The following is a 212500-nucleotide window of genomic DNA, read 5'->3' as shown; positions in this document are numbered from 1 at the left end:
GTTACTTTTTTTTCTCTTCCTAGGAAGTGACTTCGTCATGTAGCTTGGTGCGTCAGGAAAAATCGTAGGAATGGCATCATTTGTAAGCAACGGCCGCTCTCGTTCAATTTCCACGAGCTCACCGGTCACTGTTGTTTGGAATTTCCGCTTAATAAATTGGGGTTCAAAGTGCCTCTCACAGACAACGCTGCCTGCGTCTAGTGGCCTGTCAACTCTTTTTATATTCCTGGACCACAATTCACGGCGATCGGGCTCCACGGGCACCCGAAAAAGCGACCTTTTTTCTTTGCATGATCGCAGTCCGCTGTTGCAGAGCGGCACAAAGCAAGAGCTGACCCTCTTATCCCGGCGCCTTTCCGTCATTTCGTGCACAAATCACACTCCTGAGACTTTTCTCACACACTGTGTTGAATCTCCAACGATAAAACGATGCGCGCAACGGCTGTAAGTTTCTTGCACCAGAACGACGAAGCAGATACGCAGCCGCAGACGACAATAGGCCGAGGTGGCAGATCAGTTCGACAAGTATCGTCTGTTACATCGCCTGTGAGGATTTTTATTCATTTATAACACTAAAGAGTCTTATATATCCATTTTATTGCATCAAGTTTCATAAAACATGTCAAATAACGGGAAAGAGCACTCTTCGGAACAATCAAAGTGAAAAGTAGCCCGCGTGTCGTCTGCTACCAACCCGCGGAGCAAGCAGGCACACCAAGCGGCACAGCGCCGGCGGGCCGTCGTCTGGGAACTCCTGTTGCAGCCAGCTCCACCTACAATTTTTCATCGCAAAAGGGACCCTCGCGTTCCATTGGTTTTCTCCCCGGACGACACACCTCTACCTTCTAGTACACCATACCCATGCCTTCATGGCGGCCATGCAGGATGCAGCCTCGGGCCGCGATTGACCTTGGGTTCCCGTGCAATGCGTGTGCGAGTGATTCGATAGTCAGTTGTGCCGCGATAGTGTGGTGGTTAGCGATAGCGTTGGTTACACGAAAAGTCACGATTCCGCTCATGAGTGTGACAACCAAATCTGCAATTCAACCCCAGCCTCCGCGCACACCTATAGTATACGAGCGAGTGCGAGTCGGTCATGGCACAAAGGTTGCAACGTGAGCGCAGTGGTCCGCTTGACAGCAGGAACTACTGCATCATTAGCAAACTGTTGCCCTCTGAACACAAAGTAATACCTCGACGCCAAGTGTACTTGAGTGCAGCACAGTTCGATCTACCTACCGCCAGACGCGTATGAAGTAGCCGCCGCAGATCGGCTGATTGCCAGCCGCCGCGCTCTGACGTCAGACGTGAGTTGTTTTGCTGGGTGTGAAACATTTAGCGCACGAGAAAGCCAGCGCTAAATCTGTGTACGCGTGAACCATTTCTCCAAAGAAAGTATTCGGTTTCTGTACTCAACCACGTATTAGAGGGCACCTACCAGACAAAGTCATGGATGCGGTGCGCGTGCACTTGGGTCGACATCCGCGGCGGCAGCCAAATGCAGCGTCGGACTTATGCCGTTCGCCGCCGCGGTTTCATCCTCCGCGGATTCGAAGTGCTCGAGGGTAGGAAGAGCGCCACCACTTAATGTGAGTGCGAATAATATTATACCTGTTGACGCCACTACCGATAATCGGTCTGAAACGCAGCAGACGACGTGCGCTGGTGTTTCTTTTTTCTTCTTCTTCGAGATGCGGGCGCAAAGAGCATGCGCTGGCACGGTGGCCACCGACATGGCGGTTTTCAGTGTTGCCAGGCGGAGAAATCGCCCGCTAAACTTTTCATTGAATACCGCCTATACGTGTCGCCACTCTGTACGGCGGACGCGTGAATCAAGGGACCCTAGGCTGCAGGGCGGTCTGTGATGTCATTGCGGACCACAAAAACACACGATTTAGAGGGGAAATCAAACTTTTAACTTAAATTGATTAATTTCCCGGTGAACAAACCGTCGTTTGCATTCGGACAAGCGCTGGGGGCACTATAAAACACGAAATCTTTCGAATAACACAAGCCTCACACTGGAAGCTGCTGGAAGTTCATAGTCTGGCAGGGAAAGTTTTTTAAGCGTACACTCACCTGAAGTGTGTCCCAGAAGAATTACAACAAAACATTTTCCCGAAGCCGCGTGTGTCCGAGCTGGGAGCCATAAGTTGCACACCTCTTTCTTGAGACGACGCCACTTCTGCCACCTCGATTAAATTCTGAAGGCGTCATTTCACCAATACACTGTTCACACTAAAATCGCTACAGTGAACGAGAAGCCACCGCTGAGAGCGAAACGAACTTTCCAGTTTTCTTTCACACACACTACCAGCGTTATCGCTGCTGACAGTAAACCTACTGTAGTCGCTGGCACAGCTAACGACAGACGTCGACACGGAAGGATGGTTTCAGCTAAATGTAATACCACAAAAGAGGAAACGGTTTGAAACACAGCTAGAGCGCATTCCCGGTGCAACACGGCTTCCTGGCATGGAGGGTTCCCGGCATTCACTGGCCCCCAGATTTGAAAATTCGAAAATAATCAGTAAGTTGCATCTCAATTTCTTCCACATTTAAATTTAAAAAAGATTAGCAAACTAATTGCAGAATTCATAATAATTTTCTACGGCTTTATTAGCAAAACCTACTCTTTTTGTGTGCGGTCCTAAAAAACACCGCCTTCACGATATTCCCTTCCCCACGCATAAGCTTCGCAAATCGGCCACAGCTTCGCACTTGTTTTGTTGTGTAAAGCAGTCGCCTGTGGCGCTAGTATCTTACCCCCTTTTTGGCGCGGTTGTTTGAATGTGGAATAACGAGCTGCAATGATTGATAGCGGTTCTAATCAGGAAACACTGTTCAGACTGGATTTTGCCCTACCTGATAAGCATCCGTGTAAGTGTGACGCCGGCATTCAACGAAAGATTTATGCCGGTGTGCAGTCAGTTCGTTAGCAGCATAGTGCGAGTATATCAGTGCTTTGCTATAAAACAAAAAAAACTTTGCTATAAAATGTGTCAACATTATACCAACGCTGCCTATTTGAAGATGAAACAAGGGTACATATAGACGTTCAGTTTGTTTTAAGGAATAAAGAGTTTTCGCGCCTGAAAGTGGATCAGCTTGAGAAAGCAGCTTGTCTCGATTAAAACGAACAGCGACTGCTTTCGTACGGGTACGCCGTTGCAGCGCAGCGCGTAAGGTGAAATATACTTTGCAAAATGTTTGTGTGGGCGTGTGTGTAGAGAAGGGGAAGCACTCTGCACTACCTCTGCACCAGGCCAGAATTCTTACGCAATATGCATACGTGTCGAACAATTTCAGAGCTTGCCTATTGGCCACTATTGCAAAACGCATCTAACATGCTCAAAATAGGGCAAAATTATTTTATAGAGCACCGCCCAGGCCTAAGCGACGCGCAGGCGGAGATTTGGAAGAATAATTGTGCGGTAAGTCGGCAAGCTTTACGCCAATTCACTCCGTACGCGTGCGAGCGAGTACATGTGATAGCAATCACTTACCCCCTACCTACATGCAGAGCGCCGATATCGATTATAGGCTACTGTATCGCGATTCCAGTGCTTTGGGGACGTAATGATTTGGAGTAGATGCACCTAGCACTGAAGGTGTCAGCCAAAAGATTGCGTGCAAATGCCTCCTACGTGCAAATCACCGAGATTCTAACTGCGCCAGCGCTGCGCTCCTCTCACGACAAAAGCAAACGTGCAGCGAACTTTCGCAAAGGCGTAGCGACGACTTGAGCAATACGTAGCGGTGCGCGTAGTTTGTCAAAGCACGCACCCTGGGATCCAAAGCAAGCGCAATGCCTGAGAGCCTGAGACGCCACAGCAGGACTGCTTTCAAATGGGCGCCGCCATTTTGGCTACAGCTTCAGTGGAAGTGACGTCGTTGACATCACGATGCTGGGGCGCTATTTAGGGGGGGTCGGCCTGGTTCCTTACGGGGTATGGTTTGGGAATACGCTGCCGGGCGCTTACGGAAGGGGGTGTGGTTTGACCTCTAGCGCGCAAGGGCAAAACTGGTCACCCCGCGAATACTGCTCGAGGTAGCGTAGAGTAAAAACCAAAACCAAAACGCTTAGACGAGCCACGGCATGAGGGAATAAGCGCTTTGTACGACAGATAGTGTCGCCTTGTCGCTGAAACTGACCAAGATCAAGCAGCCGCAACCTTCACTCCCACATGTTCAGCCACACAAGCGTAGATGGCGTCTGTTATTTCTGTGTCAGGGCAATTTAAAACCATCTTGGCTAACCTTCGGTAACTGGAAAGCAGAAATTGTAAACGCAGCAACTCCCTTCTAAAACGCTCATTCGGCGTCAAAGTAACGCTATCGCGTCCAACATGTCACTGCAACTTTTTCTGATGCAAAAATAACTGTCGGACGGTCTTCTTCATCCTGATCGATAGCAACGTGGTGTTGGAATTGCGCCTAACTTCATTAGCTTGGGCAGACGTTAGTGGGACTTCTTCTGTGGAAATAACAATGGGACACGCGGCGTTATCACGCGCATTTGGAGGCTGCTGTGAGCGGCCTCTGATTCTGATGCGCATGCTTCCGTTCCATCACCTATGTGACGCCCGGCCGCCGGTAATGGCCGCGTTTTTCAGTTTAGGTTCCCAAAACACCAATCTTCACGAGCTGTTTGCGTCGCGCGCATTCACGCTTGAAACGCAGTATATTTGCATGTCGCACTCTTTTTATTGGCCCTGTTGGATGGCCTTATTTTTACGCCGTCGAAAATTTGAGTGCAGTTGGCCTTTAGGGAAAAGCTTCAGTATTACAAGCAGCGGGACTGCATGCTTTGTTAGGCAAGCGGATGTTGGATTAGCCGCAACGATGTTGTTTTAGCCCACTCCCTCCTCTGCTTCGTTTTAAGTGGATTGTCTTCGTCGTACGCAATCCCAGTAGGCTACTTCTTCACTAAACGTCCAACGGGTAGACAGCTTCCCGAGCTAGTACTCTTTGTGATGAAAAAAGGAAAAAAACCTGTGGTTGCCGCATAGTGCAACTTGTCACCGACCACCACCGAGTCAAAATGAAGATGCTGGACCAGGGCACTCTGGCGTTTGAAGTAGAACTCCCGTGCGACTGTAACAAATCTGTACTCCTAAGTTTCGACTCCTGCGATGTGCTGAAGAATGAAGAACGCACGCTCATGACGTAGGACCTAAGGGGAAAATTTAGGTATCTTACCTAAAGTATGTGTATGACCTGCAGGAGAACCTGACGGTGAAACCGGTCCGTTATCTACACCGAAAGCCCGTCCATACGAATAATATCGAAAAGATGAACGTGAGAAGTGCCATTCAAGTTCTGCCTCCGGCTGTGACCGCTGCCTTGTAACACCTAAAAGAACAAGCCAGGCACACATGCAGCCCATTGTTCGCAACTGCAGGCCACACCATCACATTCATGAGGAACTTCTATCAGGGGTTCATACTTCTGGACATGAGCAATACAACCCGGCACCTGCGCCAAAAGTTCCCCGATGTCCGGCACTACGGCGATGCTGACTATGACAGGCTTGAGTGGCTGGAGGTTACCATGCCTATGTTCTTGGAAGATGTTAAAAGAAGTTGCGGCGATCCAAGCGAGTTCCTCACGAAGGACACGTATGAGGAATTTTCTATCACCACCTACTCTAGTGTTTCCTGCATAAGGTACCTTCTGAAAACCGATAGCTTCCTGTTCGTGCATATACCGAATAGAGAAACGGAGCGAGAGCCCGTTGTCTTACCAATTGAGCTACGAGCACACGCAGATACAGGGGAGACAGACGGTGTATTCACCGAGCACAGCTGTGGGTTTACCCCCTGCGTTCTCGCTGAATGCCACGTGATAGCGTCACGCGACCTCTCGCGCCTCTGTGCGCTCCGTCCACGGCACGTGTGGCGGCCGTGTGCACCAGTGGTTTGTCCAGGTAGACCTGGAAAAGTTTGGACTCGTGTGCAATACCGATACCAAACAACCGACTACCATACGTGGAATGTGCTTTGAGTTAACTTTCACGAATAATATAACTGCGCTGAAAACGCAAAGTCTGAGTGCGTATCACACCGGTCATCAGTCCGTTCTGAACATTGTGCTGAAGTGAAATAATAAATAACGTGTTACAGGTACAGTGTAACGTGTGAATAACGCAACCGGGCCGTAGGCACCCGTGGTAGGTGGTGTATAAAGCGTCGCTTTCGAAACGCCCTCCACAGGGTGAATTGGCCCGCACTTTTTTGGAACGCAGTGCATAACGCAGAAAAGTCTTGCGAAAAGAAATATGCTCGGTTGTGGAATGCAGGCACAGAATTGTTTACAAAATCCCGCAGTCTTGTCAGGACGTTGCATTGACGATCACCTGCGTGACTACGAGAACTTTCTCAAAGGGTCATGCTGACAGTCAGCTTGCTGTGCATTGGAAAAAAAAAAGAAGAAAGGGCACGCGTGACCCACGAGGCTTTCTGTATCGCACAATGCTGCGACGAGTGTATTCGTATGCCCAGTGTCTCGCGTGAACGGAAAAGGGATCGCATATCTTTCGAGTTGATACGGGTTTCCTACCATCATTGTGTGCTTTAAGAATTCGTACAGCACCGTCGCCTTCTTCTATTTGTTATTTATTGTTGCGTAGATTTGACTCTTTCGTACAAAGGTTGCGCCCTAATGCAATAAAAAAGATGTGGTTGATAGTCAGTGCACATGTTTGTCTCCTCCTTTCTCGTGTCCCGTCTTCGGGCTGTTGTAATCGCTTAGTTCGTTTTTTTTATTTTGCCACCCTCTGATTGGCTAGGTAGCGCACAAAATAGGCGTCGCTGAAGGAACGACGGGCATTGTGTTGCTGGAACTACGTGCATCGCCTCCCTTCTTAGGCAAGCCGGCGGTCGTCCAGGCAGCTGGTGGCAGCGGTGGCGACGGAAGGGAGCGTATACGTCGGCGTTGGTCTTGGCGTCGGATTTGGTGAGAGCACGGTTTTATTATTATTATTATTAGAGTACCCTCAGGGCCTTTACGGCGTTACAGAGGGGGTGGGTACAGTGCATGAAAACAGGTAACAGTGTAGAAGTACAGGCAGTATGTAAACACAAGCATATTTCCGGAAACCAGGTTACTGCATTACATGTACAGAAAATGCATTCTTGAATGATGCCGGATCTTCAATGGACACAATGTGGTGGGGAAGGTGGTTCCATTCCTCAGACATTTCGGGGAGAAATGAATCTGAGAATGCGTTGGTGCGGCCAGATGGAACGTTGTTGCCTTGACCGGATGGTCGATGCGGGATGATATGTACAGGTCCGCGCAGAAGTAAACGGAGCACGGGAGCGGTGGCCGAACTGCATCGCTGCGCCGCGTATGGGCGCCGACGGGAACCATGGAGCGCCGGTCAAAGAGTGTGTTCGCACCGCCCCCGCTGCCCTATCTGATATGTTTAATCGCCGCTCTGCTGGCGTGTCATGCTCGGCGAGACGTTGTTCAAAAGGCAGCGCTAGGCTATAAAGGGGCGTTGGTTGCATTGCCGCTCGCAGGCATCAGCGGCGACCGAATCCGCTGCTCATGAGCTGGACGAAGCTGCGCGCGCCCGGAAACGTGCCTTGTTGCGCGCTGTAAAGGGCGGCATAAAAGTGTAGGCCGCTGCGGTTTGGCATAGCATGTCATTGCGATATAATTAATTGTAAGCCGGCAACAAAATTTCCATGTACAATATAGAAAGCACATTCACAGACATTTTCATTGTTCGTGAAAAAAATCTCGCTTACGAGATTTCTTTTTAATTTTGGGTTTCTCCCAAGGTATTGCTGCCGGTCAGTCCAGGTCTGCACTGAAGAAAGGTAAATACAAAAAAGTCCATGCGGTGGAAATTCCGTATTAGAGAACACCATAAAGAATAGTACAATCGTTTCCTGCTATTACAGCGAGCCTCATAGGGCGCATATTTCGTTGTTTCATTAACCCTTTTGCTCCGGTTGACGAGGATAGCCGCCATAAGATTTTGTACCAAATTAACTGATTAAGAGTATGGTCGCCATCGGTTATGACGACTATACTCGTCATCGGGTATTTTTGGGCCTTGACGGCGCTTTTCTGCAAGACTTTCAAGTCATGCGGTGAAGCCATCTTTCAATTTAATACGGAGTTTAATTTAAATCTGCAACACTTTCTTAACTAATATAACGTGCTCGTTAAAAATAAGAACGTCGGTTTTAATGCCACCACAAAATATGCGCCCTATGAGACCCACTGTAATAGCAGGAAACGATTGTACTTATTCTTTACGGTGTTCTCTAATACGGAATTTCCACCGCATGGACATTTGTTTATTTCCCTTTCTTCAGAGCAGACTTGGACTGACCGGCAGCAATAACTTGGGACAAACCCAAAATTAAAGAAGAAATCTCATAAGCGAGATTTTTTTCCCAAACAACGAAAATTCCTGTGACTGTGCTTTCTATATTGCACATGGAAATTTTATTGCCGGCTTACAATTAATTATATCGCAATGACATGCTATGCCAAACCGCAGCGGCCTACACTTTTATGCCGCCCTTTACAGCGCGCAACAAGGCACGTTTCCGGGCGCGCGCAGCTTCGTCCAGCTCATGAGCAGCGGATTCGGTCGCCGCTGATGCCTGCGACCGGCAATGCAACCAGCGCCCCTGTATAGCCCAGCGCTGCCTTTTGAAGACCGTCTCGCCGAGCATGACACGCCAGCAGAGCGGCGATTAAACATATCAGATAGGGCGGCGGGGGCAGTGCGAACACACTCTTTGACCGGCGCTCCATGGTTCCCGTCGGCGCCCATACGCGGCGCAGCGATGCAGTTCGGCCACCGCTCCCGTGCTCCGTTTACTTCTGCGCGGACCTGTACGTGGGCCGTAAGAAAAGGTCGCGTCTTATAGATGGGTTATGGAAATAGATTTTGTGAAACAGAGAGAGTCGTGAAATTTTTCTGCGATGGTGCAAGCTTGGTAGAACCAGGTTATTTTTCATTAGTGAAACACTGGAGGTACGGGAGTAGTCGGAAAGTATAAATCGAGCTGAGCGGTTTTGTACAGATTCCAGAAGAGAAATTAGGTTTTGTTGTGCAGGGTCCCAGATTGCCGAGGCATACTCTAGTTTAAGGCGAATTAGTGTCCGATAAAGTGTTAACCTGAGGGGGGATGGATCATGAGAGAAATTACGGCGAATATATCCTAAGGAACGGTTTGCGCTGCTGCAGACATAATTAATGTGTGTGTGCCATGTTAAGTCATTGCTGATATGAACACCAAGATACTTGTAGGATGTAACGTATTCGAGAGTGGCTCCAGTAATTTTGTAATTAAAGGGCTGCTGGGAATAACGTTTGCGCGTAATGGTCATGCTTTTGCATTTGTTTGTGTTAAGTATCATGTGCCATTTGCTGCACCATTGAGAGACAGTGTCGAGGTCGGCGTGTAAATTAAAGTTGTCCGTTCAGTCACAAATTTCGCGAAAATACGCAATCATCAGCGAATAATTTTATGGAGGAATTTATACCATTAGGAAGGTCGTTAATAAATATTAAAAATAGCAGAGGACCTAACTCCGAACCCTGTGGTACACCGGATTTAACATCAGTAGGGGGAGAATTGCATTCGTTAGCAGTCACGAATTAGGTGCGATTGGTCAAAAAGCATTCTATCCACTTAAACACATTAGGGTCAATGTTTAGGGTACTGAGCTTAAGAAGTAATAATTGATGAGACACTTTGCCAAACGCTTTTTGAAAATCTACAAAGACGCAGTCTACAGATGAACCGCGATCCAGAGCTGATGCAACGTCGTGTGTGAATGTTAGAAGCTGAGTTTCGCATGAGTAATTTTTCCGAAAGCCATGTTGAAATGGGCTGAAAAAGGAGTTGGATTCCAGGAATGATAGAAGGTTAGAATAAATGACGTGCTCTAAAAGTTTACAGGAAATAGACGTTAACGATATTAGGCAGTTTTAGCATATCGTTACGGTGTTTGCGTTACCGTTTACCGTGTTGCCGGAAGCGCTGACGACGGTGAAGCCTGTGCCGGTAAGTTGCCGTTCGCGGCAACTCTCGCGCTGCGCAGTCTTCTCCCGCAAACACGGTAAACGGTAATGTAAACACGGTAACGATATGCTAAAACTGCCTATTGGCCGGTAATTTAAAGGAGAGCTTTGGATACCGGATTTGAAAACACGGACGACCTTCCCCACCTTCCAATCAATTGGCACAGCACATCACTGAAGGGATTGAAAAAAGATGTGTGGCAGGATTATTGACGAATGAACTTCGGTGTTTTTTAAGAGCTTGGGATTAATTTCGTCTACGCCACAACTGGAAGGTTTAAGGTCATGAATCAGCTTCATAATTCCAACAGGATCTACTACAATAGCATCCATTGGGAAAAAAGTTGTAATCGCATAATTGCAGCACAACATCCGCAGGACAATTCGAAAACGACTTGGCGAATACTTGATTCAGAACGCGACAACATTCGTCACTGCGCATGACCTGGTTGTCAGCATATCTAAGAGATATAAGTTCTTTTTTATTAGGTCTAATTGTCTTCCAAAACATTTTTGGGTTACTTTGGAGAAGCGAGGGGAGAGTGTTTGTAAAAAAGACGTCCTTTGCTTTTTTTATGGCTGCACGATAAGCGTCGGAAATATTTTTGTAAGCAAACCAGCGGGATGTCTCATTTTTGCGTTTGGCTACACGAAATGAGCGTTTCTTTAGGTTTTGCAGTCGTTTTAAATCAGATGTGAACCAAGGTGAGCGTTGCTTGCCAGAAATAACAACTGAAGGAATATATTTGTTAGTCAAAAACGTAACTTTTTCTTTAAACAAGTGCCAACTGTGTTCAACCGTGCGATCAAAAAAGCCTACCATGTAGGCATCGATAAAACATTCGAGTTCTGTATTAATTGAAGCGTAGTCTCCTTTGGCGTAATTTCTTATTGCTTTGCTGTGTGTTAGCCGGCGCGAAACCTCAGCTTCTAAGGTAAAATGAATGAAACAATGAGCGCTTAAACCAGGAAGGAAAATTAGGAGTCGCACAAGATCTGGAACATTTCTCAGGACCAGATCTCGTATGTTAGCGGACGTCGGACCCACTCTGGTGTTTGTCAACTAGCTGAGTCAAATTAAAGTCGAGACACATGTTAAAAAATGTAGTACTATCTCCTGATAGATTACTGTAAGCAGAGCAGGGCACTGACCAGTTTATTTTGGGGAAGTTAAAGTCCCCGAGCAAGAACAACGGCGCATGTGGAAATTTCAAGACCAGGTTGTTAAGAACGTCATGTATTTTGTCACAAAAGTCAGATGTAGCATTGGGCGGACGATAACAGGCGCAAAACAGGGCGTTTTGATTATTTAAGTGTATCGAAACACAGATAATTTCTAAGACTGAATTTGTTATCACCATACTGGAAGTGAGACAATCGGCTGCAGCGATCAATACACCGCCACCAGGTTGATTACAACGATCAGCTCGGTATACAAAGTAATTTTTATCGCAACAAAACAATTCCGAGTTTGCCTACTATGTCTGCAGCGCAGTCATCAAAAAGGGAAAACAAGGCATCGCGCTTGTTAGTGACGCTACGCACATTTGAAAATAAGACTGACAGGTACTTGTCGTTATTTTTTGGGCGCGGGTCAGATGTTAGGATGACACGGTATCTGAACCCCCGGACGTATCATCGATCTGCCTTGGCTTGTTCGTTTCCAGTTCGCATATGCTATCGGTAGCAGGAGAGTAGACATAGCACTTTTAAGTGCGAATGCACTTTATAAGCGACCCCAAACGTTCCACCGCCGGCGGCGGCGGCGGCGTCCGCAGTCCTCCTCTCCCTAGCAACGGCGTGGAGCGGATAGGAGCATCGGTAGCAACGGCGCGGTGACGTCACTTCACCACGGGGTGTGCGACTTACGCCCTGAGCACCCTCCTCTCTTTCCGTCAACTACCCAAGTAGAGCAATAGGAGACGCTGCTGTCCAGGCCCTCTCACTTACCCAGCTTCAGCGAATGGACAGAAAACATGCCGCGCGGACTGCATATGGGCCCCACAGAATAAGGAATCACTCCCCAGGGCTGCACTCTAGGCCGTTCAGAAATCTGAAAAGAAGTATTTCTTCCTCCTGCTCCTCCTCCTTCGTCTCTGCCGCATATCTCGTCGCGTCCGTCCACGGCGCCCAGACGGAGAAGTCAGATCGTCTAACACCGGGTTGGAGCTTAATTTAATTTTATAAAAAAAAGTTTCCACTCTTGTGCTACACCAATACAACTCAACCAAACACCGTTCATGCATCATGCACTGATTTAACCTTACCAAGAATATCTCTTTGAAGTAATAAATGGTGTGCTTAAGTGCATTTCACTTCTTTCTGGTTTTACTATTTGTAGAGCGATGTTAGTGAATTTAGGTGACGTCGCATGGGTAGTCGTTACGGGTGCCGTTTAGTGCTTTGCTTTCCAACCACATTCACGGGGTGAATTGGCGCGATTTTTTTTTTTTTTGAATTCAAGATGCTGTTTCTTCATTTGGATGAGGAGAACTTTACAATAATTGGCCGACATTTACCAGGAATGAACTTGCCTAACCTGTGGGCGCGAGATATTCGGTCGTCGCTAGTAGTCAAGTTTAAGTTCAATACGGAATTCAGAACTGCACAAACCTTTTCTTGTGGTTGTGCCCACGTCTCGGAAGAGATGTCTGCAAGGCAATGAAATATTAAATTCTCCCTTCGTGAACGATCTTAAAAGTCATCTAGCCATTGGTTCAGCGCCATTACTTGTGGTTGATAATTTTGCGTGGGCAGCCCTTCGGGGCAGCTGACATGTTTTTCAACTTCCGAAAGCCTATTATCGAGATCCGTAATCTGTTGCTCAAGGGATGATTGCGCCTCTTTCACTTCATTAATAGACTCCATCAGTTCATCGTGCTTTACATCTATCTTGTTATGCAATGACTTAATAAGGGAAAGCAGCTTGTTGTAGTGTTTGTCAGGAACATCTTTTGGGGGGCCGGGGTTTGATTGAATATCGCCAGACATGATCAGCAGTTTTACAACATGAACACATTCGCTTGTCACAGCAATCATTACACAAGGGCATGGAAGCAGCAGCAAGCAAACATTGTTTCATCTTTTGCTATAAAGGGAAGGAGCAGAACCCACCTGCACAAGAAAAGCGAAAGGGTTGCTGTAGACTCGCATTGTTGCTGCACTTCCATGCCCACTGAAGGCTATCCTCGGGTCCCAGCTGTTTAAGTAGAGCTGCGGTGATGCGTCGGTCATTTTGGATGACGGCGGTGCGCAGAGGGCCGGGGAGTCGTTCCACAAAAACGGTTGCTGCGCTTGGCAGTCCGGAGTGTTTACTGCAGAATGCAACGCCTGGAAGCCTTTGCCGCCGAGTTGCGCAGTTGGCTGCAGTGTCTTAGCCGGGAGCGGAAGAATTTTCCACGAGGCAAGGAAGGTCAAAATCTGCACAACAAAAGCGAAAGGGTCGCTGTAGATGCGCATCGTTGCTGCACTTCCATGCCCACTGATATCGGCTTGTTTGACTTCATGTGAGCACTAACGCAATTTGCTTGGTAGTCGAGGATTTTTGACTTTTCTAGATATAAGCAGTACATCTAAGAGCGGAACTTTTGTTATCTGCAGTCATGATGGAGACGTCGGTAACAAAACCCAACCTAATGTTGCTCACCGAAGGGCTAGGTATCACACGGAGAGAGCCCACGCGGGAGACAGACGGTGCACTCACCGAGCACATCTGCGGGTTTACCCCCTGCGCTCTCGCTGAATGCCATGTGATAGCGTCACGCTACCTTTCGCGCCGCTGTGCGCTCCGCTCACGGCACGTGTGGCGGCCGTGTGCGCTCCTTGTGCATGCGCTAGGATGCGGTTATATCAATCAATCAATCAATCAATCAATCTTTATTTTTGACATTCATGGGTACAAATGCCAGGAGCACAGACAAAAAGCCATTTAGACAGGCTTGACGAGGTCTGTGCCCCCTAATTTGAGAGTACATGATACAGAAAACATTTTTCAAAGCTACAAAAATAAAACTAGAAAAATGTACAAGACGTTTAACAGCAACATCCAACATGATCCGGTTTTCGTCCGTAACAATGAATTACAGTCACAGTCACGCAAGAAAAATACACTTTGTATTCCAAACTAAATACATGAGGCACTCAAAACAATCGTGAAATATGCATTGAATACAGTTTTGCAAAATAAATAGACGCTGACAATAAATGACGGTCACAGTCACACAATCACAGTCATACAAGGAAAATACGCTTTGTATACCACACAAAATAAATAAATGAGGCAGTCAAAACAATCCCAGAATATACATTTAAAACAGTTTTGTAGAAATAAACACTGACAACAAAGAAGTTCAGTCACACGATAGCCTGTTTAGTAATGATGGCAATGAGTACTGAAGCGATTGTTTTCCGTAGTTTGTTCGCGGTAAAGGAATGTGTCATTTTTCAAAATGGCGTGTTGGATAGCTGGGGCAATTCAGAGTCAACTTAGATAGCGAAGCTATGAAGTTGTTATGTTGTTTCATTCCTATCTGATATCGTTTAAGCAAAGTGTCGTTGTACCGATGATGAATTTCGCGGACGCCCAGAGATTTAAAAAGAGGTGGGGTATGTGCGTCATGCGCAACATTTGAAATCGCACGCACCGCTTTCTTCTGTATTCGTTCAAGCCTTGTAATGTTAACAATCGTGGTGTTCCCCCATACTAAGAAGCAGTAGCTAAGGTGTGAAAGAAATAAAGACTTGTAAATGAGTAGTTTAATGGTGGTGGGCAAGACGAATCGCAACCTGACAAGAATTCCGGCAACACGTGCAACCCTGCTTGAAACTAAGTCAGTATGTTCTGTCCAATTAAGGTGCTCTTCAAATATAATTCCCAGGCTTTTTACAGAAGCAACAATCTCTATTTTCGATGCACCAATAAGCAGGTCCCCATCCATACTGTAGTTCTGATTTTTGGCCCTAAACATAACTGCTTTTGTCTTTGTGCTGTTGATAGTCAAGGAATTAAGCATGCTCCACTCGTTAAGGGTCGCTAGAACACTGTTGGCTTTAGTTAGTAGTTCTGTGGCATTACGAGAAATAAAAAACAAAGTAGTGTCGTCGGCGTAGATAACAAACTTTGTAGAGCTGTCAACATTTACTACGTCATTTATATAGATATTAAATAATAACGGCCCAAGAATGCTGCCTTGTGGTACACCCGACGTGATTTGTTTGATTTCGGAAACTGCATTGTCGATAACGACCTTCTGGCGCCGAAACGAAAGGTAACTTTTTATTATGTTTAAGTATACGCCTCTAAATCCATAGTGTTCCAGCTTATTTAAGAGTGTTAAGTGGTTTATGCGGTCGAACGCCTTTGAAAAATCAATAAAAATGCCCAGTGTTAAGAATTTTTCTTCTATGGAACGCAAAATTATTTCCTTTTGGGTTAGCAGTGCCGATTCGCTTGATAAACCTTTGCGAAAACCAAACTGTGAAGGTGTTATTATGCTGTGCTTTTCACAGAACGAGGTCATTCTTTCCTTTATTGCTCTCTCTAATCCTTTTGAAAAAATTGGTAGAACTGATATTGGCCTATAATTGGATAAGTTGTTTTTGTCTCCCCCCTTGAACAGAACAGCCACCTTTGCTGTTTGCATGCGTGCGGGAAAGATACCATGTGAAAAGGCAAGGTTATAAACGTGCTCTAGGGCGGCGCTGATAATATCTATAGTGTACTTTACCGGGCCAATCTGTATGTCGTCAATGTCCCGAGCTTTACTATTTTTAAAAGAAAGATAGGTATGGGTGATTTCGGCACAGTGTGTCGGTAATAAAAATGCGCTGTTACTGTTTGGGGATGGCATATATTTCCCATATTGCGCATTGGATGCGCTGTTATTAAGGGAAACAAAAAAGTTATTGAATGCGTTTGCCAGTGCTGTCCCAGACGTTGGCGTTCCATTTAGTGCAAGTTCTTTGATTTGAATTTGCTCCCGTTCCCGCCCGAGAACGCTGTTAATTCTTTTCCACAAAATATCGCTCCGTTGCATAGTTTCCACACTAAATAAATTACTTATATACCTGCGTTTAGCTTGTCTCAAGACAGCTGTAACATTGTTGCGAAATTTTTCAAATGCGCGCAGGTCGCTTGGGTCTCTCGTTTGCAGGAATCGTCGGTATAGATTGTCTTTTTGTTTAATCAATTGTAATGAGTGACATGTTATCCATGGTTTTCGGCTTTTCTTGGGGCGCAATGTTTTGGTCTCGAAATTTTTATTGTATATTCTAAGGAAAATTGACATGAAGGCGTCATAGGCAGCGTCAGGCTCACTTTTATTGTAAACTGCTTCCCAGTTCACTAGTGACAGCTCGTTGCGGAAAAGTTCTAATGTGATTGGGTTTATATCTTGATAGCTAATTCTGGGGGGGTTTTTTGGAGTGATCACTCACTTCGGCTCCTATAACGCCGGACTGAAGCATTTCTGCGTCCAGATTGGTAATGAACACATCAATTAAGGTTGCCGATGTTTCAGTTATACGAGTTGGGGAGGTAACAGCGTTAATGCAGGCATTTGAATCCAGTAAAGTCGTAAGCTCGCACTGTGACGAAGTTTTGTTTAGCATGTTAATATTTACGTCACCACCCAACACAAGTTTGAAGGAATTATCGTTTACCCATCCCAGGAAGTTATTCAAGAAAGCTAGGAATTTAGGAATATTACCGCAAGGTGGACGATATAAAACAGAGACGACGTATTGTGTGCACATAACTGTTAATACTTCAAAGTCATCATTATTTTGGCAGAATTCCTCAACTAAGTCACATTTCGCATCGTTTCTAGTCATTACCAGAATCCCGCCTCCTTTTTTAGTGGGGCGGTTGAGGTAATGCGTTGTGTAACCTGGTTGTTTCCAAACTTCGTCGTCGTTCTGATACCATGTTTCTGTGAGCATTATTACGTCAAAGGAAAATCTAAAACAGGAAATAAAATTACCGAGATTTTCTTCCTTGTTACGAGCAGACTGTGCGTTTATGTGTAGGAAAGAGGTTGATGGTTTGTTCGTTTCATAAAGTTTAGACACATCATCACTGCAAAATGTTTTTTCTGCCATTTTAGCCGGGTAATGGTGCCACTGGAATTATTCAGCAGAAGCCTACTGCATTTTGTCGAGATCGCGAGTGCAAGTCACACGTAACGAGCGCGTTGTGTCGCTTTTCCGTGCGTAGATTTTCCCTTCTTTGGTCCAGGCGTATTTCCATCCCTTTTCATGCTTCTTTGCAACAACTTGACCAAGCAGCTTTTTCACTGCTGGGCACAAGTGTTCATTGACGTATATTGGAGATACGTCTGAAGCACCGAGCTGGGAGGTGTCAACACGCTTCTTGCGTGCCTTTTCCAGTACGACATTACGTTTTGTGCGTGACGTAAACTGGACAACAACGTTCGGGCATCCTTCATCCCTTCTGGGGAACGATGGCACACGTCTATGTCAGCTGAGGTCATTGGTTCCTCGATGACATTGCCTAGCTTTTTCAGGAGGTCAGGAAGGTTTTCATTTTCATCAAACGGAATGCCTTTGATCTCGATGTTGCGGTTACGTGAATACTGCTCTATATCAATCATGCGTTTCTCTTTGTCAGTTACAGATTGCTGCAGTGCTTGGCATTGCGCTGAAAGAGAGGCATTTTCTTTTTTTAAGCCCACGTTTTCTTTTTCAATTTTCGTACAGCGCGTTGCCATTTTGTCAAATTGTTCACTGAAAAAGTCTATAGAGAGCTTAAGTTCTTTGAAGTCTTTTCGGAGCTCCTTTTCCATGACGCTACGCATCTCTCGCATCTCTTGTCTTAGATCCTTGATGAGCTTTGAGAGCTCTGGCGGCAACTCAAAAGACGGCATGTGGACACTTCACTTGGCACTTCGCTTGGCAGCAGCGGCAACAAGATAGAAAGAAAAAAGCGGTAAAAATAAAGAAAACCAACCTGTGTTGGAAAAATGCGTTGCTTAGAAAGTTGTCGGTTGTGGCCGCTGCTGCCAAATGAGCTCCACGCAGGTCCACCAGGGCTTTTCTAGCCGGCTTGCTCGTCTATCGGCCAGTCGGCGTTGCAGTGGTTGCGACGTCACTGGTCAGTCACGTGCGGTGAAGCAGTTCCCTGGTTGGACGCTGCACCCTTCAACTTATCAGCCAGGCGACGAGACACGTGCACTAATGCAGAGATGGCCCGGCGATGAAATCGCCGAGAGCGGCCAAGCAGCACTTCACAGCTGGACCTGTGTTGGAAAAATGCGTTGCTTAGAAAGCTGTCGGTTGTGGCCGCTGCGGCCAAATGAATATTATTATATATAAATATAAATATAAAAGGAATCTCACAACGCATGGCATCGCACTTCTCTTTCGTCTCTGCCACCGATCCCGTCGCCTCTGTCGGAAGCGATGGAAACAGAAGTGAGATCGTCTAACACCGGGTTTGAGTTTCCTTCATTTTGCAAAAAAAGTGTCCACTCATGTGCTACACCGATACAACTCAACCAACCACCGTTCATAAATCCTGCATTCATTTAACCTTAACAAAGAACATGCAAGAAAGGGTATGGTTAAGTGCATTTCACTTGTCTCTGGTTTCATCTTTTGTAGAGCCACGTGTGTGAATTCAAGTGACGTTGCATGGGTAATCACTGTGGGTGTCGTTTACAGCTTCGTTTTCAAACCACCTTCGTAGGGTGGATTGGCGGGCATTTTTTGCCCGCAGGGATCGTTTTTGCTTACGTCGATGAAACCGTTGGGGGGGGGGGGGGGTGGTAGAGGTATACAGCTTTGCTGTAAAAAAAATTGGCCGCGTATCTGCTTCTTTCGTTGCAAATGTCGTCAAAAGACGATAGTCTTTATCGACTTTTGCCAAGTAAATGCCTCCCTTCGCTTTACCGCTCACCTCTCATGTTGTTCCTCTTGCGTCGCGCTCCTCCCAAGGTAAAGACAGTAAAGACACCAAACGTTTGCTTAAATCATTTTAAATTTCCCGCGTTCCACTGCTCCAAACCGTCAGCGTTTGGAGCAGTGGAGTACGGCGAAGACGCGCGTTAATCGAGGCACCCTACTTCAACGTTTATAGAACCGCGTTTCCCTACTCCACGTGCGTTGCAAGCAGAACGTGGAAACTATCTAGTGGAACCTTGCGTAACTGTTGCCGGTTGATTTCTTAAAATGGCGCCAGAAGCTATAGTGGCGCTGGCGACAGCAGGCGACGGCGGAGTGAATTCTTTTCCTGCAGTTGATGAAGTATTTAATTTGGCAAAAGTCAAAAGCATGTTTGAATTTTTATAAAGGAACACTGCAAATATCACTTCTGTATTGATTTGTTGTCTCATATTTGCGTAATGTCTTGTTCTTCTTCAACAATGTTGAAAAGTCTGAACATTACACCGGACCAAGACGGGTAGATTTAGCTGTGACTATGTAAGACTATTCCGTAGGCATTGTTTTGCTTTGGCCGGGTGGCTGAATCGAGTCACAGACAGACAGACGGACAGACATACAGACAGACCAAAATTTCTGGGTTTAAGTAGCCCAAGAAAGACTATCGTCTTTAAAATGCCTGCAGTATGTGTTGTATTCCACTCCATGCCCATGATTCCACTCCATAGAGCCAGTAATGCGCAACGGCTCCTGGCCTCCCTGGAGGTGGTACCTACATTTATTAATTGGTCCTTTCTACAGTGATGTTTTTTAAAGACGATAGTCTTTCTTGGGCTCCTTAAACCCAGAAATTTTGGTCTGTCTGTATGTCTGTATGTCTGCCCGTCTGTCTGTCTGTGACTCGATTCAGCCACCCGGCCAAAGCAAAACAATGCCTGCCCATTAGTCTTATATAGTCACAGCTAAATCTACCCTTCTATGTCCGGTGTAAGGTTCATACTTGTCAACATTGTTGAAGAAGAACAAGACATTACGCAAATATGAGACAGCAAATCAATACAGAAGTGATATTTGCAGTGTTCCCTTATAAAAAAATCAAGCATGCTTGCTTTTGCGAAATTAAATACTTCATCAACTGCAGAAAAAGAATTCACTTCGCCGTCGCCTACTGCCGCCCGCGCCACTATAGCTTCTTGCGCCATTTGAAGAAATCAACCGGCAACAGTTACGCAAGGTACCACTAGATAGGTTCCACGTTCTGCTTGCAACGCACGTGGAGTAGGGAAACGCGGTTCTATAAACGTTGAAGTAGGGCGCCTCGATTAACGCGCGTCTCCGCCGTACAGCAGCGTTCGCATCGAGACACCCGGTTTGGAGCAGTATAACGCGGGAAATTTAAAATGATTTAAGCAAATCTTTGGCGTCTTTACCTTGGGAGGAGCGCGACGCAAGAGGAACAACATGAGAGGTGAGCGGCAAAGCGAAGGGAGGCATTTACTTCGCAATAGCCGATAAAGACTATCGTCTTTTGACGACATTTGCAACGAAAGGAGCAGATACGCGGCCAATTTTTGTTACTATAATAGTATATCACGGCTGTGATAGTATTGTTTCGCGTGCAGAGTATGTTATCCCAACTACAAATTCAGGCCGACCGATTTCAAGCAACTTCTGAATAGAGTAGTTCCATATGACAAGTCTCAAGCTATGAAAGCTTTGAATATTGGCCGTTTGATTATCCTTGCTCCTGATTTGTTCGTATGCGTGCCAGCACGAATCGCTGCGTAGTTTACGTAACTTTTGCTGTGCTCATTCATACCTGACTTACAGAAGCAATAGGTGCATGCGTCCTCAATTATGGCGCGGCCTTGATAGTTTCCGCGCCACAATACGTTTCCCCATTACATTTAGCACGCGCCTTCTTACAAGTGCAACTCATGGTGCATTAAAGTGAGGCGTCTTAAAGGGACAGACAACCGATTATTGTCGAGTATATATTCTCTATCCCAAATGAAAGGGCATCACTTAAAGCACCTTGACGAGAAACGGTTTTGCTGATAACGCCCTACAACTTTTTAAATCGAAATTTTTAGATCTGCGAATTTTTAAAATGTTTAGAAATACATATACAATTTAAAATTGTACAAATACTTGTGTTGAAAGGTTTTGAATACGTCCATAAACGTTTCAGCAGTTACAGTAGCTGCTAGGTTTGCAGGTCGGCTACCGAGTCGGCTTTCTAAGTAGAAAGCCACAACGCATTCACAAGGCCCACCTTCACCTGGAACCATAAAACACTCTGTCGACGGGGATGCGTACTGAGATCGCATTTTAGGCGTGTGTATTATTCCCATCCAATCCCGAATTTTAATTTTAAAAAATCTGAGAGCTGACACTATAGCTGATTAGCGATCGCAGTGACATAGTTTGTCTCGGGTGTCTGCTAGTTTCTGCATAGTGTGTCTACTAGTTTCTACCTTTAATTTTATGCGTGGTGAATAAACCTTCATGTAAAGGTCATTTCAATAGCCAACACGCCCCTTCACCAAGTGTGTAATCATTTCCTTAGCTGGTGCAGTATTGCATTCTGGGTCAATTTTCCTGCTTGGAACTTCTGATTATGCTAGGTGGCAAGTTGAAGGTGAACTTGAGTGAGTTTGTGTTGTGGGTGCCCAAGAGTTTTTGTGAGGGTGTACAGGTGGGCAGGTGAAGGGCCGTTTTGTAGGCTTTCCATGGAAACACTGGTTCCAGAAACATCTTTTTTTTTTTTTTGCTTTCCAACCAATTCTGATGAAACTTCATAGGCTTGTTCAGTTTTTTTAGCTGATTTCAAATATCTAATTAGTTTTGATGTGAGGCAACTAGTTTCTGTGTTAATTTTTAAAAAATTCCTTGGTTGTTTATGAGAACAGTAGAAAAAAAACTATTCAACAAGATTGCCAGCAAGACATGAATAGATACCAGAAGTTGTGGGGAATGAAACATGGGAAGCAGTTTTTTGTTTTGCAATCACACACAAGTTTACACCAATTCTAACTTCTAGGTTTGAACTACTATTGCTAACCAATTAAAAATAATGCTAATTAAACAAATACTGAAATGCAAGATCTGCTTCCCATATCGCATGGTTTACACATTCAGCTTCACAGTGCGAAAGAAGTGATCATTTCTAGTTGCACTACATGCTGGGATGTACTGTCGGCATCAAATGAAACGCGAACATGAAAATATGGACTAGAACGTGCAGAACTAGAACGGGCTAGGGCAAAGGCCAGTTCTTCGTCTTCCTTCGGGTGTTTGGTTTGGGTGGAGCAGGGGTCAAGAACTTTGCTCGAGCAGTCGGTGGCGGCTGAAACCATAGCTCCACGAGGCTGTGTCAATACAAACAACGTGCAGATTTCCTCGAGTTCCTGGACTCGCAGCTCTCTCCGCAGGGGTGGAGATCTTGTCGAAGGCGGTCTTCTCATGTAAAATGCGGAGGCTGTCTAATAGGTGTCTGCTCGCGGTTATCTTGGTGAGGTGCTCCAGGTGCGCAGTGTGTTGCACGGCTTGCACCTTGATTTGTTCTTCGAAAGTGTTGCGCGCACCCAACGCGTCATATTTTTCGTTTGGAGCGTGCATGGGTATTCCTAGGGCTTAGTAATGCTCATTTCTTGATGAGGCTGCTTGGCTTGCAGTCATTTTAAAATATTTACGGAATTGTGGAGTTGGTAGGGGTTTGTGTGAGGGAGAGGCTGGAAGATGGGTACTTGTTGTTAAGGGGGGATATGGCGATCCACCCGCCCCAGTTGACTGAATATTGCTTCACTACAGTTCGCAAACTGGGGTCACTTCAAATGTAAGCTGAATAATCTTGCGCAAGCGCTGTTGGGTAATGAAATTGTAGGTGTAAAACTATATTATGACCATTGATCTAAATTCCTGCGTAGGCTAAATAAATGGTGGGAAGCGGCAGCGTCCCGTGGTGTCCTACGGCTGCGGGTCGAATATGACAAGCGTTAGGTCGGCGGGGTAGCGGGGGCGATGCTACGATATGAACTAGACATTCTAGCTTCACCGTACTATCAGATCCGTTCGCCCCTAACGAGATCCGCGGCTTGTTTGGTTTTAATAATCAGTATCCTGGAGTAGCTACCTAGCGATGATAAATAAGAGTATCTAAACAAATGGCGTAAACATGCACAAGGAAACCGCGGTATGTACGTGCGTTGCTTAAAATAAGCTGCCGACAGTTTTTACCTACGATTGCCTTTGTGCAGTCGCGCGGGCGCCGGCTGGCAGCTTGTTATGTAGCTTTGTGCTTTACACAAATATTGACGCCCAGGTGCAACATACGACGCGGGGCGCTGCGCGTTTCTCGCGCAAGCACGACCATTGCCCAGGTCAGGTTAGTTTTTCCAGACTGCTCTCGCACTATAGTTCGCGTAAATCCATATCGCGGCCTCTCAACGCCGAAAGTGCACAACAAACGTCTTCGAATCGAGCACGCATTAATAAAAAAAAGTAAAAGCATTGCACGCACGGCATAGGACTCGCCGGCCAATAAGATGGCTCTAGCGGCGCCGGAGTGCGCGGTGTGCCGGAGCACGACCGGCTTTATGAATAGCGACCTGCGCACGCGCCCTTTTCCTACGGGGCTACGCGGTCCTGTTTTTTCCCGCCGTATACATTTTAGGGTTTGGACAATTTATTAGGCTTTGTTGTCATTAACAGAGCGATGACAATGCTGACAACCTGGCAGTTGTCATTAGCATCGCGCCACAAAGGCGGTGCGTTCGGAGAGCTATTTTTCTGCCCTACACTGAAGGTGCGGGGAGTTTCTTTGTGCAGCTGAGCCACCCAGGCTTGGACCACATGGTGGAGCGTGTTTATGCTGCTGACTACTGCGCCGGACGACGGGTCGTCTGCAGCTGGCGAGCCTGCTGAAGCGGAGTGGTGCAGCCTGGCCGAGGGAGTTGGCAGTCTCTACTTTGCGGCCACGGGCCATCACGGATGCACCGCCACCTTAGCAACGCTTGCTTGGGCTGGCTGGTGCGATTCTTCATGGATCTACCTGCCTGCAGACATCAGCGGGTGATGACCGCGCCTGCTGGAACATTGCCAGCGGTGGCATTGGGCAAGCGGAAGCCGGCGTAGGGAACGCTATGCAGTGACTAACGATTTAATCGACGAACGAACTTTCCGTCGCCTCTAGTCCTGTAGTCAGCTCTCGCCGGCGTACGCAAGAAATTTAGGAGGGAGGGATGTGGGGATCGCGACTTTCACGCGAACCCCTTTCTGGCTAGCTTCCCATCGCGGCTGGCGTTGCACAATGCGCCTCACTCGCGCGCCGGGAACCATACGAGAGGGCACCAGCGACCGGAGTCTTCGTTGTCGCCAGGGTGGAGGCGTTAACCCTTTTCCCCTCTGCCTTACCTGAGAACCAGTTCTTCCTCGGCACTAGCGCCACCAAATGGCGAGGTCTGGTGGGTTGTCGCATGACGAGAGGACGCTCTCTTGTCTTGGGGATGCGGTGGCGCGCGGACGTTTCGGCGGCCAGTCCGGACCTGGGAAACGCGCCACAATGGGACGTGTCCGGGCGAGCTGGGAGACTGCAACCGCGCTCGCACGCGCAGCGCTCCGCTGCTCCGGTATGCCAGGTGATTCAAACCATCTCGATCTCTAGCGTTGTTTAATGCCACGCTCCCAGTGTTACCGTTATGGCCTACGAGTAGTCTGTATGCAGTATATTTGATTTGCACTTTGCAATAAATGCTGCCATATGGTGTTTTGCCCTCTCCGCCTCCTGCCTTCGTCTGCCTCCGCAAACAACGGACCCGTACGCAGCCGGCGCTCGCAAGGCATGTTTGCTGAGCGCGGATGGCTGCGGGGTGGAAAATAACTAGTGTGTGAAATGTAGAATCCTACTATATATATGTATATGTGTATATGTATATGTATATGTGTATATGTATATGTATATGTGTATATATGTATATGTATATGCATGTATATATATATATATATATATATATATAACACCACGTCAGATTCTCAAGACGCCATGTTTGTTCTCCCCAGGACGGATTCCCCGCTTCTTCCTTCACTTCCACTCGGCGGCTGTCCTCCTCGGTTTGGTAGTGGATTGGCCGGTGACCTAGGTCTCAGCTTTTTGCTTGATGTTTTACGTCTCTACACTCGGCCACACTGCAAAGAGGTGCACCACCGAGCTGTTTGCGTGGGCCCCTGGCTCTGTCTCGACAGACCCACGAAAGGCTAGAGTCCGTTACAGGTCTCTTCCCGTTGGTTATGTCTCGTGGTTCGGTTCTCTTTCTTTCTGGCCAGTGCTAGAGCAAAGCTTGTTTCCATTGATGAGGAATTCTTCACTGCATATTCCAGAAAGATCCTCTCCGGCGTTTCTAAGCGGCGTGTTCTGCTGTCAATGCTGTCCGTTTGTTTGAAGGTATTCCTCCCTCTCATGGTCATTTGGCTCTCGTTTTCATTTATGCGTAAGTCCATCTTTTGTCCACGTGCTTGCCTTCAAGATTTTTGTTGTCGGTATCGGTAATTGTCGCAAAAGCATCCTTGTCTGTAGCAGGTGTATCCTTATGTTCTTCGTGCTTTTCATCTTTCGTTCGGGCGTTTGATGCTACCTCGCCGCTGGCTTCGGCCTCATCATTTTTAGCTGAAACGATGTCCTGATCCTCAATGGATTCTTCATAAACGTTTGTGGATGAGTTTCCCAAGATGTTGGTATCGGTCGTCTTTTTGCCTTCTGGTCGGCACAAGATTCTCTTCCTGGGGTAGTTCATGTTACCTATCGTGGTAAGCGGAATGTGGTCTTTCACCGGCACCTTGGAGTTGTTGCAGGGCTCCATTCCAAGGCTCACGTTATCTTTGTTCAAGGATGTGGGCGTCGTGATGTCTGAAAAGTGGTAGGACCCGTCCTCACTTCGTTCTCTGGGCGGGGTAGGTGTGAGCGCCACCACATGCGGCTGCTGCTCCGCCAGACGTCTTGATTGCAACCGGGAGAGCGAAGAACGGTGAATGGTGCTCCTCACATTCATGTCGTCGAGCTGCTGAGCCGTGCCCTGGGGATGCTGCGGAAGGACCTCGTCGCCAACGAAGCTGTTGACCGACGGGGGACGGTGGCATTCCTACAACTACAACTACAACTACAACTAGTTGTAGCTGGCACTGCGGCGTAGCTGTCTTACTGTGGGCTTGTTGAAAGACAGCTGCCGCCTTCGTGCCATCCTGCGGCTGGCACTGCGGCGTAGCTGTCTTACTGTGGGCTTGTTGAAAGACAGCTGCCGCCTTCGTGCCATCCTGCGGCTGGCACTGCGGCGTAGCTGTCTTACTGTGGGCTTGTTGAAAGACAGCTGCCGCCTTCGTGCCATCCTGCGGCTGGCACTGCGGCGTAGCTGTCTTACTGTGGGCTTGTTGAAAGACAGCTGCCGCCTTCGTGCCATCCTGCGGCTGGCACTGCGGCGTAGCTGTCTTACTGTGGGCTTGTTGAAAGACAGCTGCCGCCTTCGTGCCATCCTGCGGCTAGCACTGCGGCGTAGCTGTCTTACTGTGGGCTTGTTGAAAGACAGCTGCCGCCTTCGTGCCATCCTGCGGCTGGCACTGCGGCGTAGCTGTCTTACTGTGGGCTTGTTGAAAGACAGCTGCCGCCTTCGTGCCATCCTGCGGCTGGCACTGCGGCGTAGCTGTCTTACTGTGGGCTTGTTGAAAGACAGCTGCCGCCTTCGTGCCATCCTGCGGCTGGCACTGCGGCGTAGCTGTCTTACTGTGGGCTTGTTGAAAGACAGCTGCCGCCTTCGTGCCATCCTGCGGCTGGCACTGCGGCGTAGCTGTCTTACTGTGGGCTTGTTGAAAGACAGCTGCCGCCTTCGTGCCATCCTGCGGCTGGCACTGCGGCGTAGCTGTCTATTTGTAGCGGTGTAGCGGCGTTTGTGTTTCTATTTGCTTTTGTGTTTGTGTTTCTATTCTTGCCACTGTTAAGCCAGGTTTCCCGTTGTAAATTTGATGTGCATAATAAAAACAACTACACAGAGGGACCTGGTGATTTGTTTCTGAATTCTTTTGCAAGTCCCGTAATTGCTTCGCAAAACTGATGCATTTTGTTTATTGTGCCTCGCGGTCCGATTTTTGTTTTATAGATGCATTGTACACGAAATTATTTAACGAGTGCGCGTTAAATAAATGAGTAACGTTAAATAAATTCCTGTTAAAGGGCATGCATAAAGCAGAAATCGGGCAGCGAGGCATCCCATAAAATAGGCATTGGTCATAAAGACTGGCCACAAAGCCAAAAATGTGCATGAGAATTCACGGGGTGCACCCATAGGCATTATCATGGCAACATACTTTCCCAAGATTTGTTCAATATTGGCCTTCCAGAGCTTGGCCATTTGTTGGCTTGTCAACTTTCCCAAGCACCAGCCAATAATGGCGGCCGAAGTTTTGCCAAGCTCGGACATACTATGATTGGCCACTGATGATTTGCCGTGCTTGGGCTTGGCAATTTCTGCTGCTTGGGAACGTCTTGTACACATTGAGGTTCGTACGTCTTCTAGTCATCTTAGTAAAGATGACTTATCAACATCTCACGGAGCTCAAGACGTCGGAGATCTTGCACAATTGTCCTGTAGATATCTCTCTTAAGACATCTTTGAGACGTAAAAAATAGACGTCTTATAGCTAACTCGCATAGTGCAAGATGTCCTTGCAAGACCATGGTGGACATCTATAAGACGTTTTGTGTTCAGTGGGCTTTTAGGCCTCCAAAATTGTGCTGGGCAAGGTAGTGTAATTAAGTTACTGAGTAGTTACTACAACATATTTTACTTATTTCTTGCCTAAATATTTAGCGCGTGGGCAAATTCTATTTTGCAATAGGCAGTTTTAGCATATCGATACCGTGTTTGCGTTACCGTTTACCGTGTTGGTGCACAGCGCGAGAGTTACCGCGAACGGTAACTTACCGGCACAGGCTTCACCGTCACCAGCGGCTTCCGGTAACACGGTAAACGGTAAAGAAAACGTGTCGGAAGGACCCTTTAAACCTAATAGAGTTAGTCAATAGGCAGTTTTAGCATATCGTTATCGCGTTTACGTTACCGTTTACCGTGTTTGCGGGAGTCCACTGCGCAGCGCGAGAGTTACCGCGAACGGTAACTTACCGGCACAGGCTTCACCGTCGCCAGCGGCTTCCGGTAACACAGTAAACGGTAACCCAAACACGGTAACGATATGCTAAAACTGCCTATTGACTCTAACTCTACTAGGTTTAAAGGGTCCTTCCGACACGTTTTCTTTTTAAGCTCTACAGGTGATGGCTATATTGTCAAAGCAACTACAGTTATTGTGAACGCTTCACCCGAAAAGTGAAATATTCCAGCTACTTTAAACAAAAGCAAATAGATATCAGCAAAAAAAAATATGCGTGATTTGCTTTGACCCTAATTCATCAGATGTCGCTACTTGCGCCGCGGCGGCCGAAATACGCAAACCGCAAATGGTGTGCTAAATAAAAGAGTTTTAGCATAGCGTTACCGTGTTTACGTTACCGTTTACCGTGTTTGCGGGAGTCGATTGCGCAGCGCGAGAGTTTCCGCGAACGGTAACTTGCCAGCACATGCTTCACCGTCGCCAGAGGCTTCCGGTAACACGGTAAACGGTAACGCACACACGGTAACGATATGCTAAAACTGCCTAATACATGCCGTTTTCAGCGGCAAACGGAAACTCCCGCTACCGGTAACACGGTAAGCGGTGACGCAAACACGGTAACGCTATTACAGACGGATAACTACCTAAATGTGTGGTTTTGCTTTTCCACGCACTGTGTGCCCGCTTATGTATTACCCGTAAAAAGTACACGCAAGAGAAAACGGCTTGGGGTACGTGTTCTTAACGCCTGGATGAAAAATATGTGCGAACCGTTTCCTCCGAGGAAAAATTTCAGCTTTAGACTTCAATGGCCATTCTTCTACAGACATTTGCATATAAAGTGACCGTTAGCGACGTACACATTAAAATGGATCGTACCACCATGGCTTGGCCCTTTCTCGCTTTCATAAAATAAGTTTTTTTCTGTAGATAGTTCAGATTTGGTAATAATATTTCGCGATATCTTTTTCCTGCAAATAAAACAGTATACCTGTACTACCCCTAATAAATTAATAGTTGCATTTGTTAAAACCCCAACTTCATTCTTGAGAAGAGCTGCGGGCGCTACAGACTGGCACTGCGACCGCGGAAAGGTTCTATTTTGTTAATTCTCGCTCTTTCTTTTTTTGTGTGCGTTGCATATAAGTGCATTCGTTTATGCAACCGTACGGACTGGCACCATCACCGCTGCCGCGGCGTACGCATGCGAGTAACACGTTCCAGACCGCGCTCGACCAACGCAGAAGCAGACGGAAGGTGTTCTGTACCGGGTCGGACGTAACGCAGCAACCTACGTGTTGTTTTTTAATTGGCGCCGCGTATCGTAAAACGGACCATTGCAAAAAGGCTGCAGGTTCATAGGGCGTCTTCATACTTTGGCTCCGCCAGCCGTAACGTTTTTTTACGGTGAAATACGTTTGACGTAACTTCAATTTCATTTTCAGGTTACGGCGGGCGCAAGTTTCTGACTTTCGGTTACGTCGAACGTAACTCAAAACATGAGGTTAAAATACAGTCGGACGCAACTTTAATTTTAAAAATCGCACGCCTCGGTTCGAGTCACCTGAGTCGAAACTGGGTGCGTTATTCCGGGAATGGGCTAAATGGGAAAATACGAAACGGGAAGGGCGTTTTGTACCGGGTTGAAGCGGCAGGGAACAAACGAGAAGGTTCAAATGGGAACGGGTTCAAATGGGAACAGGGGAAATGGGAAAGGCGAAGAGCTCTGATTCTCATCGTTTTTTCGCGTTCGTTGTCATCTGCATGCAATTTTCTGCAGCCAGAGCACCGGACCGGAGCTCGCCGGAACATCAAGAGCGCTCGAATAAAAGGGCTCGTTTTGGGGACGCAGGGTGCGCTGACGCTTCGTCAGCTGTTACATCTCGCTCTATCCCGCTTCCGTGTGCTGCCACAACAGAAACCCTGCCTGACGACGCCCCCGTGGACACGCTACCAGATGGATATTCGGGACAGCCTGGAGCGGTGATCCTTGAAGACAAGCATGATGGAGGTGTTTATGTTGACAGCAGATCGGCGTCAACCTTGTTGACTGCAGAAAAAGTTAAGTGGAAGAGGAAGGAAAGCGACCTCATGAGTCAAATTGTGCGACTAAACCGCTGCAACAGCTGAGAGAGGATTCCTTCAGTGCGCACCTTTCGTACATACGGCAAAAGGCCGCTGAAAACGTGTCTTCCGCATTATTCTTGCTTGACCAAGTAAGGAATTTTAAGAAAGTAAGGCCGACATGGTCCGAAGAAACAACTTGTCGCTGTGTTGTTCTCAGCCCCATATATCTACAAAGGCATATGAACGTATACGAGGTGAAGCACTTCTGAGGCTGCACTGCAGAAGTGCTCAGTCCGGGCTTATCTGCATCCAAAGTGGCGATATGGGCTTCACAAAACTGGTTGCAGCTCGCCTTAAGACTGAGGCAGAAATCCTAAGCAAGCCACAATCAATGGGTGTAGCCCGAAAGAACCCATTCCCGTTTGACCCCTTCCCGTTTGAACCCATTCCTGAAACGCCCTTCCCGCTTGACCCGTCCCGTGTGCGCCAGTTCCCGAAACGACCTTCCCGTTCAGCTGGTTGGCTGCCTAATAGTCTTACTATGATGTTTTCTCGCTGAACGTCTGAAATGCCCTTAGAGGTAGTATTCACGCGACAATTTTAGTTTCTCTAGTAAAGAAAATTTAGGCTAGAGACGACCCTGCGCTGCTTAAGTTTTTGAAGGTTTGCCCTACTATGCAAACTGAGTACGCCAGAGTGACGGGAATAAACAGAATCAATAAAACGCAAAGCTAAGTTTATATTTTTCGCCGCTTCTCATGACTGCGATTTTTTATAGCCAGATGTGGCATATGTATCCAGATACATAGGGTTACTTTATTTTTATACATCTTTTTATCTTTTATAGTTTTCATCTGTTTATTTTCGACATTGATGTACACTTGCGCTATTATAACGATTACATGTGTTAGTCCGCCAAATACGATTTCTTTCAAAGTGAGGGTGTTTTTGCGATTTTTTATTTGTGCTTCCGCGGCGCTTTTCTGGGCTTTTTTATTTTATCATTTTTTGGTTTGTTAGTTTAAAAGACATGTTTGTTAATTTAAAAGATTTGTTTATTAATTTGTTAATTGTTACTTTGTTTGTTAGGCTTTGTTAATTTAAAAGATTTGTTAATTGGTATGACGAATTGTAACCAAATGTCGTCGTCTCTAGATTCAAAAAGTGAAGCCGAGGTTTGAAAAGCAGTCAATTGAGGACTCTGAATGTACTGAGCATGCTATCGCAGCGGCTGTGAACAAACGGAAATAAATGAAAAACAATATGAAAATGTTTTTATAACGTTTCATAAACTGGGTACGTTATTCCGGGAAGGGGCTAAACGGGAAAATGTGAAACGGGAAGGTTCTTTCGCCCCGGGTTGAAATGGGAAGGAACAAACGGGAAGGTTAAAATGGGAACGGGTTCAAACGGGAACGGGCCAAGTGGGAAAGGGCGAAACTGGAAGGTCGTTTTGCGCCGGGTTGAAACGGGACGGAACAAGCGGGAAGGGTGAAATGGGAATGGGTTCAAACGGGAACCTCCCACCAGAATCGGCACGAGCACGGTGAGGGACACCTGCCCCGATCTTACGCTGGCAGCCATTGCTCCGAGAGCCACATGGAATAACAGAGAGGATAATCTCGGAAGTGACCATATGATTATAGAAACTGTGCTTCCGGGACCTCAATATAGGAGAAATCTAGGCGCAGTCAAATTAACCGACTGGAATAGCTTCAGAAAGGCCAGAAGCCAGGCGCAGCAAGAAGAAATCAAGGACATTGACAATGGGCACAAACGCTAGCCGCAGAAGTGAACACCTACACCAAGAATATTCAGACAAGCATCGAAACGCCAGCAATTGACAACCATCTCGCACAGTTATGGGAGGCGAGAAATAGCTTAATGCGGAGGTGGAAACGCCAACGTCATAACAAAAAGCTCAGACGACGTATTGCGCAAATCAACACTGAGGCAGGCAACATATGCAGCAAAGTTATGCCACCAAAACTGGGCCCACATGTGCGATGGCCTCAGTGGCAGACTTAGTACCTCCAAAACGTGGAACCTCCTTCGCTACCTCATAGATCCTGCCCGAAGTAAAACTGAAACTTGCAAGACAATGCAAACGATAATGCATAAATTTCAAGGAAGCGAGCAGACACTCATCACTGCGCTTAGGGACAGATACCTCCCTGAAGTACAACAGGATCAGCTCCCTGATTACACAGGATCCCCGAACTTGGAATTAAACAAGCCCATCACCACGGCAGAGGTACGAGCAGCACTTCTCAAACTCCGCATAAACACCACTCCCGGCAAAGACAAGATCACCAATAAAACACTGATGAACCTCGACGACACTTCTATAGAGCTCCTCACTAACTATATGAACGAGTGTTGGACCGGCAGCAAGCTTCCCAAAGAATGGAAAGAGGCAGAAGTGAGGCTCTTGCCAAAACCGGGGAAAACACCATGTATAGAGAACCTACGCCCAATTTCTTTAACATCTTGCGTGGGGAAACTCATGGAGCACGTCGTTCTACAGAGACTTCAGAACTACCTCGAGGACACCGATCGCATTCCACACACAATGTTTGGATTCCGGCCAAAGCTATCGACGCAGGACATACTACTGCAATTAAAAAAAGAAATTTTTGAGACCGCAAGCAAAAATGCACCCAAGGCAATTCTCGCACTTGACCTAAAGGGAGCATTTGATAATGTAGCCCACACAGCCATACTCAGAAATCTCGGCTCCTTAGACTGCGGAGAACGTACATACGGTTACGTTAGAGATTTTTTAACAGCCAGACAGGCGATCCTGAAAGTAGGCGACCTGCAGTCCAACCCCCACAAATATGGAAGCAGAGGCACGCCGCAAGGCGCTGTATTATCTCCGATGCTGTTCAACATCGCAATGATAAACCTGCCCCAAAAACTTGGAAGCATTCCAGACATAAAACATGGTCTTTATGCAGACGACATCACAATATGGATAGCCAAAGGGTCGGAAGGGGAAATGCAGGAGAGATTGCAACAGGCTGCAGATACTGTTCACACGTAAGCGAAAGAATGCGGACTCGCCTGCACTCCACAAAAATCTGAACTCCTGCTGGTGCAGAAACGTCGTCATGACCTATCTACCTCGTTCTACATAATGATGGACGGTATACGCATAGAACCCACCGATCACATCAAAATTCTCGGCATGACCTATCAAGAAGACTGCAAGAACACCCGCCTACTTCAAAAACTGGACTCATCCACTGCTCAGATAACAAGAATGATCCGCATAGTATCGACTCAAAAGTATGGCATGAAAGAACAAGATACGATAAAGCTCGTTCAAGCATTTATAATTTCACGCCTCGCATACGTAACTCCCTACACGATCCTCCAAACAGCAGACAAACAAAAGCTCAACACCCTTATAAGGAAAGCTTACAAACAAGCCTTGGCCCTCCCACCGACAACATCCACCGAACGTCTTGCAGCACTAGGGATACACAACACCATAGAAGAAATCGTGGAAGCCCATCTCACGGCACAGCAAGTCCGGCTCGGCCTCACGAACACCGGTCGATCAGTTCTGACCTCTTTAAAGCTTAAAGGAGCCATGAAGAGAAAACACAAGTTTGGTTCATTCGAAAGATTGCCTCGTTAGAACCATAACGACACCACTTATAACGCAAACTTCGCTCAAATAAGCTACATAATTAGGAAAAACGGGAATGGTCATGCGACCCACCAGCTCATTTCCCGCAACAGAACCTATGCCGTCACATGGGCTAAGCTCTGCGATTGGCGGAGGCCGGCAAAAGCAAACGCATGTTAGGCAGGGCTTACAGTTTGCATAGCGAGCTAAATGCCCGAGAAACATACTGCACATTCTTTTTATGACAAAGAACGGTGGAGTAAACGGTTGAAGTTCCGAATGAACACGCAAGCGTGTGCGCCAATGCGTACGAAACAACCGCCTGGCCGAGCTCGACATCTCGCCGTCGCGCAGACGAATTTTCGGGTTCGAGGCGCTCTGACCTTGGAGGAAAAATGCCGTAAACACCGCGCATTGACGCTCGTATCTTTCTGGTCGAAGCAGAGAGCTCGCGCGAACGGCTTTCCATACACGACACCGGCCAACTGGCATAAGCGATACTGCTACTGAAGTTGAACTATTATTAACCGTAATAAAAATACGGCACATACGTACCAGTCTGTGTTCGTCCGTGGCGACGGCGCTGACGAGGCAGCGGTGCCGACGGCAGGGCGTTCGTCTGTTGTGGCTATCGCGGAATGGTCGCTTTCCCGTCCACCGCGTATCCCACAACTCTTGCCGCTCGTGCACTTAGAAGCGTTGAGCGTTCAAGTGGTGTGAGGTTGTTAAATGCAAGCCCGAGCTCCTCGGCGAGAGTTTTGTTCTCCGGATCAGGCGGGCTGCGGGTGCACTAGGTTTTACTAGCATTTTTAAAATGGCCGCCGTCTCGGTCGACTCCCGCGTGTGGGTGCTATATGGAGTCGACATACTAAGTATCTGTTTCATGGACCGGCCCGTGTGACACCATTGCTCACGTCACCAAATGTGCAATTTTAGCGGGAGATTTAAAATTTTGGCTTAAATTGCCTTATTTCTCAGTGAATAAAGCATCATTTGCTTCCGGGAAAGCGCTTCAGGTACTATGAAACACCTAATCTTTCGAATAAAACAAACTTTTGTTTTCTCTTCATGGCTCCTTTAACGCTCTCACGGAGACGGAAGATGCGGGCATAGCCCCTCTAGAAATCAGGACAAGACTGAAACTTCACCCCTTGCCGAGGAATATGCATCCCGAACACCATCAAGCACGAAGAGCGGCTAGGGCAGAAGCTCTTCAACGTCAGTACGGAAAATCTGAGGAGGTGGTATACACTGACGCCGCGGACTATGCCCGGTATAAAGTACAAGCTGCGGTAACCGCCACACCCCACTCCCTCCTCAGTAGCTTAACATTACGGAAGGCAACAACGCTGCAAGCAGAAGAGACGGCAATCGCCCTCGCAATCGCCCCAACCCGAGCACCCACCATCATCACGGACTGCCAAGCCGCATACAGAAATTATGCGGCAGGAAGAATTTCCACAATCGCTCTCGGCATCATCCTTCAACACCCACCTCGGAGAAACATCAGAATAATCTGGACCCCAGTCCACTCTTCTCTCTGCGGAAACCAGGCGGCGCACGCCTTCGCTCGAGATTTGGTCAGCCGAGCACCGTTAGAAGAAGAGGAAAGGACAATATACCCCCTTCTCACGTACAAGGACATCACACAGCATTACCGGCTTGGCCGAATGCGATACCCTCCAGTTTCTGAGCAACTAACCAGGCCCCAGCAGGCTGCTCTTCATCAACTCCAGACGAACACGTACCCACACCCTACGAGGCTGCACGCTATACACCCCACCCTCTATGATCCCCTGTGAAGACACTGCGGCGTCCCTGCCAAGCTTTACCACATGGTCTGGGAATGCCAAGTTAACCCCCACATTGACCCCATCCCAAACCCCTCCCGAGAGCCGTGGGAGAGAGAACTCGCTAGCTCTTGCCCCAGCAGACAGCTGCAGCTGATCGAACGGGCGAAGACGGCGGGTTGCTCCAATGGCGCCCTGGACTGAGGGCTCCACCCACAAGGCTTTTCGAAGCAATAAAAGTTGTACTCCTCCTCCTTCACCAGACCTACTCACAGTGCAAGCCTCGTCCACGCCCCACCAGAAACGCAGAGGCGATCGACAACTTGTCATAGGGCACCTGTGCAGCGGAGCGGGCCCCCCTGCTACTGGAGTTGTTCGGAGCAAGGAACAAAAATGAAATGTAGCAATGGGAAGTTCCTTGACTCGGGTGGTGACACGCATCGCACCAAGGACTAGGGTAGAGAAAAAATGGGAGGAACCAAGGAAGACAGCAAGGCGAAAAAAATGCGGTCCAATCCACCCTGTGATGCTGGTTGGAAAGAGAAGCTGTGAACGACACCCACAACGATTACCCATGCGACGTCACTTGAATTAACACACGTGGCTCCACAAAGAGTGTAACCAGAGTCAGGTAAAATGCACTTAACCGCACCCTTTATTACTGCAAAGAAATATTCTTTGCTAATTTTAAATCAATGCATGATCCATGAATGGTGGTTGGTTGAGTTGTATTGGTAAAGCACGTGTGTGGAATCTTTTTTTATAAAATTAAAGGAAGCTAAAACCGGTTGTTAGACGCTCTTACTTCTCTTCCGCCTCTGCCGCCACCGACGGAGGCGACGAGATCGGCGGCAGGAGTGGAGGGGAAGTTATATGTAAGCGCTGGTGTGAGCTTCTTTTAGTTTTTACGAACTCCTAGCGCATGCGCAAGGCGTGTACGTGGTCGTCGGGCCATGGGCGGAGTGCACAGCGGTGCGAGATGTCGCGTGACGCTATCACGTTGCATTCAGCGAGAACGCGGGGGATAAATCTGCATATGTGCTCGGTGGGTGCACTGCCTGTCTCCCCCGTCTCCGCATGGGCTCGTAGCTCAATCGGTAAGACACCGGGCTCTCGCTCCGTTTCCTTATTCGTTCTAGGTTCGATTCCCGGCGGTGCCAGTAAGTTCTTTTCTTTGTTCGCAGGAGTTTTCTGTTGACATCAATGGTCGCGACATAACACCTTGGGGGTAGAGGTAGAAACATTCGCTTTGAAAGAAAAAAACAGCGAATATTAAACACAATTCAGGCAGATGTCAAGTTCGACAGATGCCCACTCCGCAGGGGGGTGTCAACAGGTGAGCAGGCAGCCCTGTGTCTTCGAGGCGGGTTATCAGCAGGCGGTAGGTTTGAACTTGGAAAGGGGGCGCACATTTCGGGGAGAGCCGCGCCGCTGAGTGGAGCACGGTGCTAGTCCGTGTGACACGAAGCCCATCGCCAGGATGGCTCCAGTCTCTGCGTGATGTTGGAACTTACAAAGTCCATGATCGGATGTCTCGGCTGACACAGAAATTCGGAGGTGGTGTAACCTTTCCCGCGCTTCGTGGTACCCTATTCATAGACGAAGGAGCAGAGCGGTGGTGGCGTATCAATGAACTTGCAAGCAGTGGCCGTGGCATATTGCCAGGTGCACAGCCTTTACCACCTACCCCACTTCGCGCTATAGTAATAGTTATGGTAATAGTAACAGTTATTTACTTCCCATCAAGTGCTGTCGGGAACTGTGGGTAAAAGCTGCCGAAAGAAGCAGCTTGACAGAAGCCCACAGCCAACTCGACAGCCAACACAGCCAACTGGCTGGAAGGCGCAGATGCAGATGAGCAGATGTTTGACTCCAAACCACTTAGGGATGTGTTGTTATCTTTGAGGCAACGGTCACGTGCCGAGCAGCTTCCGCTACAAGGTTGAAACGCAAGGCCCGTCCTGCGATGCGTCGCATGCTCGTGTACCTCACGCCTGCCGGAGCACCCCTTCTTCGCGCATGACATCATCTTCTGCTGTTAGGTGAGTGTACATGATTAGGAGTAAATCAACCCTTCGCAATCCCATATCTGTCATCCATCCATATGAGTTACTAATCCACACACTCCAGCAGTACGCACAAAGCTACAAACAAGCCTCCCAAAGGTGTCGTTCTAGCTGGAACACACCGACAAAAAATCAATGTTGTAGCTGTTTTAGCTTAATAAATTCATCATGAATAGAACCAGCGCAGACGAGACAGGACACAGAGAAGAGCACACAGCTCTTCTCTGGGTCCCGTGTCGTCTGCGCTGGTTCCATTCATGATGTATTTCCAACTTGTCCAGCTTGCAACACTTCTGATAAATTCACCGTGAGAAAGCACAACCCTTTGTAGCAATCTAAGCATGACGCACCAAGCACCACTCGATCACTATGGTTTCGATTCTCTGTTCCTTTAAATGTTGGGGCTTTTTTTTATTGCTAAAAAAGCGCAAACGGATACTCGTGAAAGTCTTGTTCTTAGTTTTTGTGGTAGCCACTTCTCTGTAACCATCAAATAACTCCTTTTCTGGCGCTCTTTGCCCTCGTTGGCCTTGCGCCATTAAGCACCAACCATCATCATCATCTGTTCCCAGCTGCTTTGTGCAGTTTAGCCGATACAATTAATTATTTCAATGTTTCAAGAGGAAACACCACTTGCCATTTGCAGACTTCACCATATCGACGTCACACTGCTTCGTAATGAGTATCCAAGCTAACTAAGCCGTTGCAATTTCAACAGCGAAGAAGTTTAAGCTTGAGTTTGGTCGAATGGCGTCAGCACAAAAAACACCAAGACAAAAAAAAACTGCGCCGCCTGTAAAGAGTGCACCAACGCAGACAGGGTATTATAACAGTGAAGCCGGCTTTCGCGCATGCTCGATTGTAAGCACAAGGGGCATGTGAGTATGCGCACCCCTTACTATAAAATTTTAAAGGTGATAGTTTTTCTGGACTACTAAAATGCGCAAAAAAATTGGCGCAGCTTGCACAGGTGGTGCAAGGTTGGAGAAACAGCGAAGCTTGGGGTCGACCTGGCTTTTTCCCCCATAGAATCCGTTGTCAGTGTGGGGGACTGACCGGAAAGGCCTTGTAAAAACCGCCTAAACTTCTCCGCAACCCTCAACACTTAGCCTAGCCTAGCACATCCCAAAGCATAACAAAGCTTAGCAAAGCCTAGCAAAACTTAGCGAAACCGGAAAAAGCTAGAACGACCCCCAGCTCAGCTGTTTCTCCAGGCTTGCGCCACCAGTAGAAGCTGTGCCAATTTTTTTAATGAATAAGCATTTTTGTGTGAGCTCATCGAGGATACGCATCTACATCCACTTGTAACGCTTGATGTGTCACACCCTTACTGCATACGAGGCACTTGGTTCTCCACATCTTCAAATAAGACCGCTTCTATAGCACTACAGTATATTTTCTAACATTTAATTTTGTGCACAAAAGCAAAGGCATATTTAGAGGGGTTTTAAAGGGATACGCGCGGTGCTAAGGAGGGATTTAATAAGTTTCCTGGGCCATAATACTTCGATAATTACACATCTTATAGGGCTCTAAAGATGTCCCAGCAATTTACTTGTAGACAGTAGTGGCGCCGACTCTAAAGGGGCTCGGTGTATGTGGTGCTCTATAGGGATACATGGGAATTTATAGAGGTATTTAACATAAGACCTTCGGGGCTTGATATTTTTATATAGGTAGTACCCCTTATATTTCCTTTATACAGATGTCTTTTTGTCAAAGCACTCATGTGTCAAAGCACTCGTGAAGCCAACTTTAATGGTGACTTGGCTAGAACGGAGATATTTAATAAAATGTCCTAGGGCCTTCCTGCTTTAGCATGACTGCTTATATGGCCCCTAGAAAATGTACTTTTAGCAATACATTTGTGTGTAATAACGTTAAAGGAACTTGGTGTATAGCAAGAAAGTTGAAGCACTTGGCAATTTTCACTTTGACGTTTCTTCGAATTTTGTTTTTAAGTTCTACCCGTTTCATAGGTACTGCTGCCGCTTTAAAAAATTAAGCATAAAAAATCGCTAAATTTGGCCCTGCGTACTTGCAACTAAGTCTCCGTAGCCGTATCAGAGAATCGGCGGGAGGACGGCTACGGCAGCTCAAACGCTTCTTTCACAATAAAAACACCCACCGCGGTGGCTCATGACTCAGTGGCTAAGGCGTTGTGCGGCTGAGCACGAGGACGCGGGTTCGGTTCCCGGCCGCGACGGCCGCTTTTCTGATGGAGGCGAAAAGCAAAAACGCCCGTGTGCTCCAGAATTCGGCGCGCGTTAAAGGCCCCCAGGCGGTCAAAATTAATCCGGATCCGTCCACAATCGCTTGTGCGGCGTGGGCGCGTTAAACCCTACAATAAATAAATAAATAAATAAATAAATAAATAAATAAATAAATAAATAAATAAATAAATAAATAAATAAATAAATAAATAAATAAATAAATAAATAAATAAATAAATAAATAAATAAATAAATAAATAAATAAATAAATAAATAAATAAATAAATAAATAAATAAATAAATAAATAAATAAATAAGTCAATCAATCAATCAAACAAAATAAAAACAAAAACCGAGAGTAAATTAGCCAGTCTAGGCTTCAATTTTACTAGGTTTGCGACCAACTTGAGTGTCCTTTAAACTTTGCATAACGTGAACAGTGATGGCTGACATATAAACCACGTGTCGCCTTTCAGATATACACCGTACCTGTTTATGTAAGCTCCCTTAAACATCTTGTACCGTTCATTAGCTCTACCGACCTTGTACAAGACTCACTACTTATATCGTGCATCCTTTCACAAACAGAACGCCTAAATTAAGGTATTGGGGAATCTGAGAACGTGTTGCTGTTAGTGCGTATAATTTTCCGAGTATTATTTTCTGCCTTAGATTTGACTGCGGTTTTTTCGTCCTCCATGCCTTTGAAAAACAAAACAACTCTATGTAAATGCCAAAATTAAAAGAGCGAACTGCTGGCATTGTCCCCAGGACGAATGATGTATTGTATTCGGGTTGGCGAGGTTCTCTATCATGTTTTCTTTATTTGTTTTGTCTTTTGGCGCGCTGTACTAGATATTAAAAAAAAGCAAGTGCGTCATGTCAACAGCCACCTGGTGGGAGAAAAACATGTCTCCAACGCAAGCTGCCGGTGCGGCATTATGTCTGGCAAGCAAGCTTTAATTCGCGTTTACTCAAGAAACGTAAGTTCTAAGAATACGTATGGATCTGTGTTTGCACGAAAAATTAGGCAAGCGTTCGTTTGCTCTTTTTTGTTTACTTAGGAAGTTAAACAAGAAGCAACCATTTACTCGATTCCGCTGTCTAAATATTAGTGCATGGCGACATGTTGGCGGCGTGTTAGCTATAAAAGGTTCTACGAAAGCTCCGCACGATTAGAGTTAGTCGATGCCTCAAGCTTCGGTTTCGGAGCGTCCTCAACGACGAAAGGGAAAAGAATCTGACATTTATTATTGTGTCATTTTTTATGTGAACTTCATTAGTAGCAATGGCTCGACAACACAACGTGCTCACTCCACTCGATTATAGCCACATGAACAGGCGGAGTGGTGCCAATTTTATTGTCAGGTACACGTAGCCTGAAGATCTTCATTCGCGAGTTATGATGGTAGCAAGTGAACTTACGGCAACTACATGTCGTCAGATGTTGCATGAAAAGAATCCGTCGCGTGATCAACCACAGCCGGTTGCGATGGCGTAATGCTTAATCTTGGCTGCTGCGTATGAGATCGTAAATGAAGCCACCGACGCCAGGGGGAAGGGGGCACAGGCACAATAGTTATATAGTAAAAAAAAAACTATAGTTGAAAAAGATACGAACTCCGGGTGGCACTGATCTAAAACCTTCGGATGACGAGTCCGGCGCTCTACCAATTTCAGATAAAAGAAGCGGCAAATTTAAGAGCAATTTTCCCTTTTTGCACGCATTGACACCCTCTGATCAGCTTTGCCAAGTCTTGCGAAATTTCTCTTCCCGTCGGGAAAAAAACGAACGCACCGGTGAAAAATGAGAAATTATATTTTGGTCAATATAAATTACGCGAATAATTTACAGTAGGTGCCAGGATGGCTGTTGTTAAGTTCGTGAGTAAAACGCCCGCTGGACCCGAAGCGACAACCAAAGGAGAGAGAAAAAAGGTGGGTGGCCTCTTCTCAATCCACAAAGCAGCGAGCTTTCGCCGTTTCTCGGGTCCGTGAGATCAAGCACGTGTTCTCGACCTTCAGGCTGCGATGCGAGCTGGTCAGTTTTCCCTCACACTGCTCCAGGATGGGAAAGAGGTGCGTTAGGAGTATATAGCAGTATATGGCAGTATATGGCGCAGTATATGGCAGTATATGGCGCAGTATATGACAGTATATGACGAAGTATGTGGCAATATATTCCGAAGTATATGGCAATATATGGCAGTATTAGGCGCAGTATATGGCGCAGTATATGACAGTATATAGCGAAGTATATGCCAGTATATGGCAGAATATTGCGCAGTATATGACAGTATATGGTGAAGTATATGGAAGTATATTGCAAGATATGGCGCAGTATATGGCGCAGTATATGACAGTATATGGCGTAGTATATGGAAGTATAGTGTGCAGTATATGCCAGTATATGGCGCACGAGGTGGTGCATGGCGCAGGGAGTCCCGCAAGAGGGGTGGTTGTATGGGTACTGGTTGGGAGAGATGTGGTATCGATTAGGGGTGTGAAAGTACGTTTAAGTTCGGAGACATCGCCAAATGCCGGCGTTGTGGGCGTTGAGAGACGGGGGAGGGGGAGTATAGTGGAGGCGGCTGCGTCGGTAGTGGTTGAGAATTTCGGGGTAGCAAGAGGGAACGGGTTGGGTTAGAGGGAGGTCGGCTGATTTGTCTACCCTACCGTCACCAAATAAGCTACGCTTAAGAGTACCGTCACTTCGTGCACCCGAAATCGCCTGGGGGCTATTCTGTTTCTGGCTTCCAGTGCTGCCATCTCTCCCAACGAAACCACCGCCGGTTGTGACGGGCAGAGTGCGACCGACCACTCTAGCGTCCGCGCAGTAGAGAGAGAGAGAGAGAGAGAGAGAGAGAGAGGCGAGGCGCCCAGAAACAAAATGGCTGCGCCCATATGTAAACAAATATCACGTGGTGCCGACCGACCAATGAAAATCCTGGCGGCACATAACAATGAGAGAAAAGAGTGCCGACACTTTAAAAGACTGTATTTAGTTATGCTAGTCCACCCTAGCTGGGAATTCCCGGAAAATGATGTGGGCAGCGGCGTGTGCCGTCTCATGCCCAAGATGGAGGCGTGCCTCGGGGATGTACGATTTGCATGTTGAGGAGTGCTTGAATTGCTTGAAGAAGCTTGATTGTCGGAGAGGGGCCTTGGCCTGTGAGGTAGTTGCGGCATGCAATTGCTAGGAGTTTGTTATAACCATTACCTAGCCTCCTAGAGGCTATGGTGGCTGCGAGTGCAAAGGCAGTTTGTCCAGCGGTGGTCGTAGTGGCATGTACGAGGGTGGCCGATGTCCCGAGGGGTCCATGGCGGTCAAGGACAACGAGTGCATGGGTTGGACGGTTGGTATAGGCTGCGACATCATTGTATCAGATATCTACGCTGTTGAAGTATTACTTCTGGAGGAGGTACAATTAAGCCTGCTACAAAATAGATGCACTTGCTATGTAAGCGCTTCTTGGTTGCTGTTATTTTTTGGTAAGTTTCTGAGTGTTATTTTGAGCTTGGAGCGTTATTTTCAGTATCACTGCATTTTTTAGTAAGGGATTTTATATCCTCTTGTTTTTTTTTTCTTCACGCATATGTGCTCTCCTGCAGCAACTTATAAAGATCTTCTTGGGACCATTTCTGGTTCTTTGGGCTATTTGGATTCTGCTCTCCTATCCTAGCAAGTTATCTTTGCGACATGGTATGTTGGAACGATTCTTTAAACTTTATTGAAAGCCTTGTAACTGTGAGTGACAAATGAAGTATTTTAAATTCCCTTCTTGACTTCATTCGTGAAGGGAACCTTTTGATGTTCATTTGATCACCTTTCCCCATCATCATCTGATCATAAACCTTCAACTCTGTATGGAGGCAAAACAAATGCTAAAATACGTATTTTAAAACTAGTAACAGCAGGAAATGCGACTTAGAGGCGCAGTAATGTGACTTTCTAAAGTCCACGCAGTGATTTCCTAATTTTTTTATGTCAAACGTCTTACACTAGATCTAGCAAATTACTAGCAATGTATAAATTATTGGGAATTGATTATTTTTGTTTTAGAACTATCCAGCCTACACATGCAGAACATGGCAACCACCGAAAGCTTGTTCCAAGTGCTTAACCTTCAAATGTTTAGGCTCCATTTCTTTTATTATTACCTAAGTCATTCTGTGTCATGCTTGTCCGCGTGGTATAACAAACATGATTAGATAGCGGTGCGGGATACAATATCCTCGATTTGAGGACGTGCACTGATTTCAGCCGATAAGAAACCCTCGGAAGACGCCGACGCAGTATGGAAAAAGATAACAGCTGCTGAACAAGGGGTTTCCAGCAACGTCAGCGTAACTTTACAGCCGAAGAAGCCGGTTGGCTCAAGGTACGTGCATTCCGCTGGCTTAGCCCAACGTACGTACGTAGACTTAGCGCTCACTCAAGCACGACGATTCCGACTCGGCCCAAGGTAGTGCGTCTCAAAATGCTTGTACACAACGTGTATGGCAGACGTACAATATAGTATCTCGGTACTAAGATATGGAACGATATTTCTGTTGGCGTTAAAGAAAGTCGCAATTTTTCTCGAGCCTCAAAAAACACTATCAAAGGTAATAACTTCGAATCGCTAGCCTGACCTGCATATAACTATGCTTACCACCTGCAAAATCTGTATCTTCTCTTTTCAAATACTTGGTCCTGGACAAAATATGTACTACATTCAGTTGCGAGACTAGATTTGCCGTTGCTTCTCTTTCGCGTGAGCATTTGTATATGTATGAGTATGTGGACTAGTATGTATGCGCATGTATGATTGTATATGTGCTATGTTTAAGCACATTGATGCGTATGTGTGTGTTACGGTTCTGACGACCGCTTTCTTTTGTTGTCCGTATTGAATTAGTTTATAGCTGAGTTGCTATAATAGGATGTATTTATTGCATGGGCCCGCCACTACCAAGGCTGCCATGGGCCCAGGTGATGTGTTGCAAATCAAAATGTATTCCCTTCTTGGTAAATAAAGTTGAAATCGAAATTGAATTGAAACATCTGCCTAGTCTCATAAGAGACCGCCATGTAAATTCTGACCTCCCAGCAGCTTAATCATGTAACTGTAGACTTCTTGAAATGCTGCTATATTTACATAGTACTCAAAATTTTTTCTGATCTTATAAGATTATGGCAACAGGGCAAGCACGTGACTGCACGTTACTAGACACAAACAACCATAACTGACGACCTGTTCTTACAAAAAAAGAAAAGACAGTGACCAGTACTTTGGTATCGATCCATAGTGGCAAAGAACGTATAGGACAGAGGTGCATCTGTCCCGTCGTGTTGTCCTCTAGCGCTATAGAAAAGTTTGTAAAACAGCTTATAGCACGCTACCTGTGTCCAGGTTTGCCGCTTTACAAGAGGTCATAGTGCTACAAACAGAGTAAGAGTAAGAAAACGTACAATCTCTCTTACCACTCCAAAAGCAACAGAATGCTTCTAAATTAAATGATGTGGCTTCTGCTGACGGCCCAAATTTGAAGGAGCAGCTGTCAACGAATGTTTGGTGACGTTATCAGTTTGCATATTTTCTGTTCCAAATCATCTCTGCATTTTTTTAAACGACCACTTCTTTGTTTTCAGACGTCCTAAATCATCCAAGCTCCGTAATATTTGTTGGAAACCGCAGTGTATAGCTCTTGGTAAGAACTACCGTTTGTTTTTGTTTTTTTGTTTTTTTTTTTCTTTTTGACGGCGTAAAATGCAAGAATTTAAATTGAAAGGGAGAGAGAGAAACCCCAATTCTTAGACAAAATACACGTTACTATTCTTCTAGAGCACTGCGTTGCTCAATGAACTATATTTAAACTGAGCTTAAAAGAATGCGCTAATATATTCGCTTTCGCTCTCTTACGCAAACTTGTGAAACACGTTATTTGTGGTGGCTCCGCAGCTATAACGTCGTGCTCGTCATAATTACCCCGGAGCCTTCGACTATGTTGCAGATCTTAGCCCAGCTGCGCGTAAAACTGCCAGAAATGCATATTTTAGTTCTCAGTGAAGGTGCGCACTTGCGCCGCTCAAATTGCGAGCTGTGGATAATGGGCTTATTCTTTTGCATCTCGTGTCCTATTAAAACGGTTAGGCTTATGTTTTGCGAAGCATAAAATTTAGGCTCCGAGATATCTTCGCAGTTTAGGTAGTTTGTCTCTCTACGAGCTTAAACAAACAAACAAAAAATACGACAGTGGTTTAGCCAAAAATGCAAACGCTCGCTCTTTCAGAAAACCTGTTTTTTTTAAAGGCTGCGCGACTCAGTATCTTTTCTCAGTCGTTACGTTCAACGTATACGGTCACTTCACCTCAATACGATTGCGTGTACCTTATAAGTCATTCCCAGAATTCATTGCGTTTGCGGTAAGCAAAGTTCTCCTGTGATACCGCTATGCAATTTGTGTAATAATGTGGCGTCTAATGATGCTGATATGTTTAAGTCTATCTCTATTTAAACTGGTTCTTATGTATAGTTTCTCATGTATTAGAACTGAAGTTTTCGGTCTATTTGAATGGGCCTTTTTTTCTTTGTTTTGCGCACGCCCGTTTACGGCCCCGAGGTGTTGGTGGGCACGTAAAAATAAAGATGAATGCATGAATTTTGTCGAGGCAAGCGGTGTATCAACGTTTCTCAAGCTCAATTTGTACCTAAATTATTTTCAGTAAATTTTTCAAAGTATTTGATGGAACAATATCTCAATTCACAGCGGAAATTATCAGCGGAGGTCTGGGAAAGCGGAAACCTTGCCAAGATTTCCACGGCTATGTGTGTGGAGGGAAAGAACACAGCAAAAGGACCACGCCTTCAAACCCAAAGGACTTGGTGATCCGAGCTCTTCAAGGTAAACCACAAATCAAGCACACTTCTTAGTCGCTACAACTCATAGGGAGCGTTCCAATTTCCTCTTTAGACTGCTTCGTTGCCGTTTTCGCGGACAGTTCGCCATGTTAAGCCCTGTTCCAATCCCAACGAAGCAGTCAACGAAGACCGCTTCAAGGAGACGGCATCAAAGTCAGCAACGATGCAGGCTACCTTCCTGTCTAAACTATCAAGTGACACCAGCGCCACCTTTTTACGTATCAATGTTGTAGCAAAAGCACTTGTTCTTTTATTAAAATATTTAGTACAATTTACCAGTCGTAAATATGATTTTGATTAATTTTTGAATCAGGTAGTGTTTGTAATAATAACGGTAACGTTATTTACGAAACCTGCGGCTTGCGTTACTCAACATGTCTGCTGTGAGGTTGTCGTCTGCGTTGGTGTTGCGTTCGGGACTACTGAGCCATTCCAATTCTTATTCCTCTAGGCGTCTAGTTAGACTGCTTCGTATGCTGTCTACTAAGCTGTCCGCAAATTGCAACGCAACCTTAGCACGCTCCATATGAAAAAAAAAACAGGATAACCGGAAGAGCTCGAATGCAGGGATCAATAGTCTATTGCTAACACTGAGCGGGGCATGCTGTTTTTCCCGGCTGCCTTTGTGCTTCCTGTGCGCATTTGTCTCCTCAGCCTGCAGGCGCCTCAAATACATCGTTGTGAGCGAACTAAGGATGATATAAATGCCTATTTAAAATATTGGCCATGTTGATCACTGCTCATATGAGATAAAGTAAAGGCAATTTGACACATTACCTTCTTGTACTTTTGATGGCAGTTGTCAGCTCCCCTTACAATAAAAGAACTCCGTCTCCTCCCCCTCCTCCTGATGGCTGCTTTGTAAAGTAGGACTGCACTTATTGAGCATCGAACTTCTCATTTAATGGCATCTTAAACCATAGTTTTTGATGCAACGAATCAGCAGGCAGAAAAGCATCATCATCAGCAGCAGCCCACTCAGGTCCACTGCAGGGCGAAGGCCTCTCGCCCTGACATCCAACCGCTCCTGTCCTTTGCTGCTTGAGTCCACAGTTTACCCCCGAAGTTTCGTATTTCATCCCTCCATCGTGTTATTGACCTTCCCCTTTTCTATACCCGTCTCTTGGTACCCACTCTGTTGCCCTAATTGTCCACCGGTTGTCGGTTCGTCTCACCACATGGCCAGGCCAAGGCCATTTCTTTTTCTATACCTAGAAACGGCAGAACTGTACCCCAACACCCTTGTGGGCTTCAGAGCAAAGCTAGGCACGCAAGACGCGATGCTACTGCTCAAACACGAGGTAGTCGACTCCCCGACCCTCGACAATCGAGCGGTGCTGGGGTTAGATCTACAAAGCGCCTTCGACAGGGTCCGCCACGCGGTGATACTGACCCAGGTCTCGCGGCTAAACATGGGTTAAAGATCATTTAATTACATCAAAGACTTCCTGTCAAACCGCACCACAACCATCCATGCCGGAGACACCCAACTATCACCTAAGACCTTAGGCAGTGTTGGGACCCCGCAAGGCGCGGTGATCTCCCCCATTTTGTTCAACTTAGTAATGATCGACGTGGCCAACCACCTCGCACGCATCCCGGACCTTGGTCATACCATCTACGCCGACGATATTACGCTCTGGGTAGCGAAGGGAAGCGACGGCCACATCGAAGAAACCCTGCAACGTGCCATCGAAGTAGTGGAGACCCGCCTAGAAGGCACGGGTCTAGTCTGTTCGCCGGCCAAATCAGAGTTCCTAATCCTACCGCATCGAGAACGCAAGCCATGCGCTTCCGCGGCTGACAACATAAGACTACACACAAGAGACGGTACCACCATCCCACGGGTCCAGACCCTGCGCGTCCTAGGCCTCTACCTCGACGCCCATCGACGGAACGGTCTGACGATCCACAAGCTGGAGGCGAAGACCACGGCGGCCATTCGACTCATACGCAAAATCTCCAACCGCCACGCCCATCGACGGAACGGTCTGACGATCCACAAGCTGGAGGCGAAGACCACGGCGGCCATTCGACTCATACGCAAAATCTCCAACCGCCACGCCGGAATGAAAGAAGCAAACCTTCTGCGCCTGGTTCAATCGTTCGTCGTCAGTCACATTGCGTACGTCGCGGCCTTCCACAACTGGCAAGCCGCCGAGCGAAGGAAGATTGCGGCGCTCATCCACAAAGCATACAAGGAAGCCCTGGGGCTATATGCTTGTACTCGCACAGACAAGCTCCTAGAACTAGGGGTACACAACACCCTAGAGGAGATTGCCGAAGCACAGCAAACAGCACAACTCGAGAGGCTGACCACCACCCGGACAGGCCGTTACACCCGGACAGGCCGTTACCACGCAGCCTCCCTGCCTAAGGGCACGCTCGAGAGACTGTACGTGCACCCGCTGCCCAAGCATATGCACTCGGAACACAACAAAGAAAGACGGCTCGCTCGGGCCAGGGCCCTCACATCTACGTACGCCGCAGACACTGGCGCTTCCTACGTGGACGTGGCGGCCTATCCGGGAAGACCCAATACCTACGTTGCCGTGGCGATGGCGGCCACGGACGGTGCAGTAAAGTCAGCTAGCAGCTTCAAGGCGCAGAATGTGAAGCAAGCCGAAGAGATGGCTATAGCCTTGGCCATCGTGGACCCGCAAACAACCACGGTACTAAGTGACTCCAAGTCGGCAATGCTGGCATACGCAACCAACCAAGTGAACCCAAACACTGTGAAAGTGCTGTGCAGTGCGCGTACCAACGGGCTGCCGGTGGCACTCCGATGGTTCCCCGCCCACGTAGGTCCCTTGCGCCTCCGCGGAGGACTGACGAACCGGAACGAGGAGGCCGACTCCGCCGCGCGCGAGCTCACCAGACGCGCGGCGTCCACGAGTGTGGCCTCCTCACCGGACCCGTCCGGCGACGTAGAGATGCCCGACCCCCTCACCACATACGGGGAAATCTTGGAGTGGTACCGGCATACCCGAAGACGACGTCCGCCACCTCACCCAAATCTAAATCGGGAAGAAGCAGTTCTCTACAGACAATTACAGACCGAATCGCTCCTTACCCCAGTGCTTGCAAAACATCTGTGCCCCGGTGTATACGAAAGTGAAATGTGCCGTGTATGTGATAGTGCGCGTGCGACACTCAGCCTTATACTCTGGAACTGCAGGACACAGCCTGCTGAGGCAGCGCAAGGAACTATGCCTTCTCATATCACAGAAGCCATGAACGCTAAAGACTGGTGTGCACAAATCCAGGCCGTCCAGCAGGCGAAGGCTGCCCTGGCACGCCAGCGGCCCGAAAATGCAACCCCACCTTGGAAGCGTGAGTAGGCCCGGGCACCAAGCAGGTCTCCGCGACGTAGCGGCCACGTCCTAGCTGCCGGTGATTTTAATAAAGTTGTTCCTCCTCCTCCTCCTCCTTCTTTACTTGAACTATGATTTCTTCTACTCTAGTTTGTTCTCTGATCCAGGTAGCTTGTTTCCTGTCCCTGAGTGTTATTGCTAACATTATTCGTTCCATGGCCCGTTCAGCCGACCTAAGTTTGCTTTTTAGTTGTTCATATAGTAATGCGCCAAGGTACAGTTCCATATATCATAACCGGCAGTATGCACTGGTTTTAGGTTTTTCTTTTTAGTGATAGAAGTAGCTTACTTTTGATTATTTTTTTAGCGTTTTTTAGCTTTTAGCGTTTCGTTTCCTAAAGTGAAGAAGACGTTCTTGGCATGTTTATTCTTTATTACTTTAGGTTTATTCATATCTATTTCTAGCCCCACGGCCGTACTTTTTGATTCTAGCTCCTCAAGCATTGTTTTCCTGTGTTCTGCAGTCTCACTCAGCAAGACTATGTCGTCCGCAAGCCTCAGATGGCTCAAGTATTCCCCGTTTAACCTTAATATCAAGCTTTCTAAATACACCCTCCAAACATGCTGTGAATTGTTTTGGCGAGATGGTATCTCCCAGTCTTACTCCCTTTCGGATCGGAAATTTATCGCTTTACTTGTGGAGGGCTATCCAGCCTGTGCATTCCTTATATATGCCTTCTAGAAGTCTTACGCAGGTTTCCTCTATTCTCTGGTCTCTTAGTGCTTCTAGAACGGCTACGGTTAGTACGGAATCAAACGCTTTCTCATAGTCAATAAATGCCATGTAAAGAGATTTAGTGTACTCTACGGATTTTTCTATCGCTTGGTTGACCACATGGATGTGATCCACGGTTGAGTACCCTTTTCTAAACCTAGCCTTCTCTTTGGGTTGTTGGGAATCCAGGCTGTCACCTATGCGGCTAACTATAACCTTGGTAAACAGCTCAGTTTATAAGCTATTTACCACAGGCAGAGAATAAGTACATAAAATTTCCCCCGGCCGTATGAAACGCCGCTTGTGCGTCATTCGCTACTCAGAGGGTGTCGATTGTCCGCCAGCAGCTCGATGCATCCCAACAAAAAGGAGGTGATCCATAAACTGCATATCATGCACGACAGCCCATTCGTGTACCGAGAAGTCCGCTGTGACTCAACGACTTTGAAGCCAAGGGTTAATTGTGTTAGACCCTTCTTACGACTTCAGTGCTACTGCATGCTTTCCTGTGACTTCAAAGGCCCGATGGACCCTGAAATTTGATTCTTGAGCCGTACAACGGTGCGATAGGAGTCAGCGCATACCATGCCATTGTATTTTTCCTCCAGGAATCTTGAAGTATGTTCCCCGGCCGAAGCGCCAAAACTTCACCTCGTCAGATAAATTTATTACTGCCTACAAGTCGTGCGCAATTGGAGGTAAGCAATTTTTTCGGGGTAATTATTTACTATAGTGGATGGGGTGCTACTCAGTGTAGGTGAATGGGGAAGAGAAGTCGCTTTTTGACAGGTAACGCGACTAAAATTAATTAATTCATTAAGAATAAACAAATACTTGTCGATTATTACTTTTTTCTACAAATATTCAGAGAGAAACATTGCGTGCAATTCAAAAAACTAATTCAGCAGAAATTCAGAGAACTATATACTAATGCGTAGCATTCTTATGCCGCTTGTCTTGAGTGGGTGTGTTTTACAGCCAATTTTTTTTTTCTTCTAAATATTGTCCGACCAATTATCTCCCTTTACGCTATTATAACGATTACATTTGGAACTTTTGCGAAATCTGCATTATTGTGGAAATGCAGGGCGACCAGTTATCTCTATTTACGCTTTTATAGCGATTACAGGTGGAACTTCCGCGATATCTGCATTTTTGTGGAAATGAAGGGCGTTACACTGTCCTGGCTGTGAGGGTACTGGGCAAAGACTGGTGCCATTAAAAAATACGCGTAGAAGTAATCAGTGGGCCTTTCAAGCCAATTAAATAACACGAGCGACTTTACCTAAGAGATTCTATTCAGCTCAACATTGGTTATCTTACATCCCGTAACTGGGGATGACAAATCACTTCAAAATTTGTACGTTTAGTAATGTTGTACTTCGGTTAGTAGTGTTGTTTGTTTTCTGTCAACCGTACGCTATGCCTTTTTAGCATTGAATACATCACATCTCAAATTAACGCGTGCGAAAAGGCCATATTACCGTTTCTTCCTCCCTTTTTTTTACTTGAACACGCAGGATATGACAAACAGAGATATAGGCTGTCGATAAAAAAAATCCTCGGCGGTTGGGGATTCGAGGATTGGCCAATAATAAAAAAGGAGCCCGTTGGCGAAACGAGCGGGAAGTACCAACGCATTTTCGGACAAAGTGGCCTGCGCCCTTTCTTCGACTACAACGTCAAAGTGAGGCCGAATGGAAAGAATCGAATGTCTACAATAACCGTAAGGCTCTCTTGTTTACTTTCACATCAGTGCGGGCTCGAAAGTTCGGGCGCGAAATATTTGGCTCAAAATCGCAAAAAGGAACCATCAGGGATTTTCCGAAAAATAAAAAACTTCATTTGACGCCCCCCCCCCCCCCCCCCACACACACACACACACAAAAAAATACCAAAAGAGATTAAGCATTAGGAATGTCGGAAACCAAACCTGTAGACAGCATACTTCTGTAAAATATTCTAATCTTCTGGTTGTCCAGGCTATTTTGATTCAAGCTTACAGTTCTACAATGTGACCCCGGTAGCAATATTTCATCGCAAAAGAAAGGATCAGAATCAGCCACGCACTTCCATTTTAATGCAAAACATGTTTAATAGCGTATTTGAATTTACTTGCCGAAAGCCTTCATGCTAGCACAAGCCTTACAAAAAAACATCCACAGATGTTGCAGTACTTCAAAGCCGCACCAAATCCAAAAATCCTGGGCCATCTCCATTAACGTGAAACATGGGGAAGGGCGAACATGCAGTGCATAAGTGTATTTTTGGCGTCTTGGCGTTTTTTCCAACGGAGATGAAGCCGTTGGTGGGTAGAGGTATACAGCTTTGCTGTAAAAGTCTCTTGTCTTTGAAGGACGAAGTTCTCTATCACGAGGCGTAAACGAGTGTCCCGGTGTTTTAGTACCGTGGCTACATGAGACGACGGTTACGACGACGACATCAGTCGCCAACAGCCCGAGCCCCTAAAATGCAGCTTACGCAATTATTTTGAATCCAACTGTGAGCGATGAAATCGAACATTATATCCATCGAGAGAGCAATATACGTCAGGTTTATGACTACAGGAAGCGTGTTAGAGTGTTTTGATAAATAGATTTGAAATTACTGAAGGTTACTTTTGTAATGCAAACTATATTTTGCTCGCTCTCCTTCAGATAACGAAACCAAGAACATCTTCCATCCTGGTTGGCACGCGAAGAGAAAAGACTTCATCTAACGACATTGACAGGACACGAAAGACTTCAGAACCAAAGAATAAGAACGTGCATGCAACGGATCAACAACTAATTCACTACAAGGAGTTCATTGTACAAGCCATAAATCTATTGAATCCCAACGTTACCAGACCTGCTGCTGTGCTGGTGGCCGATGGAATTCTATTGGTTGAAACCGCTTTAGCTAAGGTAAGCGATGCATGGCTTTCAGTACTAAGTTATTCTTTGTACTGTTTGGGCTGCGGTATTTACGCCACATCTTGTTCGTCTAAATGACGCTTAAGCATAGCATGTTATACAGAACTATTTCTTAAAAAATGAAATTATACGTGACAAGCAGTGGCGCAGCTAGAAATATTTTTTCGGGGGTGTCATACACCACCAGCAAAAAAAAAGAAAAAGAAACAAGGAAATATAGCCTGTGCGCAAATATAACTTCATTTTCGTATTCTTTTGTAATTTTGTTATTTTGTTTTTACGTATTAATATACCCGTGCAGAGTGTGAACAGCGTGGACGAAAAAAGGCAGAAAAGAGGAGGGGACAGAGGGATAATGCACAGGTCGGAAAATTTATGGGGTTGTTCTGAGACCGAAACACCCCCACTGGCTACGCCTTTGGTGACAACTTATATCACCGTGGAGATACAGTAAAATCTCGTTAATTCGAACTCCAAGGGGACCATAAAATTGTTCGAATTAAGCGGAGTTTGAATTAGCGGGCGGGCGCTAGAATGAATGGACATCGCGCCACACTGCGCGGGCGGAACACAAAGAAGCTACCTCTGGACTTTTTATCGAGAATTAGGCGCTACTACATGTCAAACCCGACTATAACGAACCCGGATAGTGCGAATTATGCTATATATCGAACAAAAATAAATCAGTTACGGAGATAAACGCGAAACATATTCCTTATAACGAACTTCACATCTGATATAACGAACTCGGCATGCTTAGAATGGCCGCCAAAATGCACGGTCTCGGAGCGGCGATTGAGATGTTGATTGGCCGCGACCGCTGAGCAAAGGCCCGCGACTGAGACATTGCGCCTCGTATGGAGTGACATGACGCCCGACGCTTTCCGTAACTGTTTCTGACGCGCGGAACTCACGACGGAACCCGCCCAGTCAGTGAGTCCGGACCAAGGCGGCAGCTCGCCAACCTTGCCGATGCTGTGCTGAAAGGAGCGTCCTTCTAGGATTTCGTGAGTGTCGACGACGACGTTGCCGTCACTGTAAGCCCCTCGGACGCGGGCACCGTCAGAAGAACCGTCGTAATACTGATGAAAAGCACCGAGGAGGCAGAGGATGTCGCGAGTGAAAGCCTTCCGACGCTTAAGGAAGTGCTTTCGGCAGTCTATGTCCTCCGCCAATATTTTAAGGACACGGACTCGAACTGGTGCAAACAATGACTCGTGTAAAGAATGCTGTGCTAGTTGACGCTGCCAAAACGAAAGGGAAAACAAAAACCACCGCTTTTTTTTTTTTTTGAAGTAGGCAGTTAAGGCGTTAAGGCGGAACGTAGCTTCATTATTTGCTATAAATCGATTGTTTTTAAATGCAGAGCATTTCAGTAACTCACGATGTCACCCGCGTTGACGTCCGTAGTCCGCAACGTCGTTGTCCCTACTATATAAAAAAAAATTCTATCCGCCGCCCGGTTTCGATCCCTCGACCCTGCGGGCGGAACGCAATGTACATGCTGCTCTACCCACTGCTCCACAAAGCCGACACAGAATGGTACGCTACGAACGCGCCTTATATCGTTGACTCATTCAAATTACTGCTGACGAGCGCTCTCTCGTCAGCAGTTGCCACAAGTGCAACAACATTAACGTAACGCAAACTACTTAACGTCGTGCGCCCCCGGAAATGCTCTGCATTTGATCGTGCCCCTCGCGAGGGGGATGTTTATACAGTGCCGTCGAAAGTGGCTTTGCACTACTGGAGTCTTGCTGCTTTCTCGCTCCTGGGATCCTCTGTCAGTCATGGGGAGAAGCTAGATCGACCCCTATCTCTGCTGTTTCTCCAGCCTTGCACCACTGGCGCTAGGTGCGCCAATTTTTTCTCTTTGAAATATTAGGGCGCAATCAAAGCGGTAAAGTAACAGTGATTTAAAGGGACACTGAAGTGAATTTGTCAGCTCCCGTTTTTGCTTGCACTGCGTAGACTGGCTCCAATTAGCACACTTTTCATCGTTTATACGGTTGACAAGTCGGTAATTTTAGCTGATAACCAGACCGATATGCAATGGCTAATAAATATTAGCGGCCAGGAAGCCACCGACCTCGGGTTAAAGTTTAGTGCAGAAAAATCAGGAGTAATGGTTTTCAATGACGCTACCACTGACGCAGTGTCTATCCAGCAAGGCGAATTACCCAGAGTGAAGGAATATAAATATTTGGGACTGTGGATAAACGAAGGGGATAACTACTTAAGAACTCACGAGGAGCAACTTAAGGGTAAGGGAGACCGAAACGCAGCTATAATGAAGCATAGAGCTCTGTGGGGGTATAACAAATATGAAGTAGTGAGAGGAATGTGGAATGGAGTAATGGTTCCAGGTCTCACATTTGCGAATGCTGTACTCTGCTTAAAATCAGACGTTCTATCAGGCCTTTAAGTGAACCAGAGAATGGTAGGACGTTTGGCCTTAGGCGCACATGGAAAAACAACTAACGAAGCAGTACAAGGAGATATGGGCTGGGCGTCGTTTGAAGTTGGAGAAGCACAGAGTAATATGTGTTTTTGTATGGTAATGGCGTACTTTATTTTGTTCGTTTCTGCATGCGGAGATGGCGGGGGGATTCCCGCGTATTGCGAACTCGTAACAAGAAACTCGTTATAGGCGGGTTTGGCTATATCGAACTATTGGATATATCGAACTAATCGTGACGCATGTTGCAGTTAGCTATAACCGGGTTTGACTGTACACGCTTGTGGGGTCCAGAGCAGCGTCCACGTCACAAAGACAACCTGAAACGGCATGCGCCGGAGCACTGGGCCGGCGGCGCGGCGCCCGCTGCGGAAGCGAAATAAGCTGTCTCAGCCGCAGCGTAACGCGCGCTATGGCTGTTGTTTTTTTGTTTAGTTGATTTGCATCTCTAGTAAATTTCGTTTGATTTGGATCTGCAAAACATTGTAATCCCTCTGGGACGACTTCTTTGAGGAGCGATGGAAACCCGGGGATCCCTGTTCTAATTAACCGTTCTGCATACCTCCCCGTTCGAATTATCGGGAGTTTTCCCCCATTGAAATATCCAGGGTGGTACCGGGACCAGGCCGTTAGTTCGAATTAACCGAGTTCTAATTAACGAGCTTTCACTGTAGCAACTTTCTTGATTCTGGTACAGATTGTTGGTAAGCGTCTCTTATTTTCAGCTGTCGGCGCGAGCTCGCTTTCAGGAAATCAACCTCAACGACATTTCCAGCGGCACCTATCTGCTTGCTCGCACTGTAAGTAATATGTTAAAGACTTTTTTGTATATTAAATAAGAGCGAAACCCCGGTATTGCGAGAAGGTGCAGGAAGCCTAAAGGTTGGTTTGAGAGGTGCCGCAATAGTGGTTGTAATGAATAAAATGACAGGGTGGCGTAATATAACGCAGAAACAAGTATGTTAGTGAGAATCTCAAGCAGTTTCAGATGTCTCAAGTAACTTGGACACCATACAGCTGGGCTTTAGCAAAGAATAAAAACGGCACTGCGGAAGAATAAGAGCGTCGAGTTTAACGCGAACTGCATTGGATTTGGCTGGATAATTCAGAAAAAAAAGAAGATATGGTGCCCGAACACCCACAGGAAATTCTCTCACACGCTGACTGTTGTCACTATATTACGTCGAAAGCTGCACTACGCGCGCTGATTAATTCTGTTAAAAGACGCAAGTTGCAGTAACCAAGTCAAGGAGGAGCTAGAGCAGCTCGGTGACCTCCTCAGTACCGGTAGGCGCGTGCTTTTTCTGCCCGGGTAGCCCGTTGGATTCTTCCAGCGGGTCACCCGACTGTTCTATGCCGGATACGCGGCTAGTGCAAAACAAGAAAAAGACGTTCAAAACAGATGGAAGAGCTGACACTATCTTTGTACCGTCTTGTCTGCTAGGTTACAATGCAGGCACTACAAAAGGACCTCGCTGCAGCAGGAATCAGGTTGACTGAGGATGTTCAGGTGACGCTGCAGCACCCGGACTACTACATAGGTGTTCACTACCTGATAAGCAGCGTCAAGGATATGTAAGTTCTCTTTCCTTCAATCCCGTGCCCGTGACTACACGATAGGAGTTATACAGGCCTCCGTCACCTACAACCAATTTCAACTGGATTTTGTTTATTGTAAAATAAAAACATTTGCCCAATTGACAGCTTGTTTGAGTTCGTGAAAGGAGAAAAACGATTCGGGATAATATGTCTCAACATCAGCTTCATGTGCAGCTAAAAGATTTGCCAAAAAGATTGTGCGTGACAGACTAGAGGGTGGAGTAGGATAAGGAAAATAATTATTTCTCCCAATGAGGATATTGACGGTGGCTTTCGAATTTCTTTTGTGTATTTACGGGTGACCTTTATCCCCGCATTGCGCGTTTGTCTTTATACGTTTTTTAGTCTACAAGCTTCGTTATTGTGCGTAGTTTACCGTAACAAGGAGGATGGGCCAGCTGTGTCTATTTTAACGCGAAAGTGTTTTATTCCCAGATACGCCAACATTTCACTGAGGTCATATCCGTCACGGAAGTGATGCCATTATAGCGAAGCAAGCGGCCTGTAAAGGGTGCACCCCTGCACACAGTGTCTTCTTGCGGGAAAGCAACCTTTAGTACTGAAGAGTTCGTTATACTTGGGGTTGTTAGTTCTCGGGTTTTATATTTTAACACAAAAGTGTTTTATGTCGGGATGCACCAAGATTTTACTGACGTCATATCCGCCACGGAAATGACGCCAGTACACCTTTGCCGAAGTCCCCCGCCAGCAGGATGTCGCTCGCCAAGCACACCCACAAGACAGCCGCCGACTCCAAATCATGCTCAGCTGCAGATTTCGCTGCACATTTCACTTTTGTGTTTTACCTATTCCTATGACAGAGTAATCAACCACAGTTTTTTTCTCTTATCAACTGCCAAAGACTCCCTAAAGCAAGCTTCTCTTGCATAACCAAGGAGCGCATAACCACGGCATAACCCAGTATTAACGCATTGCACGTGGTCGATCAAGGCGACGTGTACTAAAAGACGTCTTTTTACAGCGCTATGCAGACGAGCGCGAAGAAAGGGGCACTCGAAGTGGGGGCGGGGCCTTGGCTCTTTGCTTTGCTTTTCCCTCTCCTCTGTCCAGCTCCTAGATACTTTGTTTGAGTTGTACCTTAGAGAAGATTAACCTAAAGGCAGGCACCCACTCCAAGAACGCGCGGCAATAGTTAACAGTTATTTTTATTGTCGTCGTCTTCATAATTACTATTATTGCTCTCAGATAGGGTAGAGCGTGAATACGACGCTCTAAAAGCAGCTGTGTTATTGTATTTTATTTTTTGGGGTGCGACTGCTCTCGCAACGCGGCAGACACCCCTGAGCGCATTCGACGGTTATTGTGCCAACATTATGGCATGAAGGTTTATAAGAAAGCTGCTGATGTTAGCCATTCATTGTATGCACCAGAAACGCCATCAACTCTCTCACAAGACTCAGTAAGATGAGCCGTGGCGGATTTCATGCAACCCCTGGCGCATGGTGCCCATAGAGAGGCCATCCGCACACTGAGGTCCCCTCTCTATGGCGTAGCAGACTCTGATAGGCAAGGCTAGTTGTTTATTCATTCACAAAAAATGAAGTGTTTTTTTCTCAGGGGAGAGGTGGGAGGGGGGACGGTTCGATTCTCAGGCTTCACTAGGCCTGCCCTTGCAACTAATATCAGGTGACACGGCTCTCGATGGAGACGCTTCATTCATAACATTAGGCAGGGCTTTTTAGAAGCTGAAATTTGACTACTATCCTTTTGCAGAACCCCCATTAGGAACTTCGTCGCGTGGACGCTCATTCTGTCCCTGGCAGAAGCTGAGGGGACCCCGCTTCACGACCTCTACTCGCAGTACGCCAAGAGCGCGTTCGGCAAAGCAACACAGACGCAAGGGGACTACGTAGGAGAAGCGTGCCTTCGACAGCTGCTGCATCCACATGTGATGCATAGCGCAGGAGCCAGCACGTTTATCAAGTACAAGTTCGACAAGTACGACCGAGACTATGTAAGATCGCACGTTTCTTCCTCGTAGCTCGTCTTCCTTCAAGAGCCGGCGTAGGGAACGAGGCATTGCGAAATCTAAACTCTATCCCTTATTTCCAGGTTAAGAAAATGCTGACTTTCGTCAAGGCATCAATTGAAAGAATTGTTGCTTTAAATGAATGGATGTCTGATGCGACCAAAAGGAAGGTCACACAGCGAGTAAGTTCTGAAATCAACCTCTTGCTCAGCGCCCCTGCAAACTGTTTCTGCTCAAAACGGGACAGTAGCTGTAAAGGTACGTCTGACCCATTTCAGTTATCCAACATGAAAGCAATCATCGGATATCCAGACTGGATGCTTGACGATGCTGTTGTGAATGAAGAGTACCGATTTGTGAGTCGCTGTACTGTTTTCTGGGTCTTGATTTTGATAAGACCATTTTACGTAAAGAGATTGTGCATACATGTTAAGTTTGGATGGAATTGGAGTGATGGTGTGAAATCTGGCTTTGAGCTATGCAGGCAGGGTATACGCTTGGACACAAGAGAAGCGCGAAAAGAAGCACGAACACGCCCAATGGGCTCTTTTCGTCACTTGTAGTTTTCAACAGTGAGCTTTGTGCACCCTGCTTGAGAACGAACACGCACGGTGATACAAACATTATAGTGGACGCCCATTTAGAAACTTCTGACGCTTTTTCTTGTGCGTGATCGATGCCATATGAAAACTACAGCAGGTGTAAGCCCTCGCATGTCGAAATAGGTGTCATGTTATCTTCTCTGATGAGTGATGATAGCTGTTGATTGGTGCTTTTAAACTTTGTTCTCTATTCGGCCGGCAAGGTCGGCTGGTTCAGGAGCCAGTACAATCCGCTTATAACTGGCATAGTATTTCACCAGTGTTTGATATATAAACTACATAACCTGTATGGCCATATTGCTTATATATCTCCGTGATTTCATTAAAAAAAGGCGCCACCAGTAAGCAGTTTTTCCCAGACATCCTGGATTTAACCACAAAAATTCGGTATTGCATGTTTTTCACCTAGATAGACGGAAAATGATTTAGGGTATGAACTCTCGTAATTTTCGAATTTGCTACCAGGCAATAATTACGTGAAAGCCATGCAGTCCCGCCCCCCCCCCCCCCCCAAGTCAAGAAATCTGACACTAGTTACTGTGTGAGCTCCCTAACTAAATGGAATTTGAGCCATCCTAAGAATAACGGTAGGACGAAAGTACGTCTTTGTGCTGGCTTGGCCAAAGGATGTCCAAAAGATGCAGACCTCTATGGAAAGTGACATGGTTGAAATAAATATTTTTGCCAAAGGAAATACAGCTTCTCACAAATATTCTAAGTACGAATCAATTTTATGGCATATAAGTTCATAAGAAAGCGGTCGTCCTGTTCAGTTCTCTTCTTCGTCTTGCGTTTTTGCGCTTACTTTCCATCACAAAGTTTGTAACAAAACGAACACTTCGCTTTTTTTACAATAGCCATGTTTTCTCTCATTTTTTTCTTTTGAACCTATGATTTTTTTTCTGGCTTAAAAGTGTTGCAGCTCTTTTTTTTTTTGTAATTGACGTTTTAGCATCCCGCTACAGCGGTGTCCTGATTGGTCTTTTTCTTACAATAATAATTAGAAAGGGCCGTTCAAAGTCAGTAGTTGAAAAATGGAAGTTGTGGATTTCTCAGTAAAAATCCGCATCCTATCCCGCATCCCTATCGGTCAATACTATAGTAAAGACACCGTACTAAGCAACAAAGACACAAACAATGGCTGTGTCAAGATATCGCCAATTTCACACACGCGCGCGTAGATTCGCACACATACACCTGCACGCGCGCACACACATGCACCCATGCGCGCACATAAAATGGTTAGTTTTGCGCGAAGAGTCTTCCAAAAAAGAAAGCTGGAGGTGTCGTTCTAAAATAACAGCCGGAAAAGTATGCGTAGTATAAAAACAATAACAGAAGAATTGTAACATGGAACCGCAGCGGATAAATTTGGCTTGTTTCAGATCCCAAACCTGAGTGAAAACGTATCTTATGTTGAACACTACTTTTGGATGAAGCAAAACTACTTTTACCAGACGCTGCAGAAACTGAAGCCGGATTTCGTAGATAAAGAGTAAGCAGAGCTATTTTTTGTCCACAATTCACGCTCAAAAATAGGTGATGACGTGAGAGAATGTAATGAATATTTTTTATCATATCAGTAGGATTTGTTACCATTCCGCCACAAGAAAGTTCAATCTTAGCATCTCCGCAGTCGAACAATGTGATAGCCATCCACTCTTCAACTACTATTTTTCATAGCTAAGACAGTTCAGCTTTAAAAATGTTTAGCAAAAATACATTCCCAGAAAAAAACGGCTTCACTTAAAATTGAAATCAAGGCTTCGGCAGACGCCCGTATTGTCGGGAATGAACATTTATGAAACGCAAATACGCCGACTAAAAGAGAAAAATAAAATGATGTAATGACATTTCAGACACCCGAACGGAAGCGTTGTTCACACTATGAACAAAGTTTTCGTTCAGGCAGCGGGGAAGGGGGTGAGGGGGGGGGGGTATTTTTTTCTCTTGTCGTCGGCACCCCTAGCGCTCATGAAATAAACATTTATAGCGCTGCGAATGTAGTGCTCTTCGTTACATGCCGTGTACTAACATTTAGCAATGCTTAGTTGTCTCTTTTTTTTTTGCATTGTACACTGACAACCGCATCTGTTTGTTTTTCTGAATTAATTTTTACAGGTACTCCTTCTTCGTGCTGTATTCTCATGCATTCTACATTGAACGAATCGACACGCTGGGTACGTTGCCACATCGGCGTTTTATTTTTTCATAATGATCCAGGCATTAATTAGATTACCCTAACAGCTTTGCATCCCTGCATCTCACAGGGAGCTGGGCTAGCGGCATCCCAGTGTGTGTGTGTGTGTGTGTATATATATATATATATATATATATATATATATATATATATATATATATATATATATATATATATCTGTAAACTATTTATCTACTGTTGATCTATCGTTGCACGTTGCAGTGTACCCAGCTGCAGCACTCATCTCTCATTACAAGAGACCGCCCATGCCAAGGTAACCTCTTTGTTACTTGCCCCAAGTATGGTTCAGCTGGCGCTCAAAGTTCTTGTCACTCCTTCACAGGTCCCTGAACTTCGGAACAATCGGGACTTTCCTAGGGCTTCTGATTGCTAACGCCCTTGACAGGTTCGATGGTACGTGCGAGCTTGCGAACTAAACACCGCGTGCGTAACTTGGTGTTCTTCACCTTTCTTGGAAAGCGCTCCGGGGTGACCAAGAGGGCTGGGAACTTGATTATCCTTAAAAAGACCATGACGACTGAATACGTCCTTAGTTCGTTCAAAGATGAATTGATAAATTTATTTCCTGCACCGACGAGTGTTTTTCTTTTACCAATATATCAGAACAAATGTTCAAGAGCGTTAAAATTTCCCGCTAGAGGACAGCAGTGACGTAATTATAGGAAACGCCAAAAACAGAGCCAGCTTAGCCTGGTGTGAAAAGCAATGCTCGCTTGTGCTTTCGTTTGTTGTTAGTTAAACAATTATTATTAGTTAACAAGTAATTATATATTAACGCAGAGCGTAAATAAGGACCCGTGTCGCAGTAAAGCTAGCGGTGGCGTTGACCATGAGCAAAGCATCCACCTTGAGGGACTTACCGATTCCCCCGGGAACGTGAGGAGCTTCCCCAACATGTAGCGTGCGAGTGGGAGAGGAAATTTAGGGGCCTTAAATGGAAAGCTCTCGCCCCTCCCCCTCGGAAAGATTTTATGCGATGCGAACGCGGCTGGATAACATTACCGCGTTTGTAAGCAGAAACGAAGCATAAAAGTCATCTGAATTTTGATTACCAAATAATAGTTCATAAAAGCGAGTGTGCCAAGAAACTTCCCTGTGTTAGAGGTATATTCGTTGGTGGAATACCGCCAGGCTCTGTGCAGAAAGTGCACACATTTGGCGAAATGCAAGAGTGGCGTGTTGTTGTTGGTTGTTCTTTACCAGAAAAAATAGCCTACATCGGGAACAAACCCAGCAACGAGACTGTTGTCGAGGAATTTTGGGATGACCTCACCCGCAAAAATTTCTGCAAGGCTTCAAATTGTTTGAAGAATGAAGAATGCACCGACAAAAACGTAAGTGACCATGATACTTTCCCGGCTTTACTTTCGCGCCTTTGGTTAGAAGTCAAAAATGGTTTTAAGGTTTTGGCTTGAATTCTTTTTTGTTGTAAATTTGCTGGTACATTATTTTCCCTTCAATAATGGTTTTCGATGTCGTCCTGACTGTTGCTGTTGCTGTATTGCTGTTGACTTACACTGTGTTCGTTGCTCACCTGTCTTCAATGAACCCCGTGCATTTAATAGGAACAGCTTTCTGATGGAGAGGCAGCTTTTTAACAAAAAATAAAGATTTAAGCCCTGTTAACAGCACGGCTTGCTACGCCACACGAGGAGAGTGAGATGACAGATTGATGTGAAATATAGGATGATGTCGACTATAGTGAAATGGGGGGATTACGGGAGATGGAAATAACTGCAGTGAGATAACTTATACACATTTCCGGCGTACCTTTGTCTTGTATCGGATATGCCTGGCAGCTTTTTGAAATGTCGTTACCCTCAAAGGCACGTTATAAGCCCTGGCCGTAACGAAGATTCTTTGACCGGGAAAAAAAACTGACCTAGTCTTGAAATTAAAGATCATACTTTATGACGAAGTCAGGGTGCTAAAAAAGGGTAAAATACTCATGGCTTAGACTACCCGGAAATACACACTCTAGCCGTATGCTGGATTCTGACAGCGGTAACCTGGCCATTCACTTGACCTTCCTTGGTGGCATCGCCCAATATGTCGGCCATTATTGTTATTGCCATGTTTCGCATATTCTGGGTACACAAAACCCGCAAAGTAAACCAAACACGTGGTAACCTTGTGGTAGCCCAGCAGCTCTTGCAGATGGGAACGGCGATCACTTACATGGTTCGAACAGCAGGTCGCGCAGTTCGCAGTTCTAGTAAGATGCAGATAGCCTGTAGTTTACTGTGCTAAACTTTTAAAGATTCACTAATCGAAATCGAATTGCTAGTGGGGGTTCGTCTGTCTACGCTGGTTCTCTACACGTAATATTATGACCAAGGTGTGTTTTATTTCCGGGCATAGCAATTTTACACTTAAACATGCATGTACGCAGGTCTATGCGCGTGATGTCTTCATGTAAACGACATCTGAGCCACAAACATGACCGCAGCGTGTTTCCGTCGTAGTGTTGCCGTTCTTGTCATTTTTTTATGTCCGTTGCTCACGTTTCTTTGCAGTGCGCCAGCGGTACTGACTTGTTTGCTGCGATATCTATGATTTGTGGAGGATATTTGCAAATGTCACCAGCTACCACTTTCTTCCGGGTGGCATAGTTTGCTAACCAGACAGCTCTCTCCTGTCTCTCTGCTTGCACCGTGCAGGGTCAATCTTTAGCGTCTTTGCTGCCTAATGTTGCTGTCCTTTGCAGCACACCTTTTTCCAGCTAGAATAAATAATATCACAGAGCAAACATGTCACTGGGCACTGAGAGGCGGCCTTCGGAGGGAGGCAAAAAGAGACTGAATCAAACAGAGAATGAAGTCACGAGTGAGGGTTAAGATATGATTAAGTGCGTTTAAAACAGGATGCAACGTAGACAAAAAAACTTTATTAATGGATGCAGAACGCCTGCGCCATTGCCAGCAGCCTGCATGCAATACACTCGTTACCGTGAACGGTTTTTAGTGGAGATGAAGGCTTGTGCTATGTGAAGCAAAGGCCTTCTGAAATTTTATTGGCAATTAGGCTGTTTTAGGCGTCGAAAGGCCTTATGTTTGCCAAAGTATGTAGGCGTGGCGTGACGGCAGCTTGAGCACATTGTCAGTGGGGGCTTGAGTGCAACTGGCCAATCATTACACATAAGACACCTTAGTGGCCTAAATACAAAATAAAACAATGCCTGAACATGAAATTACAACCTCCTTTTATTCAACATGAGCAGTTTAATCCGGTTGGTGTATCCATACACGACCTTCACTTTGTATTGCAACATTTCTGCTTTTTCCCACTGTCGAAGCCGCCATATTCTTTGTCAGAAGGACTTCTATCAAACTTTGTTGCTTTTCAGAAGGAGTTTAAGAAGACTAAAAGCAGAGCCCTTTTCCGGGACTATGTTGCAATACGGGCGGCGTATATGGTGAGCGTACGCCAGCATACGCTGTTATGTTTTATGTTTTCTTATTTGTATATTTCACCCCATTATCTTTCAAATGCGTAACAATGGAGTGTTTGAGCCAGCCGTAACTTAATTTGGCAGACCGCGGCCGTAGTCTCGTCAGTTTAATTGGAAACTCGCAATCATGTTCGTTCGGTGCCAACAACATACCCCGGCCGCTGGATGAAAAAGCTTTGTTCCTGCTGTGCATTCCTGCGGACGGAACTATGTTATGGGCAACGATATATCTCAACGGAAGACACTATAACGAGCACCGGCTGTTGAAAACAAAAGGTTACGATGAGCGAGCGTGCATTTCAGCGCCGGCTCCTAAATACACAAGTGGAAAATCTGGGCCAGTTGGTTCGGCATCGTTTTCAACTGCGCGAAAGGACGGGGCGAGACCGAGAACACACAGGAACAGCGCTGAACTAACAACTGAATGATTTATTTATTGGCTGCTTCCCTGAATTTTGCCGCCGAACTGTCGAGATTGTACACGTCAAGAAATGCACAAGGGGACTTGCAGAAACCTTCGCTATCTGGAAAAATGGTGACAGTTGCATTAGCACACCGTCAATTGCCTACTTGATTGTGAAGTGGCATTTCTTGATAAAGTGTGGCTTCGATATTTGTTATCATTAATTCTTCTTTTGTTACTTGTGTGCGAATTTTTGTGTCTCATTTCCCTGTCCAAATAAATCATTCAGTAGTTAGTTCAGCGCTGGTCCTGTGTGTTCACCATTTCGTCCCATCCTTTCGCGCTGACGAAAGTGGGGGGTCCTGAATCGCTTATTCTGCACGCAGAATTGACTGTAGAAGCAGGATCGAGCTTTCTAAGGCTTTTTTCCCACCACATACGATATCAAGGTAGTCGCAAAACCACAAATATTACATTTCATGTTTATAAAACTAGCTCCAGTCACCAGGGTTCACAACCTCATATAAAAATCGCGCATACCGGGCGGCATTTTCATCGTGTTTGTCTGCTCTGCTCTGCTCTGTTTTGTTCTGTTTTGTTGTGTGCTGTTCTGTTCTGTTCTGTTTTGTTCTGTTTTATTCTGTTTTGTTCTGTTTTGTTCTGTTATGCTTTGTTTGGTTGTGTTCTGTCATGTTTTGTTCTGTTCTGTTCTGTTCTGTTCTGTTCTGTTCTGTTCTGTTCTGTTTCGTTTCGTTTCGTTCTGTTTTGTTTTGTTCTGTTGTCTTGTTTCGTCCTGTATTGTTCTGTTTTGATCTGTTTTATTTTGTTCTGTTCTCTTGTGTTCTTTTTTGTTAAATAATGTTTGACATAACATAACCACGCACCCTCCACCAGCGTCAAAAAACGAAGCGGCAACTAAACGATGTTCGAACTAAATCAAGCCTTAACTTTAATGAATCATGGTCGCGCTTTTCTTTAAATCAGGAATGGTTTACCTCAAATAATAATATAATCGTTTATATTGTAAACATAGAGTACTCAGCGTGTATACGATGTGCGACTGGCTCTCGCACCATGCCCGATTTTTTTTTTATTGATTGATTGAATATGGGGTTTAACGCGCCGACGCTACACAGGAGATGACCCGCGCCATAGCGGAAGGCTCCAGATTAATTGGGGATCTTTAACGTGCGACGAAATCTCAAACACACGGACGTTTTCGCTTTTTGCCTCCATCAGAAAAGCAACCGCCGCGGCCGCGAATTGAACCCATGAACCTGCGCTGCTTTGTTTTTTCTTGAATTTGCAGAGTGAGCACACACAAAACTGTTAGTTGCAAGCCATACGTTTTATTGCGCTATTTGTTCATTTAATGTTTCCAATTAACTCAATTTTAATTGCTTTATAAGGAAAAAAACGTGCGTCATTATTATGTCCTCTCTGCCATGAAAAATCCGCCACCCCTCGTTGGGTAAACTCATAAAAGCTCATGTTATCTAATCCTCGCTCAGTCACTCACTTAACACCTCTGATAAAAAGGAATACTTGCTTACCATGGGCTTCGGGTGTTTTCTTTTTGTTTTTTCCAGGCATTAAGAGCCAGCGACCGTAATTACACAAGGCCTCGCTTGCTTCCAGGAACAGAATTTGACGCGGAAGAGAAGATCTTCTTTCTCGCATTGGGAAACGTGCGTAATTAGCTTTCCGAAACAAATAACTGTAGTCTGATAAACATAAAAGCGCTGACACAAATCGTTTCTTTTTACAGCTATTCTGTCCTTTCCGTCTTCCTAAAAATTTGGTTGTTGGCCGATCCGACAGTCATTTAGTAAAACAACCAACAGATGGCTACAAGGAAAGGTTCGTGTGCCCATCATAAATTAACTTCTCATTTCTTGCGCCACTAATGTAGGCTTTCTTGTTTTCTTCATTCAGTCAGAGAACACGACAAAGTTTTTATACTGTCGGTATAAAACTGCGCCCATAAATGTACAGTCAGAGACAAAGTTTACGGACTGCCGAGGCAGCCGTCCCAATTAATTTAGTTTTCCCTTTAGGGGCTTAGCGGGATGAACCACAAGTGATGAACTACATCTAACACCACTCCTTTCAGAGAATGGTGTGAGATTACTTGTGAATCAAAATATGTTCTAATCGCAACGGTGAAATATTTCTATTGTCGAAGTTATATAAGCAAACTCTTCAATTGCAATTAAATCTTTATTTTTCAAAAATGATTCCTAGACGGTACCCTGTCTAAAAGCTGGGAGGCAGCTTGACGGAGGCCAGGCAACCGTTTCATAACATACCTTTTGTTCCAGACTGTACGTGATGGATACTTAAATTGTTAGTAGCAGCGCGAGTCTAGGGTGTCACTCTAACTCTTGCAACAGGAAAGCGAGCAGTATTGTTAGAGAGTCACTTAGTAGAATTGCTTCGATCCTTTTCATCTTCCGGCAATTCATTGACATTACTGCCTATAGAAACTCAATAGTGAACACACATGACCAACAGCTTCCTTTGCAATTGTATTTTTTTTTTTTCGCAGATTAAATGACGTTGTCAAAGGCTATAACGGTTTTCGGAGTGCATTCAAATGTGGGAAAATAAAGGAAGAATGCCGGCTCATGCCCCCGGAAATCTATGCAGAGTAAAATGTTTTGGCTCAGTTATGCAAGCAATAAACCTGTTCAACATAAATTTATATGTGTATACGTGTTTCTTCTCCTCACTGCTGCTGACATTTCCGTGCTTTTATGAAAGTTAGTTAGAAAATCTTACAACTCGAACAAGTGTGTAAGAACCACTGTGTTCCTAGAGATGGGGTACCATGGCTTTGTGTGCAACATAGTTTATTCATAAAAATAAGCGTTATACTCTCGGTTCAAATATTGTTACAGTAGTGTACACTCTTTTTATGACATGTAAAGCCCAGTAGTATCCGCAGTAGAGGTATAGGTCGACCAGTACGAATGGTACATGTGAGAGCTTGCTCCCTCCTCGGATAAAAAAAATACCGCTGGATGTGGCGGTTGAGAAAGTGTTAAATCTGACACCGACAAACTATTCACTCCTCCACGTAAAAATTTCCAGGGACACTTAAGTCTGCCTACATGCTTCGAAGGTGAAAGCCTGGTGTACTATTGTGACGGGTGCCTTTTATATACAGGTCTACCCGCCGACACAACAGCCACGCTATTTTACTGTTCTTAATCCATACACTCTACTTTCATCCACCTTAATCCATCTTCCTTCCCCTTAATCCAACCATAATCCATCTTCATCATCATCATCACCAGCCTATCTACGGCCACTGCAGAGCAACGGCCTCTCCCACTAATCTCACTGATTAATCATAAAAGTCATTAGGGTGGATTAAGGTGCATTAATTGAACAATTAAATCAATTAATCCATCTTAATCCGCCCTAATCAATTTTATGAACGACGGTCCAATCCCTGCATGGGTATGCGACACCGTCCTACAACTATCATCACCAGATCCTGACCACGCGTTACGACTCGAGAGCACCGGACGGTTCACCTCGGACTGCTTGTGCTTCAGTCCCTCTTCCGCGGACTCATTTGCCCTGAAATTAAACCACTTTTCAATTTCTGGAGGAACTGGGGTTCTAGGTGAACAGTCAGTCGTACAGCCTAGATCTCGCAGCCGGAAGCTTCCGATGGCCGTGACCCCCGTTGACGCCATCCATCAACCATCGCCATGGATGCCATCAGTCAAAAGGCGTTTTTCAACGGTACCGGCAACCGTGACGTGGGAGACAGGTTTTCTTCTTACGAGCGAGTATACGGCCGAAAAACTGGTATAAACTTACTAAGCTGAACAATGGCATTTTTAACCTCACGGATGTAGCAAACCTCTGATACCCAAAACACGAAGAAGACGTAAGAACCATGATGTAACTTCAAGACCAGCTTCACTAAGGTTGTTGATCGACCTCTAACACCTTATCGTAATGTTCTACGTTCACTCCCAACGCCTTGGTTCAGACAGTATATAAGGGGGGTAAAGAAGAGAAGAGTTGAATGAGTAGAAGCGCCAAGACCGGGCTACGAGGAGACGAAGATGCAAGAAAGTTGACTCAACACCAAAAGGTTATGAACTAGCGGAGCACCCACACTGAAGACGTCATGATGCCTTAAAAATAAATTAATTTCATACCTGGAAATATGCGTACTAGTTGTTCGCTGGCGGTTGTGGCGTTTGTTTAGACGTTTGTTTGTGTAGCCGTTTGTTTGATTTTTGAAAAGCTCGCTGAAGCAAATAAGCGGTGGATATATTAGATGTGACATCAGCAGAATTCATCGTGAGGACAAAGACATGCTAAAGTTCATGGCTATGGACTTTTTTTATTTTCGACAAAATAACAAAGTTTTGATTTTTCGTCTTAATCGCTACCTCTTGCTTAGTAAATTTTTATGTACATCCCGGCTGTTTTCAACTCACCGTTGAATTTTAGCTGCGAGTGTAAAGAACAGCATCATGAGATCACGGTTACCACTGCAATAAAAATACCACTTGATGAATAATAATACCCCCTTAACGTAGTTGCATACCTACTAAGCCCTGTTCGCGTGAAACAGTTATATGTTGCTCTTTGAAGTTTAAGTAGAGATCTCGGCCAAAAAACAGGAGCTAGGTAACTATAAGGACATATTTTTTTTTAAATCATCCAATGGTTTATTGCCCTATGCTCGTTAGAAACTGGTCAGAGGTCTCTAGAGGCGCGAAATTGTCAATTTTCAACCGCTATTTACTTACTTTGTCTACGCTTTCACGAGCCGTGTCACTCTCACCTTTTACTTTAATTTACGCGGTTCACGTGTGGACAGCTATCGTCCTGTCTTTTCCTGGGCTTGCCGGCTAAGAAGCCATTTTCATTCACTGCCGTACACGCTCTGTTCTTTTTTAATTGTTTCCAAGAATATGTCGTGGGCCAATTCCAATTCTGAGTACGGCGGTAAGCTGACTCATCAGAGATACCAAAATACTAGGTTTATCATTTGTGCTTAATTTTTTTTATTTCCATCCTTCTCTCTCTCTCTCTCTCTCTCTCTATATATATATATATATATATATATATATATATATATATATATATATATATATATATATATATATATATATATATATATGCACAGTTCTTAGTTGTATCTACTTGCCTTAAAGTGGCCTCCTGGGCCCTGTCAAGCTCGACGCGTAGCTTTTAGCCCAGGAGACCATCCAGTTCTGTATAGGGTCTGGAAAATAAAATTGTATTATATATATATATATATATATAGCGACTCAGAAAATGGGAAATGAGGGGCTCGGTGAAATAAGACAGAAAATAAGGGTTGGCAGTCAAGAAAACCTCGGAAAGCACAGGGGAGGTTGTGGTGGGTCATACAAACAGATGAAGAATTTTTTGAGTGAGAAAGAAATTGGTGAAAAAATGCCCGCCGGGTGGGATCCGAACCCACGACCTCCAGAATACCGGTCTGGTGCGATAACCCCTACGCTACCGGAGGGGCTGTTTCCCCTTGTTTCTCGGGTATTTATGTTAAGGTATTTTTCGTTTCCTGCACTTGGGGATGGTAGCCAGCGCCACTCGGACTACTCGGGGTGAAGGGGACCTTCATTTTAACCCCCAGGCCATGACTCGAGTGTCTACGACATGTCGAGAGTGGTCGACCAGCGTTGAACCCTCTTAAGCTACGTTTATCACCAAGACTGCCAGAACAGAGGCCCTCGCTATGCATGTAGCGAATAAGAAATGGGAAATGAGGGGCTCGTTGAATTAAGACAAAATAAGGGTTGGCAGTCATAAAAACCTCGGAAAGCAAACGGGAGAATGCGGTAGGTCATAGAAACAGATGAAGAATTTTTTGAGCCAGAAAGAAAATGGTGAAAAAATGAAATATATATATATATATATATATATATATATATATATATATATATATATATATATATATATATATATATATATATTTCCTCTTTGTTTTCTACCTCCTATCATGTAGCGCTTTCAAATGAACTTAAAAGGGGGCCTAGCTTCTACAAAATAGAAAGACCTGCGCCGTAAACAACGGGTGCACCTGCGAGTATTAATTTGTAAAGGCATCCGCGGTTCCAGGAGATGGTGGACATTAAAGTCTGACGTTTTCGTGGTACACCTGCATTGTTTCCAACGAGGGTGTAGCATTGTTTGTGTGAAGATATATAAGGGAGCGAAAACTCGCAAAATGAAACACCTCTGACCTTACGAAACGTGTTTTTGCTCCGCGGTGTAAAACTGATTTTAATGCTCTGCGTGGAACACTAACACCGCCGAATTTGAGGGCGCACGTCACCCTGGAAATTTGGAGCCGAAGGTTTGTCAGTACGTTTTGGTATTTGATGCTTTCGCGCTACGTTCTTCTTGCTAATCGATGGTGGCGGTACTTGGCACCATTCGCTTATATCATATAACGCAGTCAAGGACTACAAAAATGTGTTTGAAGAAAAACATTGAGTGGGGGAAACAAGGCACTGCCTGACAAGTTACAAACTTACTGCTTACATTTGACACCCTTCGACCTTCTTTTATGACTCCTCTGCGATTAAGTGGAAAGGAATAATAGCGCAGTTCATTGCGGTAAACTCGGGAGCACTGTAAGCTTTTCGTAAAGGTTCATGTTAGGGCTGGGGGCAATCGCTGGATTGGTTTTCCGATTAATAGAGTAACGCGTTTATTGCACTTAACTTTTTCTAAACCGTCAATCAGTTCAACTCATGCAGCCAACTCAACCAAAAATTCTGCGTGAGGTCGTCAGATGATTATTTCTTATTTTACGTAATCTGGTTTTCTGCAACAATAGACTCTGGCAACATAAATTGAGAGACATTAATAATAAAACTCCGAGTTAGTGGTTCCGGCCCGCGCACGCGCAATAAAACAATTTAAAATATCGCGCACCTCGCACTAATGGTTCAAGGCTGGAGAAACAGCAGAGCTGGCGCCCCCTCTCCCTTCGTCGGAAACTCGGCTGTTGTGCCTCACAGTTATTTCCGAACTTGCCGCTGAAAGTTCTTCATGACTGGCAGGCCCGGATCGTTTCGTCCGCACGCTTTCACATCTCTCCCAAAGTGGACGGCGTTATCACGCGCTAGAACCCGCGGCAACCGGCTTCGCGAACTGAGCGTCTGTAGTAGTAATCACCATCTGTGCTCCACTTTCAGGCGCGAACGAACGTGAACTGGCGAGGAAAACAGCACTGGACAGATCCGACCACAAACGCTGGGCAGAGCGTTTTAGAAAGTCGAGCAAGCCGACGCCGGGTGCTCCTCCCAAGGCGCACCATTACGTATGCTCGTTTATTAAATGCAGAGCATTTCAGTAACTCACGATGTCACCCGCGTTGTCCCGTCATAGTCCGCACCGTCGTTGTCCGCACCCCTCCCCTACACTATATAAAAGAAAATACTATCCGGCGCCTGGTTTCGATCCTCGACCCTGCGGGCGGAACGCAATGTACATGGTGCTCTACCCACTGCGCCACAAAGCCGACACAGAATAGGACGCTACGAACGCGACTTATATCGTTGACTCATTCAAATTACTGCTGACGAGCGCTCTCTCGTCAGCAGTTGCCACAAGTGCAACAACATTAACGTAACGCAAACTACTTGACGTCGTGCGCCCCCGGAAATGCTCTGCATTTGATCGTGCCCCTCGCGAGGGGGATGTTTCACTGCGTCGCCATGCGAACAGTTTGCCACGCTTTAGTTTCAGTTCTTTCTTTGCTGGGGTGCCGACGAGCGGCGCCACCTCCTCGCACTTCGCCGCGGGAGGATCCGCGGCGGGGGCGAGAGATGGCGCTGGCGTCTCCGCGGCCGCGTCTGCGGCCTCCGCGGGCACCGGCGCCGGCGCGGGGTCATCTTTTTTTTCTTGGTATTTCTTCTGGTAACGCTCGACGGCGGGACTAAAAGCTTAAACAGCTCTGCTGTTAAAAAAAAGTGTACAAGGTGGACGATGTTCCTTTTTTCCCTCGAATACGCGCAATGTCATTTACAACTTCAGGAGAATGCTTGAATGAGCAGTCATAGACGTATTCACTGCGGCATTTTATGGGCTACGCCTGACTGAATAATTAGGATTTCATTCCATTGAACTAGTGGCCAGCAAAAATTGCGGTATGCTTCCCAGTCAGCTCAGCACCATATGATTGTCCTTTTTAAGAATTTTACGCACACAAGCTGGCTTCTTCCAGACAATGGCAACAATATGTTTTTCCCTCCGCCAATAAATTTTTAATAAGGGTCTGAAACGATTTCGGCCTCAATGTGTTAATGTCGGGACGGTAAAGAAGTCTTCAAGCGTGAAATGTGTAATTTTTTTTCTTTTATTTGAAACATAATAAAAATAATAAACTCAAGCAATTAATCGATTAGTTATCGATTAAAAGTCTGCCTAGTAGTTGGGCTATTACTGATTCAACGCCGACCCAAGTTTACATACTGCCTAGAATTCTCAATGCGGTCAGTATGAATAATGCGCTTCAGTTTAGAATTAAGCGGCACGAATCCCTGAGCAATCTTCGTTATTTTAACAGCGTTCCTTCGACATTCCATAAAATAGCGGTAAGTTAACGAACACGTTCGCTATGTTCTTACACAGCTTTCTTGTTGGCTGTGCCCAGGGAACAAATGTTTATTTCTTTCTTCCACATTAAAAAAAGCTGTCCACAAAATGTTTTTTCATGTTAGATTACCTTGTAAGAGTACATTTGTAGGACGCAGACAATTATGTGCAAACATCCCGAAATTGGAACACACACACACACAAAGCATGAGCGAATATTCTCACTGAAAAAATGTACGCGATATAAATTTCGCTAACGCAGAGAACATCTGCTAGCCCAGCCGATAACTGAATGCGGTTACACTCTATATACATTCTCAGTAGAACCCTTAAACACTCGCTTAGTCTCCACGCTCATTTCTGGCGTATATTTTCAATGTTTCCCGCCGCAAACATCAGTTCGAAATAAATTTTCCCACAGCCGACCTTACGCTCTTAATCATTGAAACAAAAATGTTTAATAATCAGGCAATAGCTCCTTTAATAGCTGTATAACATCCTTGCATTCGCTTTTTTTTTAAAGCCCACCTTTATATGGCTATCGTTCCGAGCCCTTTTTACGGGCGCAAGAAAGAATGCCTCACGGAAAAGCCAACTTTATTGCAAATTCTCGGAATAAAACTGGTGTAACTCTATTTTATTAGAACTTTCCCCAAAACAATTGTATACTCAAATGGCCGCTCAATTTTACACTCAATAGGGTCATCAATTTCCTGACAACCTGTGCTTTCGTACCCCTTCTCTTTGTTCTACCTAATGTCTTATCTTTTCTTACTATGCCGCATGGCAAACATGCGAATTAAAAAAAAATTGTACACTTAAATTGGACGCTAGGACAGACGGATCTATCATTATTCCATGTTTCACTTACTTGCCGTAATTAGTTCACAGTGAAATAGTAAACGTTAGGGAATTCCCGTAGCCGTCGATACATGGACACCTGCGAAAGGAGTATGGTTAGAGAAAACGTGTGTAGCTCTTGTTTTATAGACGCCTTCCCAACAAATAAATGAAATGACAATTGGTCGTAAGACGACTCCATCATTACCTAGAGTTTTATTTACTTGTCGTAATTAGTTAGTTCCCAATAAATAAGTTCATACATTTGTTCAAAATTATATGCCACCTCTGTGCTAAAACAGCAGATCAACAGAAGGTCCAACTAGGCGTTCTCCTCCATATGTTTGGAAAGTTTTAAACATTCTCCGTAGTCTTTTTTTGCAGATGTGACCAGTTTGTGTGTTGATAATTTTGTCTATTTGGCCTGTCTATTTATTTGCGTGTGCCTGTCCGAGTGTTCGCGTGCGTGCAAGTATGTGTACGTGTATGAGTGTCATCAAAGCTTTTTTGCGTCGTACCATTATGTGGAGCCCTGATCAAAAACATGACGTAATTTTGTTTATGTTCGCAGCTAAGGAGCATGGAACTTGTGATTGGTTACCCTGACTGGATGCTGGACAGCAACATAATGAACGCCTTGTACCGCTTCGTAAGTTGCTCCGTAGATATAAGTAAAACAGGCTTACTGTGCTCCGCAAAGGAAGAGTCAACGATAACTTTCAATGGAGAGTTCATGTCGTGAAACTACGGTATAACAGAATGGCACAGAAACCAAACACCATGGGATAAAGCGAGGGTGTAGACTTTATCCCTCTTCGTTGGGATTATAATCACTCCGGACCAGTGGGGAATGCCCTCAGTCCACGACCCCCTGGTTGTAGCCGGCCGTCCTCACCCTGTTCACCGGCAAAAAACACAGTGTTTTGTCCCCGTCTTGAGGTTCTGTAGTACGATGAATTCCCTAATTAGTAACCAACTCGCCCAACATAGCGCTTTATTTGTTCAGTACATGGGGTTCCACGGAAGAAGCATGGTTGCAGAAAGCGGCTGCAATTCCTGTTTTAACGGTACTATATCCCGAAACAGTTTATAGGCTGTCAGATTTCTTAAACGACTGCACAACCATGTGGGTTTTATGCCGGCAGGTAACATGGGCAACTACAAGTCGCAATTTTTATATAAATACCACGAAGCCGCCGCTCCCTTACAAGCACTTGCAGCCACATCACAAAGCCACTGTGGATGTAACCCCATGTTTGTCTGCTGGGATAAAATGTAGACCTTACAATTTTCATTACCTTAATTAATTAGAAGAATGCTAAACCGCAAATCAGAAACAATTGCGTTTTGTTTGTTGCACCCGTTGATACTGCAACCATAGATCAACACGCTCGTAAGTAAGGGGTGTCAATATTGCAATTCGAAGTACATTTGTAATTCATTCTATAACAGCATTTCCATTGGTATTTTATCAGCTTCGCTGTCAAATCATGTGAGCAGAGCAGCATGTCAATTATGTGCTTTTTATTATACTCATTTTATTATACTTAATATTGTAACCGTGAAGACGAGCATGAACGTAAGTACAAAATTCCTGCGAAGAGATAGTGTGAATCGATGGATTTTGTATTGGAAAACGTTTATTCAGCGTAAATGTGATTAAATTTCTTAGTCCACGAAGTTTTTTTTTAGCTCTGGCGCAGGCGAGCAATTGCGTTTCGGTATAATTTTATATTGTGCATTTACATGTTAAGTGTTATGCCAATGAAGACGGTGTGCTTTTTGTATTTCGAAATCACTAAACCGTTTGTTATTAAACGTATGCTTTCAATTGTAGATAAATATATTATAAATGCAAGGCCATGTTATTTCTCTGTGGTGACAAACACAGGCTCCAAGAATCAGTGAAAGCTCGTCTTACGTAGAACATTTCCACTGGCTCCATGAGAACAGCCACTTCCAGGAACTTCTGAGGGTGAAGTCTGAATTCTTTGATAAAAAGTGAGTGCACGCTAAAAAAGAAAGCTTTCCGGTCACACAAAGTACCGTGGCCCTGTGGCGACCGTAGATAAATAATTGAGTCTCGCCCCAATAACTCTTTGTACTGTAGTGGTCATAATTAAGATAAAATATTCTGGAATTTTTGTTGCATTGTTTTTGTAGTTTTTTTTTTGTTTTCCTGAAAAACAGCCCAGAACAAATTGTGGAATATTTTATTTTATTTTATGGTGATTTCATGTTGAATTTGAAAAAGCACAGCTGTTTTCTTTTTGTTTTAATTTGTATTTTGAAATAATGTATTGCACAAGTGCACTTTAACCTGCACGCCCTCTCCACTTCGTTGTTTTTGTTATAGTGCTTTTTAATGTTGGGATAGAGGTGTCTGAGTGAGGGGGCATTAAAATGTCTGGCATTACCGATTTCAAAAGCCTTTTATATCATTTCCTTCCGTCCCCCCCCCCCTTCTTATGTGTAGGTACGAAGACATCGCTTTGAAATCTCACGCGTACTACACAGAAACAACTGAAACATTAGGTATGCACTGCTCTTGCGATCACGTGTGAAAAATATCATTGCAAAACAAAGCGGACACCCATTGTGAGGGGGGTTTTCATCACAAAATGTACATACATGTTTGAAAATTTTGTGCATCGGGATCTACACCTTTGATTTAAGTGAGCAAAGTTGGCGGCAGGAGATGCACTCGGTGGAAAAACAATCGTTTTGCCAAAGATATAAACCACTTTTATTCGAAATATCACGGTAGGGCAGTGGTTCTCAAATGGGGGTCCGCGAGGGAATTCTCGAGGCCCGCGAAGCCCTCCCCAAAGCTCTTCTTCTCCGCCATTCTTTTCTCCTTTTTGCCAGGACTTGCTGGCAATGCAAAAGGGTGGCTTTGATGCATGACTTGTATTTTGGTTCGTCCGCGCAGCACATGATTTAACATGATTTCTGCACAGCACGCCAGCTGTGAGAAAAAAATCAGGTACAAAAAGGCAGATACAGGTGTTTGTGAGACATTTAGATGCAAGAGGAAATAGTTCAACAATTCTGGTAGGCATCAGCATTAAAATCGAGGGCAATAATAGGTGGACATTGAATAAGTGTGTGGGCGACATAAGCTGCAAGTGAAAATTGTTTGACATATATAAAACTGATATACCTAGTTCATCGCGGGGTCCCCCATCACTTCTGCAAGCCCGGAAGGGGTCCCTGGCACACTCACGGCTCAGTGAGAACCACTATGGTATTGGGCATCCCCATTTTACGCGACCACACCCCCAAAATCCCGCAGTTCGTAAACCATAACTGGTTTTAATAATACCGAACTAGACGAAATAAGCTTTTCGATAAACCAGGAAAGGACAGTTGATATGCAAGATAAAATCTTTGCATTAATTAAAACAAAAACTTGGTGCATATTTAGTCTTAGTAATTATGCAATCGCTGTCGTGTATACTCCAGGCTCTCATGCAGTTAATAAAAATACGTTTTTTATTTGTTTAATACAGTCAAACCCGGCTATAACAAACCTGTTATAGCGAATTATGCTATATATCGAACAAAAATATTTCAGTTACGGAAATACATGGGAAACATATTCCTTATAACGAAGTTCACATCGGATATATCGAACTCTGTGCGCCTAGAATGGCCGCGAAATGCATGGTCTCGAAGCGGCGATTGAGATGTGGATTGGCCGCGACCACGGGGCAAGAGCCGCGACTGAGACATTGCGCGTCGCACGGAGCGACATGACGCCCGACACTTTCCGTAACTGTTTCCGACGCGCGGGACTCACGACGGAACCCGCCCAGTCACCGAGTCCGGACCAAGACAGCAGCATCGGTGAACTGTGGGAAGAGCTCGCCAATATTCCCGATGATGTCGCGAGTGAGAGCCGTCCGACGCTTATAATGAAGCGCTTTCGGCAGTCGATGGGCTCCGCCAATGCTTCTTCGATTTTGGAGGACGCGAACTCGAACTGGTGCAAACAATGTTTCGTATAGAGAATGCTATGCTAGTTGAAGCCGCCAAAACGAGAGTGAAAACAAAAATCACCACTTTTTTTACAAAGTAGGCAATTGGGGCAGAAAGTAGCTTTATCACTTGCAATAGATGGATTACTTTGGGTGGGGTAATGGTTACTTTGCTGTGTTCGTTTCTGCATGCGGGGATGGTGGAGTTGGGGAGGGGGGAGGGCTCCCGCGGATTGCGAACTCGTAACAATCAGCTCGTTATAGGCAGGTTCGGCTATATCGAACTATTGGATATATCGAACTAATCTAAGTGCATATTGCAGTTCGCTATAAACGGGTTTGACTGTACACTCATCTTCATTTTTTTGTGTTTTGCAGTTTATCCAGCTGCCGCACTCGTAACTCATTACAGAAAACCTCCCATCCCAAGGTAAGCTGAGATTGCGGTAGATTACTACCTACAAAAATCACTCACATTTCTCTTACTATTTCCGCAGGGCCATAAATTTTGGAACCATCGGAACAAACCTGGCACAGTTGCTTACTAATACAATTGATAGGTTTGACTGTGAGTACTTTTGAATCGTCCCATGTCTTGTCCGCTGACGAGAGCTACCGAGCCTTCCGATAAATGAAACTGCTTTATCAATGAAATTGCTTTATCAACGTAGCGGAACCTGTCATTTTTGTTTTGGCAACATTGACTTAACAAACACCAGTGCAATATCAGCACGTGTATCCTGCTTTACCGGCGACGTTATACATGCCAAGGCGGCTGAACACGGAAGGGGCGAAATGTTACGCATTCCTAACGGGCCACCAATGAATATTCCTTTAATTTTATGTTTTATCACGGAATATGATGAATGCCATGACTCCAAGCGAAACTTTTCCATTACGCACGTAACGAAATAAACATTGTTATCGCAGAGTGAAAAACTCGAGAGAATCTTTTTTATCGAAGTACAATACAGACTGATTGAGGAGAAGTTTAAAAGAAAGGAGCTAGGAATGAGGCTACCACTATAAAAGTGGTAGCCTTTTTTTTATAGACAAAAGGTATGGAAGAGTGTTTCGACACTGCGTGCGTATGTACGACAGCCCCAGTTCCCTCTCTCTTTTTTTCAAACTACGAAATAACTCTGAAAGTTTTGTGCATATCGCTGTCCCTTTTATGGTTATATAAACTAAAAATATATATACAACGGTCCGGTCTTTAGATTCTTCTGTCATTCAGCATTTTGAATATCGCTTCTGAGTGTTTACGGCAGCTTCTAATGAAGGTTTCGGAATACGCTTGTGTCAGGGCGCCTGCATGTGAATGTATGTGTGAGTGTGGGCGAGCCTGTGCTCCATATAGTGCTCGCATGGTTCGGATCTAGACATACGAAGAGAGAAATAGACAATATGAATGTTTGCTCACTTTCTAAAGCTTATATAATCGATAGGCTGAATACGAACTAAAAAGTGGCATCCGAATTTGTGGATTATATGCAGTTGCATACAATGGAACTCACAAGATTACCCAAGACTTTTGGGATGAAACGACAAGAAGCAACTTCTGTGACAGATCTCCTTGCCTTAAGAACACTGAAGAATGCGAAGTGGAAACGGTGAGTCCCAGATGATGTTACATTATGCGGTAGTATTCCAGAAAAACACAAAATGTTGACGTTATTCAACGCACATTACCACCCGAGAGTTAAGACCGTATACGGTGGTGGAAGCAGCTAAAGAGCTAAAGCGCTCTCCAATGCCAATGTGCGTAAAGTCCAGTTTTGGCCACTTTGGCTGTTCTTTCCGACTGAAGCTCAAAATAGACACATCCTTGAACATAAACGGCGTCAGCTCTTGTATCAAAACACATACCCGACTGCCACTGATTTTATGTCAGCTGCAGAATCCATTCTCTGTTCCGTATTATACCTCACCCCACCACCCCGTCATCTGCCTCCTTTCCTTCTTTTTCTTCTAGTTCCTTGACAGATATACAGCGTGCCTTCCACCTTCTTCATGAAAAATCGGACCAACGCGAACAAAACGGCACGGAGGAATAGAAACACGCAGGACACAGTTTTTCACGAACATGAACCAACTAACTCGCACCATAGTCCTGCTATCAATCCTTCTGCCTGTCCGAAAAATATAGACCACCTACAAATAGCTAATGTCGAGATGAACGTAGAGGAACGGCTAGTCGCAGCACGACTTTAGTCAAGAGTTCGTACCTTCGTTCAAAATTCTGTCACCTCAGCTTCGCTGATCATCCACCTCCGCACAGTAGAATAGCTCTGGATTTTTTATGTATGCGTGAAACTAAGCATCATGTTCCGGCTGGCCTCTCCAGCAAGGTCATATCTGCTCCATTGGTAAACCAATTAATGTATGCATTGATCGTGTAATACCATTCTTTTCAACGGCATCGATGAGCGACACTCGACTTCTTGGGAGGGCTGTACAAATTCGCCTCGCCCATCGCAAAGTTTTTTTGCATGATTTCTTAATTCGTATTTTTTTAGTGACAGTCGTCTAGGATAATTGAACCCGTTACTTCTATTTGCATTCACCTATGCTAAATGGCTTTTTAATGCTTTGTTGTTAACATTATTGCTGTATGAGCAACTGATAAACACTGTTCGTTTTTGCGATACATGCAGAAAAACGGTGCATAATCGACTTCCCGGAGTAGATTTGTTGTGTTGTCAAGCATAGAAGGAGCTATTTTTTGCGGGCGTAACATCAAAGCCTCGGGCACTCCTAACAACAAAATTTCTTTCGGCCATTCCAAAATGTGCTAACTATTTTGATTTAGTTCCTTAGTCCCTTTGGGAGACTTTAATTCTGTTTTCGAGGTGTTTCCAATACATGTCACACTACCGGACCCTGTCCGTTTATGTAGAACGCTACTTCCTTGCTGTCCATGATTTAGTCTCAGTTATAACTTGCATGATGTCTTGTAAAGAGCTAGCTTGGAAACAGACGCACACTTGTCACAGGTCACAGTAAACTCATAAATAAATGCTAAAGAAAGTACCCACATTGCATTCAGTACTGGTGCGCACATTAAATATAATGTATTCTTTTTTTTTTGTCCTTGTGCAGGAAAAGCTTCAGAAATTGCGTGACTACCTTGGCATACGCGTGGCACACAAGGTTTGTATTTGGGTTCAGAAATCGACTACGATGGCATGCTGCATTTGTGCGGTGTGTGCTGCGGTGTGTGCTGAACCTATATGACATACTAGCACAAGCGCACACAAATGCGCGCACACACACTGCTCGTTCGTCTACAAACTTCCAGTGCGCTAATACTATTGGTACCACGATATTTCGTGATGATCACACCATTGATTTTAGCGACCATTTAAAAAAATTATTAACAACCGGGACACTGATGTGTGTTAGTTTTTTTCAATGGCGGTGGAAGTAAAAAAATTTGTGAACTGTGGTAACCACAAAAATATTTACCGGAAATATGACCATGGGTTTTAGGATGAGTGTTCAAGCTTTAGTCCTTAATAATCTGAAGGTGTTTTTAGACAGATCAAGAGGAAATATAACAATGGTTGTTGCCTCAGCCTTATTATGAGTGCATTCTGACGCCTCAACAAAAAGACCTATCTTCATCAGGGCGGCTGAGTCACCCTAGGCAAGGATAATATATATATTTTTTGTTCAGAAGGAAGATCATTCCATGCCCCATTTCTTCGTAGTTTGTACCCACTTTTTATTCGCACTTGTTCTGGCTGAGGCTGGCTAGTATATGTCACTGCTAGTATATGAGGCTGCTAGTATATGTCCACGTTCCGCTTGGAATGCACGTGGAGCAGGGCTACGTGCTCTAAAACATTGTAGTAGGGTACCTCCAATCGCGCGCGTCTCCGCCGTACGGCAGCGCTGGCATCGAGGCACCCGGCCTGAAGCTGTATAACGCGGTAAATTTAAATTGACTTGAGCAAAACTCTAGCGTGTTACTTTGGGGCGAGACGGGAGAGGAACGGCATGAGAGGTGAGCGGGAAAGAGAAGGGAGGCGTTTACATGACAGGGGCGCCAGTCGACTATCGTCTTTCGTCGGCATTCGCAACGAAAGGAGCAGATACGCGGACATTTTTTTTCCCTCTGGGTCAACACATTATTCTAAAGTGAACAGGTATATCATGTCGCATTACACCATGCCGTAGACACATTTTGCAACCCCTTTCGAAGTGAAAATATAGTAAAATATATGAAAGCATGTACAAGAGAAATTTTTCTAAAGTTCATAGGCCGGTGTTCAGTTGTCGAAAAATGGAATGTATTGGAAGGCCATGCATGACCAATAGACAACAACATTTCCTACACCCTCATTACCACAGGCGCTGAGACGGAGTAAGCAGAGCTATTCCGGCCCATTCCTGCTGCCTGGAAAAAGGTTCAAAACCGAGAGCAAGATATTCTTTATCCTCTTCGGAAGTGTGAGTAACTTGTGCCCCTTGCAAGTTCCTGTATTTTAAACAAGCTTTTTCGGTGGATGTTCAAGGGGCCATGAAGACAAAGCACAACGGTTCAGATTGAAAGAACTTGCCTTTGGTAACTCACGCAGCTCTATTCCAGCCACGAAAGATGTTTCTTTTTACCCCAAAAAACGCAAGAAATTTTAAGAACTTTCAAATTTCCCGCTCCAGTGACATAACAGGTGTGAATTAAGGTCTCTTCGATTTGGCCTGTACTTTCTGCATGAGTTCAGAATGAGTTCAGCCAGTTCAGCGCAGGCGCCGACACTGCAGAACCGGTCCTGCACTTTTGTCGTCTGCTTCTGCACCTCCTCCCTGGGAAGTGCAGGAAAGGCCGTGAACTCATCCTGAACTCTCTGCACCGTGGGTAAATCGAAGAGAAAAGTGCAGGTGCCGCGCGCTGCACTCGAAAATCGAAGAGGCGAGTGTTGCACTACCTGAATGAGTGCACCGAATGCAGCCAAATCGAAGACACCTGTAATATGGCCCAGCACTAAAAACAACTTTTCTTCGGTGCATTAACTGCACGTTAGTATTCCAGTGAGGCGTTCAAACGGGAGTAGGCCGCACTGTATACAATCGCCCAGTCACGTTTCTTGGCGGCGGCTTAGGTCGGCGACCACCAATGGCACAAGCAAGATTCTGTGACGTCATAGAAAAGTCGCCGGAAAGTGACTACAGAGTCGCCACTGCTCCATCTTTTTTTTCTTTTGTATCTCGATTATTTCTTTGAAGGTTGCAATAAAATTGGTATCACTGTTACCGGAACAAATCAGTCTTTTTAATGAATCAAATTTGTATTTTGCTTTCATAACTCATTTAAACTTATCACAAAACTTCTGAAAGCATTACTAACATAGATAAATAAGTTCGTACACTGGCTTTGGTGTCATTTCTCCGTGACTCCGGCCTGAACGAAACTCTGTGAATGTTTGCCTTAACTTCACTTCTGTTTGTGCGCTGTGTGCGTGATCCTGCACTTGTCAGTTTGTGTGCTTATTTGCTTTTGTAGTGTCTGTATGAGTTTTTGTGTCTTCGTTTCCCTTCACTCTCGCACATCTCATGTTCATGTGGAGTAGCAAGCCAAGCTCGCTGCCAGGCTGACTTCTCCTCATTCATTAAAGACATTCCTCCTCCTCCTCCTCCTCCTAAGTTCGTGAAGGACCTGAATCGCTGCGCAGCGAACTACTCTCCCCAGATCCCTCGGCTGTAAGTGATTGCACGCAGCCAATGATCTAATTTAAAAGAAACAATTACTATGCTGGTCTTTGTTCTACATCTATTACATTTGCAAGCTTCTCACATCATTATAGCCTGATTACACGCAGTGTATTTAAGCTGTGCGTAAAAACCAGTTTTTAGCACATATATTCGGAACAAGTCTGATTATTGAGTTTTAAAAATGTTTCTTTTTTCAAAAAACTGTTGGAAACAGTTTTTATGTAGGGTGAATTGGTAATCTAGGAAATGCCACATAAAAGACTAGACGAAAGAAGGAACAAAATACAGTTTGTCTGGTTTCTTCCATCGTCGTACCAATACGAAAAAAACTGCTAAAGCACTGAAAAAAAAATAACCAAAATGAGCCCCTGGTCCCTTTATCCCCCGTAGAAGGCGCAGTGGACAGTATATATTTGTATTATGTGCCTCTAACTGTGTGTATCTTTCCTTTGAACCATTTGGCGACGTCTCCGACTATTTGTATTGGCCAATAGGATTGCTTAAATTTACACCCCGATGTCATACGAGCTTTGGGGGCTTGGGGCCCAAAGCTGACAAGCCAGTAAAACAAGAAAAACAAGACAATGTGTACTTCTTCAGAAGTATACCTCCCTGGAAAATACGAGTCATTTGCGCATATTTAATGGACAATGATCTACGCCCAATTCAAACTGCTATCACCTAATAATTGTCTAATTAATTTTCTGACTGCAGGCAGTCGTGTCCCACTTAGCACATTCAACAGTGCAGGCGCAGCTGCGATGTTATAACTGTAATGGCCAAAAAGACATCGGAAATAGTATTTGCGGCCACGCCAGCTTTATAACTAAGAGGCCCAAAGATGAAGATGAATCTTAAGCGTCCTCCGTCTCTCCCCTTTACGTCTGAGATAGCATAGCATCAGCGAAGAATGTTTGTGCGTGCGCGCAGTTCACGTGGTCCACAACATCAAGTGACATACAAGTACGTCTTACATCACGAGGTTTTGAACGCCAGTCCGCAATGGTTACACAAGGCGCGCTACACCCAGTGAAATGGTATTATAGAGAGTGTGCCTAAGCAAGTGGCCGTTCCTCATGTTATCACCCCATTACGCCCATAGCTGTGCTGTCATTTCGCTGCATGTTTCATGGCTTTCAAATAATTTTAAATCCCCTTTGTTTTCATTATTGCTTGTATAGTCTGACAGACTTCGTGGTGCTGCAAAAAAATAACATTTAAAGAAGAATTCCGTTTACCCTCGGTGGCATCTAATTTGCGTGTGCGTGTGCGTGTGTGCCCATGTGCGTGTGTGCGTGCGTGTGCGTGTGTGCGTGCGTGCGCGCGTGTGTGTGTGTGTGTGTGTGCGAGTGCGTCTGTGCGTGTGTGTGTGTGTGTGTGTGTGTGTGTGTGTGTGTGTGTGTGTGTGTGTGTGTGTGTGTGTGTGTGTGTGTGTGTGTGTGTGTGTGTGTGTGTGTGTGTGTGTGTGTGTAATCAGAATGGGCAATGAGGGGCTCATTGAATAAAGAATGAAGACATCAATAAAGGGAGGCAGTCAGGAAAGCCAAGGTAAGCAAAGAGGCATATGTGGTAGGTGTGAAGGGTGAAGGGGACTTTCTTTTTAACCCCAGAGCCGGGGGTTAAAAGGAAGGGGTTAGGTTGCAGCTTACATCCCCAAGCACAGGAAACAAATAAGTTAATATAAATACCCAAGAAAGTGGAGAGGAGCCCAGCCCTGCCGGTGGCGTCGTGGTCATCGCACCAGACGCGTATTCTGGAGGTCGTCGGTTCGGATCCCACCTGGCGGGCATTTTTTCTCCATTTTCTTGCTTTCTTTCAAACAACTGTATCTGTTTCGAGGATAATTAAACGACCGACCACATTTTCCTCTTAACTACTATTTTGACTGCCTACCCACTTATATATATATATATATATATATATATATATATATATATATATATATATATGACTCTGACGAAGACCGGACCCCGGTCGAAACGTTAGTTCGATCATCGTTTTCATACGTGTGTCTACCCTCTCGTGTATTTTTGAAACCGAATCCCGGAACTTATTCATCGCTATATATATATATATATATATATATATATATATATCTATATATATATATATATATAGCACAGAAATAAGGGTTGGCAGTCGAGAAAACCTCGGAAAGCAAAGGGGAGGATGTGGTAGATCATTGAAACAGATTAAGAATTTGGAAAGAAAGAAAGAAAGTGAAGAAAAAATGCCCGCCAGGTGGGATCCGAACCCACGACCTCCAGAATACCGGTCTGCTGCGATAACCACTACGCTACCGGCGGGGCGATTTTCCCATTCACTTTCTGGGGTATTTATGTTAGGTATGTTTGTTTCCTATGCTTGGGGGTGGTAGCCAGCGCCATTCGGACTAATCGGGGTGAAGGGGACCTTCTTTTTAACCCCCGGGTCGTGACTCGAGTGTCTACGACATGTCCAGAGTGGTCGACCAGCTTTGAACCCTCTTAAGCTCCCTTTGGCAACAAGACTGCCAGAACAGAGGCCCTCGCTATGCATGTAGCGAATCAGAATAGGAAATGAGGGGCTCGTTGAAAATAGCACAGAAATAAGGGTTGGCAGTCGAGAAAACCTCGGAAAGCAAAGGGGAGGATGTGGTAGATCATTGAAACAGATTAAGAATTTGGAAAGAAAGAAAGAAAGTGAAGAAAAAATGCCCGCCAGGTGGGATCCGAACCCACGACCTCCAGAATACCGGTCTGGTGCGATAACCACTACGCTACCGGCGGGGCGATTTTCCCATTCACTTTCTGGGGTATTTATGTTAGGTATGTTTGTTTCCTATGCTTGGGGGTGGTAGCCAGCGCCATTCGGACTAATCGGGGTGAAGGGGACCTTCTTTTTAACCCCCGGGTCGTGACTCGAGTGTCTACGACATGTCCAGAGTGGTCGACCAGCTTTGAACCCTCTTAAGCTCCCTTTGGAAAATCGCCCCGCCCTCTTAAATCGCCCGGAAAATCGCCCCGCCGGTAGCGTAGTGGTTATCGCACCAGACCGGTATTCTGGAGGTCGTGGGTTCGGATCCCACCTGGCGGGCATTTTTTCTTCACTTTCTTTCTTTCTTTCCAAATTCTTAATCTGTTTCAATGATCTACCACATCCTCCCCTTTGCTTTCCGAGGTTTTCTCGACTGCCAACCCTTATTTCTGTGCTATTTTCAACGAGCCCCTCATTTCCTATTCTGATTCGCTACATGCATAGCGAGGGCCTCTGTTCTGGCAGTCTTGTTGCCAAAGGGAGCTTAAGAGGGTTCAAAGCTGGTCGACCACTCTGGACATGTCGTAGACACTCGAGTCACGACCCGGGGGTTAAAAAGAAGGTCCCCTTCACCCCGATTAGTCCGAATGGCGCTGGCTACCACCCCCAAGCATAGGAAACAAACATACCTAACATAAATACCCCAGAAAGTGAATGGGAAAATCGCCCCGCCGGTAGCGTAGTGGTTATCGCACCAGACCGGTATTCTGGAGGTCGTGGGTTCGGATCCCACCTGGCGGGCATTTTTTCTTCACTTTCTTTCTTTCTTTCCAAATTCTTAATCTGTTTCAATGATCTACCACATCCTCCCCTTTGCTTTCCGAGGTTTTCTCGACTGCCAACCCTTATTTCTGTGCTATTTTCAACGAGCCCCTCATTTCCTATTCTGATTCGCTACATATATATATATATATATATATATATATATATATATATATATATATATATATATATATATATATATATATATATATATATATATATATATATATATATACACCCTGTGCAAGTGGTCACCATAATTCATTGGAAGCGATTCTTAAAGGAGGTGCCCTTCGTTTACATCAAGTCACTGAGAGGTGTTTGGTTCAAAGTGTCTAAAGAAACTGGAGGAACAATTTAACTATACAAGAATTAACTTTTTTTCTGTCGCAGCTCTACTGCCCGTTCAGCGTTAACGAGCGAGTGGTTGAGAGCAGAAAGGACAGCGTGGATGAAGCATTCAGAAAAAGGTGTGTTTGGACTCGGCTTTTTAAGTGCGAATGCACTTTATAAGCGACCCCAAACCATCCACCGCCGGCGGCGGCGTCGGCGGCGGCGTCGGCGGCGTCCGCAGTGCTCCTCTATATTTGAAAAAGAAACAGCATCCGGCGCCAGGTTTCGATCCGAGGACTTTGCGGCCGCAGCGCGACGCGCTACCGACTAAGCCACGGAAGCCACGCTGATATCAGTGTGAGTAACGCGCCTTATATCTTTAACGCATTCAAACTACGTCGTCAGCGGCGTGCGTTGGCGACTCAGCGGCGTTATAGCGGCTTGATAACTGCGTGGTGTACACGTGATACTACAAACCCGATGGAAGAGATGGAAGAGAAGGCGGCGAGGCGGTGGGCTGCGGGGGCCGAGCGCAAGCGCCGCAAGCGGGCCGACAACCGTGCATTCGCACTTTCACATTCTCCCCCTCGGGGAAATGCGGGGGAATTTTTCTGTTGTTAGGTGACATACTTCTGAACGATGACCTAGCCTATTTTAAAAAGGACAGCATGCGCTTGCAGTGTTATTATACCGGTCATTTTCTTTGTTTGTTTCGGAAATGTTCCAAAAATGGAACTTAGGAACCCTAGTTTACTAAATTAAGCTTGCAACGTCCATAATCGCTAAGCTATCGATTTCGCGTTGCGAGATATTACAGTACTCACTATTTTGTGATGTACGGAAGTAAACTTCCCCACTTACAGTCATGGCACAAACGTGCGCGACGTCTTATTAGTATTCTGCATAGAAATGCATGTGATAATGCTAGTCTTCCTAAAGTATAAGGTAGATGTATAATTCATCAATTATAAGTACACATTGTTAATCTATTTCAGCTTGAGCGAGATTGTGTACCATTACGAGGATTTCAACAAAACCTTCCACTGCAATGCGACTGCGAATGTTGACACATGTCGACTGATGCCAACCAATTAACACCGGGAAGCCTCATTAGTGAATTATATGCATTTTTTGTTTTTTTGGCATTTTATAAATAACAAATAAATACTACACTTCTCAGTTTTGTTCGTTCCTTGCATATTAATCCACAGGAGTCGCGGACGCAGCAGCCCGTCCGAACTTTGACTGATATCGTTGTGTACGTACCACGTGCCATGCAAACTATCTAACTGCGTTTCTTAACTAACGTCGTGATTGATGCTAAAAACCAGAAGATCTCTTCGCTAACTTAGTTATCTGTTCTCTCTCGACAACGAAATGTCAGCTATAGTATTTCCTCGGTAACTTCATTTTGGCCCAAGTACGTGGGGGAGTAATGAAGGCGAAAGAGTTCTGAAAGCGTGTAACTTGTGTTCTGCTGTATACTTGCAACTTCCCTCAAGGAACAACAGGTTGCACCGCGGAACAAACGCACCCTATTTCTAGCTGTGCCAGGTTATGTGCCGCCAGCATCTAACTCTGAGAAAGAGTGCTCCTTGAGCGTGCAATCACAAAAATAATACAGAGGGTTCTACTGCCGTTACAAAAACTTACCAAGTGCTGACAGTGCTATTGGCTGATATATGTTAGTGTAATTAACAAACGCAGTCCCGGAACCCGACACGCAACAAGGAGCACAAAGTGCGGCAAAAAAATGTTGCTATTACCGTAACCCGTTTGCCGCAGCTAATGTGCTATTATTCATTTCCCATGAGCGGAATATACGCTAGCTGTTTCCATTCATGGGAAAATGGCGGTTTAATAGTAAGCTTACCAGCAATCTTGGTTCCATGCTGATCCATCCGTCGAGCCAGCCGGTGGCACATAACTTCATCAGGAAACTCTTTGTATCATCATCATCACCACCACCAACATCATCATCATCATTAGTAACACAGGATCCCCAGAAGATATCCTCTAAGTTGCTCCTCACGTTCCGTGTCCTCCATCACCACTGAGACTGGCACAAGAACAGACGTTACGCGCACTGCAGCCCCGACGTGGGAAATCTTTGATGTGGCCAACTTGCCCACCAACATCTGTTTTGGAGGCTCCCAGATGTTTTGAAGGCTCCCAGCTGCAGGAAAATTGTTTTCACCAGAGTTCAGAAGGCAGGGAAGACGGACGGAAACTGCGCAGCGCCACCGACGGATATCAGTCGTCTAGTCCACGGGGAACGGCCTGAACCACGTCTCTGTCACTGCTACACATCTCAACACCACTCGAACACCCAGCAAGAAGGCTACAATAAACGCGACTTTTCACGCAGGCAACTACGCAAGACGGCCCGAGATTCGGGAACAAGGCTACCCGAGCGTCCCAGAGGCACTGAAGCTGAAGCATCGTCTGCGAGCGAAGGCAACGGGCTGTGTGTTTTTTTTTTTTTTTATGTAGAAGGAGTGACAGATGGGCAAGAGACAGCTCAGCCTGCGCCACATCGTACCGCAGGGATGACTGTCCAGGCAGACGTGACGAGGCACCTTCGCGCGGCTGGCGGCACCCTAGCACGGGCGTCGCGCAGAAAACGCAACTTCGAACACCACGCCATGGTATCGCCGGCGTTGTCGCAGGCAGCTTGCGAGCGCTTGCATCTTAAGAAGTCATTACGTGGTCATTACATTTACCGACCATGGCAACCATATTTTCGCCGGGACGAAGAACAAATGGAGGGACAGCTCTTGGCCCGCGTATGGGAAAACCCGAATGCAGTGATGGAGCACGACGGAACAAAAAAGAAAAAGAAACGGCATCGCTGCTTGCCGATGCAAGCCGTCGGTCACGATGGTTACCGATAGAGAAGCAGCCCTAAACAACTTCCGAGGCTGAAGAATAATTTTAATTGAACGGTGTTGATTAGGTTTAGTGGTTGACCGGCAGTAGCTTATTGACTTATATAGGCGTTACGCTGCTGGTCTCAAGGACGCCGGTTTGATCCATTTGATCCCGATCGCTGCAGCTGTTGTCTGAAGGCGGCAAAAAACGAGAACGCCTATGTGTCGATATTCGTGGATATTTCGCTTTTCCTCAAAGCGTATTCTGCTCAACAATCCTGCTGACGGACAACGACAAGAAAACTCTGGTTGATTCCTCTGTGATGGGAATCAACCTACGCCAAAGTAAAATGTGCAGCACTGCAGATGAGCATGATGTGCGCGTCGGCGGCTGTGGGAGTACTTGGCGATCGCGACGTCCTGATTGCGGGTCAGCTCGGCAGAGGTTTACTGCCATCATTTCCGAGACGGATATGACGTCAGTAAAATCTTGGTGTATCCCGGCATGAAACACTTTTGTGTTAAAATATAAAACCCGAAAATGAACAACCCTAATTATAACACGTACTCTCTAGTGTGATCAGCGTCAGCCGCTACCACGTCTCACAAGTGGCCGGTACCAGAGCCTTCTATTTACAATAGAAGGCTCAGGCCGGTACCATTGCCGAGCGCCACCATGCATCACTCCCGAGTGGTGAGTAACGTACGTAGGTACGCGCATACTGGTGAGTGGTGAGTCAACTTGCAACTGGTGGTGTTCACACTCGTGAGTGGTGGCGCTCGCACTCGTCAGTGGTGAGCGGGCCTCACCGCGAGTGGCGCCCACGCTCGCAAGTGGCGAGTGCACTGACACTGGCGAGTGGTGAGCGGGGCTCACTGCAAGTGGCGCTCATGCACTCGCGAGTGGTGAGTGGCGCTCGCACTTGCCAGCCCAAAACGATGGTGAGGCTGAGGGTGTGCGAGTGCGCTCGTGAGTGAGCCTGCGTGGGCAGTCGAAAAACAATGGGAGGACCATTTGGACCTGCCGAGGGCACAACAATTGGTTCAATTGGAACCATTTGAAAATGCAAATGGTTCCATTAATTGGCCAAATTGTGTTTTCGGCTGGTCCAATTGGGCCTCCAATTGTTTTTTTTTTTTTTTGCATGCACCAAACAAGCCATTCGTATACCCCTGCTATTTTCAACGCGCTGCTTCTTCAGTTTGTGATACCTGTATTTACTGGTAGCACAATTCACAGGTGTGAGAAAATATTTCAAGCTTGTGCAAATGCACACCTTGCGCTGTTCCTGCTCAGATTTTCTTTTTACCCCAATCCCACGTAGGGCCACATCATTTGCCAAGTTCACACATTTGGTCAAGCTATTGGTAGCTCGGGAGCGCTGTGGTGAAGGCGGCTATTTCTTAGAGTGCAAGCAGTCTTTATTTGCAACAGCTAGCAGCACATGTGCAGCACCTTGTAACAAGTGCATTTCTGAAACATGACTAAAAAGTAGTAATAAGGTGAGCAGCAAACCTTTGAGGGCTTTTCTTTTTATTTAATACTGCTGGTACATTATATTCCTTTTCAATATAAGCAAACTGCTTAAAAACGAGAACCAAATTCACTGACAGAGGTAATGTATAATAGCGTGCCTGGTATGCACACAGAATACGCAATGGTTAAAAATAGAACTTTATGAAAAAATCAATTACAGTATAAATCATACAATGAACTAGGCCAACAGAATGCTCCAGCAAAGTGCAACACTGCACATTTGACAGCCTACAACAGCAAGAGCAACCACTTTGGGTTTCACATATAACAAAGTACAAGGTATCCAATTTTCGAAGAGCATTCCATCTTTCAGCGTTAGTAGCATAAGCAAACATCATCCATGCATGATTTTGAAGAGTATTTTAAAGTTCGTTTACCTACTAAATGAAGGCAATGCGGGACAAAAAGTATACCTCACAAAATAACAGATGCAGCATGAGCGCAAGTGCATCAACTGCAAGTCAAACACCATAAATGTGGTGCGGCTGGCATGCTTAGGCTACCAAAGAGTGAGAGGAGGCTGGTCTAATGAGAACGTGTTCAAAGCCTACCATTTTGTGCTCATTACATCTTAGGCTGCAACTCACGCAACTGAACAAAAAAGGGGAGCAGACAATGCTTTATTCCCCCTAAATACAACTGGCAAAGTAAGCGCAAGCAGCGCTTCTTTATACTGTATCCTGTGCCTGTGCAAGGGTTAAACCAATTATAGCCCACTCAGTGCGACTGAATCAGATGCTTTCTACGCCTCGACATTTCAGTAATGACACCAAATTTGCAATTTTCAGCTTCAACTTCAGCTACTGAGCCCAAGAGCAGGTGCGAGGGCTGTACAGCCCACTCCGAACCTGTTCTTTTTTTTTCTGACCAAGCAAGAGCATCTAACACCAGCTATTACGACAACCTAGAGCAAAGTTTAAACCAGCCCAATTAAAGATTTAGTCCTGTCGTAGATAGCAGGTTCTAAAGTGACCATGTGGAGGTAGAGGAGACAAAAGATGCCCCAAGACCAACCAAAATAGGTCTGCTCCTTCCCTTTCGAAAACATGTGTTAATTAATCAGAAACAAAACTAGTTTGGCAGTTTCATTTGTGACTAATATTAATCCACATATTGCTGAGAGAGAAGGCGCAGACTTCTTTCAGTTTAATCGGCCGGAGCCTTCTCCATCCCACACCTCCATTTGAGTAGCGTCTGGCATATTGACACCTCAAAGCAGCTGGGCCAACAATCAATCAATAAATCAGTACGAATCAGTATCAATTTAAATTTGCTTCCAAGCAACCCTTGATGCCCGTAACTATAGAAAAGCATCTCGGCATATCGATGAAGTGTACAACATCGGTTTTTATAAATCAAACCTTCCTTCTTTTAAAGATATTGAAGCTTCAAACCAGCTTTACAAATATTTGCAGAATAATTTTTTACACAATGGACCCAATAAAATCTTTTTTATTCCACTTTTAGCTCATTGTACTGCATTGCACATAAAGCTCAAGAAGCTCAGCAATACCACAACATGTCACCGCCAAAGAACAAAAAAGCGCACACAAAGTTCTCAGCAGTCACCACACAAAATTTGCTCAATCACACAACATATAGACAAATAATTTTTGACAAATCAAATTTTTGGAGTAGGCAGGGTGACTACAGGTTGGCATTGTTGCTGCAAGAATTCTAGAAAATACGAAAACACAAAAAGATGGAACGCTAGTATAAAAGTCTGTGGAGAGCAGTAACATTTATATAGCAGCTATACACATTAACAGCACCAAGCACAGCTACCATAAAGTGCAACAAAATCAACAGATGGGATGACCATTCAAAAGAGCATTTAGGAGTTTAAAATAAAACAACCAGCTGATTTGGGTAGCAATAATGCTATAGTTGGTGTGTGGCAGACAGGACCTGGCTATTGAAGGGAGTGTTTTCTGTAGCGTCTCCACAATACGTTTAAACCAAGATAAACTAAAAGCTTGGCTCCTTCAAGGATTGCCACGTCAGAGTAACCATAATGGCAATTTCAACACTCAAACAACTAAGCCGGATCAAAAATTTGGAGGCACTTCAGAGCTCTTACTTGTGTTGATAGCCTTGCTGAGCAATTAAGTGTGGGTAGGTTGACACCACAGCCACTGAGAATTGGTTGAGAGCTTTTGGCAGCAGCTTTCATTGTTACTGGCCCTCCCTTTGAGTAGATACGCGAGAATTGTGGGTAATTTGCATTGCAGTCAAATTGTTAAATCGATAAATCGATTTGAAGCATCAGACAGCAGCTGTCATCATTCCTGGCCAATCCACCCGAATGGGTACGCTGTTTGGCTTACATTTAGTCGATGTTACATTATCTGTACATTTGAGTCCCACGACTTGCCGCAAACGTAAACGTCATTGTACGTTGAGCTGTGGGTTGTGGTTGCCAACATCATAAAATGGCTGCATTGAGCCTCCGCATACCTTAAGCAGCCTAATACCCCATGGCATATTACAGCCAATAAGGCTGTAACACGCCAGTGCATACGCACGTTTGCAACTTAATGAGATGACAATTTGTGGGCGGACATGTTGACATCTCAGGCAGTGGGACCTTCCGGAGCCATTGTAGCCGCACCAACACCACGTTCGCGCAGAACAGGCTATGCAAAAATATCGCCTCAAGAACAATTACACACTGAACAGCGTGCCTAGCCAAACTTTCTCACATGGCACCTATGGTACCCCCATCCAATAATCCCAGCTAATGGTGCATAGTTGGAAAGTTGAAAGTTTTGATATTTTAGGTTTTTTTGGCAAAAACATTTTTGAAGCTTGGAGTCATCAAGGTTAGTTTTCTCAAATGTAACTAGGATACACATTTCATGGCCACTTAAACCAAGCATATCTTGTCTACATACATCATTACTAGCATTTCTCCTGTGGCGCTTACATGGTGTGAGGGCAATAAGCTTGAGACCTCCTGGCCTAGATGAAATGCTTCTTGGGATAACAAAATACGCCTCAAGCCCCCCAAATTTTTTATTGCATATTTTTTTTTCTGTGAAAACTTTTTCACACATCTCAAAGTTCTGAGAATGCACATACTGCCACTTTGCGTGACAAATACACAAAACAGTTTACATGAAGTAACCAGACAAGATAAAAAGTCACGATGTGTTTATAGTACCTTTGTTGCATTCAGCGCTGTATACAGAAAAGCCCTTTGAAAAATCAGGCAATGCCTATAATGGCGAGCCTATATAGCTCACACACCATGCCCCCTTTGTAACGATAGTAGTCCTTGTTGCTGCTACAACAACAGATCCACAATGTATGTGGGCTCTCGGCACTGCAGTGCTTCACATGCATTGTTAACAAACATTGCTCTCGCCACATGCAAATACATTCTGTATACCTCCTCACAAAAGGCTCTAGTGATGTAAGGGCTTCATAGTACCCAGATATAACATTGACGACCACTCAATAGAAGAAGCATAAAACGAATGCGTAATCAAAAATATAAGCCTGAAAATCGGTTGCTATGTAATCATGTAACCTATGTGCCTACACAAGGGTACTTGTATACCAGGCTTACTACAACTACAATTTATATGCCTGTACTTGTAACTGTTGCTGCCACGAGGAAATGCCTGCCTGCGAGTAGACATGGTTTGCGTTTAGCGACCTGTCACATAGCTTCACAAAAGTTAAAATTTCCCCAACAGAATTGATAAAAACGGAGAAAACTCAAAGCTAGTTCCATAACGCGCATTTATTATCAATAACCGTGCAAGCTTACACCTTCAGGGTAAGTGCCAATTGGGCAACAGCAGGAAAACGAAGAGTGGAAGCGAAATTTATAACGTAAAACTCAAACTCCGACACTGTACAACACAAGAGGTGCATCACTTTTCACGCCTCAGATAGCACAATCTGCTGCGTTGACAGGCACAGAATCTGTGTTGTCAAGGCATCCACGCAATCACAACAGACATGCAGCTCGCTCATTTACTCAGGCTTGAAACGCAGCCACCACATGAGCAATTTTGAACGGGCGTGAGACGTCGCAAGCAGTAGTCGAGGGGGCCTCGTTGGTGGTCGTTCACACCCAGGCGAATCGACTTGCAGAACCCAGCGTAGTTGACGAGGAAGGCAGCTTGATTTGCAGGTTGAAAGGAAGCAAAAGTCAACTCGAGCCTCAGTTGGTGACCAGTTCGCTCCCTGATCCAGAAAGCACACCCCCGTAGGAACCCAGACAGTCGGGTGCTCAGGCCCTGTAGACGCGGATGACGTTGAGGATGCGCTGTCGGCAAACGGGGCACTGGGGATTGCGGCTGTTCAGGAGCTTCAGGCCACACTCGTGGCACGTCAGCGAGTGGCCGCAGTTGCACAGCACGCTCTCGATAGACTTCTCGAAGCAGATGCGGCAGTCCGTGTCGGCTTGTTCTGGAAAGGGGGTAGAGAGTGCCAGGAGCATTTAGAAGCTAACTTCAGAGGCCCCTCAATATGTGCAGCAGCATTTGGTGATGGTAACTGGTGCTGACAGAGAGACTACCAGTGTGCACTGCAAGAACAGAGCTTATCACAGAGCATGCTTTAGAACAGGGTAAGTAGAAACTGAAAATCATTCTTGCCACAAGTGATGGCCAATGACAGCCACTGTTCTCATGATTTCACTACGGGCACAGCTGTAATAGAAGATGTGGGAACTGCACCGGACAACTACCCCTCCCCCCCGGGCCTTAAAACGAAATTACATTAGCAAAAACAATGTACAATGCTCTCTCTCTCCGTGTGCGTGTGTGTGGGTGAGTGAGTGAAAGAGAGGGAACACTCGCAAGCATTAAAAAATATGGTCGCACCTACAGATCTCTGAAAATTTCGCCAAAGTGCAGCGTGCACCTGAACCTTCGTGCCTGTTTGGATCTCATTTTTCTTTCTTCGTTTCTCGGAACATCAAACTGTTTTACAGGCAAATTTGTCAATACAACCACCCAGCCCATAAAACACAGAGCTCATTTCACTTCGCTGTTGCAATAAAAGAGATTTAAGTGCAATGCTGGACAAATATTTCCCATTTTTTGTTATCAAATCATTTTTCCTACATTTACTCAGAGGTTAGCTGGTATCCAATCGTGAACATCAGTAAGCTGTAAAATCGATTACAAAGCTCCGATATAATGTGTCAACACAGGCTCATTTTTGTTTGTAAATAGAATCTACAGAAAGAAAAAAAAAAGAGAAAAATGAATCTGGCGCCGCTGCTTTCGCCCAAAGTTTAAATGTGCAGCCCTTTTGGCAAGTTTATCTCCTGGAATGTGAGGAGCAGAAACGATCGTTTTGCCAGTGGCGCTCACCGTCCAGTGGAGTCTTCTCAGGTGACTTGTCCGGCACGGGTTCCGGCGCCTGCTCGCTCGGGTCAACAGGAGGGCCGCGCTTGCTCCCTGCAAGTTGGTCGTCCGAATCTTTACCTCCCCCACGCCAGGCATGCCCCCATGGCAGCCCCCCAACCATTTCCACCCCTGCCATCGAAAACCCAGCCGCAGTAACACCGACGGCTCCATTTGACAGAAATGCACTGCCACAGCGAAATTTTGTCATCCTACAGGCAGTTGTAAGGGGGCAGACTTGTCTTAGGGGCACAGGGTAAGCCCTATACTTCCCATGCATTTTTGGCCATTTTGAGGTACATTTTTCTCGGCATCTAATAAAGGTATCTACATAACGTATATATCATTTTCTTTCAAATTTTGTGCTCTTTTAGCTGAACTAGAATTATCAACATCCTTAAATAATTAAGTTTTTATAATTTTTTGTCCGTTAGTACCTAAGTACCGAGATATCTGAGGGCAAAATGCTAGCTTAGCGTTGCAAGGAAAGTGCCGTTTCACCGTCAAATTCTGCTTGAACTGAACTGTAGAGTGCACTTTAGAATGCTAATTACAGTAAAATATAGTGCCTTACGATGAGGAAATCTGCAGACTGATAGGAAAATGGCCCTGGACGCCGCAAATGCCATTTTCTGGAAAACAAATTTTTGACCGTTTTTTGGCCCCCAGAAACCCACCTGCCCTCAACTGTGCCGCAATCGCACCACCCACTTTGGAAGGACGTCATGCTCGATTTCATACAGGCAAACGACAGTGTATACCTCATCTTCGTTCCCTTTCCCTTTCCTCTTTGGTCACATTGAGATGGTGCACCCTTTATAACGACCTCAACACAGGAACATAAGGACCCACTTTCACTGCCCCACTGAAATAATCGGCACCACTGTGGCAAAACACGGGGAGGGGGGAATGTACAAAACAGTGGAAGCAACAGACCGGTTCTACAGATGACAGGCAGCTTGACCATGAAGCTAGAGGGCAGCTATTTATGCCTCAAGCACAGGTTGACACTCAGCATGCTGTGCCTGGGGCAATCTATAAGATGCAGCATTGAGCTGCACTGGCATAATTGTAAGTGAGCAGCGAGTTCCTTGCTGCCTATGCAATGAGCGCACTCGTTATGCGAGTAAGCACTGTACGAAATTCGAGCCTATTAATGCAAACGGTTTGCGCCAAAATTAATCAGAGTTGTGCCAGGCAACAACCCACCCAATTCCAGAGTGCACTTTAAGCAAAACTTTTCCTGATAAATTTTTATTCCCCTAGTCAACTCCTGTTTGTTAACTTCCCCGACTACAGTGAGACTCCCCCAATCCACCCACGTGCCTAGCCTCCTGTGTTCTGTGCCCAATGACCTGAACTGTTGTTGGCAATAGCAGTAAGCGAAAAGGAACAGCTGCCTGCTGTATGAAAACACTAAGATTGCACAGCATAGCAACCTCAGCTGTGGTGACTGCTCATGCATTTAAGCTACACCCTGCGCTACAAGAGGGGCGATGCAGAAATAAAGAAAAGAAGAGGCACGTACCAACCAGCTTGATCTTCGTCACACGGCCGGCAATGTCAAAGAAAGCATAAAACTTCTGCGTGCCATCCACGTACATGATGGTCTTGAAAGGACCATTGTTCTGAGAGTACTGAACTTTTCCTGAAAGTGGAAACAAACGGCCACGTAAATTGCAGCTCAAAAACACAAGGCACTGCGAATTGTACCGGTGGTTGCAGTTTTAACAGCTCTTCCCATATGCTTGATGAGGAGCACTGCTACGAGTTTCTTCAAGACAGCAGAACAAAAGGAAAAGTGGGAAAATACCGTATGTACTCTATTCTAAGCACTCCCTTTTTTTCCCCATGATTGCGATGCCCAAAATGCGGGGCGGGTGCTCAGATTCAAATAACATAAATTAACCCCCGCCCCCACACACACTTTTTTGTGGCTGTATCGCGACGAGACGGGCGCAAGGAATGATGTTTCATTAGGCAAACGTTCAAGAGGAAAATTTGTACAGAGTGAACCCACTGCTTATGTCTGATACTCAGCCACTCACTACACCTCGAGTCCGCTGCACCACTTGAGCCACCACTCTCTCTATCCCACAGCAGGTCGTCACCTGTTCTGTCGGAATGGTTCGTAATTAAAGACTTTACAGATGACCTGGTCACAACATCAACTTGTGCCCGCTAACACGTGTCCAAAATCCGTTTTGCCATGGTTGCTTAGAAAAAGGGGTGCTAAGATTCGCACACAGACTCTTTTTCCTCCAAAAATCTCTAAGTGAAGAAAGTGAATTCACTTTCTTCAAATAACTTCACTTTAACGTGAAGTTATTTCGAGGGCTTAATGCGCGGAAGCTACACCAGGGCTATGGGCGCACTGTAGTGTACGGCTGTGGATAAATCTTGACCACCTGCAGGGGATCTTCATGTGTACCAAAATCTCGACACACGGACAGGCGTTTGAAGTGCAGAGCACTTAGCGCAGAGCCTTGTTATCGTGCAGAGCCAAGTGCAAAGCTTTGTCATTGTAGCTCTCTCGCTGGACCCAAGTAGAGCCACACGGCGTTCCATCATAGTGGCTGTCGTCGAGGTGTTACTCAGAGGCTAAGAAAGCCAAGTGGTTTATATAGTCGTAAGCGTTTGAAACTCGTGAACCGCTGGCGCTTGTCATGCATCTCCCCGCTGTTTAGCGCAAAGAAAACTGTAGGTACATTTGAGGCAAAATATACGTAATTAACCGGCAGCGCCCGCGTTCATTTAGTTAGGAACACTCGTTGGGTTGGTTTTTACGATAGTAAGCGAGAAAAAGTGGCAGTGCGATGCCGGCACGTGCGGGAGGAAAAGCGAGCACAAAAAGAACGGAACTCCCGCTGGCGCAGTTTCAGGCAGGGGGCACTTCGAAGGCGGGAAATTTGAATTTCATAGGGTGGTATCAGTGAGCGGATAACGGTGCAACAGCTTATTATGGTGAATCACTGCTCTGCTCTTCTAACAGCTTTCCCACTGAGTGGAACAACTTCAATTTTTTTTTTTTTTTTTGCTTCCCACCTTCATCTGAAAAGCGACCATCACCGGCAGGATCGAACCCGCGAGCAGCACGACGCCTTATCCACCGTGCCACCACCCCAGTGGGCACACTCCATGATAAAACCAAACAGGAAGAGACCCACCGTCGTCGGCGGTGACGAAGACCAGCTCGTCGTAGAGGGCGCAGGGGATGTCCTTCTGGAAGACCCAGTACTCGGGCCGGTCGAGCAGGGCGTCCAGGTCGCTGGGCAGCTCGGTGGACTGGCTGGCCAGGGAGGCCGGGTTGCAGGTGGTCAGGCCAAAGGCCAGCGAGCCCGACAGCTCCGCGTCCAGGCCCAGCACCTTCACCAGCAGCCGCTCGTTGGGGTACAGGGCGCGCGACACAAACACAAACGCCCGCCGCTCGCCCAGGTCGCACCGCTCCGCTATCATCCTGCCAGGGGAATGAAGGAAGGTGGCGCCATCAACTCCACATACCCACCTTCCCTGCTATGGTGGTGCACACCAAAGCTCTGCCAAGAGCATTATAAAGTGCCCCAAAAGCAACCCCCCCCCCACCCCCCACCCCCCAGCTTTTTCAGCGATTCAAAATTTTAAATTTGCGCCAAGATGGAGCTGCCCTGTCCATAAAAATGTGCATCAAATAAACAAGTGTGTGACCACAATTCTGCCAAATGTGCGTGTGCACGCTTTAAACAAGGGATTCCTCAAATCGTGTGCAGACTATCGCTGCAGCTCACTTTCTTGCCGTAACACTTTTGTGACCGCGCCTATTCCCATCGATAGTATATTATCGATTTTGGCGCTCTCCGAGCGCTTGTGGACCGCTAACGCTAGCAAATGCTTCGCACGAATGGCGAATTGAGATGGCTTCTGATGTACGAGCTTGAATCTGTGCATGACGGTAGCACCACAGACATGGAAGACTTTAGTACAGACACCGAAGACTTTCATCAGACCATCACCAAGTGTGTGACGGTGAGTTTCGGTTTCTTTTCCGGTAGCCCTATCGCGGGCGTGCATTGTTGTAAACATATTTGGCCCTGTTCTAAAGGCCACAGCTCTTATCTGCAGGGTGTCGACCTTGTTCGGGAGACCATTTGGCGCTGACTGCAGAGAGAGTAGAGTTTTCTCCACGAAGACGGCCCAGGCGCTCCAGCATGGCTGTTCGTGTTTATATTTAGATTTTTGTATGTAAATAAATTTTGTACTTACAGAGCTCATTTTTGTTGTATTGTTCTACAGAAGTCTTATATTCAATGTGCATATTTCAAAGTGTTTTATGTATACCCTGTGCAAAGTGGAATTGATGTTTTCATCATTTTTTTTATTTTGCTATTTTATTGTCTTGATAATCTTTTTATAAAATTTGTAACAAATCTGTTGTTTGAAATTATTGCTGTTAGAAAGCACTATTCTTTATCATTTCGTATTTTACACTTCAGCATCAATCATTTTCTGTGGCAAGAAAACATACTTCCTGGAACACCCAAAAACAACCAATTTTTCTGCGGTCACAAAAGTGTTAAAACTTAAAAGTGGAAAACCATCAAGCGAACATTGCGATTACAATGACAGGCTAGCTGCTGCTTTGCTAGCAGTTGACACCGGTCTCGCGTCAACTGCCACACTATAGGTGGTATTCGCTGAAAAGTTTAGCCGTCAATTTCTTCGCTTGGCAACACTGGAAACGGCCACAGACATGGCTGATGCGCCACGGACATGGCGCGGCTTGGGCCACTGCGCCCGCACGCCGGGGGAAAAAAAACACCCCACTGGCGTGCGTTGTCTGCTCCGTTTCGACCCGGTTCTCAACAGTGGTGTCAACAGAGATGTTATTAACCACACTCACATTGGACTCGCGGCAATACTTTGCGTCCGCTGAGGCAGAGTTCGTAACGTGCAACACAGTCATGTGCTTAGCACGGACAAGTACCGCCATCCCGCGGAGCCCAACGTAACGAGTGACGGCGCACTAACACGGTTGCCTGCGTGCACGCCTCGCCAGTGAATAAAAGCAATAGGGCCAGCCAAGTGCAGCGCCAAGCACTTCAGACTCGGGTGCAACCCGCTCCCCCTGCCCTACCTGTCGTCCGGGTCCAGCCGGGTGTTCGGTCCCAGCGTGGGGTGGAAGGCGAGCCGCACCCAGGGGCTCATGGTGGCCGGGCTGTGCTGCATTATTGGCCGGCTGCGGGCGGGCGGGAAGGGCTGGCGCGGGGGCGCCCCGTCACTTCCCTCGGCACCGCTGGATGCCTGCACACACAGTGGGCCACGAGAACACTCAGAGGGTGCGTTCCAATTTCCCCTTTAGACGGCTTCGTTGCAGTCTTCACGGACAGCCCATGTTAAGCCCCGTTCCAATTCGAACGAAGCAGTCAACGAAGACTGCTTCGAGGAGACGGCATCAAAGTCAGCAACGATGCAGGCTACCTTCCTGTCTAAACTACTAAGAGACACCAGCGCTACCTTTTTCTGTACTAATGTTGTGACAAATTAACTGGTTATTTTATTGAACTATTTAGTATAGTTTACTAGTGAGGAAGATACCGTTGTTTAGTTTTTGAATCAAATAGTGTCAATAATAATAACGGTAATATTATTTACGAAACCTGCAGCTTCCGTTTCTCAACATGTCTGCTACAAAGTTGTCTGTGTTGGTGACCGCGGCGCGATTCCAATTGTTCTTCCCATAGACGTCCAATTAGACTTCTTTGTAACCTGTCTACAAAGCTGTCCGCGAATAGGAACGCACACAGAGACATGCAGCAACAATGCACCCGCACAACGGAAGGAATGCGAGCTACTCCCAAGCCCCCTCACACCATTCTGCAAGTAGAGGCAGCACACATCTTCACGGAACAAGCGCAAAAATTACACAAAGACGACAGAGGAGGACAATGAGGACAAGCACTTGCCCCTGTTGTCCTCCTTCGCCTTCTTTGGGTAATTTTTGCACTTTACTCGTCTCCCTACGCAATACCAACTTGCCCAAAAATGTGCCTCATTCAAATGCATAGGCCACATTTTTACGAGTAGCAATATGCCGAATGTACGAATGGTGTACACAGCCACACATCACAAGCGTGAAGCCACAATTTTGGCGACCAAATTATGACTTCCGCGCTATATATCCCGTGGCGTCCTTTTGTTACCAACTATCACTGTCCCCACTCTGCAGCAATGGCGAAAAGTGCAGTGCCCCTGCAAGGTCTTGTTTCTACATCGGTGCGTTGCAGTTAACCCCATCTACATTTCCCCTCCAGAGGCAAATTTTGAACTTTTGAACGCATCCCCAGTGTGCGAGTACTGGTCAGGTCTGCAAGTACGCAGGGCACAATACCTCAGGATTCAGTAAAACCGGTGTGGGGTCTGCTGCCAGCTCTTCCATTTGACGAATGAGATCCTCCACGTTACCAGCTCCCATGGAAACTGCAAAACATGCACAGGCACGGAGCTGTAGGTACAACTGAAGCAGAGGCATTGCAAACTAATTCTGATGCCAGGTTCCCTTCAAAGACTAAGCAACAAAGTAAATTTCCCCGGCATAAAAAGCTGCACAGGGAGACTATATATATATGTATTATTATATTCACAGACAGATCTATCCTTCCAAAACCATGCGGTCAACCGTTCTGGATGCCCACTGCACCACACCTAACGTTTCTACGGTGCCAAGACAGAAGGATTACGAATAATGTACCTCTCTGCAAAACAAACACCCCCGTCTAGATACAAAAGTGGGGCTCAAATTCACTCACCGGTTCTGAGGATGTCATTGTGGTTGTTTAGAACTAGCTCATCCTCTGCAATGAAACAAGAACAAGGAAACAAGCCATTACAGTAATTTTCACCCTAAAACAAAGACCAAACAAGCCTGGCAAAAGGTATGGACCTAAGAAGGAGACTCGTGAAGGAGCCATGCTACATTTCGCACCCTGATCCTCCTGGATTTGAGCAACGTGGGGGAGTACGGTAGCTTAGGTAACACTGTGCAACAATCACTGCCATCATGCTGCTCAGTGAAATACTAACCACTTTTCATGCTTTTTTTCCCCCCCAAGTAGCTGAGCTCTCAAGCTTGGGTGTACAAATGATCCTTTAAAGGGACCCTGCAACACTCTTTGAGCAGTGCAAGAAAGCCTGCGCGACGCTTAGCTTACACTACCAGAAATACCTGAGCCAAATATTGCACGTGCACGTGAAGTGGTGAGCACGCAAATCGCTGTGAAACACGAGGAAAAACCAACCGCGCTCTCTCCAGTTCTCATTATGCACCCCTCGCATGGCCTAAACAGCATTATTGAGGCCATGGCTGCCCGATCGGCTGTCACTGGTCGACTTTGCGGCTAATTTCTCCCATTTCCTGTGACGATCCACCATCGTCAGCGCTGTGTACGAACCTCTTCTATGCCTGAGCCTGTAGGCACAGTTTTGCCATTTCTTTTGTGTTTTGAGTGCGCGCGGAGTTTGAGTGATGAGCTCATACTTCCCTTTCAACCAGACCACTCGACAACACACGTTTATTGCTTCAAAAACTCCCTACCAACCCGAGCACGCTTGCGAGCAGGCACCCATGCCTGCTTTTTTGTGACACCCCACCGGAATTAGAACCCTCCACGTTGCAGAGAAAATGAGAAAACTCCCCTGCCTGTGATATATAAAAAGCCGCCGAAGAGAATGCCGCGAGCCGCCCCCCCTCTCCGGGAGAGAGCGCACAGCTTTCGTCGCGCTGTCCGCGGTCGAGTTGAAAGGGAACGATTATGCGCGATTTCTCATTGCGCGTAGTTTCGGCGAAAGTGAACAGATTTTCATAATTCTTGCGGGAGGAGCTTGCTGGGACAATAGACTTTACCCCAAAATACATTCATAGTAGTCGATGGTAAGTGCTGCAGGGCCCCTTTAAACAATGTCAGTGAATGCAGCGAGGGTCAGGGCAAAAACAAAAATCTGCACAGACACTTGTTAAGTACAGTTGAAATAAAATGATTTAACTGTTTTGCTACAGCGGGGAAACTGACCGTATTTTTTGGAGACCTATGAAAATGATTTTTTTGCCCCTCAAAACAGCTTGCATATATATATATATATATATATATATTTGTGTGTGTGTATATATACATATGTGTATATATATATACATGTTGGACTAATTTGTAATAATTTAAGTTAACCGCAAAGTTGTTCATATCTATTACCTGAACTTTCCTTCTGGCCCGTTGCAAAATCATTGAAGTATATATATATATTGAGTCAACTAGCGGTACTGTGCCCCACCCAACGCAGGGAGGGGAGTTGCCAAGAGAGAAGGGAGCGAGCACCACCACGTACCGACCATCTCAATGGCAGTGGTGTTGCCGTAGATGTCGATGAGAGCCCACAGCGGCGCCCGGGTGTCCACCCCGTTGAGGAAGAGGCCCTTCTCTTCCCCGTTGATGCCGAAGAAGACCTCGCCCGTGTTGCTGGCATAGTAGTGCAGCAGGGTGCCCTCCGTGGCATACCTGGCATCGGGGCCAGCCGCACCAGCACGGGCAGACGACAATGAGCACAGCTCAACAGACGGCCGGGGGCTCAAAATAAAACTTACACACTCGCTGCCAATTCACAGAAGAATGGCTCAGTAAGGTTCCTCCCCATTTCTTAACACTGGGAATGAAATAAAATGTGAGATGGCACAGTTGCCTGCATTTAACATCACACATCTCCTCCCTACAGGCCGTGATTAGCGTGTGTCAAGAGATGAGAAACTATAAAGAGGCATCGAGCTTTCCTTTGGACACCCATGAAACTCTACAGCGTTTATGACCCCCATAACACGGCTTACTTGTGCGATCCGTGCCATAAAGTTTTGAGATGATCCATTCACAGGTAGACATTGTGTCGAATTGACCGAATGCAGTTGCACTAGCCCCATTACAAGAGAACATTTGAGCAGACAGTGGCCACGCATAAACCATGTGCAGAATGCACGGGAGGACTAGGGTTCCCGTGCTAGACCACAGCAAATACTGTTCCATTCATTTGCATGGTTCACACGACCCAATTTCACCCCCAATTTCAAGGTGCAGCTTCTAGCCGACCATGGCTACAAAGCTGCGAGCCGAGTGCCTTACCTTTCCCCGAGTGCTTTGGCCCAGTTGCCAGGCCTATTGGTCAGGTCCGGGCAGGCGTATTTTGGAAGTGTGCCTTGCAACGTGACAGGATCATGTGATGTGAAGCCCAGCCTGCACGTTACAGGAGCAGGCAAGGGTCAATGGCATAACACGCACATACTAGGTATGCATACCAGAAACAAACTGCCACACTGTGATGAGCAAAAATGTGCACAAGGGACATGACATTAAGGAAACTGTAAAGAAGCCAAAAAGAAAACGAAAAACTATGTGCATTGACATTTGCGCCTGCTCATACATTGGCATGCGCCCTGTTCCAATGAACACCAACACATCTAGTTTTCCTTTATCGTTCCAGTGCCCATCAATGCCTGTAATCCAGTGCGAAATAAACACTCTTTCCAGCACCGCGTAGTACCATATAGAGTAGTCCTCATGTAGGATAGTCCTTGCCGCCTGGGCTCCCTGGGCCTAAACATAACAGTTAGAGGCCCTCTTTTCATGTTGGCATTTATGGCCCTATGCAGAATAACATATGTACAGGAACTAACAAGTTGTGTCTGCATTCTCATCACTGTGTCCCTGCTTATTGTGTAGTTTTGTTGTATTACCGTAAACTTCAGCCAATTAACCAAATTTTTTTCTCATTGTGTCATTTGCTGGCCTTATTTTCCTGTTGGTGTGTCGGCATTCACATTCCACCCCTCTTTCAAATCCAAAAGTTGTGGCCCTGCCTTTTTACGCTAAAAAATTTTACTCACTTTACATTCCTAATTGCGTGCATTGGAACAATGTACAGTGTCTGAGATCGCCACGCATAAACTCCATGAAATATGCTCTGCCATTCACCGGGCAGTTGCCTTTTGCCTAGCCTGCCTTGGCAGCAATACGCACTTTTCTGCAAAGCCCAACCAACTGCAAACTTCAGTGATTTCTATTCAGGTTGCACCTGAGGAAATACCGTGCCAGTGGCTTTACCTTTCGACAAGCCCCTCCAACACTTTAAATTCAATTTGGAATTTCACTGTTGCCGTAGCACAGAGAAGGAGCAGGAAACGAGGCTGCTGACAGCCTAGCGCTCGAGGCCTTATCACCAACTAGAAGGGTGGGAAGGCCATGCAAACATCAACAGCTTCTAAAACTGGTGGTGTACGGCAACTTTGAACAGCTATGGTTTCGACCGCATCAACCAGTCTTAATGAAGCTACTGGCGAATGCCTGCTTGCCTCACTGCGCGAGGAGAGCCTCAATATGGCGTGGTTGTTTAAGGCTAGCTTTGCCCCCCCCCCATGCTCCTCGCATTATCTCTGATGCCCAAAACTATTCTTTAGCTCAATATTGTGAAAACATTTTTATTACCTAAAAGAACTTTTGACATCACAAATATGAATTCAGAAAAAAAAATTTTGGTTCATTAGGATGTGCACTAGGACACACTGGGCACTGGAAAACACCGGGCATTGGCTGCCCATATATCAGTTGAACAAGAAAGATACCTTGACCAGCATGATTTGCGGTTCAAGTGAAGACAATAAGGTACAGTTTGTATTGTTATCATTTGTACTAACAACTAAACTGCACAATTTCGCTTACCTGTCACTAGCCTATTAAGCTGCCGGGCACGATGCGAGTTGACATGCATAACAAGAATTTTTTTACCGCATAGAAGTACGTGCTGCTTTATCTTTTTAAAATTTTTGAAGGTTCGGGAACCTTTGTCTGTCAACAGACGGTGTTAAATGTCGAAAAAACCACAAATTGCGAGAGAAAAAGTATATTGCTGAGTTGTTGCTCCTGAACAGCATTGGGCATCAAAGGGTTATGAACTATTCCGACCACACTCTGGATTATATGTTGACAAAAGACGTGCTTCATGTCCTGGCGTGGTTCCCATGAGCCACAAGAGCAAGTGCTAAGCAGTAACATTCAGTGTTGGAAATTCCTCACAAGGTTTGCCTCGGCCAACGACCCTATCCCCCTTGTCACTGAGGAAAAAGCATTGTCCCCACCCACCGGAGTGCCCCGCTCCATCCGTTGGAGAGCTCGGTGATGCGGAGGACGACGCGCTCGTTGACCTGGATGGGGCGGGAGCTGAAGACGATGGCCTTGCAGAAGCTCTCAGCCCGGCGGGCCACCTTGCCGTCCTGCTCCAGGCGCACGTTCTCCCCGTGCACCTCGTGGAAGCCCATGGGCTGCCCACTGCTGAACGACGCCACGCCTGAACGGCCACCCAGCGGGCTCTGCCCGGGCACTGCTCGGCCAAGGAGGCAACAACCAGAAAGGACAGCACCGTCAGCAGAGTAGCAAGACAACTGCCATTGTGAAGAGACAAACACAATGCGTTCGAATTTTTTCAATAAAACAGCCTTCTACAGCACGTGGCATTAATCCTGCCCTTTAAATTAAAGTTCCAAAATACGATCCCGAGGGTTTTACCTGTTAGGTGCCGAAGCTATGCCCTGGCTATCAAGTACACCATGGTGGATGGCTACGATTTTATGTAGACCACCTGGGGACGTTGAGCGTGTATTTTGCATTCTCATGCATTTTATTTTTCTGCACTCCATGAGAAAAATCGCCACGGCAGCGATGGATTGAGCCCACATTCTTGGGTGCCTCAGTCACTGAGCCACCGCACTAGGTTTGAAAAGTTTCTTGCAAGAATAAATCTTGAACTTTTTGTACAGCTTTTATATTTTGCTCCGATGAAAACCAAAAGGAGGACAAGTGACTTTAAACATACCACATGAAAAACTAACTGGTGAGCGTTTTTTTGGACAACTACAGATGAAATCGCAATGCTGAGGTACAAAATGTGTGCAGTTTCTAATACGATACCACTCAAATCACATTTTAGTGAAAACAGCAAGAAAAGAAAGACAAAGCAACAGACAATTTACAGGCGGAAAAAAAAAAGCCCCCTTACATTTGGCAGATAACGTATGGTTCAGTTTTACCTGAGTCTGCAAATGATTTATCTGTGGATATAAGATAACGTAAAGCTATCTGATGAGATGGCTATTATTTAAATGACAGAAGCCTTAGTTTCACATTAAATCACGAAATTCCTGCACTCTGGTTTCCAATTTCATGTTAGCGATTAAATTTATGTCCAGACTGCAAACCAGAAGCACCTTTAAATATTTTTCACTTTTAATAAAAACTAGCCGAGCTTGTGTAGTCATCACAGTTCAGTCCGCTATTTTCAATAGCCATCTAGTAGACCCTATAAGAACCTAACCAGTCGCTTACTCTCTTATGACAGCATACTGAGTGAAAACGTGCACTAAGACCATTAAAAACCTACTTTTGCCCCTTAGCAAACTGCCTCACTTCAACATGCTATTCTACGTAGCATCCGCAAGCACAAAGGGCCCTAAAAATACTAAAAGTACGCCTCGAGCGCGGCCTGTAGGGGCACCCCTGAAATTCCCCTAGCGGCCCATTTCGAAAGCAGCCGCGGGACTCTCTGGCCCGCTCCCGCCTGTCGCCATTGCTTTTGGGGCTCGTTCAAGACTGCAATTTACCATTTGTACGTGTTCGAAATACAGAATAATGTGGAGCAGGCACTCCGTTTGCAAGCGTGGTGTGTTTTGAGAGTATGAACGTTTACGACGCGATATTGGTGTGGTACATTCGGTCTGTATGAGCGCCAGGGGTGTGTCACAGGTCGGCGTCCCCAAGCCGGCATATGCATGCAGCTGACTGCAATTCCGCTGCCCTGAAATTTAGTGGCAGTGTCTCTGTAAGCAGTGCTTCCTTCAACGGTCATGATGTAAATCGGCTTTGTGCGCTTACATAATCTAGCGGAGCACTCATACCTGACGGCAAGCAAGTTACGCTTGCCAATATCACATATCAGATATTGATCACTATACCCTGGACAAGCGAATGCGGCAATAATTTCACGAACATTCTACGAAAAAAGTACGATGGATAATGCAAAATTATATGCGGGAGTCAGCACACGACTACTCGTCTTGTCGCGAGGTGAGCACTCGCAAAGATTCATCTGTTACACTTATCCTTTACAAGAAGTGCGGAGACGGGCTTATAGAGTAATCTGCGTCCGCGACTAAACTACGCTTCGAAGCCCTAAAATCAATCAGTCAACTCTTCCAACCACACCTCGTATCGCTTGTGAACTGCCTACCGTGTATTCTTCAAAACATTCGTCCGCCGAGTGATCAGCCGTTCGTTGAAGGTGAAAAACAAACGGAAAGTGAACGCGCAACTTGTGTGTGTGATTACTAAAACGTTCATTCGTTGATATTGCTCTGCATTTATAAACAACGATAGTTCAGTGTCCCCCCCCCCATGTCTTGCGAAATATCAGTGCATTTCGCATCTAGTTGGTCTGGTGAATACTACCTTGGTTAAACAAACGTCTTTAGCATTTCCAAAGTTGCACTGGGTTTTTTTCATTCCCGTACGACTATTCTATTTACTCCTGACTCGCAGACCATTCATTTTTTTGTCATTTCATTAACTTATACCTTGGTTCTTGCTATAAGGCATGAGTGGGTACATATTTAACAACGCACAGCCTTTGAGTGTACTTAACATTTTCGCGTGGCTTATATTTCCATAAAAGGCACAAGTTATTTCCAGCTATTTGGTTATCACATGCTCGAAATATATTTTTCTATGACGTACATATTCGAAGCAAAACCGCATTTGTTGTCTGAGCTGCAAAACGAACCATCCTCTTACAGTTATTGATTGTAGGGTTTAACGTGCCGCCGCAACGCAGGCGATGAGGCGCGCCGTAGTGGAGGGCTGCGGATTAATTTTGACCTGCTAGGGATCTTTAACGTGTGCCGAAATCTCGTACGCACGGGCGTTTTCGCTTTTCGCCTCCATCAGAAAAGCGGCCGTTGCGGCCGGGAATTAAACCCGCGACCTTGTGCTCAGCAGCGCAACGCCTTAGCCGCTGGGCCACCGCGGCGGGTCATCCTCTTACAGTGACAGTATCAGGTCTAAACGAGGCTACAATAAATAGAATTCACTTGGGCTGACGTGTTCGAAGGTGACAGTGGTGACATGCTGCTGCCATCGCCGACGCCCCCAAGAGCGGCTAAGAAGCGCGCAGAACCGCCTCCCCGGGTAGCCCTTGTTGGCGTTCGAGCGCTCTACCAAGATGGAGCTGTTTTTTTCAAGTGCCCTAAACGTGCACTTAGCTTACAGACGTCACCATAAGTTGTTTAGCGCTCGGAAAGGTAAAGAGAAGCGAAAGAAAACCAAAACACTGCATGACCACCTATCAGCCACGCAACACTAATCCCGTAAACGTCGCGGAGAAGCGGCGGCAGGAGGCGCAGCGATTATGAAGCTCGAGGTGTATAAACGAATGCTGCAAGGCATGCAAGAAATACTCATGACCCCAAAGAGAAAAGGAAGGGGGAATTTGATAGTTGAAAATGGAAACTTCCGGACCTAGAGTAGGACCTCACTGCTTGACAACCAAATACAGCAATTTCGCACCCAAAAGTTTCAAAGTTTCTTTTTTCAGCAGTAGATTTATGGAATTAACTTGATAGGTTATTGCAGAATGCATTGACAGTTATTGCAGAATGCATTAAGTGCAAAACAGTAAATATAATTGCTGAATAATGATGCGTCAAGACATTATTTGCACCATTGTGCAAAACAAAGAACACCGTCTGCACAGTTATTGCAGAACGCAATAAGTGCAAAACAGTAAATAAAATAGCTGAATAATCATGTGACAAGACCTTATTTGCCAATTGTGCAAAACAAAGAACGTACTGTGCAAAATGCTCAACTTGATGCCAAGAAAAATGCCGGATTTATCATTGCCTGAACGACAATTTTATAGAGGAAAAATATTTTAGTGCATAAAGTGCGTAAAAAGCAGCAGACATTTGGGCGTTTCACCTACTGAATCAGTTAACCTTGCAAAGCGCCTGATGTTGATCTGCCGTCGCACGAGGGTAGCGAGTGCAAGCTGATATCTTCCAAAACCTTGAATTCCCAAGCGCGGCGAGTGAAGGCACGTACTTTGCTTGCACGGCGCCGGCCAGCTGCGTGCGCGTTCTGATCGCGAGCTCCGATAGCCAAACAACCTAATGATTATCAAAGGGGCGTGCGTAAGTGGCGTTCGGCGCGTATTCCACCGCTGCAGCTGTCAACTTCTGAAGGCGCCGAAAACATACCTCGATACTGCAACGCCTGCCGTACCGGAACAATCGCGTAAAAACGGCGAAAGAAAGAAAACGGCTACCAGTCACCGACAAGATCCAACGAGAATTGGCGCGCTTGCCAGTACTTACCTAAAACCACGAACTACCGGAACGAACGGTAGGAGATTTTCATCCAACCGGGATTACTACCATGCGCACGCGTAGCTGTGCGTCCCGCTTGCACGCGAAGTTAATTACCAGCAATGTCGTAAGAAAAAAGGCTGCAGATAAGCGCAGAACACGCGCCATTATAGCATCAGCTGTTTCAACAAGCCGAAGAATTAAAAGACCATTTCGGAAGGTTCGTTCACTGAAAGCTGTAAAATCAGCACGCATTCCGAAGATGCATGCACCCTTCATTTCCGCACTGCCCGAAGGGGGAAGTGAAACACCCCACACCTCTGCCGGAGCGATTGGCCGGTCAAAGTCCGTTTTGGGTCACCCTCGGTCACGAGCAGATCGATCCGGAACGCGCACTTACATGCCAACAATGACTGCGTGGTTATTCCTCGACTGAGATGACAGCGACAGTGCGAAGTTACCAGCAACAACATGGAAACAATTTGGTGGGAAAATAAGAGAGCCAAGAACACGTCACTCACATTGCGTCGCGTTGGTGTTGCCCATTTCACTAACGCATCGATACGGCGTTTTTGCCACGTTAACGCCAAACTACACGCTCTGGTAGAACGTTCATGAAGTAGACCCTGCAAGGCACAAAGCACAGTAGCAAGGAATGTGGGCTTGAACACTGTACGGTGAATATAAACCCGACCCAAACGGCAAGCGCTATTTGATATCTACTGACTGCACTCGCTGTTTTGGCCGGAAATTTGACTGGGCTCTGGATTTGACTTTTGGATCACTACCGCTATGTTCTAGCTATTTCCAGTCGAACTGGCCAATGATTGAACTGGCCCACTTCAATTTTTTTGTGTGCGAGTGACGTCTGGTTTATAATTAATATTTGGGTGATAAAAAGGCTAATTATTTAGGCATAATGTGATTTAGAACAATGCTAAAGATGCTGCAACTTTGCTAAGTTGAAAAAGCGCCAAACGACCAAACCAACCAAACAGTATGGAGCGCGGTTAAGTTGACTCGTCTTTGTGGACTGAACACCTATTTTCTTTCTTGGTGCTACCGGTAGAAAGCATGCGCAAATCTTCAATCCTCCAGCAGTCGGCAAACAAAAAGTTCATCTCTCCATTTGTGAAATCGGCATTCCATTCTCCTTTGACGAGCAAGGTGTTGTTACTTTACCAATTGTAGTTGTGCCAAGTTGTGCTTCGTAATCAGTTCATTCATTCGATTTTTAATCCCTTTGTCGTTCATAAAACAGTGCTCCCCGCATTTCTGTTATTATCGGCGTGCTGCAGACTTGCGTAGTTTTCGCCTTCTCTGTTTTGACAACAAACCACTTTCTTGTAATGAATTCGAAACACCTAAAAATGAAAAATGATCGTGGACATGTACTGCTTTTAAGTAAGGTAGCATATTAAATAGTGGTGCCGTGACCTATTCTTTTCCTTTTCACTAACTGTTGACCTCATTTTCGCTGAACCGATTACTGGCATATGTCATTTATTTCTATAGTAGTTTGATTCGTACCCGCTGTCGCTTGAAATGATCACATTCAGAGTGTATCTTCTCGTTTATTTCCCACATGCACTTCTTTCAAACGCGCGGTGCGGTATTTAAAGATCTGTTACCAACTGCTCCCCTCTGGGAGCATTACTTGTCCATTTGAGTGAACCAAATTTTACAGCCACTTCACTCAAAACATTAGAAGTTGGCAAAACAGTGATCTCAGACTTCAATACGCAAGCTACTGGACGCTGCACTTTTCCAAAATCCAGTAAATATTGTGATACATTGGACATATACATACCGATTCACGTAGCAGTGCTCGAGGTATGCCATTTCTCAGACCACTGCACCAAACAAAAGTCCGTGATTATGTGCTACATGCCAACCATTACCAGTAGTGATGCAGCTCTCAGTGAAACACAAGTACTCAGGAGAAGGCAATTGCCAGGGTTGAACTACCAGTTTTGTGCTTGATTTTCTCCTCCATTGTGCCTCAGTGAAACAGCACCCTTCCGTATCCTTATTTCGCTGAAACGTCGGCACAAAAAGAAGCCACTTTTCCGGACCTTGGTGGACTTTTTCCACAAACAAGTTGTAAACTCAATGTGTCACCACTTTAATAGACATCATTGCATTTTCATGTTATGTGTTCAATGCCCAATGTGAGGAGTGCCAAACCAACGGAGTGACTATAGAGCTTGATCTATGCCACTTGACCAGTGGTGGATGGATTGGTGTTCTTTCCTCTTACTCTTGTTATATACAGGGTGTCCCAGCTATCATGCACCAAGATTTAAAAAAGAGTAATGGCGTAACTCGGAGAAAACCTCGTGCATAATGTTTGCAGTACTGTGGAGAAGCGGACAGTATTTTTTTTCGTTAATGAGACTTAATTAATTAATTGTAATTATCTAACTTGAGAAGTACTGTCCTAATCACTAAAGTGTCAATGAGGCACTTGGAGGTACCCACGAGGGGCATCTAACTGCGGTATTTTCAGCGACGAACTAATAGCGTACACATTTATTCTTACTGATAAAGAAAACCCGCAAAATATGAAAAATACCACGTGACGGCGCCTCCGTGCACATCGTAAAGCAATGCCCTCAAACTGGCTGCCTCTGAATGAGCTGGAATGAAATAAACAAAAGAAAGAAAGAAGAAATCGCTACCGAGTTTGTGCCTTATGTGCACACTCGCCCCGCGAATCTTGCTGTTGCTGCTCCTTCCATGCATGCCATTATCAAGGTGATGCGCTGTCTCTTCGGGCGGGTAACACGCAAAGCAGTTGCTTTCAATCAGCTTATTTGGGGACGCTGCTTTAAATGCGCACTGAAGCACCGTCACGTATTTTTCATATTTCGCGGGTTTTCTTTAGCAGTCAGAATAAATAAGTACGCGATTAGTTCATCGCTGAAAATACCGCAGTTAGATGTCCCTCGTGGGTACCTACAAATGCCTTATTGACACTTCAGTGATTAGGACAGTAATTCTAGAGTTAGATAATTAATTACAAATAATTAGTTAAGTCTCATTAATGCAAAAATTACTTTCCACTTCTTCACAGCACTGCAAACATTATGCACTAGGTTTTTTTCGAGTTACACCATTGCTCTTTTTTTAAATCCTGGTGCATGATAGCTGGGACACCCTGTATATATACTTATTCAGGTTAACTAATGCTACATAGTAAGCATACAAAAATGCTAGGGGCTACACTTATGCAGGCTGGGTATTTTTGTGACAAGACATAATTACACAGTTTTCTGGCACTCCTCGCTACGGTGAATGTTTTTCTTTTCTTTCGAGTGAAACTAGATTGGAGCTCTTTTTGTCTTGGTCTTTTCATCTATTTCCTTGTTGGTCATCCCCTAACAACTCTTCTGTATTTTCTTTTTTCCCAGGAACCTTCAACTTCTTCCAGTGATGGCTACTCAGCCAGCAGTGAGAGCGGTGCACAAAAGAGGAGCATCAGTGATATAATGAAACTTATCAGCAAGAATCCAACTGGTGAAGATACAGCGAAGAGGGTTCGAGTTGAGGCCACGACTAGTGAATCACTCCACCCTGACCTATCACCGGGCTGCGAGAGCCAAGAGAAAAGGTAGTGCGTCAGTCCACCGCAGCTAGAGAGTTTCATCCCATACACGATAGGGTGGTTTGCTGGGCTAGTTGATTTTGTTTTCAGAGGAAAGTGTTAAAGGAGCCATGAAGACAAAACACAAGTTTGTGTTATTCGAAAGGTTTCGGGTTTTATAGTGCCCCCAGCGCTTGTCCGGATACAAACAGTGCTTTATTCACTGAGAAATTAATTAATGTAAGTTAAAATTTTGATTTTCCCGCTAAACCGTGCGTCTTCGTGGTCTGCAATGACATCACAGGGCTTTGTTTACCAGTAGTTAACCTAGATGGCGCTACCACACCGCGGCAAGCCGTTTTCTGCCTTTGGTTTGTTTGTGAACATGTTTGTACCTTGCTTTTTTTGTTCATGGAGACAATCATTTCGTGAAACACGGTGCTTGCTCGACAAATACGGTCATGTAAGACTTCGTTGCTTGCGTCAATTGGCCAGTGTAGTCTGAAACAACCCCAAAGCCCCGCAGTCCTGTGCAGCTAAACCAAGCATAGTGCGCGCAGTACCAACAGCAGTACGCATCGGTACATATGTTTACGTGTGCTTTCGTAACTTCCACTGTTTGTCCCACCATTCTTAGGGCTTTAAAAAGAATGTGCCCTAAATTTAAGTGCAAATAGCTCGTTCGACAAGCTTATAAGCTCTGCCTAATTTGCGTTTGCTTTTGCCGGCCTCCACCAATCGCAGAGCTGGCTGGTATGACAGCATTGGTTCTATTGCGGGAAATGAGCGAGTGGGTCGCATGGCCATTCCATTTTTTCCTGATTATATAGCTTATTTGAGCGAAGTTTACGTTAAAAGTGGGGTCAGTATGATTCTAACGAGGCAATCTTTTGAATGAGCCAAACTTGTGTTTTCTCTTCATGGCTCCTTTAAAGCAGCAAGGAAAGAATGTGCAGGGAACGAAGTGATCGCACATGTACATGAGACTTCAACTGATGGAATTGTGAACAAAGAAAAAGTGTCGATTGTTTATACTACTGCACACACCTGCAGTCGGTAGTTTTAATGTGCCACATTCACCACCGGTGATAGCTGGAACAGATAGGGTTGCCACCTGCCTGGTTTTTGACCAGCCCGACCGGTTTTTTAAACAGCGACCCGGTTGCTGGTCCGCACCTAAAACCGGCCGTCATTGGCCGGTTTTTTGGCCATCGTGCTGTGATTATTACTGTTTTGGCATTTTACAAGCGTCAATTTAGCAACTTCGATGATAAATATGTTTTGACAAGCTGCATAAACACACGTGAGCAAAGAAAATACGCCACTTTCAGTACTTATTTCCAGAAAATCACGTTCAGATTTCCTTCTCCAAAAATCTCAGTCACTTTCTGCGCAAACTTCATGTTGATTTCTATCAAGGAAAATGCAACAATAACCGGCATTGCACGTAACAAACAATAAACATGGTGTCTGTTTTTCAGTTCAAATACAACCTTCTATATACCTTCCCCCCCCTCCCACCCCCTAGTGCCGTTTCTGTTTCTTTCTTCTTTTTTTTTTTTCCTCGTGGAAAGGTGGCAACCCTAGGAACAGACTACAAAGCAGCCACTGACGGATCATCTATGGCGTTTCAAGAACTTCACCTTTTTTCTCTTTGAAGTTTCTCATAAAAATACATCACTTGAGGCTATAGGTAGCGCGTGAAATTCGCTGACGATTTCAAAAACCTGACTGGGAAAGTGAACATGCTTGCAGCATGCCCCAGTCCTTTTGAATGAATTAAATTATTGCATTTAAAGACAAAGTGTTCTACATTGAACATCACTGATGGGCTCAGCAGTATGACCTTACCACTAGAGAGCCAGGAAGCTGGGTGACTAGAAGAATGCAAGATTTCTTTTAACTTTGCTGCCTTCCCCTGTCTTATATGTAAGCATATGAATAATGGAGCGAAAGCCGAGTGAGTTAGCAAAAAATAAGAATTAATAAAAAGCGCAAAAATACGTACTGGAACACAAAAAAAGAATTTGTCTTCACATCGTTTGTGTTGTGCTGTCTTGAAAATTTTTGAAAATGCTCTTACATGCTCATTTTTTAAAGGCTAGACATGTTCAGGTTTGATCTACTTCATTGTTTCTTGACATCAAATGCGATCTTGAACCAATTTTTTACTCTGAATTCAGTTCAGAAGTGCAGCTTACTCCGCCACAAGGCATCAAAGGAGCAGCACTGTCCTCATCAGGTCCAGCAGCAGTGAACAAAGATGCTCGTTACTTCAGTGTTGTGTGGTGCAAAAAGTCGACCAAAAAGGTGAGTTTCAGTGCAACAGGCTGCGACCTAGTACAACATAGTTTTTTATACGCTGCATAAGTATAACAACGTTATACCCATTTTGCCGCAAAACTCATCGGTAAGCTGCTGTCAACATGATGTAAGCGTTGCAAGTGTAGTACAAAGTATTGGAGAGAAGGCACTAAACACAAGTGCTGTATTTGTGGTCTTGTGACCCACATTTGTTGAATACCATATATTCAGGTTGTTGCATCCGACTCTCTGTAAAAATGACCTACGTTTGTGCTGTTTAACTATAAAACTATAAAAGAGACACTCAAGGGACCCGGGAAACATGCCTCTTGTAACCAAGGTCCCTTGTATGTGAAGTTGCTAACATAGGAAAACCAACCAAACTGTTTTTATTCTTGTAACCAAGTGTCTCTTGTAACAGTCTCTCTTGTAACGAGGGTTTACTGTATTCCAGTCGTTTTGACCAACTCTGTAAAAGCTGATTTAGTATTTCTGCTCTTTTTTTTTTTTTTTTTGTATCCAGCACAAGAAATGGGAAGGTGATGGTAAGGCACTCTTCATGTTTGCACGTCAACTGGCAGTGCCACCACTGCTTTTGCTCTGTTACAGTTGAAATAAAGTGTCACCCTTTGCGCGTATCTGTTCACAGCTGTCCTCATCATCAAAGGACGGTCGGCAACTCTGAAAAGTCTTGAGGGCAAAGAGTAAGTCTTGTGTGTCACTTGTTGGTCCGGAAGAGCTCGGGGTATCAGCTTTCATAATTCCAAGTGTGTCCCCACATTCTTTCTTTCTTCTCCCTTTTAAATGCAGAGCATTTCAGTAACTCACGATGTCACCCGCGTTGACGTCCGTAGTCCGCACCGCACCCCTCCCTACTATATAAAAAAAAGAAATACTATCCGGCGCCAGATTTCGATCCCTCGACCCTGTGGGCGGAACGCTATGTACATGGTGCTCTAACCACTGCGCCACAAAGCCGACACAGAATGGGACGCTATGAACGCGCCTTATATCGTTGACTCATTCAAATTACTGCTGACGAGCGCTCTCTCGTCAGCAGTTGCCACAAGTGCAACAACATTAACGTAACGCAAACTACTTAACGTCGTGCGCCCCCGGAAATGCTCTGCATTCGATCGTGCCCCTCGCGAGGGGGATGTTTCAATGCGTCTTCCTACTGGCCGGTACACTCGTCGCCATCTGTCAGATGTTGTGCGAACCCTTTGCGGCTGATGGCGCGCGATTTGAAACGACATTTGCATATGATCAAACTGAAAGGCTCTCCAAGAAAAACAAATACCAGGGCCAGAGTTTCTGCAGTGGATGTAGTTTCGCATACTCTCAAATTTTTGAAATGCAAGGCAGGCAGTTCACAAACGATGAAAGGTGTCGTTGGAAGAGTGTGGTATTTGATAAGAGGATCTGATTTTAGTTTGTGCTAGTTTCTTCAGGCTCCTGTGTCATATAGTGATGATTTGACGAAGCGTTTAGCCGCAGACGCGGCTTTTTGCTCCATAAGCCCATCGCAGCGCTGGTCGCGGAGGGTAAAGTAACAGAGGAAGAATGTTTGCGAGGCTCACCTCAGGACAAGACGACCTAGCATTGAATTTTTTACGACTTTTCCCTCTGTGCAGATTGGCATCCGCATTTGGCTACAAAGTCAAGGAGGTCGAAGCCATTGAAGAAGGAAGCCTGTTCGGTGTTGGCGGCAAGGAATGTGAGGTGCGGATTAGCAATGTGTAATTTGGGGTGAAATGATTTGTTTGTACAGCTTTTATTCAGCCACACATGTTTGCCTTTTCCTGGTAAACTGCCTAGCTCCGACAGAATAAATGGTGGGAGCTGTACTTAAATTGAAATTGAAACAAACTGGGAGTTGTTTTGGCTTTATAAGTAATGGCTGTCAACTCAAGAGACGTTCACTAGATTCTTGATGAATTATATTTTGCTAGTCTTTTAAGCATTGCTAAAAAACTTTGCCACTTTTTCTGAATTTTGTTGCTTTGATGGTGCTTGTTTTTATATTTAGTTTATTGCATGCAGTAACCATAGCAAAGTATCCAAAGCAAAAAGGTACATTTTTTGTTCGCATTGGTTTTCTTTTTCTCTTTTGTAGATACAAGGTGTTATAACCACTGAGGAATACTTTTCGGGACGATGTTTTAGCGACGGTTTTGTGCCTTCAACACCTCAAGACGACTCAAGCTCAAGTTCAGCACCTGCACTTAGTAAAAACTAAACCTGATTGTTAACTTTCTCTCACACATAGGGTACTGGCATGCATGTGAACAAATAAATAGTTGCGTGCGTTTTGATTGGACGTGTGTTCTACGATTGTGCATCATTAATAGGTGCCCCACCAAAACTGAGTGTTTGGATTTTAGATAGTGTCTGCATAGGCAAAACTATTTTAATTTATTGTTGTCTTGGGAACATGACTGCTTATTTTTTACAAAATATACAGTAAAGTAATGAACCAAGGCATTTGCATGTAGAAGCATTAAGTCCTTCAAATCAAAACATATGTTGAACATGCTAACTCAAATTTCATTTTTTAACCTAAAAAACAAAATATATTTACCTAAATTTTTTTTATCAGAGCGAGACTTAGGCAAAAGGCGTGCATTTTTGGCGCTATGTCTACATAACAAAAACTTAAGCTCCATTCGAACTGTAGTACCTTACAAAGACATTGCGAAAATTTACACGTTCTGCAGAAACACTTCGTTTCTAAATGAGCTCTACATAGTCGAAACACAGTATAATCAATGACAAGCAGAAGCACGTTCCTTGACCCCAGCACACGCTCCATTTCCTGCTTCCTCCTGTAAAGCAGTCTCTGGTTGCCGATGGAAACTATGGCACACATTTTTGAGTTTCCATGCCCACTGTGTCTTCTGCACAAACAAGGCCACCAAATTCCACTTTTTATTTTTTCAAGCAATGTGTATCGTGCAATACACAAACGTGGCTGCCTTGCTCTACGAACAAGTGGCGTGAGGACAGAAGTGTTCAAATTAATAGGGTGCAATAGTACCTAGTTAAACCTGCTTGCAAACTGGGTACTCTCCACGGTGGTTCAGTGACTAAGTCGTGCTGCTGAGCACGAGGTCGTGGCTTCGATACCCGGCCGCGGTGGCCGCTTTTCTGATGGAGGTTAAAAGCAAAAACGCCCGTGTGTGCGATATTTCAGCGCACGTTAAAGATCCCCAGGTGGTCAAAATTAATCCGGAGCCCTCCACTACGCCGCGCCTCATCGCCTGCGTTGCGTCGGCGCATTGAACCCTACAATCAATCAAAATCATTGCAAACTGGGTCTATGCATGACTCTACAAAACAGAAAGGAGTGTATAGAAGACATAATCTGCAATTGCCGATACCACATAGTTTTGCTCTTCCGGAAAACGCCTTGTTCAAATGTACATTACAAATCCTCGATTGAGGCTATTGAATAAACGAAAACACAACAACTTTGCGAGGATTTTAGTACTGCTTGGGATCTGCATATGTGCTGCTTGTCAAAGAAATGCAGTTGACAGCAACCGCCTTTGATGGTGTTACCTTTGCTATCTTTTAATGCAATTCTTTGGTGAAAGAAAAAAATTATACATGTACAGCACTGAGCAGAAAAACTCTTTGGTGACGTGTGGCCAGTCCAGAGTTCAAATGTGTCAAAGTATTAGCATCGATGGACAAAGTGAAGGGGAATATTGGAAGTCGTCCGCATTCTGTATCATTACAAATGGGGGCATTATTATTTTTTTTTTTTAAAGTAAAAAGCAAACAAGTGCCAGGTAATGCTCAAGGTTAATGTAATTTAGAAGGCTCAGGCAACTTTTGTAATCGATCTCGATGTGTTGTAGTTCTGGCTTTATTATTTTTTTGGGGGGTGGGAGGGATTTTCAAAAAAGACTAGTACATTCAGAGAATAACAGTCAGGATGCACAGACCTTGCATGTGTTTGCTGCATAGCCTGAAGCTCGCTGAGTGGGGAGAAAAGGGCACTAATAAAGCTTGCACACGCACAAATGATCAGCATTTCAGTTTCTTGTAAGCAATTTTCCACCAAGCCTTCCTTCATGTCTCTGTATCATGCCCATCTGTTACAAATTAGTTGCTCTCTACATCAAGACTGATGGCTGGCAACCACTGGCGGCATATCTTGTAGCATGTGTGTGACTGTCATGCCCAGCTTGCCTAACGTCCCGTCCTGCTACAAGTTAAAAAATTGAAGTGAAGCTTCTTTGCATAGAGGGTGCGGTCATACGGCATTGGCTAAAACCTACAAGTTGGTGTTTTTGGCATTTGTGAAATGTGACCCTGGAATGTTCAATGTGCTTTATCCTCTGTTCTTAGATGTCATGTGTACTTTTTCTTCTTTTATTTTCTCCAGAGGCAGTCGCAAAACAAACTTGCGCAACAAAGTTCCCGGCCTTCAGAAGTCCTCATGTGGGCAGCCTGGCTTCCACTACAAGCAAGAAAAAGTTTTTCAACCCGCCAACTTCTCCTGTGTTGAGACCAAACTCTTTTGTCATGCCCCACCCAAGTGATATTCACCAGGTACAGATGGCATCAGCTTATACATTTCCTTCTTAAACAGACAAAGGAGGCTTGTTAGGAATGTAATGAACCAAAGTTGCAGAGCCATTTGTGCAACCCGCAAGTCTCCAACCTTAGACAGGGACGACAGTTCTTTGCCCCCACTACCCGTGGCAAATCACAGTCATTTGAACAAAATGCCACGTGCATTAATGAGTGGTCACATATTCTTTCACAACAAAGTTGAACAAACGTGGTCAGTGATGGAGTATTGCACAATTTTTTGCCCTTTGTATTCCTTCACAAAGAAGGCAACGTGTTTGTGGTATTGGGCTTTCTGAATGTTCTCTTTGCTTGCAGTGGAAGCACAACCGGCAGGGCCTTCCAGTCACAAATGTGATTGTGGAAGAATCGCTTGCCCGGTGCTTACGGCCCCACCAGCGTGAGGGCATCATCTTCCTCTACGAGTGCATCACGCAGATGCGGTGCTTTGATGGCTGTGGGGCCATTCTAGCGTAAGGGCTCATGAAGTCATCCTTCTTCTTGTTTTATTTTGCATACCATTTTGCTTTAGGTTGAAGGCAGAAATGCTTCTAGGCCTCAAGCTCGCCACACACCTACAAATTAGCGTGATTGTGTTGGGTATACCAATGTCGTTCAACATCTAGTTTTTTGCATAAGGACCATCAGTAGGAAAGTGCACTCCATCTGATAACAGTCGCAGTGCCAATTTGCATTCATGCAGGTAAGCATTGGTGGCTATCGCATTATAGATTACCACATGCTTGCAATGGTCCTCATGGAAGGCTATTTGCGCGAGCTCTCTGCGCATACAATCAAACCCCATGAATTCAAGGTGTGCCATGCCGTGAAAGGTATTGTTGATTATCAAAGTGTTCAAAAACTGGTAGAAAGATACAAAAAATCTTGTTAAAAACTAATTTTATTGAGCTGCATCATGTGACTCAATGAACTGGGCCTTCGCACAAATCGGCTAGTTTGCTCTGTCGATTAGTGCAGAATTTAGGTACACTGACTTAGCACCTTATAGGCCGCAATCACACATCCATCAACAACTTAGCGCCAAAATGAAAAAAACATGCATAGCATTTGCCAGAGCAGATGATGCGTGCCCCTTTGCCAAGAAGAAAGAGAACAAAACGTGTGCAAAATTACAGAAGTGTTTTCCCTCTTCCAGTGATGAGATGGGCCTTGGAAAGACCCTACAATGCATTGCACTGGTGTGGTAAGTTGCAGCCCTGCGAGGGTGTGCATACTGATATGACATCAGCGACAGAAAATGGGACACCAACACTTTCCTTTTTTTCCCCCAGGACCCTGTTAAGGCAAGGACCGTACGGAGGCCAGCCATTTCTTCGCAAGGTCATCATTGTTACACCCAGCAGTCTTGTCAAGGTGGGTGTGCATGTGATGAGAGTGAAGGTCAATCTCACACTGACCCTACTCTGTGCTACCATTTGAAAAGCGCTCACAAGTAGCTTACAATTTACAAGGACTAGCCAAGCTCTTTTCCTCAAAAGGAAAGCATACAAGTGATGCGTACTTCCAGTAATGCAGATCCTTGCCGCCTTCTGAGGCACTTGAAAGTAAAACTTCGCTCTGCCGAAAGGGCCACAGAAAAAAAGATTATAGATAAATGTATGAAAAAAAAAATTAGTGGAGGACATTTTTCCTCAGTGCACCTAAATGACAAAAACAGAGTAGGGAAGGGCATGTGCTTAGAGGACATAAAATTATTGGAGGGATAAGAGAGAAAATTCGGTTTGGGTGATTTCTTGACCTGCGGTGTGTAGTACTCTCCCATTGGAAGAGGCATACAACGTGCACCTCAGCAACGAACTATTGATGGCAGTGATGATGGCTGCATGATGCTAGCGTGAGGTACACGACATCATCATTGAACCACTTGTGCTATGCGTTACAATCTACGGAGAGCAGATTGAAAGTGTGCAAATGCAGTCGCTGCACTGGCTTTAACAAGCTGTACATGTGGGAGTGACATCTGTCCTGTTGCAATGTGTGGAACTGTTTTTTGCTTGTTCATTTGTTTCACCTTGTGCAGAATTGGCAGAAAGAGTTCAAGAAGTGGCTCCCAAACAGAAATCTTCGGGTCTACCATGTTGACCAAAACAACAAAATTGACGTGAGTTGTCCGACGCTTCATTAGGCAAGCAGATGGGACATCAAAAAAAGTGTCTCTTGCTTGTCCCAAGGAACAACTTTAGGGAAGGACGTAATGAAACATGAACATTGGCGCATCAACCAGCATTGAAATATAAACCAACCAAAAGTTGCCATGCTTGCAAGTGTGCGTTGTACAGTTCTCTATCCTTGGCTCTTTTGCCAGGTTGAACTGTTTGCAATTATGTGTGACATCACAAGTTGTAGTGTGCAAAACGGTGTATTGCACCTATGCCAATGTCTGTGCCTTTGCTATTTGCTATTTTAACAGTGGAACGGACAGTTGGGCTAGTTGGTAGGTGTCCATCTTGGTAGTTGAAGCGCTAACAAAGCAGGGAACAAAGGTTGGTGCCATGTTGTTCTACCTTCATCCCTGTTTTGCGGTCACTTTAACCACCAAGATGAGTGCTTCAGGTTAAGGGGGGGACGGGGCTCTTAAAACAACTTCGTTTAAATTTTAAGTAAACTCTGTGAAACTTGTGTCTTGCTGCTTTTTTTCCCTCACTGATTTCAGATATGCCATCATTTTTTTAGTCAGTAAATTATAGCCCAATGTAATTAGATATGATTAGTAATTTGTGGAGGAACAATAGATAGAACAGTCTTTGTCATAAAACTGTGATCTCTATATTTTTCAATACTACAAACCCTGGTGAATGCAGTAAGAGAGGCAGTTTTTTGATGCACCACTTGGAACTAATTTTGCAGCTCATTAAACTTAGGTGTTTGAAATGGGCATTCGAAATGGTTCTTTGCCACTGGTGCCACCAAAGTTTAATGAGCTGTAAAATTAGCCTCAAGTGGTGCATCAAAAACTGCTTGTCTTATTGCATTCACCAGGGTTTGTAGTATTGGAAAATATAAAGATTACAGTTTTATGACTAGCACTGTCTTGTGTATTGTTCCTCCACAAATTTCTAATTATCTCTAATTACATTGGGCACTAATTGACTGACTAAAAAAATAATGACATATTTGGAATCAGTGGGGAAAAAGCAGCAAGGATGACAAGTTTCATAGTGTTTACTTAAAAATTAAACGAAGTTGTTTTGAGAGCAGTGTCCCCCTTTAACCTGTCAATACCGATCAACTTGCTTTGTCTGCCTTTATTGTCCCACTGACATGGCTTGTCTACATGGCAGAATACTACCACAAGGGCAGTCCTCATTACCCCTGCTCTTTAAATGTGAAGCACTCCTTTTGGTCTTGGTGCTGCGCATATTTAGTGGAGAAGGTGGCAGTACCTGCTTTTGCACCCCCTTTTCAGGTCTACCTGAAGCAACCAGCCAGCTTCCCTGTGCTGATCCTCTCGTACGAGATGTACATGCGTGTGGGCAGCAGCCTGGCAGCCGTCAACTTTGACCTGCTCATCTGCGATGAGGCACACAGGCTGAAGAATGCCAACATCAAGACCACCGAAGTGAGTCGGTGCTGCTGGCATCGTTGGTGGCCAAAGGGATCACCCCCGGTGCTGGCTGCTGAGGCTGTTGCAGATTTGTACTGCCCTTTTGAAGTCCACACACACCTTTTATTCGGGCCTTTCAAAAGCCCTCAGCCTCTTTGCATTTGTTGAAAATTTGGCCGAAGCTGGTTCACTTAATGGATGCCAACTCAGCTTTTGGAGTGGTACCAGTATAACCGAGAAATGGCGCATACAAAACATAATTTACAGAAGAATATAACGGTGTGGCGTCTTTCATTTTAAGGTGAATGATAGGTTTTTTTCTAGGTTTATAACACGTAAATGTTTGTATGCAGAGGATACGGATGCCATATTTCGCTTCTCATGCGAAGCTATTTGCTATCCCGATTTGTCTGCTCATTTCTAAGCAGTGCCTCAGTTCGTGTTACACCTGAAAGCAGGCAGAATGTGCAAATCTGAGCCAAGCCGCTTAGGGAAGGTGATGGCATGGGTGTAGAGAAAGGAACTGTGTGTGTGATGTACCGTTTTACCGAGCAGTCTTGTGAACTGTCCTTTGAGTTTTGCTCTTTGGAATATATATCTTTGAAATTGATTGTCCTTGAATGGAAACAAAACATTTGTTGGCAGAGCTTAAGTCATTTTTACAGGGAATTTTTTCAGTTTTTCATGGGAGCTAGGGAAAGAGCTCAGTATGAGGCTTTGGCCCCCTAAAAAATTCTGAGCCCAGCCTCCGACGACAAGTTGCTTATCTCACATGGCGTGCAAATAAATGTTCTCAGTATACGTGAATTGTAATTTTTAGGCTTCTTCTGTGCCAATATATGAACAAGGGATGGTAAATTAGGTCCCTAGTCATATTGTTGGAACTGATACAAAATGTATCACCCGTGCAGCTGCTCTAATACACTCGATCATTACACATGCACGCACACTCAGATTAACTCATGGTTGCCGTTATCTAGATGCTTTATGCTGAAGTTTCTGCTGCACGGATGTACAGCCCTAAGCAAACGTTTACGGACCAGGAAAATGGCTATTCTAGGTTATTTCTCTTCCTATAGCAGCCCAACAAACTGCCGTGTGCTTGCAAGATGTCGTATTGTTACTGAAGTAATGAAAAATTGCACACATAGTACCCCGGGCTGCCGTGCGGCAGAGAAATAACCCGAAATTTCTGCTTTCGTGGTCCGCAAACGTTTGCTCTTGGGTGTACTTATTCATAGTGTTCCTTGCACTTTGTGGCCTGTTCCCAGTCTCTGCAGAACCTGGAAACACTTCGTAGGATCCTCCTGACAGGAACACCGGTTCAGAACGACCTCCAGGAGTTCTTTTCCCTTGTGGATTTCTGCAACCCTGGTGTACTGGGTAAGCTTATAGATGTTGGTGCCACAGGATTGATTATTACCAACCTGCATTTGGCCGCCCTCCAATGTTTTCAGCCTCCTTATTTATAAGTGGACAGCACACTGGGTGTCCATTTTATGCTCGCAAGGAAGTCCTATAGCAAAATGAGACAGGCCGCAATGATTTGACAAACATAAGAGGGTAATTTCAGATAAGACTGAACAAAGTGTGGCTGGTCAACCTCTTCAATCTGCTTGAAATTTTTTTTTTTGCATCATTCCCTGATTATTCTATGTCCACATCCGCCAATATTTTCCCCTGGAAAAATTTTGCCTAACTGCAAAAAATTTCTAAACGCGACAAGGTGGACACCCACCGCTACCTCCTCTGTGCCTCGGCCAACTTTAGCAACGTCTATCCACTAAAATATTTATAAGGAGCAATCGTAAATTTTATGCTCAATTTACGTTTGGTGTGCATTTCTCTAAAAAAGTTTTGTTGCTGGCAAAAACAAAGTTTTTGCAATAAAATGCTATATTCGGCTCGGCACCCAATTTTTTAACAGCGAAGCTATTTAGCAAATCATAATTTCTCGCATCCACAGTTAAAAATACCAAGAAATTTCCGAGCACGTGCACGTGAGTGCGGGCCTTGCGGCGACCACCCAGCAGTTAACAAAACCAAGAAAATGCCTAGCACTTGTGTGTGCATGCCTCACGGCAACCGCCCAGCGCCCCCTGAGCATGTTCGTCAAGCCAAGCTTACCCACTTAGGGGGATTGGCCAAGATTGTGGCGACCGTCCGGAAGTTAAAAAAACCAAGAAAGTGCCGAGCGTACGTGTGTGTGCGCCTCCCGGCGACCGCCCAGCACTCGGGAGATTGGAAAAGATTGACCAAAAAACTCCTCAGTTCACCACAATCGTTGCAAAACTTGTTTGGAACGAGAAAAATACGTCAAATCGTACGCCCCTCCAAGGTGATGTCCAATGATTATAGCACTTCCAAAAAAATGAAAGAAGCTCACATTTATAGCAACAATGATGGAGTAAAGGTCATTGCAGCAGTGAATAAGAAGCAAATCAGCTGCAATTGTGGGCTTAAATTTTCGTGATGGTCGTCGAAGTTGCGTAAAGCTTCACTTCCTTCAGGTCTTACGCATTAGTGTGAGCTTCGTTCATTTTCTTGTTGTGTTACTCATGTATCAAGTGTTCAATGAATGTTTGTATGGAAAAATAATTCTGAACTTTTATGGTGCCCTGGTATCATGCTCAGGATCGAATAATGTTTGCACTCACTAATATATAAGGGTTTGCGCGAGGTAAAAATTTGCTTACATTTGTGATTACGTGCCTGGCATCTATGTGCACTTTTGTAGCATGTATATTAGACGCAAACATTTTCGTTTAATATAGGGATGAACTGGTTTTCACATTGAAGGGTGCTTTTGTTGCTGAGGAATTGCCAAATAAAGCAGGAGTCGATCTCTCGATTTACCTGCCCAAAATTCACCCAGTTAGTTATTTGGAGTTAGTGACATCATAGACCATAGTGTAAAAAACAGCCTTGGCTGGTGGAATCTGTTTCTAAGTTTTTGTCCACCATCTCATCTAAGACTTGGGGCCACCAAGTGTGGCATAAAGGGCAAATGGTGCACATTATTTTATCAGTACAGACCAAGCAGTGGCGTAGCCAGGGGGGGGCTGACCGGGCTTCAGCCCCCCCCGAAATTTTTCCGGCCGTCGCCGGGCTGCCTGTATGCCTGGTACGTCGCCTGTGAACAAAGCTGCATATCCTTTGAAAGTGCCACTAAAAGAAGCATTCGCGACTCAATGTCTGCCCTACGCAAGGGTGTTTACACAAAACCACGGCCGGACTCGACTCTTTTTCCGCGCTGCGGAAAGGGAGTCGAGTCCGGCCGTGACAAAATGAAGCGCCTGAAGGGTGCGAACCGCTGAGGGATGATTGCAGAGGGGGGCAGCCCCGAAAGCCACGGCGCCTTCAGGTAAGCTCAGCGCACGGGACGACAAAGGCATGCGTTGTGTCCCTTTGTACGAGACATGTGGCAACACAGAGAATAATAGGCCGGCTGAGTCGTTCTCAGCAGAGGAGATTGACTGGTCCGCACTAACTCGCGGCGAAAAAAAAGAGGGACCGCCGGTCATTGATGGTTGAAGACTGGTACGATGCAGGCCCGAAAGGGAACAGACGATCTTTGTATGTTAAGCAGAACAACCTGCAAGCGGCGGTGGCTGACCACGGCCGCTCCCTCTCCTAGAAAAGGGGAGATCAAGCGGCCGTGGGCACACATTCAAGACTCGTGCAAGGTAACTGAAGAATGCGATGGGGCTACGTAATGGATGAAACATGCAGTTTAGCTGGATGAATGTCGTGCGCGGGCAGAGGGCCTTTGCGAATGAGACACACAGCAAGGTATGCCCCTCTTCCTCGCGTCAGCCCTTCATTCTTCCTTTTTCACGTTTCTGTCGAGCCCGGGAGGGTTTTGTTGGAGTGGGCTCAGATTGCGCGCACTGAGTGTCCCCTTCCGACGGCGATGTTGCGACAATCAATTTCACCCCTGCGATTAGGCAGCTTTGTTCGGCGGTATTCTCTAACCTAGGAAACTGGAGAACAGGGGTTCGACAAAAAAGGCGCGCTGCAGCTCCCCGAGCCAGTCCCAGACTTTATCCTAAATGTGAAGGCACGGCGGTCACCAGCCCTGCCACAGGCAGACGACGTCGCGACAGTAACAACGATCACGTGGTCATATTCTACCTCGATCTCAACTAAAGCCCCTCCATTGCGTCCACGGCCGCTTTTTCCCTGGACGGCGGCTGCCCAGAGACGCCCAGATTAAGGGCCTGAAACACAACGGCAATATGTCGCGAGGATAGAAGCGCCCCTGGTTTTGAGAAGCTCATGTTCCAAGTGCCAACACCCAAAAGAGGCCTCGAATTGTAAGTCATTTCCTTCCAGTGATTAATCCTTCCATGATCACTAATTAATGTCTTTTGGCGATGGAGGTTGCATTGTACGTTAAGTTGTGCAGTGCAGATCAGTTATGCATTCTCTGATATTTAAATAATAATTTATTTATATTTACACGATGCCCCAGTATCTTGCGTCTGCGAGCTAAAATTGTGTATTTCGTTTTATTTCGAATGCAGTATTTGCGTTTGAATTGGTCGTTAAAAGCGCCCACGGTGGAGCTGATAGGTGATTTTTAATGAGGGAAAACGTAAATTCAACTCCTGTAAACGCCTAAATATTTTATTATGCACGAAGTTGGAGAGGGTTACTCAGAGTGTATCGGGACAGCGTTAGTATCAGTACATGAAGAGTGAAAAATATATTTGTTCTGGCTGCAGTTTTAATAGCTTGCTTTTACTGGAACGAAACTCCATGTGATGTAGACGCTGTTGCATTGTGTGCGCGTTATCGGGACTTTTGTTATCGCGTTTCTTATCTACGCGTGCATCGACTGCTACACCCAATTTGAAACCCATAGCTGCGTGCACAGCGCAAGTGAAGGACCTTCATACTGGTGGCGAAGAAACGAACGTGCCTTTCTGGTAGAATTTTCCTTTAACTCTTCCTGGCCTTCTTTGAAGTTCTGTGGACGCAGGAGTATCGTTCTTGCAAGGCTCAATCGGTCGTGCAAGACAACAGAATTTCCTAATTAAATAAACGGGCTACAGACAGCAGGTCCCCTCAAGAGCACCAGCACACCTCCGCCCTCCTCCTCCGCTCACCCCCCCCCCCCCCCCCCCCCGCACACACACATACGGGTGCACGCTGTTGTCTTTCTTCCTGAATGCACAACTGCTACGTATACATTCTAAAATGTTGCATGAAGGACATTTTGAGCAATCTTAAGTAACCGAAATGACTGAGTAATTATCACGGTAAACAACTTTGCAACTTTTAGCCAATCTATCCTGTCGTAGCCTGAAACCATGCTTCAGTTTCAACATAACGCTCGCTGTCAACCAAGGAAATAGTTTAACTATGTCATTACTGTCCGCTTCATACTGAAGCATGGTAGTCTTTGGTCTTTCTGTATACGGGGCCATGCCAATACGCATGGTTTCTTGGTGCACTCCGGAAAACGAAATGCTGACTTGTTTCGGGCATCGCACCACGCCCGAAGGTCATGCTGGCTCTGCACAGCTGCCCAATCCTCCGTTTTCTGGTGGACCAAGGATATTCCCAACATAATTTCCATTTCCCGCGTCTCTAACGAAAACTACAAAACTCCTGTGCGCCCTATACATTCCAGAGCCGCCCATGCTCATGCACTGATACTTTTTATCGTTTAGCTTTAAAACCGGCAGTGTGTACTCGGCTGAAAAATGGCAGTGCACGCGTCAGCTAAAAAAGTATCTCCTTTCATTAAAGTTAGAAACCAAAATGGTAGGACCGCATTATAACTCTTTCCTCAGATCTCACGACAAAATTCAAAACGCAGCAATATTTTGCTCAGATTGCAGAGAACATGCCTAACCGCAAGAGTATGGTCAGACATCGTCGTCTTTGCGTTACTATTTTTTCTTGCTAAATATAAAGTTCGATACAGCATCGAATAGTGAACTTTGCAGTGACTTGCTCTACCTCATCTAGGAGTGGTAACTAAATGGGGTGGCTGCTCCAGAAAAGTTACTGGATAGTACACGCCTTCAGGCAGACTATAGGGAATTTATGCACGAAGCATTGAAAACTTGACAGGTAATAATGCAACTATTTGAGAACACCAAGCTCATTACAGCAGACTCTACATTTGGGTAGTGCCGAAATGTAAACCAGATCCATTATGTTACAAAGCACAAGCTTCTCATGTCCGCCCGGAGACCTGATAGAAGCTACGAAATGGATTGTGTTGAGACTCAAAACAGAAGCGCAAATTTAAACTGGCATGACTTAACAAATACCAATGGCTGAATTATTCCGCTTTGGTGTGGACTAATCTTGCCATGTTCATGTAATTTTCGCCCTTAAGAGCACTGTTATTGCGCATGATGTCTGTGTGTTTAGGGTTGATATTTGTTAAAATTATTGCTAGAGATATAACGCTTCTTGTATGTATAATTCATAGCCTCTCATTTTTTAAAGATAAGATCTGCGCTACACATAACGCAAGTGCATAGATTCGATGTATACTGCACAGAATGAGCTCCATTGGCCTGACACTGGCCGCTACTGTGCAGGCGTATGCAAAACATTTTATTTTGCATTTTGGACAAGGACAACCAAATAAAAAAAAATCTAATTCTTACGGCCTACGTCATTTCATTGCGGATGTCACACTCATCATTCTCCACACGTTGAAATAAAGCAAGTAATTGCATGAAACTATGGCCGTTTAATGCAATGCCTGCACTAGGTTCCTGTGCGTGCAATGTACGTCCCGTATCACGGGCAGAGATTTGTACCACGTGGTCTGCGGATTTCCGCCCAGTTTACAACTTCAGCTGGCACAAATACAATCATAATCAACACCAATATCATGAGAGAACCTTAAAGGGCCTTTTAAAGACAAAATACAACCTTGTTCAATTGAATAGCAACTAGCCTTTGGTAACTCGCACAGCTCCATTCCAATCACAGGCGTTTTTTAAACCGAAGCAATGCAACAAATGTCAAATTTTTTTTAAATTTAGCGCTGCAGTGAAGTGATATCGGCAGGAGTGGTATATATATAGGCTAGCACTAAACGTAGTTATGAGTGTGTTAACTGCACGTTCTACAATCGCGCAATCATGTTCCTTGGCGGTGACTTAAGTCGTTGGGCGCCAATCGTACCAACAAGATCCTGAACTGTCATAGTGAAATCGCCGCCGGAAAGTGGGCGGGGATTCGCCATTGCTTCAAACGTTTAATTTTATATTTTGATTATTCTTTGAAGATTGCGATAAAACTGGTATCATTGATATCGAGACAAGGCAGACTTTTTAATGAACCAAACATGTATTTTATCTTCATAGCCTTTAAGGGTGCTTGCAAACTACCGCACTTTTTTTCCTTCGGGGGGGGGGGGTGGGCGAGAACAACCTTAGCCCCCCCAGAACAAAAATCCTGGCTACGCGCCTGAGACCAAGCCATTTGTACCTTTAACAGCATGGAAGTTTGGGCTAGTGATTAATATATTTTCAGCAAAATTACATGTGCATCGTACTACAACAATTACAGAAAGAGAGACAATGCAGCACCTTTTCAGAAACAAAAATTAAAGCCAGCCGTTCCACTCAATATGAAAGCTGTCGGAAGCGCAGAGCAGTGATTCGCCATAATGGGCTGTGGCGCCGTTATCCACTCGCCCTTACCACCCATCATGCTCTCCGCTGCCCTGTCTCATTCCTCTCCTGATGAATTCAACGGACGTTTGTCCAATGCAATTAAAATTTCCCACCTTCGGAGCGCTCGCGTGCCTCCTGCCTGAAACAGCGGCAGCGGGAGTTCTGTTCTTTTTGTGCTTGCTTTTCCTCCCGTACGTGCCAGCGTTGCACTGCCACTTTTTTTGCTTACTATCGTAAAAACCAACCCAACAAGCATTCCTAACTAAATGAACGTAGGCACTGCCAGTTAATTACGTATATTTTGCCTCAAATGTACCTGCAGTTTTCTTTGTGCTAAACAACGGGGAGACGAGTTTTGAATACTTATGACTATATAAACCGCTTTGCTTTTGAAGCCTCTGTGGGATGCCGCGACGACAGCTGCTACGACGGAACGCTGTGTGGCTGTACTTTGGTCCAGCGAGCGAGCGCACAATGGCAAGGCGAGCCCCTAAAGAGCTCTGCACCTAGTAGAGCGTGAGATAGAAACGAAGCAAAGTGTTGTCTCTCTTTCTGTTGCTGTCCCGGTATGGTTCACTTGTAAAGACAGTGTACACCTGTGTGGCACTGTAAGGGTTGACCCTAGTTATGGGGTAGAACGGGAACTAGATGTCTCGGACATCGTGCACATTCTGCCTTGCATGCACCTTACTGGGTACTTTGGTGTACCATGGGCTGCATTCCTGCCCGCTTTCAACAAGGGAGTGAGCTGCAAGGAGGAATCTCTGTTGCAGGCTCGTCGTCGAGCTTCCGCCGGGTGTTCGAGGAACCCATCCTGCGGTCGCAGCTGCCACAGGCCTCCGAGGAAGAGCGCGAGCTTGGCCAGGCGCGTGCCAGGGAGCTGATGGAGGTCACAGCACCCTTCATCCTACGCCGCACCCAGGATGTCATCCAGAGCTACCTCCCGGGCAAAGGTGGCACCACAATATCCCGCCACTGAGCTGAACCTCTTTCAAGTGCACTTGTTTTGACTCTTCTCCTGTGTGATGGCTCACATGCAGAAACGAGGCTGTGATTGCTTAAACCAGTCAAAACAAACTACGTCTAGATCATACTCCCTGGAGTAGCATCAAAAATCGGGCGGTCTGGCATTTGTTCTTTTTTGCAGTGCAGCGCACACGGGAGGACTAAGGAAAAGGAATGACAGGACGAGCACTATGCTGTCGTTCCTTGTCCTTAGCCTCGTGTGCACTGCGCTGAGAAGATGGATTCATTCAATAGTGGCAATTTGCGGTGGGGGTGGTGGTGCACTTTTTGCAACTGGCAAGTGTGCTTATAATGGCCGCTTATTTCTCTTTCTGTCAGCGCAGAGCAGTAAGCTCGTCATTGCTGCCGGTGAAGTGCTTCTACTACTTCCTCTTTCTTCTTCATCCTCCATGTGGCTTGCAGCTCACTGTTTCCATGTTGCCTGCATTGAACTGGAACACGGCGAGGAAGTTGGTGTGGCCCATTGTAGTGAAATGCTTCATTAGAAGTTGGTTGAAACTAGTACATCCAAACCTTTATAACGTAACGGGATATAATGAAATAATGGATATAACAGTGTAAATGAAATTCCCCGTGAAATGTCCGTGAAGAACCATGCATTTGAAACCTCGTTTTAATGGAGTAAAATTTACCTGTCAATGACTATAACGAACTATATTAGACTCCTCCCCACAAAAAAAACCCGACCATGGTTCGTCAAGTATTTCGCGGAGTTCCGCACTCATTCGGAATGGTGCCTTGGTGCACACACGTTCACGCATGCACACATGCACACATGGTGCACACATGCGCACACGTTCAACGTGCCAACGTCGTCACAGGCACTCGATGCGGTTGACCTTCTATGTCATTTCTTCAGCGCCCATGGCGACTGCGAAAACGGCATCATGCAGTGGTCACTGCTGAAAAGGAAGTCTTTCACTTGCGATGTCCAAAACAAAGGAGCATCACAGACTTTTTTCCAGCTGTGTCTAGTGGACAGTAAAATAGGCAGTGTGCGCATTGAGCAAGCAAAATAGTATGTCCTCTATTCCATTTCTGCCACATGCGTGGTCGCATAGCGGTACAGTGGGCCGCAAGGCGGTTTCCTTCTTTGCATTTTTATAGTTGGGCACCCAACTGAGCATACATTGCCGTAAACTGTTATAATTGTTATACCGAAATAATGGTTATAATGAAACAATTAAGGCTCCTCTTCAACTTCGTTACAACGAGCTTTGAGTATAGCGCAATCGGAAATGGAAAATAGGGAAGCTACTCAGCATGAAACCTGATGCAGTATTTTCATAGCATTACCCAAGGACATCAAGTGAACTGGTACGACTGTTTTCAAGTTCTGATTTGACCTACATCGGAGTTTTTTTAGTTTATCAGCATATGAAACGCGCAACGTTTCTCAACTGTGAAGTCACCTGCCCACACATGCCGTGGTGCTGCTTGTTACGCGAGTCACCAATTGCCTTAGGTACCTGTTACACATGTTTTTTTTTTTTTTTTTTCATCCCTCTATTGCCATTTTGGTCTCTCACTTGTTTCTGCCTCTTTCCCCCTTTCCTCGTCAGTGGAGTGCGTGGTGTTCTGCCGTCCGCAGCCCGTCCAGCTGAAGCTGTACGAGCGGCTGCTGCAGACCAACATTGTGCGCGCCTGCCTGAGCAGCTACCTGTCCACCGACGCCAACTGCCACCTGGCCTGCATCCTGGCCTTGCGCAAGCTCTGCAACCACCCACTGCTCCTCACTTCCTCAGGGGTGGACGAAGACGCGTCCACCAGCTTGGTATGACTGCTGCTGCCACTGATCTCCACTAAGGGGCAGAAAAGTAGCTGGTTGGTGTGAAAGTTTAAGCTAGTTGGTACTCTATTGAACTAAAGCGTACAGCACGAAAAATGAATGAAGGACGAAGATCGGTGACATGGACAAGCGCTAACTTCCAGCTGAGATTTATTTCAGAAAACACACATTCAAGTACAGTAGAATCTCGATAAACGGAAATCGCTTAACTCTTTAGTTACCACGCCTATTCAAATCGATCACCGGTGATCGATGATTTATATTGCCTATTTCGACATGTTGTAGTCGTTTCTCGTACACCTAATGCAGCCAGTGATTAGTCTAGGCATTGCCCTTTTAGAATCAGTTTAAATTTTCCCACTCCGGCGACATTGAGATTTTTGGCGGCGTTTTTTGCGAGCTGAGGTGCGCGTGTTTTTGACGCAGGGGGCGTGGCTGCTGCACTTGAGAAAAAAGGATGCAGGTCGTGGTTAGGCTGCATTACCATAATATTTTTTTTGTCAAAAGGCTCCTGGCAAGTCAAATACCAAATAATGGGGTCAGCTTTGTAATCCGATAGCGTTGAGAGGTGATAATTACTTGAAAATGGCCCCAGCTATTCACTAACGATCTTTGGTTCGGACAAAGGGCAGCTTTTTTCTCCCAAAGCTTATTTCTGATGGTCCCCCGCATGTCTAGCAAGTGTGCCTGACATTTTCAACCAGTTTCCAGCAGTTTCGGTTTCGTTTTTGCATTGCGAAATTCATATTTGGCGCTACTACGCAATTACCCAACTACAAGCTCATTTGCCATGGCGCCTCCGTTGCCCGCTACTGCTCCTCAAAACAAGCATGCCGCTCGCGCTTCCACTTTATCTACGCCTTGCTTCTGCGATAAGAGCTTCCACTGAAAGTCAAATGATAACACCAAGTCGTCGGGTATCAGTTCAGACGAGGAGAACGCTTCCAATTGGCCTTGAACACCGCCAGCTGTTCACCGGCCAGTTTCGGTTTCATACGAGGGTATTTCCGGAAGTCTAGTGTCGCTTCTTAGTAGTACTGTTTATTCTGACAAAGTCTGCAACAGCCTTGTATTTGTTTCTTTTCGAAATTGTTAGGTGGCGCTGCAATGTAGTAGGCTCGTAGTGCTGAACTCGCTTCACAGCCCGACGGCGGCTTGGTGAAAGCTTGCTGGGCATGATTCTAGCGCATCGTACCTTATTCCTGCAAGCAGGGCTACCATAGTGAGTCAGAACATGATAATAAAACGCAAATGAAAGTTCTGACTAATGAGCGATCATCAGAACGTCAACAAGCATCCACCAAAGAGTTTGGTTCTCAACTCCAAGCGGATTTTTTCACATCGCTTGCTTGCCTTCAATATTGTGCCGGTCATAATCATTGACAAGGTGTTTTTACATCCCGTGGAGGCTAATTTGGGCCTTTAATAATGTCAAACCACCAGATTTCTTCTAGAGAACTATCCAAAATAGCAAAACTTGAAATAGAGGTTGGGCTTCACCACATGGCATGGGCACCAGGTGGGCTAACATTTTCTTTTATATCTGACAAATTGTACTTCGCAACTCAATTTTTTTTCTAGGACGGGTTTTTGAAATGTCTACCTACAAAATGTATATTCTCAATTTTTTCTACTACACGTGGTTTATTATACACAACTTACTTTTTTCTTTTTTCTTCGACGCGCGGACAAAAATTTCGAATTCGATAATTTTTTTCGGAATCATTATTTAGGAAAACATTAATAAAACTGGTGTCGTTGGAAAGCGCGTGGAATAATCTGCATTGTATGTCACTGCAATGTGTGCCTAACCAATATGTATAGCACAAAAAAATGTTTTGTTAGACCCTTCAAAATTGGTCAATTTCCCGCGGTAACAAAAGAGTTAAACGGAATTGCCGCTTAAACGGAACTGTAGCCGGTAAGGTGGTCGGTTTTATATTCAAATAAAATCGGAACTAAAATTACCGCCTCACCGTGTAAACGGAACCGAAAATGAAACTTCTTGTCAAACACATTGCCAATAGCGTAGCTTTTCCCGGTTTCGGCTGCTTAGTTTTTGTTTTCTTTTTTTAGCCTTGTTGGCCTGGTAAGCCTCGTCACGTTGGCAGTCAGCCATGTCAGCGCGGTGAATGCAACGTCACAGTTCTTGTTGTAGTCGTTCGGTCTCGATTCAAGTCGCCGAGGTTAGAGGGCTTAGCTCCTGCTGGCTTGTTTGTGCCATCTTAGTGCTATTCGTGCTCCATCAACGCGTTGCCGTCTTCTAAATTCGGTGGCTCGTAAGCACTCGCGGAGTCGAGGCCTGAGGAGCACACCATGCGCTCATGTAAGAAAAGAAAGGACATCATTCTTGACTTCGAAAGCGGCTCTTTGAAGCATTTTTATGCATTTTTTAGGGCACAGTGACAAATTTTTTCCAAATTAACTTTGTGAATGTTACACTCAAACCTCTTGTAGTTTTCTTGCTTTCTGAAAAACTATCAGCTACATTAACGTTCCAGTGCTTAGAGTTCCATGAGTGTGTACGGACTTAAATTTGACGTTTTGCACATCTCTCTCAGTAAACGAAACTGTTAAATGGAACTTATTTTTTCGGTCTCTTGAAGTTCCGTTTATCGAGAGTCTACTGTATTCAGGGGTGGAACAGCTGCGCCTTTTGCGCCATTGAGTGCCAAACTTGTTTGCCTGCTCCATCCTGCGCTGAACTGCCCCTATTACGCCATACTCTTTTATCAGTGGTGTCCTGCACCGCAGACCCCGAATTGAGCCATGAGATACGACCGCCATGATGCCCCGTGCCCGAAAACGTGGCTGAAGCATCGGGCTTTCATTTTTAGTTATGCTTTCGGCTTCATCAAGGCTATGAGTGACTATTGAAGTTGGCTTTTGCTTAGCTGTAAGGTCGCGGGCACCAGGCTCTTTCTCCGCCTTCACATTGGATTTATTTGTGTTGCATTTGCGCGGTTTTGTTTTCCGGTGCCAGCCGCTGCGCCACAATCGATGGAAAATGACCAAAATTGAGTGAAATGCTTTTGTGTCACATCGCAAACAGATACAAAACAAAATAATTTTCGCATGAAAGGTTGTAGTTTATTAGAGGTGAACTTCAATCACTCTAGTCTACCATTCTTGACGAGCGTAGCTCGTCAAAATGAACAAACAGGGTCTTGGACACTTTGTTCTTGCTTGTTAAATTCGGTTTGCCTTCGTTGTGAGGTAATTGCTCATTTTCACCAGTGAACTTTGAAGTTAGATTTGCCCATGTGGAGGATGGTCTATCATTATTTAGGTCTTTGAACACACTCTCGTTATGTAGTCTACAGCATATGTTCATCAACTGTGACGTGCAAAGACAAAGCCGTGTTCTGCTTTGCGCGCACAGAAACCGCCGTTTGATAAAAAAAATGCAAGCAGACACCTTGTTTTAAGGAATGCCACCTTTAGTTTTCTTAACACTGCTGTCTACCAGACACGAAGCGAGGCCTGTTATGTGATCCCCTCCAAACCACCCCGGTTGCACCAAACTCATTTATCAGAGCCGTCCTGCGCCGCAGCGCCTGAATTGACCAGCGAGATACGACCGCCATGATGCCTTATGCCTGAAATTTTACTTAATTAAACATTCCGTTTTTGGTTTCATCACAGCGGTAATGGTTTTGGTTTCATCAATGCTATGAGCAGCTATGTAATTTGGCCTCGGCTTAACCGTAAAGCCGCAGGCACTTCGCGCTTTCTCCACCTTCTCTTTTCGTTTCTTTATGTCGCATTTGCATGGTTTTGTTAGTGGTGTCGGCTGCTGCTTCACAATGAATGGAAAATGACCAGAATTAGTATGTTTTTGTGTCTCATTGCAAACAATAATATTCGCATGAAAGGTTATAGCTTATTGAAGGTGAACATCAATTTAGTTGCCCATTTTTGATGCTTTGTTGGCTGTGACTTTCCGTAGCTGCACGCCTGCTAGGCACTAGACAATATTAATCACGCCTTCTAACATACCCTAATTAAGTAGTCTACGGTGTGTGTTCATCGACACTCTAACTGTGTTCAACTTCACTGGCACTAAAACCACTGTTTGATAGAATAAATGCAAGCAAACACCTCGTTCTACAGAATGCTGCCGTGAGTCTGCCTAAACACTGCCGTTGACATGAAGCAAGGCCTGTTATCTTATCCCTTTCGGTTCTGCGTGCAAGATTTGACCTTTCAGCGCTGGTAACGCGCCGCGCTCGATCGGGCCGATGGTAGATAACTACGCATGCTATGATTGCAAAAAGGCTTTACTGGTTTGAAGTAGGTTCAGGCGCACAGCAGAACACCTTCTATAGTAGGTAGATAAAACGTAAATGGTAGGAGGCTGGTACAGCGGCGTGTAGGGAGGTTAGGGAGGCACCATAATGCTGTGAAATTGATTTGATTGATTGTAGGGTTTAACGTGCCGACGCAACGTAGGCGATGAGGCGCGCCGTAGTGAAGGGCTACGGATTAATTTTGACCACCTGGGGATCTTTGATGTGCGCCGAAATCTCGTACACACGGGCGTTTTTGCCTTTCGCCTTCATCAGAAAAGCGGCCGCTGCGGCGGGGAATCGAACCCGCGACCTCGTGCTCAGCAGCGCAACGCCTTAGCCACTGAGCCACCGCGGCGGGTTGCTGTGAAATAATGCTACATCTGCTCCAAATGGCATTTCTGGTTGCTCCGGACCTGTGCCAAAAGGCCTTTTTGCCTGCCCCCAGGACTGCTCCCAAACCTATGGACCCTGTTCCACCCCTGTGTGAGGTGTACCCTTTGAACTGTGATAATGTGGCCCACTCGCTGAGGCGGAAGGTATTATTACTCCGCATTTTGTAAACCTCCAGATGCAGTACAAGAACTGCGTTACTGGTTCGGGGTAGGTTCTAGTGCATGGTAGAGCACCTAATAAGGTAGATTAGGCAAGGGGCTGCCACAGCAGCCTGTTCCAGCCCCCTGCCATGAGGCCTTTCTGGCTGCTCCAAGTCTGCTCCGAAAGGCAATTTTGCCTGCTCCCAGGACTGCTCCCAAATCCATGTACTTTGTTCTACCCCTGAGTATTGCCCTATATGCCGATCTGTACGAGCAAGCCTGTGAAATGGCAGGCATTGCACATAATGAAAAACCACCCGATCTGTTAAGAAAAATCAGCAAAATAGAAGTGAGGGCGAATATATGCATTGAAAGTTACCTCTGTGATGCAGCACAGGAGGGCGCTTCTCATAGCCTGTGTCTCAAAGCATTCTTTTCATTGCTTGCTCTCTGAACTGCAGTTCTGCTGAGCTCATTTTTGCTGGAGATCAAATCACTGGATCCACGATGAACCCGCAGGCCCAGCTGCAAGCGGAAGCCCACAAGAGCCTGGACCCTGATGCATTGGCACTGGGCCTGGAGCTGAGCTCGGGCAAGCTCTCCGTGCTGGCCGCCATGCTCCACTCTCTCCACTCGGGCCTGCCCCGGGAGCGCATAGTCCTGGTCTCCCACTTCACAAAGGTGAGGAAAGGGGGCAAGGCTGATTGCACTGGACAGGGTCAAGTGTACAGCAGCACTGACAACAGCCGTCTTGATTCTTGTCACAAAGTGGCAGAGCAGACAGTGCGAGGAAGTCGGTGTTAGAAGCACACCCCATCTACTACGTGGCCTTGTTGCGACGTCGTAGTGCAACCAACAGGCATTGCCTTGAAAATAGGGTTGCACTTTTGGACAAGGCGGAAAAAGTTTATTTGACCACAGGAAAGGTTGGTTAGTAATCATCAAAATTACTTAGAAATATGGACTATAACTTGTTGAAAAAGTTAATAAATTATACTCGTAAACCTCAGTGTAAATTCTGTTGTCTAACCTGATAAAGTACTGTAGCGTACAGATATCAGTTGAACCGTACAGCACTGAAAAATTTGTGAAGGGGTGAGCTTGTTGCTATTGGTTGGTTTGGCTTTTTATCAATATGAACTTAATAAAACATAGGCAGAAAGCCTTGATTAGAGGAGACAGCTTAAGAACTGCGAGTTGGGCCTGTTGGTAAAGGTTGATGTGGGGAAAAGTGCGAACAATACTTAGACAAGGAAGGAGACAGGACGGAGCGCTACTATAAGCAACTGAAAAGTTTAACCGTGAACACTCATACATTTACACATACAATCAAAGCCACCATCATCACATAGTGTAAATTGCAATCTACCACGCAGCAAGATCATGAGGAAACAAGAAACCAGTGCATATCACACCACACGTGTACAAACACAGAAAGAAACGACAGTGCACACTCCATCAGCCTTTTTCCAACAAAGACAATTCAGTGTCTGATAACATGACACACGGTTGACTTACGCATGTATCTCCTTCTTTCTTAATTAAAGGGGTACTGACACCAATTTTCGGCGTTAATATTATTGCACAGTTCACTTCCTTTACTCAACAGAATACCCTGGCTGAAATACGAGCGGCCTGCAACACGAAGAACATACTTTAATTGGATTTCATTTATTGTGCTGACGGAACAGCACACGGAGCGGCACTCAGCAAATGGACATCAACGCGATATCGTCTCGTGGTAGCCAAAAGAAGTGACGCAGACAGCGCTCGTCAAAAACTCCTGACGTCACTTCAGGCGTGTGGCCCCGCGAGCGGCAACTGGGCGCCGGCGCATTCACAAACGGGTGCACATAGCCAGAGCTACAGGCATAACCTCTGCCCAGAAAGGCACTGTTGGCAAAAATAAAGTTCCACACATGGGAAAGGAAGCTATACTATAGCCGGGAATTGCAATAGAAGTCACCATCAGGATTTTTATTGAAAGCGGTCATCGAATTTCCGCCGCAATGGTAGGCCTATCATCTTCAGGCAGCTCAGCCGTTCAGCTCCAGAGGCGGCGCGGTCGAAACAAAGCCCCTACCGGTCTCCGCAGCGTTTTGACGTCTGCACAAAGCGGTGAGGTCATGCTGGGATTCTGTCATATGCGCCTTTCGGGATGAAAGCGCAAGAAATTGAAACGCGATTTTCAGGCCGTTCAATGTAACTAATTATTGCGCGCTGAAGTATTTAAAGTGCTGTTTCGGGTTTGCTGAACCATTAATTAAGCATCAATAAAAGCAATAAAAATGGTACATAAAATTTTCATGTCAGTACTCCTTTAATACAAAACACTTCCATAATCTCTCTTATGGCCTACTTTTTGTGTTAGGCAACTTGTTTCCCCATGATCTTACTACGTGGTAGATTGCAATGAGCACTATGTGATGACGGTGGCTTTGATTGTATGTATAAATCTACGTGTGTTCACGATTAACCTTTTCAGTTGCTAGCAGCGCTCCGTCCTGTCTTCTTCCCTGTCCAAGTATTGTTCGCGCTTTTCCCTACATGAGCTTATCCTTTACTCCACCATGATCGAGTGCTAAATCTTTCCGCTTGTGCTTTTCAGACACTAGACATCCTGCAGGAGTTTTGCAAACACAAGGGCTACCCTTTCCTGAGGCTTGATGGGTCAACCTCGTCAACTCAGCGCCTGGAGATTGTCGACCGCTTCAACTCTCCTCACGCAGACTGCTGTACGTATAATGGATTATAGGGCCACATCCCACTCTTTGATGATGATAATAAGGTATAAACTTAACGCAGTGCCTCGGACTGCTGGCATTCTAGGAGTAACGCTTAAGAACAGGAAACAAGTGTCTTGGATCAGGGAATAAACTTGGGTGGGAGACATCATGGCTCGAATTAAGAGGAACTGACAACCAGTAGATTACCAGGGTAACAGAGTGGCTACTGAGAGACTGGACTAAAAATAGGGGAAGATTACTACCTTGATGGAGGGATCAATAAAGAAAATTTTGGGAAAAGGGTGGACTTGGGCGTCACAGGGCAGGCGTGGTTTGAGGTCTATGAAAGAGGCCTTTGTACTGGAGTGCACGGAGTGTCTTACATATCCTATAGAGGAGTATGGCGCTAGTGTCAATGTGACACACTTGCCGCCGCTGTCTGTGCAGTCGTGGGAATTTTGGGAGAAGTACCACTTTGCACTAGCTCCACAATTTGCGTTGCTTGAAAAGTTCGCATGAGCGCGAAAACACGTAAAGTGCGTCCAAAACAACAATGAAGAAGTACTTGTTTGCACGTAAAAGAAGGGAGCACGGCTGTTAAAAAAAAAAGAAAAAAGCGGTGCTGCTTGCGCAGTCGTGTTCCTGCTGAGCTGCAAGGCGGGCGGCCTGGGGCTCAACCTGGTGGGGGCCAGCCGCATTGTGCTGTACGACGTCGACTGGAACCCGGCCAACGACCTGCAGGCCATGGCCCGCGTCTGGAGGGACGGCCAGGCACGCCACGTCTCCGTCTACCGCCTCCTCACCACGGTGGGTGGAGCGGCAACTTCTCGTTTTCACCATAATGCATGGGAATTTGTGGGAATCACAGCCAGAGCCGTGGGCCTATCTGTGGGTTGTGTCAGTGCTTTTCTAAAGAGAGGAGCGACTGCTGGTTTGGAAGCACCAAAGTGCTGGTTTTCTGGGACCGGCAAAAGGCGGCAGCCATGAAGGCCGGTTAGTCTGTTGATGTGATTGTATGTAGCTGACATACTCACTCCTGCTGGCTTGCTTGTCTTTCTGTTTAAAAGGAGTATGACCAGCCCCCAGAAGAGGCCAACATGTTTAAGAGACTACGTGGGTAGCTGAATGACTTCCAGGAAATGGGATTAGAAGTAGGGCGAGACAGAGAGCTTGGTGCAGGGATGAGACGGGGAAATACGAATGAAAAGAACGAAGAGGGATGGCGCAAGGTGGGAGAGGCACTCATTTTGCAGTCGACTAAAATCCAGATTTAGTCAAGTGGGTTTCAGTTACTGTCAGCCTCTCCTCTAATGAGCAACTACTTCACGATTTTGTTATTGAAAGTATTAAACATGCACTCCTTGTTGTAGTGCTTAGGGAACCTGCATTGCTCAGCAGCTCTTGTTCTCCAACTTCACCCCGTGGCAGGGAACCATTGAGGAGAAGATATTCCAGCGGCAGGTGACAAAACAAGACCTTAGCGGGGCTGTTCTGGAGACCAAGAAAGATGCCAGGAGGGCCAAGTTCTCGCTCGAGGACCTCAAGGTATGTGCGTCTAGAGGCTACGACTGTCATGGCTGGGTTGCACCTGGGTTTGGCTCTGTCAAAGTGACCGAGCATTATAAGCTGAATATTCAAGATTATTTGACTTTTGTGCCACTCTTGATCGGAAGGAAATATGAGCTTATACATGCCATTACAAACACTATATTTCTGTGTGTGCATTCATAACTCTGTCTGCAAATGGCATTTTTGCTGACAGCGGAGTTGTGGTTCAGATCGTGCCCACAGGCTCTTGAGGACTTTGACGTCTTAATGTTCTCCTTTAACATATATATACAAGAAAAAAGAGGCCCTTAAAGATCCCCTGAAACTCGTTTTGTTTACAGGCTTTGAGTTGGCTTTGTCAATTTTAATGCTGGTTCAGTTGACCACAATGAACTCCACGTTGTGACACTAAAGTGTTTTTTGTTGCTTCAAATGTATTTAGCCACATTAGCACACACAAAATTTGGCCCCGTCATCATTTAGTGATTGCACACTTTTGCTGCTTTTGTTTTCTTCACATTACGACTTCTGATTTTTTTAGCTTAGCATCCTACTGTGGAGGTCAAGTTTGTGTTGAATCAAGGGAGAGTGGATACTGGCTGACCTCGGACAGGGCAGTTCTTTTCAAAAGCATTACTTCCCTGCAATGAGCTAGACTAAGGCAGCAGACACTGAGGCTGCAGAGGCAAAAGTCATGGCGTTAATGAGCTATATTGGCGAATCCAATGCTTCCGTCACAGAATCTTACTGTAAATGTTTCATGTGAACCCTGTTGTCAACGAGTGCCTTCTCCAGGAGCCACATGGCAAAACGACCTTCGCAGGACTTCTTCACCCTCGAAGAAGGAACCAGCAGCTCCACCCACAGGCTCCTGGGCTGCACGTGCGACAAGGAGAACGAGGAGGACCTCATTGGTGACCCCGACCAGGAGAACCCTTCGGAGGAGTGCGACTTTACCGATTTGCCCGACCGTTCATGCCAGCTGAAAAGTGCACCCGGCCATAACATCATTGGACAGGTACGGCAGGCGTATTGGCATCGTCTTTGTGATGGAAAGACTATTCCCATGAAGCCAAGGATTATAAAGTCTGACGTAATATGCTATGAACCAACTCACTTTGCTTTAAAACATAGGACAGCGTTTGTTCAGAAAAAAATTTTTATTGCCAGAAGTATGAACCAACTCACTTTGCTTTAAGGGGGGACGCGGGTCTTAGAATGGTCCAAAATCGCGAAAATACGCATTTTGGGAAAAACACATTTTTGAAGTCTTTATACCTTCAAGCACCTACTCTAAAAGTTTCACCGCTGAATTTGATCGGGAATAATCTCAAAAACGACTTTGAAAACGCAGCGGGAGCCGCAAAACGCCGAAAACCGGGCTAAAAAAGCTTGAACTTCGCGCGCGCGCCACACTCGAAGCAGACTGCCGGCGGCGGCCATCTTGGGCTCGCTTTGTAGCTGATTTCTTTGTGCGTATTTTGCGCCATCTCAAAATGGCGTCGCATGGGGAGAACGAGCGTTACCGCCGATTTACTGAAGGTCGTTTCGGAGCCGCTGATTGGCAGGAGCACGCGCGCTCGAGTCGAGCCCCCCGTTCCGCGTCTCTGATTGGCCGGCGCCGTTGAGCCGCCATTTTTTTTTTGTTTTGTTTTTGCAGGCGCGCGTTCGCTTCCGCAGTATTTTCAATTCGGGTGCGTTTTCTCTGCCGTTAGTGACTGCGATTCTGTCACAACGTCTTTATGTCTCGTGCCGCAATGCCTGGAGACCTTTACCTCAAGGAACTACGCGCTGCAAGCGTACGAAAACACGATAGAAGACGCCGTAGACGGCGGTGCCGAGATCGCCTGTCACGTACAAACCTCGTCCGAGAAGCGCCGCGTGGAAACGTCCAGATTTAGTTAGCTGTTGTGCTTTGGTTATATTTGTGGGAAAAAAAAAGTCCGCAGCACAATATGTTTGTGCTTCTCTGTAGTTTGCATCGACGTTGAAGGAAGTGCAAAGAAGGAACTACCGTACGTGAAGGTTCAGCAAAAAGTGCAGTTTTCCAGCGCTGTTTACAAAAGTTTTTCATTGCTTGCATAGAGCCTTCCTGGTTATTTTTGGGGTACGGTCGCATACTTTGTTTTTTTTTCTTTAGGAACAGAGTGACATGGCGATTTTTATATTGGGCCATGCTGTAGCAAGAGTTAGAAACTAGATTTTCCTTTCTTAGTTTGCAACGTCATGCTCTGCCTTACTGAGTGTTTCACTATCAGGCTTTTGACCTAGGATGATAAGACTGGTATCATTTAATTTGCAATAAATAGATCTAGCAGGTGATGCTGTTTGTATGATGCTGTTTGTATCACTCTGGTATCCATCGCCAAATCGAAGTCCACCTGCAGCTCTACAGTTTATTTTGTGAGGTCACGCTCTTCCTTGCGTGGTGTTTCCTTATCTTACTCTTTAGCCAGGATAACAAGACTGGTATAATTTAATTTGTATTGAATTATACTAGCAGCTGATGCTATTTGTATCACTGAAGCATTGGTCACCAAAGTGCATTTCACCTACAGCCTTGCTGTAGGTTTGAGATGCATAGCAGGACAATCTCTAGTTCTGGGTGGCTGCTGTGCTTTAGTCTCATTGGTAGCACAAAAATAACAGCAGCACATGGTATTTGTGCCTTTCTGTATTCTGTAAAGACACTGAAAGAAAAGGTGAATGAGGATATACAGTTTCTGAAGTGTAACAGTAGAAAATTTAATTTTCCTTCGCAATTTGTACGGTATTCGTGCGAATTTATGTCAATCTTTCCAGAGGTATTTTTGTGTTACAGTCACATAGTTGGTATGCTTTTCTTCGTGAAGAATAGAGCTACAAAATGATGCTATTTACATTGTTGTAGCTATGCTGTAGCAAAAGTTACCGTGATCTAAAACTTCAAATGCATTTTTCTCAGTTTCTTTTTTTGCAAGACCAAGCTCTGCCTTACACGGGGTTTTTTGTAATGTTGCTCTTAGGCTAGGATGACAAGACTGGTACCATTGTATTCGTACTGAATTGATCTAGGGGGTGATGCTATTTTTATTGCTCTGTCATTGTTTCCCTATTTGCAAAAATTAATAAAAATGAGGCAATTTTATACGAATTGTTGATATCAAATGTTCACCTCTTTCATGCTTTGCAAAAGTCTTCGAAATGAATAAAAATAGCATAGCCCCCCAGAGTAGACCTTTGGCATTAAGTCCGTATAAATCATCATTGAGTTTGCTAAAGCGAAATTGCTCTAAACCCCCGTAAGAAATGCCTCAAAAAATAAATTTCAAAGTGTTGTATTTCTTGAACAAATAAAGCTATGTTAAAACTAATTACATATTTGAAATCAGTGTAAAAAACTGCTTAAGACTGCCAATTTTCATCTAGCTGGCACTAATAATAAAAAAAATTGTCTAAAGACCCACCTCCCCCCTTAAAACATAGGACAGCGTTAGTTCAGAGAAAAATTTTTATCGCCAGAAGTGTTTTAAACTGCTTTTTCCCTATGCCCACCCGGTAATGCACATTTGGAGAACAAAATGTCTCCAGAGTTTACCTTTTAGTGTTTTAGCTTACGAAAAATCAAGGTGTACTCCCTCATTGTTTCAATTTGTCTTACCTCTTGGTTGGTTTCCACAAAGCATGAATGGCAACAGAAGAGTACTTACACTGCAGCCACGTTTATTTGAATTTGTTATTTTAATAGGATTTCGTAGGAGTTACAATGCCCAAAAAGAAGATCCATGCAGTTATTGTGCACAGTGCACGCGACTCAAGGGGCTGCACTCTCATTCACGATGGCAATTCTTGGCGTGACTCATTGCAGAAGCTTGGCATGAGTGACCTGATGCGGTGGGAACACATCCCAGGTCCCATTGGCGGCCACTTTCTCCAAGTAGGTACCGCATGGGTATCCACAGCATGGTTCCCACAATCTTTGTCACTGCTGGCCAAATTTCTTTGTGCGCTTTATTACACTAGGAACACACAGGAGCAACAAGGAAACAGCTGTGAACAGCACTGTACAACACTAGAGAGCTGCCAGATCACTGCGCTTACGACAACAGCAGCGACTCTAAACCACTTAAATAAGTGCGGAAATGTTGATGGCCATTAGAAAAAGACACCGTAACTTGGAGTTACTATTAACAACGACAAGCTTTGTGTCTTAGGTGTGCGTTTCAACAGGAACTTAACAAAACTGTACAGAGTCTAGCTTAGAAGCGAAGCGTCGACAATTTACACGCGTGTAGAGGACAGTCGGAAGCACTATACGCAATCAATGGACATCACCTTGTGCAGGATATTGGGAGTGGAAAACTCGCCAACCAGAAAGCGAAACATGGGAGGAAAGAATTTTAGGCAGATTGCTTATGATTTTAAAGGAGCCATGCAGACAAAATACGAGCTTGGCTCATTAAAAAGATTGCTTTGTCATGATAACTATGACACTAATTTTATCGCAAACGTCACACAAATAATGGAGATACGAAGCAGTGGCAACTCCCCAACCACTTTCTGGTGATTCCTCTAAAAGTTTACAGAACTTTGTTTGTAGGATTGGTGGCTGCTGACCAAGGCCGCTGCCAAGAAACATGGGCAATTGTACATGGGGCCCCTCTAGTTCTATTTGACCATATCACTTTAATGCTAACGTGCAGTTAAAGGGACTCTGCAACACTCTTTGAGCAGTGGAAGTAAATCTGCGCAACGTTTAGATTACACTGCCAGGAATTCCTGAGCCAAATATTACACGTGCACGTGAAGCGGTGAGCGAACAAATCGCTGTGGAAGACGCGGAAAAACCAACCACGCTCTCTTCAATGTTCGTCATTATGCACCCCTGGCATGGTCTAAGTGACGTCATTGCGGCCATGGCTGTTGTATTGGCTGTCGCTGGTCAACTTTGCAGCTTATTTCTTGCATTTCCTATGACGATCCGCCATCATCAGTGCTGTGTACCAACCTCTTCTATGCCTGAACTTGGCGTTTCAGGCAACCATGCCTGCTTTTATGTGGCACCAGACTGGAAGTAGACCCCTCCACGTTGCGGAGGAAAGGAAAAGCTCCCCCCGGCCAGTGATATATCGAAGGCCGCCAAAGAGAACGCCGCGAACCGCCCCCCTCTCTGGGAGAGAGCACGCAGCTTTCATTGTGTTGTCCGCGGTCAAGTTGAGAGAGAACAATTATGCACGATTTCTAATCGTGCATAGTTTCGGTGATAGTGAACGGATTTTCATAATTCTTGTGGGAGGAGAGTAGTCGATGATAAGTGCTGCAGGGTCCCTTTAACACATTGATAACCACGTTTTTAATGGTGGACCACATGATGCCATTCCTGCCCACAACATGTCACTGTGGCATGAACTTTGAACATTCTGCCATATTTCTTGCATTTTTTCAGTTAGGAAATGTCCTTATTGGCTCTCATGAAGCTGAGTCAGCTATCAAAGGCTAGTCCTTTCAAATTAGACAAAGTCGTATTTTGTCTTCATGGCCCGTTTACGTAAAGATACAGCTACACACACACACACACACACGAGGAAAAATAAGAAACCCTGATACCTCAAGTGTCCTGAGAAGTTGTTTTGTTCTTCCTTTCTAGGACCCCCACCTGGCTGCAGCGGAAGACAACGTTACCTTCGTTTTTCGCAACGTTGTGTCGAAACCCCGAAACGAAGACAATGTCACTGCACAACCATAAACGTTTGCGTTGCCTCTTATGTTGACCACACATTGTTAACATGTTTGCTAATCATTTCATATTGCTAGTCAACATACCCGCGTTCATGTTTTTAGTGAGACTGCAATAAAAATACATTGTTCAACGATTACACTTCTTTGTGATGTGAATCTCAAGCGCAGCTGTTAGGATAGTTTCCAACAAACTGCCATCCCTTATATGTCACAACAGCTCTTGCTGTAATGGTGCAGCGCTAATGTGGAAAACTGCACAAAATGAAGTTCAGCACTGACTCTCAACTCCTATTTTTGGTTCAAAGCGTAATACATAAGGTGTTCTTTAGCAATAGTTTCTCAAAGGCGCTTTTTTTTAAAGCACGACATTCAACCACACAAGTAGCCAATGGTCTAGAAAAGTCTACCACCTAAAATGCAATTACTACGTATGCACTGCAAGGCAATACATCATGAAAGTACAGGGTCGCTGTCTACTCTCATTTCTTTTAATGATCATTGTCACAATCTACTCTTGAATAAATAAAAGAAGAGCTTTCTCGCTCCAGAGACTACAACACTGTTCGTGCTAATCAGTCAAGTGCAATGTTTGCTTTTACGTTTCCTATGGATCAGCAAAGCAGACAGTAAGCCCAAGAAAGCCATACAAGCTGGTTAGAGGTAGTTCAGTATTTCTTTTCCTTCCAACTTTCTTTATTATAAAAGTGTTAATAAACCGCAGCAAAATTTAGTCAAGTGCTGCTGTGCAGAAGGTCTCGAGTTCAAACCTGGCCACGCCAGCAATTTTTTCGATGGAGGTGAAAACTTAAAACAGCACGTTTTGCAAACGGTACACGTCAGGTGATCACGAGCTGGGTAAAATTAATCACATGGCCTTTCACTAGGGTGTATGTCATCGCCCAAATGTAGCTTCGATGCATGGAACCCCAATTATCAAGTTGTAAGATTGTTGATAAGACTCATTCCGTTGTTAAATCTGCCATGCAACATCAACTGGACATATGGTTTTTGTTTCGGCACTGCACAGAACAGCATTGCGATGGCACTACTCCGACAGTACAGTAGAACCTCGTTGATACGTTTAAAAAAAAATAATAAAGGAAGCTCACACAAACGCGTAAGACTTAAATGTAGTAAAGCTGTACGCAACCTTCACAACCACCAGGAAAAGTTTTAAGTCCACGATTGGAGCTGATTTGCTTCTTCACTGCCGCAACACCCCTTAGTCTACCATTGTTGCTGTAAGTTAGAGTTCCTTTCATACTTTTTGGAAGTGATAGTCATTGGACATCACCTTGGAAGGGCATACGTTATGACGTATATTTCTCGCACGAGCAAGTGTTACCACAATTACGGCAAACAATGGAGGTTTTCTTTTTTTTTTTTGCCAATCTTGGCCAATTTTTTAAGTGGATATGCTTGGCTTGCAAACGTGCGCCGGAAACGCTGGGCGTTTGTCACAAGAAACACGCACATGAGTGCGTGGCATTATCTTGGTTTTGTTAACTGCCAAGCGGTCACTGCAAGATCCGCACTCACGTACGTGCACTCGGCAATTTCCTGGTATTTTTAACTGTGGATATAAAACATTGTGATTTGCTAAACAGCTTTGCTGTTAAAAAATGTGAGAGAGAAACATACTATCTGGAAAAATGTACTAACCGGGAAGAAACGTACTATGGGGCATTTTTAGTGTTCACAATTGAGAGCAAAGTAACCGGGAAATTGTATGAACCGGGAACGTATCAACGAGGTTCTACCATATAACCATCGAGGTTACAATACTTGATTTTTATTGTCGCAACAAATCAGGCAGCGCTATGTATCCAATGCAAGTGAGTGTTTACACGTCCTGAGTTGCCAGAGCTATCTTTTTTGACCTACCCGCCACAGTGGCTAAGGCAATGCGCTGCTGAGCACGATGTCGCAGGTTCGATTCCCAGCCGCGGCGGCCACTTTTCTGATGGAGGTGAAAAGCAAAAATGCTCGTGTGTACGAGATGTCAGCGCACGTTAAAGATCCCCAGGTGGTCAAAATTAAACCCTACAGGTGCGTTAAACCCTACAATCAATCAATAAATCTTTTTTGACCTCCTGTAGTCAGCAGGAAAGATACGAATTCATATGAACTTTTTCTTTAAATTACCGGTGTATCCTTTATACAGCACCCATAATAAAAAAAAATGTATAGAGATTGAACTCTAAAGAATCATTCCGTGTAACCCTTTTTTGTTTCGCGGAGGTTTCACATTACACAATCACACCAACTAGCCTAGCTTGCTATCCTGCAAAAGTTTCAAGCACCATGCATGCAAAAATGGACTAGAAAATACGAGTTATTCAAGCCTCAATGAAATACCATGACCACCGCTCACACATTTGCGTTCAGACATAACATAGATGCCAACTTTTTAATGGCCTTCCTTTTCATTTGTCTGGAGATACCTCAAGACAATTCTGCGCTAATTTAAAACTGGCTGTCATGCAACAGCACATTTGCCACTACAACAATGCTTATGGCTTGGGCAAGTGACACCCTTTTTCTTCACACATGTACAACCATGCTAACAAGATCTCGCATGCTTGCTGCAGTTCTTTCCTCACCGGAATTTTGCTACCGCTTTATCAAGGAGGAGCAAAGGTACCTATGCATGAAGGCGAAAGTATGAACTAAGGCTCAGCGAAGCAACGCAAAAACTGATCGAGTGACTTTTAAGATCTCGAGCATTGACAAGCACCCTAAGCTGGGGCTCTTATCTTTACAAACTGAACACATTTACACACATCAATGCATGAAGTCAGCCCGAACTTCCATCATACAAACAGCAGAAAATTGATATAGCCAGAAATGCGTCAATGGAACCTTAATGCACCAAAATTTTTTTTCTTAAAAATTTTTAGAATACCTATTTCTAATAACAATTATATGTTTCAGACAAATCATAAAATATTCTGAAAACTGAATTAAGCTGCCCCTTTCCCCAGTTACTCCTAACCCAAACACAGGATGACTGGTGTGTTGCATAACTTGTAGGCTGCTCACATTTTGCTAGAGTTTTATATGGCCATGTAAAACGCATTTCATACACAGCCGCCCGAAACTGCTCGACACGACAAAGAGGTGTGATCATCTTTGCTCACTCAAAAAACATATTCACTGGCAAAAAAAAGTCCAAACAACATACAGACCACTTCCAAAAATTAAATATTCAGGACGCTAGGTTAACAACACTTTTTCATCACAAAACTACCACCATGCAAGTATGTACAACTTTTTCTTCCACAACACGCGTAAAGGGAACCTTGCGGTTTCTCCAATGCTCTCAAGCTGCACTGCTTCACACAGTTACATACTTGGGCGGCATCATGCAAGTGCACAAAGAGCTTAAACAACCACGCTCTCTTTTTTGTTATTGTTGTTTAGAACAACAAGTAATGTCTAGAAACAGTCCAAAGAAAGATCCGAGATTAAATAAAAAGGCCAAAAAAAAAAAAAAGAAGACGAGAGAAATCGCACACACTTCTTCCCATACCCTCCCTGAAATTTACAGCACCACAAGTGGGACAACAACAAAGAGGACTGGAAACCGGCAAACGTGAGGAGCCACGTGGCCTGAGACAAAGACAATCCAGCCGAAGCTGCAGCGGCACAACAGTAAGGTCCGACACGGGCACCCCTCATCAGATGACGTCCCGTGGGGAGGTGATGAAGTGCAGCTGGCTGGAGACCACCTCCGAAGCGGCGTCCGTGTCCTCCTGCCTGTTCACCAGGTCCTTCTGTGAAAAGGAGAGGCACCAGTGTGAGCGCTACAGTGAACAGCCAACACAAGCCAAAGATTGAGCCACCTGAAGCCGCATTGCTGACAGCCTCTTCTGGAAGCTTCCCTACTATTATTAAGCCTCTTTAACTTCCTTTTAGGCACACTGGCTTTGCAGGATCAGCCCTAATGCTCAACACTGCTGAATTCATGACGTACTTCCCAGTTGGGTACGCCTTGATGTACACACATCAGCAAGCACATCATCATCATCAGCCTGTCTACGCCCACTGCAGGGCAAAGGCCTCGCCCACTGATCTCCAATTACCCCGGTCCTGTGCTAACTGTGACCAATTTATCCCCGCAAACTTCTTGATCTCATCTGCCCACCTAACTTTCTGCCTCCCCCTGCAACGCTTGCTTTCTCTAGGCATCCACTCTGTTACCCTTAATGACCAACGGTTATCTTGCCTTCGCATTACATGCTTTGCCCACGTCCATTTCTTCTTAATTTCTACTAATATGTCCTCAACACGCGTTTGTTCCCTGACCCACTCCGCTCTCTTCTTGTCCCTTAATGTTACAGCTATCATCTTCTATTCCATTGCTTGCTGAGTCGTCCTCAACTTCAGTTGAACCCTCTTAGTGAGCCTCCAAGTTTTTGCCCCGTAGGTGAGTACCGGTAAGATGCAGCCGTCATACACAAGCACATACCCAGAGACAATGCTTTGTAAATAGCTAACCAAATAAATAACATCAATCAATCACACAAATCAACTTTCATCGACTACTAACTAGGGTCCGTAACTGCACTTGATGCCGAAATCTGCGGCACCCCTGTGTGGTTCCCTCTCACATCTCTAGGAACCAACACTCGCGTTTTGCACTATTGCTGCCAGGTCTTAGCACTGTCGCAATGCACACTGTGGCGGTGTGGGGCAGGCAAGGGAAGCGCACCTGAATGCCGCCGAAGAGGATGAGCTCCCCGCGGCCCAGCACGAGCGAATACAGGATCACTTCCTCCACCACCGACGAGGGGGCAACGGTGCCACCGCCTACTGCGTGCTGTGGCGGCTGCTGCAGGGGCATCCAGGCAGCCTGGGCATCCTGGGTCACGTGGCTGACGTCCAGCACGTACAGCCGCATGGGGCAGATGCTGATCGGCGGCCGCTTGCGCACTGCTGGCACGGCATTACTGCGGGGGGTGAAGACGCACGCTCATTTGCCTCCTGTCGCACAGAGGGACTGCGACGCTGGTGGGATGCAAGTTGACTTGGATCACCTCAGCAAACTTCCAACTGTCGTGTGACAGTAAGGGTAGCACCCCGGGCATGTTGGTACTCCATAACTAGGTAAATAAAATAATTGGCCGAAAAAGGGGGGGGATACATGGATCAAGTGAGGATGGACACACACGGCGCAAACTTCCAACTACATTTATGGTGCCACGGTGTGAACTTTATAAACTTCGCAAGGAACGAAAATGCAGGCGTAAGCATGAACAGAGATTGAACGCCTGGCGAAGCAGCGGCAACGAAAACCAGAAATTACAGAAATTGCGAGAAATTACGGAAGCTGAGGCGATAGCAAGACTCGAGATAAACGTGTCAGCATGCCCTCGGTTGCGCTCACCGAAAATAAATTGGCTTTTTTGGTCGCCGCTTCGTTGGGTGGTTAATATCTGTTTATGCTTACGCCTGCGTGTCCGTTCCTTGTGAAGTTTATAAAGTTCACACAGTGGCACAATAAATGTAGTTGGAAGTTTGCACCATGTGTGTCCATCCTCACTTCATCTGTGTCTCCCCCTTCTTTGCGCAATTAGCAATTACTTTATTTAGTTGTGTGATAGACATCAGACGCAGTCGTTACTGTCACACTCAGCAAGCGAGACAGGGCCGAAACAACGCGAGATCTGGGAACATCAACATAAAAGTCATAATCTCCTGTATAGCTCGGAAGACACCACTTGTGCGAATTCAGTGAAAATAAAAATGCAGTCCACAGCTGTGCATCGCAAAATGCTCCCAATGAAGAGTTATCTCAGCTGCTCCCTTCATGTCTTTCTGCCTCATTGGCATCTGGAGAAAGCTTGTTATCTGCATGAGACTTATATTAATTTCTAATCAGCGTATAGACCACAGGCCTCATGCAGGAGCGGAATTTTTTTTCCCAATGAGCAGTTATGAGACTCTTGCACATAACATGCAACTTCTCGTTTCATTCTGCCGCAAAAAGAATTCGAGACAGCGGTCAAGGCGATATTGAGCATGAGAATGACAACTTTGCGTGCATCTTTAACCAAAGCTTTGGGAACTCAAAATTAATTATCTTCGAGGAGTGTCTCGACACTGCATTCACAATTGATTGATTGTAGGGTTTAACGCGCCGACGCAACGCAGGCGATGAGGCGCGCCGTAGTGGAGGGCTCCGGATTAATTTTTGACCACCTGGGGATCTTTAACGTGCGCCGAAATCTCGTACACACGGGCGTTTTTGCTTTTCGCCTCCATCAGAAAAGCGGCCGCCGCGGTCGAGAATCGAACCCGCGACCTCGTGCTCAGCAGCGCAACGCCTTAGCCACTGAACCACCGCGGCGGGTCCACTGCATTCACAATACCGACCTCAAGCTGTTTCAACTTCGCATGGTGGTGATGGATGTGTTCATTGATTTCATGGCAGAGAGGATGGCATGATGCATCACCATGCTCATTGCTTTTGTGCATTTTATTATTAGTTGTTTAAAAGAGGAATATATGCAAGTTCTACATCCAGCTTAATCCCCAAAAATTTAATTTCATTTTTACAGGGATGAGTACTGTGTTACAGTGTACACCAGGTTTTTGTCGTACACTGTGCTTCCTCGAGAGTAAAATAATACAGACTCTCTTTTCGGGGTTGACCTCAAAGCTGTTCCTGCCCGCCAACTTTGAAAGCTTGTTTACACCAAGTAAAAGAAAGATTGCAGGATCTTTAGATCCTAATACAGACATTATCTGCGCAAATGGAGTAAGAGATTGGTGGGTAGCGGAGCCTTTTTTAATGTGTTCTTTTGGGTAATAAAAAGGGTGCAACCCAGTACTCTGCCGTGGAGGATACCGTTTTCTTGCGAGCTGCTCAGTATGGCACTGCACCTATCCTAGCTCAAAGCGCTCTTTCCGACAGGTAGCTAGTTCTCCCAATCAAGCTAGAGACCCTTAGTTTCCCCAAAAAGTGTTTTGCAATGCTTTGGTTCCGAGTTAATATACACCACTCGCAAAACTCCCCACAGGCCCCACGTATCAATCGCCAGTGCGTGGTTGGCCCCCTACCCTGGGGGCAAACAGGGTTGCGTCGACTAACCTGTTGACAAAAAGCTGGGATTGTACTTGCGCTTGGAGCTGATGCCGTAAGTCATGAAAGAAAAACCGTCCAAAGATAAGTAAACATTACCCAATTTAATGTTCCCCAACTTGAAAAGCAAGCTTTATTTCATTAATTTGCATTATTAAATAAATGCTAAGCGAATTTCAGTTTTTGTCCCCTACGTGCCGCACACATATACTTGTCCTGCATAGGCTTGTGCGAATATTCGGGCGCTTCGAATATTCGAACGAATATTACAGTATTCGAATTCGCTTCGAATCGAATATAAAATTTCCGATATTTCGAAGTATTCGGGATGAACGAATATCAAAACTTCGTTCAAGTTTCGGTTTCGTTAGGCACGCCGCAGTGCCATCGACATCAGTCTTACATATTGACTACATGTGGAGCCAAGACAAGCTAAGCCACATTCAAAGCGTTGTCGCTTCGTCCCAGCCTTCGCGCATGTACGGCAGGGTAGTCGAGACTCCTGTTTCCTTGTTTAAAACAATGAAATTGTTCCCACTGCAACAATGGGAAAAATTTCGGCTCTCGCGAACGGGCCTGCGCGGCCCGGCGGATGATACAAACGAGCCGGCGAGGCGCCCGACTGACGAACGAGCGAGAGACGGTGACGTACGGGCTCTTTCTCCAGGAACGGCCGAGCTGTTGTTTTCTGTTCGCGAAAACGCGCCGCGGACTCCACAGGCGCGCTGACGCCGCCGCGAAACCACCCGCACGCTGCCGGCCGGCCGCGGCAACCAGGCGGCACCTTCGGTACCGAAGTGGTGCGGGGCGCTCGAGCCACCGCTTCTAACCGCTACTTAAGATACCGCTCAAAGCACAGACGAAGTTTCTTGTGCGGTAAACGAGCTAACAATGTGGGCGAAAATGGTGCTATAAAAAATCATCCGCGCCGCGAGTGAAAGCGCCTATAAAATATCTGCCGGGGTGCTAAGCCTAAACGTCTCCTGTGGAGCCAGCCAGCTGTCTCGAGCGCTTCGAAACTGCCACCCTGAGGTGCACGCCTTCCCATTTGCGCCAGGCTCCTCCCACTGCCACGCGCGTCATTTTCTGACAGAGGCACAGGCGACCGCGAGCGCGGAATTGCCGAGGCGGGCGTTAAAATCGCGCGCGCAACGCCGACGCGCATGAATCGCGTGCAAAAACGCTCCTGAAGTGAGCTTGGGCACCGCGAGTGAATAGACGAAAGTCCAGAAATTACCGCTCGGCAACATGGAGGTTAAGAACAAGCAGAAAAACGTCACGGATTTCTCCATGCGAAAATAAGAAAAGAATTAAATGAAAACTTTTTTCAGTGCTCAATTTCTTGGTCTGTGTTGGTTCATACGAATTTCGGATGATACGAATATTCGTATCATCGAGATTTTACTGTAGAACTTTTTTACCGGAATGTCTCAGTGACACCTGACAGCTATTCGAATTCGCTTCGAAAGTATTCGACCCCTAGGACTATTCGCTTCGAATTCGCTTCGAACTAAAATATCACTATTCGCACAAGCCTAGGACTCCTGCAGCTTCAACGGAGCAGGGGTGCTCGCACGGCCTGGATTCTGGAGCGAAGTTTCGCAAGTGGTGTGTATTGAAGAACCCTGCTTTGGTGCCCGCATGAAGAGAGAGAGAGAGAGACACGTCCACAAGGCCCACCTGCCCGCCCTGAGGGCCTTGAGTCGCTGCTCCATGCGGTCGAGCAGCTCGAGCTGGCGCTGCCGGTTGTGCCGAGCGTTGGGCCGCACCGAGGGCCGGGCAGAGGGGGAGGAGGACAGGGCCGTCTTTTTGGGCAGCCGGGGGGCCGCCTCCTCGTGCGCCTCGTCCTCCTCGTCGCAGCTGGAGCTGCTCGCCGTGGACGAGGCTGCAACACGCAGGGCGGGAGGGGCCCCCATTACGGCACGCATTCCGAATACTCTTTCTAATCAAGGAATAGGATGGTTCATCATCGGGAATGAAATATCAACTGATAGGCACCACCACCTGCCACCACCTCCTACATTATTACCGTATTTACTCGCGTAATCCTCGCACTCGCGTAATCCTCGCACCCCTAATGTGAGCCACCAAAACTTGGATTTTTTGGTTCCTCGCATAATACTCGCACCCCCAACTTTGCAGCGGCGAAAATTGCCTGCTCGCGAAACCCGCATGGTGCACGCGCTCTCCAACGCGCGCCCTCCGCCGCCGCCTCTCCGTTCGCCGGGGAGCGCCGTGTATCCAAGGCCATCCAGGCGCCCTAACAACCTGCATGGCTACTCCCTAACAGGCGCCATAACACGCTACTAACACTGTCCTTGAGCCGGTTTTGCGCATGTTTCGCGTGCGCGCAGCTAGACGGTGTTCGCGCAGCCCGCTGTCGTGTCGTGTCGCCGTCGTGGTCCCGTCGTTGAGCGGCAGCAGTCAGTCAGTCACTCGCGTCAGTGGTGGATAGCTCGCTGCCATTTTGAGAACTTTTTGATCTCTCTGTTTTGTGCTTGGTGCCGCTTCGCCATGGGGAAGAACGCAAGCTACACTGATCGAACACGGCAACCGTGCCGCAGGCAGGCACTTCGGCGTCACCGACTTCAACGTGCATTACTGGAGTAGGGCACGCACATACGACGACGAGATAGGGCGCGCGCCAGATAGCAAAGGCGGCAATTTCATGATCGCTGATCGACGGGAGACTGTTTACGTTGTAAATAATAAAATAAGAAGAAATAGCGGCTGTTGGCAACAATGAGCTTACATATACAAAAAACGACCGCTACATTTAGCGGGATTGGCATAAGGCAAATTGGCAACACTGTGCACCAGATTTTTTTTTCCCCACATAATTCTCGCACCCCTAACTTCGCATTGACTTTTCCGAAAAAAAAGTGCGAGGATTATGCGAGTAAATACGGTATATCAATCACTGCAAACGAAAAATTAAACTCAGAAAAATTAACCCACTTCAGGGTCGCAACCAATTTCTGACCCTTGTAAAGGAACCTCTGGCAAGGTGTGACCTCTTTTTTGTCTTCCCACCACCACCCCCACTACTTCCCCACAACACAAAATCCCATACACAGAAGCTCTGCAACAGAATGAGATGCCAATACTATCTGCTGATCCCCCCCCCCCACCAGGAAGTCTCAACCGTGCTTACAGGGAAGGGCGAAATCCGCCGAGCTGTGGGAGGACGCCGAGGGTTGACTGTGCAGCGGGGAGGAGGCAGAGGAAGCGGACGGCTGCGGAGGCGAGGACTCCAGGGGCCTCTTGAGGACGCCCCGGGTCCCATTCACGCACGAGTCCCGCTGGCCTTCGCTCGGCTGAGGCCTGCAATTGCATCCAGTGAGAAGCCGCACGCACTTGGATGCAGGTAGAGCAAAACAATTCATTCAAAGGCAATGGAAGAAGGAAAATGCATAAAGATTTACCCCCATATTCCCTATACTGGTTTAGAAATGAATGGGCAATCTGTTGGAATGCTCACATTAATCTCTCTGAGGGTTCAAAAGATACCTGCAAACTTATTTCTGCACCATGAACCAGGATCGCATGCTTTGTTCTGGATGCCTCGGTGCTGCCACAGTTCCGAGGTGGTCATCCTGTCCAAGACGGCCGCCGGCTCTCCAATAGGTGAAAATTGTTTTTCCTCGTTTTCTAAACAACAGGTACGCAAGTACTATTGCCGTTCATGGCGCTAAACAAAATAGACCACAAACTGCAACCGTGGTGTAAAGGTGGAGCACAAACGAAAATGCGATTCGCTCTGACAAAATTATTTAAAGATGCTCATTTATCATTGTAATACCTCGTATGTAGTTCTCGTATGCCGCAACAATTAAATCGGCTTCATTGGCCACCTTCGTGTGTAAATGGCAAGCATAAAACATTAAACATCACTTTTTATTTTTGCTCACTATGAATGTGAAATGAAAAAGTTTGGGCTTGAAAGGTGGGAACCATAAAAACCGGTTTTGTCTTCCAGACCCTAACTTCAAACGATCGTAACTTCGGCTACAGATTAGACAGAATGATGATGTTAGTCTTATTGCACTCTTTGATTCGTGCACAGTACGCTGTTTTTTGTTCAGCGGCATCCCTCCAGCAGCGTCTTTACAAAAGCTACCAGAAAATCAAATATAAAAAAAAACTGAATATAGTCGTTAATCACAAAAACAAATTTCATATCTACAATCAGAACAAAAACTACACGTCCCCCATTTTTCGTCACAACTGTAAAAATAAAGTTTTTGATCAAAGACCCGTGTGCCACCTTAAACTGTGCCCTTCGCGAGCTTTCCGAGACCATTCTATGACCCGAAACTTCGCCTTTTGTCCCTTCTCCGTGTCTTTGCACATTTGCTCTCCCCGTAATTCATTTGCCGTCTCTACTGGCTGAACGCCATTAATTGTCAGAGACAGGCTAAGGTAACAAGAACTGCTCTCTCTCACCTGGCCGGCTGCTCAGGGCTCGGAGGCACCCAGACGCGGTGCGTAGGTCGCACCCGCAGCATCCCCACTGGGTGCAGGCCAGAGGGTGTCGCGTACGCCCTCTGCGACTTGCTCAACACCACCACCCGGTTGCCGATCTGCAAGGGTGACAATCCCCGGGTTTCCCAGAGACGCAAACAACTTTTTCTTGAAGCTGAATTTCAATGCACATTTTTCTCCACCACCGCATCTGCTCAATTATAATGTGCACCTTCACTTCTGGTGACTGCGGGTGGATTGAGATCTGCATTCAAATCACAAATGAAATTAAATTAAGATCCCTTCACCATAACTGCGGTATTAGTATCATCGTCATTTCAAGGTGTGTGTGCACTGTTTCTGGTTTTCAGCTTTGGATTATTTTTCTTCCTCTTTCCAAGTTACTCAGGCTGTGTACTAGGAACGGCAAGCCGGGGTAAATGCTGCACTTCACAGCATCGATGACTGCTTCCTCCTCCTCCTCCCCCCTTTTCCCATACAAGTGCCATCTACAAGAGTTGCGGCAGACAATGTCACCATCGCAGCGCGGGCGTGCAAAACAAATTCTGGCTCATCTCCACTAACGTGAAACCTGGGGAGGGATGAAGCATGCAGTGTGTCAGTGTATTCTTGGCACCTATGCGTTTTTGCCAATGGAGATGAAATCGTTGGGGGGTAGAGGTATACAGCTTTGCTGTAAAAGTCTCTTGTCTTTGAAGAAGCTCTCCAGTGCGCGGCATAAACAAGTGTCCCAGTGTTTTTTCAGTACACGTTACATTCTAGCGAGGCGCAAACGAGTTTACCGGTGTTTCAGTATTGTGACTACGTGAGACGATGATTATGACGACAACAGGAGGCACAAACAGACCCCCGGCCCCTAAGGGGCTTCGCCCCGAACAGACACGTCCGTGGTACACCAAGCACAGAGTGAAGCTTCAACCCTCATGCAAGAAAGGCGTTTTGGGCACATGCACACTGTAATGCCTTCGTTCTCCCTTACAACTGTTGTTTAATAACAGCAGCGGGCATTCTATCACAGATAAAATTTCAGTAGTTTTTCTTAATAGACGAAAACTGTGCGCACACCAGAGTGAAAAATAGCAGGGCACTAACAACTATAAAAAAACTTGCGCTTTTTCCAATACAGTGTGCTTTCTCCTCTGCAAAACTCACTGATATTCGGTGCCTGCTCTCTTTACACAAGGTATGCCTTGAAACATTTTTTTCCTCATTACGTCAGCTCTGCGCTTTTCAGAATGGGAATGTGTCCCACAAGATCAACGTAAGGAACCAGGTGTTTGTCTAAACCACTACGCCTCTCCAACTGCACCATCCAAACCTGTGCGACTGATTCAAGCAATCTCTATGGCCCTACTGGCATGAAGGCAAGGGCAATCATTGCGCAAAGACTTCTGGCAAGCAGTGCAACCCTCTTAAAAAAAAAAAAAATACTGTTATGGTACGGCAGACCACGGCATCCCAGACTAACTGTAGGGGACGATCACCTTAAGACCAATGCAGGAGATCATCCCCCGCTCCTTTACCATTTGTGGCAAATAAACGTTTATTCTCTTACTACTACACTACAACTTATGGTGCAGTGAAGTTATATTGGGTGGAGTAATAGCTGTAACCCAAAAGAAACTTGGAACATTGATACTTCTGGTGGTGTGCTCTTTCCCAGTCCACATTACTGCAACCTGCCTCCCTCAACCTCTTTAAAGAAACCAAGATAGTGGGCACTTTGAGGGAACACAACAAAGAAAGTGAATGCATTTAGTGAGGCGAAAATGATGTACACTTTCTAATGAAGACGGCTTTTGCGCAGCAGCCTGTGTGCCCTTTCAGCTCTGTGCTTCCATGAATGGCCCTGCCATTCCGTTCAAGTACTGCCACTCCCCTCAGTGCTGGCATTCTTTTGGAAGCTGGCAAGAGACCACGTTGAAAAGCTAGAAAAAAAATTGGTGCAGCTTGCGCTAGTGGCGCAAGGCTGGAGAAACAGCAGAGCTGGTGGCCCCTCTCCACTTCGTCGGAGACCCGGCTGTTGCACCTCACGTGGATTTTCGAACATGCCGCTGAAAGTTCTCCATGACTGGCCGGCTCGGATCATTTTGTCCACAGGCTTTCACATCCCTCCCAAAGTGGACCGCGTTAGTGTGCGCTAGAACCTGTGGCAACCGGCTTCGCGAACTCGGCGTCTGTAGCGTGACCTCAGCATCTGTGCTCCCCACTTAAGGCGCAGACGCACGTGAACTGGCGAGTTGAACGGCACGCAAGAGATCAAACCACGAATGCTGGCAAGAGTGTTCTCAAAGGTTGAGCTGGCTGAAGCCGGGTGCTCCTCACGAGGCACGCGCTCACACGCACTCGGCTGGGCCGAGTTTTCTGGTAATGCTCGACGGCGAAACTAAAAGCCTAAGCAACAAAATAAAGCCACTACAGTGCTCTCACGCATCAAAAGCACGCAGCTTTGCCCCACCTTGCATGCAGGATGGAATGACAGCTGAGGTGCTCCATGTTCCCGGTTTGTCACCGTCACCTCCTTCCAGCTCCACGGCTTCTCGGGGTCATCGGAAATCCTCAACAACCACACATCGTTCAGCAGCTGCAGGCCAGGAGGAGAGAGAAAGAAACGTGGACGTTCACTGGTGATGAAACTGGGAAAATTTGCAACTCTCATTTGTTACAAGCGCTACAGCTACAGCACAAAAAGTTTACGCTTCAGATTACCGAAGTTTTCATGAAGCGCCACTGGAAATAGCCTTTACACTGAATAAAGCAAAATTATGAAAAGCTCCACAGCCGATTCCCATATGGGCAGCTACTTTTTCCTCCTGGAACTTAGATTCACGCTAAGATACACTTGAGAGAAATCATGTCTAGGCGCGCCACACATCAATGAATGTAGCGTCGTGGGACCACAGGCAAGTAAGTGTTCCATTCTTACTTGGCATGGCTCGCAAAGAAGTTCAAGAGTTACCTGTCACTGCAAAAACCACAATATAAACACCATTTAAAGGTTGTTTTATCAGTACCTAAGTACAACTGGCGAAACACTTTCCTATAAAACAAAGAAAGAGTATGTTGTTCCTGTTGCTTTTATTAGCACGACCAACAAGAAACCATGTAGCAAGCCAGCTCGCGTAATAATGGAACACTGTGAGCTCCAACAGTGGCTCCCATGATGTCACAGATTTCTCTCTATTAGTACACACTCCTATGAAACTGACATGGGCTGACCGCTGCAAACGTCATGTGCAAAGTACGTACCATGTTAGGACCCCCGCAGCCACCAATGATAAGCATGTGCTTGTCATCCAGGAAAACCTGAAAAACACAGCGGAAACTTAGGTGAACATTCACGACGCCCATGTCCTCCCTCTTGTAAATGCACAATGTTCCAACCACGTACAATTAACGGGAAAAAAAATTTTTTAAAAAATAACGTGGTGTGGCTTGAAATTAAAAACACGATCAATTTAGTTTCACAGCTCCAATATTTCGTTTCTTAACAGCGACCACATCAGTGCTAGTCAAAGGGGAGTCTGCCAACTGTTTGCCGTCCGCAAAATCTTCTGTGGTCTATAATGCTTTCTTTCTCTCTTTTCTGTTTACTGGGGTACACCCCACAAGGAATGCAAGAAGACGGTGCTGCCTCAAATCCAACTCTCTTCTACATGCACCCTCATTGGCTTTCCTATAAGACAAAAGAGCCAAAAGGTACAAGTGCTGAAGCAGCACACGGAGCATAGTGCATTACTGGGCGAGTTGGTAATCTATCTTAACGATACAGCACAACAGAAACAAGGACTTCAGCCTCAGCAAACAGGACTAGTGCTCGTCCTCTGTGCCTCAGCTTAAGTCTTTGTTTCTGTTGCGCTGTATCGTTAACACTGATCACGTATGAAGGATCGCCTTGTCATTGATAGATAACTTCAATCGCACCAGCTTTTACCAGCATTCGCGTTTCCTCATTACTTGGTTTGTTGACCTCGTCAGCTGTTGCTCTGAATCACACTGTGCCCTACACAACAACTGCCCTAGAATGTTTCCAAGAGCCTGAATCTTATACAATGCCCGTTTCTGAACAAACTATCGCTTTCAGATGCTGTGCAACAATTTTCAAAGGCAGCTTACGCCCCACTTCTACTGCGAAGCAGTATATGTCTGATGACCCCCTAGTTTTAATTCCGGTGAAGCCGATGTACTCACTGCCGCTCTGGGGCTCCTCCTCGCCACCGCCAACACCACTTTCAGAACTGTCATTCCTCTCGCCACCACCGATGCCTCTTTCACAAGCTGCGCAATCGGCTGATGATGGTGTTATATAGCGCCCTTATCAGCCGTTACCAGAGCAACTTGGCCGTTTTGAACGCCGACGTGGGCCTATAATTCTTTTCCAGCATGAAAGGCTTCCCGTGCGACATTTTTGCCCGTGTATTTCATGCCTAAGCACGCGCCCATCACAGGTTGCCGGTTTATGCGTGCACTGGTTGGGGGTGGAAGCGGGGGGCGTGCATGCACAGCTAGTATTCCTGCCGCTACCGATGACACTAGCGTTGTGCTGGCGGGAGGTTTAGACGTGTTCGTCCACCGCCCCAATGCAAACTTTCTGTTGCCCTCAGCGGTCGAACACAGACAGTAAGATGGCTACTATGCAGGAGGGAAACAGACAGCTCCATAATTGCTTACTAGAATAAATGTCAACATTTCATTGGGCTAAGTGGTAATTGCTCGATTGCAAATTACAAACTTTTTTTTTTGTCTTTCGTGTACTGCGTCCAGCTTTGCAAATCATCCTTCTTCACAGAGTGGAAGGGCACTAATTTTCATTTTTCAACAAGTTGTCAGTAAGTGTAACTCAGAATTACCTAACCCCTTATGACATCACACAGCTACCTACTTTCGAAGAGTTCTTGAGCGAGCACTAAGCTCGCCCCTCGAATAATAGCAAAGTGAGGTTTTTCCACCCCATGCTGTGTCCTCCCACCTACAGAGGAAGTGGCCTGCAAATTTAACTTTCGTGTTCCACACGTGTAAGGTTGTTTTTGTGTGCCAGAAATGCATCCTCCTCTCTGGTGTTTTTTGTAAAAAAGGTAGCTCCCTCCCATCGTCCACCCTCCCCCACTTTTCAAGGTTTGCCCAGAAAGCAAAGAGGCAATTATTTTGCAGTGCTTGGAGCCCACAATCGAAAGGACGCCGACTAAAGGCCAGACCTGGGAGTGGCCGTAGCGCGGCCAGGGCTTCGGCGTGGTCGTGCTCTGCTTGGACCACACGTAGCTGTGCAGGTCCAGCACCCAGACATCGTTGGAGCTGCTGCCGTGGAGGGAGGGAGGAGAAGATTGACAGCACGAGATCAGCCACTGCACAGAGCGAGCTCGCGACCTCCCCGTCCCACCTGGCGATGGGTCCGACGGGGTTGTTGCAGTGCAGGCCCCCGAAGACGACCATGAGGTGGCCCTGCTGCAGGGTGGCCGAGTGTCCGGCCATGGAGGGGCAGCTGCCCACCGTGCTCACCTGCGTCCACCGGTTGGCCCCACAGTTGTACACGTGCAGGTGCCGGAAGATGCGCCACGTCTGCGGAGGGGGGCGGGGGGGGAAGAGGTAAGGTCAGGTGTACATAAAGCTCTTCAAAGCTTTAGTTACACCCAACAGTTGTAAGTAAAGCTTTGAAGAGCCAAAGCAGTCGGTCAAAACCATTACAGGTGGAGTCCAGCCAAGAGAACGAGAACCACTAAACGGCCGCCCCTGCTGTGTGTGAAAGGTTCACCGGACCCATGCCCACTTATTGCGAAATTCAGGGTTGAACCAGGAGTGTGTATTCGCATTTCCAATACTGTAACTGGAAGACTGAACATGCAAATTTCCGGTTGTGGTGCTTTTAAAAAATTGACAGGGCCACCACTATAGAAACACCAATCTCAGCTCATATCCCAAGTGTTACAGAGCAAATGGACTCGTCCTCTTGGTTCATTTTCATGCTGCTAAAGAGTATATGCCGGAGCAGTTTGGCGCAACTCGGCAACCTAAGACCTTGCAATCAAGACAGCAGTTCCTGCAAACAGCTCTTGAGGATCCAGCGAGCGACGTGCCTGGTGCACTGGGTAGGGCGATGTGTGCGTCCAGCCGCCGAAAAGCAGCAGGTTTTCCTTGTACGTCACAAGAGATGCGCAGGCCTTGGGCGGGGGATAGGTGCCTGGGGAGCAACAAAGCACATACGATCACACAGTCAGCACTGCTGTACAGGTAACTGAGGCATGTACATGCAGTGGGATCCCACAGAAGTGTTCGCCCTGCCTACGACGCTCCGTGAGTTATATGGTAAAAGGTCAGCCTAGCTGCAATAGGAAGTGCAGGGAAGCTCAGCTAAGAGCAATTATAGATACGACCAGATGGGTAATATTTCAGCAGCTTATTAAGATTTGCTGATGACGTCACCTTGTTCAGAAAGTTTGGAGAAAACACACGCAGAAAAAAATCTGTCAAAACACACAAGTGGGAATTGTCAGACAGTGCGAAAGCAGTCTTTCCAGAGGTTCGTCTCTGCACATAAACCTCTACAAAGGTTTGCTTTGAAGGCTCTGGGTGCTAGGGCCTTTAATTAACTCTTTCGTGACCGCGCCATAGGCCATCGTTCACGGGTGAACGATGATTTTCAAACCTCTCGCAAAAAGCAAAAAAAGTGTTATTCGGACAACCGGCGCCATCTGGCGTGTTCATTGGAAACCCCTTTTTCAGTTTCGTTGCCATTTCTTTACATATCACATGGGTAGACGGCATCATGAGCGAAATTTGAACCCAAGGTAACAGGGAGTTGGGTGACCAACTCGCCCAAGCCTTAACCCTAACAATAACTTGTGTTTTGTCTGAGTTTGCGCTGTTCCCCCTTTCGTAATCATGCACCAACTTGCCCAAGCCTTAACCTTTGCAAACTCAAAGAATACACAGGCGGCGAAGCAGCAGTCAACAAAGTGACGTGCGCAGGCAAGCGGCGGTGAGTCGAATGCCGCGGCGTCTGCTTAGCAATACCGATAACACAGACGGGCGCAGCCGGGCGCCAAAAGCAAAACACAAATAAACAAACCCAATGCATTGTTTGCGGCAACATAAGCTGAGGTGCATTGGAAAAGCATTCTCGGGTGATCACTGCCGTTGCATCTATTACGGCAATGTAGCAATTATGCCATCGCTGCGTGGCTAGGGCGATAAAAATTACTCAAAATAATTATGCTTTTACACAAACTGTATCACATATAATGCAGGGCTTTCTGAGACTGCGACTGAAGGATGCAAACTAAATATGCGCTCAGTGTATTCCCAGTCAGTAAGCATTAGGTGAATGGCTCTGACCAGGTCTTCCCGACCCACCCAGCAATGCAGCTGAGCGTTCAGTACAATATCAAAAAATTTCAGATGGAAATGAGAAACAAGGCTAGGGGACGTATTCTGAGTCCCTCCTCCACTCCATTTGCCCCCTCCACTAGGCTGAGGGGAGGATTCCACAATGCTTATGCATGGGGAAATCCATTTTAAGGATCTCGAACGGAGGCCCAAGTGGAGGAGGGACTCAAAATACCGAGATAAGACTTTCCTTTTAGAGGTCAAGCGCTCACCCATGGTTAGCGGCCGTATCCATCTCCTGGTGGCCAGGTCAAGGCGCCAGAGGTCGTTGAAGGTGGTGTTGGCCGTAGTGCAGCCCCCGAACACATACATGGAGTCCCCCAGCACACAGGCGCTGTGCGAGTAGCGCTTGGAAATGGTGGGTCTCGACTCGGTGGGCTTCTGGCACCACACAACATTCTGCAGCGACACCGAGTTCAGGAAGTCCCTGCGAATCTTGCGCTCGGCAGCTGGAAACAAAAACGAAACCGTCGTTAAGAAAACCTTCCGTCACATTTTATACATTTGTGTATTCCTAATGGTTTATTTGAAGAGCCTTCCCGACACTACTTTGAGGTTACAACTGAAAAAGTGCACGTTTAATTCCTCTCTCAAAGGAATCGGAAAGAATGCAAAATTGGAGTGAGAACAATAGATGCGTACACACACACACACACACGTATGTACGGGGGAATTAAAAAATTCGAACAACAAAGCACACAGCCTCCAACGCATGCTGCAGTATCTGACTGTAAAGCCAGTAAACTGCGCACATGTGCACTTCTTAGATAGTGTTTGAGAGTGTGGCCTACATTTATGGGAAATGCTTGATCAAGAAGCGATGCCGGTCGTTTATTTTGAGGCGCCTTTTCACGCTGCCTCACCACTGAGCAAGATGATCATTGAAGGGCATCATGCTAGCTGCAATCAGCCTGCTGCGCGCTTGGCTCCCGAATGTAGTAGATAACAGGCTGCTCAGTGGCGAAAGAGCATAAAAAGACGCCTCAAAATAAATGACCGGCGTTGTGTCTTTATCAAGCATTTCCCCTAACAGTAGGCCACACACTCAAATGCTTTAAAAGAACTACGCAAGCCCACAGTTTACTGACAGTGCAGCCAGACGGTGCGGCATGCGTCGGAGGCTGTGAGCACCGTTGTTAGTATTTCTAGAGTCCTTCAATGCCTTTCTGGTCATGAAACTTCGCCGTCACGCTATGGGAGAGCTTCGTACGCTGCCGCGGCGCGGCGCTGATTGGAGGGCAGCCGGGGGGGGGGGGGGGGGGGGGGGGGGGGGGGGGGGGGCGTGGTCAGAGCGGGTTTGGCAGGGAACGGACCACGGAGTGAGATAAAACAGACGCTCGCCGCCTTATCAGCAGTGCACTTTCGCTTTACGTGTCGTAGCCCGTTCAAATGGACTTATCATTTTGTGAGTGGCGAAAAAATTTGGTGTGAACGGGCATGCTGCTACTGCGTTCCTGCCTGCCGGTCCGGCTACAGAGCAGTGGCAGCCGCCCGATGCCCTCCGATCTGCGGTGGCGCCCCTCGCAGTAGCCTTTATCTCTGTACGAAACTTGGCCGGGAGTTTCATGACCAGAGAAGCATTGAACGACTCTGGTATTTCTTTTAATCATTCCCAGTACAAGCATTGAACGACTCTGATATTTCTTTTAATCATCCCCTGTACACATACCACAATTTTGCCCTCTTATGTACTTTTGGAGTAGGACCAAGTCCCCCTTAAACAGTGCCACACTAGCAGCTCCCATTGGTGTATTTCTGTTGAAAAGAACCAACGGGCATTAACTAAACTAAACTGCATACATCCAAATGACTGCAAGAGGTGAGCTGTCATCTACTTTTACGTCCTACCACTTGCATAGAGAATAAGATATACTTCCTTAGTATGCACCTATTTTACAAGCGGCATACATGATTCTTTGTCCAGCACTCAAACGTAGTGGACGACACTTTTGTGTGTTGTGAAAGGGGGTCTCCGATATTGAACTGCGTTCGTAGTCAGTAACGTTGATGTCTGCATGAGCCTTTCACCCCTCTTATTCGCTTACGTCAATTACATTTTCCCCAACGTTTCCAGCTACTGCTTCTGTAACGTTTCCATCTGCCAGGCCACCTGCACGTAGATGTCCACCACAGAAGCATTAACAGAGCTGACATCTCACAGCAGTGTACAATGTCCTGAACGCTATGCACCTCTATCCCCATGCACCTATCACGTTCGTACTGCTGTGCATTGGTTCCAGGGTCATTAACATACGGCAATTCAGTTTTTTGTTCCCTTTAAGCAAAATTATTCAAGCTTGTGACACCAGCAGACGGTCATGCCCTCATACGCATGGGATGAACTGGTCTCTTAAAGTACATCAATGCCAAGTGACGTGCAATTCGAGGTATCCAACCGTAAATTAATGCGCAGTAACGGCCTTTTAAGTACACAAACCACTGTGGAGACGTTGCCGAATTTGACCATACTTCAAAGCAACGATACTTCTGAATTAAGAACCTTTTGCCGTCCGTGTGCAAGCTCCTACGAGCGATAAGCCAAATACAAATTTATCCCCACACCCCCAGCAACTGCAGGATGAGGACTTCTCCCATCGACTTCCAGCCACCTCGACCTTTTGTGGAATGACGAAAAAACATAGGAAATCAGCATACTTTTCTACACCCACGAAATGACGACGAGGAAAACAAAACATATTTTGCGATAAACTGGAGTAAGCTATTCGTAAGCCAATTAGTTGCATTCGGTGATACAAACAACGCCTCGATGAAATGGTGCTGGGTAAAAGAAGCTTTCAATAAACCTGATTTTGCTCGAAGGTGAAAAAAAAAAAATAACTGAAAACGCGGTGCTACACAGCGAAGTGCTGTGTTTTACACGAAAGCATTACTGTTTTGTTGGGAAGCAGGAGTCCGTTCCCAAGACAGGCTCCTTATATAAAGCTGCAACGATTAGATGCATACGAGTGCATACAGCGTTGCGCAAGGAGGCACCGCGCCATACCAGCGAAGAAAGAAGAATCCACCAGTATGCGAAGGCAATTTTCACGGTAGCGTGACAACGTGACAATCGACAGATTGAGGGTCTTACCTTTGGCGTGAGCGTACCAGGCTTTGTTGACTAGTCTGCATGACTTGAAGTCCCTGTACGGCGAAAGGTAGCAGAAAATGTACTCCAACACTACGTCCGGTAGGTCACTGATGCATGCTGTGCTCATCCTGTTAGCCACGAGCCGCAAATTTTGAGATTGAGGTTATGCACCATCCCGAATGAAACCGAAAAAGACCTGTGCGCCGGAAGCTGCCATCATGGTGTCGAGGCACTAGAAACTTGACCGGAAGTAAAAACACACACAAAGTATTTTCTCCTTAAAAAATTGCGCTAAAATTTAATTTTTATTTTAATACAAAATACTTTAGAGACCCTTGTGTTGGAATGAACTAGTTGACTGTTGCGCGAGATCTTGAGAAAAAAAACTGTCGAGCGTTGACGAGGGTCACGTGACACGCCGAAAATCCTCCCTTTTCTGTGGCGGGATACCGAATGCCCTCCTTGGTCGTGACATATAAATACGCCAGGAATAATGTCATCTCCCCTACCACCGCGCAGTAAAATGAGGTAAGCAGTGCTTGTTTGTTTCTTAACGCGTGTCAAGGTTTGAACAGCTCCTAGAAAAGCCCTGTCCAGAGTGGCGTTAGCCCATTTCGGTGGCCAGACGCGACGCTGTCACCAACTTTCGACTTGTCCGTTCGTGTCACAACCATTTCGGTCAAAATACTGGTGTGAAGGCGAGGACTCCTGTTATCAAAACTAAAACAGAAGTTCTCAAAGCGGCGTGCCTAACAGGTTTCGACTTCTCGTATTCGCACCTCTCCTGTTCGGAAAAAAATGAGGCAGGAAGGCCGTGTTGGTGTCGTGGAAACACCCCAAAGCTCGCCTTCGCTCCTCGAGTGCAGGTTCTGACAGGCGTCTTAAAATTGCTACGCTTTGCGTTCGCACGCTCCAAGCATTTTTCAGGTCTTGGCGGGGGCCTCAGAATTCAAATTTTAATTCTGAATTGCACGATTTTGTTCTTCGAGCTCGTCACTCGGGGATTTCAGAACTACCACTGCATCAGCACCCCATTGCGGCCTTGACCCAATGCGTACGCAATCCCAATTTTGGAAAACTGACTGCAGGGCGCACCGGCGTTCTAGCCCAACACGGATTTTGTCGTCTGCAGAATTCATTATTGGTGTTGTTGACGCGGGTGTCGTCCACTGTTGAGTAAACGGCCCTTCCTAAAGTCAGCCTGCTCACCTGGTTGATTCAAGTTTGGAGTCACTTGTTCAGTTCACTGTTACTTTGGTATATAACTTAGGCAGTGGATATTTTTGCCGCCAGCTCACTTGAACAACCCCAGTAAAATAACTGCGAGCAGTTTGTCTGCATTGGCCAGCCATGTCTACACGATGGCACTGCAGTTAGTTTCGGCACAGTGGGGAGACAGCGGCTCGCCAGTGCGTTGCCGAAGGTATGGTTGACATGCATGCGTCCCCTTGTTTCTTGCACTGACGTTTGTTGAAAGGGACCGTGCATACCAAGTTAGACTTAAAGCGTAGCGTTAGCCTCATTTATTGATTCCCGAGTAAAATTTCTCGGGTTTGGTACATTCAAATGCCTGCCCGTCTCAGTGAGGTGTCTTGGTTGTTGACGTTTTACTTCTTTAGTCTCCAAGTGGTTCCTAAACTTGGGAAGGTTTCTTTTCTTTCAGGAAAAGGCTTCCGTCCAAGAGGAAGACAACATCGCGCCCTTTCATTATCCCGGTGCCAAAAAACATGGTATGTCCAGTTCTCTCATTGCGAAGCACTGTGCCACACCTCTTTGAAATGGTAATACCACTGTAGTGATTGCTGGGAACATGTGCTTTGTATATGCGTGCTTTGTGTAGTCTCTTATATACAGAGCCCAAGCAGATGATGAGCTCAGTCATCCTCTCAATAAATTCACTGCATTTGGCTCATTGCATCTTGACTAAAAAACATAAGTGGCAATTTATCGGACTTTTGTGAAATTTCAACTTTTTGGTCTGTCGTACGCAGGTGTAGTTAATAATGTGAGCATAGTCTTATTTTTTTTTTTGCACTCTATACTTGCTCGTAAGGGCTGCAAAAAAATAAAGGAAACATGGACGTGCACCATACCTTGTATGCAAACAGACTGCTTACTCTTACTCCAGAGCCTCTCGCTGCCCATGCCTTGCTCCGAACCTCGCTCTGACGGTGCTTTCCAGGGGTTGACATGCGCAGAAAACTAAATTGGGACAGCGCTAACGCGGAACAAAGTGGAGATGTGACAAACACAGGCGCTGTTTGTTGTTGCCCCATTTTTTCGTACTGTAGGGGTGTACTGACACCAATATTCGGGGTTAGTATTATTATACGGTTGACTTTGTTTGCTTGCAGTGGCTAAGGCGTTGTGCTGCTGAGCCCAAGGTTGTGGGTTCAATCCTGGTTGTGGTGGCTGCTTTTCTGGATGCGAAAAGCGAGAACTCCCGTGTCTTGAGATTTCGTCGCACGTTAAAGATCCCCAGGTGGTCAAAAGAATCCAGAGCCCTCCACTGCGGCTTGGCTCGTATTTGAGGTGTAGCTTCGGTGTGTTAAACATAACAATCACTTGGCTTTTTTAGGTATGAATGGTCTGCAGTGCGTGGAACATATTTTAATTTCATCAATCGCACTGGCAGAACATCTCAAGGAGGAGTGCGCAGCAAATGGACATCCGTGAGACGTTGCCCTGGTGTTAGAAAGTTGGTGACAGAGCAGAGTGTCTCCAATGTTTGACGGGAACTTGTGATGTCGCTTCACACTTGCTACCAGCTTGCGGCAACGAGGGGCTGACAGCTTTCATGAGCTAATGCACATAGCCACAGCTACAGTTGTAATTGCTCCGGGAAAGGAGCTGGTAAGGTAGCCTATAATCGCAGAAGTCATCGCCATCTGCGCCTCTAATGAAAGCAGTCATCATATCCACCGCGATGTTAGGCCTAAATGTCATGAGGCAGCTTAGCCATTCGGTTTCGGCGGCAGGGTGGTCAAAACGCCTTCACTGGCCTTCGCAGTTTTTGGACATTGGAATGAAGCCGTGAGGTAGTGGTGTGGTTCGAAGCAGTGGAAACTGATCTGCAGGCCATTCTGTGTAGTTATGATCGCGCACTCCAGTCTTTGAGGTGCTGTTTCAGGATCGCTGGGCCATGAGGCATTGATAAAAGAAAAAAAAAAGTGCCGGTACTTTTTAAGAGGCAGTTGCAGTTTTACATGTACCAATTCGCCCATGAGAAGAGGCAAGGACACCAATTAAGGGCGTTTATTAAAAGTGTTGCCAACATTTCAGTGCCTGCTCAGCTTCATCAGGGATGACTGTTTTTGACCACAAGCAGCAGTTATATAGGCGGATTTTTTTTTTCTTTCATTTACTCGTTTCTTGCCCTTGCACGTCGGAGGCCATGGGCATAAATGGCGGGAAGGGCACCTCGGGATCTATTCAGCATTCCCCGAGTCCCTTATGCCAGAAGTCAAGGAGGATTCTGTGTTAGCAATTTGCTTCGGTGCCAATCATCTGTGCGCCGTGAAAGTTAATGCTGTGGTCCGCCTTTTCGCAGTGTTCGCCCAATGCACTGCGCTGAATTTCAGACTTCCTGACGACGTTCTTGTGCTGTGGGAGGTGTTCTGTGAAATTCTGGGTCTTGCCGGCGTTACTGGCAGGGTATTGGGCACAAGGAATCTTGTAAATGACACCTTGGGCTTTTTCTTTTGGCAGGCACTCTTTCTGTCCGGGCATCAGCCGTCCAAGCGTTGGCACCGATTTGTGGGCAACAACAATGCCTTCCGAAGGATGCGGGATAATGTTTCACTCGTCCCTTTAACATAGGGGAGGGAAATGCGGGTGGGTCGTCAGGCGGAAGGGTGGGAGGCAGGCGACAGAGGCCGTGGAAGGGCTGCTGACCGGCAGCGTTGAAAGAGCGGAATTTTCATGGTTGCTGCCTGATCGGTGGAAACGGCGTTTGACATGCCGTATGAAGTTGTTCGTGTGTCCATTTTTCTTCATATACGGCTTGATGGCTTTTCCTTCCTTTTTTTCGGTCATCTTCTGTTGAGCATACAGGTCTTGCTCAAGTAGGAGGCCGGACACTACAGAAGACTTGTGGGAATTTGGGTGGTAAGAATCAAATTGCAGGTAGCGCCCTGTACGGGCAGGTTTCCCTTAAACTGTGAAGTTGAGTTGATCTAGCTGTCTTTCGAAACGTCGAGGAATAGTAAGGTGCTGTCCATTTCTCTTTCCATGGACAGCTGGTTCGGCTGAATTTAGATACAACAGGGTTAAAACAGTTGTCCACGTATCGGAGAAACACCTGGGGCTTTTTGGAGAAATTTTCTGGAGCGGACTTTCAATTTCCTACATTACCAGATTCGCTGTGGTTACAGAAATAGCAGCCCCCATTGCAGTTCCACTAGCTTGCTTAAAATGTGCCTGCTTGTAGCAGCTACTTCACTCCAGATGAAGGAGCTGAGTAGGCTTCGAAAAATTGCGACCGCTTTTAATACCTGCCGCGGTGGCTCAGCAACTAAGGCGCTCTGCAGCTGAGCACGAGGTCTTGGGTGCGATTCCCGGTCGCGGCGGTCACTTTTCTGATGGGGGCAAAAAGCAGAAACACCCGTGTGTACGAGATTTCGGCGCACGTTAAAGATCCCCAGGTGGTCAAAATTAGTCTGGACCCCTCCACTGCAGCGCGCCTCATCACCTGTGTTGCGTCGGCGCGTTAAACCCTACAATCATTGGGACCACTTTTAATAGATGCCCCTGGTTAGTGTCTTTACCTCTTACTCAAGTTTAACCCAACCAGACAGTTTTGTTGAACATGTTCACAACCAGTGCACCCAACTACAAACCCTCTTGCTGGAGCAGAAAGTCTGCTCTCGGGGGTACTTTCAGATGAGCCACTGCGACCTTATCCCATTTGTTGACTACGTAGAATACCCTATAAACAGCCCTGAAATATGTCTGCATAGTTGCAACCTTGCATGCTAAAGTTTAGGAATTTGGCTGTCGGCCGTTTCCGAAATGCACGGGGGCAAGTCCCCAGCATTTAATTAGTTCAAGTTGGGCAAAGGGCAATGTGCATCTTGGACATGCCCCCTCTGGCTTTTAGGACAATATGGTCTGATTATTACCCTTTGTTAAGAGCCAAGGGGCTTCTTAACGATGTTTAGCTGGACTTGAATGGCAAAATGCCCGCGCACTTCACTGGTATCCCCGGGCATGCCCAGCCATCTGTGGCAAGAAGTGCAGTGAAGCGTGGTTGAGCCGCAAACTGGCATTCGGTCGTATCGCAGTTCATTCAGGACTCTGTCTGAAGTGGGATCCTTTGCTATAGTGACTAGGCTGAGTGGTAACACAGTGGCCAACAAATCTGCAAGCCTGAGCACATGACCTAACTTGCTTTGCATCGTTTTTTTCCACCTGTAAATTTCCCCACAATGGTAATCGATGTAGATCCATAAGAACAGCCACTTAACTTCATTGTACAGTTGTCTGTCGCTTTCATGCCTCCAGCCGAAGACCGCGGCGGTTTCGCCGGATTTGGAGCCAGAGGATCCGGAGGCCGTGCTGGGCTCCTCCAGCGATGACTCAGCCGCCGCAACTCCCACAAAGCGCCATCGTGGGCAGCCGAGGGAAGGCACGCCGAACCCGGCTAAGCAGGCTGGCCCCAAACTGTCTGCCAAGCGTTCGAGCTTGGAAAAGGGCCAGGCTGGGCCCTCTCGGAGCGCCGGCAAGGGCGACAGTTCCTCGCGACATTCAGGGCGAAGGCAAGTTTCGTTCAGCCTGCCGAGGTCCGAAGCCTCTGCCCGGGTGGCTGAAGAAGTGGCAAGTGGGCAAGGAGATCGCCCGCACAGCCCGTCACTGCCCAAATCTCCAGCGATGCATGAGACACAGGGGAAGGAAAAGTCGCCACACAGACGATCCAAGGTGCTCCCTCGAAGGGCACTTGACTTTGAGGCCACCACAGACGAAGGCGACGCTGCGCCAACCACCAGGAAAACGCCGCCCCGTGCACCGAGGTCAAGTACCAGCCCACCTGCCGACGTGGAGAGCCCCGTGCTGAGGCGAATGCCGACAAAGGAGCCCTACCAGGGCAATGTCTCGACGTTCGAGCCCCGCATCCACAGCACGCCCGTGGTCCCCTCGAGGAAGGCCCCAGCCGGCGAAGCTTCTGCGCCCCTTGCTGAGGACCTCGATTCGTCGGACAGTGGCACTTCAAACCAGGGAAGGCGACCTGCTCCTGGCGGGAAACAAGCAGAGCCTCCCGACTTCAGCGACCTGCCTACCACGAGGCACGCACAGCGTTCCCTGCTGGAGATGCTCCGACGCGGCGGGAAGAAAAGGGATGCCTCCCCCCGTGCCTCCGTGAAGCAGCCATCGCCTGAACATCGGAGCAGTGGTGGCAGCAAGACAGTGCGGGTGCCGGCAAGACAAAAAAGGCCCAGCTTCCTGGCCCAAGACGACTTTGTCGAGTGTCCAGCAGAGGAGGAGGAGGGAAAGGGGGAGGAGGAGGCACGGGAGGATAAAGAGGGCGCCACCAGTGCTGCCGCCCTGAGTGCTTACAAAGAGCTGCTGAGCTCTGGGCACAGCAAGCACAGTGGCTCTGCTTCCCGAAGTCTGCCAAAGCGTGGCCGCCCCAAAGGTTCCAGTGGACTCCCTGCTCCACCAAGCGGGCACGGTGCACAAGATGCTGCGGACTGGGACCTCCCCTCGGTAAGGGACTCTGCTTGCTCTTGATTGGGCACAGCTTCGAACTGGAAAGTCGCACTTCGATTTTTTTTTTTTTTTTTTAATACGTAGCATTCTTTGTCGAGTACACCCATAGCCAGGACCGTGTAACACCCAGCATTTCCACAAAAATGCAGATTTCGTGGAAGTTCCACCTGTAATCGCTATAATAGCGTAAACGAGATAATTGGTTGAAAGAAGTTTTGAAAAACTAAGAAAAAATTAAAAATATATAAAATTACGGAAAATGGCGAACCGTGTAGCGCCCTGCATTTCCACATTAAAGGGACACTGAAGTGATTCGTAAACATTGCGGGATTACTAGCGCAAATTGTAGTCCGGAGTCCATAGGCCATGTTTCGACCACTCTGAGCGCATTTACACGAATTTATTGAGTAGAAAAATCAATTCGAAAATGCTGTCCTCTCTGCACCCTAGCCCATTTTCTGTGGCGTTTTCGTGTGACGTCAGGAGGAGATGAGCTGGCAATTGGCTGTGCTACTGCACGGCTCGCCGACCTTCCGCGACCGAGTAAGTCGGCCCAACGTTTAGTTCGCCGGCCGCCGACGTGTCGTCGCAGTTCGCTCGATCAGTTGAAACTAAGCCACAACTGTTTGTGAATGGAAGAACATGAAGGGTTCGCACAAGTCCTTGAAAACCTTGAAAACCCTTGAATTTAGAAGTGTCCATTTCAAGGCCTGGATAGTCCTGGAATTTTTAAATGGTCCTTGAAAATCCTTGATTTTTCTGGAGAGAATCAATGGCCCTGTCTTTTCACAAGAATTTAAAGTGTTTGTAGTGGTTTTGGGTGTTCACAAATGTAAAGAAGCATTGTAACAATCAAGTTTCAGTGTATTGCAGGAAATTACAAGTTTGGTGGATTTTCATTGTTACGAGGCAACATTAGGAGAAGGCACTTCTCAATCCAATCCACGTCACAATACAATCCAGTAAAAGCCGGCTTCTGTTCTCTATCTTGCATTTTCCATCTAGTCTGTAGTTGCTCACTCATTGCATGTTTGCTGTAATGGGCTGTAATATTTGCTGTAATGTTTGCTGTAAAGCAAACGCTCCATCTGCGTTTGCTTTTACGTGCAAATAGTGGACTTGTACATAGTTCGTCCTGCCTTGCAGCAACACTTGCTGATTTAATTTCAGCTGATACTCTTGCTGAGAAAGCAGGTGATGCTGGCAACATTAACGAAGTTTTGAAATCAAGCAGCCTGAGCAAAACACAAAAAAAAAAAGAGAAAAACCTCCCAATACTAACCATGAAATAAAAAAAATGCTGGGGAAGCATTCACGAACCCGTTAGCGCCCATCTCAATGTGCACTAATGTGCTTAGTTATTGGGGAATAAAAAGCTTTTGCATTGTGTTTAAAAAGTTATAAATAATCCCAGATAAAACATTAGATGGGGACCTTGAAAATGTGTTTTCTGGTCCTTGAAAGTCCTTGAAAACCCTTGAATTTTTGCTTTTGAGGCCTGTACGAACCCTGACATGCCTTTCTTTACTTTGTTAGTTTGTACACTGTATCAAGCTCCAAGTCCGGGTCGCTCCACACAAGCGCTGCACAAGTGCACATGCGACGCTTCGCTGACTTTAAGCTAGTAGGAAAATCTAATGCCACTTGAAGGTGGGAGAAGAGTCAGCGAAGTCAATATAGGTACTAAGGAAATGAAATCAACTGAAACTTTTACCGTACAGTGCAAAACTAGAGAGCCGGAAGCACTTTTTTGTGCTGGGTGAACAAGCACAGCGGTCAGCAGCACGACCACACATCTGCGAACGCTTTTCCATCTAAGAAATGCAATTGCTAGACGTGAGATATTGTGGAAGTCTGGGGGACACTTACTACAGGAGCGCTATACAACAAATAGTCGCCTAAAGTACTTGAAATGCTAAAACTAAATAAAAGTGTAAACTGGTTGTATGTTATATACCTTATATATATACCTCTTCGGCCAGGCTGGCTCGTGGCTGAGTGGTTTGAAGCGCTAGGATTTTTGTTTTGCAAGTCGCAAGTTCGAATCCCCGAAGGTGCATGCGGTTTTTTTTTTTTTTTTTTTTTTTTTGTAAGTTGATTTTTTTATTTGCGGCCGATGTTTTCTGACCAGAGTTCACCATTTTTGGGCAGTGTCGTTCACTGCTCCACAAGCGAGTTCGCAGAACGCACACAGACTGACACTGACGTGCTAGCCAGTTCTCGTTGCCGTGCTGTTGCCACAAGCACAGACTGCTTGCGGGCAGTGGGCACTGGCCAGAATCAGCACACCCTTGGCCTGGTGCGCAAACGCTTTTTACGATACAGGCATGAGTGAGGCAAGCTCCGAATATGCGGGGAAAAGCGCATGGCATTTGAGCGTCTGCGGTGACACGGAGGGCGTTCATCCACTGCGTAGGCCTCGGCTAGTGATTTCTACAATGCCAAGCCGTCCTGAGAGGCTTATCTTAGGCATATTACAGCCGACAACATGGCAGAAACGCGGTACGACGATTACTGAGATATCGAGAATGCCCATCCAACGATGCCATTGGATGTCAAGCATGTTTTACAGAACCGAAACTGAAACTTGTTTGAATGCTAACCTTGGACATCGTCCAATCACGGTGCCACCTCTTCCCGACGTCACAGCCTTTAGTTGGTGCGGCTGCCACAGACCGCGCATGGTAGTTTTTCTTCTTTCCCGCTTTATAAAATAATTACCTACTTATCAATCGGATAAACGATGAAAAGTGTGGTAATTTGAGCCAGTCTACGCAGTGCAAGCAATACCGGGAGCTTGACAAATTCACTTCAGCGTCCCTTTAATGGAGATTCCGCAATAGTTCCACTTCTAATCATTATAATAGCGGAAGTGGCAGCAGGGTTCTCCCCAGAAAGTATCGAGAGGTGGACATATTGAGAACGTGGCAGGAGGGGAGGGGATTTAGGAATTCCAAATTTTCGTCACGAAAATTGAGCACCTCTGGTCAAATACCGAATATTGTAGCCGCAGCGCGGTGAAAAAAATAAGAGCGGCATCGACTCAAAGATTTGCACGCAGCTGGCAATCTGAGACTTTAAAGCCACTTGCTCAGACTCCTTTTCACACAACCAGGTGGGGGGAGGTGCGGCCTGCTGCCACTGGCGCTGCTTTCGCACAGTGGCCGTTCTTAGGTGCTCAGGCCCACATTTCAGACGGGTGGCTCAGTGAGATTGATGGGCGGCCGACCAAAGAACGGGCTGAAGGGAAGCAAATGTTGCAGAGGATTGGGCGGAGTTTCCACCGCCGCCCACCGTGGGGAGAACCCTGGTAAGTGGAGATAATTGGTCAGAGAGGATTTAGAAAAACCGAAAACTTTGGCTGACACAAACTCGCACTCAAGACAAGCGGCATGAGAATGCTATGCATCAGCAGATAATCCTCTGAATTTCTGCAGAATTTTTTCTCTCATGTGGTTGCTTATGGCAGAATGCTAACCAAATGAGTAACCTGAGTAACTTGACGTGACACCAAACCACATACCTGAATAGCACTTTAAGTTGCTGCAAAGTTGCGCAGCAGCATGTTGATATTTGAGTAACGGATGTTTTATTTTTCATTTCTCGTGTGTGCGCGTGCGCAACAAGGAGTTGCGTGCCTTGTCTTTATTTTCCGCTTCCTTTACCCATTCATCCACTCCCGCTTCATTATTTCCCCCTCTTCTTTTCACTGTACTGGGCAGTGCTAAGTGTTGCTGTTTGTGGATGCACTCCTTTTCTTCCAACACTTATTTTTCAGCACAAAGCAATTGTGTCATGCGAGGCTAACGGAGTGGTTTGCACCAAACATTGCAAGGGTGGGAGCTGAGTAGTTGGGTCTGTTGAAGTGCATGATTAGTAGTTAGAGACAGAGGTATGGGTACTTGTTTGCTGCGAGTGCGACTCCACTAAAACCCATTCTGCATGGCACGATTTTCCCTGCGAATTCGCAGATGCGACGCCGCTCGTGCAGCAAAACGACCTTTTCTTCGTTGCTGCAGCAAAGTGCCAAATGTTTGTAACGGTCGAGTATCCTCTTTGAACGCCGCTCTTGCGGCGTAGAGGAGCCAGGCCTGCGGCCAATAGGAACGCAGCGAGGTGAACGTCTCTGTATCAGCATCTGCACGCTTGGCAACCAGATGGCGTTGCTGGTATAAGTGTGGCGTAGGTGCGGGCGCACCAAAACAAACACGCGTGCGTTCACAACATATTGTCGCACGCCGTTTTCAACGAATGCGTAATCGGTGAAGGGGAAAGAAGGCCGAACCCAAGTACAGAAGTACCTAAGAACCACCACCCAAGGGGTACGGAAGTGTGCTAGGCATGCACAACAAGCGAACCTAGGGTTCATCCTGAACAGCGCTTAACAAAACGTGAAGGGACACAAGACGGCGTCTTCTTCTCGTCGTTTTGTTAAGCGCTGTTTAGGATGGACGGATACCAACTAGCCCAGCTGTCGATTCTGCTGAACCTAGGGTTGTTGCTGTGTTTGTCTTCTCTGCTATGCAAGCGTATATTGATGAATAATTGGCACGTGTTATATGAAACCGCAAATAAACTCATATTTACTGTGAAAGAGTCTCAAACAGTTTGGCCAGAAAGTAAAGTAAAACCTATTTTTAAAATCGCAAAAAGCTTTGCTCGTGGCAGACTTAATTTATTCTGCAAACAGTGTGCCCATGAAATGCGAAAATGGCAACGTTTGCAGGCCATGTAGATGACATTTCCAGGCATTGCGAACTTTGCAAGTGCAAATGTTCATTTCACCCAATTTGCAGACAAAAAAAAAAAAAAAAACTCGCCATGTAGAACGGGCTGAAGGGAGGCAAATGTTGCAGTAATTGTGCGACGGAAAGCTGCTGCACTCAGAAACACAGTAGGCATAACAGTAGTACCCTACACCGACCTCGAGCCACACAGACAACACCTTCAAAAACGTGGCAAGCAGACTGGAACAGACGGGCAGACAACAAGCTACATGTAATAAAACCACACTTGGGACGATATACAACTGACTCGCATAACAGACACATGGAAGTCGCCTTAGGTTACGAATAGGCCACACATGTGAATCGCTCGCATATGCTGGTTCTTCAAAACCCTTGTGTAGCAGGTGTGGAGGGTGCCTATCCGTAATTCACATCCTAATGACATGCGGGGCGCTGGACACAACACAACACAACTACTTCAAAGAACGTTACGGGCAGCGCATTCCACCACGCCCATCCCACTTTTTAAGGGATGATCCTACGGTTTCTGTCAAACGTGTTTTAAGTGCGAATGCACTTTATAAGCGACCCCAAACCATCCACCGCCGGCGGCGTCGGCGGCGGCGGCGGCGTCGGCGGCGTCCGCAGTGCTCCTCTATACTTAAAAAAGAAACAGCATCCGGTGCCAGGTTTCGATCCGAGGACTTTGCGGCCGCAGCGCGACGCGCTACCGACTAAGCCACGGAAGCCACGCTGATATAAGTGTGAGTAACGCGCCTTATATCTTTAACGCATTCAAACTACGTCGTCAGCGGCGTGCGTTGGCGACTCAGCGACGTTATAGCGGCTTGATAACTGCGTGGTGTACACGTGATACTACAAACCCGATGGAAGAGATGGAAGAGAAGGCGGCGAGGCGGTGGGCTGCGGGGGCCGAGCGCAAGCGCCGCAAGCGGGCCGACAACCGTGCATTCGCACTTTCACATTCTCCCCCTCGGGGAAATGCGGGGGAATTTTTTAATTCCCTTATCGCAAGGTAATTTCTTTACCTCAGTTCATATCACAACCTGGCCGTTTACATCCTCCTTGTCTCTGATTAATTTTGCTTTTGTTCTGGCTCACCGTTTTTAGTAGTATTTTCCTTTGCATCTTTTGTAGTTAACCACTTTTTTTGGCGCTGTTAGCCCCAGTTGGCCTTGCGCCGAATCTAACCATCATCATCATCGATTGTGTGATGGAAATTGCTTTCGAGGAACCTGGAATTAACGAGGAATTCCTCATTAATTCCTTGAAGTAGCAGTAGGAACGCCAAATGATCTGAAATCTCTAAGGGGGGCTGAATTCGCAAGGTTTTACTCTACTAGCTTGTCTGTTGGGCTCTTCTTTATCTTTTGACGCAGTGCTTGTCAGCTTAGAGAAGGAAGGCAGAGTCGTTCTGCTTCACCTGTGTTGTACATGTCTTAAATGTGCAATGTGCTACATTCGTGCAGAGTTGGCTGAAAAACACCACTTTGGAAATTAGTAGTAGTATTTGCCGTCCGAGTGGGTGCCTTCCATGTGTCAGCGTTTCTTGTTCGTGCCCTGTCTAAAAAAACCTGTACACAATTTTCAGACTTCGCGGGGCCACCGGTCCGGTTCCCCAGTCGCTACCACGTCCTCCCAGGATGGTGCTGACAAAGCAACGAAAGATAAGAAGAAGAAGAACAAGAAGAAAAGTTGGTTCACTTCCGTCTATTTTATGAGCACACAGAGAACGAAATTGTTTTTTCCTGAGCTGGTGAAGAGCTTGTAAGTTAGTGTGCAGCTTTGTCCGAGCTAGTGAGGAAGCAAAAGTGAGTGAACAATGTCCGTCTTGCACTGCATCCAAAAGGGAAACAATCGTTTATACTGCACACTAAAGGACGCATGTCCGACTTGTGCACTCATTCCTGTGACAGTGGAAGACTTGTGTGTGTGTGTGTGTGTGTGTGTGTGTGTGTGTGTGTGTGTGTGTGTGTGTGTGTGTGTGTGTGTGTGTGCTTCGTGTTTCCCTTGTCCCTCCACATCAATGTTGTGATAGCTAAGTGTTTATCTTAATTTTAAGTGCAGAGCACTTTAGGGGCTCGCCTTGTCGTCCTAGCTCGCTCGCTGAACCCAAGTAGAGCCAACACGGTGTGCCATCGTCGCGGCGTAACCCACAGGCTTTGAAAGCCAAGCGGTTTATTTAGTCATAACCGTTGGAAACTCGTCAACCGCTGGCGCTTGTCGTGTATCTCCCCATTGTTTAGCGCAAAGAAAACTGCAGGTGCATTTGAGGCAAAATATACGTAATGACCGGCAGCGCCTGCGTTCATTAGTTGAGAACGCTTGTTGGGTTGGTTTTTATGATAGTAAGCGAAGTGGCAGTGCAACGCTGCCACGTGTGGAAGGAAAAGCAAACACGAAAAGAACAGAACTCCCCCTGGCACAGTTTCCGGCAGGGGGTGTGCGAGTGCTGCGAAGGCAGGAAATTTGAATTGCATTGGGTGGCACTTCCGACAGCTTTCACGTTGAGTGGAACGGCGTTAATTTTCTTTATCGGTGTTTCTTCCCACCTGTTCATGTCGCCAGTGTGGAGCTGCGCCAGAGGTGAACTTAAACATCTTGGTGTTCTTTGTGTGAATTTAATTTGTTTGCTTTTCTCTTCTTTCAGAGGTGTGCTTGGCCGTCCAGATGTACCAGCCCGAGGGTGTGGAGCGATTACCGTGTCAAGCCACCTCTTTCGACGCCTTCCTTACGTTTGCAATGGAAGAGATTGACAATGAAATGTACGTTGCTTTGCGCGATGTGTTTCTATTGTTGGCTACAGAAACTAAAGAAAGCTACCCACGTGCAGTCATGCAGTCTAATTTGAGCACTTCCAACTGAGGAAAGTACACGAAACGGCACAAGTCGTGGTCGAGCCTTTCCCAGCTATACCTCGGAAGCCCCCTGTGGTACAAATTGTACAATATCCAAAGGGTCGCACGATTTTGTACGGTGACTCGAGTGCAAAATGTTGCAAATTCGTGGCATGCGCCAGCAACCAGAAGTGGCAGCATCTTTGGCGTAAGAAGCAGAACACTGACAATTCTTTATTCCCCGAAACTTGCTGTTTCTGAAAAGGAAACGTTCAAAACAAAGGCTGTGGCAGTGCTTTTGTTTCTATCATGCTCATGTTTTGCGTGTTGGTTGCAGAGAACAGTGCCAGTCTGCAGAGGACAAACAAATTCTGGAACTGTACAAGCAAAACATCATCAAGGAGACGTGTAAAGTTGTAAGTCTTTCCTTCATACAGTGGGGCATATAGTTAGTGGGCATTGCGGAATGGCAACGGGAGGAGAAATTTGCTATGGGGGCCATAATGCTGGCAGTGCAAAGGCGATTTATTTATTTTGTTTATTTTTATGTATTTGTTTATCCACATTGCCATTACTGGCGTTACATTAGAGGGGTGCATACATGAAAATTACAATGCAAGCAAAAAACAGCTGCCTAGTTATGGAGCAGGGTGCAGTTGTATTTTATGGCCATAAAACAGCAAAGACGCTACACTGGTACCATTCAGCACCTTGGCTGCCTATCCCAGTGCTTGCGATTAGCCCGGCTAGCAAGGTACGACTGTTTTGTAACTGTTCAAGATAAACTCTGGGAAAATTGGGAATTTGGTGTGCGGTTACTAAAAGATGTGTATCGAAAAATTTCTCTGGTGAACGCAGCGATGTTCACTTCATATCAAGCGCTTGTTTCAGAGCGCAGTATCTAAATAAATGGGACACTTGGAGCAAAGCAAACAGCACCCACATAATAATGTGCCTTTGTGCGCACAGAGTTCCAAGTATTTTAAAGTCGACAACCTTGGCACAATTGCAACATTTGGAACATGGCTGTAGGCTGGGGAAGTGGCGTTAACATTTATGTTGTCTTCGCTCCGCCGGGTGTCGCACTGGCAGAACGCGTAGGGAACTTAGTCGCTCGCACGCTCTTGCTTTTTTCCTCTCTCTGTTTCGTTCGCACAGCCCTTTTCCAGTTGAGTGAGCATTGCTTTTCTTGTAAATATACTTATTAATGAAATATACAAGTAAGTGTATAACGGGTTAGCTTTAGATATGAATTATACAAAATAATGATTAATTTAAACGAACAGTAACATTTCTCTCCTGTTGTAAATATTTCAATTCTCTAATTTTCTAAGCACAAAGCGTTGCTGGGAGGACGTTCTTTAGGCGTCATATTAAAAGTCATATTAGAATGGAAAGGCCCTAGCACTTTCTTTTTTTCCCACGCACGCGCAAGGTGTGGCGCACAGTTTTATGATCCGGAGTGTGCACCGTGATGGGGGCGCTACGCTCGCCTGCGATTCTTATCTTGTATATCTGGCTTAACCACTTACTTCCCATGTAAATGCCTAACAGAGGTTGTGTTGCGGCTTCACAGAACCTTTTGAGCAAAGGTTCAGCAGGTCTTGGAACTAGCTGGATTGGGTTCTGTTGAAAACCATGCACAAGAGAAGCTGTTGTTGTTGAATGTATTCCCACTATCTTTTCTGTTTTCATTCCAGATTGAAGAACTCAATGTGTACACTGTCCGTTTGCCTGAACTGGAGAAGGTAAGTAAATGCCCCGAAGAACTGTGGTTGGGAAAAGTAGGGATATTTGCTTTTTGCCTAATGTGAGAGGCTGACCACCGCACAGGTGTGGTGCTTTTGCGAGGCACGCAGTGCACCAGCTGAGGACAGCTCAAAGAAATAAACAGAACAAACACTTGGGTCCTGGGACGTTGCTTTTGAACTTTCTGTGGTGGTGGTGGTTGGGGAAAAGTACAGGGCAGACCTCTCCGATGCTCTGGGAAAAATGTCCCACAATAGCAACTACAACTGGCTCACACCAGTGCCATGTTAAGAAGCATACTTTATGTAGAATTAAGATGCTTTTGCTATCTACAGCCTAAAATCCTTACCGACTTCCATGCTTCTGCCTATTCTGCTCTCAAGGCCGAAATACCGATTCTCACTGTTTGAACAGAGACCATTCCACTGTTTGTAGCAAGTAGAGCAATTGAAGTGGCAGCTGTGCCTTTTACAGACAGAATGGTGGTGTGATGTGGCATAACATGTGGTGGCACGGTCTTATAGGCACCGGACACTGCAGTTTGCGCACGACTGCAGCGCCATCTCTCGCCGCCGCTTAGCCACTGTGGGTCGGTGGATGTCGCAACCGGCCGTTCAGCGCACGTAAAAACACGCGCGCTGCGTGCAGTTCGGCGTTGTGTGGCAAAAGTTTTTTTTAAGAAACAGTTATAATTGCAAGTTGCAGGGTCCGAAAGGAGCAAAATGCTGTCGGAAAGAATAAGTAGCCACGCCGCTACTGCTGCGCGAAGGACTGCCACAATCTGCCACGGCCTGCCATCGTTCTGTACAGGTTTCTCGGGCAGCCGTGGAGAATAAGCGCCACAAGAAATGGATTTTAGCCGTAAGAAAGCCATGACATTTTTTTGTCAGTGGAAGGAGTAAAATTATGAGTATGATGACTGTTTATGCGCAGCGCAGACACGAAGGGCCATAAAACTAAAACATTTGCTTTCAGTATTCTATACACATCGCGCGCTGCGATGAATCTAATGCTGTCGTAGTATTTGCATAACACAAGGTATTACGGCTTCCGCCACTATTGTTTTATCAGCAGTAACCTTTTTTTAGCGACATTCACGGCACCGAATGGATGCCAAAAGGCGGCGCAAGAAAATGTTCACAGCACTTCGCGGGTGATGCCAAAACCAATGTCAAGACGGTCAATACGCATCCCGCTTGCTGCCCTACTTAGTTTCCCGAAGTGTACAGAGTTCGGCCACGCATTCCAAGCAAGAGCGTGGCAAGCTATCAAAGGCAAGGTTGCATTCACTCACACTGGCTTCTTCAATACGTTTTGCGTACTCTGAAAGTTGAGGTTACCATTGTTTTTAGCAGAGGATGGGGAGGAGGAGGAAATACTTACTTGGAGAATTCTGAACGGCCTGAACAAACTGTATCACAATTAGCCGCTAAGACGACTCTAACGCTACTCACCGGATAGAAGCCGAAACTAAATGGAATCTTCGTAAATACAACCGCAGCTCCGCAGCAGATTTCCAACTGTGTGAACTGTGTTTACTTTGTCATCAGCTAAAAACGTTTGGAATCCGTTGTTAATTAGTGGCAACACCAACCGAGCTGAAGAAGGGCAACCGGAAAAGTAACTGCAGTGTGGTTGCGCGAACAGAGGAAACACAAATGCGCTTCTGTCGTGGATCGCCGTTGTATAGGCTGGGGTCACGTTATTAGGCTGTAAAACAAGAAAAAAATTAATACTGACCTGAATTGGCGCTGTAAATAAGCTTCCCTTGCTGAGAATGGGACTTCGCAACGATGTCTGTCCCATCAATTTCTTTCACGGCGCACACGCGTGCGGGAGCGTACAATCTCTAACTTCTCACGCACGCGAGGCCGACAGTAGTAGTTCAGCCCCATAATTGTCCGGAAATCGCACAGGAGCATTTGAGACATGGGGAAACCATTTGCCAGAACAGTTTTCAAGCACGAGACACCTTTCAAAAACAATCGCAGAATCGCAAAAACAAACAGAGAGGTGCCCAATATATGAACGCGCGCCCGCCGTCTGGCTCTCACCGACCCAAAGTTAGCTCGAGCTTCCGCGGGGCGGCGCTGGGTGTACTTTATTCGTCGCGCCCTCTGAGCAGTGACCGGTCCCTATAGCACTGTTGCATCACACCTTGGGGGCAGTGGTCCCTTTATTTAGACACAACACCAGCTACAAAGAATGCCATAATGTGTCTGATCGCAACGGTTTTTTTCTTCTTCCCTTTTTTTAAGTGAAGAGCACTTTGGGGGTTGCCTTGCCGTCGTAGCTTGCTCGCTGGACTGAAGGAGAGCCACACGGCGGTCTGTTGTCGCGGCGTTCCACGGAGTTTTCGAAAGCCAAGCGGTTAATATAGTCATAAGTGTTCGAAACTCGTGAACGGCTGGCGCTTTTCATGCATCTCCCCGTTGTTTAGCGCAAAGAAAACTGCAGGTACATTTGAGGCAAAATATACGTAATTAACTGGTAGTGCCCACGTTGATATAGTTCGGAACGCTCGTTGGGTTGGTTTTTATGATAGTAAGTGAAAAAAAGTGTCGGTGCAACGCCAGCACATGGGGGAGGAAAAGAAAGCACAGAAAGAACACAACTCCCGGTGGCGCAGTTTCAGGCAGGGGACATGTGAGCACTGCGAAGGCGGGAAATTTGATTTGTATTAAGTGGTAGCGGTGAGCGGATAATGGCGCCACAGCCCATTATGGCGAATCACTGCTCAGCTTTCACATTGAGTGAAACGACTTTAATTTTTACCCTCTTTTTTTTTTTTACTCACCCATTGCTTTTGTGTCTCCTCTCGCTCTGCCACCCAGTGATATCATGGAAGTAGACCTGGTGCATGGTTGCAACCCCTGTGTTATCGCATTACAGGCATGGTCTTCGTAGCGGTCTCTGTATCCACATCCTCAATTTCCAGTGCAAAGCTTTGTGCAGAGCCTTTTCACAGGCAGAGTAGCTCAGGCTCTGAATCCTAGCTACTTGCTAGATCTGTAGATGAGATTTCCTTTTTAGTTTTGGTGCAGTGGCGATCTCAATACATCATGGTTTTGTTGCAAAACCTTCTGGTGGGAAGCCGAGTGTGGTGTGAGACAGGCTGAAGTTGTTCTTAGGGCGCAAGCAGATTGCAACATCCCTAGTGTGAAACTACCGTAAAGTTCTGAGAGAGCTCCCTCCCCCAAAACATTGCTTACCCCCCCCCCCCCCCCCCCCCCTTTAGGGGTAAACTATTCAATTTACTAAAAGGCCCCAAAGATCGCCTACCCCCTGAAATTGCACTAGCTTCAACGCCTTCGAAAGCCCGAGGAGCTCCCTCTGGGAGAATGTCCCGTGGCTGAAAACACCGCCAATGTTGAACAAAAGAGACACAACCTTTTTTTTTTTTTTTTTTTTTTTGACATCTCCGCAGTTGTGGTACGCGCTGCGGCCGCTCTTTTGTAGTTATTCGCACCCGACCCGAAAGTTCGCCCATCCCACATTTTTCACTTGATATCTCTGTGGTTTGGGTGGGCGTTCTTTCGGAACTTTTACGCTAGATACTATGTCCTGAACGTTTAGCTCGGGAATTCTCCTGTGAATGGGTTGAAGAGCTGCTGTGGAGTGCAAGTTTTGAAAACTTGCTTAAAAAGCTTTAAAAAGAACTGCCAACAGAGTGATTTTGCCATTTTCTGGCTCTCGCTACTGGCTGAATGAGGTTACTTGGATTTGTATGTCCCTCTGGTATGCATTCTTTATTTCATTTTCCCTTTGCAGGAGCAACGCAAACTTCGTGCCATGCGGGAGAATATTGAAGCGCTCGAAGAAAAAGTTGTGCGGTGAGCCACTGTCTCCCTTACCATGGATGAGTAGGCATGCACATTACGTACTGCACCAATGCGTAAATGTGGGCTAGTTGGTTCGAACTGTGAAACATGGTTAAGTAGCGCGGTAAGGACGGGACAAAAGTAGATGTCTAGCGCTAGTCCTGTGTGGTCTCTACTTTTGTCCCGTCCTTACCGCGCTACTTAACCATGTTTCACAGTACGTACTGCATGTTTTGTTCGTTTGACTGCTGGCACGTAGTTCCTGCTTTTTAAACCGCCGCGGTGGGCTGAGGGGATAAGACGTTGTGCTGCTGAGCACGAGGTCACGGGTTCGTTTCCCGGCTGTGGCGGCCGCGTTTCTGATGGAGGCGAAACGCAAAAATGCCCGTGTGTACGAGATTTCAGCGCACGTTAAAAGATCCCCATGTGGTCAAAATTCATCCAGAGCCCTCCACTAGTACAACGCGCCTCATTGCGCCTCCATTGCGTCGGCCCGTTAAACCCTACAATCAATCAAATCAAGTTCCTGCTTTTTATTACCTTGCCTCATTACAGCAGTAAAGTTGTAGAGCAATACTCGTGTCTTTTTTTTTTTTTTTTTTTTTTTGCTGCATTTGTAATACATGCTTGTCTGCGAAACAAAAATGTTCTTACTATGTGTGGAAAATGACAACACTGGCCGTATGACGGCCGCATTTTCTTTCTGTCCTTTTTCTTCTTTTCTTTTTCATTCATATCTCTTAGAGCAGGATTGTTTCAGCAAAGAAGTAATTACAATGAAAAGTGCACTATACCTGACGTAGTTTCTCTGTGCGTCGTTTCCTATCCCAAGTGTGGCGACTTCCTCACATTCCAAGCCTAAAGTGCGAGCCGCCTGTTCATCGCGAGGTTCTGTAATATTCGGAAGCCAAGCAGGATTTGAATGGTGCTGCTGATTTATCAACGTATTAGCCATCAGAACAATAATCGTTCCAGTCATTTCCTCAGAAAAGGCTGCTAATGTGCATGGAAAACCACCAATTCAAATGCTTTGTGCTTGCCGCCACCTATTTTGAACTGAAAAAAAGGAAAAATTAGTGCCTTTAAAACGTCAGAAAGTAGAGTTTAGCATGCAGAAATGTGAAATACATGGCAGCACACGCGTAGTCTGCACTTTCACAGTATTTGTAGCGAAAGAGGACCAGCGTCTGGCTTCCGATGTGGTGATCGAGTCGATTAGCGAGGCAGTGAGCGCACCTCCGATCCTCCTCTTCCTCTTCTGCTACTGTCGGCCACTGCCTGTGCATCTTTATTTCTTAACAGTATTAAGGGACGTCTAGTACGTTACTGTGATGATGCTTGTACAACTTTGACCTCAAAACGGTAAGCGTTGTAGAGATACAAATAATATTAAGAACAAAACTAAACTTTTGTGGACTAATGGCATTGCACTAGGAGCGAATTTCAGATTGTAGTTTCCACCTGCCTCCTAAATGGCCACGTTATGTTCCAGCTTTACTTTTTCTTTAATCTGATTTTACATTTATTCTTATTGAAACATTTTGCATCTCAGCACTTGCTCGCAGCAGTTGTTTCTTTGAATTTTTAGGTCTTTTTTCTTTTTTGCTTAATAAGAGTTGCTCATGCATTTGCAAAAGGCAGCAACCAGCAGGTGATTTTGGAAGTTTGTCGATTTATGTGCACATATGCGCGCAAAGCACATTAATTTTTGAAATTCACATCTTGGAGTGCCTGCATTCCATGTTGACACAGTATACACCTATGCACTGTACGGGCATTGAAATGCTGCTATATGTTGACGCTGTATGAGAACGAAAAATAAGAACTATCCTACAGATTCCAATCGACGCAATCGTGCATTTGCCAGCAAGGTTGTATGACTTTGCAGAGTTTATGTTCTGCACTGTGCCGAACGTAACTCCTTAGCAGAAATCGTAAAAGTCATTGGACAACTTGAAATCTGGATCCAGCAAATTCATAAATTGTGCACTTTTGTCCATAAACCTAATTCCCGACATTGAAATCGGCTGGCACTTGGCTTTTAGCGTTCATCATCATCGTCATCAGCATCATCAGCCTATCTACGCCCACTGCAGGGCAAAGGCCTCTCCAATTAATCTCCAATTATCCTGGTCCTGTGCTAACTGCAACCAGTTTATCCCCGCAAACTTCTTGATCTCATCTGCCCATCTAACTTTCTGCCGTCCTCTGCCACGCTTGCCTTCTCTTTTATTGTTAAGTGCTGTAAAATCCAATCCCTCGCCAAGGCCTGTACTCTCTGTGCCGACTGTGAAGTTGTCGGCATCTATGGCTTACCTCTGTCGTTACGCCTATTCAAAATCGTTCAATTTGAACGATACCTTAGGAGCTCAAAGCATTAGGAGCTCAAAGACACGCATTAGCATCGCCTGGGTGTGGTCATCGTGCATAACTGCTGCCAAAGAAGAATGTGTGCCACTCGTACTTGCTCCTTGTAAGCGTTTGGTTTTTGTTATCAGGGCATGAATGGTGAATCGCAAGATGATTTTCAATCATCAGGTTCCCACTCTGACATAAATAATCCCTAAATTGGCTGGAAATATCAAGCAGTGCCAGTTTGCAAAGTTACTTCATGATTTTAGGCAGTTTTTAAGTTGTGTTGTACTTCTACTTACCCCAGGTTTATTTCACAGTTTACAACAGTTGTTGTTTCGTTTCTGCATCGCGAAATTCATATTTAGTGCTACTACGCAGTTACCCAACTTAAAGCCTACCTGCCATGGCGCCTTGAGCGTCCGCTATAATCCTCGAAAAAAGCAGCATGTCTCTTGCGATATCACACCACCCTAACCCGATTTCTGCGATAAGAGCTTTGGATACAAGTCAAAAGATCACACCCAGTCGTCAGATGTCTGTTCCGACGAGGAGAGCCCTTCAAACCGGCCTTCCACACCGCCAGCTGTTCGCCTGCGAGTTTCGTTTCCATACGAGGGCATCTCCGGAGGTCTAGTGTTGCTGATTAGTTGAACTGTCTATTCGGACGGAGTCTCCAATAAGTTTTGTACTGTTTCATTTCAATAATCTTAGGTGGCGCTGCAATGGAGGAGGCTCGTTGTGCCGATCTTTTTTATCGCGCAGCAGCTACTCGGCCAAAGTTTGCAGGGCACGATTCTAGCGCATCGCACTTCATTCGTGCAAGCAAGGCTACAATAGCGAGTCAGAAGATGATAATAAACCGCAAGTTTGTTTTGAGAGAACTGATGGTGAACGTCAAAAAGCATGAACCACGGAGTTTCGTTTTCAACTCCATGGATGTTTTGTCGCATCGCGTGCTTGTCCTGAATACTGTGCGGGCCGTAAGTGCAAAGTCAGTCATTGACAAGGTGTTTTATGCCGCGTGGAGATAAATTGGATTCTGCTTTTATAAGAAAACTCTGCACATAACCATGAGCATTGGTAGAGCACTACAGCTGTTGAAACTGTGCGAGTTGGTATTGTGTTGCTGCTTTTAGTTGCACAGAATCTGCCCACTTTTTGGGTTTTTGCCCTCTTCATAAAAGTGGAAGAGTAACTGGGTATTTTTCTGTTCTGCTCGTGTGTGTGTGTGTGTGTGTGTGTGTGTGTGTTGCTATCTCTTAGAGTTCTCTCCTTGCTCTAGGTGCGTCAGGGAGAACGGCCTTAACATTGACCCTTACGAGTTCCTCGTGGATGAAGAGGACATGTGAACTGTACGGAGGCTTGCCATGGAACCTTTTTTTTTTTTTTTTAATCATCTCTCCCTCTTTATTTTGCTGGACTTGTATTGTGCCACCAGCATTCGACTAAAGCTATTAATTTCTGTAGCTGTTTTTATGCTGTTCTTATGTAGTTTTTATGCTGCCTTTAGATTTTTTCTTTTTTTTTTTTTTTTTTTTGTAAGTCTAGATGCTTTTGTAAGTCTAGTCCCAAAGAGCTCTGGGGCAGGTACTCATTCATGTGCGTTTTATACCAGTTTCATTCCCTTCATTTGGTATGGAACCAAAAGTTATCGAAATGTTCTTTATTTGAAGTCACTAATAGAAGCTTGTGTTGTTGACTCTTCTCCAGGAGCTTTTAAGTCTTCAGCAGCTGCTGCTGCATAACAGCACAGTGGACACGTGACTGCAGCATAGGAGTGCTTGTGCCTGTAAATAAGAACATGGCTTTTCATTGTAAATTACATTAGTGTACCCAGAATAACTGCTTTGGTTTTATGTCAAATGCATTGTAAATTACATTATTGTACCCAGAATAACTGCTTTGGTTTTATGTCATTGCATTGTATTTCATTGTAAATTACATCAGTGTACCCAGAAGTGTTTTAGTTTTTTGCTGTGGGCAAATAAAGTTGTATCTGTGTTCACTCACTTCTGTGATCGCAGCCATTTTTTGATAGAACCTGCTCTGTGGTATTTTAAGGGTTTTGTACCGCCTGAAAAACTAATCCGAGCTAGCTGGACACGCAGTATCATGGTAGTTTTGACTTGCTTTTAAGCACGGCTTTGTTTCAGCAAGGTTTGTGCTGCTAGGACATAGGGGGAAATAGAGCAGTGTGTACAGTAACCAAAAGAAACAACACATCGTAATGTTACCGTTCCGTAGGCGTACACCAAAATAAGGGTGTTGGATGGATTACTTCGCCCAACTTTATTTCGTGGAGAAACAAAAAAAGCATAGGAAAGTCCCCTAGCTGTCTCGTGCATTCCAAGAGTTGGCGGAAGCCACACAGCTTTCGTGGCCTGCATAGGGGCATAGTGACAGAATCTTGGCAATGGTGAGGCTGGGCCTGTATTTGATAACTGATATGAGCATATGACAAGAGAAAGCAGATCTGTCAAGCTCTTGAAATGGAGGGGAAGGAGTGCCTTCTTGGAGTACCGACGCCAAAGTTTTGTTTTTTTCCCTTTTATGTTGCTCTTGTGAGTTCCATTGACCTAGAAGTTAAGACTGGCCAACATGCTGCCGATAATTAACAGCGCCATTTATGGCATAACTTCCAGTATCGGCGCTGACAGACTGGCGGGTGCGAGAGGCTACAGCCAAGCAGACATCGCTCTTTTCTAGCTACCAGCCTTGTAACTGGCTTCAAAAGCATCGAAGGAAACCTTTAATGACCACCTTCACCAAATTTCCACTACTAAGACGTCCCGCTGAATTCAGCTAGTCTGAAACTGCTCTGAGTTGGGGTGGGCAGGGCAAAATGGAACAAAAGATGCCACAAACACTTCCAATATGTTAACTTTGTATTGTTACTTTTGCCATGGACTCGATTGTCGGTTTTGTTCCTGAATTTATATCACTGATAGGGAAGGGAAAGACTACTTAGAGACTCGCAGATGCTGTGTTTAAATTTTATGGTGCAGAGCAGCGCAGTTCCCATAACTCTACCGGCACATACTGGTTCCAAGTAATGTGTGATGCCCATAATTGCGGGAAGTCGTGAAACAACTTTGCCATGCTAATTTTTAGAAATCCAGCCTAGGAGTTAGTATCTCCTTTCAAACAAATTTTATTTTTACAGCGAAGCTGATTATGGCTACGATTCTGTGTTTTCTGTTTTGCACCAACAAAAACTCAGCTAGGGCGCCCTTCCTCTGTCCACGCTTCAATCACGTGCGTGGCAATGGACCTTTTTTCGGTGCTAATCCTAGCAGCCGCCACGGCAAACCAATTGCAGTCGGGGCAGGAAATTTTTTGCCGTCAAAAAATTAGCGCATGATTGGTTGCTAAATAGCGATGTTTTTACCACGACGATTCCTTGTTGCCCAATCCTTCCATCACCCCACCTCCCTGCCGGTCACCCGTTCCTTTCACATGAAGGCAACGGAAGTAGGTGCAATGGACATCCTCCCACACCCCCCAGTCCAGGTAGGCAAAAATCCATTTTGTGAACTTTTTTTCGTCTTTGTGTCTCCCCCATTAAAAGGCATGTACTCACAGCGTGGGCAACCTTGCCCTCCTTTGTAATCTTTGTCCCTTCACTTTGTAAGCTTCCTTTTTCTGCACGTGTATGCTCGAACCCAATGCGAGCTGCCGAAAAAGCGGGTATCTATAGAAGGGTGCAACGGAGTAGAAGGTGCTCTAAGGCTCTAAGCAGCATAGGCTGCCTGGCAGCGCGCGCATGCGCAAAGCGCACTGGACAAAGGTCTATTTTACTCCGGCTCCTCCAAGGTGGCGGGAGTCGTCGCCGGAGCGAAATCCCTAAGCTCCAGGTTCTGAGAGTCCGATTGTTTTCGTGCCTGCTTGTTTGCTTAAAGGCGGCTGCTGCCGAAGGAGGCGTCCAGCGGGAAACAAAACGGCGCTCGCCGGCACAGCACGCGACAATGGCACCGTTGTTGCCGCCAATTTTATAATAATACTTTATTTGTACTCATGGTGGGTGAAACCAGGCGTACAGGGCCGCAAAAGGCAGAATTGCCCATACCAGTAAGGCTTGCGTACCTGCGTACCCACTGTGTGCGTACCCAACCCTTGCTCAACCCAGCTGGGTACGCAAGCTGAATTTCAAAGTTGTACGGCTCGTGTGCTACGGTAAGGGCCGGGGTCTTTGCATGATTTGACTCCTGTCGCAGGAAAAAATATCGATTGTTTCCCGGTGTTTGCTCGTTCGCAGGTAATTTCTCCCTCCACATGATTTCAGGATTGCCTGATGCCTTGGCGCCTTGGCTTGGCTACCTTGCCACCTTGGCTACTGTTATGGCTTCAGACAGGAATCGGCGCAAGTGCACGTGTTGCGTGTTAAAGTGTAATTTTCAGTTCGGCAAGAGTCTGCGCTTTTTGCGAAGGAAGACCTCGTACTGAGAGCGTGTGTGTGTTATGGCAAACATCGCGGACGGAGTCGACCCTGCAGCGGCGCTGGGAGCCGCTCAACTACTGACCAGACCTGCCTCAGAGTTTGGAAACGACCCTACAGTGGAATCTCTCTGGGCCATAAAAGCTGTTGAGCACATGGAAGTTTATTTCAACCTCATCAGTGCTGTCGACCCAAAGATCCTCAAGCTAACTCCACATGACGATGCTATCTACACAGCCTTCAGGGAGCGGTTCCCGAAGCTGGACGTGAAGCGTCTCGTCGAGTCCGAGATCAAAAGCGAAGAGTCAAAAAAGGATTGGCGGGAGTTTTGCATGAAGTTCGAAAATATCGTCGAGGACTTCAACTTCGCCACTCTGGTGCGTCTTGACAGCGAGGAGGACTACGCTGAAGAAAACACGACGCTTGTGCCGCGGGTTCAGTTCTACGCCATCGAGATTGCCAGGAACAGGGAAGGATGTAACGACAACATCAGGGACAAATACCCCTGTAAAGTAGGAAAGCCTAACTGATGTGTAGTTGCTCCCCGCCTAACCATGGAAGCCTGTGAACTGATTTCATCGTTTTTAAAGAACTTTTGCAGCCAAGTGAACGTCGACGACATTCCTTCGGTAGAAGTTCCCGATTGCATGTCGAAGAAGCGACAGCGTACAGCAGATTATCAAGTCTTCATTGGGAAACCCACCCATGCGTGCCTTCAACCACATCTGAAACATCTAATTACGGAGCTCCTGTCTGCCAGTGCAGAATGGCCCGTACCTATCGCAAAATGCGAACTTGCTTCGTCGCAACCTTATGTGGAGGTTACTTTGAGCCGCGCTGCGGCATACAGATCACTGTTTAGTTTCATATTTCCGAGGGCAAAAACAGAGGAGAGACAGCTACCCGACCGGGAAAGACAAAATGTGCTCATATTTGTTCCGCATTTGGATGATTCCTTCACATCTGTCCGAACCGAAAAACTGGCCGCTTACGCTTTCAGGTGCTGCGTTGCACAGGGATTGCATGCCATCATGTATGCCTGCCGACCATTCTGCACATCAGAGAGATCAAGTTCCTTGAGCATCATCACATGTGGTCCAGAGTGCAACAGTAAGGCATGCAGAAGCGATGTGGAAACCGTGGTAAAGCGCACAACGTTTTACAGAGAAAAGGACACGACTTTTGATTTGAAGAGCTACATGGCGAGTCAGGGTCTCAAGACAACAGGTTACGGCTTCTGCGCTGGGAATGTGCACGTTGAGAGCCCATCTTTCGAGACAGCAGGTCTGCTGCTTCACGTGCTGTTAGATCATTGTGAGGCTGCACCAGACGTTGTTCTTATCGTTGCCCCAGCTTGCAGGAGTTTTATGGTGCACCAGGCTGGGCTGCTGTGCAGGTTGAGTTTGCTACAGGGACAGCCACAGAGCACTGGTACGACCCACATGGTGTACGCTATACACGAAGGAACCTACGAGCGTGTTGGCTACTCGTTTACAGATTACCAGCAGCAAAAGAGGAAGCTTGTTAGCGAAGCCTTCAAGCGTGAGCAAGTTGATGCCCGTGAACGCAGTGTGACCGGTCACGAGCTGCTGGCGGCTGTTGACGTGCTTGTAGAGACTGAAGTGGCTTACGAGTTCCTCTCAAACAAACCAAACGTCAAGATAAAACTCCAACAACGCATCAACAATGCCGGAAGTGGACATTGCTTCCCGCAGTACACGGCTGCCAGGATTGTGGCAATACTTGGGAAGTACGAGGCAGCTGTCAAAGAAGGTGACTTTTTTTGTTTACTTTTCCCCCTTGCTTTTGTTGTCGTTAAACATCTAGATTTGTTTTGGAGTTGTAGTCGAGGTTGGGCACAAAATTCGAAGGTGGAAAAAAAATAATGTTATGTACCGTATTTACTCGCATAATGATCGCACTCGCGTAATGATTGCACCCCTAAAGTTCGTCGTCAAAATATAACTGTTTTTATTTCCCGCGCAATGATCGCACCCTGAACTTGCCACAGCCATATTTCGTATGAGTGCCAAGTCTAGACGACGATGGTCGTGCTTACGTTAGTTTCCTCCTCTTTCAAAGCGGACATGGCTACGTTATTGCTGCGGACTTGATGATATTAGCGATATCGGCAAGCGTGAGTTCATTATTGGTGTGGAAGAAACTCACTAAAAGCACATGCTGTACTGATAAAACAAAAGCTGCGTCTTGATGTCCCCCACTGTGACAGCAGCAGCCACTTATTGGTTGACCTGTTCTCACCTTACAGCAAAATCGTTCCGGCGCGTTCCGTAATGAAAACACTGCATTGTGCATCACTGAGTGGTCATTCGGTGGTCAGTCGAGTTTTTATTATGTTTTTATTTGTTATGTTTATTATGTTCATGAGACTTATCATAAACATTCTGACCTGCATTTTGTGTTTTCTGTGCTGAAACTTTTTCCCGAAAAATTTACCTCGCATAATGATCACACCCCTAACTTTGCATCACATTTTCTTAAAAAAAAGTGTGATCATTACGCGAGTAAATACGGTATTAGTAATTTGGTGTACAGAAACACGTCAGCATGAGCTCGAGTAGAATTTTCTTGTTTTTAAGCTTGAACTAGTCTTTAAAGCACCAACACAAATGTTTGAGAAGTGGTCTTCAAGACATCATTTTCTATGTCCAGTGATTGGAACTAAAATTTCGAAGCTTGCACTGCACAGAGGCGGCTATGAGCATCTACGTCAGCTACCATCTGCCTCTTGGTGCGCATGCCAGCGATCTGTTATGCTAGCATGGCAGTGTCGTTTAATTAAGATCAGGCAAAACGAAAAAAGGGTAAAATGCACACCTGTCTGCTGCTCCCCCTCACACATTTGTGTGGGCGTAATACTATATGCGGGCTTTATCCATCTGTCAGTGCAGTAACCCTTTGCCTACCATAGACTAGCTGAGCTCGTCCAACAAAAACGAGCTACACTCATACACACTAAAACAAGCGCTTGCGCGCTACCGCAGTCAAGCTACCCTAAAATATGTTAGTTTATTTGTCATTATAGTCATGTTTACCATGTTGTTTATCGTGTTTGTTTATTTCAAACCAGTTTTATACATTTTACACTGACGACAGGAAATGTTGGTGTCTCCCGACACTGACAGCTTGAGCACCTAAGGTGCTTTGCCCCTAAAAAACTTTGTTTAATTTAACCCTTTCTCTCCCGTTTACGAGTATAGTTGACATAAGATTTTGTACCAAAATGACCGATGACAAGTATGGTTGTCACCGGTCCTTTTGGGGCCCTGGCGGTGTTTTTTCGCAGGACACTGCGGCAATGCAGTGAAGCCAACTTCGAGCAGGCTTTTTTACACAAAGAAAAAAAATTATTTCATTGAAATAATGGTGCCATTTTAGCCAGGCTCTACAAATTGACTGAAAAACATTTTTAAATAATTTTTTTTCTCCCATGCTACGGAAAAGCATGTTGGTGGGAAGGCCTTTTAGTTCACTGCATATAGCCCAAGTGTAGTTTCGGTGTATAAAACTCTGTTTTGGACTTCTGAGGACCAATTTTCTGTTATATGGTCAAATTTCCCCCGTTCTCAACCCCCTGCGGACAACCGTGCTCCCGACACATTCTGACCAAAGGGAAAAACTGCGACACGCTTTTTCCTGCCTTCCTCAACCTGCAGGTTCCTATCCACCGCTGTGCGACTGGCGAAGCGTCGACTTCAGCCTGCTATGTGGAGACCCCGAGTGGCTCCTGTGGCACGGGATGGTTGCGTGCTGGTGGGCGCTGCGGGAGGAGTCCACCGTGCTGGCGCCCACGGGTGACAACATCCGGGCGGAGCTGAGGGCGCACCTCCTGTGCCAAGCCCTGGAGGGGCTGTGTGGCCACTTCAGCACCTACTACAGCAAGGTGCGCGTCCTGGTGCAGCCTGAACCGCACCTGGCACCCACGGTGGCTGCACGCACCTGGCTGCTCAAGGCTGTTCGTGAGACAGTCCTGCAGGTGCTCCGAAGGCTAGGCTTGGAAGCGCTGGACAGCATGTGACCGACCCTTTGACTCTTCGGCCGCGGCGGGGTCAGAGTGTGCGGGCCGGGCCGTCTTCAATGCCGCGGCGCAGATATGGACTTCTGTGGTGATGGTGGCGTGTATGAAAAAAAGTGTCTAAAGGGTGCTTAGGTAATAGTGATGATGGTAATGTGGTGCTGGCAGCAAGTTCAAGTGTGTGAGACGTGCAACAGGTTCATCTGCAGAGACGTGGCTGTCGTGCTTTTTGTGGGAATTTTATTGGTCAGCATGCTTTGCTGTTCCTTTTTATGTGAAATGCTTGTGTGAAGTTAACTTAATTGCTGTATGTAGTGCATTATTAAATGAGCGATGGAAAGCAGTTCCATTCCTGCTGGAACAGAAAATGGCGTCCATTCGTGATAAAAAAAGAAAAATGCTTTTCCTATTTTTGCACAGGATGTTGCCACAAAAGGAAAACGGCAGGGCTGTGTGTAATACTCGTGCCACACGTACACAAAAAATGACATTAAGTGTTTAAGACCTTAATATACCGAACGACATTATTTGGGCGGGCAGTGCTACACACGAAAACACAAAGGCATTACATGTGTTACTATGATGGTGATAATGACGAAAAATAGAAATGCTCTCGTATTGTAGAAGTTTTTGACGTAGAGAAAAACGTCTTACAAGGGTTGAAAATGTTTTTTGTAAAAGGAAATGCTATGAGAATTAGTGTTTTCTAGAAATGGTGTGAGCTGTTTGTAAAAGTGGCTTCAGTAGCTGCCGTCACCTGCCAGCACTAGCAAAATCTGAAAAATTCAAAATGACGAGTAACACAATGTTTTGCCTTTTGCTGCTGTTTTAGTTCGCCACTACGAGCGCACAAAAAATCGTCTTATTTCGAAGTTTAGCTATTTTTCCAGGTCAACACTCTGGTGCTGAGCACTCACCGCATTCAAGAGTAGGCAGATTTAAGGCGTTCTCGGAGGCGAATGAGTTGTGTGGAACTCCTTAAACTAAAAATGACATTAGATCAAATGGCATTAGATTTTTGCGTGTAGCAGCGAAATAATGGCACTAAAACCTAAGGCATTAAGCACTTAATGTCATTTTTTGTGTACGTGTGGCATGAGTATCAGAGAGGGTAACACTCCAGACGTGAAAGAGCAGTTTGGAATACCACTGTGGTTTGTGAAACAGGGTAGGCAACAATTTGCGGCCAATCCAAGCTATGAGGGGGGTTGGATTGCGTTAGCATTGCATGTGGTTTGTACCAATAAAAAAACTACTCGTGCTGTGTTGGCAATATTGTGAGAGTTTGGGACTTGCATGAAATGAAAAATCCCGACAAGAAAGGTTGGTCTGTACACCCCTGCGACCATGTGCTAACCATTCCGGGAATAAAAAATTACACCATCTTCCCATAGGGGAGCCGTAAGTAGGATGCGAAGCAGCATGGGGGTTCACTCAATTTCCCATTTGTGGGTGGTGTTGGTTCGGTGCTGTTGGTTCCATCCGAACGCATCCTACAGCACCGGAGCAGAACCGGCGCAGGCGGTGCCTCGGAGCAGACTGAACGCCATGCAGCTCGCGCACCTGCTTTTATACAGCTGGGGAGAGGAGAATGGAGGAGAGGCATGCATGCGCAGTGTTATGCAGCTGGAGAAGAGACGCGCATGCGCAGTGGAGTGCGGACGGCGCATGCAGGACATAGCCCTGACCATGAGATGCTTCGCATCTAAAAAGAAAGCGGACCTTCCACCTAGTGGTTTTCAACAGCCCTCCCTATCCTTTCTACATGAGGCCTACAGAGACCGGGCCCATGTCTACACGGATGGATCGGTAACCACGTCCAGTTCTGTCAGTGCCGTAATAATACCACAAAAATCAGTCGACATTCATTTTAAGCTTACAAACTCAACGACGTCAACCGCTTCTCAATTGACAGCTATTCGGGAGGCCCTTCTATTCATCGAGCGGGAATCGCCAGAAAAATGGGTTGTACTCTGCGACTCGAGGCCCGCTCTTCAGTGCATCCAGTCTGCCCTCCACCGCGGTCCATACGAACAACCTGTGGCTGAAATCCGGTGCTTATATGACGCGTAATCAGGCATGGGCATGATATTGTTTTCCAGCGGTTCCCAAGTCATTGCAGCATTACTGGAAACGGACATGCAGATAGAGCAGCTCATAGCACCCACAAAAGTGCCAGATTGACCTGCATCCCTCGGCCACGCATTGATGTAGCATGGTCGCTGCGGTACATTGCCCGCGAAGCCACTCTCGCTAAGTGGAACACACCACAGTTCTAGAACGCTCGACCCCGATTTGTAGCGCCATCTACCTACTCGAACGTCGCCTTACTTTGTCGCCTGTGGCTCGGTGTTGTCTTCACCAGTGCTTACTCATTCACCATTGGAATGGCCATCAGCCCTGCTCGTGATGTGTGCGCCATCGAAGAGACGATTGAACACCTTCTGTGCCATTGTGACAGAATCACAACGCCGGGGCAACAGCTCTCCACCACACTTTGCCGGCTCGACGACCACCCCTTTGCAGCACAGACTATTCTGGGTCATAGGCGTTGTCCGTCACAGGCCGAAAAGGCTACAAAAGCCTTACTTCACTTTTTGGAGGACACGGGCCTATCTGAACTATTGTAGGGACAATACTACAGTGCAGCGTCCTTAGTTCACCAATTTTGTCAGTGTACCGCCTTTCTTTTGTGTTTTGTGCATTTTCTTGTTTTGTGTGCATGCTTTGTACCGCTTCTGTAGTTACCGTGGCCACGCCTTGTGTTTTTCTTATTTCCTTTTTATTCTTCTTTTATTATGCACTGGAGTCCTTTCTTTCTCTTTCAATTCCCCCATCCCCATGAGTAGGGTAGTCAACTGGACAGTACCCTGGTTAACCTCCCTGCCTTTCCTTTACTGTTCCTTCTTTCTTTCCTTCCCTTTTTAGGCTTAAAGGGACACTGAAGTGGTTTGTAAACATTGCGGAATTACAAGCGCAAATTGTAGTCCGGACTCTGTAGGCCCTGTTTTGACTGCTCTCACTTTGTTTACGCGACTTTATTCACCAGAAAAATCAATTTGAAAATTCTGTCCTCCTCTGCATCCTCACCCATTTTCGGTGGCATTTTGTATGATGTCAGAAGAAAATGGCTTGGTTTGACTGTGCTACCGCACGGCTCGCCAACCTTCCGAGACTCAGTCGGCCTAGCCATATGGCCCAGCGTTTAGTCTGCCGGCCGCGGACGGGTCGTCGCAATTGGTTTGCTCAGTTGAAACTAAGCCACCACACATTTGTGAATGGAAGAATGTGCCTTTCTTTAGTTTGTACACTATCAAGCTCCAAGTCCAGGTAGCTTCATACAAGCGCTGCACAAGCGCACATGCGACGCTTCTCTGACTGGTACGCTAGTAGGAAACTAAGTGAATTGAAGGCAGGAGAAGAGTAAAAGGAAACTCTTACCATAAAGCGTAAATCTAGGGTGCAGGAAGCACTTTTTTGCGCTGGGTGAACAAGCACAGCGGTCAGCAGCACAACCACACATCTGTGAACACTTTTCCATCCAAGAAATGAAATTGCTAGACATTATATATTGTGGAAATTTGGGGGACGCTTACTGCACGAGCGTTATACACCAAATAGTCATCTAAGCTGCTTCCAATGCTAAAACTAAATAAAAATGTGAACTAGTTATACATTATATGCTTTTTATTTCCATCACTGGCAGTGCTGGCTCATGGCCAAGTAATCTGAAGCGCTCGGTATGTTACTTTGCAAGCGCAAGTTCAGATCCCCGAGAGTACTTTTTTTTTTTTTGTAAGTTGATTTCTTCATTTTCGGCCAATGTTTTCTATACTGAATTCACCATTTTTGCGCTGTAAAGTTCATTGCTTCATGAGCAAGTTCGTAGAACGCGCACAGACGGACACTGATGCGCTAGCGAGTTCTCATTGGCGTGCTGGTGCCATAAGCACCGACTTCTTGCAGGCGGTGGGCACAGGCCAGAATCAGCAGACCCTTGGCCCGGTGCAAGCATGCTTTTTACGATGCAGGCGTGAGAGTAGGCAAGATCCAAGTATGGGGGAAAGCGCATGGCATTTGAGCGTCCGCAGAGTGCAGAGGGCATTCGACTGCGTATGCCTCGGCTAGTGATTGCCACGATTCCAAGCCGTCCTGGTAGGCTTATCTGATGCACTTTACAGCTGAAAACATGGCAGAAGCATGGTATGGCGATTACGGAGATATCGAGATGCCCATCCAACGATAACATCGGATGCCAAGCATGTTTTTTGACAACTGAAACCGAAACTTGAATGCTAATCTTGGGCATTGTCCAATCACATAGCACCTTTACGTGACGTCACTGCGGTTAGTTGATGCAGCTGCCGCAAACCGCGAATGGTAGTTTTTTTTCTTTCAGGCTTTATAAAATATCACTGTATCGCCCGGATAAATGATGAAAAGTGTGTTCATTTGAGCCAGTCTACACAGTGCATGTAAAAACGGGAGCTTGACGAATTCACTTCAGTGTCCCTTTAATGTTAGGTAGCCCTAACAGCGAGCCTAACATCGGCTAAGCAACTCGCGACATGTTAGGGTGCAGGTACTGGTTAACGTTCAACCTCAAAGCAAAACATTAGGCCTGAGATCAGGTTGTCACATTTGGGGTTGGGTTGGCAACGGTTGAAGTACCTTTTCAGCATGTGCAATCGCCCCTGTTAGGCTTAATGTTGGATAAGGGAAAGATGAGCTTTATTCGGGTGGCCTTCACAGCGAACTCCACATTGGACAGAGGTGGTTCCCTCTTCACGGTAATCCATCGGCTGGTCTCATCGCCTGGCCCCTGGTAATCAGGCGTAGCTAATCTTCCTGGGCAAGGCTGGAGCGCGAGATCCTCCATCTTGTCAGTGTTGTGCGACTTCATATAGTATGGTTATGCCCAACATCAGGCCGTCGCATTCTCACATTCCCTCCGTGGCGCAAACACGGAACGATAAACAGTGGGGATACGCGTTTGCCAATACATTATTGCAGCTATATTATGCTCTGCACCTTGATAATATTGGAACACACGACTTGAAAAATTTCAAGGCTGAATGCAAAATGTCCTATGAGATGCTAAAGCATTCAACTAGGATGTATTGTTTATTGTGATTACGAATGCCTCTTAACAATTACACTATTGTAACGTTACAACCTTTTTTAAAGCAGCTTCCTAGATGCTACCAAAATTTTGCCTATTCCAAATACTTGCTCGACTTCCAACCATTACGGGAAAAAATTCTGTTCAAAGGACAATTTGGTGAAACACTTTTGTAAATGGTTGTGCGGGTTGCATTGGTTTATTATGACAGCCTTTCCTCAATTCCATTTTAGGGTTTCAAGATAGGATTAAATTACAATGTTTATTGTATGCAAGATAAAGAATGTTAATTGGGTTGACATTAAACAACTAGTTTGAGTAAAAAATTACACCATCTCCCCGAAGGGAACTATGTGGTGATGCAAAGCATGGGGGTTCCGTGTAAGTTCCACACCGGAGCAGAACCGGCGCAGGCGGTGTCTCGGAGCAGACTGAACGCCGTGCAGAACGCGCACCTGCTTTTATACAGCCGGAGGAGAGGATAATGGAGGAGAGACACGCATGCGCAGTGGGGGTGTGGACAACAAGAGAGGGACATAGCCCCAACCATGAGATGGCTCCTGGAGCAAC

The 212500-nt window shown here is 46.0% G+C and overlaps 8 protein-coding genes across 15 annotated transcripts; 6 read left to right on the top strand and 2 right to left on the bottom strand.

The window, feature by feature from the left end:
- Positions 1 to 40739: 40739 nt before the first annotated feature.
- On the top strand, positions 40740 to 69217 carry LOC144144811 (neprilysin-2-like). Of its 5 annotated transcripts, none has more exons than XM_077676318.1 (23): positions 40748 to 40867; positions 41740 to 41822; positions 43497 to 43587; positions 44149 to 44266; positions 45520 to 45578; positions 46638 to 46772; positions 51487 to 51576; positions 52399 to 52604; positions 53536 to 53784; positions 56977 to 57051; positions 57696 to 57826; positions 59585 to 59825; positions 59924 to 60022; positions 60119 to 60196; positions 61828 to 61937; positions 62564 to 62622; positions 62865 to 62916; positions 62986 to 63056; positions 63867 to 63997; positions 66013 to 66078; positions 68107 to 68205; positions 68286 to 68377; positions 69066 to 69217. In XM_077676318.1, the coding sequence occupies exons 2-23, from the start codon at positions 41751 to 41753 to the stop codon at positions 69169 to 69171; spliced, it is 2430 nt and encodes an 809-aa protein (XP_077532444.1). In that variant the 5' UTR covers positions 40748 to 40867; positions 41740 to 41750; the 3' UTR covers positions 69172 to 69217. The 5 variants fall into 5 exon arrangements, with proteins under 5 accessions (XP_077532445.1, XP_077532444.1, XP_077532442.1 ...); XM_077676316.1 differs by having other exon boundaries at positions 66010 to 66078; XM_077676317.1 differs by having other exon boundaries at positions 40848 to 40867; positions 41743 to 41822; positions 66010 to 66078.
- Positions 69218 to 76551: 7334 nt separating this feature from the next.
- LOC144147323 (neprilysin-2-like) lies at positions 76552 to 90695 on the top strand. The gene is made up of 10 exons (XM_077679440.1): positions 76552 to 76631; positions 77874 to 77983; positions 78459 to 78517; positions 80341 to 80392; positions 80460 to 80530; positions 81460 to 81575; positions 83065 to 83115; positions 84319 to 84417; positions 89629 to 89705; positions 90564 to 90695. Exons 1-10 carry the CDS (start codon positions 76563 to 76565, stop codon positions 90661 to 90663), a joined length of 804 nt encoding a protein of 267 aa, XP_077535566.1. The 5' UTR covers positions 76552 to 76562; the 3' UTR covers positions 90664 to 90695.
- Positions 90696 to 93955: 3260 nt separating this feature from the next.
- Positions 93956 to 115519, bottom strand: LOC144144805 (protein neuralized-like). 3 transcript variants are annotated; one of them, XM_077676311.1, is made up of 11 exons: positions 115281 to 115519; positions 110489 to 110726; positions 108476 to 108586; positions 107694 to 107863; positions 106124 to 106168; positions 105706 to 105794; positions 104452 to 104618; positions 102509 to 102798; positions 100870 to 100989; positions 99309 to 99395; positions 93956 to 98397 (listed from the first exon to the last, which is right to left on the bottom strand). In XM_077676311.1, exons 1-11 carry the CDS (start codon positions 115303 to 115305, stop codon positions 98219 to 98221), a joined length of 1521 nt encoding a protein of 506 aa, XP_077532437.1. In that variant the 5' UTR covers positions 115306 to 115519; the 3' UTR covers positions 93956 to 98218. The 3 variants fall into 3 exon arrangements, with proteins under 3 accessions (XP_077532437.1, XP_077532439.1, XP_077532438.1); XM_077676313.1 differs by lacking the exon at positions 115281 to 115519 and adding an exon at positions 114769 to 114792; XM_077676312.1 differs by lacking the exon at positions 115281 to 115519 and adding an exon at positions 114378 to 114394.
- LOC144144804 (DNA repair and recombination protein RAD54B-like) lies at positions 114536 to 154216 on the top strand. Of its 2 annotated transcripts, none has more exons than XM_077676310.1 (23): positions 114536 to 114796; positions 118173 to 118372; positions 120529 to 120655; positions 121173 to 121194; positions 121299 to 121353; positions 122284 to 122371; positions 122766 to 122877; positions 125043 to 125209; positions 125549 to 125703; positions 126387 to 126434; positions 126523 to 126604; positions 127272 to 127352; positions 128658 to 128810; positions 130067 to 130178; positions 137221 to 137400; positions 139036 to 139247; positions 144607 to 144768; positions 146696 to 146822; positions 147448 to 147620; positions 148242 to 148358; positions 149185 to 149379; positions 152209 to 152277; positions 153988 to 154216. In XM_077676310.1, exons 2-23 carry the CDS (start codon positions 118251 to 118253, stop codon positions 154084 to 154086), a joined length of 2658 nt encoding a protein of 885 aa, XP_077532436.1. In that variant the 5' UTR covers positions 114536 to 114796; positions 118173 to 118250; the 3' UTR covers positions 154087 to 154216. The 2 variants fall into 2 exon arrangements, with proteins under 2 accessions (XP_077532436.1, XP_077532434.1); XM_077676308.1 differs by lacking the exon at positions 114536 to 114796 and adding an exon at positions 115571 to 115926.
- A 1232-nt stretch (positions 154217 to 155448) lies between these two features.
- On the bottom strand, positions 155449 to 176356 carry Fbxo42 (F-box protein 42). The gene is made up of 12 exons (XM_077676314.1): positions 176123 to 176356; positions 173244 to 173480; positions 171723 to 171826; positions 171029 to 171207; positions 170847 to 170943; positions 168901 to 168957; positions 168110 to 168235; positions 165613 to 165749; positions 164321 to 164490; positions 162847 to 163051; positions 158794 to 159031; positions 155449 to 157855 (listed from the first exon to the last, which is right to left on the bottom strand). Exons 1-12 carry the CDS (start codon positions 176247 to 176249, stop codon positions 157760 to 157762), a joined length of 1773 nt encoding a protein of 590 aa, XP_077532440.1. The 5' UTR covers positions 176250 to 176356; the 3' UTR covers positions 155449 to 157759.
- A 170-nt stretch (positions 176357 to 176526) lies between these two features.
- Positions 176527 to 200347, top strand: LOC144144802 (uncharacterized). Its single transcript, XM_077676307.1, has 9 exons — positions 176527 to 176650; positions 177786 to 177852; positions 181625 to 182824; positions 189167 to 189269; positions 190226 to 190340; positions 190750 to 190828; positions 192113 to 192160; positions 195933 to 195994; positions 199620 to 200347. Exons 1-9 carry the CDS (start codon positions 176616 to 176618, stop codon positions 199684 to 199686), a joined length of 1776 nt encoding a protein of 591 aa, XP_077532433.1. The 5' UTR covers positions 176527 to 176615; the 3' UTR covers positions 199687 to 200347.
- A 1356-nt stretch (positions 200348 to 201703) lies between these two features.
- Positions 201704 to 209878, top strand: LOC144144800 (DALR anticodon-binding domain-containing protein 3). The gene is made up of 2 exons (XM_077676305.1): positions 201704 to 201847; positions 206450 to 209878. The coding sequence occupies exon 2, from the start codon at positions 206533 to 206535 to the stop codon at positions 206809 to 206811; it is 279 nt and encodes a 92-aa protein (XP_077532431.1). The 5' UTR covers positions 201704 to 201847; positions 206450 to 206532; the 3' UTR covers positions 206812 to 209878.
- On the top strand, positions 202668 to 203450 carry LOC144144799 (protein PBDC1). The gene has a single exon (XM_077676304.1). It carries the CDS (start codon positions 202796 to 202798, stop codon positions 203300 to 203302), a length of 507 nt encoding a protein of 168 aa, XP_077532430.1. The 5' UTR covers positions 202668 to 202795; the 3' UTR covers positions 203303 to 203450.
- Positions 209879 to 212500: the final 2622 nt, after the last annotated feature.

Source organism: Haemaphysalis longicornis, unplaced genomic scaffold, assembly GCF_048455015.1.
Source record: "Haemaphysalis longicornis isolate Haplotype H1 unplaced genomic scaffold, Haemaphysalis longicornis Haplotype H1 scaffold_7, whole genome shotgun sequence".
Lineage (NCBI taxonomy): Eukaryota > Metazoa > Arthropoda > Arachnida > Ixodida > Ixodidae > Haemaphysalis > Haemaphysalis longicornis.
The sequence above is the reverse complement of the archived record's forward strand: the minus strand, read 5'-3'. Positions and strand labels throughout refer to the sequence as shown.

Bases quoted from the DNA above. Each gene is read 5' to 3' on its own strand.
- LOC144144811 (XM_077676316.1), top strand. From the start codon at position 41,751: ATGGCTGTTGTTAAGTTCGTGAGTAAAACGCCCGCTGGACCCGAAGCG. The intron at 60,023-60,118 runs GTAAGTTCTGAA...GACCCATTTCAG, and splicing joins AAAGGAAGGTCACACAGCGA to TTATCCAACATGAAAGCAAT. The intron at 60,197-61,827 runs GTGAGTCGCTGT...GGCTTGTTTCAG, and splicing joins TGAATGAAGAGTACCGATTT to ATCCCAAACCTGAGTGAAAA.
- LOC144147323 (XM_077679440.1), top strand. From the start codon at position 76,563: ATGGAACTTGTGATTGGTTACCCTGACTGGATGCTGGACAGCAACATA. The intron at 81,576-83,064 runs GTGAGTCCCAGA...GTCCTTGTGCAG, and splicing joins AAGAATGCGAAGTGGAAACG to GAAAAGCTTCAGAAATTGCG. The intron at 89,706-90,563 runs GTGTGTTTGGAC...AATCTATTTCAG, and splicing joins GATGAAGCATTCAGAAAAAG to CTTGAGCGAGATTGTGTACC.
- LOC144144805 (XM_077676311.1), bottom strand. From the start codon at position 115,305: ATGGGCAACACCAACGCGACGCAAT. The intron at 110,727-115,280 runs GTGAGTGACGTG...TTGGCCGAGCAG, and splicing joins CAACACCAACGCGACGCAAT to TGCCCGGGCAGAGCCCGCTG. The intron at 104,619-105,705 runs GTATTGTGCCCT...CTGTGTGTGCAG, and splicing joins CGGTTTTACTGAATCCTGAG to GCATCCAGCGGTGCCGAGGG.
- LOC144144804 (XM_077676308.1), top strand. From the start codon at position 115,834: ATGCGCAAATCTTCAATCCTCCAGCAGTCGGCAAACAAAAAGTTCATC. The intron at 122,372-122,765 runs GTGCGGATTAGC...TCTCTTTTGTAG, and splicing joins TTGGCGGCAAGGAATGTGAG to ATACAAGGTGTTATAACCAC. The intron at 148,359-149,184 runs GTATGTGCGTCT...CGACCTTCGCAG, and splicing joins TCTCGCTCGAGGACCTCAAG to GACTTCTTCACCCTCGAAGA.
- Fbxo42 (XM_077676314.1), bottom strand. From the start codon at position 176,249: ATGAGCACAGCATGCATCAGTGACCTACCGGACGTAGTGTTGGAGTAC. The intron at 171,208-171,722 runs GCACGTCGCTCG...CCCCCTCCGCAG, and splicing joins CGCCCTACCCAGTGCACCAG to ACGTGGCGCATCTTCCGGCA. The intron at 163,052-164,320 runs GTAAGCACGGTT...TGCGTGTTGCAG, and splicing joins GGCGGATTTCGCCCTTCCCT to CCTCGTCCACGGCGAGCAGC.
- LOC144144802 (XM_077676307.1), top strand. From the start codon at position 176,616: ATGTCATCTCCCCTACCACCGCGCAGTAAAATGAG. The intron at 177,853-181,624 runs GTATGTCCAGTT...TCATGCCTCCAG, and splicing joins TCCCGGTGCCAAAAAACATG to CCGAAGACCGCGGCGGTTTC. The intron at 182,825-189,166 runs GTAAGGGACTCT...CACAATTTTCAG, and splicing joins CGGACTGGGACCTCCCCTCG to ACTTCGCGGGGCCACCGGTC.
- LOC144144799 (XM_077676304.1), top strand. From the start codon at position 202,796: ATGGCAAACATCGCGGACGGAGTCGACCCTGCAGCGGCGCTGGGAGCC.
- LOC144144800 (XM_077676305.1), top strand. From the start codon at position 206,533: ATGGTTGCGTGCTGGTGGGCGCTGCGGGAGGAGTCCACCGTGCTGGCG.